The 268,642-nt window shown below is 58.2% G+C and overlaps 72 protein-coding genes and 2 pseudogenes across 72 annotated transcripts in view, besides 2 other annotated features; 45 read left to right on the top strand and 29 right to left on the bottom strand.

Moving 5' to 3' along the window:
- LMXM_31_1800 (conserved hypothetical protein) overlaps positions 1-579 on the top strand; it is a gene marked incomplete at both ends in the record, with an annotated part of 714 nt that extends 135 nt beyond the window's left edge. Inside the window, one exon of the mRNA XM_003877975.1 lies at positions 1-579. This exon is cut by the window's left edge and continues 135 nt beyond it. Coding sequence (XP_003878024.1) covers positions 1-579 — 579 coding nt within the window.
- A 1,175-nt stretch (positions 580-1,754) lies between these two features.
- LMXM_31_1790 (conserved hypothetical protein) lies at positions 1,755-3,620 on the top strand (the record flags this gene model as incomplete). Its single annotated transcript, XM_003877974.1, has 1 exon — positions 1,755-3,620. The coding sequence occupies one exon, from the start codon at positions 1,755-1,757 to the stop codon at positions 3,618-3,620; it is 1,866 nt and encodes a 621-aa protein (XP_003878023.1).
- A 787-nt stretch (positions 3,621-4,407) lies between these two features.
- On the top strand, positions 4,408-4,947 carry LMXM_31_1780 (conserved hypothetical protein; the record flags this gene model as incomplete). The annotated part of the gene is made up of 1 exon (XM_003877973.1): positions 4,408-4,947. One exon carries the CDS (start codon positions 4,408-4,410, stop codon positions 4,945-4,947), a length of 540 nt encoding a protein of 179 aa, XP_003878022.1.
- An 822-nt stretch (positions 4,948-5,769) lies between these two features.
- Positions 5,770-7,311, top strand: LMXM_31_1770 (conserved hypothetical protein; the record flags this gene model as incomplete). Its single annotated transcript, XM_003877972.1, has 1 exon — positions 5,770-7,311. The coding sequence occupies one exon, from the start codon at positions 5,770-5,772 to the stop codon at positions 7,309-7,311; it is 1,542 nt and encodes a 513-aa protein (XP_003878021.1).
- A 1,315-nt stretch (positions 7,312-8,626) lies between these two features.
- Positions 8,627-10,135, top strand: LMXM_31_1760 (conserved hypothetical protein; the record flags this gene model as incomplete). Its single annotated transcript, XM_003877971.1, has 1 exon — positions 8,627-10,135. The coding sequence occupies one exon, from the start codon at positions 8,627-8,629 to the stop codon at positions 10,133-10,135; it is 1,509 nt and encodes a 502-aa protein (XP_003878020.1).
- A 1,881-nt stretch (positions 10,136-12,016) lies between these two features.
- Positions 12,017-14,356, top strand: LMXM_31_1750 (conserved hypothetical protein; the record flags this gene model as incomplete). The annotated part of the gene is made up of 1 exon (XM_003877970.1): positions 12,017-14,356. One exon carries the CDS (start codon positions 12,017-12,019, stop codon positions 14,354-14,356), a length of 2,340 nt encoding a protein of 779 aa, XP_003878019.1.
- A 1,847-nt stretch (positions 14,357-16,203) lies between these two features.
- On the top strand, positions 16,204-16,593 carry LMXM_31_1740 (putative zinc finger protein 2; the record flags this gene model as incomplete). Its single annotated transcript, XM_003877969.1, has 1 exon — positions 16,204-16,593. The coding sequence occupies one exon, from the start codon at positions 16,204-16,206 to the stop codon at positions 16,591-16,593; it is 390 nt and encodes a 129-aa protein (XP_003878018.1).
- A 3,825-nt stretch (positions 16,594-20,418) lies between these two features.
- Positions 20,419-21,390, top strand: LMXM_31_1730 (putative coatomer epsilon subunit; the record flags this gene model as incomplete). The annotated part of the gene is made up of 1 exon (XM_003877968.1): positions 20,419-21,390. The coding sequence occupies one exon, from the start codon at positions 20,419-20,421 to the stop codon at positions 21,388-21,390; it is 972 nt and encodes a 323-aa protein (XP_003878017.1).
- A 1,386-nt stretch (positions 21,391-22,776) lies between these two features.
- On the top strand, positions 22,777-24,957 carry LMXM_31_1720 (conserved hypothetical protein; the record flags this gene model as incomplete). The annotated part of the gene is made up of 1 exon (XM_003877967.1): positions 22,777-24,957. The coding sequence occupies one exon, from the start codon at positions 22,777-22,779 to the stop codon at positions 24,955-24,957; it is 2,181 nt and encodes a 726-aa protein (XP_003878016.1).
- Positions 24,958-26,438: 1,481 nt separating this feature from the next.
- Positions 26,439-28,454, top strand: LMXM_31_1710 (conserved hypothetical protein; the record flags this gene model as incomplete). The annotated part of the gene is made up of 1 exon (XM_003877966.1): positions 26,439-28,454. The coding sequence occupies one exon, from the start codon at positions 26,439-26,441 to the stop codon at positions 28,452-28,454; it is 2,016 nt and encodes a 671-aa protein (XP_003878015.1).
- A 1,333-nt stretch (positions 28,455-29,787) lies between these two features.
- Positions 29,788-32,304, top strand: LMXM_31_1700 (conserved hypothetical protein; the record flags this gene model as incomplete). Its single annotated transcript, XM_003877965.1, has 1 exon — positions 29,788-32,304. One exon carries the CDS (start codon positions 29,788-29,790, stop codon positions 32,302-32,304), a length of 2,517 nt encoding a protein of 838 aa, XP_003878014.1.
- A 2,816-nt stretch (positions 32,305-35,120) lies between these two features.
- On the top strand, positions 35,121-36,812 carry LMXM_31_1690 (putative protein phosphatase 2C; the record flags this gene model as incomplete). The annotated part of the gene is made up of 1 exon (XM_003877964.1): positions 35,121-36,812. One exon carries the CDS (start codon positions 35,121-35,123, stop codon positions 36,810-36,812), a length of 1,692 nt encoding a protein of 563 aa, XP_003878013.1.
- Positions 36,813-39,686: 2,874 nt separating this feature from the next.
- LMXM_31_1680 (conserved hypothetical protein) lies at positions 39,687-40,097 on the top strand (the record flags this gene model as incomplete). The annotated part of the gene is made up of 1 exon (XM_003877963.1): positions 39,687-40,097. One exon carries the CDS (start codon positions 39,687-39,689, stop codon positions 40,095-40,097), a length of 411 nt encoding a protein of 136 aa, XP_003878012.1.
- A 1,593-nt stretch (positions 40,098-41,690) lies between these two features.
- Positions 41,691-42,572, top strand: LMXM_31_1670 (putative NAD+ synthase; the record flags this gene model as incomplete). Its single annotated transcript, XM_003877962.1, has 1 exon — positions 41,691-42,572. The coding sequence occupies one exon, from the start codon at positions 41,691-41,693 to the stop codon at positions 42,570-42,572; it is 882 nt and encodes a 293-aa protein (XP_003878011.1).
- A 1,039-nt stretch (positions 42,573-43,611) lies between these two features.
- Positions 43,612-47,097, top strand: LMXM_31_1660 (conserved hypothetical protein; the record flags this gene model as incomplete). The annotated part of the gene is made up of 1 exon (XM_003877961.1): positions 43,612-47,097. The coding sequence occupies one exon, from the start codon at positions 43,612-43,614 to the stop codon at positions 47,095-47,097; it is 3,486 nt and encodes a 1,161-aa protein (XP_003878010.1).
- A 1,907-nt stretch (positions 47,098-49,004) lies between these two features.
- On the top strand, positions 49,005-51,767 carry LMXM_31_1650 (conserved hypothetical protein; the record flags this gene model as incomplete). The annotated part of the gene is made up of 1 exon (XM_003877960.1): positions 49,005-51,767. One exon carries the CDS (start codon positions 49,005-49,007, stop codon positions 51,765-51,767), a length of 2,763 nt encoding a protein of 920 aa, XP_003878009.1.
- A 1,972-nt stretch (positions 51,768-53,739) lies between these two features.
- Positions 53,740-54,408, top strand: LMXM_31_1640 (conserved hypothetical protein; the record flags this gene model as incomplete). Its single annotated transcript, XM_003877959.1, has 1 exon — positions 53,740-54,408. One exon carries the CDS (start codon positions 53,740-53,742, stop codon positions 54,406-54,408), a length of 669 nt encoding a protein of 222 aa, XP_003878008.1.
- A 1,016-nt stretch (positions 54,409-55,424) lies between these two features.
- LMXM_31_1635 (conserved hypothetical protein) lies at positions 55,425-56,177 on the top strand (the record flags this gene model as incomplete). The annotated part of the gene is made up of 1 exon (XM_003877958.1): positions 55,425-56,177. One exon carries the CDS (start codon positions 55,425-55,427, stop codon positions 56,175-56,177), a length of 753 nt encoding a protein of 250 aa, XP_003878007.1.
- A 3,966-nt stretch (positions 56,178-60,143) lies between these two features.
- LMXM_31_1620 (conserved hypothetical protein) lies at positions 60,144-62,447 on the top strand (the record flags this gene model as incomplete). The annotated part of the gene is made up of 1 exon (XM_003877957.1): positions 60,144-62,447. One exon carries the CDS (start codon positions 60,144-60,146, stop codon positions 62,445-62,447), a length of 2,304 nt encoding a protein of 767 aa, XP_003878006.1.
- Positions 62,448-63,906: 1,459 nt separating this feature from the next.
- Positions 63,907-64,782, top strand: LMXM_31_1610 (conserved hypothetical protein; the record flags this gene model as incomplete). Its single annotated transcript, XM_003877956.1, has 1 exon — positions 63,907-64,782. One exon carries the CDS (start codon positions 63,907-63,909, stop codon positions 64,780-64,782), a length of 876 nt encoding a protein of 291 aa, XP_003878005.1.
- A 4,057-nt stretch (positions 64,783-68,839) lies between these two features.
- LMXM_31_1600 (conserved hypothetical protein) lies at positions 68,840-70,846 on the top strand (the record flags this gene model as incomplete). The annotated part of the gene is made up of 1 exon (XM_003877955.1): positions 68,840-70,846. The coding sequence occupies one exon, from the start codon at positions 68,840-68,842 to the stop codon at positions 70,844-70,846; it is 2,007 nt and encodes a 668-aa protein (XP_003878004.1).
- Positions 70,847-71,828: 982 nt separating this feature from the next.
- Positions 71,829-74,642, top strand: LMXM_31_1590 (helicase-like protein; the record flags this gene model as incomplete). The annotated part of the gene is made up of 1 exon (XM_003877954.1): positions 71,829-74,642. The coding sequence occupies one exon, from the start codon at positions 71,829-71,831 to the stop codon at positions 74,640-74,642; it is 2,814 nt and encodes a 937-aa protein (XP_003878003.1).
- A 1,166-nt stretch (positions 74,643-75,808) lies between these two features.
- On the top strand, positions 75,809-77,074 carry LMXM_31_1580 (putative phosphomannose isomerase; the record flags this gene model as incomplete). The annotated part of the gene is made up of 1 exon (XM_003877953.1): positions 75,809-77,074. One exon carries the CDS (start codon positions 75,809-75,811, stop codon positions 77,072-77,074), a length of 1,266 nt encoding a protein of 421 aa, XP_003878002.1.
- A 2,747-nt stretch (positions 77,075-79,821) lies between these two features.
- LMXM_31_1570 (conserved hypothetical protein) lies at positions 79,822-82,017 on the top strand (the record flags this gene model as incomplete). Its single annotated transcript, XM_003877952.1, has 1 exon — positions 79,822-82,017. The coding sequence occupies one exon, from the start codon at positions 79,822-79,824 to the stop codon at positions 82,015-82,017; it is 2,196 nt and encodes a 731-aa protein (XP_003878001.1).
- Positions 82,018-82,945: 928 nt separating this feature from the next.
- Positions 82,946-85,708, top strand: LMXM_31_1560 (conserved hypothetical protein; the record flags this gene model as incomplete). Its single annotated transcript, XM_003877951.1, has 1 exon — positions 82,946-85,708. The coding sequence occupies one exon, from the start codon at positions 82,946-82,948 to the stop codon at positions 85,706-85,708; it is 2,763 nt and encodes a 920-aa protein (XP_003878000.1).
- A 1,110-nt stretch (positions 85,709-86,818) lies between these two features.
- On the top strand, positions 86,819-88,015 carry LMXM_31_1550 (conserved hypothetical protein; the record flags this gene model as incomplete). Its single annotated transcript, XM_003877950.1, has 1 exon — positions 86,819-88,015. One exon carries the CDS (start codon positions 86,819-86,821, stop codon positions 88,013-88,015), a length of 1,197 nt encoding a protein of 398 aa, XP_003877999.1.
- Positions 88,016-92,024: 4,009 nt separating this feature from the next.
- Positions 92,025-92,759, top strand: LMXM_31_1540 (hypothetical protein, unknown function; the record flags this gene model as incomplete). The annotated part of the gene is made up of 1 exon (XM_003877949.1): positions 92,025-92,759. One exon carries the CDS (start codon positions 92,025-92,027, stop codon positions 92,757-92,759), a length of 735 nt encoding a protein of 244 aa, XP_003877998.1.
- A 1,450-nt stretch (positions 92,760-94,209) lies between these two features.
- LMXM_31_1530 lies at positions 94,210-94,860 on the top strand (annotated as a pseudogene).
- Positions 94,210-94,860: a sequence feature.
- A 916-nt stretch (positions 94,861-95,776) lies between these two features.
- On the top strand, positions 95,777-97,351 carry LMXM_31_1520 (conserved hypothetical protein; the record flags this gene model as incomplete). The annotated part of the gene is made up of 1 exon (XM_003877948.1): positions 95,777-97,351. The coding sequence occupies one exon, from the start codon at positions 95,777-95,779 to the stop codon at positions 97,349-97,351; it is 1,575 nt and encodes a 524-aa protein (XP_003877997.1).
- Positions 97,352-98,740: 1,389 nt separating this feature from the next.
- On the top strand, positions 98,741-101,395 carry LMXM_31_1510 (conserved hypothetical protein; the record flags this gene model as incomplete). The annotated part of the gene is made up of 1 exon (XM_003877947.1): positions 98,741-101,395. One exon carries the CDS (start codon positions 98,741-98,743, stop codon positions 101,393-101,395), a length of 2,655 nt encoding a protein of 884 aa, XP_003877996.1.
- A 793-nt stretch (positions 101,396-102,188) lies between these two features.
- LMXM_31_1505 lies at positions 102,189-103,322 on the top strand (annotated as a pseudogene).
- Positions 102,189-103,322: a sequence feature.
- A 2,116-nt stretch (positions 103,323-105,438) lies between these two features.
- Positions 105,439-107,598, top strand: LMXM_31_1500 (metallo-peptidase, Clan MA(E), Family M41; the record flags this gene model as incomplete). Its single annotated transcript, XM_003877946.1, has 1 exon — positions 105,439-107,598. The coding sequence occupies one exon, from the start codon at positions 105,439-105,441 to the stop codon at positions 107,596-107,598; it is 2,160 nt and encodes a 719-aa protein (XP_003877995.1).
- Positions 107,599-109,216: 1,618 nt separating this feature from the next.
- On the top strand, positions 109,217-110,356 carry LMXM_31_1495 (conserved hypothetical protein; the record flags this gene model as incomplete). The annotated part of the gene is made up of 1 exon (XM_003877945.1): positions 109,217-110,356. One exon carries the CDS (start codon positions 109,217-109,219, stop codon positions 110,354-110,356), a length of 1,140 nt encoding a protein of 379 aa, XP_003877994.1.
- Positions 110,357-111,187: 831 nt separating this feature from the next.
- LMXM_31_1490 (conserved hypothetical protein) lies at positions 111,188-111,760 on the top strand (the record flags this gene model as incomplete). The annotated part of the gene is made up of 1 exon (XM_003877944.1): positions 111,188-111,760. The coding sequence occupies one exon, from the start codon at positions 111,188-111,190 to the stop codon at positions 111,758-111,760; it is 573 nt and encodes a 190-aa protein (XP_003877993.1).
- A 3,803-nt stretch (positions 111,761-115,563) lies between these two features.
- Positions 115,564-117,537, top strand: LMXM_31_1480 (conserved hypothetical protein; the record flags this gene model as incomplete). Its single annotated transcript, XM_003877943.1, has 1 exon — positions 115,564-117,537. One exon carries the CDS (start codon positions 115,564-115,566, stop codon positions 117,535-117,537), a length of 1,974 nt encoding a protein of 657 aa, XP_003877992.1.
- A 1,180-nt stretch (positions 117,538-118,717) lies between these two features.
- LMXM_31_1470 (conserved hypothetical protein) lies at positions 118,718-119,557 on the top strand (the record flags this gene model as incomplete). The annotated part of the gene is made up of 1 exon (XM_003877942.1): positions 118,718-119,557. One exon carries the CDS (start codon positions 118,718-118,720, stop codon positions 119,555-119,557), a length of 840 nt encoding a protein of 279 aa, XP_003877991.1.
- Positions 119,558-120,946: 1,389 nt separating this feature from the next.
- On the top strand, positions 120,947-130,582 carry LMXM_31_1460 (putative phosphatidylinositol 3-related kinase; the record flags this gene model as incomplete). Its single annotated transcript, XM_003877941.1, has 1 exon — positions 120,947-130,582. The coding sequence occupies one exon, from the start codon at positions 120,947-120,949 to the stop codon at positions 130,580-130,582; it is 9,636 nt and encodes a 3,211-aa protein (XP_003877990.1).
- Positions 130,583-131,435: 853 nt separating this feature from the next.
- LMXM_31_1450 (conserved hypothetical protein) lies at positions 131,436-131,921 on the top strand (the record flags this gene model as incomplete). The annotated part of the gene is made up of 1 exon (XM_003877940.1): positions 131,436-131,921. The coding sequence occupies one exon, from the start codon at positions 131,436-131,438 to the stop codon at positions 131,919-131,921; it is 486 nt and encodes a 161-aa protein (XP_003877989.1).
- Positions 131,922-132,759: 838 nt separating this feature from the next.
- Positions 132,760-133,203, top strand: LMXM_31_1440 (conserved hypothetical protein; the record flags this gene model as incomplete). The annotated part of the gene is made up of 1 exon (XM_003877939.1): positions 132,760-133,203. One exon carries the CDS (start codon positions 132,760-132,762, stop codon positions 133,201-133,203), a length of 444 nt encoding a protein of 147 aa, XP_003877988.1.
- A 1,800-nt stretch (positions 133,204-135,003) lies between these two features.
- Positions 135,004-138,396, top strand: LMXM_31_1430 (conserved hypothetical protein; the record flags this gene model as incomplete). Its single annotated transcript, XM_003877938.1, has 1 exon — positions 135,004-138,396. One exon carries the CDS (start codon positions 135,004-135,006, stop codon positions 138,394-138,396), a length of 3,393 nt encoding a protein of 1,130 aa, XP_003877987.1.
- Positions 138,397-140,361: 1,965 nt separating this feature from the next.
- LMXM_31_1420 (conserved hypothetical protein) lies at positions 140,362-142,434 on the top strand (the record flags this gene model as incomplete). Its single annotated transcript, XM_003877937.1, has 1 exon — positions 140,362-142,434. The coding sequence occupies one exon, from the start codon at positions 140,362-140,364 to the stop codon at positions 142,432-142,434; it is 2,073 nt and encodes a 690-aa protein (XP_003877986.1).
- A 683-nt stretch (positions 142,435-143,117) lies between these two features.
- On the top strand, positions 143,118-144,350 carry LMXM_31_1410 (hypothetical protein, unknown function; the record flags this gene model as incomplete). The annotated part of the gene is made up of 1 exon (XM_003877936.1): positions 143,118-144,350. The coding sequence occupies one exon, from the start codon at positions 143,118-143,120 to the stop codon at positions 144,348-144,350; it is 1,233 nt and encodes a 410-aa protein (XP_003877985.1).
- Positions 144,351-145,122: 772 nt separating this feature from the next.
- Positions 145,123-150,201, top strand: LMXM_31_1400 (putative DEAD/DEAH box helicase-like protein; the record flags this gene model as incomplete). Its single annotated transcript, XM_003877935.1, has 1 exon — positions 145,123-150,201. The coding sequence occupies one exon, from the start codon at positions 145,123-145,125 to the stop codon at positions 150,199-150,201; it is 5,079 nt and encodes a 1,692-aa protein (XP_003877984.1).
- Positions 150,202-151,733: 1,532 nt separating this feature from the next.
- LMXM_31_1390 (conserved hypothetical protein) lies at positions 151,734-153,992 on the top strand (the record flags this gene model as incomplete). The annotated part of the gene is made up of 1 exon (XM_003877934.1): positions 151,734-153,992. The coding sequence occupies one exon, from the start codon at positions 151,734-151,736 to the stop codon at positions 153,990-153,992; it is 2,259 nt and encodes a 752-aa protein (XP_003877983.1).
- A 1,686-nt stretch (positions 153,993-155,678) lies between these two features.
- Positions 155,679-156,737, top strand: LMXM_31_1380 (conserved hypothetical protein; the record flags this gene model as incomplete). Its single annotated transcript, XM_003877933.1, has 1 exon — positions 155,679-156,737. One exon carries the CDS (start codon positions 155,679-155,681, stop codon positions 156,735-156,737), a length of 1,059 nt encoding a protein of 352 aa, XP_003877982.1.
- A 3,041-nt stretch (positions 156,738-159,778) lies between these two features.
- LMXM_31_1370 (conserved hypothetical protein) lies at positions 159,779-162,169 on the bottom strand (the record flags this gene model as incomplete). The annotated part of the gene is made up of 1 exon (XM_003877932.1): positions 159,779-162,169. The coding sequence occupies one exon, from the start codon at positions 162,167-162,169 to the stop codon at positions 159,779-159,781; it is 2,391 nt and encodes a 796-aa protein (XP_003877981.1).
- Positions 162,170-165,680: 3,511 nt separating this feature from the next.
- LMXM_31_1360 (putative RNA guanylyltransferase) lies at positions 165,681-167,735 on the bottom strand (the record flags this gene model as incomplete). The annotated part of the gene is made up of 1 exon (XM_003877931.1): positions 165,681-167,735. One exon carries the CDS (start codon positions 167,733-167,735, stop codon positions 165,681-165,683), a length of 2,055 nt encoding a protein of 684 aa, XP_003877980.1.
- Positions 167,736-171,764: 4,029 nt separating this feature from the next.
- On the bottom strand, positions 171,765-173,243 carry LMXM_31_1350 (conserved hypothetical protein; the record flags this gene model as incomplete). Its single annotated transcript, XM_003877930.1, has 1 exon — positions 171,765-173,243. The coding sequence occupies one exon, from the start codon at positions 173,241-173,243 to the stop codon at positions 171,765-171,767; it is 1,479 nt and encodes a 492-aa protein (XP_003877979.1).
- Positions 173,244-174,002: 759 nt separating this feature from the next.
- Positions 174,003-178,631, bottom strand: LMXM_31_1340 (cleavage and polyadenylation specificity factor-like protein; the record flags this gene model as incomplete). Its single annotated transcript, XM_003877929.1, has 1 exon — positions 174,003-178,631. One exon carries the CDS (start codon positions 178,629-178,631, stop codon positions 174,003-174,005), a length of 4,629 nt encoding a protein of 1,542 aa, XP_003877978.1.
- A 1,490-nt stretch (positions 178,632-180,121) lies between these two features.
- Positions 180,122-182,014, bottom strand: LMXM_31_1330 (conserved hypothetical protein; the record flags this gene model as incomplete). The annotated part of the gene is made up of 1 exon (XM_003877928.1): positions 180,122-182,014. One exon carries the CDS (start codon positions 182,012-182,014, stop codon positions 180,122-180,124), a length of 1,893 nt encoding a protein of 630 aa, XP_003877977.1.
- Positions 182,015-183,262: 1,248 nt separating this feature from the next.
- LMXM_31_1320 (conserved hypothetical protein) lies at positions 183,263-184,894 on the bottom strand (the record flags this gene model as incomplete). Its single annotated transcript, XM_003877927.1, has 1 exon — positions 183,263-184,894. The coding sequence occupies one exon, from the start codon at positions 184,892-184,894 to the stop codon at positions 183,263-183,265; it is 1,632 nt and encodes a 543-aa protein (XP_003877976.1).
- A 689-nt stretch (positions 184,895-185,583) lies between these two features.
- Positions 185,584-186,741, bottom strand: LMXM_31_1310 (conserved hypothetical protein; the record flags this gene model as incomplete). The annotated part of the gene is made up of 1 exon (XM_003877926.1): positions 185,584-186,741. One exon carries the CDS (start codon positions 186,739-186,741, stop codon positions 185,584-185,586), a length of 1,158 nt encoding a protein of 385 aa, XP_003877975.1.
- Positions 186,742-187,659: 918 nt separating this feature from the next.
- On the bottom strand, positions 187,660-188,475 carry LMXM_31_1300 (putative polypeptide deformylase-like protein; the record flags this gene model as incomplete). The annotated part of the gene is made up of 1 exon (XM_003877925.1): positions 187,660-188,475. One exon carries the CDS (start codon positions 188,473-188,475, stop codon positions 187,660-187,662), a length of 816 nt encoding a protein of 271 aa, XP_003877974.1.
- A 2,727-nt stretch (positions 188,476-191,202) lies between these two features.
- LMXM_31_1290 (conserved hypothetical protein) lies at positions 191,203-192,909 on the bottom strand (the record flags this gene model as incomplete). The annotated part of the gene is made up of 1 exon (XM_003877924.1): positions 191,203-192,909. The coding sequence occupies one exon, from the start codon at positions 192,907-192,909 to the stop codon at positions 191,203-191,205; it is 1,707 nt and encodes a 568-aa protein (XP_003877973.1).
- A 3,288-nt stretch (positions 192,910-196,197) lies between these two features.
- On the bottom strand, positions 196,198-196,797 carry LMXM_31_1280 (putative RNA polymerase-like protein; the record flags this gene model as incomplete). Its single annotated transcript, XM_003877923.1, has 1 exon — positions 196,198-196,797. One exon carries the CDS (start codon positions 196,795-196,797, stop codon positions 196,198-196,200), a length of 600 nt encoding a protein of 199 aa, XP_003877972.1.
- A 3,069-nt stretch (positions 196,798-199,866) lies between these two features.
- On the bottom strand, positions 199,867-202,170 carry LMXM_31_1270 (conserved hypothetical protein; the record flags this gene model as incomplete). Its single annotated transcript, XM_003877922.1, has 1 exon — positions 199,867-202,170. One exon carries the CDS (start codon positions 202,168-202,170, stop codon positions 199,867-199,869), a length of 2,304 nt encoding a protein of 767 aa, XP_003877971.1.
- Positions 202,171-207,029: 4,859 nt separating this feature from the next.
- LMXM_31_1260 (conserved hypothetical protein) lies at positions 207,030-208,466 on the bottom strand (the record flags this gene model as incomplete). Its single annotated transcript, XM_003877921.1, has 1 exon — positions 207,030-208,466. The coding sequence occupies one exon, from the start codon at positions 208,464-208,466 to the stop codon at positions 207,030-207,032; it is 1,437 nt and encodes a 478-aa protein (XP_003877970.1).
- Positions 208,467-209,538: 1,072 nt separating this feature from the next.
- Positions 209,539-210,768, bottom strand: LMXM_31_1250 (cysteine peptidase, Clan CA, family C19,putative; the record flags this gene model as incomplete). Its single annotated transcript, XM_003877920.1, has 1 exon — positions 209,539-210,768. One exon carries the CDS (start codon positions 210,766-210,768, stop codon positions 209,539-209,541), a length of 1,230 nt encoding a protein of 409 aa, XP_003877969.1.
- Positions 210,769-212,389: 1,621 nt separating this feature from the next.
- Positions 212,390-215,122, bottom strand: LMXM_31_1240 (conserved hypothetical protein; the record flags this gene model as incomplete). The annotated part of the gene is made up of 1 exon (XM_003877919.1): positions 212,390-215,122. One exon carries the CDS (start codon positions 215,120-215,122, stop codon positions 212,390-212,392), a length of 2,733 nt encoding a protein of 910 aa, XP_003877968.1.
- Positions 215,123-216,259: 1,137 nt separating this feature from the next.
- On the bottom strand, positions 216,260-217,474 carry LMXM_31_1230 (putative ADP-ribosylation factor GTPase activating protein 1; the record flags this gene model as incomplete). The annotated part of the gene is made up of 1 exon (XM_003877918.1): positions 216,260-217,474. The coding sequence occupies one exon, from the start codon at positions 217,472-217,474 to the stop codon at positions 216,260-216,262; it is 1,215 nt and encodes a 404-aa protein (XP_003877967.1).
- Positions 217,475-218,765: 1,291 nt separating this feature from the next.
- LMXM_31_1220 (conserved hypothetical protein) lies at positions 218,766-221,159 on the bottom strand (the record flags this gene model as incomplete). The annotated part of the gene is made up of 1 exon (XM_003877917.1): positions 218,766-221,159. One exon carries the CDS (start codon positions 221,157-221,159, stop codon positions 218,766-218,768), a length of 2,394 nt encoding a protein of 797 aa, XP_003877966.1.
- Positions 221,160-222,344: 1,185 nt separating this feature from the next.
- On the bottom strand, positions 222,345-224,750 carry LMXM_31_1210 (conserved hypothetical protein; the record flags this gene model as incomplete). The annotated part of the gene is made up of 1 exon (XM_003877916.1): positions 222,345-224,750. The coding sequence occupies one exon, from the start codon at positions 224,748-224,750 to the stop codon at positions 222,345-222,347; it is 2,406 nt and encodes an 801-aa protein (XP_003877965.1).
- A 1,058-nt stretch (positions 224,751-225,808) lies between these two features.
- LMXM_31_1200 (proteasome regulatory non-ATP-ase subunit,putative) lies at positions 225,809-226,633 on the bottom strand (the record flags this gene model as incomplete). Its single annotated transcript, XM_003877915.1, has 1 exon — positions 225,809-226,633. One exon carries the CDS (start codon positions 226,631-226,633, stop codon positions 225,809-225,811), a length of 825 nt encoding a protein of 274 aa, XP_003877964.1.
- A 785-nt stretch (positions 226,634-227,418) lies between these two features.
- Positions 227,419-229,110, bottom strand: LMXM_31_1190 (conserved hypothetical protein; the record flags this gene model as incomplete). Its single annotated transcript, XM_003877914.1, has 1 exon — positions 227,419-229,110. The coding sequence occupies one exon, from the start codon at positions 229,108-229,110 to the stop codon at positions 227,419-227,421; it is 1,692 nt and encodes a 563-aa protein (XP_003877963.1).
- Positions 229,111-230,266: 1,156 nt separating this feature from the next.
- Positions 230,267-232,249, bottom strand: LMXM_31_1180 (conserved hypothetical protein; the record flags this gene model as incomplete). Its single annotated transcript, XM_003877913.1, has 1 exon — positions 230,267-232,249. The coding sequence occupies one exon, from the start codon at positions 232,247-232,249 to the stop codon at positions 230,267-230,269; it is 1,983 nt and encodes a 660-aa protein (XP_003877962.1).
- A 743-nt stretch (positions 232,250-232,992) lies between these two features.
- On the bottom strand, positions 232,993-234,228 carry LMXM_31_1170 (conserved hypothetical protein; the record flags this gene model as incomplete). The annotated part of the gene is made up of 1 exon (XM_003877912.1): positions 232,993-234,228. One exon carries the CDS (start codon positions 234,226-234,228, stop codon positions 232,993-232,995), a length of 1,236 nt encoding a protein of 411 aa, XP_003877961.1.
- Positions 234,229-235,845: 1,617 nt separating this feature from the next.
- On the bottom strand, positions 235,846-236,991 carry LMXM_31_1160 (long chain polyunsaturated fatty acid elongation enzyme-like protein; the record flags this gene model as incomplete). Its single annotated transcript, XM_003877911.1, has 1 exon — positions 235,846-236,991. One exon carries the CDS (start codon positions 236,989-236,991, stop codon positions 235,846-235,848), a length of 1,146 nt encoding a protein of 381 aa, XP_003877960.1.
- A 4,782-nt stretch (positions 236,992-241,773) lies between these two features.
- LMXM_31_1150 (conserved hypothetical protein) lies at positions 241,774-242,688 on the bottom strand (the record flags this gene model as incomplete). The annotated part of the gene is made up of 1 exon (XM_003877910.1): positions 241,774-242,688. The coding sequence occupies one exon, from the start codon at positions 242,686-242,688 to the stop codon at positions 241,774-241,776; it is 915 nt and encodes a 304-aa protein (XP_003877959.1).
- Positions 242,689-244,225: 1,537 nt separating this feature from the next.
- Positions 244,226-246,292, bottom strand: LMXM_31_1140 (conserved hypothetical protein; the record flags this gene model as incomplete). Its single annotated transcript, XM_003877909.1, has 1 exon — positions 244,226-246,292. The coding sequence occupies one exon, from the start codon at positions 246,290-246,292 to the stop codon at positions 244,226-244,228; it is 2,067 nt and encodes a 688-aa protein (XP_003877958.1).
- Positions 246,293-247,763: 1,471 nt separating this feature from the next.
- On the bottom strand, positions 247,764-252,605 carry LMXM_31_1130 (conserved hypothetical protein; the record flags this gene model as incomplete). Its single annotated transcript, XM_003877908.1, has 1 exon — positions 247,764-252,605. The coding sequence occupies one exon, from the start codon at positions 252,603-252,605 to the stop codon at positions 247,764-247,766; it is 4,842 nt and encodes a 1,613-aa protein (XP_003877957.1).
- Positions 252,606-254,017: 1,412 nt separating this feature from the next.
- LMXM_31_1120 (mitochondrial carrier protein-like protein) lies at positions 254,018-255,031 on the bottom strand (the record flags this gene model as incomplete). Its single annotated transcript, XM_003877907.1, has 1 exon — positions 254,018-255,031. One exon carries the CDS (start codon positions 255,029-255,031, stop codon positions 254,018-254,020), a length of 1,014 nt encoding a protein of 337 aa, XP_003877956.1.
- A 1,046-nt stretch (positions 255,032-256,077) lies between these two features.
- LMXM_31_1110 (mitochondrial pyruvate carrier-like protein) lies at positions 256,078-257,025 on the bottom strand (the record flags this gene model as incomplete). The annotated part of the gene is made up of 1 exon (XM_003877906.1): positions 256,078-257,025. One exon carries the CDS (start codon positions 257,023-257,025, stop codon positions 256,078-256,080), a length of 948 nt encoding a protein of 315 aa, XP_003877955.1.
- Positions 257,026-258,430: 1,405 nt separating this feature from the next.
- LMXM_31_1100 (putative exportin 1) lies at positions 258,431-261,544 on the bottom strand (the record flags this gene model as incomplete). Its single annotated transcript, XM_003877905.1, has 1 exon — positions 258,431-261,544. The coding sequence occupies one exon, from the start codon at positions 261,542-261,544 to the stop codon at positions 258,431-258,433; it is 3,114 nt and encodes a 1,037-aa protein (XP_003877954.1).
- Positions 261,545-263,134: 1,590 nt separating this feature from the next.
- LMXM_31_1090 (conserved hypothetical protein) lies at positions 263,135-268,024 on the bottom strand (the record flags this gene model as incomplete). The annotated part of the gene is made up of 1 exon (XM_003877904.1): positions 263,135-268,024. One exon carries the CDS (start codon positions 268,022-268,024, stop codon positions 263,135-263,137), a length of 4,890 nt encoding a protein of 1,629 aa, XP_003877953.1.
- Between the last annotated feature and the right edge of the window lie 618 nt (positions 268,025-268,642).

The following is a 268,642-nucleotide window of genomic DNA, read 5'->3' as shown; positions in this document are numbered from 1 at the left end:
CGCAAGTTCGCTGGTCAAGAAGACAGTCACATGACAGCGCTGATGGAATCGTACATACTCCGCCGCAAGGCGGAGCGGGCGGCGGAGAAGGCGAAGGAGGCATCAAAGGATGGCACTGGGGGTCCCGGCGAAACCGGTCTGGCGGGAGAGGGTAGTGGCGCGGAGGAGAGCGAGATGGATGAGGACGAGGGTAGCGACTCCTCTTCGCTTGACAGCGGGGCGGACAGCGCGTTCGAAGTGCATGACGCTGACGACGACGGGGAGGAAGAGGATATCTCTAGCTCCCGGCGTCGTGCTGTGCAACGTAAGCAAGCAGGCTTTGCTCGTGGTGGTACTGCTCCACGCAGGGGTGGCGCATCTTTGGCAGCGAAAAAGGATACTACTGCACCCGGCGGCAGACACGGACGTGGTGGCGGTGCTGGTCGTGGCAGACAGGGTTTTCGCGGTGGCCACTTAGCTCAGCGCGGCGGTCGCGGCAGCGCCCGTGGCGGTCAGAGTGCGCACAATCGCCAGAATACGAGTAGAAACGCAAGCTGTCATCAGCGGTCTCCCAAGGTGCCCACTCGCTCCCTCTACTGAGCGCGGCGTCAGAGGCGGTGTGGGGCCAACGCAAGCGCAATCGTCTGTGTGAGGACGGTGTGGATCGATTTTTTTTTCTCGCGGCTCACTAGAAGCGTGTGCTGCTCTGAAGCATCGGCAAAGGCGAATCGGGGAGGGGGCTCTTGTCCTCAGTCGTGAAGCTCGTTTCTTCCAAACCCCGTGTGCCTCCCACCCCTCCCCTCCCCTCCCCCTACCAGCATGCGCACGTTTGTGTGCTCAGGTCCACGCAAGCCCGTGCTCTGTCGTCTCTCTTTCATTCTCTTTTGGTCTAAGGCACCGTGTAAGAAGGCTACCACGCCCCCTCTCTCCCCCCTCGTGTCTCCCACTGCAGTACACGACGGAAAAAAAGGAAAGAATACGAACTCGGAACATCAGCGCACTGTTTTGTGTTTTTTTTTCTGCACTGAATGCTGTTCTCCTTTCGCTTCCAAACGTCGTCATGCGTGCCTATGCCGGATGGCACGCATCGGAGTGAGGATGGTGGCAGCGTGGTAACAAGAAAAGGTGCACTGTTTCGTGCTTGCCTCTCGCGTGCCTTGAAGGTTCTTAGAGAGGGAGAGAAGGCAGGTTCACTACCATGGTCGTCCACCTTCACTGTTGCACCTGTGCTTGGCACAGCTCACCCTTCACTCTATAGACGTGGTTCCATGTGGTATTGATCACTGCAGGAGCAATGTGCGTACTTGTCCATCTCAGCACAATGTCTGTGTTGAGGTTCTTGCCTCCCCCCTCGATCCTCGTCCCTCCGTCGTCACCCCTCTTACACCCACACCCACGCACACCACACTGCCTCGCTGTATCTTTTGTGCCTACGCGTGAGACTGCATCAGAGATACTTCTCTCTACGGGTTTTGAACTCAACCTCCGCTCGAGGATTCACCCTGCGTGGTATTGGAGTAGCAGATCCATCGAGGACTCGACAAGCGGGGGCTAATCCGTCTGTCGCGCAGCAGCAGACCTGTTGTCTAGCTGGCTTCTGATTCGAGTCGCGACTCCAGAGCGTCTGTCTTGACGTGTGCACGTGGAAGGCTACTTGCTGCGGCTGGGCTCCTGCGAGGACCATCGAATGGCACCCTAACTAGATCACCGTCGAGAATCTGCTGCATTGCTCGGGCTTGCATTTACTCGCTGCGCGTGTGCCACCCTCATTTGAAATGGCGGAGCTGTCAACGCTGGCACCACCGACGGAGACCCACGGCGGCCCCCTCGTCTTCGCGCTTCGCGATGTGCTCAGCCAACTGCCGCTTCCAGCACCTTTCAACACTGCGGCGGTCTCCACCAAGTGGCGATGCGTCCTCGCGCCGACAGCGGAGGTTGGGGCTGGGGCGTCCCCAGAGGGGCTCCTCCTCTCCGAGGAAGAGCTTATGCCGTACCTCGAGGCCGGGGTGCCCGTTCGTGCGAGCAAGATGCGTGCGACGGCGGCCCACACCGCGTGTGGGCCAGATAGTCTACGCTGGCTGACGGACCCGCGCTGGACTGCGTTCCCCAAGCCGCAGATTGCTTTACGCCGCGGCTGGGGAGCACCTGGAGTGGACATACACGTGTCCTCCTTTCACAAGATGATCTCCTCCTTCGAAGAGGTGTTCCACCACACCCACGGCGTCGAGGTGCCGCTCACCCAGCAAGAGCTGGAAGCGGTCGGTGCTGCAACTGCCCCGGTGCTAAGTGATGTCTCGGAAGCGGAGGAGGTGCTGGACCTGCAGCTGTTTCACCGCAGCGATGGCTGTCCGCCCATCCCTATCCTTGGTGAGCACCTTTTATGGCCGTCCTTTGTCGCCGATGGGGCCGTTTGCGACCAGGCAACGTGGGTGTCACAACGGGGCATGGTGCGGCACTGGCACCTGAACGACTGTGGCGAGTTCGCGATGCAGGCCGCGCTGCCTTTACCAGTGGATAGCAGGGACGATAGGGATGCGAAGGTGAGTCTATCAGACCCGAAACTACGATCACCTCCGTCGGCGTCACCTTCGTCAGGGAGTAGCAGCACCAGTGCGATGCGCATTCGATCTCTCTTGTATCCCGAGAGCTCAGCTGCAGGGGCAGCAGCAGTGTCGTCAGCGGTTCGAGGTGCCCACGTGCCGGCAATGCTGACCATCTTCGCACCGAAAGGCGGATATGACTGGGTGCTGCATGATGACGAGGCGAACATGTGCGGCAAGGTGGTGTCGCTGGACCTCTTCCAAACTCCAGACGAGGCGCTTCCGTGCGATGCTGCCCTCCTGCCAGTTCTCACGGTTGCAGTTCTTGAAAGCGGTGGGGCGCCGCTTATCATTCCACCAAACCTCACGCAAACCTCGATCGCGTTGCGAGACTGCGTTGTCGTCGAGCAGCGGCGCATCTCAAATCTGTGGCTCGACGACGTCTCATACTTTCTTCACCGCTGCGCTCGATGGCAAGCGAGCCCCATCATCTACGCCTACCTTCAGCAGAATCTGCAGGACGACAGCTTTGTTGCAGGGCAGGTAGTACCCTACCTGATCCGAGTCTTCGAGGAGCACGGGGAGGCGACGCCGTACCATGCAGCGATACGCCGGCGCGCCGTGCTTTCGCTGCACGCGCTGGCCCGAAACCAGGAGCACTACGGTCTGTCTGACAGCTCCCGCGCCTCTCTGGAGCGTCTTCTCCACGGCGGTAACCCGGAGATGCACGCGGTGCTACAGAGCGCTCCGTACTGCGCTTCATCCGGCGCTGAAGCTCCAGCCACCATGGAGGAATGGCTGGCCGTGTACTGGGGAATGAGCTGGTGCTGGCCAAAGCCAGGGTGCGTCCTCCGCGTTCCCAACACCGTGCACCCGCTCAGCGCGCGGTTGACGCCACTCCAGCAGAAGGCCCAGTACATCCCAGTCGTGTACCCGCCAATGACCTGCAGCCCCGTGTACGGCACTGAGAAGGACTCGGTAGAGGCGACGGTGCAGCAGTACTTTGAGATGAAGGAGCTGGAGTCGAAGCCGAGGGAGCTGATGGCGTACCTGCGAACGCGCAAGATGGCCACGGATGACATCCTCGATTACTTCTTTTGAGCTGTGCATCCGCCCGGTGGCTTTCCATATTTCCGTTAAAGGAAAGGAATCAGAAGGTTCTCGTCTGTATAGGCATCCTGCAGGCGTGGGTACGGTCACTCATACTGGTCCATGGCAGGCGAGCCGGTAACAGGCGAGGAAGAGAGGCAGGTGGCTGATGTCTCGCTGCGTCTTCTCCTCTCCATCCCGTTCTCCGGCGATATACAGTGGGAACTCCGAGTAACGCCGAATCGCACAACGCGGTGAAACTAAAGCAGCAGCAGAAAGATACGCATCCATGATTCAAGAGCGCACCACCATGCCCGTGTAGGTGGTTGCTCTGTCAGGGGGGCCTGAAGATGGTGCGATGGGGTCTGTTGCTGAGCGCGTGCTCCCTCCCTCTCTCCGGCGCGCCTCCTCTTTTGAGCCCAGGATAGTGATGCGCACCCTTCCCAGATCTGATTACTCTGCCACTGGGCCGAAGGCCGGCAAATGCGTGGTTGCTTACTGGTCTGTGGGACTTCTTTTTGCGTGCGTTGGCACAGGCAGCGGCTCTCTCTCTTTTTTTGGCTGCTGTCGTTGTATTTGGGGCGCCTCACACGCTGCCCTTTTTGTCCTCTCTCGCGTCTCGTGCTTCATCTCACCTCGCTGCCTCCTCTCCCTCCCTCCCCTTCTCTCTTTGTGGTGATGCAGGCTGCAAAGGCGGCGTTCTGCTCTGCGCGGGTATTCGCACCGTTTTCGGAGCCGGTGTGCATCTCATTGCTTATCACCGTCACTTGGGCTTGCACAGTCCCATAGCGGCGCGGCGATGCACAACCTGGAGGAAGAAGCAGAGAAGGAGTATGAACAACTTGGCAGGGAGGGACGCGACCTAGCTTTGCTCAAGCTTCCCCCCAGCGACTTTGACTTCCTCACCTCGGAGGAGATCTCGGTGATTCCCATTCACGTGATTGAGGTTCAGCGAGAGGAGCAGCGCCGCCACGGCACGGTGAACCGCGACACCACGCTCTGCGATTTCATTAAGGCCATCGGCCTTGAGGAGGCGGACACCGAGGACCCGGTGAACGGGTACAGTGTCCTGCACATCAAAGAGTCAACGCGCGCCTACTTTGGCGGTCAGGAGGAAGAGGTGTATCGCGCCTTCCGCAATAACATGCTCCGCTACACCGAAGACGCCGACTGGCTAAAGCACATGACCTTCCTCGGCGACCAGACGGCCGATGCGTGCGAGCGGCTGGGCTACCTTGACCGCAACGCACAAGCGGCGTCGGAGGGGGAGGTGATGGTGCCCGTTACTTCCTACAGGCAGGCGTTCTTCGCGAAGAAGTCCAAGAAGGCGGATGAGTGACACAGAAAAGATGGGAAGAGCCCCCCCCCCTACACACACGCCCACACACACACACATCTGCTTGTTGGTGTGTGCTACATGGTGCTCGACCCTTCAAGCGATGTATGATAGTTCTGCTTTGCCGGCATGTTATCAGGGTCCCTGCTCCGTTGTTTTGCACTGAGACAGCAACCCTCAAGGCGTTGCCTCCAGCCACGCACCCTTTTCTTCTCTCTGTGGCCGCGGTCCAGTCACCTCCCTGCTTCCAAACCTACCAGCCCCCTTCCCTTGCTCAAATCTGAATCTCGGTGCACCAGCTGAATAGTTGGGGAACAGTTGGTATGAGTGTGTGTGTGTGTATGCGTGTGTGGCGACCGCCCATGTGTGTCCAAACGACGCGCCATCAGAGACACAGAAGGTGTGCTCACAAAGGAGGTGCCTTGGTTTCTTTTTTTTCATCTGTACAGTCTTTCTATCTTTTTGCCCGGTGAGCAGAACCAAAATGTGCTGGTCGATGAACCCACGAGCGCACTGGTGGCTGACGCACTTGAGGTGCCAAAGCTGCTACCCCCCTCCCGCGCGCTATCCATTGACGGTGTTGATTTCTTTTTTCCTTTCGCGGCTGCATTTTGCGTTGCGCTGAACGTTGCGACCGCCAGGCGTGACGGCGTCTTTTTTTGTGTTCATCGGATTTACGTATCCTCTTCAAGGCCGTTCCCCCTCTTCTCATCCCCTGTCTTCTGCCATGCTGTGTGGATTGCCAAGAAATATTTGTTTTCGCTCGCGGAGTCGTCTCACCTCGCCCCATCCGCCACTGCAGAAGGGCCTTCACCAGCACACGACATGAGACGCTTTTTTCCGAGCTCCGTGGCGGCGTCGTGTGCGGGGCGCGTTCTGCAATGCGCCGCTGAATGGTACCACATGCCGGGATGGAAAACGCAGTCTAGCACGAAGGATGCCCGGTCGCGTGAACAGCGCGAGAGGGACCGTAAGGCGCGTCAAATCGAGAAGCTGCCCCGACCCGAGGCACTGCACGACTTTCAATACCCGTACGAGAAAACCATTCTGTCGGACAGCATGTTCGAGTACCCGGTGTATGAGACAGAGCTCGACACACCGCATCTCTTCAACTTGACCCCGCCGCCGGATTTTTTCATTTACTGGAACGCTACCGATTTCGAGCGCACGGCCTACCCGCCGGTTCCTGAAGACGACCACCGCATGCTCGTGCCATCGTCGCAGTCGCCACGCTGGATCGAGCATCGCGCCCGCCTGCGGCAGTATCTACGCAAGCACGAGATCATGCCCCACTACGTCCCGCATATCCACGCCAACGTAAACCTCTCTGTTGTCTTTCCGGGACAGTACAACACACGTGCGCGGCTCACTGACGAGAACGGGGACAAGATTCCGCCGCCGCCGGCGCAGACGAAGATGACACCGCGCAATTTTTGGTTCACGGCGCACTGCGGCAACTACATGGAGCTGACAGACATTCAGCAACCGCCGAGCGTCTTCTTTTTCGAGGAGGCTCCTGCCGCAGCGAGCGCCGCTAGCAATGCCGGAGAGGCAGGTGATGTCGCTCACAAGCAGTTGTCACACGCGGCTATGAACTACTACACGTTTGTCATGCTTTCCCCGGACTACCCGTATCGCGTGCCACTCTCGCAGGATCGGCAGAGGGCTGATCGTGGCTTTTTCCTCAACTACATGGTAGCTAATTTGCGAGCACCGCAAGCGGTTTCCACGGTGGATGGCGCGGTCGTGGACACGGAGGGTCTGCAGAGCAAGGGGGACGTCATTGTCCCCTACGTTGCCCCACTGCCCACCGAGGACGCCGGAACGACGCGGCATCTGTGCCTTCTCTTCAAGCAAACCAGTCACGTGCCAAACGTGAAGCCGATGACAGCGGCCGAGGAGCAGCGAGATTTCCCCCTAGCTCAGCGCAGCAACTACCGCCTGCACAGTGTCCTCACGAAGCAGACGAGGCTGAAAGTGCTACCAAGCGTCTCCGCGGCCTGCTTGGCGAGCCTGCGTGCCGTCGAAGGGGCGATCCCAGCAGACCCTTGCGCTGTTACTTTCTTCACCACCAAGTGGGACATCCAGGTCCAGGAATACTATGAGAAAGTCGGGCTACCTGAACCGGCGGCGCCAGTCGACGAGGAAATCGAGGCTCTCCTAGAGTTCCACGCGATGCGACCAGAGAAGCTGCGCGTGCGCGCGCGCCACCGTCCGGATGGGTCGGTGAACATGGGCGATGACCCGCACTTCTGGGCTCAGGCGCTACCAACGCGCACCATGGACGGGAGCATGCAGCGTGGTTTGGGGTGGTCGCGGCGTACGACGATGGGGGCCAACGGTGTGCCTGTGGTGTATCCACACTGAGCGACTCAGCAGGTGAGCGGCGTATCTATCGGCAGCAGTCGCAGCCGATGAGCTCCGTTTTGAAGTGAGCGCATCCGTCCTCGTACTGCGTTTCGGAAAATGCCTAAACCGCGGGGTACCTCGGAGCGAAAACCCCTGCGCCATCGTAGCCAGCACGGCGACTGTAATGTTGCGCCTCTCGCCATCCGCACGTGTAGGTGTGCGTGTGTGTGTGTGTCTGCGTGCCGCAATCCAGGCTTGTGTCTTGCTGTTTCCTGCGCTGCCGGCTGTGTTTTCTTTTTCTCGCTGTGGGGGTGGGTGGATGGGACGGTGGAGATGTGTATCACAAGCCTAAGAGGTGCACTCTCTTTTGCTCACACACAAATCAAGGGCAACCGTTCATGGCAACACTGGAAAGGTGTTGTTGGGTGCGTGGTGGCGACTCAGAGTTCGAGAGTCTCGTGTGCGCTCGTGCCCCTCGGAGGAGACTTTCCGCGACGTATCTTAGCTAAAGGCAAGACAAACGTGCTCTGAGCACCAAACGTTCAGTTTACGCAGACCTTCGTGCGTCTGTCTCCTCCGCACTTCAGTCATAATGACGGAGATAGGTGGGGAGGAGGGAGGGGGAGAGGGTGGTGGCGATGTAGCCTTGGCATGGGACGCTGTGTGCGTTGAGAGATACGTGCAAACTACTCCTTGTCTCACTTGTGTGAGAGTGCAGCTCTTACGCTCTCTGTATCTCCCACTCCCACACAAGCGGGCAGGAGGAGGAGTCAACTCGTCGCATGGGTTTCCGCTCATCTCCAGAAGTCTCCGTCTCTCTGAGCTCCGTGCTCACACCTTCTCTCGCGGTTCAATGTTTTTTTTTTGTTTTCTTACGTGACTGTTCTCGCTCATCTCTCTCTCCACTTCCGCTTGCCTTTCTGGTGAGCGTACGCACACCAAAGCACAATGAATGCCGCAGTTCGTTGAAAGTCAAACTCCCGTTCTTACGAATTCACGCACGCACAGACGGACACGAGCACGCCTTTGCCTTTGCCCCTCTCTCTACTAGCGCAGTCCATCCGTTGTCGAGCGACCCGTCAAGTAGATTTGGGTTTCTGTGCGCTCCTCTTCTGCCCTTGGCCCAGCAGCACACATGCAGCCTTGCACCGCGGCTAGATGTCGCGACAGGCGAGAGTCGGCTGCTGCCAGCCGCAAATTCTCGAAGAAGCCCCACAGTCTGATGGACGAGCTGCCCCCTCGCCCACCTAGCCCGTACAAGTGGAAGCAGCACCGGCATCATGACGTCCAGCGCACCTCCGTCACCGCAGCCTTCATGCGCGGGCGGCGGAGCATGCGGGTGGGAGCTGGGGGCATGTCTGCTGTCGCGACATCTCCGCTCCCCTTGGACGCTGGGGCGAAACCAGGCAAGTCCAGCCTTTCCTTTCCAATGCACGCGCTGGTCGTTAGCGGCACACACGACAGCGATGCTGCGGAGGGCAATGATGATGACGAGGCCATCTTCCAACTTTTCTTTTGCGAGGCGCAGCTCCACCGTCACATCTCTGCAGAGGAGAACACGCGTAACCACATTCTCGCCGGCGAGGAAGTTGCTTTCACAAACCTGATCATTGATGCCTTGCAGGCTCGCGCCGAGCTGCTGGCTGGAGACGAGGCAGCAGAGCTGGTGATCAGGGACGCACAGAAGCGGGCAGAGGAGCGGCAAGCTATGATGATGGAGATCGAGAAAAACGTGGCTCTTCGGCTGCACGACGAGCGCATGGCACAGCTGCTGGCTATCGAGTTTGAGGCGCTGCTCCCGGCCCACGCTGCCGGCTACGAGCGCATCTTTCGTGAGGAGGCCGCCGACCTTGGCGAAGTGTTTCGCTGGCACAAAGAGAACCGCCCTCTGGGAGCCGGGTGCTTCATCAAAGCCCCGGAGGAGGATTCTCGCCTCACGTACTCCCGTCGCGGTACCGGTGCGGCAAAGTTTCTAGGGAGTAGATTAGCACTGGCAACAGGCGCTCATCGTGCCTCGTGCGCGCGCAGCTCTCGATTGTACTTGGCTCAGTTGCTACAGAAGAGTACGTCGAGTCGCTGTTCCACCACTGCGCTTGGCCCCCTGGCGATCACCGCGGGCGGGGCCGCAGCGGCACCGGCGCCGCTGTTGGATGGGACGCTGCCGGTGACGGATGAGGCTCTCTTTCAGGAGGAGGGGCGGGCGCGCCTCCAGGCAGCGAAGGATCAGCGCTATGCAGAGCTTCGAGGACGGCGCGCTGTGATCGATCTTCAGGAGGCGGCCGCTGCTGCGCGTGAGAACGTGCTGGAGGAGGAAGCGATGTGCTGGATGCAAATCACACGCCTCGAAGTGGATGGCATCTACGCTGCCCAGGAGGCGACTCGGGAACGGAAGAAGCGTGAGGCTAGCGCGGACGCCGCCACGGCGCACCGTGCAACGCAGAAGAAAGAAGTCAAGGAGCGCCTGCTACGTCAGCGCGGGCTCCCGGTACCCGAGCCAGGCGACAGCGAGGGTGATGATGCGGGTGTGCAGTCACACGTTTCGGGAAAGATCACCGAAGAGGATGCTCAGCCTCCAAAGGATCAGGCAGCAGTGGTGGGGGAAGGTGCGCTAGAGCAGCCGAGTCCGAGGAGTTCTTCCTCCACCGTACCGGACAACTTCTCTCCGCTGAGCAAGGTGCTGGCGGAGGATGCAAGCACAACGATAGACGCCAACGTCGACGCAGTGGATGACCTGGCGTATCTGCGCTTGGTCACCGGCGAGATTACCGACCCGGAGGCGTGCAAGCAACTCAGTGCGCTAGCGAAACGTGAGGTCGACGAGGAGATTGAGAACGCGGTGTAGGGAGGAGTTAGGTCGTCGTGGTTGTCGCTTAAGGCCAGGCCATCGAAAGGGACTTGTATACCTGTGGGCGTGTGTGTGTGTGTCTGTGTCTGACCTGCGCAAGCCCCGACGCAGATTTGAAGACATACGTGCCCACTGACGCGCACATTCTCTGAACCTCCTTTGGAACTTGCTGCTCACCGTCCTGGCGTGTCGTTTTTGTGTTTTTGTTTTCTTTTTTTAGAGGTTGTGTGGGTGGGTGTGAAGACTCAAGTCCTCTTTCGCCATTTTTTTCGCCCTCCCCCCTCCCCCCATCACCTACCTCACAGTTATCTCGGGTCTTGTTATTGGCGTCGTCCTGCACTTTGGGCGGCATGTTAGGAATTGCCGGGAACAACGGTCAGTCGGCCTTCGCCTCTCCTTCTCTCTTCCCATCACTTGCACATGTAGACTAGTACGCCAGCGCACCAAACCCGTGGCGCAGCTGCTGCTTCTTGTTTGTTTCTCTGTGCGCACCTTTTCTGCCGAGTCTTTTATTTATTTTTATGTTTCCCTTTTCTCCTTCCCCCCTCCCCTACCTCCGCTCCCCTCGCTTTGTACACTACCGCTGTGCGTCATCGCTGCAGTGTGCCGCGCTCTCCATCTGTTTTCTTTTTTCCTTTTTTTTGCTGTATGTTTGTTTTTGTATGCCCCCTGTCGATGTTAATGTCTCGTGTTTGCGGCATCCTCCTACCCACTACCACCTTCTGTGGTGTGCGTGTGTGTGAGGGGGGGGGGAGCTTTCTTCCCTTTCACGGACCTCACCTCTGGTGCCCCTTCTTCCTCCTCGGTAGGTTCTCGCTTATGGCCCCCCAACCCCCGTCACTTTTCTTTCTTGCTCAGAACACACCCCGCGTAAGTATATAAATATATAGATGTATACATGTACATATGCATTGATGTGTATGTGTGTCTCCTGTGTCAGACTGCCAGTTTTTCCTCCTCGCTTGCCCATGTACCCTTCACCATCCGATGACGGAAGAGAGAAAGAGGGGCATACGTACATGCCTGTATGCATAGGTGTACGCATGTGTATGCACACACTCCTTCGGGCTCTTGTGTGCACCTCTCTCCGTTTCTTTGATTTTTTTTTCTCTCCACCTTGGGACGTGCACATCTGCCTCGTAGCTGGTGTACCACGCAAGGCAGAAAACGAGACAAAAATGTCGCTGAGATGAATGGTAAAAAAATAACGCCCACCGACCCACCCGCCCGCCAACCCGCACACGCACACGCACACGCACGAGAACGGCGTCTGTGCAAGCGAAACGCCAATGGCCGCAGAAAAACTGATGCCCTTCACAACGCTTGGTCACGCACGCACATGACGCGTGCACTCGTGTGACAGGATCATGTTGCGGCTGCACGTGTGGTGTCTTTCCATCAAGAGTTGCCTGAATGGAAGGTTTTGCGGTTGTAGGCAAGCAACGTGTGAGTGGGACCCCTTCCCTCCACGCACGCACAAACACGCGCGCGCACGTATGTTTCCTCTCCAAAGCTGGCTTTGCATTGCTGGCGGCAACCCAGCAACGATGAGTAGCTTGATTTTCTTTGCGACAGGGGTGGAGGGGCAAGAGCTTAGCTCGTTGATCTATGTTTTCCCCGGAACTCTCTCCCTGCTACGACATCATCTTTCTCGTCTTTCCGACCTTGCTTGCATTCATTTGCTTCTCTCTGCGCTGCCGGGGGAAGCCACTGCACCTTCGGCATCCTCACAGAGGCCCCTCCCTCTCCCCTCCCCCTTTCCCGCAAAGAGAGACGCCTACCCACAGCACCGCGTCGCTGCTGCACGATTTCGCGTTCGGCTTTATTCTCTTCTTCCCCTCCACGCACAGCGACACACACACACACGCGCACTCAGCCATGCCTGGAATGAAGCTGGACTTCCTCAAAAACACCGCGCAGCGCGTGGCGATGGGGAAGTCGCTGCCACTGAAACAGGTGGAGGCCATTGTGCTCTACGGGAAGCCGGCGCAGCGGGCCAAGGTGGTGCAGAAGCTCCTCCCAGCCGTCTACGGACTCTCTCTCAACAAGACGACACACCACATTCTCCTGACGCTCTTGGACCACTGCGAGAACATGGATCGCGTAAACATGCTCTACCACGTGCGTAGGAAGTTGCTGGACCTGGCCCAGTCGCCGGTTGGAAACTCAGTGCTGCAGCGCATGCTGGAAAAGGTACCTGTGCGCCAGAAGAAGGAGATCGCCGAGGCGTTCGTGCTGAACGTGGACGAGGACGAGTTCCGGCGTCTGTGCGAGCACCCGTTTGGCAACCACGTGGCGCAGAAGTTGATGGAGGTGCCGGTGTGCGTCGACGTGGTGCTTCCACATTTTCTACCGTACCTGACGAGCCTCAGTCTCCATCCATATGGCATGCGCGTGGTGGCCAAGTATGTTGAGTGTGTCGCTGACGGGTGCAGCAAAACGATTGAGGCACTCTTTCCGTCGTACGCGGAGGCGGACCCAGAAGGCGATGAGGCTGCGGTGGCAGCCTCCAACGCGCTCGACAAGTCCGTTTTAGCCCTCTTCCGCTCCGCCGAGGAGTCGCTCGTGCTCACAGCGCTGGTGCGTCACATTCGCACGCCGGTCGAGGTGAAGGACGCGATTGCGGCACACGTGAGCGAGTTCGCGGCGGACTATCTGCTGCCCGCCACGGCGCCGCTGGAAGGTCTGACGAAGAAACGCGGTGGCGATGACGAGGAGTACGGGTTGCCCGACTTTGGCACTGGCTCGATCTCTGTAAAATCTGTAGCGGCCACCGACACCCCCGCCAATGTCCATGTCTACTGTGCGGTTCTCGAGCATGGCGACGATGTGCAACGCGCCGACGTGTGGTCTGCGCTCTCTGCAAACGCCGACATCCTGCACGCCATCACGCACACGAAGGGGGCTGTGCTCGTTGGCGTGGCAGCCGTGCGTTTTGTGGAGGCGGCGCGCAAGAGGCTGTTTGATGCCATGCTGTTGTCGACTCCTGCAGGTGCGCACTCCAACGGTAGCGACGCGGGGTCGAATACGGTTGGTGCTGTGGATACGGTTGCCACTTCGAGAGCCGACAAGAAGGGCCCCAAGAAAAAGAAGTCAGCGACGAGCGATGGGGCGGAGCCATCCAGCGACAAGGATGCTGCCAGGAGCTCCATTATAGACGTTGCCACGGACCCGGTGCGGTCAATTCTGCTGCGCGCCTTTGTTGAGGTCGCGCGCGACCTCATACCGGAGAAGGATACCCAGCTCCTTGTGCACCACGCTGTCACACTCGCGCAAAACTCGGTCAGCTCACCAGTGCTGCAGAAGCTGGTGGAGACCGACCTCACCGGCGGGTTTGCCAGCGCCATCCTGGCGCTGCTGCTCAACTCTACCGAATTCACGAGCCTCGTCACGCACCCCGCGGCGTCCTTCCTCTTGCAGTCGATCCTTCAGTTTTCCCCGGAGGAGGTACGGGCGCCGTTGGTGGAGGTACTTTCGAGCTACTACGCGGCACACCTGCACGACTCTCTCTCGTACGCGCAGGGCTCGCGTGTGATGCAGAAGCTGCTCGCCTATGCCCCGGATTCGACGGTGGTGCAGACGGTGAACCAGCTCCTCTCCGAGGCAACAAAGGAGGAGGAGATGACTGAGGCAAAGTGCACCGACGGCAGCTGCCCTGACGCGGTGGCTGAGGAGGGTGCGGCCGATACGGGGGAGAAGACAGAGGTGAAGAAGTTGAACCGCAAGGAGCAACGGGAGCTGAACCGGGCCAAGCACTACGAGGTTCTCTCTCATGCACTTGTCTCCTACGCCTTGCACACGCACGCGTGCTATGTCGTACAGACGCTGCTGCGCGAGGTGCGCACACGTCAGCTCGACCGCGAGCGCAAGCTGCTCATGAGCGAGCTGAAGCCGCATGTCTTCGAACTGGCGGTTTCACCGTGGGCTGGTCGCGTGGTGCTGGACACAATGATGTCCGTCGGCAGCGCACAGCTTGCAGACGCCATGAAGAATGTCGCCTTTATGCGGGCGGAGGAGTGGCTCTCGGACGTCTCCGAGGAGAAGAAGCGCCGCGGCAACGGCGTTGACCCGACACTGCGCAACATTCTGAAGCGCCAGCGCGAGGAGATCGACAAGGGTGTGGAGTTCAAGAAGGATGCGGAGGGGCCTAGCAGCGCCGAAGGGAAGGGCGCACCTGTGCACAAGAAGAAGAAACTCTTCCGCTCCATGAAGAAGTAGGGGCAGCTACAACAACTTACGGGAAGCTCTCTTGCTGTGCTTATCGAATGTGAGCCACTCTGCCTCACGGTGGCTTGTGCATACTTGGTGCCGGAACTTGCTTCCATGCGGAGTTCACAATCTGTTGGTGCAGTAATACAGCTGTTACAGCGCCAGTGAGGGTAAACAAAGGAGGACGAATGTCCATGGGAGCTGGTGTATGGATCGCGCTGTCCACCCCCCTCCCTCCTCAAATCTTTGGTGCGCATCCCTCTCTCTCTCCTTCCCTCCTCTCTTCCTTCGCTCGATGTTTTCCGCTGTGCGTTGAGACCCCCCCCTCCCGTTCCCGTGGGCGGACCAAGGGCCGTGCGAAGGTGCTTGCTTGCGTTTCTGTCCTTTTTCACCATACCAGTGTTGACGTAAGTTGGTCGCTTTCCTCTTTTCCATTTTTTCTTCGGGGTTTTTGAGGCGCCTAAGTTCGATTTAACGCAGCCACCGCTAAACGAAAAAAAAGAAAGGGTAGGGAAAGGTGCACAGATGTAATGTGCGACGTCTAAGCTGTCAAGTACCACAAGCCAAACTGCAAATGGTATGAGCGAAGAAGAGAAGGCGCCCTCGTGCAGCTAAAATGGTGTAGTCGTCGTCTTCCTCGCTCTCCCGCTCCATCATGGCTGAGTGTGTACCACATACTCTCAAAAAAAAAACCTGCCAATGTGAGGACAGGGACTGTCTGTGGCTCGGCCAGCGTGTGGCGAAGTCCTCCGCTGGCACTGTTGGGTGCTGTGCACGAGCCACGATCCACGTGTACTCCTCTCCTACCCATGCTACCACGAAAAAAAAAAGACACCCACGGATATGGAGAAGAGAGTGGAGGGCGGTGGGAAGGAGAGGGGCGGACAAGACCAACAGACTCTCCCGCGTGCCGCACTCTGGCATCCATGTTCGCTTCCTCACAGGCGTCTCTTATCGTTTTTTTTTTGTTCGGCGACTTTCGCATGTTTCGTAAGTTCGCACCACCCCTCGCTCACTCTCTCTCTCTGCGTCTTCGTCCCTTTTCTTGTGTTTGCTCGACGTCTCTCCCTTATGGGGCTTGCCACACGCCCACCCTCTCCATTGGCACTTCACTCCCAACACCTTCCTGGCGCACTCGGGCTTGTCCCCGCGCCACCACCGCGCTGCCCTCTCCCTTTCTCTCTCTGTTCTCTGGAACAACAACAACGTCAACGATGGGAAAACGGCCACCTAGAGATTTGCCGCTCCTCTTGCGTACCTCTCCTCCTCCCCTTTTCGTTGTTTTCCGTTCTCTTCATTTTTTTGTTGTTGTTTTTCTTGTCTTTTGACTTGGCGCTTTTCTCGTTCGTTTTTTTTCTCGTTCTGGATGTGTCTACCCACTCCTCTTGGTACGCCATCCCTCTCTCTCTGATCAGCAGGTTCTCCAACTAGCAGACCAACTCGCGCTCTACCCCACTGGATCTTCTCTGTTTCTCGTCCCTCTGTGTCGCCCTCCCTCGTTCTCACGCACATACAACGACGTGCAGGCGCGCAGACAGATTCGACAGACCGAGAAAGAGAGAGTGAACAACAGAGTTGCCCCTTTTCGCCGTGATTTCAGCTCGCCATCGCCGCAGCTATCCTTTCGCCCCCCCCTCCCCCCCATCTTTGCGTCTTTTTCTTTCCGTGTGTGTGTGTGTGTGTCCGCGCGGAGGCCCTCTGTCTTCTTTTTTTTTCGAAGCTCCACTTCCGTCCTTTTGTTTTCCTCGTTGCGACGATCCTAAAGTTGTTTCGTGTGTATTCCTGTAAGAAGCCTGGGTTGCTGTACGCCTGCCTTCCGTGCTCTCACACTACTGCTTCCCTCACCGTAAAAAAAAATGCAGATGAACTCCTACGCGGGTGGCTACAACACCCACAACCGAAGCTACGCGGCAATGGTCCCGCCGCCGATGCCGATGCCTCCTGGCTGGGAGATGGCGTACACTCCCAACGGCGAGATCTATTACATTGACCACAATACCCGTACTACGCACTGGCAACTGCCGGCGGAGTATACCATGCAGCAGCCCATCTGCAGCTATCGTGGCCCGCAGCGCCAGCGCCGCGGTATCGACCGTAGCAAGGCCAAGACGAAGATGTGCATGAACATTGAGAACGGCGGCACGTGCTCTTACGGGGCCAACTGCGCGTTTGCCCACTCCTCGGAGGAGCTGTCAACGCACCCTCACTTCAACCCCGCTCCGGACGTGGGCTACAGCGCGAAGTAGGAGGGAGTGTAGAGGACAGGCCTCCTATCACAGTGTCATGCTCTGCTTTGCCGACTCGTTTTTTTTCTTGTCGTTCTGCCGCTTTGTGTGTGAGTGTCTCGCATGCGTGCTCGCGGAGGACGACAGGGACAGAGAGAGACGCGCGGCACAGCACCAGCGACGACATGAGAGGAGGGTTTGTGAGCGTCCGAGTGCGCACGAGCACACCAAAAACGAGACAACAAAATGGAAAGAATGTGGCTGACAGCAACAACGAAGAGCGGGTGAAGCGGAACACATGAAAGGCAAGCCTTAAGACACGAGAGAACGGAAGACGGCGACAGGAGAAACGCGAGAAAGACTGAGAGAGAACGGTGACGGTAACACAAGAGGGGGAAAAAACAAAAAGGGCGTATTGTGCGCGTACCTTGTTTGAACCCCTTCTTCCTCCCTTGTACTTCCTCACTGGCGACCATCCGTCCATCACCGACTCACCCACTGCTGCTCCTTCTTCCCCTTCGTTCCCCCTTTTCTGCTGCCTCCCTCCCCCTCTCTGTCCTTCACCGACGCCGTCCGCGTTGCACTACTCGACTAGATACCTCCTTTCTCTTTTCGTTTGCTGTCCTCCTTGACTGCCACCTTTGTACGTCTTGTCTTGTGGTCCCTCACTCTCTTGTGTTTTCGTGCGATGCCCCGCGAGATCCTCTCTCGAACACACACAGACACAGACAGACAGACAGACAGACAGACGCCGATGCTGCACAAGTGTGAACACCACTTTGACGTTGTCGTGCTTACTCTTTCTGTGTTTTTTTTTTGTTTACGTTTGCTTCCTAATTTCTTCCTCTGTTCTTCACCATTAAGAGAGAATCTGTGCTGTCGACTTTTCCTGAGTAGACGAAGAGTGACCGGGAGAGAGAGAAAGGGATGTGGCGCTGAGTGCGATGCGGGGCTCATGCTTCTTCCCTTTCTCTCTTCCTCTCCTCTCAGTTTTTTTCTCCTTTTTGTTTTTTTGGCTCTGTGTTTTCATCATGTTTGTTGTACAGAAATCTGTTGGGCTGGATAGTGGCGAGGTGACGGAAAGAGTGCGGGCATTCGTGTTTGTGCATGGGTGCCTTGCTTGGTCACTCGTGCTGTCGGTGGTCATCTGCTTTGGTGCAGCGCTAGTTTCGATCTGTGTGTGGGTGTTCTGTCAGTCGCCGTAATCTAAGTTTGTATCGTGCTGTTGCCGTTTTTTTTTTGCTAGGTTTTCAAAGGTGAATGGGAGGTGTTGGCGGCTCTTTCTTTTTTTTATTGGTCTGGATGTGTGCGCTTCGTGGGGAGAAGCCTCTTGGGGCTCTGTGTTTGTGTCCTTTGTATCTGTGCATGGGTGTGAAGAGAGAAAAAGTGTTGCACCGTGTGCCTCTGTGCATGCTTACGGTATCCTGTGAAGTGTTCGTGACTGTAGTGAACCTCTTTATTCCCTTTGTTGCCCTTGTCCTTCTAGGATACCTTTTTTTGTTTTGCCTGCTGAAGTGCTAGTGCTGTGGTTGATCGTGTAACAGGTCGCGGGTGTTTGTGTGTTTGTGCGCGCGTGTGTGTGCCGTCGGTGCCTAGTCATAACGAGTAACGAGTAAGGCATTCGAAAACAAAAAAGGCAGCCTCTACCTAATGCGCATTGTTTTTTTTTTACCATCTGTGCGTGTGCGTGTTGGTACTCTTCCCCTTTTATCTATAGTTTTTCTTTTCTCTGAGGCTTTCTCTTTTTTTGTTGTTTTCTGTCGGTTGTTGTTTCATTGGCGTAGCCCCTCTTCCTGGATTTCTGTGCACCTGCTCATGTGTCCCTCTCTCTCTGGATCTCTCTGTGGTCCCCTTTGAGAGTGTGTGAGTGTGTGTCTGTGTGCATGCGTAACACCGTCTTCGTTGTTTGTTTTCTCTGTCCTTTGTTTTGTATATGCTGCACGCGAGGTGGTCTTCCTGTGTTTTGTGTGTCGCTCCGTCTCGACTTCGTCGGCGTCTGGTGGTATTCTCTTGTCGACGTCTTGTGTGTTATTTGTTGTCCTTTTTTTTGCGTGTGTGTGTCTTTCGCCAAAAATGAGTGAAAAGCGAAGAAGAGTGGTCCGCATACCAGAGGAGGGCTCTTCCCCTCCCCTCCCCCCAACCGCCGCCGCTGGCGTGCGTCCATGGCTCTTCTTCTCCCCACGTTATACCTTTGGCGCTCTCGCCCTCTCTGTCTCTCCATCCCTCTGTGCGTGCGCCCTTGTGTCCGTGAGTGTGCGTGTTTTGGAAGGACCTTTATATGGTGAAATCAGCCCTTTTCTGCCTTCTCTCTGTACTAGCTCATCTCCACCCGTGATTCCTCTGGAGCCATGTTTGGTATGTTTCGTGGTATTCCCTTTGTTTTGCCCCCCCCCCCTCCCCCACACACCACCACCATCCTTCTCGCCTCTGCCCCCGCCTCCGTCTCCGTACCCCGGCATGCACGTCTGCGTCTCGTGGCCATGTAATGCTCTCTCGTTTTGTTTTTTCCCTTTTCGTCTTTTCTTTTTTTTTCTCGCATGCTTGTACTCGTCGAGGGAACGTTGCAGAGCGGTGGCTCCCACGCGGCATACATGGGGCACTCTCAGAAAAGGAGTGACACACGTGGGTGTGCTTACCACACGCACGTTCTATCCTGAGAAAGCGTGACGGAGAAGGGGGCGAATACGAAGGAAAGGGCAGGGGCGAACAGGATGGCCTTGATGCATATATATGTGTGCGTGCTCTCCCTCTCTCTCTTGCTGTCTCGCAGATTCCCTTTCCCCTACGCACGCATACATCCAGGCATACATACAAACTCCTCATACGGTTGCACCTCGTTTCACTATTTGTGTTTCCTCTGTTCTTCTGTTTTTTTTAGCTATTTAATCTACTAAGTCTAGAACAGCAATGAAAACTCCCCGCCCCCTCACCACCACGACCACGACCAAAAAGAACTTGATCGACACACACGCGCACGCACGCACGCACGTGTTTTGTTCGTATTCGTCACTTCGCACTCGATGATGCCGTTCGCGAACGGCACGGTCTGCACAGCCTCTGCCATGCACGTGTGAGTGACAGTCGTACGAAAAACTCCGCAGCGCTTTACCTTTTTTTTACTCGAGCACAGCGGAAAGGGTCTCTGACGTTGGACTGGGTGACGAGAGACAGCTAGTCAGCCTTCCACGGTATCGCATCTCCACGCGGTCCCTCAGGGCTGCCGTTATCTCCCCCCTCCCACTGTGTCGAACAGCCGTCTCACGATTGGGCCATCCCCGTTCTGAACTGTCCATCTTTTGGCTTTCCCATCACTCTTGGAATGTTGGCACTTCTCTGGCAACGCTCACATACACCGTACACGTACGCGTTCTCCTCTGTGTGCCGTCTTGGTAATCCCATCAACTCGCACTGCCACGCGACTCTGCCACACACGCACATGCCGCGATACGCTGTTCGACGCGAACGACACGAAAAGAAAAAATCAAACAGACGGCCGCCCATATCAGCATTCTATAGCAGGAGAGATTCCAGTCCCCTCCCCCCTCTCCACAAAGAAAAGTAATATTTCCATACCGCCGGCGGGAGCCCTCCCCCTCCGCTGCTATCCAGTCATTGTGTACCTTTCCTACTCTTTCTCTTCGGTGCTTTGTTTTGGGGCCCTCGCACGCGTCGGCAGAACTCAAAGCTCGCTCATTCCCCACACGTGCCGACTTCCCCTCCTCCCCACCAAAAAAAAGGAAAACCGCGAACCGCAAACCATCTCTGGCAGGCTAGCGAGCTCGAGAGAGAACAGAGGGAGCTACGAAAGTCTCATCACGGGCTTCAGCAAGCACAAGGCTCAGCCAAATGACAGACGTCCTCTTTGACGTGCGCAACGCCCTCGTGGTGGGCAACTACCATCAGGCCATCGCTGATGGCAGCACTGCGCGCGCTCTGTCGAGCAGGCCGGTTGATGTGGCCGCCTTCAATGCGGAGAAGAACGCGGTGATCGCTCTGGGGCAGATTGGTCTCGGCCAAGTCGACGCCGTTATCAGTCAGCTTCGCTCGGAGAGAAACCCGCTGCTCGTGACGATTCACACGTGGGCAGAGCTGATTTGCGCTATGCGCGACTACGGTGCCCTCTCCGATCCGGTCACGAACGTCACGCAGCGTCTACAGAGCGATGCGGAGACGGTGGCGGCGGATGCTGTCTACAAGGCCGTATTCGCTGCCACAGCCCTGTTCTACCAGCAAGACGTCATCGGGGCCCTGACGCTGGCAAAGAAGTGGCTCGGCGAGTTGCCCACTCCGGAGGGGTCGCTGGTCAGGCGCTACACGGTGGAGCTGCACGGTGTGGCGATAGAGGCACTGCTGCGGCTGAATCGGCCAGATGAGGCGGCGAAAGAGGTGAAGCGCATGGAGCAGGTGGACAGCGAGGCGATCGTGACCATACTGTACAGCGGCATTGTTTCCCTCCATCAGGCTGCGTCTGACGTGCACGCGGCCAACTATGACGCGGCCGTATCCGCCTTCAAGGAGGTGCAGCTGCGGTGTGGCCAGAGCATCATGGTGTCGAACTTGATGGCCCTCGCGCACATGGGTCTCAAGGACTACGACGCGGCGGAGCGCTCGCTGCTCGACGCGCTAGCCGTCCGCTCCAACGATGAGGCCACACTGGTGAACCTCGCCGCCGTCAGTGCCCACAAGGCGAAGTCCCTCGACGACGCTGAGCGCTACATCCAGCAGGCGGTCTCGATGCATGGTACGTGGGGTGACGCCTACCATGCCAAGGAGCGGAACCTCGACCAAGATATTAGCGCTTTCATGGTGGAAGTGTAGCTGCCCACGTTCATCAGTTTTAAGGCAGCACCGTGGCCAAGGACGCTGGTAGTGTAAGGACTCTCCTTGCGCGCGCCTTAGTAGGCGACCGTGCACATGGGCGGCTCTCATTGGCAAGCAACTGCAAGGCGCGTCCTACCGACTCGGTCGATAGTGGCGGAGCGGGGTGAGGAAGAGAGGGGGGGGGTCTGTGCGTGCCCTGGGCAATTCTGCGTGCACACACCCTGCTCCTAGTGGGACGAGAGCGGAGCAGATGCAGTAGGCTCGTATTGGTGCCTGTTTATGGGTGACGAGAAATGAAAGCGAAAATTTCAAGGCAGCGGGGCCGCTTTTCTATTTCGTTTCACTCCGCCGTCTCTGTCATTCACCGCGAGCTTCTAGGTCGCCACCGTATCCTTCGTGTATCCTGGACAAGAGATTGGCCTCGGTGTTTGCCGTCACGTCGAAGCCATTCTTTGTTGGGCCCGTTTTTCTTCTCTCTGCGCTCGACCCTTGTGTGTGTATTCCTTTTGTGTTGTTCTGTTGTAGTGTACCTTTGCCGTGTGTGCGTCCGTGAATGCCTCGAAGTCTTGTGGAGAGAGGAAGGTGTTGGGATGGCGACAGAAAACAGCAGTGGTGTCTGTGCTCGGCAGACGTTTGGGCTGGTTTCTCTTGGCGACCCCGCACTCTTCTTCTACGCTTTACGGCATCCTACTGACGCCTCGCTTTCTTCCCTGCGCCCAAACCAACGGTGAAGCTTGTCACCTATGTCTTCTCAACTGTGTGCTGGGTTTCGGAACACAAGCGAGGTATACTGAAGAGAAGGGGGAACGGCGTCAGCTCACACCCGCAGCGGAGAACCGCGCACGACGTGAATTATTCAGCCTGCCGACACTGGGCATGGCAATGATGCCGAACGAGCGCATGATTCTGCCCTCCTCCTTTTATGCGTGCCACGGAGAAGGTTCAAGGGGCTTTAGCGTCAAGATGAGTTGGTTCGTGGGTTTTCATCACGTCAGGGATCGCCATCGGCGCTGCCGGCGCGCGGCTGCAAGCGCGTGAGGAGAAGCTTTCCTCCAGCCCTCTTTTTTTTCTCTCGTAAGCGTGTACACGACTTACCCTACGCCGCTCGCTTTGATCTGTCATTCCCACATTGGCAGGCCTTCTACCACTTTTCAGCTGCCCCCCACCCCCCGCTTTTTCCTCCATCACTCCTTTATTTATAGTCTGCGACCTGTATCCGCCACACCACTGAAGTGCCACACCTACTTCACGTACCGGCGGCTCAGCTGTGTGTGCCTTCTGCTTTTCTGCATCGGCCTCGGACGACGCACCCTTCCTCTCGTGTTCGCTTCGGGTATTTGCAGCCTCTTCTCCTCCTGCCAGAAACGCACTGCCTGGCCAACAATGCAAGTGGAGGGCAACTGGAAGGCTGCGGCCAACTTGAATCTTCTTCTTGGTCTCGAGCACCCACCAGCGCGACTGGAGAAGCCACTGCTCACGCCACAGCAGCGCAGCGCTGGCAGCTCTGCCCTTGTCACGGTGGAGGCGCGTAACACCGCCAACTTCAGGAGCTCCTCCTACTGCGGCCTCCAAGACAAGTCCGCGCCGACGATTCGAAGGCACGTGATTGACTTCTACAAGGAGATGCTATACCGCGTGCCTCTCTGGCGAGGACTCGTGAAGACACAGGAGGAGGGCACCTGCCGGGGTACAGTGGTGGAGACAGAGCTGGAAGATGATGATGACGCGGACGGAATGGTCCCCCTGGCAGGAGGTGCGCCAGTTGCCTCCGGTGGGCCCTTGTTCCGCGCTGTTGGCATCCTGACACAAGTGCAGGATCCGTCGGCGGTGAGTGCGGCAACCCAGCAGGCACCGTGGGAGTTCTACGTGGTGCGGGACATGGATGACGATGAGTGCTACATTCGTGCTCTGCAGGCAATGGCGCAAGCAGATCGCACGACAGGCGCGTTCTTTTCCCTCCTTCAGGATGCATCGCACGCTGGCTTCTGTGCGCGAACATCAGGTAGACTGGAGGGCAGCACCGCCCGGCCCTCTACAGGGATGGCAGCGACATCGGCGATAGGTGAGGCCGGGGAGGAAACGCCAGGGACGGCCGCCGAGGCTGACGAGGAGGCGGCGGCCGGTGATGGCACTCGCCTTTCGCTCTACACGCGGCAGGCGTCATGGTTCACAGGTCTTCATCCCGGTATGGCTGTCGGCATCATCGGCGACCCGTTTCAGCGCAGTGCCCGCGGCGTTCTCACGGGCGTTCTCGTGCGCGAGTTCGTTTTGCCATCGCGGCCGACGCTGCCATGGCGAGTGGACCGACCACTGCTGTCTGCGACCGTGACATCGACTTCGGGTGCCGGCGCCCTGGCCGATGTCAGCGGCGCTGGCGTGCGCATCCACTTCTGCAGTGGGCCGTTCCCACGGCGCGACGTGTCGGGGCTGCTGCGCACGGTCACCTCCCAAGCGCTGCACCGCGGTGCGGATGTGCTGATTATCGGTGGCCCTTTTATCCTCCCCTTTGCCAGCGAGTTTGAGCGCGAGCTGCTGCCGTCGCTAGGCGCCACCTTCAACGAGGTGATGGAGAGCTTTGTGGACACGCTGGAGGAGACGCTGAAGAATTACTACTCTACGCGGCCGCTTTTGACACATATGAAGGTGCTGCTCGTGTCGCATAGGGGTGACGTCACCCAAATCCCTGTGCTCCCTACCACCATGTACGCGATCGCGGACACAGACGACATCCTCATTCGCTCGAACCCGTGTCGGCTGTCGGTGAATGGGGTGCACGTCAGCGTATGCAACGAGGATGTCGTGGGCGGCATGCGTGAGCGCATGGTCGAGCGGTGGCCGACTGCCGAGGGTAGCCTACGACGCGTCGTAGAGGCCTTGGTGAACGGGCGCCTGTATGTCCCGCTCTACAGCTTACCTGTGACGACGGCGGATCTAAAGCATCTCCCTCACCTGCGAATGGACTACGTGCCGTCGCAAAACGAGCTGCTTGAGATCAAGCCCGCTGCTGCTGCGTTGACGAGCAATACTACTGCAAAAGGCGGTCGCCATGGCGATGCCGACCGCGGGGATGCCACCACGAGCACGTCGAGCGCCAGCTCCTCACGTGGTTGGGAAGCTGTGTTTAGTGTTGCGGAACAGCCGTCTACCGACGTGGCGGAGTGGCTGAAGCACAAGGTGAAGCGGGTGAAACTGGAGGACGCAGCCGGTGACGGTGAGGAGGGGGATGCGGCGACCACACCCCGTGACCCGGTGACTGCATCAACGCCGACGGCCTCATCGAAGACGGAGTGCCTGCCTCACATTATGTTCCTCCCCTCCACCCGCCCGCAGTTTGCTACCGTGACGCACCAGAGCGAGGAGGTCGACGGCGCCGACATCGACAGCGCGGACAGCGCTTCTGGCGTCCTGGTTGTGAACCAGGAGGTTTGGTCGACGCGCTCGTCCCCAAAGTTTGAGCTCCGTGTGGCGGAGGTGACGATTCCGAACACGGACGTCGTATTGCGGCGCGGCGCCACCTCCAGAAACGGTGTCGCGTGCGGTGTCCTGCACATCTACAGCGCATAGGTACTTGGGAAAGTGAAGGGAACGCGGGCAGATATGGGCAGGCCCTGCAGAGGCACGCGATCCTTGTCCGCTTCGTGCACCCCTCCTCACCTGTCAGGTCTCACTGGGGTCTGGCAGACCACGCCTGTTTTCGTGTCGTGTGCTCGCCGCTTTCTCGAGGAAGGGATTATAGAAGGATACCATAGAGAACACGTGCGCGTTGCGCGTTTCACTTATGAATCGGCGCTGTGGCGAACGTGGCTGTGTGCGGGACTGGGTCGGCGGGCGTGTATGAGGAGCTCGCGGTCAACGAAAGCCGTGTCTGACGTACGCGTCTCTCCCTCTCTGTAAGAGGCGTCGGCCTTTTATTTTCAGCCCAACAGAAGCATATGCACGGCACCAGTTGAACCAAAAAGAAAATGCTACCAACAGCAACAAAAAAGATGTGAGTGAAAGACCTCTGCGCCGCGTCGCTGCATCAAACCACGCTGTCCTCCCCCCTCTTCCTCCACGTTTTGGATACTGGCCGCAAGGCATACATGGCTTGTCGCAGCAGGTGCACATTGCATGACGCCAGAGTCGCGACTTTGAGGAGGGAGCAGCCTGTGGGCAAAAGACTCACGACGGCGTACGCACCAGCGCGGTCTTTTTTTTTCGTGCTCTCCCGCCGAGAACAGCACTCGTTGGTGACTCTCTCCCTTTCTTAACTCTGATGGCCTGTCAATCTCCGTCTCTTGGCTTGATGGGTATGCACCCATGGCAACTGACTCTTCCTGCACTTCAAAGGTGGCGACCTCACACCGAATCTGTCCATCTCACACGGTGTGTGCCTGCAGCAACGGTGGCCCTGGAACGATGACAAGGCGCGCCTGCTCTTGATCGCCTGCTGCACCATCTTGTTATTGCTGCTTGCGTGCCTTTGGTACTCGTGGCGTGAGCAGTCGACAGAGGAGTATGTGGGGTTTACGGCGAAAGAAAAAAAAATATTGCCTCAAGGACGACGAGCCAGGCCATGTGTAGAGAGTGAAGGATTCCGTGTGTGCGTCATGCTTGATCGTGGTTTGTTCGGGCAGCGGATAACGCGAGATGTGCATCTGCCACGTTTGCCTTCCGCTGATGCAGCGTTTGCTGTAGTCTGAAGAGCAAAGCGAAGATACGCGGGAGAAGTATGTGGCGCTGCCGGGCTGTCGCTGAAGTGAGCAGACACGGCGCTGAGAAACGGGGCAAGCTGGAAAAAAAACCCACCAAAGCTCGCCACGGCCAGCCGACTCACACAACGCAAGCGTCAACTCGGTCTGGTGACTTTGCGCAAGTGGACTGTGCTTCGAGTGACGGGTTCCTCTCTCTGTGCTCTCTCCTAAAAGTTCGTCCAGGTCGTCTTCCCACCGTCATCTTGATCCACTCTTCTCCTGCTGTTCGCTTCACTGCGCACTACCGCACACACTCTGCACTATGCGTTTCCACGACACATTAAAGCGCCACGGCACTCGCTGTCTGACAGGATGCGGCGATCCGTGCGGCTGCAGAAGCAAACCCTGCATCCGCCCAGGAACCCGATCCACCTCGCCACCAACCCGTTCACGAGGTGGTCGCGGCATCTGCCGAAATGGGCCGACCTCGGCGGCGCACTGACGCGCGTCCAAGTGGGTCTGGAAGGGTGCCACAGCGCCTTTAATGCCACGAATAGCATAAGAACATGTCTGTACTTTCAAACAGCGTCGCCGCCAACATTTTTGAGGGCAACCTCCTGGAAGGCGATTGAGCATGTGCAGGTGCGAGAGGCAACCCCCAGGGACTGTTTTGTCCATGAGGTGCATGAGGATGTCTTCTGCAACTCGAGCGCCGTCGGTCATGCCGAAGCGGAGCCGAATCCATCTGGCTGCGGCGGTTCAGGCACATCGTCTGCGTCTCCATTCGACGGCATCGCCCTGTTCGGTGAGGTGGACTACTTTTCAGAACTTTTTCACCCGCCTTGCGACAACGGCGAAACCACGGCTGCAGCGCGTAATGCCTGTCCGCTAGTGGCGCTGGAGAACTTTGCCGATCGTGCACAGAGCATCATGCGCACGCGCCTCTCCACTGCTGCGACTCAGAAGGGCGGGTGCATCCGTCTCGTCGTGGGACACGAAAACTGGGGCGTTCGACGGAGCCTCTTGCAGGCCAAGGAGGACACGACGCAGGCGCTTCTCTGCGCTCGCACCCGCGCCGCTGCACTCGCCAGTATCCCTCCGTCAACGCCCGCGCCTGTCGCGGATATGGTGGTCTACGTTCCTCAGTATGGCACCACCAGCTCCCTCAACGTGGCCACATCCTTGGGTATAGCGCTATTCTATTGCTACATGGACGCAGCCTGTCCGCAGGCGCGTGAGATCTACTCCGCACGCTCTTTGTCGTGCTCAACCATTGATGGCTCACCGCCTGATGGCCCCTCTTCTTACGACGAGCTCGATGAGCTGCGGCGCCGTCTACAGGAGTATCAGGCCTTTTTCTGCAAGGCCCTTCCAGCTCCCGTCACCTTCGGGAGTGAAAGCGCGTTAACGGCCACGGACGCAACGTCTTCTGGGCCAACGAAATCAGTCGGCGACGCCCATGTAAACACGACCCCTCGTGTGGACCAGCGTCCCCTCCATCCAGTCTTCTACCTGCGCGATTCTGAAGAAATACAGCACCAACTGCGCGCTTACCGAAAGGCGTTGCTGCGGTACAGCGGCAGGCCTCAAGCGGTGGACTCTTATCGACACCCAAACGGAGATGCGGGCGCGTCTTCGCCGTCGCAGGCCTCCCACTTTGGTCTTTCTGTCTTGTATGAGAACGAGTACGACCAGCGGAACTTTGGCGGGCTCATTCGAAGCGCCAACGCCTTCCTCGTCGACTACATCTTCTATGTCGGTCGACGCAAGATCAACGTCGTCGGCGCCGTCGGCTCCTACCACTACACCCCACCGGTGCACCTTGGTGCTCTACCCGATTCCCCATCAATCGCGTTAACGAGCGATGCAATGTCGGACAGCGCCCCACGTGACTGGGCGGCGGCGATGCACGCCAGGGTAGAGGAGGCATACGGACTCAGTGCACCCAGAAACTGGTGGTTGCTTGATTGCGGGCACGACTTCCTGTATGAAGCGACCGTTGATGGGCAGCGGGCGGGTCAGGGCTGTGAGGTTGACGCGGCTGCATCTTCGCCGGCGTCTTTGCAGGCTTTTCGACGTTTGAAGGCTAACGGACAGACCCGCTCCCTCTGCGATAGCGAGTCGAGTCTTCGAGAGGCGAGTGATGGCGGTTTGGTACTACTCGTTCCCCAGGAGGGCAGACTGCCGCATCCTGAGCTGATGGGGCTGTGCACAGGCGTCCTCACGGTTCTTCCGGAAGGAGCTCACTTCTGCGAGCACAGAGGAGATGCCGGCGATGGCCGCGGCCGTGGCGGGAACGGCCACCGCGGTCTACCGTCGCAGGTGGCAAGCGGCGTGGCACTGCAGCGACTGTCTGCTGTGATGCACCCGCGCTTAGCCGCTCTCTGAGCGAAGAGCAGAGAAGTGGCGGTGTTGTAAGGTGCCATGCCGCATGGCCTGCACTGCTTCCGTAATGCGCGCATGTATGTGCGTTCGCCTCACAGATTGCTCTAATCCACACGTCTCGGAAACCGACATCAGCGTACCCGTGGAAAGAGGCTGTAGAGCTGTCCCGCTTATCCTCTTGTGCAACCGAGGCGTGGCTCTGCTTCTTACCCGGTACACGTACGTGGCGTGATGCGGACTCACAACGCCACCGATGACCAAACGGACACCCTGACTTGTGAGCCCCCGCCCCGCCCCCTCCCCTCTCTACGGCACGTCTACGCCAATGATTGCAGACGTGGGTGCGCTTGCCTGGTGTCTCTCTCAACAAGATCCAATCCTCCGCATTGTGCATTCAAGCAAGCACACAAACGGTCCTTTCGAGCGCAACAACTATCTTCGCCGGTCACTCTCCTCACCTTCTTCTCGATCGTGTATGCGATGGCAACTCCCTCCCACCTAACCAAATCGCCCTCACTCTTGCTCTCTCTCTCTCCTTCCCTTCTTCTCTCACTTGGTGTGACCTCTCCGCCATCGTCAATGTGCAACTCTGGTAGAGGAGCCGAGGAACGTAAAGTCAGACGGCAGCCCCTGAGCGGGATCGAGCGGTAACACCCATTTGTGTGTCGTGTGAGCATCTACCAGGCTGCACACACAACAGCAACGGCATTTTAGTGATTTGTTGTTCTTCTCCTCCGAGGCCCTGTCCGCCTAGTTACGTGGCGATACAGGCGCGTAGAGGTTTTACCCTCCGTAACGCCCCCTCCTGCTCTCTCTCTGTCGCGACATCATTCATCAGCGTCACAAGCACTCTTCACGTATCCTGTCAGGAAGAAGGGTGCGCGTGGCACACCATTGCCGATTGGAAACCTTCTTCACGCATCTGATCCTTGTGGTTGATAGTATCCGGCTGGTGTTCCCATCGAAAGCAGGTGTTGCTCACAACGCCTCCAGAGTCGGGGAGTGGACCGCTTAGACGCCAAAGCTGCTCCTCTGCTTTGGCGCCTCCTCCCAGAGCCGCGCACGAGGAGACAAGGTGCGACTCGGTGTCAGGGGGAGCGGTGGACTAGAGGGTCATTCATACAGTGTGGCGGCCAAACCATAGAGCTACGCGGGTCTTCGATCGACCATCAATTGTGAGGGAGGACACCATAGATCAAACAGAGAGCGGTACGCTCTTTCTCTCGCTTTTCTCCTCGCTATAGATACATCGACGTCGCGGTTTCTGCACGTCCTCTGCGTCCGCGGGTCGCGAGTGCGCTGCCATTCTCCCCATCCTGTTTCCTCAGGCAAAACGATGCAGTCGCTGACCAAGTACAAGGAGACGGTTGTCTTCATCTCCTGCGTTACATTACTTCTCGGAACGGTGTTGGTGCTTCAAAAGGCGACCACGCCTTCGCGTCATCGGCGCCGCGCCGCCTCGTCGACGTCGCGTGCAGGCACCGTGGCCCGCTCAGCAAGCCACGGCGCGGCTGGCGCGCGCAGCCGCAGCTCCAGTCGACCTCGCGTGGCGCACATGAGCCACGCACACAACAGTGCCGCCCCCACGACGACCACAGCAATCGATCGCACCCACGCTGGAAAGAGCCGTGAGGTGTCGCAAGCGCACTCTCATCGACACCACTCTCACCCTCGAAACGGCGCCGTGGGGGTGGAGGCAGCCACATCTCGTATCGAGAGCTCGGACGCGACCCCAGCGCCGAAGCTCACGGTAGAGGTAGTTGCGCAACACAAAAAGACTCTGGGCACGGCCAGCGCGCTGCAGGACCCAGGGCACAACGACCTCGCTGGCATCCACGCTCCCCGCCGCGGCGTTTCGAGCTCTGGGTACCGCGTGAACGGTGGCAGCGGCAGCGGGGATGATGGCGCGTACTACCGAAGCGCCTCGAACGCGGCCACTGTGGGGAGCCAAGCTCCATGCCCGGCGCCGGCGACGGCCGTAGGCACGGAGAGGGTGCCTCCTGAGGCAACGAAGGCGGTTGAAGCTGTGACACCTCGGCTCGCCTCACCAGTGGTTGTCGAGTCTCCGCGTATATATTTTGAGGGCATGGACATGAGTCGCAAGGACGAAGTTGACCGCAACCCCTCACCGCAGCCAGCCGCGGGCACCTCGAGACCGGTGAGCATTACAGCTGCAGCAGCTGCACGGGCGCCAGCAAAGGTGCAGCCGAGCTCGCCCAGCATCCGCGCTTCCACGACTCAGACGAACCCGCGGTGGTTTTGCGAAGACCGCGGCACGCAGACGGAGACGAGCGCAACACAAGACGCTATCAAGGCAGAAGCAAGCCCGACGCCAGATCGGTGGCTCGCGGCGGCCATGATGAGTCCCATCATGTCTACCGGCGAGAATGTGAGCGACTCCATGCCGATCAATTGTGCCGACTTGGGGTGGACGCCGTTGCACGACGGCGCGGCATCAACCGGAGGGGTAGTGCACGCGGAGAAGCGCGGGTGCGAGCACACGCAACCCCCTGTGATGGACAAGGCAGAGTCTGTTGTGATCCCGCGGTACTTCCTGCAGCAGCTGGAGCGGCAGCTGCGACTCCTTGTGGACGATGTGGCACAGGAGGAGTGGAATGAGCGAGCATGGATGCGCTTGTACACGTACCTCTCTGAGCTGCCTTTGATGGTACGTACATCTCTGACGTCGCGTGACCACTGCGGCGCTGCCACTGTTGCGCAGCTGGTGGACGGGATGAGGGCGAACGCTCTCACCAAAGGCAACCTTGTGGAGGAGACAGTGGCGATGGCGAACAAGGCGGCAGAGCAGGATCCCATCCCCAGTCTTCCTCGGGAAGTGCTGCATCTTCTTCAGCATAGCACGCCGATCGACCGCGAGTTCCACTTTGAGTGGAAGGGCTCCACTGTGGCGTACGTCGAGGGTCCATTCAAGTCGACTTCGCGAAAAGCTCGCAAATCTGCGGTGGCGAGCAACGGAGAGGTGGACGATTTTGCGCATGTGCTGCTGCCCTCCTCGTCGCTTTCCTCGACATCACGTGCTCTCACAGACGATGAGGAGGAGAGGTCGTTCATGGACGACGGCGAGGCGGTGTGCGCCTCCCGCCTTCTGCCCTTCATTGCGGCACACGTCAAAAAGTACAGCGACCGTCGCCTGTGCGGCGTGGCTACACAATTTCCAGAACCGGGAACGGGGGAGCTGCGGACACCGCCAGGCGCCAGGGGAGTTGCCCAGGCAGGAGCCTATGCGCTTTCGACACCGCCGGCGAATGGGCGGAGCGGCGGAGAGTCGGCGCTGCAGCAGCAGCTCCGTGACCAGCAGGACCAGCTCGCGTCGCTCCTCGCGTCCTTTGTGCGGCTGCGTCACACACCGCTCTTTCAGGCACTTCGCCACACATCGGAGCACGCTCTGTTTGCCTGCGACTTTATCGAGCTAGCGTCCGCAGCGGAGCGCCTGCTGGAACGTGCTTCCCCGGCTTCCGCCGCTACACTGCTACTGGAAATTCCAATGACAGAGAAGCGCGTGATGACGGAGGCGACGGATGCCCACGACACCAGTGTCGGCACAAACACATCTGTAGGGTCGGGGTCGAGCCCCACGACTGGCCCCAGTGTCCGCCACAAAGCCAGAGTACGCACGCCGATGAAGCCGAGCATCCGGCATCCGATCCAGCGCATCCTATCGAACTTGCCGTCGCCGAGTGGATTATCATCGCGGCGCAGCATGCAAATGCCCGACATGTATAAGCAGCTGTACTCCCCACCAGCGCACGTCGGCGAGGAGGAACGTGGACGGACTGTGAGCGCTGCTGCCATGCGGGGTGGTCGACTTGCCGGGGAGACGTGGGCTGTCTGACAAACCTACCAGAAAGAGGAGGTGGCAGGGACGGCATAGATAATGTTTTCTTGTTCTCAGAACCGCCCTCACGTGTCTTCTAATTTTGCGTCTCTACGGTCATGTGCGCGATGAAGTCTTCTGTGTGCGGGCGAGCACTCCTGGCGTAGACTGCTGAGCTTCATAGAAAAAAATCCTGACAGAGGACCGTGTGCACCACAGCGTAGTGGCTTTTTCCTTTCTTACACGGGGAGGATGGCTTCAAGCACAGCCAGGGGGTGGATGAGTAGGGTCATGGGGTTGCTGCAGGCTCTCTCGCATACGACGGTACGGTCTTCTCGTGGGTGTAGCCCTTCCCCTCCCCGTTATACGTTGAAGGGAAGTGGGCGTCAGCTTTGGGACACACGATTACGTCGCTCTCCTCGAGCCCTGCGCACACGTTTCCGCTTCTTGTGTAAAGTCTCTTTGTCTCGGCAGCTTTTTGTCTGCTTCGGATGGTGCAGATCTTCCTCTGTGGCGCGGACTGCGCTTTCTTTGCCTTGTGCGTGTGCATTCTTCGGTCACCGTTCCTGTTTAAGGGCACCACCTCCCCTCCGTCCCCCCTCCCCTCCGCTGCTCGAATTTGCGTATGGTGTCGAAGGGAATAAAAGGGCGGAGGAGGGTGGGCATTGTGGCCATCGCACCAGTCGAGGTGGTTGCATGCAAGTCCTTTGTTTGGTTGCATTCCTTGTATGATTTACGTATGCGTGCTCGATGGAAGTATGCTCGACGTGGAAAGACAAGCAGGCTGACAAACAAAAGAAAAAACTGCCAGGTTTTGGGGTGGTTCTCCTTCATGAGAGCTGGCGTTGTCAACCGGAGACCCCGTGTGTCGACGCCGTCTCCACTTAGTGTCACGTCTTCATTGGTAAAAACACATGGATGCATCTCGTCATCGCTGACACGCTACTGTGTCGTCTTCCTGTCGATGTCAACGTCTTTGCCAGGTGCGGTGAATGGCACATGCAAACACCCGTGCATCCGTCCACTTGCCGTTTCGCTAGCCTTCCTCATCACCCCCTCCCCATCGACACTTCTCTGCTTATGTGTGTGTGTGTTCTGTGTGTGACCCACTATTCCGACCCCTTCTTACACCTCTCCCATCCGCACGCCGGCTTCCTCTAACCACTGACGTCTCCGCTTCTCCTTCCTTCCTCATGTGCATGGTTGCACGTAGGTTCTGTATGGGTGCGCGCTGCTGCTCTTTGGGCCCCTTCCACCACCATCTCCCGTGTTGCTCACTGGTGGCAACGCGCGTATACATGCGCTCATTTTGTTCGCGCCCCTTTTGCCCCCCCCCCAATTTTCGCGTGTGCGGAATTAGTGCAACAACTCCCCATTCTAGGTTGTGAATTGCGTGCGTATCTTGGCGTTCCAGTAGCCTCTTCGGCGGAAGGGGGAGAGGGAACAGCCAGCTGTCGCCGTATATAGTGCCTTTGCTGCTCAGACGCGTTGCCCGGAGACGTCGTGACGCCGTTCAGAAATAGAGAGGCGTAGTAAGGAGTAAAGAGAGAGAGAAAAAAAACGAAAAAACGGGTAAAGATAGGACGAGGCACACGCGGCCTCCTGTAGACAGACACACACACACACAGCAAAACCTAATCCAGCGACAAGAACGTTCTCGCTCCCTTTGTGGTCCGCACCTGCAGAGTCGTCTTGAGTGTGCCGATACTTTTCGCTTCCTCTGTTTAGACTTCTCCGAGCACCGTGCACTGCGTTGCTTTTCCAGAGTCAAGTACTCGGCTTCCACGCTGCCTCAGAGCGGCATCTCCGTGGGTGTCGGCGTCTCTTGTGCACACCCGTCGATCACGGTAAACTTGACCGTCCTTGTCGCCCCGGCCTTCCCGCCATCCTCGCTTCGTCTTACCGCTCTCTGGTGCGCGCTCCACATAAGGGAAAACGTAAAAAAAAGAGGGGCTGCTGCGCTGTTCTCCCCCTCCTTTCACAGCACAAAACACTAATAGCAGACGCCGGCCCACCATCACGGACGCACAACGTAACAAGCACGCCAAGGGTAACGAGGGTGAAACGCGAACCCTCTTGATTCCAGTGCGCCATTTCTCCGATCCCTCCTTTGTTGTGTATGTTTGTGTTACCCGCGGACAGTGGCCACCTCTCTCGTCGTATCTCTCCTCTGCGGTCTGTGTCTTGATGCACACATCGTGGGGCTATTCATACATAACGCGTGTGCTTCTCTGTCAATTTTTCGATCTCGCCCGTCTGCACTGTGCGCGCGCTTCCCTCTCGCCGGCTCCTCCTTTTCCCCCTTTTTCTGTTTTGTTGTGAACAGCTTCCTTGAACGCGCTTGTCTGTGTATCTGTACGTCGCAAAGAAACAACAGACCTCCCTTCCCTGTGCGTGGGTGCGCGTGTGTGAGGGGGCTCTCTGTGTTTGAGCCGGGAAAGGCGATAGTCGCCACAGGTATCCACAATCGAGGCTCGGCGTTCTCATCATTTGGGTCTTTGCTTCTCTGTTGCTGAGTCGGCTGTCGGTGTGCACCTAGCTCGCTCCCTTCTACGATTTGCCCCTTTTCTGTGAACAACAAAATACCGAGACGACCGCTGGTGAGCTGCTTCACTTCATCAAATCTCCTCTGTCTGCCTCTTCGAGGCGAACCGTTTATACACCCACGCCCTGTGGGCTAGCCTGAGGAGAGGGCCGCATCATCTGCAAGGTTTGTTGAAAGGCCGCCATTTGCGTTCCCTTCTTTTCTTGTTTTGTTTGCTTCCTGCTCTCTTCTCCTCCCCAGCCCGCACACCCCAGGTGTGGATCGGTGACTGCTTGGTTGGTGTCCCGTGATGCTTCCACTGAAGCGTGCCCCACCGCGACGACCTCCCGCCAAACAGCCGATGTCCTCCGAAAATCAGATGCAGTACTTGAGTCAGCAGCAGGTGCATATGACGCGTCTGCTGCAGCAGCAGATGCGTGATCGGCGCACCTACATTGCCCGCTCCATCCTGCTCTTCGTTACCATCACAGTAATGACAGGCTACGGCTACTATTCATATGGCGTTATTGTGGCCCTCACCGTTCTCATCGGTGGATGGCTGATGGGATGGCTGGAGCTGCTGCAGATTGTGCTCGCATGGGTGGTCCGCAACGCTGGGCAGCCGAACTTCGATGAGCTGCTGCGCCGCGCTGACATTATGAGCGAGCCGATGAAGGAAAAGGAGAGCGTCAGCGGGGAGAACGAGTTCCTGGAGTACGGCTCAAGTAGTATGCAAGGATGGCGTCGCTCCATGGAGGACGCGCATACGTTGCTGCTCCTCGAAAAGGGTGGGTTCTTTGGTGTTTACGATGGCCACAGCGGAGCCGCAACGGCCAAGTACTGCGGCGAGTACATGTTCCAGTTTGTCCATCAGACGAAGGCGTTCATGAAAGGCGAAATCTCGAAGGCCCTCTATGACGGCTTTATTGCGATTGACAAGTATCTGCACTCTCTCCCGAGTTTTGAGCGTGGCGGGTGTGCGGCGGTCGTGCTCTACTTAGACGGCGATGACGTGTACTGCGCGAACGCCGGCGATAGCCGCTGTGTCATGTGCCGCAACGGCAGCGTCGATGCGCTCAGCACAGATCACAAGCCTTTTCTACCGTCCGAGCAGATGCGCATCGAGCGCGCTGGCTGCTACGTTCTGAACCGCCGTGTAAACGGCATGCTGGCTCTGAGTCGCGCCATCGGTGACTTTATGTTCAAAAACAACATGCAGGTATCGTGGGAGATGCAGGCGGTGACCAGTGCGCCGGAAGTGCGGGTCACGAAGCTCAACCGTGACAAGGACGAGTTTGCCGTCTTGGCGTGCGACGGCATCTGGGATATCATGTCGAGCAAGCAGGTCGTGGACTTTGTGCGGCCGCGCATCCAGGAGCGTGTACCACTTGGGAAGATTTGTGAGGAGCTGATGGATGCCTGTCTCTCTCCGCAGCCGTTCCGGCTCGGCTGCGACAACATGTCTGTTGTCATCGTCAAGTTCAAGCGAGGGCCTCAAGGCGGCACTCAAACAGCCCAGGCAAGCACCACCAGCTCGCCACATATCGTGCCACTGCGTCTGTCAGTCGCATCCGTATCCGTGGCGGACGACGGCACCACCTTCTCCAGCACGGATGATAATCACTCGCATGCCGCCGCGTCCGAGGTGTCCAACAGCGTATCCTCAACCCCCGACACCGCGGGGAAGGCAAGCTCCGCAGCGGCTGACAACGAAGCAACATCCGGCCATAGAAGAGAGGAAGTCGGCTGTGCGGAACCGAAAAAGTCGCCTATGGTATTGCCAATGGTCTCCTCTGCGAAGGTAACCTCAGCACCATCCAGATCTCCGTTCACGAAAGCCTTGCGCAGCTCTAGTAGCCCTCAATCTCCCGAGGACGCACCCAGCAGTGGCGACTGTGACGACACCTCGAACAAGTCTTCTGCTGCGATGGGCTTGCACCCCAAGGTGCTCTCTCCCACCGCGTCGGTGCCCGATTTCAGCATGAGGGGCAAGTGTGTTTAGGCGAGGCGTCGCCGCGGACCTGATACCCAGTGCTATCGCGTACAGACTTTACAGGGCTAAATGTATGTTTCACAGCCCACGTCAGGTGTGTGCGATTTTATGAGATGATGATCGTGGTACGGAAGGCGCTCCGCAGGTGGGAAAACTGAATTCTTTGACCTGCGCAGCGGCGTATGCGTTTTTGTGTTGATAGAGCCGTGCGGGTGTTGTTGTGTGGTTTCGTGCGCTGGCGCCCGTTGTCGCTGGGAGGCATAGGAAAGGATAAGATGAGCGTGTAGATTCATGTGTGGGGGTCTGTTCTTTTGGTGTGTCGCTGGAGTTAGTGCATGTCCGCTTGCCGAGCGATGCCCCGATTCGATTTATCTTTTTGCTTTCTTCCCTATTCATCTACCTGTCTATGTCTGCTTGCCTATATTGTTTTTTTGTTTGCTTGTTTTTTGCTTTTTTTTCGTGTGATGTGAAACACCCGACCCGGCCGACCCCCTCCCCCACCCACTTCCCCCTTTACCATAATCTCTCTTTGTTAATCTTCTCTCTTCCTTTTTCTATGCTGCATCGCAACCAAAGGGCATTCCCCGCTTAGTGGATGAACTCTCCAGTGCGCGGAAGGTGCGTGCCGGATTTCCTGTGTGTGTGTGTCGCAGGTAAGGTCTGCACTGTTGGGTGCACTCTAGCGCCCACTCGCACAACCGCAATTGGGCGACGTGGGAGCCCTTCGGGGTCGCGCCTTTCCGGCAAGAGTGAAAAAAAAAGAATGGGACGTGACGAAGTCAGTGACTGCGAGGTGCTCGAGGCACTCCGTGGATGTGGATTGCCGTCCCCTTCCGCAGCTGTGCAACGGGAGAAGAACGCGGCAAATCACAGCTGAGACTTTAACAAGAAATTATTCTGTCTGTGTCTGTGTGTGTGTGCGGTTTCTTCACGTCTTTTTCGTATTTTTGGCGTTTTTGTTTTTCGAGAGCGACTCATACAGAGTGGCCGGTTCACTTACAGCACAGACACACACACATGCACACACACGTAAGAGTACCTCTACCCCCTCGCCTCTCCTCGCGACCTCCACGTGACATCTGGTGCCTCTGTCCGTTGTAGTTGAAGGAGTTAGGTATGCCACGTGCCCTTGTTAATGTCCTCTAGCGTTGTTTCTTTCGCTTGCCTGCTCGCTCGACGTTGAGAAGGCTGCTGCGCCTTTTTTTCCTCCTTTATCCTGCGTGCGTATGCCTATGCGTGTGTCTGTACTTGAACTGCAGTGCTCTGGCTGCGTCTCTTCTCTCGTGTGTTTTCGTCGGTGTTTTCGACCCCTTAATGAACACGGATGACAGGTGCGCGGGGGGGGGGCACTGCAGTACTCCCTAGGTCAGGGGCCAGCACACTCGTTCTGCGGGTGGAGAAGCCGGGTAGCCAAACCCCCCACCCCCCGTCGCACCACAGGGATGGAGCCTTGAAAGGCCTGGGGTGGAGGGAGGTTGGACTCATGCACGGCGGCAGAGAGTCGGCACAGTGGCAGAGGAAAAAAAGAAACAAGATTTGTGTGAAGGTTTGTTTGGTGGTGGTCGGTCGTCGACTTCTTCCCGAGTTTACGCCCTCCACTTTTTTTTCTTTTTGTCCGCGTGTTCATCGCGGTGTCTTTTGCCCATAGCATTCTGTTCTCTGCGCCTGTGTCGTGAGCACATGCCCGACTGTGTCTGTGTGGTGGTGCCGTCGTCTTGTGTTTGTGTCAGTCTTGTGGGCGCGACTTCTACCTGCCGTCGTAACCGTGAAGATGTGAGCCTTTCACACATGACGTTTGTGCGTGTTCTTTTTTTTTGTCTTCGCGGTTGGGGGAGGAGGGGGTTACTATCTCTGTCAGCCTGTACCCCTCTCTCCCCGTGCGGTGGTAGTGTTGGTAGAGAGACGGAGGAAGGGAGAGGGGGGTTGGGTTGGTGGGGAGGGTGCTGTGTCCTCGTGTGTTCTGCTCTCGTTGTCTGCATATACACGTCTGTCTGTCAATATATCGCGTGTATGCGTTGTATGCTTATTTTTTTCGTTTGTTTTACGTCGCCATGCACTGTTGTTACTCCATAACAACATGACGACGCCGACGACACACATCCACACCTATACCCACACACCCACTCACACACGCACACACACACACCTTTCTCTCTGTACATACATATATAAGTATTGGTTGCATGGATACATATAGGAACAAAGAGGGCGGAGCCGTGATGTACTTGCTCATATTCGTGACAGGGGGAGACAGGCAGGGGGCTGTCTCTTGGTGCTCGGCAACACACAAGTACAAACAAAACAAAAAAAAGAAAACAAAGGAGGGCGGTAGAGAGAGGCCTTCTGTGAGAGCAGGTGCGGGGGTGGGTGGGCGGGCGACGATGCAATCTCATGGGGCTGCACAGGCGACGTGGTGTCGTGTGCCATTCACTCCGCTTCACCCAACATTCCACTGAAGGCCGAGCCACACACACGCACACACACACACACACACACACACACACACTGGTGCTGCTCGATAACGGTCGCTCATAAGGGACTGCGCTTTGACCGTTTCCAATCGAGACGTCCCGCACCTGGCCCACGGCCCCGAACTTCAACGTTCGCTTCCATGTAATTTCCCGCGAGACACCTTCCTTGTCCCTGTCCACTACTCCCTTTCTGTTCCTTTTATTTGCTGCGCGTCTGTCATGCAGGACTCGCACACCCTCCACCCGGGCGTCCTTGATCCGTCCAGCTCGGTTATACCTTAAAGCACACCTCTGTAAAGTTGCCTTTCGACTCTACCAACATTCAGCACGTCTTTCGCCGCGTGGTCTCCGTCTGCTTCGCGCTTCTGCTCTGCATCTTTGCCGTGTTTCCACTTTGCCCCTTGTGCCTGTTATGGAGGCTCCAACAGACAACGACTCGATGCAGGTGGGGCCTGTGGCCAACGGCCACGGGAATGGTGTGCTCACAATGCCGGCGGAGGACTTCGCCAGCCTGCACTTGCAACCCATTCAAGACGACACGTGGATTCGTACCGCGGAGATTGTTCACATGGAGAACTTTGTGGAGACCGAAGATGGGAAGCGCATTAAGCGCGAGATTCTGAAGGACTACGTGGAGGAGAAGGAGCGCCAGGGTACCTTTCACCCCGATCCCATTCTGGAGGGTATGGTATACCAGGAGAAATTCATGGAAGCATACCGCACGAATGACCGCACTGTGGACGCCGACAAGGCGCACTCCTACCGCCTCAAGCTGATGGAGCAGCATCGCCGCGCCCGCGCCATCGAGAACGCTGATATGTAAAGAAAGAAGAGGGCTGGGAAATCGCAGCAAGGATTCGACCAGTACGGTGCTTGTCCTGTGGTGATGATCGCTTCCCATGTCCCCTTATTTTCGGGGCCGGCTCGCTCCGGCGTGGATGAACGTGTGTCTGTGCAACATTGGCTGAGCGAGCGCATCGCCACCGTTTCCACTCGTTGCGTCGTGCCAGCCGGTGGAGCAGCGCCGCGATATGTTTTCATAGCTGCCTTCACTCGTAAAGGAAAAAAAACGGAGAACAAAAAGTACGTTCTCGCTCACCCAGGGGGATCTTCTGCGTGGGCGATTTTCTTTTCCTGTCTCCTTGTGTTGTGATGCGTATGTGTTGCAGCGCCGCTGACGTCTGCACACGTGAAGGAGATGATGTACGGCAGTCGCAGCAGAGGAGAAAACGCAGGCACGGGCATGGCAAGCAGACATCTCACACCACCATCCCGTTCAAGGAGGGTGAGCACTCGCTGCGCTAGTTCGGTGTGCCCTCCCTTTCGCCCCCCCCCCACACACCGACGGACTATTTCCCCTCTTTTACGTGTGCCTTTCCAAGCCTTTGTACATTACGAGTGTCTTTATGGCACACTTCTTCTTTTTTTCATTTTCGCGGTCCGTCGAGCTCTTCGTTGATGATTCTCTCCTACTCTCCTTTTTTGTTCTTTCGCACATTTTGCGATGACTGCAAGGCGTGTGCGCATGCCTGCGTCCTGTACTTCTCCCCCTTCCTTGGTTTCTTTTTCCTGATGTAGTAATCTTTCTCGTTAAAAGCAACATGCACGTTGAACATTGCGGGCAGAAAATGGTGTGCCCGGGTGGCCGTATAAACAACGTTCCCTTGAAGCGCATGCGAGGTGAAACACATGCTGGTATACCTGTAGGTGGAACATGCATTCTGCACACAACAACAAAGAGAGAAAAGGCGAAACAGAAAAGGTGGTAGCGTACGTTCGCATCTTGTAGTGCGGCATGCTACCATGCTGAGAAGTATGGCAGACGAGAGGTGCCTGCTTTGCTGGCCTATGTCCTCTTTTTGAGATGCTGCAGTCAGGCGGGTAAGGCTGACAAGGGATTACCGCGCTCGAGAGGGAACTGCAGAGACTGCCATTTGGTGCCGCCCGATACATTTGACATGCGCTACTTCCTGAGAGTCGCGGTCTCCGTGCTGACGTGCTGCTCACCACGCGTTGAAGGCGCAACCTACTTGCAGCGTTGTCGGCGCTAGATGAACAGCTTGTGCTCCCTTTTGCTCGTCTTACTTCGTCTTGTGTACCCCATCCCCCCACACACTTGCTTTCCCGCGGTGCTGGTGGCCATTGCCTTTTCCAGCACCTCCCGCTCGCACCGGATTCTGAAGGAAAAGCCCACCGTACACCCTCTCACTGGAAACCGAACCACCACAAGGCTTGTTGGCTGCACACTGCAGGCGAGCAAAGCGAAGTTATCAACGCTCACAACCACCGTCATCGTGGACGTAGCCTTTCTAGATTCTGTGCTTTCGTTATCCGGAGACACTTGCTCTCCTGCCTGCAAGACTCGACAACGGTGTATATCGCATTCCTCTCCGTAGGCGCCTCAAAAACATCAACAATGCCGGTGGCGCCGCTTCATCCAGAGCTTCAGCGCGTGCTGAAAGAGAACCGCAGGGCCCGGACTTTCGACCCGGTGGCATGGATTGAGATGAAGTGCGCGAAGCTGAACGACTACATGCACCGGTCCGGTCTGAAGGCCTGCGTGACGAGTGTCTCTGGCGGGATTGACTCGGCTGTCGTGCTCGCCATGTGTGCGCGCGCAATGCGAGCGCACAACAGCCCCATTCAGAAAAACGTGGGACTGTGCCAGCCCATCCACAGTAGTGACTGGGCACTGAGGAGGGGAAAGGAGAACATCGCTGCCTGCGGCGCGACGGAGGTCGTTGTTGACCAAACCGCCCTCCACACCGAACTCGCCACGCTTGTAGAGAAGGCTGTCGGCATCGACGGCGGCGCCTTTGCGCGTGGGCAGCTGCGCAGCTACATGCGCACCCCACCGAGCTTTTACGTGGCGCAGCTGCTCACCCAAGAAGGTACGCCGGCGATCGTCATGGGCACCGGCAACAAGGACGAAGACTTTTACCTGGGCTACTTCTGCAAGGCTGGCGACGGTGTCGTGGATGTGCAGATCATCTCCGACCTACACAAGAGCGAGGTGTTTCTGGTCGCCGAGGTGCTTGGGGTGCCGGAGAACACGCGCAATGCCGCCCCTTCCGCCGACCTCTGGGAAGCACAGACGGACGAGGATGAGCTGGGCTTCCCGTACGACTTTGTGGAGCTTTTCACGGAGTGGTACTTGAAACAGCGCGAGACGACCAAGTTCGAATTCCTGAATAGCCTATCTGATGAGGCCCGAGACCAGTTTGAGCGGTACGTGGCCGCCTGCGAGCTCGTGCACCGCCGCAACGCGCACAAGCTGCAAGGCCAAGTGAACCTCTGAAGAAACGGCTCCCGTGGGCGTGTTGCCATTGGCCTCTTGTCGCATCGACGAAGCGGCATATGCTGATGTGCCGGATATTCTGTCGAGGTGATTTTTGTGGCAAACTGCAATCACCGTCTGTTTCGGGCGCACCTCCCCCTACCCCTTTCCACTCCTCCTCTGTCCTTCTCTGCTGCTCCGTCGTGGCTTTCTTGGCGAGCATTTCTGCTCCACGTGTGAGGATGGTACGCTGTTGGGGTCCTGGGGATTGTATCCGGGGAGGACGCTATCCACTCATCGCTGGGTCTCTCTTGGCCTCGCCCTGCCCCCTTTGCGCCTCCGCCTCAGAGCACCGCAACGACTACGTTGATGATGTTGCTATTTCGCTCTTTCGTGTGTGCTGTTGCCGGTGAGTCCGGTTATCGGTCGTGCACGCGGGTCTCCTTTTCATCGAGGCCACTAAGGAACGAGAAGGACACTCTTGGCCCAAGAGTAGAGTGCATCATAGTTGCTCTGACGGTGCTGCGGGTGGACGAGATGAAGTAGGTGGCTGTCTCGCCTCAACCTTCGCCTCCGACCGCTTTAGGCTCCGGCGCCGCGACTATGCCCTCGCTTCCTTTGTTCTCGTTTCCAGATGGTGCGTTGCAATGAGCTCCTCAGCGACCCCGCTTTGAATTTCTCTATTTTTCCTTATCTCTCGGTTTTACGCATCTGCTCGGGGTCGCATCGATTCGCTCTACCCTGCCTCACTCCTTTTCTCGGAATGCCGAGGAGCTTTGCCCTGTCAGTGGCCTGACGAACTGAGCCAACGTGCAGCGACGGTGCTACTGAGGACAGCCGTGTACGTTCGCATCGACGCAACACGCGAACGGTGCTGGCGAATACTTTGTGTGCCCAGGAAGTCAAGATCCTCAGCTGCTGAGAGCGTCTGGACAGGGAGAAACATCACATGAAGCACAAGCAGACACAAACATACACACAAGCGTAAACCATTTTTCCACTCTTTCCCCGAATCGCGGCTGCATAGATGGAGCACAGTGCACAGGACCGAGGGGGGAGCATGTGGAAAAGCGAGTCGAACCCGATGGTGGCCACATCACCACCTGGGTCGTGCTTGCCCACCTCCAGTTTCACCTCTGCAATGCCAAGGGCGTCAGGAGTGCTACCGCAAGAGGAGGGGAATTCGCAGCTGAATGCAACAAGTGAAAAGCTGAACGCGCAGCATCTGACACCACCTACAGACCCCCGCGCACGTCACCATCACAGTCGAGAAAGCAGTAGTGCTGAATCACGTGACTTTGTCGATGAACTGGCTAGCAGCGCCTTTCAAGACTGCCGCAGCGCTGCACAGGTGCTCACGGCGTACTCGGCGCAACAGCTAGCCTCCTTCACGGATGCCATTTCGTCTACGGTGAGGGACACAAGCGCCGGGTCGCCTGGCATGCCGCGAATCCGCACGTTTCATCGCGTCGATAGCGACGACGATGATGACAGCGAGGATCACTCTGGCGACCAAGCCGACACGGCAGATGACCGGGACGACGCGGCGAGTGAGCCGGTTGCCGAGCAAGACGCTACAATTGAAGCCATCGTACCCGTCGTTGACGATGACCCGGCATTGTTGCCGCGCGAGGCGCATGAGGGCGCTCAGGAGGTGGTGCGCTCTCACCAGGGCACTGATGTGGCCTCTGAGGACACCTCGTCGGACAGCCTGGAGGGTGCGTGGGCGGCCCGCCATGGGAAGGAACAGCGGTGGGAAGGGCGACCATCGATTGCGAGCAGCAACCTCAGCCTCGGAGATGCTAACTCAGCAGTATCGCCCTCTGCGGCTTCGTCTTCGGCAGTCTCGCGGCATGCTGACTCAGCGGAGTGGGCTGCAACACGCAAGACGGCGCTGGAACAACTGCGCGCGAACTTTGATCACCCATCCAGGACTGTCGCCTTTCTCGCCCCTCAGCGCCGATCATCGAGCCTATTTGCGCGACGTGAACCCGGAAAGGCGCACTTACCACACTCCCCGTCCAATGCGTTGGTCAGTGGTGAGCACGCCTTGCAGCCGTCTGACTCGTTCGAGGATCTTTCAAAGGCTCCCCTTTCCAGCGACAGAGCGATGCCGTCGGCGAAGCGAGACCCTCTCCGTGCCGAGGGTAAGACGGCGGCGAGCATCCTTGGCGAGCTTCTCGGTGATTCCTGGATCGGCGACACTGCCGTCGCAGGTCAGCTATCACAATCACAAAAGGAGCTGGCAGCGTATGGCAGCTTGAACGAGGGGGAGAGCCGTGCATTGCTCAGCGAAAAGGTTACCACACCGGTGAAACCAGCAGCAGCCTCAGCGGCAACGCCGGTGGTGACACAAAGTCTGAGCGGCAGTCGTTTCATCGTTCGCCCTGCGCTGAGCACTGATGTGAGTGGTATCAGCCCCATCAAGAAAGACGTGCCATCGATTCTGGCAGACCTGTACGGCACACCGGACACTAGGCCGCCGGCAGTGGCGATGCTGCAAACCCCTCTTGCTAGCTTGGCCACGACAACACCCCCTCCGCCCGCACACGGGAGGCGGAGTTTGCAAAGTGCGCTGGAGGCGATGCAGGAACCATCCGTCGATGTGGCCACGGTGGACTTTCACACCGCGCAAACGGCGCCGTCCGCTGCCTCTGCGTGCGCTGAGGAGACAAACGTTTCTGGTCGCGTGACCGACGCCACCGTCACCACCGAGGCCTCTGCATATGAGTCTCAGCACCCGCTTCAGAGCCTTCGCGTGAATCGAGTCGATGACGCACCGCTTGTCGGCCAGCGGCTCGTGTGCTCTGGCGTCGTTCTCCATCCCGAAGACGGCGATGGTGCTAGGCCAGGGCTGCAACGGGATCCAAAGGCACCCCTACCCACAGAGGGCGCGCCGAGATCCTGGGACACGTCGCGAGTGAACAGGTGGCGCTCCGAGCAGCGCCAGGCCCTGGTGCACGCGGAGCACTCGGTGGCGGAGGCGTCGGCGGCCACATCTGCGCACGAGAACACGGCACTGACGCGGTCTGCGGAGTGGCGGCAGCAGCGCGTCAAGGAGGAGATGCGGGCCAAGGAGATGGCAGAGTGCACCTTTCAACCGCTTCTCTCGCCTGGTACGCGAGCCATGGTGCGGCTTGCGCAGGAGCGGGAATTGGAGAGAACGCTTCAGGAAGAGGAGGATGGAGCAGGGACGCAGTCTGCCAGAACGCGCCCCAAGTCGGCGCGAACGGACTCCCAACAGCCATCTCTAGACCCTTCCACCCTGAAGGCAACCTTACAGTCTGTGTACAAGCGTCTTTATCCAGCGGAGCTGTCGGCGGCGGCGTCACGTCGGCAAATCCTTGATCAAGAGATGGAGTACCGCCGTCTCGCACGAGAGGAGCTGATTCTACTGCGACATCGCTGCGGCGTTGCTCGACGCGCGCCTCGCTGCAGCGGTGCGGCCCGCTCACGCGACACATTCAGTTCTTTCATGAGCACGATCTTGCAGATAGACTGGGAGGAAGCCATTGCAGCAACAGCTGTGCCACGGTTGGGTGCCGCGGCGTCATTGTCCACTCAGTCACGCCCGACAGGCAGCGCTGTGGCGCAGGTGGCCGTATTGCAGACATCGTACATGTCGCCCATGGCCGTGGCGCTCTTGGAGGAGAAGAAGGCCAAGCGGAAGTACAACTCCCGGCGCCTAGCAGAAATGCACGGACAACATGCTGAAGTGGGTGATGCAGGGGCGGGGGGCGGGGCTGATCGCCGTGGCACGGCGCAGTCGCCGGCAGACAGCGCGGAGGCTACGCGCGCCGAGGAGAGCTTCCGGGTTGCCCTCTTTGACGAATTCCTGCTACGGCAGAACGCATACTATTTTAACCGTTCTCGAACGGTGCGTGAGCTGGAGAAGCAGATGACCCCCGTCTTCACCCCGAGGACAACAAGTACAAGCGCGCGGCTCGTGCAGGACATGGTGTCGAGGTCGCTTGTGAACGAGTCCATGGGCCCAGAAACGTCCTCTATCGTGGCGCAACGGGAGCGGCAACGCGTTCCATTCACGTCGCTGTTTGTGAAGCCGCATGCCTCGCCGTACGTTGACCCGTGCACCTTCAAGCCAAATATATCACCGGCAGCGCGCGTCGCCAAGGAGGAGGACCGCCGTCGCCGGTGCGCCAACAAGCAAACCCCCGCAGTGCAGCAGCAGGGCTTCTTCGAGCGGCTTTATGCTGATGAACAGCGTAGGGCAAAGCATCGCGAGGCGGCCAAAAAGCACGCTGAGGCGAAGGAGGTGGAGGGGCTAACGTTTCGGCCAAAGCTCAATGTGAAGTGCAACGCCCGGATCCACTCTATGCTGAACCCTCGCAACTACCAGCCGTACCAGGTCTACCTGCTCGAGAAGCGTCAGCTGCTCGAGGCAAAACGCAAGGAGCAGGCGACGGAGGCCCAGCAGGCGGAGGAAGACGTGTGCACCTTCCGTCCGCAGACCACAAGGAAGCCAACGTACATTACTAAAATGGCAAAGTGCTTCGGCGTGCTGCGACAGCAGGATGCTGAGTTTTAACGCAGTGCTGACCCTCGCAAGGGGGACAGTGAAACCGGCGCACGCAGCAGAGGGCGAGGTAGGGTCGTCCGCAACGGACGGTACGAAGTGTTTTGCCTTCCTAACTGGTCCGTGTGCAGCGTCCGCCTGTGCCTCCGTGGATTCGCGCGTCGTCGTGTTCGCCATAGAAGATGGAGTGTCTGCGGGCGTGTCAACGTACCCTCATAGACGTTGCAGATGGCTGGGGAAGCATCAGAGACAGAGAGAGAAGGAAAACAGAGGCCCATTCCTCCGGCCGGGGGCCCACGCGGCGCACTACACGACGCCCCTCCGCCATTCTCTCCTTCCTTCTCCCTCTGCTTCTTTTTCTTCGTGTGTGTGTATCAGAGTTGACGGCATCGGCAGCCAGCGCGCGTTTCTGTTCATGCGCATCAACTTGTTCCTGCGCACTGTCGTTCATCAGGAGGAAAGGGAATGAGAAGGGGCCACTTTTGGTGACTCCCTCGCCTCTCTCTCGTTGCCTCTCTTCGCCTCTTCGCACACACCATGACCTTTCGCTCCACATCGTGGGGGCTTCGTTTGTGGCCCTCTGCACTGCGACAATGGTCACCACCAGGTGGAAACTTGGTCCTAGCAGGCGACAAAGTGCCAACTGAAAAGTGCTTCAGCACCATAGAAAACGTTTCACGTACAGCGTGTGGGTCATTTGGATATGTATCTGTCAACTGTCTCCCTTCCTCTGCTGGGAGTGGCGAGATCTGATCTACCTCCGGCTTGTGGCATGCCCCTACTTATATTTTTTTTGTCGATGGGGAAGGACGGATGCTTCCTTGTTGCCGCTCCTCTTCCGCGGACAGCACCATCTCCTCAGCTCTTTGGTGCAGAGTCGCTGCCCCCAGTGCTCTTCGCGATGCACGTCATCTCATCGACGTGTCCGACAAGAGGTAGTGCTGATGCGGATCTTCTTTCATCCAGCACAAGGAACCCCTGTTCAACGGCATTGAATGTGTTGTGCCTTCACAGACTCGCGCACTGGGTGTGGATGGGTGGAGAACACGCGCCGTAGACCGCCACGGAGATGCGCACAACCGCTGGGCTAGACCACCGCTCTTCTGTACTCCTTTTTCGTCTTCCTCTATTTGCTGCGTCTTGCGCTTCACCCTGCAATTTTTTTCACCGTTCGTCCGATTCCACCAACATGCGCTTTCATGCCCTCCTGGTGACGTCACCTTCTTTTTTGTGCTGTGTGCGGGTCCTGTATGGGGATCGCACCACCACCTCCGTGCACTACCGCCTCCAGTTCTGGAACACATAAACAGTTAAATCGACGGACTCACACGCCCCCCCCCCATCATCATCATCGGTCACTTTGTGGCACACGCACTCATCAACGCATGCTGTTAGAGACACTCCCACGCCTACCGACACACGTGAATCCCATAACCCTCCCCTCCCCAGCCCCACAGGCACAACATAGGCACACGGCACCCTTCATCATCTGTTGCCCTCCACGCCATCCCCCCGATCCTCTGCACCTTTCAGCTCTTCGTTCTCTCACTTGCTGTATGACCCATACGCATCCTCCCTTGCACAGACACAAACACAGACAATTTCTGCTCGTCTGCCTGTCCGTTTGTGTGGGGAACGTTCCAGCGGATAGTTGCGTGTGTGAGCGCAGTGGTGTTTCTTGGCTTTTTGTTTTTCATATCTTTCACGCGTTTCTCTTCACAAGCTCATCAGTGTTTGTATTGGAGGTTACCTGCACGTCACCTCCCTGACCCCTACCCCGTCCCCCGCCCACCGCACCCTCTCAGGCCTGTCGCGTTTGTTGGGGCCAGAAGTCATTTGCAGCCACGCACGCTGTGCCCCTTTCTCCGTCGGCGTGAAGTCGCCAACCCACCGCGCTCGCTTGTCTTGTCCTTACGAAAATGGAGCCACGGAAAGCGGTGGAGAAGATGCATCCGAAGCTCTCCCCATCGCCGGAGATGCCCACCGGGGAGCAGGCACAGCTCCGATCACTGCGTAGTTCTCGCGCCTCTAGCGAGGCGCGCTCGGAGCAGGGGCCAGCGGCCTCTTACAGCGGTTCTTTGCAGGACGCGCAAATGGCCGCCTGCCGAAGCTCTCGTGCTGGCAGCGAGGTTCCGCAGCGGGAGTCGATGACGGCCCGCACCAGTAGTGCTACGCGTCGCGACCCCTACGCCTCGTATCGTAGCTCACGCGCTGGCAGCGAAGTGCCGGACCGCGGGTCAGTTTACGAACCGAACGAGGACCGCTCAGCCCGCAGCTCGCGGGCGGAGAGCGAGGTGCCCGAGCGCGGCGGTTACAACGAACCGGCGATACCGTCGCCGAAGCGCACCCCTGGAAAGACGAAACAGAATCTCGTGATGATGGCCGCGTCGACTGGGAGTCGCTCCGCGCTTCGATTCATACGCGCTGGCGGCGCTGTTAGGGGGGCAGGGAAGTCGGGGCACCGTGCCGGCGTCCACGGCGGAGGTAGGGCCCCACAGAGCGTGCGCGAGCACATTCACAACGTCGAGCAGCGGTTATACGGCACGGTGCACCGTGCGACGACGACCTTTCAGTTTTATCAAAAGCTGCACTACCCGCTAGAGTATCCGAACGCAGGAGATGAGGCCGAAGTGGCTGAAGGCGCGACCGTGACAGAGAGCCAGGCATACAGCGAATCGATGGCGTTACCGGTGGATCCGAAGGAGCCGTCTCCACAGCCACGCTTTGGCAGCCATAACGCCGCCACAAGTACGGAGGTCATGGCAGGGACGTCCTTGGCTGCCGTTTGCGGGGAAGGAGACAACATCACTGCTGCCACCGCCGCCGGGATCTCCGCGTCGGATCCTCGCTCATCTACTAGTCACTCCTCCGCTGTTGCCAGTGCCGCGGCGGCCCCCCTGATGGGTAACGTATCGAGCGGCTACGGAGGTAGCAGCAACAGCCCGAGCCCTTGCTTCGACGAAGCAGCCTTCAACGCCTCCTTCGCCAATGCTGACTTTCTGGAAGAGTCGAGCGACATGCTGTCTGAATCCTTCCGTGCGCCGCTGCCCCCCGATGGGGATGACAGCGCGCTACAGTCTGTGAGTGTGGTGGCGATGGCGACACTGTTGGACCCTATGAGCGGAGCCCCAGTTCTGGGCCTGTGCTTAGGCGACTACAGCGGCCACATTGAATATTTTGAGGTGAGCACGGCGGACACCTACAACTCCTCCATTCGCCGCAGCAAGTCGCTCATTCAGCAACAGCAGCAACAAGAAGTCCGCTCCCTGCCGGCTGGACAAATGTACGGCTGTGGCAAGACGCGGGGCTCGCTGCGATACAGCAGTGACGACGGCACCGGTACCAGCGCAACGCCGAACAACTGCGGCAGCCTAGACTCGGCAGCGACGGAGAACATTACCCATGACATGCGTGGCCGCGAGGTGCTGCGGCGGCATTCGCACAAGGCGTTCGTGAAGTCGATCAACGCCCTCACCTCCGTCGCAGTGGAGCCGTACGTGAAGTGTCTAAGCTTTGTGCGGCAGCGGTGCTCGCCGAGCATGATCAGCTACCTCACCGCGAACGAGCGGGTGATCAAGCTGTTTCACGTGCGCCGTGAGGGGTTCAGTCCATTTAACGCCTTTTCGGGGATGGAGGAGGTAATCGGCAAGACCTTTGCGGGGTCGCGCTACTTTGCGCGCCTGCCACCGCAGCCGGCCATCCTGCCCATCAAGGAGTTTGGTCCGGTGACCAATAGCATACAAGGCCTGAGTGTTTCCGCGGACGAGGAGACGTTCATGAGCGTCGAGGACCTGCAGGTTTTCTGGTGGAGTTTCGAGGCGACGGACACAACGAAGGCAACGTGCATCGCGGACCTCCGGCCGCCGTCGGGGGCCCTGGACGAGGTGGAGGAACTCGTCACTGCGTCATCCTTTCACCCGACACACAGTTCGCTGTTCTTGCTGACCCGGAGCTCCGGCATTCTCAACATTGGCGACCTGCGCGACCCGCCATCGCGCGAGGGCCGCAAGTACGCCATCTCCTCGCAGCTTACGACGCAGCAAAACCCATTTAGCTGCCAGGCGTACGACGAGATCCTCTGCAGCATCTCAGGCGCCTCTTTTTTGGGCCCCGACCACGTTGTCACGCGCGACTACCTCAGCTTGAAGCTCTGGGACTTGCGGAAGCCGGATCAGCCGTGCGCCATGATGCCCGTGATGAACTACGTCTCCAAGTACCTTGATTCACTGTACGAGAACGACTCCATCTTTGATCGCTTCCCCGTCGCCGTGGATGACATCTCTGGCACGGTGGTGACAGGCCTCTACGACAGCGCTGTCGCCGTGTGGCAGCCGCTGCACTCGTCGCTGACTCTGGCGAACTCTCTTGTCCACTACCGCGCCGACCCGTCCATTGAGCCTGATGACGCCGTCGCCGGCGGGGTGGTGGAGGTGCAGGAGCTGGAGAAGTCGCTCGCCGACGCCTGGTCACAGACGCTTTCGGTGCCGCACCGTTCCCGGCCGTCGTCGCAAACAGTCGAGGACGACGACTGCGGGATGGGGATACCAGAGGAGGCGATACCGGAGCCGTTCACGAACAAGGTACTTACAGTGGCCATCGCCCCAGGGGGTGAGCGGTTCTGCTACACGTACAAGAACGGCCGCCTTGTGTACGTCTTTGAGCGCAAGAGCGACCCCCTGTGACGTTCTCACGGATCGTCGCTGAGCACGAGGGAGGACGAGGCGACGAGAACGTGGAGCGGCAGAGGAGGAGGCGTATAGCCACTCGGTGCAGCACGCGTGTCGGGTGCAACTTTGGGTATTCTCTTCGTGACACATCCATACCCCGGTCCGCTCTCTGACGCTGAAGGCGAATGCAGTGTTCACCGATGTATGCGTCCGACAAGCACCAGACGGTGCTACCGGTCCAGGAGCACTTCATGGCGCGTGCGCTCGTTTTCATGTACCACCTGTCCTTCGCCAACGCGTACCCTTCGCCCTACCCGTCTCCAAGCACCGACACTCCTACACGTGGGCGCTCAGACGCAGAGACACACACACACACACACATCCGCACTTACCTCTGGTTTGTTACGCTCCTTGCCAGCTTTGCCCGTGTAGAAGCTGCTTTCTTTCCCTTCGCTCGTCGACCAACACGCACCTGAACCCCAGCTGCCGTTTGTTTTTCTTGCCCGTTGTTGTTGCTGCTCTCTCTCTCTGTGTCTTCTGCACGCCTTGTCCCCATCTACCGTCTCCTAACTACGTGTGGTTGTGTATGTATGTATGTGTGCTTGTGTGTGTGTGTCTCTCAATCACGCAGCGCTCCTGTGCGTTCTGTCGTGCTGCCTCCACTTGGCTACCTCCGACTATCTTTTCCATTCTTGTTCTTTCATTTCCGAGAAGGACGGCATCGAGGTCATGTGGCTTAATTGCTGTCATGATGACGAGGGAGATCCGTGGATAACAGTTCCGGTAGAGTTCGTGGAAAAGACTTGTTGTGTATCCGACACTTGGGAGAGAGAAAGCATACTGAGAGTGGCGACTCTGTCAAGGGCTGTGCAGCATTTGATGCAATTACTGACACTGGTAGGTGCGATGCTCTTGCGCCTACAAACACTCACCAGCAGAGGCAGAGGGCGACGCTGAGACACACAACACATACGCGCATGTGCGTAGAAGCCGTGAATTGCGCGCATCAAGCAACCGAAGCTGCCGCTTACTTAGCTCTCCCTCTCTCCTTTTCTATGAGTTTGCTTCTTGCACACTGCTGATTTTATTCCGTTCGCCCCTCTCTGCCGCTTGGGGGGGGGGAGGGGGGGAAGGAGAAGAGTGAGGGGGGGGGCTGCCACTTCGCTTGACGGGGAGAAAAAGCGGAGTGACCCGTTTTGCTATTTTCTCCCGTGTATGTGTGTGTATATGAGTATGTCTGTCCATCGCTGATGATGCCTGAGGCCCACGTTGTGGTGTTTTAGCCTGGACTCTCTTTTTGAGGCCGGCCTTTGTATGTTTGGCGGTGTGTTTAGAAGAAGGCGAGCACCCGCAGCCGAGGATGCTTTTTCGATGCCCGTTTCATCATGCTGGTACTTCTCACTTGTTGAGAGGGACACAGAGGCTTCCATTGACAGCATCCGAAGGCACACACACACACACACACGCACACACATCTATAGTTCTATATAGATATATAGAGGTACGAAAGGATGTATGCGGCGCGTGCACACCATTTGATCCCCTGGTTCAGCAACATCTCTTGTGGACCAGACGCTTCTGCAGCTGCACAACAGCGCAGTGATTGCGTCTGCGTGTGCATGAGCAAGCGCTCGTGACTCCCTCCCTGTCTGTCCTCCAGGGTTCATATGTATCTCGATCCGATCGTTGACTGGCGCCAGGTGTCCCCGTTCAGATGTGGTGCTGCACGACACGGGAACCAGGTAGTACTCTTCTTTGTACTCACATCTCCTCCGTATCGCTTGTCTTTCCTTCCCGAGCACGTGTGCTCCTGCCGTCCATCTCAACGGGGAAGAGGACCCTCCCCCCTTCACGATAGCGTTGAGGTGACTTCGATCTTCGTTTGTTCTCACGCGCTTTCACCATTCTCTGTAGGTGCGAGCCAGCCGCGGGCAATCTTTGTCTCACTTATTTGTGTGACATCCGTCGGGGGGCGCAACACACAGTTATGTCAAGCTATCGAAGCGATGTCGATCCCTTCAAGGAGATTCGCGTCTTTCCGCGCGAGGCGGCCCAACTGCGCCACCATCTCAGCCGCATCAACCACGCATTACAAACCAAGTACTTCGTGGCGGCGGAGCTGTCGGAGCTGGCACTGCAGCCGGACAGGTCGGATGAGTTCCTGGCCCTCTACAAGGCAGAGATCCACCGCGTGGTGGCGAAGCTCAACACGAACGCGAAGAAGCAGTACACCGTGACGGTGGACCCGCTGCGGCTGACGACTGGATTCGAGTTCAAGCGCGGTGCGGACCGCAAGGGCAATCTCGGGACAGCTGTCGCTGCAGCGACTGTCGAGGGGTTGACGTCCCCCGGCATAGATGCAAAGTGGACTGCATCTCTCGTGGAGACAAGCAGGCTGCTCGCCCAACAGCACGCCATCGACTCCAACCGTCAGGCGCTCTCGACCGCATTACAGTCAACGCCATCGTCGCAGCAAGCGCAGGGCTTGAAAGGAGGTGGCGCCGCGGCAGCTGCGGGCAGTGATGGGATCGGCGATGCCTCCACCTGTGCCATTGACTCCGATGTGCGCAAAGCCAACAAAGAGAGCTTCTTGTTTAGCACCCCACCAGAGTTCACAGGATTTGCCCCGGCAGGTGCCTCACCTGGGGCGCCATAACAATCATCGTGACGCCATCCCTTTCTTGTTTTCTCCCTCGCTCTACTCGAGCGCTCGAATGGAGGGGTGGTGGGAGATAAGAGAGAGAGCGAGCGAGCGGTCCTATGAGGCTCTTCCGAATGGTGATGTGCTTGGTGCCTCTGCTACTAGACACACGCCTGGGCGTACGCGCACATTCCTGTACATTTACCGTGGCGGTTTAGACTTGATGGGACGACGCTGTCTCTCCTGACTTCTCTCTTTATGTGTGTGCTGCCCTCTCCGTTTTTCACTTAGATCTTCTTCACGCACTATGGCATGGCAAGAGAGACCTGGCCGACTCTCAACAGCGTTGATCGCATGGCGGCCTTTTTTCCCACTTAGATGTGTGTGTGTGTGTGTGTGTGTGTGTGTGGCACAAGATTGCGCGCAGGAAAGCGTTGTAAAGGCGCGTCACCCGCTCCCGCTCTTTTTTCCCCCTTTTTCGCTCTTTTTTCGTTTCGCATCGTCTCCTCCTGCCCTCAATCACTCTCGGATTGCCACCGGCCATCAGAAAGCACTCAGATAGACTCACAGACGGAGGACGGCGCTCCGCGGAGTTGCTGCCGACGAGCGACGCTGAAGTAGGCTATGCTGTCGCGTGAGATGGTCCTCTCCGGGAGACCTGCGCCATGCCTAAATAGAAAACGGTAGTCCTGCATCTGTGCCTGTGAGGCGTATAGGCGGGGTGTATGTGCCGAGGCTACCCGTTTTGTTCACATCAGCCTTCGCGTCTACACGACCGCTTCTTCCCGCCCTCTTTCTATCCGACCTCCTCCCCCCTCATCGCTGACTGTCCCCTACTCAATGCTCGATTTCCAGCGACGCTGCAGCTCACCGATTGTCTCTATTTTCTTCACTTTCACTGCTTGTGCCAACAGACTTGGGCAGATCTGCTCTTGTTAAGCTGCGACCTGCGTGCCACAGATTGCTTTGACCTTTTCGTCACTGCACACATCGCCAGCGGTCTTTTCTTTCCCTCCGACTTCCCACCGGTCATGGCGCTCTTGCTTGACGACGATGAGGTCTTTGTGGTGACCGCGAATGCCCCTCCACAGCCGGCGCAGCGGGGTGTGCATGTCATCATGGACAGCAAACTGGAGGTGCGCGAGTCCACGCCGCTTTGCACAGCTGCGTCATCGAGCAGAACTGCCGCGAGCACGCCGTCGACGGCAGCGGCGGCCCGACACCGTGAGCGCTCACCTGCTTCTGCCGGCGCGCCAGTGAACCTGCCCCTGAGGGGCGGCGATGGCATGGAAAAGATGGAGGCGCTGCTGTTTGGCAAGACGAAGGTCGCTCTCGTCCGCGACGGCAGCGCTGTCGGACTCAAGCGTTCATCAGATGACGCCTTTGGGACAGCCGTTTCGCGAACGCCTGTGGCGCAGAGGACATCGTTAGCCCCGCTCTGCGATGGCCGCACCGATGGCAGCAGCACGCAGCCGAAAATTGTCTCTGCAGCGGGCTCCCTCTCTTCCCTATCGCCGCAGAAAGAGCTGCCTTCGACTATGTCGTTGGAAACCGTGCTGATGACACCCCACGAGAGGTCCTCGCGGGCGGTCGTCTCGACTTCACCGGAGCATCGGTGTGGTTCACCGTTTGCCTCCCCGCCAGCGCGTCTTTCCCCGACGTTGTCTGCTTCGGCTCGCGAGGAGGCGACTGTCGAAACTCCACCCTCTTCTGTGGCGACGCAGCCTGCCAAAATGCAGATGAAGCTGTCTGACTTCTTCTCCAAGATGGCGTGCAAGCGGTAAGAGGAGCAGCTCACCATGACGAGAAGAGGCGAGAAACTTGTTCACTTCATAGATTCTACCGATGCATGAAGAGCGACGGTTGTCCTCAGAGAACATAGAGGAGGCGGCGATAAACTGATGTTGTTCGTTTGTGCGCGCAGCCCTTCTATCCTCGCACACAACGTCAACAAATGCTGTGTGCTTGTACCGGTGCACGTGCTTCTAGAAGTGAAGCCTTGGTGTTCCATCGGCACGCCTGCACGTGGTGCACGTCGCAGCCTTCGACTTCGCCCTCTTGCACAAGACATGAGCGCTAACCATCTAGGTGCGCACACTGTTATAGATACACTTTCGCGCGGCCTCCGGGGACATGGCTTCAATGGAGCCCCGCTATTTTTGTGCTGTCAACATCTCGTTTCGCGGTGTCTGCATCGTGCACACTGCGTGGCGATCAAAATAGGACTTTGAACGGGATGGGGAAGATATATATATATATATGTGTGTATTCGTTTCACCGTATCCAGTTCTCTGCCGCACAGCATTCGTTCAAGGGCACTCGACACAGCCTGTCAGAGGGTCCGCCAGGCGTCATGCCCAAGGAACCATGGACACGTGCTACAGTAATATGCCGACTCTGTCATCAGAAAACGGCCCCTGCCTCCAACCTTACCACCCGCGCCCATCATGCCCGTCTCCACCCCTCGTGCATCCCCCATCGGGGGTTACACCCAGCCTCCCCACCACACCAGTAGACCGTGTGAGGGCCAGGGGGAGGGAGGGGCAGGATACGTCTGAGCCACGTTGGCACGCCGCCTAAAATCACATGGATGGCGCCACCCTGCTGACACGGTCGCGGGTCGCTGCGACGCCACGCCGTCCAGGGTATGACCGCCGACGTCAGCAGCGATGCATCGCGCAGACCCCCCTCCTCCCCTTACGTCGTAGGTGCCTGGGCGCGTCACAACCAGATGTGGTCCGGCATTTGGCTGGATATAGCGAGGCCCGTCTGGTTTTCCGGCGGAGAGAGTGTAGGGGTCTACGGAACCCTGAGACATCACTTACTGACGTGTATCTCCTTATCAGCGTCGGTGAATCTATCGAGGAACGAAACGGCTGGGTCGAGGTCTACGAAGACCCCCGTTGTTTCTACGGGTAGAGATGGGGAGACGGCACACGTGCATGCCCCCTCACCACTCACATACACACACAGGGACAGACACATGGGTTTTGTCGAATGTACTCACGCTTACTCCTTCCTACTGTGCCTCTCCTCTCTCTTCCCGCTGTCCTCCGTCGTTGTGTATTGGTTCACGCTATGCTCGCCATCTATTTGAACGGGGGCCGCCGATCAGACTCGTCTCTACTATCGCCCCACTGCTCTCTTGCCTTGTATGTGTGTCTGTATATGTTTCTTCTGTCGGCGGACTTTTCTCACAGCACAGGTGCGCGGCGGCTCTCTCTCGTTGACTGTTTCGCTCCTCGTTATCACTGCCAGTTGAAGGAAGACTTACGTGCATCTTTGTGCGGAAACGGCAGAAGAGAAGGGGTGCGCTGTTGTATGGTTGTTATGTTGGTGCTACCCCTTCCGTGTGCTCCCGCGAGTGGGTAGGCCCCACCCCTGTCGACCGCGTCGCTTGCTCGGCACCGAGGATCTCCAGAAAAGCGTGTTTCGTCACATGCCCTCACGCGGGCGTTGACGAAAAAAAAAGAGGTGCAGAGATGGGAGAGGCAACTGATGGTAGGCGGGTGTCGTTTTCCGGCAAGTTGCTGTCGTCTGACCTTGCAATGTCCGTGTCCCCGATGGCGCGTGTGCGGCGTGCGTCGTTGTGTGCCTGCGCCTCATGTCTTTTCGTGGTGTGTTGCTTCTTTGTTGGACTCACCATTGTGTTTTGCGGTGTTCTCGCCAGCCACCCCTCCCTCCTTCGCCTTGGACTCCACCTCCGCAGTCTCTCCATCTTTCGTGGCCGAAGGTAAGACTGCACAGAAACTGGACATGCTGTGCGCGGCGGTCTCTTCTCATCCGGAGTCTGTCCCCCCCTCCCTTTTGTGCTTTTATAGGCGCTCGTCGTTTCTGTTCCCTGTCGTAGCGTCGCCCTGCGCCATCTTCGGCACTTCCTCCCCCGTTCTCCTGCCTTGCCATTTTCTCTCTCACACGCGCATCATGGACGCTGTGGGCTTGAGATCGCATCTACTATTTTTATATCGTACGGTGCGGGCTTACGTTTGTGTTGTGGTTTTGCTCACGAACCGTCTACAAGCAACAATTTGATGTCCGGCGCCAAAGCACAAAACAGTATGGCGTGAACCGAAAGAGGAGGAGGATGTGCTGCTGCCGACGGTGGAGGACGGAGGCGTAGAAAAAAACAAGTTTCGTTTGCTGGCACCCGCTCTGCCGCTTCTTTGTTTGTTTGGTTGCGCACCATCTCTGATGTAGGGTGTGGTGGTGGTGGTGGTGTAAGCAAGGATGTGTATGCATGTATACACGTCATCATCTGTACATGGGCGTCACCCACACACACGTGTTGGCGTTGTCACTTTTCTCTCGTCTCTGCGTTTTTTTTTATTTGGCGCTCGAACGACATTGTATTTTCGTCTGCGCCTCGGCCTATTCGTTTTTTTTTTTGCGTGCACTGCGTGGCATGTCTCTTCTTTTGTTTGGTGTGGTTGGCCGTGGTGCTTGTATGGTGGGTCGTCCGCGATAATGATTGTTGAGGAGTTGCTAATCGTGTGCGAAGGTGCGCCCTCTACTCCGCTCTCTGTGGCCTTCACCTGCTCTTCTTTTTCGGGGATATCGAGCGCGCACATATACACGCACGCATACAAAATACGCCACACATGGTGTTCCTGGTCATTTTTGTTTGGTGCATTTCATCGCTGCGATTGTGATGAGGCGCTGTCGCTGCTTGCGCACAGGCTCGCTGACTCTCTCCCCCTCTCCCTGTTTTCCCTGATCTTCTCTTGTTTTGTGATGCGTGTGTCTCCTATCGCAGCAGACGGAATGCACGGATGTGTCATGTCATCTCCTCAGCGGATGATATATATATATATTTCACAATGCCGCGGCTCTGTGCATCTTCGTGCTCATCTGCCTGCTGTATCGTCGAAGCCACTGAAGGGTCTGTGCGTTCACGTCTTGGTGCAGCTCGTGTCATGACTGCTCGTATGTTTCGTTTTCCTTTTTTTAATAATTTCTGTGCGCTCAGCCCTTCTCAGCTTGCGCGCCATTTTTTGTGCACCTTCCCCCCACACCATCACATGTGTCTGGCCGATGTTGTGCGGTTGAGTGAGGTGCTGTAGTGTCGCGGAGGGAAGGCTTGGTTCTACGACGTGTGTACGCCTGTATGTGTCTGAGGGCAGTATGTGCTTGTGCTGGTGACACTTCAGCACCACTGTCAGGCCGCTTCCTCTGCAGGCATCCGCGCGGGGATTTCGGAAGGCAAACAGAGCGATGATGCCACCATTTGTGCGCCACACAGCTACAAACGAAACGAAAGCGAGACTTCTATCAATCGGGCTTGGAGTCACCTCACTATTGGAATTTAAGGGTCGAGACAGGATGTGTCGTGGCGTTAGAGAACCCCTGGCCGTCTCGCGGACGAAGTCCAGATACGAGAAGGCGCATGTGCTGTGGAGCAGCACGTCATTACGTACTCGACGCGTGTGCTGTCCTCTGAGTCCGTCGGACCAACCACAGTGCTGCGACGGTAGCCTCATCTCCAAGACCGATCTCGACTTTTCCACTCTTCAGAGTCATCACTTGCCTCCTCCTTGGAATGTGTCGGCATCGCATGCCGTTACGCCCCCTTTCTCATCACCTCCATCTTTCGCTCGCTCGCTCTTTTCCCGTAAGAGAGGCAGCTGTGCTGCCCTGCGTCGCGAACACGAGCGCAGGAGGCACCACCCTCCTCGTTCCGCAGAAGGTGCACCGACGCAGCTTTTGGCGCAGACACACACACATACACACAAATACACGCCACGCGTCGAAAAATGGCTGCCTTGCAGCACGTGAACTCCGCTACGGAGATCACACCGCTGCTCGCGTGCGGTGGTGACTACGTCAAAAATGGCACGCAGACGCTGTCCATCGCGTCGGTGTACGCAACGCTGGATGCGCTGGAGAGCCTCTGGCAGGCACAGACGGAGAAGCAGCATCTTTCAGTCCGTGGGCACGCACAAGCTTTGCGGCACTACCACGCCGTGTACGAGGCGAGTGCGCGGTGCGTGCCTCTGTCGCTGACTCGCTGGGAGCAGTGGCTTGCTGGACTGAGCAAGCAGGGCGCACAATCCACGGTGGGTGCCTGCCCAGATGAGCTGTCCAGCTCGAGTTCTCCGCAAGTGGAAAGGGTGCAGAAGGAGCTTGTCGACTCCTATTGGCACCTCTATCGGCGGCTCTGTTGGGGCAGCTCTGGCGCTGCAAAGGCTGGACTTGCCGCTGTGCTGGAGCATACCGACAGCGCTGCGTCGGAGCTCCCATCTGTAATGGCCACTGACACAGCTTCCCTTCTAGCGGAGCAGGAGGCGGCACTGGCGAAGCCTCTGCAAGCCTTTGCGCGCCTCTCCGCTGAATCGGCACACTTGTTCGCCGATTACCCGCTGATCGGGAGGGTGGAGCGGCTGTGGCTCAGCGAAACAGTCTTGGCCGCCCTCGGCGAGCCTGCCGAGCCTCTTGTGGAGATGCTCGTGAGGAGGACGTTCAAGAGAGACCTGCAGGTGCCATCTGTTGCCCTCCCTGAGGTGCTCCGTGAGTATGAGGAAAGCGAGATTAATGAGCATAAAATCAAGGATATTGTCGCCGTTGGGCAGGCGACGCTGAGCTCATCCTGGATGCGTGCAGCATCTGCCCTGCACGCCCACACGATACATCTCACCGGCACGACTAGGCCCAATGACGTGGGTGGGAAGCCGGAAGCCTCATCCCCGTCTGGCGATGCGCGGCGGAAGGAATTAGAGGAGCAGCTGCTGAGCGTTCTGATAAAGGTTCCGAGAGGGCAGGGGTTCCTTCCTGCGCTGGGACTTCTTATGCAGCGGCTGATGGAGGAGAACGCTGAGGCGTCCGCATCTACCGGCCCGTGGTGCGGCCTGAATGGGTCACAGACACAGTTTTACCTTTATCTGCTGCACCAATGGTTTGCAACGTACATCGGCTCCCACCACCGGTGGTCCGTTACGGATATGTTTGCTGCCTCAGACGACGCGGACTTGTGGATGTTTTTGCTTGACCGCCATGCGGTGTGCCTCACATGGGCTCTGGTGACGGAGCAGCCTGCTTTGCAGGACCCGGCGGTGTGTATGCATGCCGATGCGCAGTTGGGCTACTTGAATGTCCTTGCCACCAGTGTAGATAAACTGCGCGCCGTGTTCTTCTCGGTGGTGCACTGTGCGCAACTCTACCACGCGTCTACCAGTGCCTTCACCAAGATGGAAAAGCGTGAGTCGCGACTGAAGGCGGCGACAGCGGCCACGCACTCGTGGATGAAGGAAATCGGCGTGGAGACGTTTTGTCGCGCGCTTCTGAATGATTTGCTTGACGCGACCGCGCAATGGGAGGAGGCGCAAGGTGACTACGATGCTTGCGTGCAGCAACGCGCGCTCCTGGTAGAGGCGGAGCTGAAGCTGATTCTGTATGACACCATGATGATGCTGCAGTGCCCGGAGCGATCAACGCAGCGGCTCGAGAGAATCGTGGAGGCTGCCCTGGCCATGTGCGATGCGTGGGGCACATCTGAGCGGGAATCCAGCGGCTGTACGCGTCACGAGCACCAAGACCTGGCGCTCCCTATTATTGGGATGGTCGGACGTTGCCTTCATCGTATCTCTGCTAGCTTGCGATGTGACGTTGCCACCGTCTCCGCCGTGTCTGAAGCGCAGGCTAGTCTCTATCTGAGGGCTGTACAGTGGGTGAAGAGATGCATTGTCGCTGCGGCTGCCATCGGTGGTGATCTTGGCTCCCTGTGGGATGAGTGGACGAGCTTGGTTTCTATTCCGGTTTTTGCGGCGGAGCAGCATTCCAGCGGAGAATCATCCCATCGGCTTTATCCCCCTGCGTTTCTGGGCTACGCTGTTCCGGCAACTGGGCGAGGACGGGCGTCTCGTCAAACTATTGTGAGTGGCGGCCTCGACGATGTGTGTTGGGAGCGGCGCACTGTCGCGAAAGCCGTTCGAAAAGAGCTGAGAACAGGCATAGACGGGGGCGGCAGCGGTGACGAGCGCGTGTCATCCTGCATCGACACAGCGGGATCCGGAGAGGAAGAGTCGGAGCACCCACCGCTTAAAAAGACACGTGCGGCTTGAGGACGCTTCCTATTCTGTGCGCAGCCGACAGATGCGCGCGTGTCTGTGGCTTCCGCTGAAGTGAGGTTGTGGTTGATTGTTGCCTCTACATGTATTCCCCGTGTGTGTGGGGGGGAGAGGAGGGGAGACTGTAACGGCGTCCTTTTCGCATAACGTCACTCGGAGGCTCCTTGGAGAGCCCCACCCTGGAAACGAGAAAAAAAAGGCAGCACGATCAGTGCGTAATTGGGGAACTCTTGTAAAGGCACGGTCGTGTGTTTCGCGTGTGTGTGTGTGTTGTTGTACAACCGTGTCCCCACGCGGCCCCACAGACTCCCTTCGAGGCGAGTATTGCCCTCCGCCTCCTCACTGGCTCACCTCGCTGCCGCACGTGCGATGCTGCCATTTTTTGTTTTGCCTATCGCGCGACTCCCACTTCAGGTCGCGGGGATTCAACTGACGGCCTCTCTTGTGAAGCACTCCGGTCTCTCTGTTTTGCACTACCCACCTGCGCTATGTTTTCTTTGTGAATCTCCTCTCTGTGCATCTGTGGTGGCAATGAATGACGGCACGCACACGCGGCCTTTTTCGCACGCGTCACTCCACGGGACTGATTCTGGTTGCATCGTCGGTGGCGTCCGCTTTCATCGGATTTCATTGCACATCTACTGACGCTCTGTTTCTGCGGCGTTATGATTTTTATTTCCCAATCACAAATTCTCGTGCCACATCCTTCCATCCAGATGGGCCTCTGACTAGGTGTAGTGCGCCTTTTCCCTCTCCCCCTCCCGCCACCACCGTCCACCATCCCGTTTAGCACACACACACACACACACACACACACACACACACACACACACGCCCGCCTCTCCGCCTGGCCCGGCTGTGCTATTCCTCCCGCCATCGACACCACGCGTCTTCGTCGTCCTCGCCACTATCATCTCTCTCCGTGACGAGGACCAGCGCAGTAACCTCTGTGACGAAGAGGAAACGGCGGGTCCCTTTTCGCTTGTTTTTGCTGGATAACGCTGCAGGGGGTGTCCCCTCCTCCTCCTCGTCCTCTCCCACTCACCCACCCGCTCTCTGCGTTGAAGCGGGAGGTGTTTGGTTGTTGGGGGAGTTGGGTGGTCTTGATTTCGGTTTCTGCATTCCCGCGCGCACATATACACCACCCATCGACGAGGGCGAGCTTCGCTCATCTACGTGTTTTCCTCACACATACACAGGCGCACGCGTTATTTTCCCCGACTTCGCGGGGTTAACGCTGATCCACACATCAGCCGGAACGAGTCATCGAGGAGAGGCGAAAACAGAATCTGGGTGACTCTCCATCTAATCAACGTTCACACGAGCAATACGCACCATCGCCCCTTTGTCTTTTTAAAGTATTATTTCGTTCTCCGTGCATGTGTTGTCTACGCTCCTGGACACTCGTGACGCTCCTTTGCTTGTTGTTCGCTTCCTTGAGCGTACAGCAGCCATGTTCAAGGAAATTTCCTTCGATGATGCGGACGTTTCCTGTGAATCACGTGAAGATACTCGCTTGGCCGCCGAGAACGTAGCCGGTGCGGGGAAGGGTGGAAAGGCTTTTGTGAGGTTCCATCGCCCAGGTGAGGAGGGCTTCAGCATTGTGGCCGGCGCGTGCGACGACAAGGACGCACACCATGACGCTCATTTCATGAGCGGCGACGCGTGGATGTCGAAGGACTGTCACTGCATCCAGTGTGAGACGCTTCGTGTGCTCTCGCGGTACTCGGAGATGCGTGCGCAGCCGAATATATTCCCTGTCATCGTCATCGTCGACCTTGATAACTTTGGTTTCAATCAGTTTAAGTCCATCCCGACGTACGCCGACGTTGAGCTGCTCGATCACGTTCTTCTGTGGAGCTTTTTCGGCTCGTGCTTTACACGCCATCATCGCGCGTGGCCAAGCGAGCAGACTGTCTGCGAGCGGCTGCCGAATCGTGCCGTGTCCGTGAATGCTGCCGGCACCACCAAGCGCTCCATCTGGGAGATCTTGGTGGAGAAACAGCAGGTGTTCTTTACGCCTTGCGGCGGGCAAACACAGGCAGCTGATAATGTCATGCTTCGCGTGCTGCAGGCTCTTCAGGGTATCGAGGCAGTACTCCTTACAGGCGACGTGGAGCTCATAAACGAAATCTACCGCAACCGTCGGTTGCTCGGGATGAAGTCGCGCCGGCACAACGAGGATGAGCTGTCAGATAAGTTGACGGTGATTAACGTGGACGACATGGACAAACGTTTTGTGCCGGTGTGGCGGTCACTGTGCAGTCGCCTTCGCGGTACATTGCGTGACGTCGGGGCGATCGGCAGCTGCAACGATGGCGATGCATGACGGCTGCCGCGCGGAAAAGGCCCGTCGCTTGACGCGCTCTCCGTTCTTCTTTTGTTGGCGTTTGTATTCTTTTTTTTGTTTTCTCGCATGTGTTCCGATGTGTGTCTGTGGTCATTCTCCAGCGTGTGTCCTCTTTTTTATTATTTTTCTGTGCACACGAGGCTGCTGGCTGCCGCTTTCATGACACACACACACACACAGACACACAGCGAGGCATTAGTGCGTCTGGCTACTTCCTGAGCACTCGCAGACTGCCCTGATGCACAAAATGACCCCAGATTTTGGTCTGTGTCGCTCTTCTTCTTCCCCTTTGTTCCGTCCTCTCGCTGGCGTGCGTGTGGCTCCGTACGTCTCGCCCCCAAATCTCTTGCTGCCTCCCCGTGTCTCGTCCCTTCCATCCCTTTGTTTTGGCCTCATCTGTCGACCTCACCTTTTGCCCCTGTGCTCCCTCTCCCCTTTTTTCTTGCTCTCACGTCGGACCTATAGCTCTCCGTTGCTCTCTCTTTTCTCGTTCTGTCTGCACGATTCGAGGTTCTGCCTCTTTCCGATTGCCTTTCCCTTTTTTTCTCCCGCCGGTCCGTTGGTGAGCTCGGCTCTTTCGGCCTATGTCACATCGCACATGGTACGTGGGGCATGATTGCCTCTGCGGGAGGTGCAAGTGTCTCTGTGGGGGGGAGGGGTAGCCTCGCCTCTCGTCACCCCCTATGCCCAAAAGCCAACTCAGATTTCTCTTGTGTGCTCGTTTTATCGTGCGTTGACTTCATCTGCTCACGTCCCCTCTCCCCACCCGTCACCTCACGTCTCTGCGCCTCTTTCTCCAGAATGCGCAGACGCATCGTCCCCACATCCATACCCCTCTCACGCCTTTCTGCCCTCGTCTTTCTTACTCTCAGCTCTCTCTCTAACCGGCGCCCGGCTCTGATGACCAAGAAATACAGTGGCAGCGAAATCGTTTCGTGGATAGCGAGTGCGGACGACGAGCCCTCGCGCTCTTTCGCTTCTCACCTGCCTCCTTCCCCCTCCCCTTTCCTTTCCTACGCCCGCCAAATGAGTGCACCGCTCCAGTCGGAGGAAACAAAGATGTGAGCGCGTCCTTGCTTTGTTTGCTCCGTTGCGCGGTCGTGGTGCGCTTTGATCGGGCCACAGCGGTGCGGCATGGCCGAGGGATGAGGACGAGCGATATTTCTTTGTTTTTTTTTCGCTGTTGTTGTTTTTCCTTTTCCGTGTTCAGTGAAGGCGATCGCCGCCACTGTTAGCTGCGCCGGTGGTCTCATGTTTGCTTGCGAAGGATTTGGAATGAACGGATGGGTCTTGTTCTCGAGTTGTTTTCACTGTCCGTGCCTTGAGTGTAAGCCTCCCCTCCTGCCCTCCAACAGCCCCCTGCATATCTCCACCCGTTGTGTCAAGGAAGCTGTGGGGGCAGGCGGCTCTGCACTCTCCTCTGTACACAGACACAGCGTAGACGCGTGTGTATGCTATTGAATAACGGACGTGCTCTATGCCTGCGGGTACGGCCCTCCGTGTTACACAGCCTCTTTCTTCTTTCTCTGGCCCCCTCCCTCCGTCCTCTGCTCTGCCGCTGCGTCTCCTTGGTTGACAAACGGAGATGGGGTATTCGTACTCGATGCAGAATAGGTGAGAGAGGCGCGGGCGACTGGGGATGGGGCGAGACATGAAAGGAGGGACACGCGCCTGCGCCAACGAAATGACGTGAGCACGTGAAAGCAAGCTGGAAGGAAAGAGAGGTAAGAAGGCAGCACTCCATGTCTTTCTTTTTTTTGCGTGTGTGTGTGTCTTCCTGTGAATCTGAAGAGATCGAATTCTGCAAGCGTAATGCGAAAGGTGGAAAAGGAGAACGGGGGTCGGCGCTGCCTTAGCGCCTTCTGCACCCTTCCATCCTCGCCTCCACAAGCGAACACCCTCCCACTCAGCCTAGTTTCTCTTGATCTCTCCCTACACATACAAGGGAGGCCGAGAGCGACATATACGCAGACGTATAATTGGACGAGGCGGTGGTTCCTGTTGGCGAAGAAAAGCGAAGGGCAGGAGCTCGTACGTGAAGAGGTCGAGAAACGTGTACCTAATACGTAAGTTGTGGATTTTGAGTATAATAACCCCCCCGCGCAAGAAAAAAAAAGGAATGTATAAAGCATTCCATGGAGGCTACTCAGCTCTACCGCGGTTGACTGAACCCTCTGGACCACCGCCTTCTGATATATTTGTCTTTATCCCCCCCCCTTCTGCCGTTCCTCCGTGCTGGCTGCGAATGAATCGGTGAAGCGGGACTGTGCGACTTCACTCTTCACATCTTTCCAATTTTGTCTCTTCGCGTTCCGCTTCGTTTGTGGTGCGCGCCTACAGCGAATCCGTCCAGCCTATACACCGCACCTGGCGAGGAGGCACAAGCGAGCGGTGGACTTGTTTTATTTGTTTTTTTTTATTTCATTTTCTTTGAGCTTTTCTTTCAGTGGTATGTGGCTTCGTGGAGTTGCACACGGGCGCAGAAAAACGCACACATCGGGCAGGCGCGCGCATACAGCGACGGCTACTGGGGTATGCATCGATGCATGTTTTCTTTTTTTGTTGTCGACTGTGTTCTGGCATCCCGTCGTTCCCCTCGTCCGGTGTAGGATGGCGCTCTGCGTTGTGGAAGTGTTTTTCTTGTTATGGGGGGTTTTCGCAGCTTACCTGTTCTTTCTGTGTCCCTCCGCATCCACAACCGTGTGCTCGTGCGTGTGCGTGTGTGTGTGTGCCTCGGTGATGTGCATGACTGCTTCACGCTCGGCCTCGATCGCGTCTGGGAGTGTTTTGTTTGTGTGGTGCGTCTCATCTCGCTACCAGATCGAAGACAACCAGGTCGTGAGAAGAGACACAACAGGTGCAGTTGTCTGTGTGACCTGTCTCTCTGCTAGAACTTCTATCCCGAGTGGGGGCACACATTCGTAATTTTGGAGGAATAGGTTCACTGTGCTCTCGAGTTTTTTTTTTGAGTGTGCCGTCGCGCATATTAGCTCACGGGTACCGTAACCCTGGCGTCTGCGTCTCTTGTTCTGTTCATGGAAGCAGTAAACAGAGAGGGAGAGAAGGCGGACGTGTGGACTTTCGTAGGACACATTCGAAGGTGAACGTCACATTGTTGTCGTTGTTTCGGGTGTGCGGTTCCTCCTTCAGCCTTTTTCTCTTTTTTTCTCTACCCTGCAAAGTGTTCTTGTATTCGTGATGCCGTGTCGGGGTCCCGGATGTACTGCTGCTGGAGCGACGCACAAACACGCACACGCACACGCTCACATGCGTTGGAGACACAGAGGCGAACGGGGCAGCCGATTAAACGTCGGTGAGAAGCGTGACTACGTTCCATGGGCCTTCTCATTGTGTGATGCTCTGCTGACGTGTCGAACACGCTACGTGCCGGTCTCTTCTGGGTGTGCGCTTCTGTGATCTGTCGCCTTCACATTGCTCGTTAGCTACGCCGCATATACCTCGTGTAGAGCGTTGGCTGATTCCTGTTCTTTTTCTTTTTTTCGAGGGGGGGGAAGCCATTCAGATTTTGAGCGCCAAAAATAAAATGCCGAATGGCGAAGTGACGCGTGTGTGTGTGTGCTGCTGCTGTAACTGCAGGAGAGATAGGGCGGAGGAGAGTGGAGTACCATTCTCCTCCGTTTTGCGGCGACGTGTGTGACGTCCGTGCTGGACCAAAGCGGCCTGTGAAGGTCAGTGCAGCAGAGGGTGGCGTAGGGGCCGAAGGCAGTCATGGCGCCACTCATCCAGTTTGTACCGTGGCTTCTCCTCCGTATCCATATGTGCACCTTTCTCTCTCTCCCGTTTTGTGTGGCTCCTTTTTTTCCCGAACAACTCCGTTATCCAACATCCATTCGCACCCGTCTGCGACCACTGCCCATGCTCCAGGCTACGCAGATGTGGAGGACGAAGACGGACTGCTGAGGGAGACGCATTTCTTTTTCATTTTTCTAGATCGCCCCGCTTGCCGGACTCATTCCTCTCGCGCCCCGCAGACTGGGGGCGTATGGGTGCGCCTCATTCCTTGGTGTACCTCACCATGAGTAACGCTTTCGAGCCCCGTATGAGCGCGATGCGAGCGCGCCTGTCGAGCCTGTGCCACACAGTCGATCAACAGGAAGAGGAACAGCAGCAGCAGCGTCGCGCTGTTGAGCATCGCTACTTTATGGAGGTGAGGGGAGCAGGCTCTGCGGCGGCACCTGCGGCAACACAGCTGATAGCTTCCACGTCGACACCTCCATCGTCGGCGCCTATCTCAAGGCCAATCACCACCAAGAGTCAAATTCTGCGCACCGATGGTATCAGCGAACGGGACGTGAACCAAGTGCACAGCGCACCAAGGAAGGATACCCCTTTTGGTCACCACTTCGGCGCGAGCAGCCCGTCCGCCTCCATCCCACGCACCCGTGCTGCGAAGCCTGCGTCTGGAGTGAATGCGATGCTGCAGCTTGCACGACACCACGCTTCCGGCTCCTCGTCTGGGGCTGCCGCAACAAAGGACATCGTAGACTTCACAGGTGGCCGAGCAAGCCCGGTGCCAAATGCCCCTGCCACCATATCCCCCGGAGCCTTCGCTGTAAACACACGAGAAGACACCGTAGATTCTTCGCCCGTTCCACTCATGCCGGGTGGCGTTGCCGGTTTGCACTCGTACGGGTTTCGAGAGCGGTTTCCAAGCCCTCGCCGACTCACCGCGTCACTCGCCGCAAACGCGATGGATCTGGTCCCCCGTGATGGAGACGGATGCACACCACACACCACTCCTCGCGGGGAGTCGCGCATCACAGCAGCCGACACGACGATCGTTGACCCTATGCTTCCCGATGAGGAGTCCTCTTTCGATGCCTTTCGCGTTGTACAGGAGCGGTTGCGCCAGAAGATGAAGCAACTCACGGCTCTCTCTCCAAACCCTGGCGTGTCACTACCAACGAGAGGTGCCCCCGTCGAGTCTTCCGTGAGTGAGGAAGCAACAGCGCACCGGGAAGGGCTTCCCAACAGAAGCCTCACCGGGTCTCGTGCGGTGAGTGATGGTGAAGATTCAAGCCCTTCACCCCGGCCACCGCCGGGTACGCGTGCTGAAACGGCCACCCCAACGCGCTCGCCCAGCGAGCATGGCTCCTCTTCGCACGACACTATCCCACTCCCACCGACATCGTCGTGCTACCAGCATGCTGAAGGCGACGTCTCGATAGATGTGGAAGTGCTGTCCGCGGCGGCGGAGCCCGACACCGAAAATGTGCGCGAGACTCTGCTCTTCACTCATGGGCCTCTGCATTCCTCTGTCGTAGGCGACCCCGACGAGACGGCGGCGGTGACGCGCGAATGGCAGTGGACCAGGTGCGGCGTGCCACCCACCAACGCAGGCGCGGCAAATGGGCCGTGTGGTGTCTTTCGCGACCCGACCGCTCGTCACCCCAGGGTCTCACGGATGCTGTCAAGCGATGCGCACTTCAACCCAACAGCTGCGGAGCAGCGGGTGGGCTCGCGTGAGTACCGATGGTCGCCTGAGGTGACGACGGCAGAACGCGCACAGAGTGGTCGCGGGAGGAGTGGGCGAATGGCTGCAGGGAATCAGCATGGTGTCCTCTCAGCGCCGCGACACTCGGGGTCTCGGCACGCGCCGTCGTCAACATCAGCGTCGCGCCGGTCTGCGACGCGCGAGGGGAGCGCGTCCACGGCTGCCAGGTCCTGCATGTCAGCGCCGAGGGCAGCTGCGCGACCAAAGCCGATTTCTCTCAACGTGGAGGCGACGATTCTCTGCCCCGTCACCGGTGCGGAGCTGTTTGCACTCCTGCGAATGCGCGGACTCATCGACTCCGAGGGTGACACGGAGGAGTACCGGCTCCCACCTGTGCGCTGTCACCGCTTGTACGTGACAGCCGAGGAGCACCGCCAGCTGAAACTGCTTCGGCAGTCCTTACACTCTCTGGTCGCGGAGGAGCAGCGCCAGGACATCCCATCCTATCAGCGCGTCACGGTCTCTGCGCGGTCGCGGAACGCCGAGTTTGCTCCCCCACCGCCGGTGCTGCGCTACATGGATGTGTGAGCGAGGGCGAAGCTTTTTCTTGCGCTTCTTCACCTCCTGGGGTTGCTAGCAAGTGCCTTTCATAGACGTCCCCCTTTTTGCGTTATGGCGTCAAGGGGACTTCATTGCCCTTGCCTCTTCTCACGCCGCTCGTGCCGCGCCGGCAGTGCTGGCGTGTGGCATGCGCCCTCGTCCCACCGCCTCTGGACGCTCGGGTTGTGCGTATTTTTTCTTATGCTGTGGTTTGTCATGAATAGATCCGCATCCATTTCGGGTGCCCTTTTTTTCCTCTTACGCGGGGAAGGGAAGGTCGCAACGACGATGGCGTCTGCCCCCTTCCAATCCCCCGCCTGTCCCCTAGAGACCAAAACGGACACGCCCAGGCACTCTTTGCATTAGGGCACTAGCGCGTGCGCGTGGCGAGAGACGGGGCTCTGAGCCTTGTAATATTGCGAGAGGATGCAATAGGAGGGAGCATTGACGTCCGCACAGCACATCCTTGAGAACAGTGTAGCCCAGCGACGGATGCAGCTGCACCATCTAAACACTCGACTCAAGCGAAACGATCGGCACTTCTCGATCGGTTGGTGTGTGTGTGTGTGTGCACATGTTTGTGCGAAGTTCTTTGCGGAGACTGACTGCTCTTGCTCTCCCAGCGCCTCTTACTTTGTGTATGTGTGTGGGCAATGTCTACGTGCGTACCCCCTCCCTGACGGCGGCAATGCTCTCCCCTCGTACTCGCTTTTTCGTATCCCTCTCCCCCACCGTCTCTCATCCATTTGAAACTCCTCGTATCATCGCTGCCACTCTGTACTTCTCTGCTGACTACGGTTCTGCACTAGGCACCCACACGCACAGACAAGGTCAACACGGTCACTGAGGGACGCTGGCACCGAACGACACTCCTCAGACAGAAAAGGTGACCTCCTTGGTTGAGCGCTGTCCTGTTTCTCTTTCCAGAGCCCTTACTCGCACAATTTTATTCGTTTTCTTTTTTTTTCCGATGCGCTGCCGCTCGATCCGGTGCGGAATAGTGCAGAAAGCGCTCACACCAAACGTCGAGACGCGCGTAAAGGGACGTGCAGCCGCCACCTCAACCACCGCGAGCGTTCACTGGGAGAATGCACCGCCGCTGCCGCCTCGGAGTGGGGCACCGCAATTCCCAACGGATGCTTCGACCTCGACAGTGTTCAGGCCTGCGACGGCACAGCGTACCGGATGTAGCGAGCATTGGACGAAGTGCCGTTCGCAGAACGGTGCAGCAGAGCCGACAGCGAAGAAAGGGGAGATGGAGCACCGCAGTGAATTCGACATCACCGGTGCTGCTGATCTGACAGAGGCCAGAACTGTCTCCGACGTCGTGTTTTTGCCAGGGCGAGACGAGGCCGGAACGGAATCTCCGCTGACACGTGAGCAAGTCACTGTCTGCGACCTGGCGTGCCAAGGTGCATCACTGTTCATTGGGGGCGAGGCAGGTACCGGCAAGTCGCACCTTTTGCGTGCCATCGCAGAGAAGCTGACGGCACAGGGGCACCGCATTGCCATCACGGCTTCCACTGGTATTGCCGCGTTGAACATCGGTGGGAACACTTTCCACAGCACCTTTGGCGTGCCTCTACCCACCCCAGACGATATGATGGACCTGCCTACGAAGCCTCCACCCACGGATGCCACCCTCGACGTCGACGACGGTCCCGAGAACAGGGGCGGCAATGGTGAAGACATCGAGGAGGATGTGGTTGTAGACGACTTCGGCACAGGGCCCTCGGTCGAAAAATTCGGACACCCGCGTCGACTGCGATTCAGAAACACCGGTGTTCTCGCGGAGGTGGACGTAGTGGTCATCGACGAAGTTTCCATGCTGCACGCGGGGGTACTTGAGTCTTTTGAGCGGGCAGCCCGTCGCAGGGCAGGGTGTGACGCCAGTCGGCCGTTCGGGGGTCTGCAGATGATTCTCTCCGGCGACTTTCTTCAACTCACGCCGTTCGCCTCTGTCAGTGCCCGTTTCGGCAGACGGCGGCGCTACCGTCACGTCGATGATGAAAGGCCCAACAAAGACGACGACCGCATCGTCTGCCAATGCGTCAGTCCTGAGAGCGACGATGCACAGGCGTCCGCAGACGAGGCCACGATTCCAGCGGAGGCGGCAGAGAAGTCATGTCGTACCGCCGACGTCGCTGCCGCGTCTGAGGTAGAGAGCACATTGCCTGCGAAACAAAGCAAGCGGAAGCGAGTCTCCGGTGCCTCCGATTCTAGCGCCGGGACGCGTCGCCGCGGCGACCTGTGGTACTATGACAAGCCCATGTTCGAGAGCTGGTGCTTTACCCACTATCTCCTTCATGTACAGCTTCGAGAACCACAGCGCCAGCATGATCAAAGGTTCGCCGCCGACTTGAATCACCTGCGGCAGGGCCGGCTTCCCTATCGACTGTCGCGCTCCGGTTTTCTGAACGCGGCGGTCGAGGATGCCGTGCGCCTTCTACCGACCAAGGGAGCCGTCAAGAACTACAACGACCGCAAGATGTTGGAGCTGGAAGGAGAGGAGCGACTTTTTCCAACGCAACTTACCGTGACTGATGCGATGCGCGCGCCTTCCGTTGGTACTGCAGCAGAGCAGAAGTGGGAAGATGCCGACGACGGCGGCGAATGCGGAGCCACACTGCTTGTGCACTACCGTTTCCGCTCCCCTACGAAAAGTGCCGGAGTCGTGCTCAAGCAGCGAGGGCGACTACGGGACATGGAGGCGACTGCCGTCGCTCGCACCCTGGAGGAGGTTTGCCTCTTTCCTCGTGGCTCTGTTCAGGTCTACGGCCTCCCCTCACCGCTCTCGTACTCCACGTCCTTGTCGGCTGTGTGTGTGCGCTGCAGTGGCGCAACTCACTACGTTGCAGAGGTCCGCCGATGCACTATGAAGAACGTCCTGGAGATGTGTTCTGGAGCCCCTGGCGCTCGAGACGGCGAGGCCGTGTCGAGGAACGTCAACGGCGCTCAGGGGTACGCGCGCGCAGTCGCTCGCCTGCAGCCCCTCGGTGTTTTGTTTCCGCGAGAAGTCGTGCGTGTAGAAGCGGTGGGGCCACGGCAGCTAATGCGTCGGCTGCAACCGTTTATGCAGGAGAACTTGCGCCAGGCTATCCGAAAGGATACCGTGCTGCAGGATAAGCGGCTGAAGGTCGGGTGTCGTGTGATGCTGCTACGCAACTTGACGCTTCAGTATGTGAATGGCTCTCTTGGCACGGTGGTTGGGTTTCGATCGTTCTCGGCCTGCAAGGATCTCTTGCCGGAGGAGATGAAGGCGCGTGCGACCCCGGCACACCTGCTGGAGCGTGTCGCTGTGCATTTCACAGGGAGCGGACAGGGCGGCGCGGCAAGCGCCGTGCAGGTGCCTGTAGTGCGGATGGACGCAGACGGCAAAGATGTCGCGATTCCTTGGATCACGCTGCCGGTTTCGGTCACGAAGCAGGACTGGTGCTTCACCTTGCATGCCGCCTGCATCCCGTTGACACCGGCGTACGCGTTCACAGTGCACAAAGTCCAAGGCGTTACGCTAAACCATGCCGTGCTCTTTGACGCCGGGGATATGTTTCCGTGTGATCACCTTGTGTACGTCGCGTCGAGTCGCGTGCGCAAGTTCGAGCACCTGCGCATCGTGAATCTCTCTCCGCGTATGATATCGGTGCACAAGCCCTCGCTCCTTTTCACCCAAAAGATTCCAAGCGTCGAGGCCGCAGCCGCGACGTTGGCGGCCTGGAAGTCGACGCCGCGCTCAGGACAGTTGCTCTACCTTCCCTCTCACCTTGACCGAGAATCACCTCGGTAGAGGTGGCGCGTGCCCCTGCAGACGGTGCGAGCAACGTACCATGCCCGTTTCCGCGACGGAGACTGCCTGAAGTTGTATACACGTATGCATATATATGTATGCGTGCTGCTTGTGCATCTTCTGTGCGTGTCTTTTCCTACTTGTTTTCCGTTTGTTTTGTTGTGCACGTGTTGTGTTGGACAAGGCTGACACACACATACAGACACAGGTCACCGACCTCCGCTACTCAGAGTTATCTGTTTGGTAGACGAAGGAGGAGAGCGTGTTCTCTTCTTATCCGCTTTCGCTGTCTCGAATACAGCTTTCGTCCTTGTGTGACCACTGCTCCACCTTCTCCCTGCTATAAAATCCCCTGCAAGGTAGAAAGCGAGCGCCGAACCTGCCTTCTCACGGCGGAGGTTATTCTTTGTGCGTGGTGAGGTGCGTTCATCTGTGCCTTCTGTGGCCCTTGTGCGGCAAAACACCACATCGCGTCTCGCTGCCATTGTTACGCACGCCGGCGCGATGTCTCAGAGGAAAGGGGATAGGCGCATGGCGCCTCTCGCGCGAATCTCTGGAGACTACAACCGCGCTGCTTTCCACCGCACCATGTCACGCTTCCACCGTTTCCCTCTTCGTCTCATCTTTCCATCGATAATGCGCAAATACATTAACGTACACGTCCGCCCACACACGTGTGCGAGAGAGAGCCTGCTACATGACCCCACGGACTCAACAGCATAACTATCCTCCCGGCTTCCCTTGATCGCTTCGCTTCCGTCGTTCTGCCCTTGTTGCTCTGTGCCAGTAACACGTTGCGCAGCCTCGTGGCATCCTTCTCATTGGGCTCCCGTCTCACCTCCGCTTCTCTACATTTTCCTCAGCCGCTTTCCACCCACGTTTACCGCAGCTCTTCTTTACGCGAAACGATATATATATATATATATAACAAATCACCGGCAAGCCAGAGACAGTCGAAACACTCCGACACGTACGGCGTGTCGCGTTGGTTTCAAGCGGCCAAGAGCAAAGCTATATGTTAGTTTTCTGGGTTGTGTAGTAGCGTCGCGTGCCTGTCCTTCTCGTCATACGTGGGGTTATCACAACCACTACCACCCCTCCCCTGCCTCCTCTTCTTTCCCCTGCCTCACCACCATCTTCCCCTCAAGCAACTCCGCTACGTCTGTATGTCTGAGCTCGTCAAGCTTGACGTGGGCCACCAGGACTATGCCTGGGGCAAGGATGCCGCGTCCAGCTTCGTGGCGAAGATGAAGGGGTTGACGAACGACAAGTCCGGTAAGATGTTTGCCGAGTTGTGGGTAGGCACGCACCTCAACTGCCCGTCGAAGATCGCCGACGGCAACGCGCAGCTGCTCGAGGACTTCCTGAAGCAGCCAGAGAATAAGAAGAAGTACTTTTCGGAAGCTCACCAGGCTACGACCTTCCGTGACACTGTGCCGTACCTGCTGAAGATTCTGTCGATTCGCACGGCTCTGTCGATTCAGGCGCACCCGTGCAAGAAGTTTGCCGAGGAGCTGCACGCTGCGAGGCCGGATAAGTACAAGGACCCGAACCACAAGCCTGAGCTCATTTGCGCCTTGACCCCCTTTGAGGCACTCTGCTGCTTCCGACCGCTCGGGGCCATCATCGCGTATCTGAAGCGCATTCCAGAGCTGGCTGAGCTTGTAGGCGCCGAAGCGGTGCTGGGTCAGTACATGATGGCGCCGGAGACCGCGCTGCCTGCAACCGACAGCGACGAGGAGAAGCAGTTACTGAAGACTATGATGACGACCGTGTATGCGGCCGCGGATGACGTCGTCACGAAGGCGCTGCGTCTGCACCTTCAGTGCATCGAGGAGAAGGGTGCGCAGTGCGCCGAAGACGAGCTCTTTGCTCGTATTTACAGGCAGTACCCGGATGATGTCGGGTGCTGGATGGTTTACTTCCTCAATTACGTACAGATGGTGCCCGGGGAGGCTCTCTTCCTATCGGACAGCGAGCCGCACGCATATATCAGCGGCGACGGTGTCGAGATCATGGCATGCAGCGACAACGTCGTGCGTGCTGGACTCACGCCGAAGTGGAAGGATGTGCCGACGCTCATAAGCATGTTGAAGTACGACACGACCGGGCTTGCGTCTGCCCGCCACGAGAAGAAGATCGGCGAGGACGCGGCGCAGTGGCAGGTGCAGTATTACCAACCACCGGCACAGTTCCCCGACTTTTCGCTGTACCGCCTGCAGTACGAGCATGCTTCAGGCAACGGGATGACCTCCGTGACCCTGCCGACGATAGGCCTGGGTTTCTGCTTGGAGGGGTCTGCCAAGGTGAACGATACGACGGTGAACGCCGGCGACTGCTTTGCGGTGCCGTACGGCAAGCTCACGTGCCAAGCCGAGGGAGCGAAGGCGCTTGTGTTTGTTGCGTCGACCAACGACTTGAGCGACAAGTAACCGAGTTTCCTTCAACATTGACGTTGGGTGGTGCGTGCTGAGCGACCACAGTGGCAGGCGAATTTGAAAGACGTTCGTCGCTGTCTTGCGTCAGGGCCGAAGAGGTAGAATACGCTGAGCTAAGTACTGTCTCCACCTTTTTTTTGCCCTTTTTTCGCCTCGTAGGCCACCGTGCTCTACGTGCTTGCGGGTGGGTGTGCGTGTGTGTGGACATGGGAGTGCAATGCCTCCTTGGCGTTCTACTTGACGGACGTGTCACTGCACATACACACACACACACACACACACACGCACATCTGCCCACGACAGCTGATAGGCTCACTCGTGATGAGAGCATGCACGCATTCTGTGCGCACACCTCTCTCCCTTTCCTCCTCTCTCCTTAACCATGCTGCATGAAAAAAAAGAAATATAGTACTTTTCTCATGCTTTCTTCGGTGCCTCTCGTGTCTTCCTCTCACGCACACACGCACACACGCACTCTCTCTCTCGCTGGGTCTCTCCCGCGTTGGTGGTCTTCGCGTTGGCTCCGTCCTGTTTTGCCCGCTGCTGTCTGCTGCGGTTGTTGTCCATGTCGTCTCGTGCGTGCTGCGGTGCTGACGATGCGCGCACTCTCCCGTCCCATTCTCTTGTCCATTGCTTTTTTTTTTTCGACAGCCGCCTTCTCTTTCTTTGTACCATATCTCCGCGGAAGGTGAGACTCATGCAGGTGTCGTGTCGAGGGCGGATGTCAGGGTCGACGTTTTTCGTTTCGTTGGGCTAGTTAACGCGAATAGTCCCGCCTGAGCGAAGCGAATTGGAGCAAGGCGGAGACGGATGAGGGTGGGGGTGGGGACTCGTTGCGGTTGGTGAGTGAGGACGTGTGTGGTCTGAGGACCACAAATACTCGTGCCGATAAACACGAGGATGCGAGTGATGCGCGGGCGGCCTTCCTTCTCGTTGCACTTGAAACGTGATTTCCGCTCAGCCGCCCATCTCCTTGATTGAAGTGTTTTATTTTTATTCTTGCCGATGTGCCTTCTCTGTTCTGCTCCCTCCTCCCCCTCTCTCAGGATCATCAATAACGCGCTCCACTTACATCAAGCTCCAACTTCTGCATGTCCACACATGCACTCCGAAAAAAAAAAGAGCACCGCGGCCCACGCCGATGCTCTTACTTTGCAGACAACAGCAAAAGAAAAAAAAACCTTCTTTCGTATATATCTCGTCGCTTGTTGGACCGTCCCTCTCTCCTCTCCCGATACGTTTATGCCGTGCACGCATGTACACTCCATCTCTTGCTCGCGCCCCCTTCCTGCATGTATGCCTCCGATGTTGTCGTCGATGTTTCCCCCCCCCCCCTCTCCCCCTTCTCTGTATCTCCTCGCGCACGCTTTCACGGACGCTTCCTCTCATTTTGTTTTACCTTTCTTTTACTGTTATTATTCGCCCCGCGGGCACGAGGCCTCTCTCTCTCCCTCTCGCTGGATACCAGGACTTATTATTTCATTGCTGCCTCGCCGCCCCCGTTGGTGGGGTGCCTTTGTCATTTGGTGTGTCGCAGATGGGCACACAGGACTTTTTCATGCGGGCTGGTGACGCGTGTGTGTGTATGTGTGACTCTGAGCTTATGTGCCGATGCGAACAGGGCGGGAGAAGAGAAGTACCAATGTGCCCTGTGCAACGTCAGCAAAATCATACTCTGCACGGTGCAGCGCAGCAGAAACGAGCGAGAAGAAACAAAAATGCAAGTCGAAAAAGAAAGTGTGTGTAGCGCGGCCTGCCTGTCCACCATTCACGTCCACTGCAGTTGCCTTCAGCATCTGCGCATCGGCACTGAAACAGCTCTTTGTGTTGGGACAGGGAGTGAAAAGGAGAGAGGGTGCACGCTGCTTCTGGTGGTCTGCTAGGCTCACACGGCGGAGTAGGTTTTCTCTTTTTTTTGCCTCCTTCAGCAGGCACGCTGTCGCTGCTCGCAGCTATCTCGTGGGATGCTGTATGGACACATGGGTCTTTTCTTTTTCGCTTTAGGTGCACTGCGCATGCTCTCCTCACTCGTGTGCCTTCTCTCGCTCTTTCTCTTTCCTCTCTCTTTTTTGTGGTTTAAACTCGGTCGCGAACGCCCGTCACCCCCCTCCCTCCCCCAAACACACACACACGCACATACATGCGTCATTCATGGCTCTGTGCATCCGCGCTGCGTTGGTGGCGCGTCTCTCCCCATCGATGATCGCTCTTCTCTCCCCCCAGCACACGCGTGCTGGAGGACCACACGCACAGGGACCGTACGTACTTACCACGATAGACGGAATAAGAACGAGGTCACCAGCACAAAGAGTCACACACACATACACACACACAGACTTGCCCCTTCCTCCACCTCCTACTCCCGCTTTCTAGCGATTCGTGGAATCGGCGAATCGCCGCGGGCACAAACAAGTCCGATACAGAGGGAGAGACCAACTGGGGAGGTGACACAGCGTGGTGTCGTCACACCCGCACCCGCCACCTCGTGCGTCCCTGGAGGTGTCTCTCTCTGCGTTGTTTCTGTCGTGGTTGTATGCTTTTCATCGTTTTGTATTATTTTTTTTTTGCGCCAGGGCATTGGCAGGGTCCTATGCGTGGCGGCGGTTTTTCAATGCCGATGAATCACAGTAACCGAACCCGCTCGCACTTCGCTTCTCTTCCTCCCTCCCTCTAGGGCCCCTCCCGCCGCCGCCCCACGTGTCGCCCCACAACCGCTGCCTTGTCGCAGGCGCTGCTTCTACATGGCGTCCGTACAGCGGCAGACCAAAGAAGTGCAGGAGCAACATCAGCGACAGCTACGAGAGCTGCTGAAGCAGCCCGATAATGATGAGTGCATGGACTGCCGCGCGCGTAACCCGACGTGGGCTAGTGTGAATCTCGGCATCTTCATCTGCATCCGCTGCAGCGGCCTGCATCGTCAGCTGGGCGTGCACATCAGCAAAGTAAAGAGTTGCACGATGGATCTCTGGGAGCCGGAGCAGATCGCCTTCATGTCAAAGATGGGCAACAAGCGCGCCAAGCGTACCTTCGAGGCCACCATTCCGGCCAGCTACGTGAAGCCTGGGGAACGGGATACCTCAGCGAAGGTAATGAAGTGGATTCACCTAAAATATGTGCAGAGACGGTACCATCGGCCATTTCTTCCGTCTGCGGCGGATTCCATCAGCGAAGCTGCCGATGATGGCCAAAGGGACGCGAAGGGCGCCAGAGTACATACAGCTGACGAAGATCGCCAACGCGTACCACCGGCCACAACACCAATGCCTGTCAGGGAGACGGTGCCGCTGATCTCGAACCCGGTCGAAAAGACTCGGGCAGCAGCTCAGGCTTCACATGCTGCGCTCGACAACAACCCCTCCCCTCGACCCGCGCTCGGCGCTTTGTATCTGCCAAAGCAGAAGGAAGCGGCCATCCTCGATTGGCTGCGCAGCGCCACACCTTGTGTAGTGATAGAAGAACCCCTTAACACGTCCGCACCGCCAGTGCAGCCGACATCGGTCGCTAAGGCCGCTGTGCCGAATAGTGTTTTGTCTCTGACCGGGGTGACGCGCGAGATGCCGTCGCCGCCCACCTCCGTAACGGTCATCGTCGCCACCGCAGCGGAAGAACAAGAGACAGCCGCCCCGGCACTGGAAACCATGCCGGGCGGAGCCGAGGAAAGCGGCGTGAAGGTCAGCCGTCGCCGCAGGTCGAAGCGGACAACCCGGACAAAGACGATGGCGCCTCCTGTACCGCTCGCTGAGATGCTTAAAGATGCTACTGCACCAGTGGATACGTCGGTGCTTGCCCCGGAGGATCGCGACCGAGCTGGAGCGGCGAGAACGCCGCTGCCGCGAGAGCCCGCTGACGATGCTAAACAGCCCACTCAAGTGGCACCGGTAACGGAAACAGGACCTTACGAAGAGTTAGAGGTGCCAGCACGACCACGTCAGCATCGGCGCAAGCGAACGCCTCTGACGGAGGTGCTTGAGAGCGATCCGGTCCCACCGAAGCTGTCTTTCCCAGTCTTCTCGGCCTCGCGAGGGTCTTCGCCGCCCGAGCTTCCTTTGGCGCCGTCACCGACGTTGAGGACGGTGCTCGTGGAGCCGCGCCGCTCGTCAACGTGTGCTGTAGACAGTGTAGCACGCATTTCTCATCGGCACCGCAAGCAGGGTGGACGAGACCCGGAGATGCTGCCAGAGTCGCCCGGTCAACCAGCGACGCAAAAGCTGCCCCCTCGTTCTGCCCACGGGCCCCCTTGCGCGCCGTCACGAGCAACTCTCTCAGAAGCGCCGTCGCTGCTATCGGAGAAGCCGATGCCGCTCACCACCTCTAGTGCCACGGCGCTTGCGGGACCGACATCGGTTGAGCAGCGTGCACATTTCGTACCCCGTGTCGTGGATATGACGCTCGGCCAACCTGTCGAGACAATGAACTCATCCTTCGCTTCGTGTTGGTCGTCGCTCGCTGGTGCGACTCCTCAGACTCCCATGCGGGCGCCTTTCATGCGGCCCACCGCAGCAGCAGCGGTGCCCTCCGGCTACGGCGCATGGCAGACACATCGGCCGAAACAGGTCTTGAGCAAGCCGTATTTTCTCTGCAGCTCGCGACGAGCACTCCTGTCGCCGCCGGTGCCGGATGAGGACCAGTATGTTCCGCAGCAGGGCATTCGGTCGTCTGAGCCTTCCTACTCTGAGAAGCTGCAACAGCACCCGCCAACGTCTATGAAGTGGACGGCAACACCGTCAAACTCATCCTTTACCCGCCTTCGAGGCTCACTCTTGTCGCCCATAGCTGAGGAGGGCAGCGCGACGCAGCGGACGCCATCAACGCCGTTCTATCCGTCATCCGCACACAAAACCGGGACATTGAAGAACGTGCTGCAGATGCAACGACGCCTGGAGGAGCAGCTGCGTGTCCTGAAGGAGCGGTTCCGGCGGAACTCCTATCCCAAATAGGCGGCATCGATCAATGGAGAATGAACCACAACTGCCCAGTGTTTCGATGGGAGAGAAGTCGCGGGGTAGAGGCGAGGCCGCAATGGGGTGCTGTGAGCGCCTACTTCTATTGTCGAGGGGCCATCCTCGTGCCGCACGTATGGGATGCCCTCGCCTGCTTCAGAGGGCGGCCGCCCTCGCGCTCGTTGCACGCATCTCCCTATTCTTCTCATCGTGGCGATGTTGACGGTGTCTGCCTGCCTGTGTTTGTGTGTATGGGTGCCACCGGTGTATCGAAAGGATGACTCTCTCTCTTGCTCGTCTTTGTGCGTCTTACGTCGGTGGAGGGGGGAGGGGATGTTCCTCCTCGCTCATCATCTTATCCGGTACATGTGTTTCGTTGGTTACGGCGTGCGACGGCTCTCTGCTGAACAATACATGGATATATATATATATATGTATGGGCGAGATATAGACAACAGCGAAAGCAATGTATTCTAAGAGACGCCCTCCGTGGGGTAGGCTGATGCATTTCGATGTGTCTGTGTGTGTGGGGGGGGGGTGGCGTTGCAGCTTCCTCGTCAAGTCCTTCTGTTGCTATGAGTTGCTCCCCGATGGAAACCACCCGTTTGGGATGTGGAAGCGGCACTGTAACACACGAGAAACGAAAAATAGGTGCAGCAGACAAGGAAGAACGCTGCAACACCCCGAAGCGTTCTGATGAAGGTTCTCTCTCGCCTCAGTGTCATGGAATCGTCCTTCACTGTTCTTCTCTTGTTGTTTTTCTTTTCTTGATTTTTCTATCGGCTGGTGTTTGACCTGCTTGGCGACTTGGATGCCTCTCTGCCCTCCCTTGTCTCCGGAGGTACTACTGCAGCACATGGTTGTGTGAAGGAAGATACCCGTGCCTGTTCACGTCCGTCTGGCACCCACCTCTCGAGGCCAAGCCATGGGGAGTGAGCGCAATGGAGAGAAAAGCGCCGCCAATGGCAGCAGTGCGTCGCCAGTGAAGCAGCCTCGTCCGCCTCGATGGACGGGCGGTGCCGCCCCGCTCTCATCTCCGGCACCCCGGCGGCGACCAATGCTTCAAGGTGCGAGAGCGTTTCCAGCCAAGACCTCGGCTTCTGTGACCGCATCGACATCACTGCATCCTTCTGCGCCGCCGAATGGCCGACCGCGCCGCAGCCGCTCCCCCGTCTTCTGGGGTGCCTTAAAAGAGGCGCTTCTCTACGCCGGTCCGCTGGGCGAGGCCGTTGGCGCAGTTCCTGTGGGTGCCGTCCTGCTCGAAGCGTCTCGATACCGCGACGTGTTTGGCGGCTGGTGGATCAGCACTCGGTGCGCCGATGGCACGCTAGGGTGGATCGCCTACTCAGACTCGAACGAGGCGACAACGGCTGAGGATGCCGGCGCTGCACCATGTTGGCTCCGCGTGTACGACACCCGTGCTACACCCGCGGCGGCCTCTGACAGCGTCGAGGCGCCGTCCCCGCGAGCTGCGCTACCGAGTACGCAGGTGTGCTGGCACAACGTCCTGCCGTCTGTTTCCTGCGCGGACATCTCTCGCACGGCATCACCTCATTTTCTCTTTCGCGATGCAGAGCTTTATGCCTACTACTGGGGCACGATTCATCCCAGGGGGAGGGCAGCGCGGGATTGGAACTTTGAGTATCAGCGGGCGGTGGAGCGGTGCTTTCTGGCGGCGGACTTTTTCCGCCCCACTGCGCCCGCCTCCTCTATTCTTTTGTCAGCGCCATCTGAGGCAGCACAGCAGGCCGAGTTGGATGCGCTCCTTGCCGCGTTTCGGTCTGAGGTTGAGCGCATCGTAGTGCAGATATGGAAGGAGGCGACGATGCCGCCGCCCACTCGCCAGGTGGCGGCACACCCGCAATTTCCAGATCAAGTGTACTTCGACAGCGGTATTCTGCTGCGGCGCTGCGTGGACACGGCGTATGGCGTCCTTGGTGGCGATGAGATGACGATGAAGTGCGGGCACGCCATCTATCGCAACCAGGAGGTGCTCGCTGTTGTGGCACCGCGGCACGCTCTTCATGTGCCGCTTCACGCCTACTGCACGTTTGGTGGCTTTTCGTTTTTATGCTCTACGATTCCTCCCTATGGGACGGCGAACCTTGTGGCAGGTGATAGGAATATGATTGCTGCCGCGGGTGGTGATGACACACTTTCTGCTTGCACACCAACGCCGGCGTTGCCGCGATCGCCGCTTGTCTCGGAGCTCCTGAAGAGTCTTGGTGATGCCCTTCGCTTCGAAGGGGGTGACGTGCCCCACGAGTGGCGTGTGTACACGGGACGCGACCGCCGGCTCTACTTGTCGCAGACCCACCGTCTTCTTCCACCCGTGCTGCCTCTGCACCGCACGGACGATTCTGTCGCCGTGTTATCGCCGCCATCAAAGACGTCGGACGAGCTGGTTGGCCTCCCACGCGCCTCGTCTTTGTACGCCAGCTTGCTGTGCTATCGCGTCCGACCGGAGGTGTTTGTCAGATGGCAGACGCGATGGCTCCCGAACGAGTGTGTGTGCACGTCACAGGAGTCGGCGGCGAGAGCCAGTACTGCACAGGCGTGCAAATCGGCGGCACTTGCGTCCCAGTCCTATGCGGCAGGCACGTGGGTCAAGTCAGAGGGCATCACACGTGTGGCCGGTGCACTCGGCTTCCGACTCCCCGTGGCCGTGCCTCTGGTCCCCGTCGAATGCTGCAACTTGTGCAGCGGTGAAATCGACGCCAACGAACTGCGCTTTGTGGTGTGTACAAATCCGTTGCAGTGCTGCCGTGTATGCATGCACTGCTACACGCGACTGGTACTCGGACGTTCGAGTGGAGAGGGTACTCCTGTCGAACTACTGGGGCAGGATTGCCCCAGTGCGGTGCGGTGCGCGGCAGGCTGCCGAAAAGCGGGCAGCTTTCTCATGGTTCCGACGCTGAGTGAGCTGATGCACGCGAACGGCCTTAACATGCGATACCTGGCGTACGTTCTGCATCGTTTACCGCAGACGACACGACCTGCAGTCGAGCACTGGTGCCATGTGGAGATGGTCGCGCGAACGGCGAAACACCTCCTGCACCACGATCTCCGCAGCGCCACCACCCCGTGGGAAGCACGGGCGGCTTTTGAAGCGGTGTTGGCCTCACTTTTGCAGCCAGCTGGTGCCGCCTCAGAGCGATTCTGGCGCATTCGCTTGGGGCCAGCGCTCCAGTCGCGTTTCCTCGGAATGTGCGAGCCCTTTCACCTCTCCGTGCACGCGCTACGACTTGTCGCCGAGCGAGTTGCTGCGTTGGCCGGGGTGACCTTGTCGGAGTCCTGCTTGTCTTCCTTGGCATCGCTTTCTGCGTCGACGAATCCAAAGACAGTACGTCGGCGAACGGATAGCGAGACGGGCACGAGCAGCGATGTGGCAGGCACTCCCAGTGCCGTGGTAGCAACGGACACCGGTGGTGCTTTTGTTGACATCAAACACATTGCACCGTTAACTCTTGTGTTCCCAGCACCGCACATGGAGCCACCCTCGCCATCTCCGCCCGCCTCAGAGGACGCAGATGCAGAGGACGGCCAGCATGGGTGTTCTTCAGGAAAGCGCCGCGCTGAGCGCCTTCTGCTGTTCTGGATTGGGCACACCCCGGAAGGGGCAGATGACGCGCAACAGCCGTTTTACCTGGACGAGTCTGTGCTGCACACGGTCCCTCCTCCCCAGTAAATAGTGGTGGTGAGTAAACAGGCAAAGAAAGAAACAGGGACTTAGATGAATGTGCATACAATACTGCAGCCATGTATGCCGTCGTGGTGTTCCTGTACGCACCAGAAGGCAGGGGCGGGTGCAGGCGTCTCGCTTCCCCGTCACACCACGCCTCTACGGCAGAACTGCAAGGAAAAAAAAGACGCGCTCAGAAGATTATCTTCCCGAATCCACCCTCCCCTCGTCCCCAATCTTGGAGTGCGCATATGACCGACTCCTTGCCTCGTCCCCGTGAGGGCGTCCTCTTCGGAATCGGGGAAAGGGAAGGGCGAGCATATTTGAAATGTTCAGTCGTGCCGCGCGTCTCTGTTGAGGCGCCAACGAGTCCTGCTGAGCTTTGTAAACGAGGAGAAGGCACTGGGCTCAGCAACCTTTTCGATGTTGGGGGCCGTAAACGGAAACGGTGACACCTCTCGCACGCGAGCGGTGTCACGGCGTCCTACCGTTGCGACCCCCCCACCCCGTTCGTCATTCCGATCTCCTCGTGTTTCTTTCCCGCTCGCCGTTACGTGTGCTTCTTGTGTACCTACGGTGAAGTTAAAAGGCATCACATGCTCGCTGGTCTCCCTGCGTCCATCCGACACCGAACAAAGAAACATCACCACCACAACGAGCCGCAAACAACAAGCTCAGGGGAAGAGCACCAACGAAAAAGACAACACGAAACACGCATCACCATCCCTTCGTGACGCCCGCACGCTTTCGGCCGGATGCTTGCCCGTACATGTTGTGAGACCCATCCCCATCACATTGCGGGCCCTTTCTTTGTCTTGTGGCCCTCTCGCCAACATACCTGCAGATTTCGCGCTCTTTCACTGCTCCTCCTTACCATCCCTCTTTGAGCCACAAGTTCTCAGCTGCCGTTGTGATCTGCTGACGCGGCATTGCGTAGACAGGACAGATCAGCTGTTCCTAGACCTACACCCGAGAGCTTTCGATATGCCCTCTACGGCTGCGGGTACCTCTGCAGATTCCCTGGGCATCTTCTGCACGCCTATCGGCCGGCCAGATCGATCCACCGAAACGGCATCGGTCGCACCCGTCGACAAGTTACCGGTCAAGAGAGGATTCATGGGTCCCCTGGAGATGCTCTCCGAAATGAGGGCAGTGAACAGCTATCTGCAGCTCCTCGGGGAGCAGCTGTACGTGTTTGCGGAGACGAGCCCCTCTGCAGCCACATGTGCGTCGCGATCCCCAACCGTTACCAGCGCATGGGGATCGGGTGCGCACGGCTATCCCGCAAAGCCTGGCGCAACGCACGCTGCGGTGTCTTGGGGTGGGGCTTCGGAGCGCGACGCTCTTTACCTCCTCCAAACAGTCATGGAGAACACGCGGCGCCTCGTTATCCAGTCTCAGAATGTGGTGTGGGTTCTCTTGGGTCGAGACACCGCCACGAGCGGCGCCACCTCCGGTCAAGCCTCGTGCGGGATAAGCTACTCAGAGTCTCCATCTGATGTAGCAAAGCGGGGCGTCGATGGTGGTGTATCCCCGCGCGACAACGAGGAGCCTCGCATGTCCCTCATGCGTGGTATGCAAGGCTCTCCCTCACGCGTCGCACTTGTGCCCTCTCTCGCGCGCTCCGAGGTGCAGGTCACGGGCAGAACTCCTGTGAGTGCTTTCACTACCCAACCCCGACTCTCCGATGGCGTCGCGGAGCAGGCGAGGCGGTGTCCGTGGCCAGCGACGCAGTTCTGCTACATGACACACGTCGAGTTCAAGCGCGGCCGGTTGCGTCGCTTTCTGAGTCCTGTCACCATGAAGGCGGGCACTTACGTCATAGTGCCTGGCGACCGCGGGTACGACTGCGGGCTCGTGGTGCAATGTGCTCTATGGAATCCTCACAAGCAGGCATACGACGTGGATACCATTCAGTCGCTCGACCCCGGCGTGTTGCCCCCGGGAAACGCTGGTTCCATCATGGAGGTCATCCGTGTTGCCACAGATGAGGAGGTGCACCGTTTGCATCGCGAGCACGTCAGCATGGAGCGTCTGGCGCTCACCACGTGTCGCGACATTGCCGATCGCCTGCGCCTTTCCATGGAGGTGCTCGACTGCGAGTATCAGTATGACGGCACAAAGATCAGTTTCTTCTTTGACTCGGCCGAGGTGATTGACTTCCGCGAACTCAACAAGGAGCTTTTTCGTGTCTTCAACGCGCGTATCTGGATGCAGAACACGAATACAGCGGTGCGCAATGAGGCGCCGCGAAAGGTGGAGCCGTCACGGCGAGGGCACCGCTTGCGCGTCGGCTTCCGAGGTACCTCGTAGGCGCACTAAACAGGTGCTGGAGAGTTTAGGCGTGTTTTTTTTGTCGCGTTGAGTGCCCGTCATCTTTCCCATGAAGGAGGAGAACTGTTCTCTGGGCACCTCCGACACCGCACGACCACCTCGCTACTTGTTGCGACTCTTCCGAGTGCTTTGCCCTTCGTCTGCGTTTGAAGGCGGCGCGAAACCGTCCCCATCTCCGGCTCTTCACACTATATATATATTTATATATTTTTTTTTCGCGGTCCCGTTGCCTCGTGCAAGAGTGTCACGCTGTCTTCCTCTGCTCTGCATTGCGGGGGGGGGGGGAGGGGCGGAGTGCCGCCCTCAAGACGAGGAAGAGGACCACCGAAGCCACCATCTGCTACGCATTCTTTCGAGCGGGCGAACAAGACGCATGCGAGGGTGCACAGCGCGCAGGGGCGGTGCTCGCATATGTCTTTATTTTGCTGCTATGTCATTCCTTTTCTGTTTCTTCGTGTCCCATTCTCAGCTGTCGCTCTTCTTCCGTTTGCTTTGGGGGGGGGCGGAGAGGGGAGAGGGGAGGGGGAGGGGGCTGTCGCTGTTTCAGATGGCAACAGACATTCGTATCGATGTTGGAGCGCTTCGATTGAGAAGCGGCCCCACCCCCCTCCCCCTCCCCTGGAAAAAAATATAAAGCAGAAAAAAATAGTGAACGTTGTTTTTTTTTTGGGGGGGGGCGGGGGGGGAGCTCGTACCGTCGTTCTCATTCGTCACCGAAGCGTATCCTGTTCGGCGGGGCCTTTCTCTGCTTGGCACTCCTCACCAGCCTGACGTTCCAACGACAACAGCATGCAGTGCTACGTTATACAGTGCTGGGATGTCTTTTTTTCGATGGGGAGCGAGGGACGGAGGTTCTTCCCTGCCTTTGATGCCTTCATGACTGCTACAGCTGCTCAGACGAAACACAAAAGACCGAAAACAAACTGCACTCAGCGACCTCGAGCAAGTAACCAAAAAAATAAAAGGACATGCGCACTTGCAAGTGTAGGCCGCATGCTCCGTAGATCACCGTAGGAGCAGGCCTGCGTGTTTGGCAAGGTCGCTCTACGTGACGTCAAGTATCGAGATGCTTCTCTTCGCTCAATCTTTCTCTGTACTCTCTGTGCGTCCTGTCTCGCACCCTTGGCCGTGGCGGCACCTTTATCCTCATCAATAGCGTCCACGTCCCACGCGGTCTTTGGCGCACTTCACGCTCGACTTTTTTTTCAGGGCAACGCACTCTTCCTGACGGCTCATGAAACCGGCTCTGTGCACTCGCGAGGCCAAGGTAAGGATGTAGGCGGAGTGACTCAGCGAGGACGCCGCAAACTGAGGAGCGACGGCGACACGTGAAGCCAGACATCCTACGTTGTAGGAGAAAACAGCAGCAGTGCGATCGAATCGAATGCGCAGGTTCTTGCTAGTGGGTACAGAGCACAGGGAATAGAGCCAGGCCTTTTTTCAACTGGCGGAGAAGCAGACGGTATTGCACATGGCTGCCTACCATGCCTTCCTGTGCCCACCAGTAGTCGCTCAGTGAGGCGATAAGCATCAGCGAATTAGATCCAACAATGCATCTTTGAGAATGGGGCGCGGCGATGCACACTCTCATACGAACAAGCACTCCATGGGCCCATCCTTTTTCTTTTTTCGGAAAAGATGGTTTTGCGCGTGAGCGCCATAATCCTCATGATAACGCCTCTGGACAAAAACGCCACCTAAGGTCTCGGAGATGATAACTGGGATATGCGCTCGAGGGTATGTCCTGCGGGTCAGTGAACCTTGCATCCCTTCATGGCTACCCCCTGCCGCAGCCACCTACCCCCAGCTGATCATAGCGTCTATTTGCTGCTACGCATAAAACAAAAAGAGTGCCTTGCGCACTCCAGGTGTCGGCAGAGGGCCATTTGTAGCTGCATTCGTGGGTTCAGGTGTTTGATGGTAGGCATGTAGATGGATCTACGGGGATTTCGCATTCGACATCCTGCGCACTTTGCGTGGCAACAGTGCGTCATATCTGCAGATTGCCGCCCACCTCACACACCTCACATAAAAGAATTTCACCAAATATTTGATCTCATCAAGCAGTGGGCAGGGCTGGAGCTCTTGTTTTTTTGCCGGGCCTCATAATGCCGCGGTGCCATCGTCGAGGAAGATACCAAATTGTAGTGGAGTTTCGGTGCCAGCTGCAGTGAGCTGTTCCTCTACCGTCGACACCACCAGCGGTGATTTTTCCTTGTAGTTGGCGAAGATGTTCTGGCAACTTTGCTTTGCGACGTGCGCAGTGTGGTCTTGTGGCGTGAGGTGGTGGCCGATGGTGCACTCTACTGCTGCAACGTCGCGTAGGACGTGTGGCCCATTTATTCGCACCAGTTGATCCACTGGCATTCCGATGTCTGCTCTGCACTTGTCGCTGCGCCCCCTTTCTTGCCGGCGGCCAACACGTACAGCCGGCTTTACTCGTTTAGTGCCTCGTGTGCTAATTGTTCATCTACCCGGTACGCGACTACCCTTTTCAGCGCTTTTCAGGCTCGCCACCATGCTCCAAAGAGTGCTCGCCGTTTTTATCCATTACCGGCGCTGTAGTGGATTCGTTGCGAGTCCATGAAGCCCCTCGGCCTTTTCCCTGTGCGCGTAGGGAGTGCTTCGGGAGTCTCACGATGCGCCGTCCTTTGCAATGCCTCGCCCTTGACCTTTATCTTGTTGAGCTCTTTCAGTTGTGCCGCACACTCCGACAGGAAGCTCAGGAGAATGTAGAGCTACCGGTGCCAAAGTCGGCGGGTATCACTTGCCTTTCCGCAGGTTGGCTTCGTCAAGGGTGAGGGTGAAAGGGGCGGGTGTATAGGGCGTTCCTCTCCCTCAGCGATTGGGCTCCTGTCTTTGCCGTGGACATCCACACCGGCACTGATTGTAGGCACGTGTCTTTCTTCTCTCGTTCAGAGGCAGATGGAACAGCGGCGCCGTATGGGCCGGGTTCAACTCGGCCGAAAAGGTGGCCACGTTTCAATGATGTGCTCTTGCCAGTGTTGTCGAGCCTGAGACGTACCTTCGCCAGCGGTCGCTGCTGGAGTGGTGGTGGGCATTGGACGCACGTTCAAGGTCCATCAGCGTTCGTGGCGTGGTATCTGTGTTGCTTGTAGTCCTCCTGTCGCCCAGGTAGACGATGGCGACCTCTTTCTTGCTTTTCTGTTCGTTTCCGCAGTGGCATCTTGGAAGCCCGCCAGTGCTCAAGCTCTAGGCTGTGCAATAACCCCAATGAGTTTGGAAAGTTGACCACCTCAGTTTTGGCCCCGCGTGGTGCGTGAGGCCGTACCTTACATGCAAGGTCGCACGGCCTGCCGTCAATAGCCGGTATTCCGTAGAGACAGGGACCGGTGCGTGCGAGCCGCCAAGACTGGCGCACAACGCTGTTTCTCACCTGTGTGTTTGAAATGCCCGCATGCGCTTGAAAACCACGTCGTTGGCAAAGCGAGATGATGGGTTTAGCGAACTGTTCCGATCATAGCAGCAGCCAGTTTATCTTTTCCACGTTGTCCTCTCTACTCAACTTGATATGCGGCCTCCTGTTCACCTTTGTTAGTTCTGCACGTCTCTCTCGCTGCCACTGCTAAAGTGTCCGTCGTGCACACATTATCCTCCAGCTACCACCGTATCGACTGCCGTTCACAGTCGAGTCAGGCGAAGCCGGGTGGGAGGGGTGGGTGACAGAACTAACACGGGGCCATACTTCTCCGTTCGTCTCCTAAAGTGTCGGCACGGGTGCGAGGCTGTCGCCGGGGGTCATTTACAGTTCCGCCCTTCTTGGTATCCGTGATGGATGCCCGTCACTGACAGTGTGTCCGCCTCCCTCCCCCCTGTCAAGTGCGTCTGTGTGTGTGTGTTTCACGCCTGCTACATTTTGTTTTTGTGCAACGTTCGCTTCTGTGGCCGTTTCGCACTGAACGGCGTTGTAGGCCGCTGCCCCAGGTCTACCTCATCACTACCTCGCATCGCCGGTGTCTGCGCTGATATGTTGGCACCGGCGCCTTTGCAGGGCAGCAAGGCGGGGTGGACTCGCGGCAATGCGGACGAGTCTACCGAGAAGAATGTCATCATTCGTGCGGCGGACTCCCTGGCATACCGCCGAAGCGTGCAGCTCTTCTTTGTGAACGAGGATGGTCAGTTTCTCATCGGCTGCCCCGTCAATGAGTCGAACAAGGACTACCGACAAACCGTGCAGGGCGGGAGTCTGGAGGGCGAGACGCCGATGCAGACGGCGGTCAACGAGGCGTGGGAGGAGATCGGACTTGACTTGGCAAAGGACGCGACCTTCCTGTTGGAGGTGCTTCCGCCTTTCACCTCTCTCACAGGCAGCCGTGACTCGGCAGGAATACTGGCCACGCCGCGGGATAACAACGGCGTGCTGAACAGCAGCGGGGAGATCGTCTCCGAGTACCGGGCACCATTTCGATACCGCACAAAGCAGTGGCGCAACAAGGGTATCCATGGTCAGGAAATGTACCCAATTCTGTTTTTTCTTCCGCGGGATTGTATCAACCAACTCGACGTGAGGGCGAGTATGCGTGGGGTGCGTCAAGAGTTCAGGCTGCTCTACTGGGGACCTCTCTGTGCCTTGGAGGACCAGGCGCCGCCCGTGAAGAAGCAGGCCATGTCAGTGATCTGCCCCGCCGTGGCGGCAGCGACTCTGCCGCTTCTGAGCTGCTGGAGATACCCGCTGGACGGCATCGCGGCATACGTGTCGTAGCGCTTGTTTGTGGATGCCGCTGCGAACAGCAACGACATGGCTAAGTTGACAAATCGGCACGATTCAAACCGCCCTTACCTTTTTTTTGGTGATGGTTGAGGTAAAGGGAGATGGTGGTGGTGGTGTGTGTGTGGGGGGGGGGGGGCTGTTAGCTCCTAGCGGGCACCGTGAACATGGAGGCGTGTTTCCTCTTTTACTACTCGGGTGCGTCCTTTCTACCCTCCGCAAGCATGCGCGGCAACGTCCTGCACGGTGGCGATAGGCATAGCAGCCACTCGGTGTTCGACCTATGGGACATGTTGCACTCCTCGAACTGTGAGATATGCACCTTACATACACGATGTTCCTCTTTGCCTCTTCGTCGAGTCTATCCCTGTAACTTGGAGTGTGCAAAATGAGCACCGACACACACAATCCATCAACTATGTACCAGATACGCTCCGCGACACTCACCGTCACAACGACGCAGCGCATCACCGCGCACGCACAGACACACACACACACATACCCACACGTGTGCTGAGGCTCTTCGGCTCTTGTATACGGCTGCATCGAGGGTGGTTTCTCACCCTTGTGTCTCTCTCTCCTTTTCCTTGCGTGTGCTGCGCATCTCAGCTCTCACGACAGCAAGGGTTACACGCGCGTAACTCCATTGCTTCACCTGTGCCAAGATTTGTTTTTACGGTTGCTACTCCAGAGGGGTGAGCAGGGTTGATCTCGCGAATAACTCTCTGTCGAATACGTCGTGCATCCTTCACTTGCGTCTAGCACCACTTGCCGCCTTATTCTTCATTTAGTGGGTCTTATTTTTTTTTTCTTGCATGTGCCTCTCCCTGGCTTTAGCGCTGCCGCCATGAGTTGGTGTTGAATGTATATATATATATATATATAGATATAGATGTTTTTTTTTCACTGGTGAGCTTTGTTGTCGAAGCACAACTCGCCACGTATCTCTGTGGCTTCTCTGCAGCTGTCGTTGCTCACGTTTGCTGGCCATTGTTTCTTTTTTTTTCCCTGTGTGCATTGGGCTCTGCGTTGCCCCTACAGTTCCTCGGGGAAGTATCCTCGCGCTCTTGTTGTTCCTTTACCCCTTCTGCTCAGTCCCCACCCCTCATTCAGGACTCCGGACAAGCTGAACATGGACGTACCCTCTTCGCAGGCGCCTTACGAGGATCCCGCGGCTGACGGGCCTTCACCTCCACTTTTCCAAGCGGCACCGTCTTCAGTGCACGGGAAGCGCTCCTTCGACCCACATCCACAGAACTGTCATAGGAGCAGGAAGGGGGAGACTGCGTCCCCGGTCCCTTCGACAGAGCACCGTAGAACTTCTGCGGTCGGTGATGGTAGCTCGCCATCTGGAGGGAGGAATGACGACGGCAGAGCGGCAAACAGTGTGGGCACGGGCAAGCTCGCAAATGACCACGCCCGGCTATCCAAGAGGGAGGCGAACATGGTGATTGTTCGCGACCAAGACAGTTGTGCGTATCGTTGCAGTGTTCGGTTATTTTTTCGCGAACAAGAGCGTGCAATTTCTCCTCTGCCAGCCTGCGGAGACGATCAACGTGAACTGCCGCTAAACGGTCCAAGGCGGCAGTGCGGGTGACAAGTCGCCGCAGTAAGCGGCGCAGCGTGAGACGTCGGAAGAGATCGGACTTGACCTTGAGAGGGACGCCACGCTTTTGTGCGAGGTACACCCTTCTGCCCCCGTGTCGGGAGAGCATGGCCAAGAGGGAGACTCCAGAAACGAAAAGAACGAAGTTGTGTCTGAGCGGCGCAAGAGCTTCCGCTACAATAGGAAGACGTGGAGGAAATTGTGCATCAGCAGCCAACAGCTGGTACCCCCTTCACTACCTGCTGAAAAGCGAGAAGTCACGGCACGTGGATACTCTTGGGTCGGAGCGCGGAATTCGGAGAGAGTTTTGGTCGACCGAGTGGGGGATCGTTGGCAGAGTTGGCAGAGAAGGCGTCTCCTAGGAAGAGGGCAGTGACGTGCTCTGTGTGCCATGCCCTGGCTGCTGCCGGCATCCCGCCTCTGGAGTCGTGTGGGTACCCCACCACTGAACCCACGAAACTGATCAGACATGCGCAAACAGCAGCTTAGCGGGCCCTCTTTTTTTTTAGGGGAGGAGGACGGGGTATCGGGGAGATGCCGCAGCAGTATGCCATGCTTTGCGTGTAGTTTCTGTGTTTCGACCCCCACAAGGGCACCCTTCGGCGCTCTCTCTCCGCAGTTTGGACAAAGCCCTGGAGTGAACAGCGGTGCCGTGTGCGTGTGTGTGTGTGCCCTCTCTCTCCCTCTCGTTGTTGTTTTGGCTCCCTGCGTTGTATCATGCGTACTCTTTCTGTTTGCGCTTTGTGATACGTGTACGCTCCCCCTCGTCCTTTCTTCTACCGCGATTCTCTCCCCTCTCCCTCCCCTTCCTGCTGTATGGGTAAGACTAAGCACATGCAGCGCGGGTCTGTTGTGCAGATGGTCTGCGTTCACAGGCATCTCCGCTTGACACCCCTTTCCCTCCTCTCGCGGCCCACCTGCCCCTGGGTGAGGTTTTGCTCTGTCGAGTCGTTTTTGTCCCCTTTTCGCACTGCAGTGACGCAGCTTTGAAGGGTGCAATCCAGGGCAGGGGCATGATCAATGCTTTTTAGAATATATGGTGCTTGCCTTTGCCTTACCGGAGGGACTTCCGACGTCCTGCGCCCGTCCTCCCTCACACATGCACTCATCGACCATCTCCTTCTCCGCCCCTCTAACTTTGCAGCTATGAAGTTCTGTTTATCTTGCGTGAACTTTATCTTCCTGTTCGGGTATGCACATGACACTGTGGGCCAAAGAAAAGGACGTACCGAATCAACGTCAGCGCTCCCCGGCTCGCGCCTTTGGGGAGGCAGAACCCAGCATCTTATGCACAGAACGCCGACACTGCGGACACACCACCAACAGACGACTGCACATTTCGACGCCGCATGATACCGATTCGCACGGGATATATTTGGACAAAACGGCCACGCTCGCCGGCAAGATGGACGTGCTGCACATGTTCCGCTCTCGGAGGCCACCAAAGAAGGAGATGTACGCGAAGCTTCTTGTCCTGATTGCGTTTGGCGTCTTTTGCGCCGTTGTCGGGTTCAACGTGGCACATCTTCCGCTCCCGAGCGCGAAGCGCGGCGTTTTGGATGCGAACATTCCGACTGCGGACCGCAATTCATTCACGGTCACGGCCCTTTCCTCGGAAGATCGCGTCAGGCATGCGGAGCTCAGCACCCGCATAGCTGTACCGTATCTGATGCCGTGGGGCAAGGACGAGCGCCCCGCAATGTTTTTCATGTGGCACCTTCTCTATCGCAGCCTCAAGCCGGATCTGGACAAGTTTGAGGCAGACTTGCTCAGCACCTCGACCATCGATGCGACAGCGTCCAAGATTGGCAGCACGGCCACGCGCAACCCGCGCAAGATCGTCATTGACGTTATCGAAAGCGACAAAGGATACATTACAACGTCGCTGGCACACTTTTTGCCCACCACATATGTGTTCAGTGTCGTCGCAAGCGCACTTGCAGAGCAGCAGTATGGATGGCACCCCCTACACCCACGCTACCGGCGTGGTGCCAAGGACACGTACGGCTTCGAGTCGGACGACCTCACAGCCAAACGCCAGGAATACGCAGAGCGAGTGGCAGCCAAGGTGGAGCGGGTGCTAGCGAGCCCCGCCGCTGAGGGGGTTGTTGAGGTCTCGCAGCAGCCAGGCATCGACGGGGTGCAGCCGGTCACGCAGACGGACGCTCGAGCAGCGACAGCAGAAAAGGATGACGCCGGTGGTAACATTCCTGAGAGAATTACCCCACAGGCGAAGGCCGAAGCAGCCGCACAGCTGTGGTCGCCTCCTCATCTGTATTTGTGCGTTCCGAGGCACAGCCTCAATGCCAGCTACTACACAAGCGTAGGAGCACAAGAGCTGCACGTCAACTACCAGATCCTCCTCTTCCCTCATGTTGCCCTCCGAGGTGTTCGCACGTCAGCGGAGTTCGATGTGGCATTGCGTACACTCCTGGCGCAGGCTAACGTCGCCTCCTTCATTGCGTTGCCGTGGCTCTCCGAGAGCGACAACGTCGGCACGGGCAACGCCGCCAACAGTGAGCCGGTGCGGCCTCGCATGCTGTTGCGTAAGCGGGAACTCATGGACTACGAAAGGTGGTATGAGGACTACAGGCTGACCCCGTTGCAGGTGCTGCAGCGCGCACTGAGCTCGCCGGATGTGGAGGCACAGTATCATGTCTTTATTCTCCCCCTTGGATCGAAGTGGTGGTTCGGGGCCCTGCGGCAGCTGTTCCGTGTGGAGCTACAGAAGAAGCACGACCGGCCTCCTGGCAACGTGGCGGTCCGTTCCACCACGAATGCCGTAGACACTGCAAGTACCACGGCGGACGGCGCACTCGCGTCCACCGATGGATCAGGCACTACCACGTCAGCAGCTTCGCCACTCACCTCTCTCGCCGCGAATATGTTTGGCTGCGCTGCGAGGCAGGCTCTTCTTGGCTGCGTGGCACGTGAACAACATAGCAGCTGTGAGCGCTTCTCAGAGGTTCACGTCCGGTAAACCATCCCACCTTAGAGGATCGTATACTTCCATTCTTGTTTTGCTTGACTTTTCCAGTGTCTTTGAATGGGGGAAGGGGAGAGAAAGAGCTGAGGAGTTTCGGCTGATGAGCTTTTCGTGTCGTGAATGCCACCCTCGGACGCTTGTGTTCCTCGGTCGCCGTGCTTGGGTGGCTTCGCCTTTCGTGAGCGGAGGGGGCGGTGGTTGTTCTGCACAACTCTCTCCCTCTCTCCCTCCCCCTCCCATTCGTTATTCGTGACGATGTTCTCTTCGACATGCTTGTTCCGTCATAATCTGCTGCTGTGTGTGTGTGTCTGGCTGGTGTTGAGGTCTTCTTGGTCGTGCTCGAGAGGGTGCGTGCGTGATCATCCGCTAGTGTGCCTGTTTTGCACGGCCTTGTCAGGTGTATACGTACCGGAGCGGTTTGTGCGGACCTCGGCGGGTGGTCATCACCAAAAAACAAAAAAAAGCGAAATTTGGGTGATACGGCGACGGGAATGCAACGTAGGACAGCGAGAGAAGGAAGGATGTCCTGCTCGCGCATGTTGTTCATCATCTCACTTTTTTTTCTCTTTCCGCTTGCCGACACCGCGGCGTTTGGTGTGCGCCATTTGAAGCGTGGACACGCAGTCCCCCCTGCTGTGTCGTCTCCGTCTCCATCACGAATGCCGATGAACACAGACATACACGCGCGCGCGCTCTCAGCCTTTCACTGTCTGTGTGTCCCTGTGCCGTTTCCCTTCTCGATTCCTTCATGAACTTCTTCCTTTTCTTGTTCTGCGCAATACCCATTGATTCTTGCTCGTGTGCTTCCAGCCGGCGGCTGTATAGGAGCGGCATCGGTGGCAGACGCGGTTCCTCGTCCCTCGTCCCTCCTCCCCCTTGCTACACCACGGTCTCGCCGATTAGGAGCGCCCGCGAAAGCGTGTCCATTACTCGCACATGTATCTGGGATAGATAATTTCCGCCACGCACACACACACACACACACACACACATATACAAACGAATGTATGTATGAATTTTGTTTTTCCTCTTTATTCCCTTCTCTGCAAAGCGCAGGTAGATACCTGAGTGGAACGCCAGTGCCATCCCTCACATCGCTGGCAGACCATTTCGAACGCTCCTCAAACAGGCGATAGTGAAGAGGCCCTCACCACCACCACTCGCTTGTGGGTGAGCTTCTTTTTCTTTTTCGTTCGGTGTTGCCGTTTTGCCTGCCTGCATCGTGTATTCACGGTTCTAGAGTGCTGTGAAGGAGCGGGCCGCACACGTACACGCACATGCATCTCCTCGATGAGTGCCGATAGACGCTACTTATTTCATTTTGTTTTTCTTTCGCCCTTATCGCTACTAGACAAATCCTACGGTGCAGCGCTGAGATGCATCATGGCACAGCATCCAGACAAACTCAAGTGGAAAGACGCCCATCCGCACGGACTCTCAGCATCCCAGTTCGGGATGGCGCTAGGGTTCTGCGGTCGCATCTCGGACTATGTGCACTACCTTCGCGACATCGTGGGCACTGAGCACGAGTTCAAGGGAAACGCCTTTACAGCGCACGGCATCCGCACAGAGCCCAAGGCCCGCACCTTGTATGAGCTTCTTACCGGCTGCCGCGTCCACGACGGCGGCTTCTTTGTAACGAGCGACCGCATCTTTGGCTGCTCACCTGACGGGCAAATCTACCACCACGTTGGTGAGCGGCCCATCGAGCAACAAGGTCGACTGTCTACATCGGACCTGGAAAGTCGCTACCAGAGCTGCAGCGCCGGCTTCGGTGTCAGCAACGATGCCAGCATGAGAGAGCTGCAGCGCCGAAGCAGCAGGTGCTCTGTGCACGTGCCCTTCAAGAGCAAGCGGCGACCTCGTTCCCCATTTTCTGCGGTGTCTGGCCGCAGCTTGCACAGCTCTGGTGCCCTTGCTTGCCACGACGAAGAACGGACCAGCTGCAAATCTGCCAGCACTCGCTGTTCCACGAATGAGAGATCTGCTACTGCTCTAACGGAGAGTCCTGCAACCATTGATGGGATGCACTCCAGATCGTTGAGGCCGTCTTCGCATCACAAGGTCCGGCTGCTGGAGATCAAATCCCCATTTAGAGCGCTGTACGACTCCACCAAGTCCGGCTCCCAGCCCTTCGGCATCCCAATGCACTACATGTGCCAAATACAAGGCCAGCTCGCCATCGCCGACTGTGAGGAGTGCGACTTCTTTGTCTACCTCGACTATCCTGTGTGTCAGGTGGAGGCGTGGCGCGTGCGCCGCTCGCGTGCCTTCTGGGCGTGGGCAGAGCCAAACCTGCGCTGCGTGTCGAACTGGGTGAAGGATGGGCCGCCGGACTGGCTGAATCGGTCGTTTGCCTTCACCGACTTCGACTTCCGCACCATTGAGGTGGTGCCGCTCGTTTTTCCATTTGACATAACGGCGAGTGCGGCACTCACAAACCCGTGCTCTTTCGCCTTTTTCACGCAGTTTGAAAACCCCTTTGAGGCCCTTGACCGACACCACGGGGCCCGTGGCAATGACAACGCGCAGGTGCAAGCGCAGGACTGGTGCTTCGCCTACGCAGGGTCGACCTGGGCGGACATAACCGAGTACGAGCGCATCGCTGTTACGGCACAGACGCCTGCGGTGCGGCGACTCTTTGCGCCCGCCGAAGCAGGCGCAGATGACAAAGAAGGCCTCGAAACGACGGTGGAGCTATGGAGTCGCCTGTCATCGTGGCGGCAAGCGCTGGAGGCGGAGGGCGTGTTTGAGGAGAGCGCGACGGCGGTGTTTTGGAAAGAGTGGACACGCACGGCCACGGCCGGGCGCGATCCGGTTGTAAAGGTTACGCTCAGCGTGCCGTATGACTGGGATACCGGACGAGTAGGAGCGCGGTGCAGCTTGCCGTCACTTCCTCGTACACAGGGCGATGCGCTGGACTCATGGTATGACACGGCCTACATCCACTTCCACCAGCGTCTCTTCTTTGCGTCCTTGCTAGGTGACGACGTGGCCGATCCGTGTGAGCAAGCAACGCTCGTGACGTCACCGGGAGCGGCGAAGCCGCCGCCGTGCGACACCCTGCTGAACCTGATTCCCGTCTTCTCCGAGTCGGTAGCTTCGTCGTCGAAGGGAGTAGTGTCGGAGTGCCCGGCAAGTGGCCCGGCAGCGATGTGCGCTCAGGTATCTACTCCTGCCTCTTCCTTCGCTAACACGGTGACACCGTCTCGCCGAGAGGCATCCTCCTACGGGACACCATCCTCGTCTGTGGTGTGCCTCTCGCCGAGAGAGTGCTCCCCATCGCAGCAGAGCGTCGTCGCGGCAGTTTCGGAGCATCTCTGCCACTGTCTGTCGCCGCCCCAGCGCCGACTTGACAGACACGCAGAGGAGCGCAACCCTGACGAGCTTTCTGCACTTGCTTCGGTTGCTGTCGCCGCAGCTCACCGCGCCGCAGCGCCGCAGCGCGCATCTCTCTCGGTGCCGGAGCTGGCCGCCGCCCCGGCCTTTCTGCCGTTGAAGCGGCCGTGTCTTCTGTGCGAGATATCGGTGCAGGAACTACTGGATGTTATTCGGTTCGCGCATGACTGCGAGGGCGTCGTTCTCGTCGCCAACTCCCAGGGGCCCCTCCGCTACTACGAAAAACTACGCGACTTGAGGCCTCCCTCGAAGAGTGGCGCTGCGGACGGGACATGGTCGCCGACTGGGTCTACGCTTCTGGTTGGAGAGAGCGCGGTGATGCAGCAGCTTCTCCATACCAGCGCGAAGGCATCGTTCGGGCGATCATCCGCAGTGAGTCCGCTTCAGCTTGTATGGGATCAAGTGAGCGCACGCACGCGTCCTGCTTCTCTCGTTCCTTGCTTTGTGGAGTCCACCGTGGGCTCGTCCTCTAATTTGCGCGATACAGTTGAGCACCTTCGAATCACCCCGTGCTTTCTCGTGCGTGCTGCCGCGGATGCCACCAGTGTGCTGAGACAGACCAAAGACCTTGTCCAAGAGTGGGGTAGGGTTGCCTGCCGTCGCCGGCGTGTCGACGATGGAAAGAGCAAGCCGTTGTAGCAGGAACCGGATGAGGTGGCGTAGCCACTGCCTGAGGCAGCCGCGATCTTTTCAGGGGTAACAGTGTTCCTGGCTGTGGGAATCAAGCAGCGGATGTCTACGTCGTGTTTACGGATCATCGTGAGTGCTTGTGCAGTAATCTCGAAAGAGCGGTCAATGACATGCTGCACCGTCGTGGTGCCACACGGACAAGGAGCCGCCTGCTTTGTGGTCAACCGTGACTCCAGCACGCGCCGCTTCCCTCTCCGCTTACTGGCAGCAGAGGGGTCGAGAGAGGCCACGACGTGCGCTTCCTACTTGCGGACTGCTTTGCCGCTCGGCTGCCGCCGCGCTCCACTCTTCTGGCCACTACGCTTTCCCGTGCCGTCACCCCCTCCCTCACTCTCTCTCCATTTCCTTTCACCACCTCCTCTCTCCATGACGGTGACGCAGGCATACGCTTTCGGTAGCCGTGAACAGAGGCGAACTGAGTTGCCCAGCGCGCCACCAACGCTGTGGTGTACCTCCGCACTCAACGGCTGCCTCTCGAGGCTGACCTACCTCATCTTCTTGTTCTGTGCGCCGCAGCACCGGCGGTGGCTTCGATTGATCGCCCAAGCGTACACCGAGGCATTTGCACGCTGTGTGCCATCGCTTTACAACCTTGTTCATTGCAAGAAAGCTCGGTCGCATAGCGGCTCACCTACGTCTGTCCTTTGTGGACACGGTGGCAACGACGACCGCAACGCTCCTCATCTTTCCTTTTTATATGATGCAGCACGTACCACTGTAGGCAAGCATCCCCAAACCAAGCATGAACACCAGTGCAGCTCCGTCGATGATCACGTGTTTTGGTGGCCTCCAGGATGTGCAGCAGAGGGGGATCTCTGCTCGAGGCGGAGCGCATCCCACATTTGATTCCCGTCCGGGAAAGCCTGCAGGGAGGACATGCCGCAGAAGCGGCTGCAAAGAGTGGCATCACGGGTGTTGCATACCAGTGGCGATAAGAGGGCAGCACCGATTCCGTCAAACTCCAGACAATCCGCTGGCGTGGCGAGACGGAGGATTCCATCCGGCTGCAGCTGCAGCCGGTGCTGGTGCACTACCAGTCCCACATCCTTTTTGCGCAGGAGCGGACACGACGGCGGGTTCTGGAGTGCGAGGAACTGAATGCACGGGTGCCGCTCGGCACAGGCTATTACGAATCTACGCTGCTGAAGTGACGGTTGAGGGGGCACATGAGTGCGTGGGAGAGCATGACGGGTACTGCACCCAGTGTCGTCACAACCGTGAAGGAAGCTCTTCGTGAACACCAGTTTTTCGAGGCCTTTCACCGATTTGTGAGCGTTCCGCAGAGTCGCAACAGCGGCAGCGGCGCGTCTTCTGCGGTGCGCGGAAATACAGGCAGTATTCCTGGCCTTTGCTCCTTGGCGGCGTAAATGAGGATACCGCTTTTCTCCACCACCGAGGGCGCTTTCAGGGTACTCTCAAGATGCATCGATGCGAGGAAAGTGCGGCAGATAACGCATAGGACTCCACTGTGGCGTACAATTGATCTAGCTTGTCACAAGTAGGCTGGGAGAGACTCGGCGTTTTCTCTGCCAAGCCGCCAGTAAAGAGAACAGCGTCTCCCGCAGCTGCAGCGGTTCGTGACCCTCGCCTTCGCTAAGGCCTAGACGATGTGGAAAAAGCTGTTTATGGTGCATGGAGAGCGGCTTCGTTTCCAGCATCTTTAATGGACGTGCCTCTGCTATACGCTGCTCTGCTCCTCCCTGTGGTCAATTCAGACGATGTGTACACCTCGACTAGAAGTCCCGGCAAACCGCCACGGCAACGGGGAAGAGTAGTGAAGCAGCGGCCACGGATTGCTTCTCTCTCAGCATACGCAAGTGCTCATGATAGCGCCTGGTTTTCCCCCACGCACCCCCATGAACGGCGGGTCTCATGAACGCACAAATCGCACGTTTTTTTTTCGTTTAACCTGACGAACCCCGATGGCGGGACACCCAGGTCATTGCATGGTGGCTCAGAACCCAGCCGCCCTCCCCTCTCTCCCCCTTCACCCTCCTGCTATCCTCCGCCAAATGCCGGACCACATCTGGTTGTGACGCGGCCAGGCACCTACGACGTAAGGAGGGGGGTCTGCGCGATGCATCGCTGCTGACGTCGGCGGTCATGCCCTGGACGGCGTGGCGTCGCAGCGACCCGCGACCGTGTCAGCAGGGTGGCGCCATCCATGTGATTTTAGGCGGCGTGCCAGCGCGGCTGGGACGTATCCTGCCCCTCCCTCCCCCCTGGCCCTCACACGGTCTACTGGTGTGGTGGGGAGGCTGAGTGTCGCCCCCGATGGGGGATGCACGAGGGGTGGCGACGGGCATGATGGGCGCGGCTGTGAGGGGCCCTGCGGAGCGGGCGTCTGGGTATACTTTGAGGGCGAGGCCGTGCCTCGGAGGGCTGGGTCGGTGCTTTGCTGTAAGGCTGTTGCAGCGCTGCCATCGCACGGACGCGATGGGGAGGGGGAGACGTGCGGCAGGTTAGGGCAAAGTAGAGGTAAAGCCATGCTGTATGACGGAGAAAGGGCCTCGTACAGAGCGAATGTGAGTACTGCGTTGATGGCGTGTCTCGGTCGGGCAATGCGGCCAAAGAGGTCGTGCTGGCTCTCTTTCTCTTATTATCATCACGATCTTTGTTTTCGTCGTCCAACCAGTGAGGTCCCCGGTCCCTGTGGTGGTGTCGATGGTGAGGAGGAGGGGGGTGGTAACGTGATTAGGTGCGCTCCTGTGGTTGCTTTGTTGGGTTGATCTGTAAACGCTGTTCTCCGGACGTGGCGGCGCGGTTCGACGGGGCGGGGGAGGAGCGATCGAGGTTTGGTTTCACATGTGATCATTGTTTTCTTTTTTTCTTTGGTGTCGTGTGACCGTGACAAACTGTATTCTAGCTCTCATCTGTACGGGGGTGGGGGAGGGGAGGGGCCGCCGTGACCTGATGCTACCCGTTCTCTTCAGCTATATTTCACTGCCCTCGTTTTCAGAGTAAGTCCTGCGCCATCCAAAGTCCACCTTTGACGCCGTCAACGCGGCGAGACAGGGTGATGGAGGGGCCGGTTGCTCATCAGTCGCGCCCGTATACAAACACAGCATAAACGCGTGTCTGTATCTTACTCTGCGACGCTCTATACGCTCGCCGGTGTGACCTCGGTGTAAGCGGCGCGATCGCACGCACCGCCTCGCAGTTGACTTGACTGGGGCAAGTGTGCTGGCTCGCTAAAGGGCCTCGGTATGATGTTCCTTGCCTCGTTTCATCCCCCCTCTTTCCCTCTCATCGTGGGAGGAGGTGAGGAAGCATGGATGATGCCTGGCTGTGCTTGTTCACCCTCCTTTACTAGCACTCACAGCTGCGCCTGCAGAGGTGGTCTTGACGGCACACGGTCAATCATACACACACAACGTACATGAATTCTATGGCGAGACTCCTCTAAGACGGAGATCGCCCCTCTCCCCCCTTTTCAGGTGCCCCACCGTTTGCGGGAATCTGTCGGTAGAACGTCGAGTGATCGCATCACTTGCAAGCAGGCATCAAGCTGCATCTTCTTAGAGCTGTTGTACTTCTGTCCTCCACTGCGCGAAGCGAGGCACCGATTCTGCTGTCTGTCCGTCACTCCTCCCCTCTCTCTCTCCCCGTGTCTCCACCGAACGCTGCGTGTGCCGTACTCCGTCTCTCTGCCCATCAAGGCCTCTGCGTCGACGGAATCCTGACCCCACGCACAGAGCTCATATATTTGTCTTCATTTCTTTGAACATTGCTAGCTTTTTGTTGTTGTTTTGCGGTGTGGTTGCGCCGTTTGCTTTCTCTGGCGTCGCTGGGAGCTCCAACGCATTTCGCCTTGCTCGATCTCTCTCTCTCGCTGTAAACCGACCCTCTGCATATCAGTTGCGTGTGCCTCTCTTGACCGCTTCCTCCTCCTCGCCCTGCAGCACCTGTGCGTATTTGTCTCCGACGCCCTTTCCTACGTGGTGGGACACCTCCTATTATTCGTGAAAGAGGGCACGCAACGAACGCCCACAATGAACCAGAACGACGCCTCGCCTGGCGGATCGCTGTTCCAGCAAATGTACAGCGTGCAGCAGCAACAGCAGCAGATGCCGCCGCAGCAGGCATACGGAGGCCAGCTTTCACTGCAACCACCCCCTATTCCTCAGCAGCAGAAGAGCGGCCAAGGCGGCGGCTATGCACAAAATCCGTACACAGTGCCCGGAGAAGGCATAGGTGCACCGCCGTCAACCTATGCCGGCTACAACTACCAGCCCCAGCCAATGATACCGCAGCAGTATAGCTACACGGCGCAGCCGCTGCATCAGCAGCCCGCGCGCATGCCGCCGGTGTATCAGCCGACGGTCCAGGATGACGACTACTACAAGGGTTTCCACGATGGCGTTGTTCGTCCCTCTGGGCCGGTTTGGGGCAGCGCCGTCAGCTGGATTGTACCCCTTGTCGTGAACGTGGCGTTCTTTGTTGGCCCTATCTGGTACTTCCGGCGCAAGTACATGCACGCCATGGCGAGTGCGACCGGCTCCACTGCCGCGTCAGGAGGCAAGGGTGGTGCGGGGGCATCGTCGAACATGATGAGTGGGCTCATGGACATGATGAACCCGATGAAGCCGAAGAACTTTCGCACCGAGGTGAAGGGGACGACGTTCAAGGATGTCATCGGCATCCCTGAAGCGAAGGAGGAGCTGAAGCAGTACGTGGACTTCTTGAAGGAGCCCACCAAGTTCACTCGCCTTGGCGCGCGGCTGCCGAAAGGGTGCCTGCTCACCGGGCAGCCTGGCACCGGCAAGACGCTGCTGGCCCGCGCTGTGGCCGGTGAGGCAAGCACGCCGTTCTTTAGCTGCTCGGGTGCCGATTTTATTGAGATCTTTGGCGGCAGCGGCCCAAAACGTGTGCGTGAGCTCTTCGAGGAGGCCAAGAAGGCGGCTCCATGCGTTGTGTTCATTGACGAGATTGACGCGATCGGCTCGCGCAACCAAGGTGGCCGCTCCATGGGCGGCGGCGGCAGCAGCGAGGAAAACCGCACCATCAACCAGCTTCTCGCCGAGCTTGATGGCTTGACGAGCAAGGAGGCGATTGTGGTGATTGCCGCCACGAACTATCCGGAGGCAATCGACAAGGCGCTTCTGCGCGAGGGTCGGTTTGACCGCAAGGTGACCATTCCCATGCCGGATCACAAGGCGCGCTGTGAGCTATTCGAGTTCTACCTCAACCGCATCATCACTGGTGACCCGAACTGCAAGCCCAAGGTTCAGGTGTTCAAGACGCGCAATGAGGCCGAGGCGGGTGGCAGCGGTGCCGCGCAGGCGTCTTCGTCGGCTGCCCTGACCAGCAGTGAGAAGGTCGCTACAGAGACGAAGGCGCTGGTCACAGAGGACGCCAAACCCGAGTCGATCAAGGTGATTCCCGGCGTTAGCAACAAGGAGTACGCTATCGTGCTCTCGGACCGCACCCCTGGCGTGTCGCCGGCGCAGATTTCTACGATCGTGAACGAAGGCGCCCTCAACGCGGCCATGAATGGCAAGGATGTAGTGCCACTGGAGGTGCTTCAGGACAGCATCGACGACGTGCTCATCGGCAAGAAACACCGTCAGCGCATGAGCAACGCGTCGCTGCACCGCACCGCGTACCACGAGGTAGGCCACTGCATTATGGCCTGGACAAACCCGCTGCAGAAGGACGTAATCAAGCTGTCCATCATTCCCCGTGGTCGGGCCGGCGGGTACACGCAGCAGGTGCAGGACGAGGCGATGGAGCCGCAGACGGACGAGTTTCTCTTTTCGCAGTTGTGCGTGCTTATGGGCGGCCGCGCCGCGGAGCGAATCTTCGAGAAGGACATCTCCATTGGCGCCATGGACGACCTACAGCGTGCCACGCGCTTGGCGATGGAGAAGCTTCTCAAGTACGGCATGTCCAAAACAATTGGCCAGCTCGCCTTCAAGCCAAACGACAAGAATGACGGCCGTGCGTGGATGACGTGGTCGGAGAATCTGCACGCCAAGGTGGAGGCCGAGGCCCGCGCGCTTGTCGAGTCGGCCTATGTGCACACAGAGAAGACCCTGCTAGCTCACAAGGACAAGCACCAGAAGCTGGCAGAGTTGCTTCTCGGGAAAAAAGAACTGGACAAGGCAGACATTACTAGCATCCTCGGCGCTCGTCCGGTGCTGAAGGCCTAAAATGTGCCGGGAGGTACCCACGGGTGTATCTTTGTGTCAGTATCCCTGGAGGGGGGCGGGTGAGTAGGCGCGCGCGTTTTTTTCTCACAGAAAGCCAATATCCACCGTTGAAGGGCGCCACGCAGCTAGTGCAAAGGCACATGTTGCCCCGTCTTGCTTTCGTTGCCCTGCATTATCTTTCAGTGCGTCTAAACATTTTCCTGGTCTTTTCGACCCCCCTTCCCCCCTTCATGAGTGGTTCGTTTCTTTTTTTTTTGTAGTGCTCCCGGCGTGGGACGCTGTCCTCCTTTGCCACCCTCCTCCCATCTTATTCGGGTGTGCGAGGGTGGCCTGGTCTGCAGGGTTTCCCACCCCTGCTCGTTTGCGTTCTCGAACCCTCTCGGGGATGCAACGCTGACGTAGTTAGTTGACTGGCATCGGCTGTGCGTATTGTTGCATGGTGGCTTCTTTGGCACTACTGTAGCTGTGCCACTCGCCACAAGAAGGAAACCATTTTATATACCTCTCTAGCGAGAGCGTGCAGCGCCCGATGGTGTTTCTCTACGCTGTCTGTCTGTGTGTATGTATGTATGCATGGGTGTTGTGTCGGTGCCTCTGATCACGTGTGTTCCTTGGACGTTGTGGTGTCGTCTTGCACATTATTAGCCTCTCTTGCTCTTCTTTTTGTCTTCCCTGTATTGATCTAAGCCCTTGTCTTTTGAATTGCGAACGGGGGAAGGGGAGGGGGGAGGAGGAGGCAGCGGTCCCCCTCTCTTTCAAGTCCGTACGTGCCCTGTTACATGTCACAGAAAGGAAAAAAAAAACATCCGCAAGCGCGGGCACATATGGTAGGACCTCTCCCACGACGTGCATGAGGGCCACGTCGATATGAAAAGGAAAAAAAAGCAGTACGTGTGGCATGTTAATTCAGATGGCAACGGGGGATACCTGTGCTGGGCTTTTGACAAGATAGCGCGAAATCCGCCGTGTGGATGCAACACACAACTATAGCGCTGTTCAGGCGCACACGAGTGTCTCTGGCGGAATGATTGCGATGGGATGCCAGTGAGCGCTTGTCTACGGGAGTCCCGATGTTTCGCGCGGCTCCCTCTCCGCTGCCGCGTTCTCTTGCATGCCTGTGTGGTGTGGCTGTGCGGTTCAGATGGGTGCTGCCACTTTCCGCTGTCCTTCACCTTCTTTGCACATCTGTCGCGCGCTGTACTCTCTTCGTGTGCTCCGCTGCAATGACGTAGCACTCACACGGGTGCTGCAGAGCAACACGCACGCACACACGTAAAAGATGTGCGACTCTCACTGTTGACGGCTATGTTTTATGACTAGTGTTATCCGACGACTACGCAGGCGTCACTCGCAGAGACGAGCGGGCCTTGTCAGCTTCTTTCCCGGGCGCTTGTACCGTACTCACCTCTCACCTGTCCTCAAGCGGACAGAAAAGGAAAACGAAAAGCCGCCACAGCGGCGAACTCTTCCTGGATCTTGCGCTTCGCTCCGCTGCGCTACAAGGATTATCCTGCGTTAGGAGGGAGAGGAGGTCAGGAAGGCGCAGGACGCTTGCGCTGATCCTTCTCGCTGCTTGAAATGCTGACAGGGGAACAGAGCATCATACACAGCTGTGAGGATGGATGCCTCCGCAACTCCTTTCTCCGATGGCCTGGTGACCCTACCGGCCGCCGAGCTACGTGAATCACTCGAGAACATACTCAATGCTATCGGTGCATCCGAGTACTCGTGCTCGGAGGAGAGCAGAGCCCTTGAGGTGCAACGTCAGCGGGTTCTTGCTCTTCTATCCAAGGTGGACGCAGGAAACGCTCCCTGCGACGCATCGGATAAGGCAGCGCCGCGACGAGGTACTCTTCTATCCCCAGCTACCTCGGAGGCACATGACAAATATATGGGACCTTTGCACGCCTCCTCCAGCAGCAGTGAGGTTGCCGATGCACGGGGTAACGCAGCAGGAGATGACGTGCCCGAGACGCTCGCAGAGGCGGGCGATGCGCGCACCACATCTGTGCCACACCCAGACCATCACTGCCTCCTGGCCAACCTCTTTTCTAAGCCAAGACCACGCGACGTGACGGCGCCTTTGCACTCCTCGTTGCCTTGCTCTCCATCCCCGCCCTCCAGGCTAACCTTGGGGAATGACGGGTTAGATAGTCACGATGAAAATGATTCTGCTGCATATGTCACAGCCGCCGTGCCACAGCAGATGGAACAGCTGAGCTGCTCGCCTGCAGTGCCGCTTTCTCTTTCCGAGGATGGGAGGGAGAGTGTCTGTGAAGGGCATGGGTTGCCATGGAGCGTTCCGCGGGGCTGTCGTGTAGAAGAGGATACCCCGCAATCACAAGAGTCGCTGTCCTGCGTTCTGTCAGCGCAGCTCAACGCTCAGGGCAGTCTGCACTGGTACAGCGGCCTGGCGGATCCGCGCAGCTTCTGGATCAACGTGTGGCCCTGCTATGGTGGCTCTGTGGCATCGCGCACTCGCCATCCGACGCGTGTCCTTGTTAGAGGGCGATACCGCTACTTCGAAGACGTGGTGGAGAAGGCGGCGAAGCTGACCGACTGCAAGCCAGCCTCACAGGGCTTCTACACACCTGACGGATGCCCGATTCGTCACCTTGAGGACTTGATCGCGGAGCACCATTACCTCCTCTTTCCCTTCGGTGGCTTCTACCGTAAGCACTGTGTGCCAAATGCACTTCTGTGGCTCTTGTACACCGATGCACGCCACATGGTGTGTTGCTCGGAGTGCGATGAATGACAGCGAGCAGCAGCGGCGGCTATGAGAGGGGGGAAGGAGCACACCTTCGAGAGCGCTTAGTGGTCAGCATTCATGGAGAGCGCAGGCCACGTGCACCTCCTCTGTGTGGTTGTGCTGGGAGAGGGGGGGGGGTTGGCGTGCAAAAGGCGGCTCTTTTTTTTCTTCACGACTTGTACACTTCCTCCTCTCTTAGTTTTTGTGTCGGCTACTCGCCATCCCGCCCTTCCCCTTGTTTTTACCCTGGCCGGCCATCTTGTTCTATGCGCTGCACCCCGCCCCCTCCTCCTCTTTTTTTTGCTGTGTTGTTGCTGTTGTGCGTACGCTAGAGAGCTCGATGGTGATAACCGTAGCGCGCGCAAACTCCGCAGCACACCAACAACTATGGTGATGGGAGCTTGGGGGTGGATAAAGGGGAGGGAGGTGGAAAGCGAAATCAAGCGTGTTTGCCTCACCACTCAGTAGCGCGTCCTTGTTTTCTTTCCCTGTGAGCGACCGCGTCATGTGGAGAGGACGGGTGGCAGGGAGCATCACGTAGCATGCTACACACATCTTTGCCACCGTTTCGTGGCGGCATCCTGTGCCAGCTTCTCTAGTCGAGTTTTTCCTTATTCTCACCTTCCTTTCGGCTCCCACCCATCTCCCCCTGCCCACTTTCGGGGCTTCCCTCATGCTCCCCACACAAGTCTCCAACCCTACCCCAGCAGACACCCATACACACATCCACGACACCCCCCCACACACAGCCGCGAATCCCCTTTGGCTTCTTCTGCAGAAGGGGGCAGCTACATCGCCGTGTAGATTCAACTTCCACCACCACTTCTGGAAAAGAACATGAGTGAGAGAGCGAAGCGCCGCAAGGTGTACGGCTTCAAGGCGGAGCGCCAAGCCTTCTTTTCGAAAAATGTCCGCCAGACGTTCCTCGAGGAGGGGCGGAAAAAAAAGGACGAGGAGCGCGCTCGCATGGAGGCCTACCGAAAACTATGCAAGGAGGAGGGGATTGTGTCGAAGCGACTGGAGGACTACGACCGCACGCGCGAGGCGGCCAAGGAAAATCTGAGCAGCACCCTTGAGCAAATCGACTATGACCAGAGCCTCACGAACAACGAAAAGAAGAAGCGCAAGTACAACCTGAAGCGCAAGTTTGCGGCGACCACGGTCAACGACCTCATTGACAAGCGGCAGAAGCACTACAGCGCCGTCTCTGGAATGGAGGAGGTGCAGCGCAGGCACCAACAGGAGCGGGAGGAGAAGCAGAAGACGCGCCAGGAGCGCGAGCGAGAGAAGCAGTCGCGCGTGCAAGCACGCAAGTCGCGCAACGCACTCTTTGCCAAGCGGACCAAGAAGGGGCAGCCGGTGATGTCGAGCCGTATGGAGTCTCTTCTCCAGAAGATCAGCCGGCAGTGACAGCCAACCGTTGATAATCGTGGTTGCCACGAGCGTTGTAAAAAGGCAATACACATGGGCGCTACACATACACACACATGCAGACATGCACGCAAGCTTTTCACAAACGTCACCGTGGAGGTTTCTGTTTCGAGGAGAACTGGCCTTTTTCACACCCTAGCCGTTCCCCTTTCCCTTGCCGGCGGTACCCACTCTCTGCTATGCTACTCCTCTGTTCAACCTTTAGGGCGTCTTTTATCTTTTTCGGGCTTTCGAGTCAGATGATCACGTCGTGGTTCTACTCGACATCCTGGTCGTATGTCTTATCCCCATTCTTGGTGTCCCTTCCCCCCACCCCGTTTCTTGCTCGTGCGGATGCGGAATTTGCATACGGCCTCACACACACACACTCTTCGGTGTCACATTTGTGCTCTGGCTGCTCCAAGAGCGATGTTGGGCCCTGCAGCTGAATCGTACAGGGGAGAACAGGCACAACGAGGAGATACTTCATGAGAGCGGCAACGCCGTCGCGCGTGAGACACAATGAAGTTTTTTTTTGTGTGTGTGCTCGCATCCCGACGTCTGTCTCCCGCATTCATGTATGCTGCTTGACGTCTGTGTCCTGGATGACCAGATGGGGCCGCTTCCGTGCGGCGTATTACACAGTCCACTACACTCGCTCTTTGTGTGAAAGCCAAGCCGCCTTCCCCTCTCCCCCCTCACCCCTCACCCTCCTGCTATCCTCCGCCAAATGCGGGACCACATCTGGTTGTGACGCGCCCAGGCACCTACGACGTAAGGAGGGGGGTCTGCGCGATGCATCGCTGCTGACGTCGGCGGTCATGCCCTGAACGGCGTGGCGTCGCAGCGACCCGCGACCGTGTCAGCAGGGTGGCGCCATCCATGTGATTTTAGGCGGCGTGCCAGCGCGGCTGGGACGTATCCTGCCCCTCCCTCCCCCCTGGCCCTCACACGGTCTACTGGTGTGGTGGGGAGGCTGAGTGTCGCCCCCGATGTGGGATGCACGAGGGGTGGCGACGGGCATGATGGGCGCGGCTGTGAGGGGCCCTGCGGAGCGGGCGTCTGGGTATACTTTGAGGGCGAGGCCGTGCCTCGGAGGGCTGGGTCGGTGCTTTGCTGTAAGGCTGTTGCAGCGCTGCCTCGCACGGACGCGATGGGGAGGGGGAGGGGGCCTGTGACAGGAGCTGAGGCATGTGTGTGTGTGTGTCTGGCGTTTAACTCGTGTGCGGCAGAGAATGGTCACGTTGCAATTAAAACGAAACGACAAGTTTAGGTGTACGGCGGCCTCTCGTTTGCATGCAGGATCTTGCCTTGTGAGGCGTAGAACTCCTCGAAAATGTCGAGAAGCGTGCGCTTATGAATCCGTACGCGACCATCGGCAACGAGTGTTACGTGGCCCGAAACGGGACAAGGAGCTTGTGTATAATTATCGGTGCCTTTTCGTGTATCTGACTATCGACGCCTGTATTGGTAACCTCCCCTTTTGTTGGCACTTCTTTCCCACATCTCTTCTTCACGCGCTCGTAGGGATCCCGACACACACCGGCACGCACGATTCGTCCCCTCCAACTGCCCCGTTCTGACTGCTGCTCGGCAAGCGCAGTGGTGCGTAGAAATGGGCTACTAGTTTCATTACAGTCTTCTATACGGTAAGCCGACACACTTGGGTGAACATAGTGAGCGCAAAGAGGTGCACAGCTGCTGGCCTGTTTGCGTGTGTCGTTTCTTGTGTGTTTTTGTTGCCACATCTTTTTTTAGCACGGGAAAAATGGAACATGAGTACTCTGGGCGCGGCAAGGGAACGCGCTCATTCAAGTCCTGCTATGAATACCTCAACATGCACGGATCGCAGATGGGGTATCTCTGGGGCTGCGTCCTTCTTCTCGTGGCCATTATTTTTCCCTTGGCTGTGATGGGGTGTCGCTCTCGCTCCGTGTTTCGCCGCCGCAGGTTGCGGCCACCTGCGCCGTTTAGTTGACGTTGGCCTTTGCATCTTTTTGGCGGTTATTATTTTGTGGAGGGGAGCACAAGGTGGGAGAGGGAAGACGATGTGATGGCACCATTCCTTTTTCTCTGTGTATGTGTGCGAGAAGACGGCACCTTGCTGTCATCGTCATCAGTGTCGGTGATGAGGAGCCCCGCTTTCCAACTGGGATATCTGCGCGGTGCCCTTTGCTCTACTTTGGCACTTGACCGCTTGTTTTGTGTGTTATGATGATGAGTATCGACGTGCTTATCACTTTCAAGTTGCGCGGTGAACAGAGGCTTAGTGACTCGACCGTCCGGCCTTCCCACGGACGTCCTTCTCTTGTGCGCAGCGTGGGTCTTTTCCGCAGCCTTTATGTAGCTGGTCTCTCTGTTGTGAGGCGCTTCTTGTGTTTCCAGTCTGTTTCTCGTCTCCGAACGTTTATGTTGGAGTGCTGGTGGGGGTGGCATGCAGGACACTTTGAAGGCTCGTGACGCATCGGCAGTGCTTTTCCTTCCTTTTCTTGGGTTACCGAATGGGTTGGCGCGACTGCTGGTCTGCATAGATGCGCTGTAAGACGGAAGCTGGGATTATCGACAGAGAAAGAGCCTCGAAAATAGTGAGCGTGTTCATCGAGAGGAATGGCCAATTCATTCGCATGCCCACGATGAGGGAACAGGAGCATGCGGGCACGTGCATGCTGTCAAATGTGGACACTGAGGAGAGTGAGGGCGAGATTTCCTTGCTACTGGGGATGAGCGTGTATGCCACCTTGTGCGTTGCGAGCGAAAACAAAAGGAAAAGAAAACGGATGTGAATGACTATGTGTGGGCCGATCACGCATAGGGAAGACTTTCAGCGCATTGTTCGGCTCCTCGTGCTTCCTTATCTGGCCACTGATGTTCGGTGCTCTTTGCCGTGCTATGCCCTGACGTCTTGCCGCGCAAGAAAACCAAAACAAAAGGAGAACAAAGACGGGTCAACGCTGTGTGCGGGGCTACGACCACCTCTTCCTTGATAGCAATGCCGAAGCGGCCCCGAAGTTGAGTCCGAGGCACGGACTCCAGTTCCACGGTATGATAGTGGCCTCAACCCTTCGCACTCAGATCACCTTCTGCTTCCTGTGGAATGATTATGTGTGGCTATTCACAGTATCGCGCTCCTGCGCATTGTTGTCCAAGGTATGCATGCCCATTCTCTCTTAGTGAATCTTGTGCACCTCCTTCTCACCGCCTGCCACTTCTCGTTTTCGCCCTTCCTCCTTTCCTCGCTGGTCTCCTCACTTCGACTCGGCGGTGGAACCCCTACCTGCTCTCTTTTTATTTGTTTTATCTGGTGGGTATGTGAGTGGTGCTCTGTTCTCCAATCAGCGAAGGGCGACCACCACCGAGGTGCCGTGCTGTAGAAGATCTCCCCCAACTCCGTTTCGCGTCAAGAGGAGTTGTTTTTTCCCTTTAATGTTGGAGGGAAAGCACTGTGCACCCCTTCGAGAACGCTGCACTGTCGTCTGCCGGAGAGCTTTCGTTTTACCCGTGACTACTACTACTTCCGTGCGTTGTCCTCCGTCGACTACATCTGTAGTATTCCTGACGCACCACCAAGCGAGGAACTACCGCTCCCGCTCCCTCTGTGTGCGTGTGAACCTGCTCCCCAAGCGCGGAAGAGTGCTTCTCGCAGACGAGCGTTTCTTATCCACCCTGTTCTCTTGCATCAGCCTCCATCGCGTGCACCATAAGCGTTCCTTTGGTCCTGGCTACTCTAACTCACGCGTGCTTAAATTGTTTTCGTTTTTGTTTTTTGTTGTTATTGTTCTTGGAGGGAGGTGGCTGCCTTCACCATGCGCGCTTCCGCCGCGGTGCTGTCGCTGTTTCGTGGGCAACGCCGCCTTTCCCGCAACACAACCATCACGCTCGCCACGCGCCCGTTTTCTCGAAGCACTGGTGACCGCCACAAAAGCGACTGGACGGGATTATCGTCCACACCACCCCGACCTGGGCCAGACACACCTGCGCCGCCGTTGTCATCAAAATCCTCGGCCGACCTCGACGCGCGTGACGGGGCTCTGCGTGGCGCCACCGAGGGGATGGTCAGCTCCAAACGCGGCTCCTCTTTTGCATCCTCAGCGTCACAGCGAGGGAGCGGTGAGAAGGCCAATGGGATAGATCGCACTGATGGGCTGTACACGCACACGATCGTTACCGAGGCTGACAAGATACCAACTGGCGTGGCAACGTCGGCTACCGCGTCCTCTGTTAGCACTGGAGCCGGCTTGACCACTGAGCGAAAAAGGTACGCGACCGTACCATTACGCAGTAGCGGTACCCGTGCCGAGCCAGGAAATGGGAGCCGCGACGCGTCATCGTCGTCGTCCCCGTCAAGTTCGAAGCACGAGGTGACAGCGGAAACAGAGGCAACGAAGAATATCAAAACAGCGGCGCGACCGCAGGACGGCCCGATGGTGCCAGACTACGGGCCCCTGCGTGCGACCGGTCTATGGTCCGTAGAGGAGGTGCTCGACGAGTCGAAGAAGACGGTTAACTTCCGCCGCATCGATGATGTCGAGAGCGAGATCATGGAAGACCTCAAGAATGTCGAGGAGGCACTCGTCCCATATGCGGAGGAGGAGGCGTGGAAGCACAAGCTCATGTTTGAGTGCAAGTTCACAAAGACACCAAAGCACCTCACGTGGAAAGAGATGGGTGAAGAGATCGAGTGCATGGACTGCGTGATCGAACTGGACGAGCACCGCCCCGAGGAGCTCTTCACGATTCTCTTCTATTTTACAGATAAGAAGACCAGCACGCGCGACCTGGTGTGGTCGGCACGGAATGACGTCTCGTACTCGGAGGGTTTTACCGATCTCCTCGCCGCCGTTGGGGCGTGCCTCGGTCGCTCAGACGTGCATCGCACCATCCGCTTCGATGACGGCGTCGGTTGCACGCGCGACCTCACCTTCCGTAAGCGGTCTCGCTATACATCCGACGTGTACGTGGCCTTTCGCCCCCCCGAGAAGTACGACAAGTTTCAACGGAAGGAAGAGAAGGACGAGTACGAGGCATCCATGGAGAAGGAGGGCATGAGCACGTGGGGGTACCACCCGTTCCTCATGGATCCGGAGTTCAGCGAGCTGGACTTCAAGGACCCAGAGGGGACGTACGAGGTTGCCATTTCGGCTCACGGCTTCTCTTTTGTTGTGCTGCGAGCGATTCGCCGCCTGCTGGCCCGGCCGATGAGGGACTTCTACCGACCTTCGCAGCTGATGCGGACGGCAAAGGTGAAGACAGAGGACGAAATCGGCTTCATGCATGCCTTGAAGGGTTGGCTGGGCGTCGATGAGCAACTCTACCCCCATTACACCCCCATCGAGGCGCTGCAGGACCACTGGCTGGGCAAGGACGCCCCGTTTAGTGTCTGCGCCATCGTCAATAAGCTGCGCGAGATGAACTACCTCAAGAAGGAGAACCCCGAGTTTCAGTCGTGGCTGTCGGTGCGGAACCACGACACGCACCTCGCGATTCGCAACATGGGTGTGAAGCTGCTCGGCGTCGGGGCCAGCACCCTCTTTGTCCCGGTGTCGCACAACGCCACCGTGAACCGCCTGCTCCCCAAACCACAGCAGCGCCGGCTGAAAAGTCGATTTTCGCTCAACGCCGTTCTCGGGCTTCCAGACGAGACGCGTAGGCTGAAGGAGTTCAAACAAATCACTGGTCACGACCACATCACCGACGCGCCGACATCTAGCACGCAGGGGACAGCCACGGTCGCGTCTCCAGCCCAAGACGAGGCAAGCGTGAAAAATTTGCCGACATAGATGAGCGAGGGTGGCACATAAGGCAGCTCGCGTTGCGAGCTTCAGTGCCGTCACACACAGGTCATTGGGCTGCGTGTGTTGCGGAGAGAGACGAGTGTGCGAGTTGGTCTTGTTCGCTTTTTTCTGCATGTAGCGCGTCGTCCCTGTGCTGTCGTTCCTGCGTGCGGCCTTGTTGAGGCTGCATTGGTGTGCATCTTCGACGAGGCGCAGGCACCTGTGTGTGTACATTTGGGGGGAGGAAAAGGGGAAGCGGTGAGTAGGATCGAGGCCCACGCTACCCTCATTTTTTTTCTCTCACTCTCTTTGCCACCTTCTCGTCTCGAACGACTCCACGTGTTTGGTCAGTGCGTGCTGTGCGTGGTATGTGCTGTGTACTTGCCTTCCTATTTCCACGTAAGACACTTCCGGACTTAAGCCTCTCACCGTTCACAGAAAGAAAGGAAAACGAAGAGGAAGGGAACCTTTTCTTCGCCACGTTGAGGCGGAAGAGAAGAGACTCGGCAGCACACTCTGCCGTGACATGGCGACCACATCGTGGATCGCTTCTGTCTAATGTACCAGCACCTGAGTCGGGCTCGCGAAACGGTGATGGTGGTATCGCTGGTAGGGTGGACAACACCTCACCGGCTCACGGGGACACCTACAGTGAAACTTCGTCACCACTCACCCCCTCCCGCCCCGAGTTGCCTTGACAGATGCGAAAGAGCCATTGAAATGAGGAAGGAAATGCCAAGAAGAGATGTGCGGCGAAGTGTTCCTTGTGGACTGGGGGGGGTGGGCGCATCGAGACCGACAACGATCGTCGGTGGTGGGGCTCAAGGCGCGACTGGAGATTTGACGTGTATCTGTGTTGATGAATGCTGCTCTTCTGCATTACATTTGCATTTCATTCCGTCCTGAGGCTCCCTCACCCACTGCCTCCCTCCCTCCCTTTTTTTCCCGCTGGTTGCAGTCACGTGTCGGACCAGTGTTCTTTGCACTACCGTACTCGTCTTTATTCGGTGCGAGCAGCATTCACACGCACCAACGCTTCGCAGTTCGTACTCGTGCGCTCTTGCTGGCGAAGTGCAGAACGCGGCTGAGAATTGGCACGCTGTGCTGTGCGCTTGACTTTCATTGCTCGGAGCCTGGGTTCCTTTTTTTGTATGCTTCTTCCTCTTCTGTGGTCTCCTCAGTGAACATGAATGGCGAGGTCGACTTCTGGTCCGCCACTATTGCGGCGTATCAGCCGCTGCAGCTTACTTCGCCGGAGCTCACCCCGAAACTGCTGAAGAGACCGCCGTTCCGTTTTATTCACGACATTGTCTGCGGTATTGACGCGCGGTTTGCGGCCTACGATCACATCATTCCAGCTGAGCTGCGCGACTCGGCTAAGGTGGACACAAAAGAGAAGAAGATCGAATATCTCACGACCCTCATCCAGTACATCAACAAGATCATGAAGGTGGAGATAGACGTCAATCCAAAAAAAATCGTGTCAGGCAGCGAGCCCGAGAAGACCAATATCTTTCTTCAATACCTGGCCGCTGGGGTCGGCTACGCGCAGCAGGAGAAGGCCGCACAAGCGGCCTCAGCACCGCAGCAGAAGAGTGCCACCTCGCTCGCCAGCTCCCCTTCCCAAGTCGCAGCGTCGTTCTCGACCAATCCTACTCAAGGCAACTTGTCCCTTCCTCCAGCCAGTAGCCTCTGTCGTAAACAGTCAAGCTCGATGGATCCCGCCCAACGGCGGAAATCCCACCTCGCTGTCCTTGATGAGGCCGCGAAGTTTAATGGAAAGCTGAGCGGCTACTCGCTGAATCTGAACCTCGACGAGCAGCGGGATGTGCGAACCGAAGGTCAGAGCATCGTCCGCATGTGGGAGGAGCTCGCTAACCCGCAGACCGAGACGAAACCGTCGCACTTGCCCCAGGAGGCTCTCGAGACGGCCATCAAGAGACAGATTGAGACGGTCAAGATGGTGCAAGAACTGCTGAGGGAGAATGACGGCGTCATCGACAAGTTAGAATCTCTTGTGATATGATCCGTTTAACAGCGCCATCCACGTGTGTGTGCGCGCGCGTACGCGTGCGTGGGACGACTACCTTGACAAACAGACGGCGCCTTGTTGCATCGCGACGAGAGGAAAAGGGACAGATGCGGGTGCGCGGGACTACTGCGGGGCCTGCAACGACTCGCCGATCCCGCCATGGCGGTGTCATGTAGATAGTCGCCGAGCATCTCTTCTCTTTCCGCTTCTCTTTAGTGTTCATTCAAGGTACTAGAAAGGTGGCACGTGTTGTTCTCAGTGACGGGCCCATGTAAAACACGGGAGATATACATCTTCACCCTTCGGCGTTTTTGGTTTCGGTGCTCGTCTTGCTCCCATGTTATTGTAAGTTTCCCTCACCACCACCACCGCCTCTTCCCAACCTTCTCCGTCTTCTCTCCAGTGCCGCAGGCGTATGCGGCGGAGGGTAAACGGATACACAAATTCATGCTTGTGCACGCGCAAACGTGATTGCTGATGGACGGGTCCTTTCCTTCAGCGGTAGTGCTATGTTTTCGCCAAAGAAGAAACGGAACAAGGAAGAGCGTTCTTGCGTGCTTTTACAACTCTATCTGCCGTCAGTCTCTTGTCCCCTTCCTCCCCCCGTCTCTTCTCTGTGCCTCGTTCGCTTCTGATCTCCTTAAATTCCGCGGTGCGGCGTTCTGCAGTTTTCCAGCATAGAAGTTCGCGACGAAGCGGAGGAGGGTTCCTCCCCTCCCTAATCCCACACACGGCAACGGCGCCCAACAGTCTTCCTTCCCTCTGCCCGGTGTGAGTCTGTACATGTGTCTATGGCACGTGTGTCCTGGGGCAGAACTGCGCTATCACCGGACTGTAAAGAGGCGTGTTCTCCTCCTCCTCCTCCTCCTCCCGCCTCTCTTGTTCGATATCGTCATCGTGTTCGTTTCCCTTGGTCCATCTAATACATAGATAGAGATATCTACCTATCTATCTATATATCTATCTGTGTATGTGTGTGTGGGTGTGTGTGTGTGATGCGCTGCGGCGTTGCTCTGAAGTGCTTGCTCTTGTGCTCAGGAAGGAGACCAGTTGACACCTGAGCCACCGCCCTCGCCGCACCACCGTCTTCCTCGTCACTTCTGTAGTGAGGGAGTGCCGACGGCATCATAAAGAGACGCACTTGGCCCGCGATTATTTGACCTCAGTGACACAGTTGAGCGTTCTTGACCAGCTTACTACCTCCCCTCCCGCTGCTGCTGCTGCTGCTGCTGCTGCTGCTGCTGCTCGCATTCGTGGCTCTCGGGTCCGTGCTGGGGATTCTCCATTGGCGTTTCTCGGTGAACGCATCACTGTCTCTGTCTTTTTTTTTCTCCGATCGCAGAAAGCGCTAGCCACCATCGCTCTGGAGAGCGATCAGTTTCTATGGAAGCTGTCACTGACGAAGAGCGCCTCGAGCCCGCGGCTGTGCGGCAGCGCACGGAGAGGAGTGTCATGTCAGCCAGCAATAACAGCAGACACGACAGCGCTGGCATCCGCGATGAGTTGGCTGACATTGGCGAACAGATCAAGGCACTTCAGTTCCAGCTTAGTAGCAACCTCTCTCCCGAAACGAAGGTGTCAGAGGTCGTCACGCAGACTCTGTGGAACTTGCTGGGGCGGCTACGCACCTTCCTCTTCCTCGCCTCCCCGTCTGTGGCGCATCAGTGGAAGATCGGCGGGGCGCTCTTCGACGTTTATCATCGCCGCCAATACGGCAGGGACGCAGCCCACGTTTCAATTGCGCTTCGGCTATACTTGGTTCTCTTGCGTTTCACGGTTGTCTGCCCAGCCGCCGCGCTTCACGGCTGCCTCACTCTGTTTGGCGTACTGGCAGTGCTGAACGACCCTCGGCTGCGGCCATGGAAGGACACGTCGGAGAGGCTTCTCGAGGGCTTCCTTTTTGTGTCACGGGCACTGCACCGCGGTGAGAGCGACATCTTTGCGCAACTCATTAACGTCGCCTTTGAGCTGCTCTCGGAGGTCACGGCGCACTTCAACGGCTCTGCGGCGGAGACGGAGAGCGCGCTATTCCTCCGGCTCTCTATTGAACCCTCAGCGGCGCTGTTGTCGCAGACGGAAAGCTCACTGCCGTCTTTCGCTTTGCCAAACTCGGCATCGGGCGTGGGAGGCAAAACGCGGCGGCTTCAGGAGATGTTCTCCACTTACACCTGCGTGGAGACCCTGTACGAGGCGCGCTGTATTCAGGCCTGCCTGTTGCATCTGGTAGTGCGTCTCAGCGAAGAACGCCTGCTTCTTTCGCTTTCCCCCGACCGCGTGGGTCTTCTCTGTGATGTCGCCTGCCACCTCGTCTCCAGCGCAGTCCCCGGCGCTGAGGGTGGCGTAGTGAACCGTGCGCAGCACGATGCTGCGTGGCACACTCTTTGCTACTTCGCGGTAGTGGATCGTCGCCTGCTTCCGCACTTACAGGGGCCTCTCATTTTGTCTGTCTTGGCTGCTCAGTGGAACCGTCGAGGGGCACAAACGTGTTCGTCCATCTTCAACATAACAGTGGCGGAAAAGGCGCTGTTCGATTGGTGCCGGCGCCTCAGCACGGCGGAGCTTGACTCGCTCGTGGTCGCGGCGTATCACCGTGGTGGAGCGGGGCCTGATGGCCAAGACGCGGTGACGGAGTGTCTCGCGCAGATGTGGGAAGTGGGGGTGCAGTGGTGCGGGGAGTTATACACCAGTCCTAGTAGGGCCGTGGGCGGTATCGTTACAAATACCACGTCCAGCACACAGAGCAGTGTTTCCGCCATGGTCACGCTGCAACAGTGGGTACGGCTATGTGAGAGGGTGTTTCGCAGCACGGTGGTGCAGACAAGCGCGTTCGCAGGGCTAACGCAAACGGGCGAACCAGAGCTGCTCGCGGCGTACAACCACCAGTTGCAGCTTCTGGTGAGTGAGCTGCCTCTCTCGTCGTTGGCGGCCTCGCTACTGTGCGCGCAGTTACCGCCGTTTGCGGTGGAAGCGGAGTTGGCCTTTCTGCCGAGCCGAATCCTATCCTTCTTTAACGTGCAAACACTGACTACCTGCGTCGCGGAGGTAGTGGACCGCGCGAAGAACTGTGTTGACGTCTCCGCCTACCGTTTGCTAGAGGCTAACGCACTCGCAGTTCAGGCACGTCTCAAGGTGTCCTCATCGATGGTCCAGTGCGACGCCGCAGCCTTTCAGAATGCTCTGGCCGAGACGCTGCAGGTGATGCAGCACCACGAGGCGCCGTCTTACAGCCTCCTCGTGCAAGCCATCATTATCCTGGTGCACGCCTTTCCAGTAGACTCGGAGAATGGAGAGGTTCGCAAGGCGGACACTGTGGCGCGCGTCATGCAGGAGCTGGATAACAGTATTTCCTCTCGACACAACGGGAGTTATGCGGCTCTGGAGGTCGCTCCACCGCTGTGGCACATGCTGGATCGAGAGACCGCTGCGTCCCTTTTTCGTTCAGGCTCAGGGCTTGGATGGACTCGGCGACTGCTGGCGCTCCCACCGCACACCGCGACATCGGCGAAAACAGCCGAGTTGTTTCTGTGTCGAGCCGCTGGACTCGCCGAAGCACTTGAGTGCGCGCTGGCGGAGAGGATGTTGGGAGGTGGTGCATCGACATCTCTGTCCACTTCGCATTCCTCCGCCCCTAAAGCTCTACCTGGTGCCGCGGCGGGCAGTGGGCAGATGCTGGCACGCCTGCGGCGTGCGTACGAGTCGATTGCGAGTCATTTTCCCGTTGTTGTGCAACTGCTTCAGACCCTGAGCACGCTTCTCACAACACTCCAGTGCGACGCGCTGTGGTGGCGCTGCATGAATAACGACGATGTCGGCACGTATACGGATGCTAGCGGGGCCATATTCGGTTTGGGCAGCCTCTTTCGCCATGTCACTAGCATCTTCGTGCTGTTGCTGGACGCCAAGTACCGGTTCGCTGCCATCGCTGGTTCTGAAACTGGCAAGGAGCGAAAAGGCGCCTTGGCTGGTGTAGCACCGATCTGTGAACGGAGTAGCACTACGAAGCGACCTCTGGCACAGGCGGCGACGGTCGTGGACGTGGACGGTGACGATAACGCGGCCGGCGTTTCAGAAGAGAACGAGGAAGCGAAGAAGCCGCATCGACACCGAATGACAGCAGCGAGCGGCGCCACCCTCAGCTCGAAGACAGGAAAGGCTTCGGCTAACTCAGCTCTGGGTGGTGCACCGCAGGCCTCTAACCTATCGCAGCCGTCGATCTCGAAAACGAAGCAGCTGGAAAAGATTGTGCAGCTGAACCGGTCGAAACTCTTGCCCGCTCTTCTCGCTTTCACCCGGCACCTTGTGTGTGAAGCAAAGCATCGAGGCGCGTCCCTTGACGCAGACGACGTGCAAAACGAGGATGGTCGTTCTATTCAGCGAGCGGCGGGTAGGATGCACAACCACGCAAGCGCCCTCGAGTGCGCGGTGCTTTCTCTGGTGTACACCTCCCTTGCGCTGTCCCCTCCTTTTTCGGGGATCGACGTGAAGGAGCTCTTCAGCCTCACAACAGTGGGCGCGTACAATGTAACGGACACTATCACATACTGCGCACTGCGCGAACTGGTGCTGTGGAGCCCGCAATTGGCGTGCCTGGAACGCGAAGCGGGCGATTCTGCGATGCCGACGCTGCTGCTAGTGCGGCTCTCTGGGACTGAGCGGCTCTTGTCATCGGTGCTGTCAGCGAGGCGAGAGGGCGACACTACATACATCGCCGAATGCGGCGCACAGGCCCTTCAGCTGCTGTGGTTTGGCCGACGTTTTTTCCAGCGCTCAAGTGATGCGCGAGCAACAGCAGTTGATAAGCCGGACAGGGAGCAGCGGCTGTCACTCACAGATGAGTCTGCAGCGGTGCAGGAGGACTGCATGGCCGCCTCTGAACGAGTAACGCAGGAGGGACATGCGTGGTTGTGCCTCTGCTTCGACCTCTACGCGGTGTATCACAGTGTACGCCCCGCGCACAACGACACCGCGTTGGCTGTCATGGGCCTGTGCCTTGAGACGGCACGGGGTGTGATGGCGCTGTTTTCGTGGTCGGCCACCGATCTCCTGCGCTTCCGCGAACGGCCATTTGTGTTTTCGTCCTTTTTTAAGGCTATCGTGGACAAGGAAGACCGCGATATGAAGGTAATCCTGACATCGTCGCTGGATGTCTTGGGGCGCTATGTCATCTCGGCAGGTGCGGACCAAGCTGGTGGTGGAACCGTAACAGCCACAGCCACGATTCCCACCGTTGTGCCCGGCGACGGCGCCACACGAGCGAAGCTGAAGCACCTCATGGACCAAGAAAAGATCGCTGACTGGAGAGCCGCCGCGGGGGCGCTGGCGTACGCCCTCTACGAGTGTGGCAGCAAGCCCGTCGCGAAACAAATGCTCTACCTTGCAGAGGCGGCGAGCTATGCCAAGAAGAGTGTCAAGGACGTGCCTGCGATGGTACGGTCGACGATCCACTTTGTTGCGTTTCACATTGTGTCCCTCGAGGCTGATGCTCAGATGCTGGCGCACGACCGCAGGTGTCGCAGTGGGCGAGATCGCCGACGGCGCCTGAGCGGGGCTGTATCCCTGCACGCCCCTCTTGCTGTTGTGGGAGGGTTAGCGGATTCACTCTTTGTCTGCGACAGGGCGGAAGGGGGTCATGGTGCAGAAGCAGCGGGCGTCGAAGACCCAAGCGGGTCACCACCACAGCACAGGACCACCGGCGAGTGGCACGCGGCGGAGGAGGACGCAGATGACGCGTCGGCCAGCAAGGAGGTACTCGATGGTATAGCGTTTTCGGTGTTCGAGCGGGCACTTGAGCAGCTGGTAACGCTGGGCGAGGCGGCCGAAACAGCTGCCGGGGTGGAGAACTCGCTGCGAAAACCGGTGGTGCGCGCAGTAGCCGCGGAGGAGCTACGCAAGAACATGTTTGCCGTGCTGGATGCCGTCTACAAGGCCATTCGCATCGAACCTGCGGTTGCCTACCTCAACGAGGGCGCCGGCGCGGCCGACGAGGAGGAAGCAAGCGTGGCCCCACCTGGGTCGCTCCGCACGCGGCGCCGATGGCTGCTTGGCTTGGCATCCTTTATTCGCTTTATGGGTCCGCAGACGACGCCGATCGCGCTGATGCTGCCAACGCTACTGGGCCACTGCGCCCGCTTTCCCAGCCTTCTCCCATCGGTGTGCATTGTGTGGAGAGAGTTGATCTGCGCCTGCACTGACGAGTACCTCGCGGAGTCGGCCGCCGTCATCGTGTTGAGCCTCGTGAGCCTCGAGCAGCACGCTGCCCTCGAGAGTGAGTCGAAGGGACTCTTGCTCTGTGCACTCCGCTACCTGTACACGCGCACGGAGGCGGCGGAGTTTTGGGACTCGTACAAGGTGGTTCTCGGAACCTTCAGCGAACTGGTGCGTGCCACTCTTCACTCTCGACACTCCGGCTGCGCCGAAGCTGTGCAACGATCGCAGGAGGGTCGCCGAGACAGCGCGCACGTTCTCCTCGTGGGGTTTGCATCTGTCATGCGATCCGGCTCGCTGCAGTCGAGCACCGTGTTTGTCCGCGCCCTCTACCAGTACCTCTGCGCTGCAGATGAAGCAACGCGGCGCCAGCTCTCTCACGCGGCCGCCGACCACCCAGAGGTCCTGCAGACACTGCTACGATGCACGGAGGCCGACTCTGACAGCGCCCTGTACGCCATGCGGTGCATTAGCATTCTCGGAGCCGTCACTGCGCCGAATGCGGCAGTGCCAACCGGCGCGCGGCCCGCCACTAAGATGGCCGATGACGAGCGGCGAAGCTCATTGGCCCTTTCCTCGGCGTCTGCTGTCGACGCGTGGAACCGGATGACGTGGACGCAGTCCTTCTACCTGGACGCGGAGACGGTTCTGAACTGGCGCAAGTTCTCGTTCACATTGCTGAGGGACTACTTCCCGCGGGTTTTCGCAAGCACAGCAGACCCCGTGCTGCACAACTGCATCGCCTTCGCGGTGCAGGAGCTGATTCGCGCCTCGACTCGGCAGGAGCGCCTTCAGCACAAGGGCGTCGAGCTGCGCCGCGAGGATGTTGTGCACGTCGACGAACTCGACCGGTATATCTGGTGGATGCGTCTGACGCCGCATGTGAAGCAGCTCCTGGGCGGGTTCACGACAACGCGGTACTCGCTTACAGTGAACTGGCAGACGCGCCTCCGCACGCCTGAGTACACGCCGTCGCTCGGGTATCGGCGCTGGCTTTTCGCCTTTTTTAACCATCTGGTCATGTCTTGTGAGGGCTGGTTCGCCGAGATGGTGCAACCGCTGCGGAACGTCGCCAAGAAGAATGCCTCTCTCGTGCTTTACTTACTGCCGTACCTGGTGGTGCATATTCTGGAAACCGGCAAGGTGGAGGACGTCCAATACATCGAGCACGAGGTGAAAGCGGTACTCGAGGCCGCCGCCGGGGGGCCGAACGTCGGCGCCTTGTCGCTCCGGTCGCAGAGCATCTACGAGGCGAATCCTGAGAGCGTGTCACAGGAGGAGCCGCGCGAGCACGCGCACACCGTGCTCAGTCTTCTGGAGGACGTAGAGCAGCTGCGGTGGACGCTGCTGCGTAATCGTGGACGCATCACGTGTGTCTTCGAGCCACAAGAGCAGACGGAGAGCCTGTGCATCCGCCTTGCCGAGATGTATGCCGACTTCCTGCGCGGCATCCCGTGGCCGCTACGCTGCCGTGCTGCCCTCCGCATTGGCAGCCACATACGGGCACTCCGCAGCGTCGAGAGTCAACGCCGCATTCCTGCGCTGGCGTCCGTCATAGCAGCGGTGCCGCTGCAGCGCATTTTTGCGGCGCTGAACGATCGCGAATCCTCCCGCTCCATCCACCGCGCCTCACCTGGGCTCTCGTTGGAAGACACGGCCTTCTCCTTCGAGAACAACGGGGACTGGCTGTCCGCACTGGGGAGCTCCGAGCTGGTCTTGCAGCATCGCCCGCACAGCGGGCAGCACCAGCTGACGGCGCTGCACTGCATGAATGAACTGGGGGAGCTCTACATGACCTCGCGCTACGCAGCCTCGCTGCTAGCTTCCGCACCGGTATCCGATGGGGACGTGCGAGGGTTCGAGGCGACGGACTACCTGTCATGTGCCGCCCTCAAGGGCAGGTCGACCTTTTCACAGATGGCGAGTGAGGCACCAGGAGGAGAAGCGGGGGTCAGCGACGTTGCCCAGCTGCGCTACCACGTGCAGGCGTACGCGAACGAGGCAGCGTGGCGACTTGGCCAGTGGGACACGCTCCTGCCGTCAAGCACAGCCACTAGCGCCGTCACTGCGCCGATGAGCTCGGGGACGCCTGCAACGGGGTCTGACGGGGGTCTGTCGGTGAGCCTCGCCATGCCCGCAGCGTATCTCCAGCGAGCCCTGTCAGGAAACGGCTCTCTTGCCTTTGTACGATGCATAACCGACAACGAGCGTGCCAAGGTGGTGCCTCTGGTTCGTACGCCGTGCCAGGAGGACCTGACGGCACAGGGCTATACCGTCACGCTTCTCTTGCATGCACTCGGCGATGTGGATGCCGTGTCGGAGCTGTGCGCCAAAGCCTTTATGACAAACGGCAGCGGACACCACTGCGCCGGGGACGGCTCCGACGCGTCCCAGTCGAGTGCACCAATGATGAAACTGGCTGCACCGCTTCTGCCATCATCGGTGAAGGAGGAAATCGCGAGCCTCTTGTCACGACGGGAGTCCTACATAGAGGACACCATCGCGGCCCGCGAGCCGCTTCTTGCGCTTCATCGCCTGGTCTACCGCGAGTTAGACATGCCGCAGAAGGTGGCGGAGACGTGGCTGAAGCAGTCCGAGCTTCTGCGCAACGGCGGTCTCGGAGAGGCTGCCCTGACAGCGGCCCGCCAAGCGGCTTTCGAGTGCCACGAGCACGTGACGGCGACGAGCTACTACGTCCTGGTGGCGAACCTGCTGCACGATACACAGTCGCCAACACCAGCGATGGAGTTCGCGCGCGAGTGCGTGGCTGATGCGCGTATCCCTGCCACCACCCGCGCGCAGCTGCAGATATTGCTCACGAACTGGCTGATTGAGACAGGCTCGGAGCGGCCGGAGCATATCTTTGCCGAGTACGAGAAGGCACGCGAGCTGGACCGCAAGTCGGAGCTGGTTCATCATCAAATGGCACTCTTCTACGACCATCTACATACCCTCGCCAGCAACGCAAGCGAAGGCGCTGCAGCCCAGCTAACGGCGGCGGCCACGTCACCGACATCGAGCGGTACCGCAAACGTGTCGGCGGCGGCCATGTATAACGCGGCACTGCAGCATCAGAAGGAGATGGTGGACTCTATCCAAAGGTGTGCGACACGCGCCATCGTCCACTTCGGCGAGGCTCTACTGCGCGGGGTCGAGAAGGCGTCGGTATCGCTGCCGCGCATGCTCACCTTGTGGCTCGACAGCGCCGTGTTTCTCGGCGGCCTGCTGAGCACGACGGTTAGCAAGTTGGACGGCACTACCTCGGCGATCCTGGGGGAGATGAACAATCAAATTCGCGAGTTTGTGCTGAGCACGGTGCGGCCGGTCATCCCTCCAGCTGTGGTGATGACGGCACTGCCGCAGCTTCTTTCCCGCCTCGGGCATCCGGTGACAGCGGTGCGCAACGTCTTGACGGACATCGTCTTACACCTTATGGATCATTTTCCGCAGCAGTGCCTCTGGCTGGTGCTCCCCATGGCGCTCAGCAAGGAGGGGCCCAAAGAGGTGGTGGAGACGCAGATCATCAAACCGTTCGCCGACAACCCTCGCAATGAACGGGTGCTGCGGCACGCAAAGATCCTCTGCGACACGCTGTTGACCATCTGCAACTGCTCTGCCAACCTTTTTCCAAAAGAGAAGGGGCTCACTCAGCTCAGCCCCGTACAGAAGATTACCCCAATGCTCGCCGCGGCGAAGTTTATTGTGCCCGTGCTATCGAACTTGACCCCGGACATTCGCGCGAGCTCCAGCGAAGACGTATTTCCCACGGCGCCGTGCTTTGATCACTTCGACGATCGTGTGGTTATCATGCGGTCGCTGCAGAAGCCGAAGCGCATTTGGGTGCACACGAACGACGGTTGTGAGATGTCGTTCCTGTGCAAGGCGAAGGATGAACCTCGCAAGGACATCCGTATGATGGAGGTGGCGGCGCTCATGAACTCTTTCTTCCTCTCCGACCCGGAGGCGAAGCGGAAGCGCTTCTCGCTACGGCGCTACTCCATCACGGCTCTCAGCGACGACTGCGCCGTGATTGAGTGGCTCAACGATACGACACCGCTGGCCAAGGTGGCGATGGAGTGCTACGCATTGGACCGCTCTGGCGTGCACATCTCCTCCGTCAAGAAGTGGATGGCCCTCGTGGATGAGAAGAAGATGAGCAAGATGGAGCTGTTCACCAAGTACATCCTGCCCGAGGCGCCGCCCGTAATGCACCAGTGGCTGGACCGGACTTTTGCGAGTAACCAGAGCTGGTACGAGGCACGCACGCTTTTCACACAGTCCACAGCACTCTGGAGCATCGCTGGCCACATTGTGGGACTCGGTGACCGACACGCAGAGAACTTGATGATTGACATGGAGCGTGGCGAGCTGATGCACGTCGACTTTGCGTGCATGTTCGATAAGGGTGAGAAGCTGGAGGTGCCGGAGCAGGTGCGCTTCCGACTCACGCAGAACCTGACGGACGTGATGGGTGTGCTTGGCGCATACGGTCCTTTCCAGGCCACGTGCGAGGTGGCTCTGAGGTGCGAGATGAAGAACAAAAGTGCCGTCATGTCCATCATCGAGACGCTGCTCCACGAGCCACTGATCGAGTGGCGGCGGCAGAGCAGTCGCTCTCACTCGTCGAACGGCCCGAAGCAGCTCATGGAGCGTGTAGCACGTCGGCTTGATGGGTTTCTCGACTTGTACTCGGTTCCTGCTCAGCGTGACACGCTGTCACTGAATGTGGAGAGCCAGGTGGCGAAGCTTATCCACCACTCCTCCGACCTGAACAACCTCTCGCAAATGTATATTTGGTGGATGGCGTGGATTTGAGGGCCGCACACAGATGTGCCCTGCTGATGGAGCGCCTTGTCGAGCGGGACTGGTGTCTCCAGCGGGTATGAGAAAACGGTGAAGAGCAGAACCCACACCTGTGCAGGGCCATCATTTGTATAGGCAGAGGAAAACAGGGAAACGAGGAGGAAAGTCTGAGATGCCCTCTGCGCGCCACCACGTTTAAGATCCGAAGACTCGCACAGAAAACATGAAGCACAAGGAGAGGTAGCCGTGCAGCGCAGCGGTGCGCGAAACAAAACGAAATAACAAGAAAAAAAAACATAATGACGAGGGAAAATGCCCACACCCCACCACGAAGGTGCCAACTTGTGGTAACGTTCGAGGCCGTCGTTGTGGAAGCTTTGCCTCCTTGCATCAGATACCGTTCCCTCTCCTGATTTTTTTCTTTTTTTTTCGCGCACACCGTGGATGAGGCGAGCGTCAGAGTGCTCAGCTGTTGGTGACTGACTCACTAGCTGGTGTGGTGTCTCACGCCCGCTACACGGAGTCTTTATTTCTTATACCTTCCGACGCTCTCTCTTTTTTTTCGTGGCCCTTGTGGCGAAGTCGCCGCCTCACGCGCGGCGCTCCAGACTGGGGAGCCTGTGTCATTCTCTGGAAGACCGCCAGTTGTGTGGCAAGCACCTCATCGGCAGGCTCGTGGGGTGATACTGCGAGCTGCATCCCACTACGGCGTCCATCGCGTGCCCTTCCCCTGGCAGCATCCTTTTAGTGTAGTCGAAGTTGTTGGCTCTCTTTGACTGCGGTTACTCTGCGTCACGCTCCTTTGATTTTGTGCTTTGGATTCTCGGCAGCCGCTGTCTGGCACATCTATTTTTTCATGGCAGCAATGAAGTGGCTCAGCCGCTTGATGCGGCGTAAAAAGCGCACGCCGCTCCCGCCAAAGCCGTATGTGGACACAGGCTCAACGGGGCGGCACATGGTGGACGCGCGGTTGTACGACAGCGATGACCTTGCCCAGATCGACCCCGAAAAGCCACACTGGCAGGACAAGCGCTTCGAGTCTCGTGAAAGGGTACCGTTTTTCGATGTCTTTGGGTACAACCGGGACTGGAGCTGGTCGCTCTTCAAGGTGTCGAGTCTCTTCTTTGTGATGATCCTCTACTGGGAGATGCGCTCTTTCGCCTACATGAAGAACGACCCACTGAAAATAACATCGACGACCACGGTGTCACCCGTACCAGACTACGCCAGGGATGAAAAGGCGACGGAGGAAGAGCTGCACGAGGCTGGCTTCGCATATGTTGGCTTGGAAAAGCTGGACAACCTAGGCATATCGGCGTCGTCGTCGTCCGAGGCCGGCCACAAGGCGTGACGACAGCGTTTTCGGTTGAGCTTCAGCTGCTGACGTGTCCTGGCGGACCCGTACTGAGGCGACGTTCTCCGTGAGGGTCTTGCTGTCGATTGGACTCTTTTGTTTTGTCGAGGGAGGCACGAAGCGATGTGTGCTTAGAGGCGCTCGTCAGCGTCTCTCGCTTGATCTCTCCCCTGGCGAACTCCAACCTCCCTCCCTCCCACGTGCATGGAATCGCTTGTGGGTGCTGCTGCGGATGTAGTCAGCGCCCCCTTCTCGCAGCGCATCTCGAGCACACAAAATGTAGGGGAACGACGTGGAGAGGCGACGGGGGGAGAGTGCGGAGAAATTCTGTAGTGAGCCGAGCAGCACTGCACACATAAGCACACAAGGAAAGACCCGCAGCGCTTGAGGGTGCTTTGTGGGGTTGTCTCGCGGGACCGCTGTGTGTGTCGGATGAGTACCCGATGCTCCACGACACGCGTTTCTTTTTCACCGGCCACAGACTCTCAAACTTTACTTGGCTCTTCCCACCGCCTCCTCCGCCGCCTTGTGCATCTCTTCACCTCCTTCGGCCCTCTCCTCATCAATTTCGTTTTGTTGTTGTTCTCTTGTTGGCTGCGACAACGCTACGGCCCACTCAGAGGTCAGTGATTTGACAGTCGCAGGCGACTCCTTGTCGTGGGGACGGCAAGAGCATCTCTCTGTGTCTTTCCCACGTCGTCTCTGTGACTGGGCTGTACGCTTCTCTGCCCTCACCCCTTTTTCTTCGATCGTCCGCTGCATACGTCATCTGTATCCCCACAAGGTCAGGCGACCCCGAATACACACACGCACACGCACACATACGATAGCAATAATGAACGATATCTACGCAAAGCGCTTGGCTCAGATGTCCATGTTTCACCAAGTAATGCGCAGCCACGGCACTCTCTGGGCGGCGACGCAGGTGACAAAGGAGAAGCTCAATTTGGCGTTTGTGAAGGAGGAGATGATGCGCGTTAATGGTCGCCGTGCGATGCCGCTTCTCGTCGGTGCGGCCGCAAATGAGAATCTGAACGATACCCACCTTGCTCACCTAACAGAGCATTGTGCATGGACGGAGTCCGCTCGCGCCTTCGCCGTGCAGCGGCAGACCCCGCTGACGCAGCACATCGCATCCATGGGGCGCATGGCAGAGACCATCACGCAGGCCAAGACCGCGTCGACGAGTCAACTTCTGTTCAATGAACACTTGGCCCGCATTGACGGGATTAGCGAGTTCGAGGAGGAGCCCATCATGGAGGACGAAGATGACGGTTGAGCGCACACGTACGGGCGGGTGTATATATATATATACGTGTGTTTGTGTGTTCATATTTTGGCGAATTTGTGTGGGTCGGGGCCGCCATTGCTCCGCGGACATGGCGGTCTCACTTCTCCATGACATGATAGTCCGCTGGCTCTTCCTTCGGGTATTTGGGGGGTTGGGGTGCAACGTCTTATTTGGGCGTTCCGCCACCGTCGTGTTGCCCATGTGGGTGCGTTTACTTGTGAGGGGAACGTGTTGGACGTTGGACTGCCACGTGAGATGTCGATTCGCAAAGAAACACGATAGGAAACACAGACACTACGCCACTTATATAGGTGGGGCAGTGGCGTAGTAGCCCAGGGGATGTTTGCTGCATCCCCCGCCCCCTCCTTCCTGCTCTTGTGTCTCGCCGCTCTGGCCGCACTCTTTCATTCTTATGATGGCGGGTCACAAGGCTGGGTACTACCGTACCGAATCATCGACATGCGAGAAAGGTCGACGATGCTCTAGCTCTCTACCACTGGCGCTGCCGTATTGCTCACAGACTTGATGACCCTTCCCCTTCCTCTTTGTACACCTCAATAAAAAAACAATGCCCCCCCCCCCTCCCCATCGACGCTCCTCTCGACTGCACCACAAAGGACAACGACGACACGTAGCCACCGGTGAACTGCGGCCCAAGAGAGCGCAGGAGGAGACGCATCATAATTCCCATCCCTGTTTGTTTGTGGTGCAAACGTGGGTTTTCCGAAAGACGCACCCCTCACCGCACAAAGCGAAGGAAAGCAAGTTGGCCGTGTCAGTCGTCAAGGCTTAGAGAGAGATTCATCTGCACAGACGTGTGCTCTCTCCATCTGTGTAGCTCTTCTTCCCATCCCCTAGCTGCATCGGGTGCACCCCACATGTGCCACAGAGCTGGCGGAGGCAACCGGAGATCGACACACCTTCCTTGTGGTACTCATCCTCCCGTCTCACCCATCGTACCTGTTTCTTTCGGACTAGTCTTGCTCTCTCTCTCTCGGTCTCTCTCCCTCGTGTTTGTTTTGGACGTCTCTGTGCTTGTTAGAGGTGACAACGACGTTGTGACCGGTGCGGTCCGTTTCCGCAAGGCTGCAGAGCAGCAGTTCAGCCCTAGAATTACTCTTTTCATTGTGTGCGGACGTGCGCCTTTCCCTTGCTATTATTCTAACTGTGTTGGGTCCCTCCTCGTCTCCGTGCTCGGGTTGCCATCTGCTACACGCTTGCTTGCTACGTGCCTTCCTTCTTCTTTTTTGTGCGTCTGTTTATCTGTCAGCGTTCATCACTGCATATCCCTCCCATCCCCTCACGCCACCCATCCGTCGTGCACCACAGCGGACGACATTGGTACGGCTTTCTTCTGCTAGGCGCCCACTGGCTTCGTTTGTGGTCTCATCCGCATCCGCTGCAGCCATGCTCAAGGGCATCAAGAAGGGCTTCAGTCACATGGATCCCTGGCAAATTCGCAAGCGAAACAAGGCAGCGAGCGCGGCAGTCAGCGAGGAATCCGGGGACGGTAATGCGACGCCGGAGATGTCTGTGACGCATGCAGGCATGTCAGTAGCGCTACCAGAGGGGATGGTCGTAGGGCCCAAGTCGGTGCCGGCGCCCGGAGGTCCAATGCCGCCAGGAATGCCCGTTAAGGGGGCCCTTCCTCCCGGCGCCAAGATCTTGAAGGGCCCACCGCCGAATGCCGTTTTAAAAGTTATGACGGGCACGGATGGATCGCCCAACTTTTCTCGACCCAGCTCCATTTCCCCAACTCCTGGCAGGAGTCAGTCACCAACCCCCGGGATGAAAATAATGGGGCAGCCACCGCCAGGCGCTAAGATCATTGTCGGACCGCCGCCACCAGGCGCGAAAACTATTGTCGGGGCGCCACCTCCTGGATTCAAGATCATGTACAGCTCCCCACCACCAGGCACGGTGCACATGGCGTCGCCGCCGCTGAGCAGCACGCCGCCGTCGCTGTCGCATGATAACACGCCTCCGCTCCCACCGGGAATGACTGCAAAGACCCCAATGAAGATGCTGCCGCCAGGAGCGAAGTTGATTAGTGGGCCACCGCCTCCAGGCTCGCGGCCAGTGTCGCCAGAGGAGGCAAGACACTCAGCGACGAGCCCTTCGCTGATCCCGTCGCGCTCGGTGTCACCCACCAACGCGTCCGTGTTTCGCATTCTGCCAAACGGTGTAAAGGTGCTTGTGAGTCCGCCCACCGTTGGAGGACCCGTTCATCCTGCGAGCAAGACGCTACCTGGCCACCTTAGCCCGTCTCTGCCGGCGAAGTCTCCGCCAAAGATGCTGATCAAGTCAATGGGAGGCTTGAGCCTGGGAGGGGCACCGGCAGCGCTGACGTCGCGCACCACGGCGCCACTGATCCCTCCGCAGAACACGAACGTTTCTGTCGGGCCCAAATCCTTTCCAGGGCCGCAACAGCAACTTCCACAGCCGACGCCGGTACGATCCGGTGGCACCATCGTGAAGGTAGACGAGGTCCCCTACCGCACGCCTCCCGGGCGCAACCAGCAGACATCGGCTGCCACGCTACCCCGAGGCGATGTGCCAGTGAAGATGCACAAGTCGGGCAGCGACGAGTTCACCTTCGAGGAGGAGGAGGACAACATAGATGACTCCGCCGACATCCAGTTTGAGGAGGCGCCATCGGCGATGCCACCGGAAACGACGCAGGCTGGCGCGGCGGGAGCGGAGCTGCGCCGCATTTCCCCGTCGGACTCCTCGTCCTCCTCGCTCTCCCTCCGCGAAGATCCCGACGAGGCCACGGCGCTCCCAACGGTGATGAAGCCGTACAGCAGCAGTGCGCCAACGGCGATGGCGTCGCCGTGCTCGCCATCGTCTGGCGTAGGTACAGTTGCACCTGTGGAGCAGGAAGGGAGCGTGCACAGGCACCGCTCAAAGGAAGAGGGTAGCAAAGGGGGAGGGAAAAAGAAGCGCAAAGGCCATAGCGCGTCGCCGGGGGACGACAAGTCGTCGCGCAAGCATAGACGCAAGCATCATCACCCCCACCGATCGAAGTCCAGCGATGTGGGCAACATGTCGAGGAGCTCGGCGTCGCTGCAGTCATATTCCGTTCCTGGTTCTCAAGCGAGTGCCTTGCCTGCGGCGGTGGACCACACGCAACTCCGCACGCCATCGCAGCGGGTGGCAGCGACCGGTAAAGATGACCTTGTAGACACCTCAGAAGAGCTAGGTGGCGCACAGCTGAGAGAACTTGCCTTTACACCGGAGGCGCTCACTTCTGCCTCACGCGACCGAATCGCAGAGGACTTCTTGTCGATTCTCTGCCCTCAGCAGTATTATGGTAAGGTGCAGAAGATTAGTCGTATCCGAGCATTCAAGGCGGACCGCTCCGCCGCTACCGGCCTGCGGAGCAGCAGCTCTATCTACGTCGCGACAAAAGGTGTGATGCCGAACCCTTACTTCTATCCTCAGCTGCGGCTGCGCAACAGCGATGGGGAAAAGCTCGCGAGCCTCACGAGCGCCGACGAAATGTCAGAGGGTGTCGTGAACACGCCAATCATCCTCTACGAAGCTGCTCCTGGCAACATGCTGTTCGCCGACACCGAGCTCGAGGCACGGCGCTTGCTCGAGAGTAACCGGAACTTTAACAGCTGCTTTATGCTCAGCAACTCAGCCATTCTCTTTAGAGACCCCGAACACTACGTGGTGCCCATCGCTTCTCTGATTGTGCAGTGGGTGCCATACGCCTCACCGCAGTCGGAGCCGCAGTGCCCTGTCCACAGGCGCGAGTTGCAACTCTTCGACCCGTGCTCGAAGGAGCTCCTCTGCGCCCTTTGCGCGTCGCGCAACAGGATTCACATGTCGAACTTCGTCGTCATCCCCGACGTGCTTGGCAACGCCGACTCGCGCCACACGATCGAAGAAAAGGTGTCCGTTCAGCTGGAAGAGGCGCAGCAATCGGCGAAGCGGTGGGTGGAGCAGCACCAGCGGGTACGCGAGCTGTGCGAAAGCAAAAAGGACGCCATCCGCAACCAATTCAATCTCCTCATCAACGCCCTCGAGGGGAAGAAGAAGGAGTACATTGAGGCGTGTGAGGCGGAGTTTGCTTACGCACAGACGGACGTCGCCCGCGAAATCCTCATCACGGATGAGAAGGTGCAGCTGCTGCGCGCCGCTACGGACCACCTCCGCACCGATCCGTCGAGGCCGCTCTTCTCCATGCAAATCGCAACCATCGCCGAGGGCTTGAGCGCCTCCACGGACCTGCCTTCGCGCTTTACGCGTGCCTCGCTGCGGCTACCCCCGATGAGCGCCGGTCTCGTCCCGAACTTAGAGGGTGTCATGTCGCAAGTGCTGGAGCTCAATCCGCAGCTGTCCCCCTCGGGAGCCAGAGGCGCGGAATATCGTACGGAGGACTTGTCTCTGTCAAACTCGCCGTGCAAACGACCGAACTGGAAGCTTCACAACGATGGTCGGCCTGTGGAGGAGGCCGTGAACATCGCAAACGGAGATCGCTGGCGTTCTAGCGGCACGAGTGCCACTGCTACTACCGCTTCCCTCGCCAAGTCGTCGCGGCCTGCAAGCCGAAACGCGAATGTGTCGCCGGTGCGTAACAATGGTCGTTCTCCCTGTTTTAGTGGCGCTGCCCGACCTGCTCTTTCTGGACCCGCGCTGACGCGAGAGTACATGAGAACCACGTCTAGCTCTTCCAACAAGCGATCTGCCGCGGGGTCAGCTTCATCGGCGCAGTATGCCGCGGACGCGGTGTCTGTGCCGAACAGCACCGGAACTTCGCTCTTCGATTTCGCCCTTCACCACCTGCTGGGCGCCATGGGTACATCGAATGTGAAACGGCGATCACCGCGGTACGTGCAGTGGGCCATCCGCATCGATGATCCGGGCGACTGGGTTGGTCTCGGCGTCGGTGTTGGCAACACAATTGAGGCGTGGGAGCAAGGCAGCACAAATGACTTCTCTCACTTGTGGATTGTACCGGCGTCCATGACGGGCCAGGTGTTGTACCTGCGCGTCGCAGTGAGCTCTAGCAGCGGACACGCAAAGCTGACGGTACACGATGTGCGTGGAAAGCAGGTAGACGCTGGTGAGGTGCCGCAGTGGAACGCAACCCGTCCGTCCTACCCGCAGGCCACGTTTGGTGGGCACATCGGATCCGTTCGGATGATAGAGATCCCTCATGTTGTGCACTGAGTCCAGCGGTCGCGGCACGTTTGAAAACGTGCGTATAGGTTCATGCTCGTGTGTCTACTTGTTTGCGCGCGCACTCCTTGGGCTTGTATCTGTCCATCTCTCCTGCTGAGTCGCATGCCCCGACTAGGGGAGAAGATGCCTGTCAGGGACGCCCACTTCACCTCTCACAGCCCGCCTCGTTCTCGATTGGGGGTCGCCTCTTTGATGGCTATGTGGTTGATTCTACTAACTCGCGTAGTGTGTACGGCTTTCTACCTTTATAGAGATCTGTGTGCACATACGTATGTACATGGGCCCTTCTTGTGAACTGTCGTTGTTCCTTGAAGGTTTAGAGTGTTTTTTTCTTTTCTGTAGCCTTGCTTTGGGTTTCCGTCTTTTGCACGTGCCTCGGTGCTGGTATCTTCACCGCTGTTGGCTTTGTGGCGTTCGCTTTGTCCTCTGTAGCGGTTGTCGTTGCTTCTTCACCTGCTGTTTGCGCTTCACTGTCGTCTCGCTGAGCAGTCCGTGTCTCTCGCTCTTGTGTCGCCCGTTCTGCACCTCCTCTTTCTCTCTCACACGCATACGCACGCACGCGCGCACACGTGAACCGCTTTTCTCTTCCTATTTGTTTTTCTTTCTCGTCACGTCTCAGCTGTGCTGTCAGCCCTGTGTACGTGTGTGTACCCGGGTGATTTCGTTGCATTTCGTGGGAAGGGTGTCGCCTTACATGGCTGTACGAATTCTCGTTTGTGACGCCACTTGTGTGTTTTCTTTTTGTTCGGTATCTCTGTGGCCTCTTCACTGTTCACTTGCTTCTCCACCAACACCACCCTCTCCCCAGGTTTTTCTTTGTTTCGTTTCCCCTATTGGTGTTGGTATGTGTATGTCTCTCTTTACCTAGGCGAGTGACATGGCTCTCTCAATCATTCTCCATACCCCGTTCTTGCACCTGGCCGCCGCCCCCCTCCCCTCCCCAACACACACACACACACTGGTATGTCAACCATGAATGTTTTCGGGTATCGCACGTCCTTTCCTCTCTCCGTATCGAAGCCGTTGCCGGGTGTGCAAGTGCCCGTGGCAGTGTTTTCGTTTTTTAAGACCTCTCGAGAAACAACCACGAAAGGATCATGAACGTGGCAGAGTGGAGTGATGGGCTACATGCACGTTGGCTGTGGCAGGTGCACAAGGTCGGCGGTTTCAAACAGAGATGTCTCGTGGGTCTTCTCCCCCCGCGTCAGCCCCTTGCAGTCTTTGTGAGGGACTATCGGCAAGGCAGAATGGGGTCGCATTCCCCTTGTGTCCCCCCTTGGCCCTCGCATGCATTATAGGCAGTGTGCGAGTGTAACCCCCCAGTAATCTAGCCCTGTGCAAACTGGCCTCACTCTGGCTGTTCGCTACGCGAGAGGTTATGGACGGCATCTCCTCCTCACTCGCACTCCTCTTCATGTGCATCTCCTCCCTTTCGCCTGCCCTGCGTGTGTCGCCTTTTCGCCGTTGTCGCTGCCCCTCTTTGCTTTGTAGGCGAGTCACGCCTCTTGCAAGTGACTCGTAGCTGTACCGCAGAAGCCTTTACTTTTCTGTGCTATAGTGAAAGGAGAAGGACGGAGGGGGGAGTGAACGCCGGTGTCACTCCTCTGCTGCTGTTTTGAGTGTGGGTGTGTGTGGGGGAAGGGGGAGGGGTGCTTTCCACCTCACCACACGCCTATTCTATTTTGGCGGCGCGGTAGAACGGCGTCCTGAGAATGCAGAAGAGTCGTCCCACGTCGTCTTGCTCTGTCGGCTTAGCTTTTCTTTTTTTTTGCGCACCCAGTGGACCGTGCAACATCCTCTGGCCTCGGAGACGTACTACCGGCGGCGTGGTGCACTGAGAAGAAAGCGGGGTGGCGGGGCGCGACCACGGGCTTCCCTCTGCCTTTGCAACGTTAGGCAACCATGATGAGGTCCCGCAGGAAGCAGGGAACACCCAAGTAATCCAAAAGCGTGATGCCCTTCTTTGGCGTCGATGACATCCTCTTTTTACTGGCCTCGACAACGGCGCTGCTATGGGCGAAGCGGGCCGATATCGTGGAGTCTGGCATCTATACGACAGTCAAAATCCTCACAGATGACCCTCAAGAAGCCGCACGCCGTGCCGCAGCGGCCGGAGCCGCGCAAGGGAGCACCCCGACACTGCTACTCAAGGGCTTCGACCTCCAGGCAGAGGAGGCCCACCTTCTCTGCTTTCAGAACTCTACCAGGCAAGTGAAAACGCAGCTTCTCCCTGAGATGTCAGCCCTGATACCTGCACGAGACGGTGATGACAGAAGCGGCGCGTCCTCCTCGGCGCCGCTGTTTGTGAAGGAAAGTGTGCATACGCAGTTCCGTGAAACCCCTGTGGTGCACCAAGTGCCTCAAGTGCCGCACCGCCACTACAACCTTCACAAGCGGCGCCCTCACGTTTCCTCCCTGGCCACCGCCTCCGAGGACGATGTCAAGGAGCGCATTGCGAGCTACTCGGTCGCCGAGGTGCAGGCACTCTTCTGCAAGATGGAGCAGGAGGCGTTGTGGGAGGCGGCCATCCACGTCAGCTATGGCATCGATAAGGCAAAGCAACAGCTGCGCTACCTCAACCAGCACAACGTCGAATGCGCGATTCGAACGTTGCTGAACACGTCTCATGCGGACGTGGCCCTCATCTACTACTTCCGCTTTGGCGAAGACATGCTTGTCTCGGACGACATATTAGTGGCGCTCTTTCACGCCTGTCGGAATGACGAGCAGCTCAGCCTGGAACTATGCCACGCACTGCAGCCTTTCAAGTCGCAGTGGACCCCGACGGTGTACGCCTGCTGTCTCACCACCGCAGCCCGCTTCGACTATGAGCAAGCCATAGGGCTTTACCACGCCTATATGGAAACGCAGCACAGCGAGCAGGTGGCCTCGAAAGGCATGCTGCGCCGCGTGTTAGCCGCCTCCGCGCTTCTGCGCGAGACCGGCGTTGTGGCCGCGCCGGCGCCGCTGCAGCTGCACTACCTGTATCACGTCATCATACCACTCGTCGTCGCGCACGATCCGGCGAGTGCGGACACCTACATGGCCGATATGCTGGTGAAGGACGCCGAGTCAGCCCCAGATGTGCTGCTCAAGTGCCTCGGTTTCAGAAAGGGTGAGGAGCTCGCCTGGAGGTATCTTGACGACATTACAAGCGGCGCCACCGATTCAACGGCGGCGAACGCAGTCAAGCAATGGGTACTGGCACAGAAGAGGGTACAGCGCACCGGCAGTGCCCCTCTCGACGTCGCTGGCATGGCCATTAACCTGTACCGACTGCGGCCATCGGCTATGAACATGAACACCATTCTGAAGCTGTGCACCGAGTGTGTGAATGTCAGGGAGGGCGAGGCAGTGAAGGCGGCCTCCACCGGCGTGACGCAACACGAATTGGGTACCACAGATTCTCCAAAGAGTGCTGCACCTTTGTGTGCCACACTTAAGCGCTTGGCAAGTGGCCGGGTAGCGGTGCTGACGCATCTTCTGCTTCGCATGCCTCTCCAGTCCGAGCTCGATGCCACCGTGTTGACGCGCACCATCACCGAGCAGCATGCGTCCTGGGGGCTCGCCACGCAGTTCCTCTCTGTGATGCTGCGGCGCAAGTGCTTCAACGTTGTACCGAGTATTGCAGCTCACGTCTCCCGTCAGGGACAGTGGGCGACGGCGGCCAAGTCAATGGCCATCTATCTCAGTAATCAGCGGGCGGCCATGACGGCAACGGAGGCGAAACTGTGTATTGATTCGTGCGTGCACGCAGGGCAGTGGGCCAGCGCACTGTTCTGGGTGGAGCGCGCGCATACGAAGGGTCTCGCCCTTGGCTCCTCCACCTACAACCTCGTCCTGGGAGTGAGTCGCCACTGCAACTTTGAGGCAACGAAGCGCGTTGTGACGACTATGCACGACGTCGGTGCGTTCTGCTCGGAGCAGGGCATCCTCGACTTTATCGAAACCGCCGCCCATCGAGGGAAGGTGGCCAATGCACTCTGTGTTCTGCGACATCACAGCAATGTTGACTGGACACCATGACGATATGTGCGCGCGTATCCGTGAGTACGTTGTATATCTGTGTCCCTATGTCTGACGTAGATCGCGCTAACTTATGCATGCTTGCCGTCGTGTGCGCGTCCTGCACGTCTTGCCTTCTTCGAGGATATCAATCTCGCGAGAACCTGCAGGTGTCAAGCCCGTCTGGCGCGCTCACTCGCTCGCTCGCGTTCTCTCTCCCGGTCGCAGACTCGCAACGGCTTTTTGCGCTTTCGGCAGTCTCAACTATCGGAGACACTCTCACTTGCCGCATAGACGCGGACACGCTGTTTCACGATCCGTACGCACTAAGGGGAGGTGTGTGTGTGTGTATTTCGGTGTGTCGAGGGTGCGTCAAGGATGTGCTGCTCGTATGGCCGTAGCTGTGTCCCCTTCCCTCAAACTGACCGCATTTCCTCCGCTGCTGTCCTCCACGTGGCGGCCCTCTCCCCACCTTTTTCTTCCGCACCTCGCTTTCCATGGTGTGCGCCTGGGTGTGAAGCAGGCGTTGCCCACCTGCGCGCACATTCTTAGCCGTCACTGACGTCTGCGTCTCCTGCCCAGTTGATGGCAGGCAAACTGAATACCACCCACATTGTGTCGCCTCTTCCTTCTCCGCACACCTTCTCGGCGTAACGTCGGTGGCACACAAACGTTAGCTTCGTGACTACCTCGCTGTGGCTCACATGACGGCGGAGTTTACAGAGTTGGATGAGGCGAATCGCAAGGTGCGAGAGTGGAAGCGGGAGGCAAAGCAATCCGCGCCTGTCAGCCTCGCTGGCGGTATTGATCTGACCATGTGTCTTGACGAGATGCACATCGTGGTTCCCCCGGTTTCGCCTTTTCAGGTGCTGCGCACCAGCGACATCCTCACCCAGTTGGTCCACATACCATCTATCACCACCACAGCAGCCACCAGTACCGCCTTTGGTGCACTTGTTACGCTGCTCCTCACTACGAAAAGCAGCTTTACCCCTGTCGCGCAACAGGGGCTCCTGAGACGGTGGACACACCGACTGTTGCGCCTCATGGTCACTGCCGTAGCGTCCGTTGTGTTTGTTCGATTTCTGCGTGAGCGTTACCCGACGGTGCAGCGTATCTCGCAGTACGAAAACTTGTCCAGCTCTCCAGATGATCCGTGCTTCGTCGCGAATCGCATCCTGACCATGACGAGCTCACAGGCCGGTACACACGCCGATGGGCCGCATCATTTCTGCCGCAGCCTGTCTCACCGCAACTACGATGACGCGCACTACAGCGGCGATGCCGTTGTGCTGGATATCGCTTCGGAGCTGCGTGAGCATCACCAATGGCTCGATCCTGATGCCCCTCTGGCGATCACGGTGGAAGTGCTGGAAAAAGCTCGACTGAAACTACCCGCGGCCTTTCGGGACGGTTCCCGCCCTGTGTGGCGTCTGCTGCTTGTTAGCCGGTACTCAACAGGCACAAGCGCCACCAGCACAAGCACCACAGAGGCCTTGACGAGACCTCTTCGCGTTTTCTTTCCGCTGGGCATCGCGTCACCGACACAGGTGGCCACGGCCGCTGTCAACGGCGCTACTGCTGCAACGCAGCGTGAGTCCCCGTCGAACGCGTACGCGTTTCTTTACCCGGAAGCGGTGGATTATCTGCATCGCGTATTCCCCCGTTTGGTACTGCTGGGCATCGACAGCCCTTCCGTCGATCCGCCGCAAGCGATGCCGCCGGGGAAGCACAGTCACGGTGCCCTGCTGCGGTGCGGCATAGCGATTCTGGAGAATCTCCGCTACACCCGCCTCTCCCCTCTGCTGGAGAGCCCCGCAAGGGACAACCAGCGCGGGTGGATCGCTGGGTCGATGCTGACGGTCTTCAATGCCACGCAAAATTACGATGACGCTCGCGGCTGCTCCGTCATCTTTTTTCCGGAGGAGGCGCTGTGAAAAAAAAAAAACTTTTTTTTTTTCGCGACGCCCTCCACCCTTCTGCTGCTATTTCGGCCCGGGAGCATGGAAGCAGAAGGTACGGCTCGGTATTTGCCAGTACATCCCTCACCTGCGATTACGTCGCCTCGTTTGTGGGGTGTGCTTTTTTGTTATGTGTGTATTTTGTCCACAGCGACTATCGAAGCGTGCAGTAACAAACCCGCGTGCGACACACCCACAAGGAGGACGTCAGTGGTGCTGATGGGGGAGGGGTAGGGGGGCGGAAATCTAAACAGGAAGCGATGTGAAAGAAAACCGGGCACCGTGTGTGCGTTGCGGGATGCTCGATGGTGGAGAGAGGGGGGAGGTGAGGGTAGCAAAACAAGCAATCTCTCTCTATCTCTCTTCCTTGACGTCTCCGCCGTGCATCAAAGGCGTGCTGGCAACGTCGCCGTTTGATAACACTCGACCTCCCACCCCCATCCGCCCCTCTTCTCTCTCATGTGCCCATTCTATTCCTCCTCTGCTGCTGTTTCTCACAGTGAGAATGATGCCCATCACGCACATTCGCGCCGCACGAGGTCAGTGTACGTCCACGCTCCTCTCACCTTCTTGTTATTCTCCACCTTCGCAACGCCTCCGCCGCCCCCTTGTCGATCTTGTAGACGGTGCGGTTTATCACTTCAACGCACACGGACACTCTGTCAGCGTGCACCTTTCCTTGCGCCTTCACCGGCGCCACGTGTAGGGGGTACGTGTTTGTGCGAGAGTCTATGCGTCGGCATTGGCCATGTCCACTCCCGCTGCAAAGTGCCTCGGCGAGCTTCTTCACTTCTTGCCGCACCGCTGCTTCACCAAGGTGCAGGAGTCCGTCATCCCAGTCTTGTTTACGAATGACCAAAACTGTCTTGTGGCCGCGCCAACTGGTAGTGGGAAGACGGTCCTGCTGGAGGTGGCGATGCTACGGCTCTTTCGCAATGTTCTCGCCCCCCGCGATGACGCCGGCGCGATGGCAACAGCGGAAGACGGCGAGACCCGCAGCTCTTCTGGGCCACTGCAGCAGCGAAAACGGAAGGCGGTGTACATCTGTCCCATTAAGGCGCTCGCGAACGAGAAGTACGAACACTGGCGTGCCCAATTTCCGACCTTGACGGTTGTGATCGAAACGGGCGATCAGCAGCAGCAACAAGCAGACCAGCAGGAGCGCTCGTGTGTCACAGCGTCCACGACCGGTGATGCCCGAGGACGCGACGGATTGGAGAACATGGTATGCGTCTCACAGGCTGACATTCTCGTCACGACACCGGAGCGGTGGGACAGCATCACGCGACGCTGGAAGGAGAAGGAGGTGATGGCAATCGTGAACTCCGTCGGCCTCCTGCTCTTAGACGAGGTGCACACGGTGCAAGAGGAGCGTGGCGCCGCCATGGAGGCCATCGTGAGTCGCGTCAAGGTCATTCAAGCGTCGTCGAGTGCTATGCATCAACACTCAGCGACGGAGACGGCGCCCACACGCATTATTGCGATTAGTGGTACGCTGCCCAACAGTCGCGACCTTGCCGAGTGGCTGGAGGTGTCGCCGGAAATGACATTCGCCTTCGCTCCGAGTGACCGCCCGGTGCCGCTGACGATACGTGTGATCGGCTACGCGCACGACTCACCAAACCCGTTTGCGTTTCATCGCTTCCTTTCCTTCAAGATATTCGGCTTCATGCAGCAGTACAGCCAAGGTAGGCCAACGCTCGTTTTTTGTGCCTCGCGGAAGGAGACGATGAGCTCGGCGCAGCGCATCGTTGAAGACATCCGCGATGCCGCGGCTCGCCAGGGGCAGTTGGCGCAGCTAGAACCCTCTGCAGAAGCGCAGCAGCGGATGCAGCAGGCTAGCGACAAGCAGCTACGCAGCTGCCTGATGATGGGTGTCGGCTTTCACCACGCCGCCATGACCAAGGAAGACCGTCAACTCGTGGAGCGGATGTTCCGCGAGCAGTACATTGTGGTCGTATGCGCCACAACAACCCTCGCCTTGGGTGTGAACTTTCCCGCGCATCTTGTTCTGATCAAAGGAACTACTTTTTTTTCGAGCGGGCGGTGCCAGGACATGCCCGTGTCAGAGGTGATGCAGATGTGCGGGCGCGCCGGTAGACCTGGCTTCGACACGCACGGCGTGGCGCTAGTGCTCACCATGCAGCGCAGCGTGCACCTGTACGAGACACTCACTAGCGGCGCAGTGACGCTAAACTGCGTTGAGAGCCACCTGCACCGGCACATGATCGAGCACGTCAACGCGGAGGTGGCGCTGCGCACCATCCACAGCTTCCCCTCCGCCATGGAGTGGGTGAAAACGACGTTCTTTTGGATCCGTCTGCGCAAGTGTCCGGCGCACTACGGACTGGAGTTCGCGAACCGAGCCGAAGAGCTGGAGTTCAACGCGGAGGCGTTCGTGGAGGCCCTCATGGAGCGCGCTCTGCGCGTGCTCATGGAGGAAGGTTGCGTGCGTCTGAGTCAGTTGGAGACGTTGGTGCTCTCGGCGGCGAGAAGGATGGCCGCGCCCGTCGCCACCGGCGACATGGACGACATTAAGCATCCCTCTGCTGTCTTTGAGGCAACGCGGCTGGGAAGGGCCATGTCCCGCATGTACATCCTGTTTGACACAGTGTGCACGCTCAACGCGAAACTGAAGGACCGCGGGGCAGCGAGCACGAACGGCCACGAGCCCGATGACGACTCTAGTGTGGACGCGTGTGCCAGTGCCATAGACGTTGGGGTAAAGACAACGATGCAGACAGGCCCTATGATCGTCGCAGAGGCGCCCGAGTACTCGTCCGCGAAGATGGACACCTCATCAGAAGATGTGCAACCGAACAGTACCGCAGCAGACGTGACCATGTGCTCGTCAAGGCGACGTATGATGCCCTTCAATTTTCGGGAGGCTCTCCAGCTTCTCTGCCACTGCCAGGAGCTTGTGGAGGTTCGCCTGCGTCAAGGTGACCGCGGCCCGCTGAACGAGCTGAACAAGACAGTGAAGTACCCGCTACATAGCGGACGCCGCGGCGGGCGAGAGGTCCGGGAGGACTGGCAGAAGGCCTATGTACTGATTCAGGTCCACATCGGGTTGCTTCCCCTCACGGAGGTCTCCCTCCGGAACGACTCTCTGCGCCTTTGGGCGGTTGTGCCCCGCGTGTCGCGCTTTCTGGAGGAGTACGCATGGGCCGCCACCACCTCCTACAGTTTAGCCGCGCATGCAAACCTGCTGGCCCGCTGCATCGAGCGCCGTGTCTGGCCAGACGGGCTCGTGCTGCGCCAGCTCAAACATGTGAATGACTCCGTGGCGAAAGCTCTGCTGCGGTGCGGGTACAGCACGTTTGAAAGCCTCGGCGGTGTCGACCCACGCCAGCTGGAGGTGCTGTGCAGCCGACTGCCGCCTTTTGGCTCACAAGTACTGAGCGAGGTGCGACGTCTGCCAAGGATATCGTTGGACATCAGCTTTTTGGCTTCGGCGGCGGAGTCTGACGGCGTAGACAACCAACATCGTGTCTTGAGTGGCGTTGTGCAGCTCACGTTGTCTCACGGTACAGAGGCGGTGACGGACGAAGGTGTCTTCACGGCGGTGCGGGGGCAGGGCTCCGAGACTGCCTCACCGAAGGCTGCAGGTGGGCAACCACATCTGCTCAGCGACGTGGTTGCACTTAATTCGACGCGTATTCTTCTTCTTGTTGGAATGCCTGGCGAAGATCGCGTGCTCTTGAAACGGTTTGTGCCGTTCTCTGCCTTTGGTTCACCGAGCGCCACCCGGAGTACCTCAGGGGTCGCTCTTGACGCGACAGCAGATGGTCGAGGTGCGTGGACGCTATGCTTCCCTTTTGTTTCTCCGCCATTATCGCGTGGCACCAGCAGTGGTGGTGGTGGCAGAGGTAGGCGAATCGAAGCTCGGTGTCTGGTGCTGCGAGTTGTGGGGATGGACACTGTGACGGCGCGCGATGAGGAATTCTCCTCCGCTCGCGGTGACGCTGCGAGCGAGAGCATCCACAAGCCAGCACAGAAGCCAGTGGCCAACGCTAGCGTGCCGTTTACCGCGCCAAAGGACATTGCGCTTCTTCCTCACACGAAGGCGCCGCAGACAGCGCTGTCCGTCCGAGTGGCGTCCGAGGCCCGCGCCACGTTTAACGAGCTACTGGAGGACCTCCAGTACGTCGCAAGTGCGGGAGACCCCACTAAGCCCCACCGCACCGCACCACGACAACCACCCGTCTCACGCAAGCGCGTTCGTATCGACCAAAACGCATGTCGTGCTGCGGAGGACGAGCAAGGGACGCAGAAAAAGGAGACGCGCCGCTCAAATGACAATACTGCCGCCATGTCGCCGCCCTCAGCAACGGCAAACGCCACCTCTCTCCTACCAGTCCCAGGTGCGCCAGATCTGCGTCACGCAGATGTGAGTGGCTCCGCCGGTGCAGCGACGGCTGAGGCGTCCCAAGAGCGCGCAGCTGCGGGCGGGTCGTCTCTAAACTCCGTGCGTTCCTCGCCTGAGCATCGTGCTGAGAAAGGGGCCAGCGTAGAGGAACCCTTGCGTGACCAAAACACTCCGCAGCGTCTCAGTGAGTTCCCGTCGAAGCCGGTGCGCGAATCGCCATCACCGCGGCAGATCCGACTCTGCCCCTCCCCGGAGATAGGAGCCGCGGATGCCCTTGCTGCATCAACGCCATCTGCGGCACACCAGCGAGTGGCACGAGTTCGTCTACAGCCGTGCACCTCGCCTCCAGCGTCCCGACCTCCTGACGTCGGCGGCGCTTCCCCACGCGCTTGTTTTTCGGCACCGCAACGAGAGATACTATACTCTACCCCGCAGGCAGCTTCGTTGAAGCCAGTGCACCCTCACGCCTACGGCGACACACCTCCGTATGCCACAACGTCAGTGGACCAGTGGCGTACATATCCCTTGAGACGCATGACTCCGTGGAGCGGGCAATGGCACTCTTCGATGGTGGCACCAGCGCCGCCCCCGTCCAGTCGCTTCGTGGTACGCGTGCCGCCACCTCACGCCTCATCTCTTCACTTTGGCAGAGACCGCATGCACGGCAGCGCACGCCAGCCGAGCGACGTAGTGGAACCGCAGGGGGCGTTCTACTACTCACTGGACCCAGAGCAGGCGCCGCCAGACATGCGCTACGCTGTCAGTGGCGTGCAAGGCGAGTGCTGGCCCCCTGGCTATATGCAGGACCCGAGCTGGATGAATGGTGCCGTTGCATCCTCGCACCCGTACCCCTATCGCACGCCTTCCATGGTGACTCGGCCAGCCAACTGCGGGCCGATGCTTGCACGGCCGAATAGTGTTGGGCATCTGCCAGCTCAGTGGGAACACGTTGCCGCCGCTCCTGCGTCGCGCTTTTCGGAGCAGCGCCCGTCGTCCTTCTTAGCGTCTCGGCCGCTATTTGAGTTCGCTGAGGAACACCAGCAGATATGGCAGACAGGCTCCCGACTGTTTAGCTACCCGCCTTCCCCGGTGCCCAGTGTATCGTTGCCGCATCAAGCTTCTTCGTCGACCCCATACACCGTGTTACAAACTCAGGCCTGGCCTCGTCCACTGCAACCACCGGTTTACGACCCTCGTGACTGGCATCCGTCCGCATCTATGCAGCGCGAGCGTGTGCCTCCGTCGCTGTGGATGCCGCTGACCCATGAGCATCAGAAGCAGCGCTTTGCTATGACGGAGGGTGATCTGCGTGCAAGAGAAGCCCCCTCAGACATGCCTGTGAGCCGCGCGGACGCGTCTGTTGCACGGCCCGCATCGATGCCCACCAGTGACCGTGGCAGCTTTCCCTCTCGCGTTCGTCGCCGCTCCTCAATGGTGGCCCAATCGTGGTGGCAGTGATGCCGAGTGCCTTTGTTTCTTGTTTGGTTTGTATGATGTCCTTCCCCCTTTTTTTCGGGAAAAGCTGGGTAGGAAGGGGAGGTTGTGCTGCTGCATGCGTGTGCCGTGCCGTTGCCTGTGCGCTCGTGCTGCTGCTGCTGCTGGAACCGCTGCTGCCATATCTGCTATTTCTCCCTCTCTTTCTCTGCTCATTCAAGCGGCCAAACAGGAGAAGAATACATGTCACACAAACAACAGTACTATACGGATATTCGGATATGTCATGGACACGCATATCTGCGCCGCAAGCTGGAGTGACTTCCCCCCGCATCGACTCGCTTGCATGACGGTGCGAGCCCGCTGTCGACAAGTCGATATCCGCGGTTTGCCCGCGTATCTCGAGGCAGACGTCGAGTAAAAAAAGTCCAAAGGCGCCTACACGTTTTCCGTTGTGGCGCAACAGTGTCCTCCGCCTCTCTTATCACCGTTGGTCACCTTTTGTACCTTCTCTGTCCTCTCATGCACTTCGTTGCCCGCTAGAGCTGGTTCGCTGCTGCCCGCCACTTTGTGTGCAGCAGTGGCGCTGATCCTGCGGTACACACCTATACGCAAACAATATATATATATATGCAGATGCATATATATATATATATGTTTACTGAACAACAACACTGAGTGTTGCTCTGTCCCGCGAGCACCCCACCCCACCCCACCACGCACAGAGAGAGAAACAGTGCTGCCTTACATTATTCCTATTCGATCTTCTACATCCCCTATTTCCGTTTTCTTTTTTCCTCCAACAACATTGGCGCCATCCATTCACACACACACACACACGCCGGCTCTGCCCTTCGTTTCTCTCCTCCTCTTCCTTCCGCCACCTTCTTGTCCCTCATCCGTTCCAACGAGGAAGTAAGCGAGCGAGCAGAGAACAGCAGAAGCGCAGTGCTCACACCGACGATCACCACCAGCTCTGCTAGAGGAGTGCGGAGCTAAGCGGTAAGGACGCACTCTTCTTTTACTATTTTACCTTCATTGTTGACCTGCGTGAGGCACTGACCACTCGCTAGGCTTTTCTGTTGTTCTTATCCTGCGCATCCCGCTCTGTTTCTCTCTTCTCTGGCCACCTTGCGGTTTGTTCTTGCGCCTTCTACGGGTACGCATCACTTATACGCGAGCTGACCCCCCCCCACACACACACATCCCGAACAGCGCACACGCACCTTTCTCTCTGTTGTTGTCTGTTTCGACATGTTTTTCTTCTCTCACTGTACCCCTCTCCCTCCCTCCCTCTCTCTCACACACACACAAATTGATCTCATAAAATCATTTCCCTCTGCTTGTTTGTTTGGGTCTCACGCGTGTGCGCATCCTCCTCCTCCTCTTTTTTGTGTACCTGTGTCTCCCTGTACGTCCCTGCCGTTTTCTTCGCGGACTTGCTGTGCGTGTCTGCTCATCGCGTCTCGTCGCCTCCCCTCCTCCTCCCGTCTCTCCTCCAGTACTGCCGTGTTTCCTTTGCTTCCACGATACCGTCCAAGCGGTGTCCTACTCCGATGATCATCGGTGCACCGGCAAAGGGATGGGCAACGGAGAGTGTTCCTGAGCTACTCGCATCCCCACAGACAGACCTTGCTGCGGTGTTGTTGTCAGACGCCGTTACGGACTACCTGCACAGCATTCAGTCTGTCGGGACCGCCCGTGCGAATCGACGCGGGTGCGACGGCTCCGACAGGAACGAGGACGGCAGCTCTGACAGCATCCCAAGCGCTGTGCGTGTTGTTCTTCAATACATTGTACGGCATGCTGATACGCTGTTTTCGCTGCTTCACGGAAAGGCACAGATAGAGAATGGCCCTGTGGGCTCGAAACACCACCCGGAAGGCTCCTTCCTGACGGTCTGCAGCCCGCCAGGAGAGGCCGAGGCATCGACGGGAGTCGTAGAGATACAACACCCATCCCAGGGGAATCACGCCAACGGTGCACCGACAGCAGCCGTCTCCGTCATCGGCGATGCTGACGAGGATCAGGAGCGGCGGTGCCTCGCGAACTTGACGGAGCTGCTCTCCTTCTGTATTACCCACTCCCAGGAGCAATCGGAAGTCGACGCGGTCGTGGCGGCCTGCATCGAAGCGCTGAGTGGGGAGAAGATGCTGCTGTCGCAGCGCACGTTTGCCGTGCAGCGTCTCCTGCTAGAAGCCTTCGATAGTGACTTCGAGGCGACCACACAGGCCATCGCCGACACCCTCACGCATTCGACCATCAAGGGTGTGGTGGAGAACCTTGCGAGCAACTCCATTGTCGCCGAAACCCTCATTGCGCTCTTTGGATCAGCGCTGTCCGCGGTGTGGATGGTGAAGCCAACAACCAAGACGGCGCTCTTCACGTCGCAATGGATTCGACTTGACTTCCCGACGACGCTCTGCGCCTACCTCCCTGTTGCCATCCAAGACCCCGGGATGTACCACTACTTTTACTTCTTCAAGGAACTACTCAAGCGCGGATACAGCCACAGCGCTGGGCCGATCGTGGATGTGCTCCTCAGCGAGCCGCTTGTCTCGGACTACGTTGAGCGCATCTTAAGCTGCTGCGAGCAGGACGTGGAGAGGTCGGCGCTCTTGACGCCAGAGGGGGCCGCAGCGCCGCCTGTGTCGCTGGCGGCGGATGGGGTGGAGGTGCTCGTCTCGATTATTGGCCTCGTGCGCAAGTCACTGGTGCTGCCCGAGACGAGGTACATGTACGAAACGGCCACAAGGTACATTACGCCGGTGGCGGTGCTTCAGGCACAGGCGCCACGCGTGACGGCGCTCCTTGCTCCCACTGCACAGGAAAAGGCTGAGCTGGACGCCTACGCGCCATCTGCGGATGTGTTGTCACGCGTCCTCTCTGCGGTCGCTCCGGCCGGGACGTATGGTCTGGGCCCGCTCCGGCTTGCGGTCTGTGAGTTGTTCGTGGAGCTCGCCCTCTTCCAGCTGGCCAGCACCGACAACACCCTCATCACAAGCGGCTTTTTCCCTGCACTCATCGGCTGCTGCGAGCGCTTTCCGCAGCACGACGCGCTGGCCAGAACTCTGCACCGCTGCATCCTGACCATCTTTCAGCGGGCAACGCTCGTTGGCGAAAGTCTAAGCGCTGCGGCCGAGCGAGATTGCCTGTGGAGGTACCTGGTGAAGGCAGACACTGTTGTCCTGCGGTGTGGCGCGGTCGAATCTGTCCTTGGCGCGCTGACGCGCCTCGCACAGATCCCGAATACGTCCCTGTCGAGCCTCTGCATCGATGCACTGACAAACCTGTCCTCGCTGCCACTTTTTCAGTCCGCCGCTGGCGGCCCATTTGAGAAACACCTGGAGGTCTTCAAGGCGTGCGACGCTATCCAAGAACGCGTGCGCCACATGGACACCCCGATCACGGGTGAGCACTTTAGGGAGCGCGGCTCAACCGGGCTACCGCATACGGTACACCGGGATACCATCAACCTCGCAGGCGATCGCTTCCACGGCCCGAAGGCGGGCGGCATCTCTCGCGGCTCACGCCTTTCCGGGTTTTCAAGCAAGTTCACAAAAGGTTCGTATGTAGTTGTGCGGCGCAGCGCCGATGACGACCGACCACCGCGCCCAGCGCAGGACGCAGTAGTAGACATCGAGGCCCTGAAAGAGGAGGTGCACACCCTGCAACAGGGCGGCTCCCCGGCCCTGCAGTCGTACCCCAGCTTTAGCAACGTGAACTTCAATTTCATTTCCTTCTCGGCGGAAGGTGACACAGACAGGGATCAGAACGACGCTGCGACGTCATCATCAGAAGCGCCTCGAGATTGATCCATATTCTCTTTTTTTTTCTCTACATCGCCAGCACGCGTTGGTGCTGTCGTCGTCGTCGTTGCTGGTCAAAATGGGCATCAGCGCACCAGTAGAGCTCTCTTCCCGTTTCTTTCCAGTTCTCCTGTTGCTCCTTTTCCTTTTCTGCCTTCTCTGTGTGTGTGTGTGGTCCCGTGGGACATGTTTTCGTTGTGACTTACAGTGGCGTTTCCGTTCCTCATGACGGGACACCCAGGTCATTGCATGGTGGCTCAGAACCCAACCGCCCTCCCCTCTCTCCCCCCTCACCCTCCTGCTATCCTCCGCCAAATGCCGGACCACATCTGGTTGTGACGCGCCCAGGCACCTACGACGTAAGGAGGGGGGTCTGCGCGATGCATCGCTGCTGACGTCGGCGGTCATGCCCTGGACGGCGTGGCGTCGCAGCGACCCGCGACCGTGTCAGCAGGGTGGCGCCATCCATGTGATTTTAGGCGGCGTGCCAGCGCGGCTGGGACGTATCCTGCCCCTCCCTCCCCCCTGGCCCTCACACGGTCTACTGGTGTGGTGGGGAGGCTGAGTGTCGCCCCCGATGGGGGATGCACGAGGGGTGGCGACGGGCATGATGGGCGCGGCTGTGAGGGGCCCTGCGGAGCGGGCGTCTGGGTATACTTTGAGGGCGAGGCCGTGCCTCGGAGGGCTGGGTCGGTGCTTTGCTGTAAGGCTGTTGCAGCGCTGCCTCGCACGGACGTGATGGGGAGGGGGAGGGGGCCTGTGACAGCTACGGCAGGCCTGTTGTAGAGGGGAGTTGACCGTACGCTCTGTAGCAGTGAACGGGCAAACTGAACAACAAACCTCTTTGTGTGAATATTTGGTAGTCGAGTGTGAGGTAAACTTCTCAGCGCAGGTGCACTCTCCTCTCCACTTTCCCAGTGCTTCCCTGTTGTGCGTGTTCCTGAGTGGGTGCTGGTGGCGGTGTTGTTGCTTTTTTTTATTATTCTGTCTTGTTCTCTCCTCTCTGATGTGGCGATGGCAAGGATTTTGTAATGGGCTGTGCCGATCAGAGTGCGTGGTGCACCTTTTTTTTCTAGCTTGTCCCTACCGTTGTGAAGAAGTCTTCGCATGTCCCCGTTGGACAGTGCCGCGTGTTGGGGGGGGGGAGTGAGTGGGGTAGTGTGTGTGGGGGGGGGGGAGGGGAGAAGTCAGACGTACACCCCCTCCCTTCCCCTGAAAACAATGTTAGAAAAGGCTTGAAAAGGTGGCGCTTGTCATCGTTCTACACTGTACTGGACTCATACGGGCGCATGGAGCTGCAGGAGGGTGTACGCGAGCATCGCGTCATGCACTTTACTGCTCACCACCGCACCCACCGTCTTCGGCCTGTCTTCGTCCCTGCTGCTTTTCGTTTCCTCTGCAACTGTGGCCACACCACAAAAGCCCTTGAGTAGATCTTGCACGAAAAAGGAGGACACGGCGGACATGTGTTTAATGTGCAGCAGAAACAGTGGACAACCTACCTTTTCCCTGCGCTACGTGTCCATCTGCTCTCCTTTACCCGTATTGGTTGGCTGCTGCACACGTCCCTGCCACTCAGGTCCCTACGTTCATACCCACAGCGGAAACCTACAGCTGGAAAGGGGAGGCGAGAACAGCCATCGAGCAAAAAGCCGCTCGCCCGACCGCCCCTGACCCTGTGTCATTTGATTCATGGATACGAGCGCACGCCGGTGTTTCTTGGAGGTGTACACAGACGGGTGCGATGAGCCCCGTCTGCTGCAGCTGGAGCCGACAGTCAAGTTCCACAACGTGCTAAGGCGCTTCGACGAGGATGGTGACCTGTACTGGGGTGACCACCGCATCGATCCACAGACGAGCCCCGTTGCTGTGGGCATGGACTGCGGAGTCGACAAGATGAATGCGCTGTGGTTCATTCCAGCCCTGCCACGCGCCAAGCTCTGCGGCATTTCCCGCGTTGACTCCATTGCGCCCTTGGATTCGCCGCCGCTGGTAGACGCCACCGAAGGCCCGACACTCCGTCCTGCTCGCGGAACGTCGCTTCCCGCCTACTTCGACGATTGCGCCGCTACTGGGCACAGCAGTGGCGGCCATGCAAAGCGCGGTTCGCTCATTGGACCACGGGTGCCGTCGGCGTCAGCAGCGACAACACCGTCGTGGTACTCTCGACCGCAGCTCTTGTCTCCGGCGCCGCTGTCGCTTCCTCGACCGGCTGTGAGATTACCACACACGCAGGCCCAGCCGCCGTCGAGGATGCCCACAGACCCCGTCGTGCATGCAGCCGGCGATAGCCGCCGTACCGGCGTACCGGTGGCTGCACTCGAGGCTAACGGTGGCGAGAAAATCGCGCCCATGCGCCGCCTGTACGCTGCGCCGGCGCCACGTGCGCCATCGCCGCCGCAGTCCGCCGTCACGGTTCGCCGCAACGCACCTGTATGCATAGACCCTCATGTACTCGTCGACGATACCTTTGACGCCATCGAGGCGCTCCAGAGAGAGCTGCGGCACTTAAGCACCGAGATACGAGCGATGCGACTCCGCGACCCTCGTGATTACAGCAGCGTGACGCCGATGCGTCAGGTTCTCGTGCGGCCCCCCGGCATGGACGCTGTGCCGGCGTTGGTGTCGCCGATTTGCTTCTCGATGAAGGAGTCGAGTGTGCAGGAGCTGGCGACGGAGCTGCATGACAAGCAGATGCACCGGCTTTACAAACAACGTCACTTGTACCTCACCCACGACCTCCACGTGTAGGCGCGTCGCCGACAAGGCCATAATACGCGCTGGCCTTGGTTCGCGTTTTCGTCTTTGTGTCGCCGTTTTTTTTGTCGAATATCCCTTCCCCGATGAAAAACGACGACCCCCCCCCTGGCGCCTACCTCCCCCTCCCCTCTGCGCTTGGCGTGCGCGGACCTGGGCCCGCCCCCTTCCCCGGCCATGCCGAAGGGGGCGCCCGAACCGCCAACCCCCTCCCCCTTTTTCCAGCGTGGCGCCAGCCCCGCGCCGCGCCTTCTGGGGGAATGGCGTTGGCCCTGCCCGCCCCCGCGAAACGCGGGGGGAACCGGCGAGAAATCCCACCCCCCACCCCGTTACGCACCCCCCATCCCCTACCGCGCACGCCAAAAAGCCGCACCCGCGCCCTGGAGGGACGCATGTGGGAGAAAGGGGCCCGTGCCGGGATCACCTGAAGGGGATATGCGTGCACAGGAAACAATTCTGCCAGAGAAAGTAGGTTCCCCCATGGATGGACGGCGACTCCACCCCATCGACGAGTTGCCGAAAAGCGACTCCGGTCATGGGGACACATCACGAATACAGTTGCACTCACCAGCGACCATAGCCCATATGAGAGAAAATCGCTGGCAACTTCCGGTGCCTAGTGCCCTGCCCACTCGCGGTCTCAGGCAGAAAAGACGTTCAGAGTTGTAATGCTCTCACCATAGTGGGTGCGCGGGGGCGGCACGCCACTTTAAACGCAAGACCGCCGACGTCAGCAGCGATGCATCGCGCAGACCCCCCTCCTCCCCTTACGTCGTAGGTGCCTGACCGCGTCACAACCAGATGTGGTCCGGCATTTGGCGGAGGATAGCAGGAGGGTGAGGGGGGAGAGAGGGGAGGGCGGCTGGGTTCTGAGCCACCATGCAATGACGTGGCTGTCTCATCATGGGGAACGACGATGTTGCTGGGAAAAAAGTAGCGTCAGCTGTGCTGAACGACATTTGCGGGTGTATTTGGACGGCTGTTGTACGGCCGAATGTTTTAGGCAGACACGCGTGTCCTTCTATCCACAGGGGGTGGGCTAGCGAAAAAAAAATGCGCCAGAATGCGAGACCCACATATGCACGGTGCAGAGAGAAGCGAGGAGAGCAGGGAAGGGGAGGCGAAGGATAGGAAAGGGTGAGTGGGAGACGTGCGTAGTCGGGGGTTCGCGTGCTGGTGCAGCAGCACCACCCCATTTGGGGTGAGAGGGCCAGTGGAGAGAGGGTGGGACTGCAAAAAAAAGCCATACTTCCTGCCCGCTCTTTTCCTCTTGCGACAAGAATCCATGTCGACTCTCTCCGCCGGTATGACACGCTGCAGCGAAACACCGCGAGCCTTGCCACACTGGTGGTTCGCATCGTGTAGCCTCCTCCCATCACACGCAATGCATATAAGACCTCTCTTACCGGTGAGTACAACCTCTTCGCGAGAGATCACACGCGGCACGGCCGCTTTTCATTTTGTGTTGCCGTATTTTTTCTGTGTGTATGTCTGTTGTTGTTCTTGGACGGAAAAAAGCACCGGTAGAGAGATGAAGCGATGAAAAGAGGAGAGACGCAGGTACACGGTACCACATCAGCGCGTCGTCTCACAGAAAAACACACACACAGACACATGTGGGTGCTTTGTCCGCTGCATCATCTTCATCGCTGTCGTTGCTACGTATGCTATCCTCTTCGTTGACCAAACAACAACCCTCCCTCCTGCTCACCACCAAAACAGAAAAAAACGAAAGCACACACACACACACACGCACGCGAAGGACCCCCGCCGTGGAAGCGCACGACTGCGCAAAGTGGAGTGCATGCGGGGAGGGGAAAAGGAAATACGAAAGCTATAGCACGAAGACCGACACGTACACGCACGGCTGCTCGGGAAGCTCACAGAGCGCCTACAAAGAATGAGGCAGTCATACGTACTCCCTCTATTCACCTCTCCTGCTCACAGACCCACAGACACAGGCGACCACAACAGCATCACCGACAAGACGACCACGCCAACTGGCGTAAGAGGAGAGAGAGGGCGGACGAGAACAGGAGAAAGAGAAACCCAAGATGGACTATAGTGGCACACAAAGATGTGCGCAATAAGCGGTCCACACACACACATACCTCCACCGCTGCCTCCCGCCTTCACGCTGACCGCCTTTAAAAAAAATTATGTGTGCTGCCAATTTGCAGCAACAAGAACAAAGTCTGGCATCACTGCACATGCACCAATACACCCACAACTGCCCAGAAACGGGCTGGGGAGGGGTGAGATGCACCAGACTCGCCCTTGTTTACACCGTTTCCGCCGAGTACTGGCAACCAGCAGCCGAGAGACCACCGCAAAAGCAAAAGCCCCGTTGTACTTCATCGCTCACTGGAGAAGGTTAGCTAAGAGACCACTGGTAAAGTTGAAGGGATGCAAGCCGCGGCCCTTCCTCTCCTTTCCTTTGTTGCTCTTCGTGTCAACGTCGCTCAGGGAGTTTTGTCAGGTATTCACAACAGTAAAAACGTCCCGCCGGCGTGCGCATCTCTCTGCCAGTCTGCTTTTCCGACTATCTGGACAACGCTCCCCCCACACACATTTTTTTTCTACTTGTGCCCCCTACACGTATAGAGGGTATTTGGGCACAACCCCTTCCCCACTATTGTCGAACCGCTTGCATGTGCTGTATGCGTGTACCTCTCCCACCGCCTTCTAATGCGTCAACTCCAAAAAAAAGTGCGACTACACGAACTTCACCCGCAACACCTGAGCGGGTTGGCTAGGAGAGAGGCGCCGCGGCCTTGGCTCGACGTGGCAGAGCGAGAGGTGCTGCTATCCTTTTTCCCTCATTAGTTTGAGCACGTCCTATTTTTACGTTTGGTGCGAGAGGAAAGGTGCGGTGTCGCACTCCTCTCGCACACGAACTTTCCTTACACGGAGGCGAGCACAATAGTTCACCTGAGTGTGTGTGTCTCTGTGTGTGATGGGAGGGGGGAGAGGAGGGGTTGGCGGCCAGGGGCATGTCGGGTTTGTGGCGGAAGGGGTGGGAGCTGTGTCTCACTCTACACGGTCGGCCGCACTGAGGCGATGGTGGAGCAGGCGTCCAGGAAGGACTCCGTCGACCACTGCGGCGGATCAGCGAACGCCCACATGTAAAATTGAGTAATGGGTGTCACTTCCCACTTACAGCGGCGGCAAAATGTCAGCACCGCACTCTTCTCGCGTGACTTGCCTTTGGTGGCCGTCTTCTCCATCACACACTCGACGATGTTGCCGTCGTTGATCATGTGCGTGTCGACGTTTGCATCACTAATCATGACCGGGAGGTTGCTCGCGCCGGTCGTGCGGCTTGTCGCTAACACCTCGTCCTCGTACTCGCGCACGTAGCCGTCGAAGCTCCACATGCCGTCCGTCATGCTACCGGCCCAAATGCGCAGCCGCACCGTCTTCTTGGTTTCCGACGGGTACACAAAGTTGCGCACGTCGTAGCGGCCGTACTCGATCCCGTCAGGGTTGACAAAAATCGCGCCGCGGCTGACGTCCTTGTACGCTTCTAGGCATGTCATGACGTCGCAGACGGGGTAGTGCTCCAGCAACCGCACAGAGCTGTTGCTTGGCAGCTTGCCGAACGAGTCGGACAACAGCTTCACACGATCGTGCAGCAGCATCTCCGAACCATACTGCTTGCCGATGATCATCATGTCAGAGATGTAGATGACATCGTTCAGCATGGACGCCTCGACACAGAACAGCACCTGCGACGTCGGATCCTCCGCCCCTGATGCCTCCGCCTCGCTCTTGAGCTTCTTGAGGAGCTCCTGCATCGCCGCTGGCACGTCGTTCAACTTGAACAGAAGGTTGTAGGATGTTAGGTGGACATAAACGCTCATGTCGTAGCCAATCAGCGACAGCTTATCTCCCCAGATCCACGGTGTGACGAGGTAGTGCTGCAGCTTCGGAGCTGACTGCACAAACTGCACGTAGTCGAGCACGTAGTTCGGCTCCGAGTACGTGAATGCGTACGGCAGCGGGCGCTTCACCGCACTACGCTCTGCTTCTAAAATCTGCTCCACCAGCTCCGCGTCGGTCACCATGGGGCAGTTGGGGATGAAGTACTCCTGCTCCAGCTTGATCGCGGCGTCGTTCTTTTTCAGCAGCGCCGACACCTCAGCTGCCGCCTTCTCCGTCAGCTCCTCCAACTTCAAGTCCTCATCCATAACAATAACCCTATCGGGGTCGAGACTTGAGGCGAACTCGAACGCTTCCGGGTGCATCGTCTTGGCGTGCGACTTCGCGAAGCTTACCCCACGCTCGACCAGCGACGTCAACTCTGGCACGAGGGTCACAACTGCGTCCAGCTGCAGACCCGCCTTGACGAGGTAGTGCACCACGTAGTGGGCTTGGAACTTGTTGGTCGAGAAGGCATCATCGATGACCAACCCCTTCATTGTCGATTTCTTCTCCAGCGCCGCACGCAGTGGCGCCAGTCGTTCCAGCAGGCTTACATCCTCTTCTTCGGCTTCCTCAGCCTCCTCGACTTTCTCACCGCCTGCTGCTTGGGCGGCGGATTGCTGCAGTGGCGACTTGAGACACACGTAGTCAAATCCTTCCCTTTTCGCAATCGCCTGCGCCACGCTGGTCTTGCCGGTTTTCTTGTAACCGACCACCATCACGGCGCGCGGCGTGTTCTTCGTGATATAAGACGGGGCTGCAGCTGCCGGAGGCACGGAAAGAGGCCGCGGCACTGGAGCTGGCGCTGCCATGGGTGGAGGCGGCTGAGCGCTGACGCTGCCGAGTCCCATGTTGGCCTGTGGATTCATGCTCGGATGCATGTTCGGGATCGGGTTACGTTGGTTACTGTTGTACGGCATGCGACCGCCCCCACCCATCATGTTGTTGTGGTTCATGCCCATCGCGTTGGGCGGTATGTTGTGCATCCGAGGTTGCATCGGCATCTGCTGCTGTGGTGGCTGCTGTGGTTGCTGGTCATAACCGCCGTTCATGTCCATCCCGGCTACTTGCTGATACGGCGCGGGCATTCCGCAGTAGTTGCCGAGCATGCCGCCACCGCCACCACCGCCACCACCGCCGCCGCTGCCGCCCACCATGCCATTGATGTTTTGGTACTGACTATGCGGCATATTCGGTTGTCGATGGTTGCGACCCATGCGAGGCCCCGACGAGTACCCTTGCTGTGGGCCATTGCCCATGTAGCTGCCGCCTTGCCCGTAGCCGCCGCTAGGATTGCCACCGCCAGGACCGTAGCCACCACTACCGCCCTGGTGGTAGCTACTGTTGTCGTACATCATCCCTCCGCCATAACGCTCGTTCTGCATTGTGCTGCCGCCGCCGCTGGGGCCACCGCCGTTGTTGTAGCCTTGCTTGTTGTGCGTCGTGTTCGGCTGGTAGTTTGATACCGGGAACGATGGCGCGTTGGGGTTCAGATTCGACATGGTCGCTGAAGGGGAGAACCGGATATGCGCTTATAAAAGGTGCGTGGAGTTCCTGCCTCGATGTATATCCGTTGTTGGACTGCTCGCCTATGCGTGTGAAAGACACCGGCGTCCCTGACCACTCTCCTGTGATGACCTATGGACAGGCGGGAGAAGGACAGGGACAGAAGAAGGCGGCGCTACGGAGAGACGATGGAGATGACACGGTGCGAGTGATCGTGGACTGAACGTGCGGTGCAGTGCAGAGGGGGGAGGCGGAGGGGAGCGCTGCTCAGGCTTGGGGAAAAAAGAGAAGAAATGAGACAGCCGGAAGCGTTCACAACGCGCACTCAGGAAAAGGGGAGACGACGGGAGAACAGAGCACCCAGTACGCAGGCGCCCGCACACACACTCACGCAAGGAAGAGCCACAAACAGCCGCAAAGATACGGTGGTCAGAGACGGAGAGACAGATCTTATACGGTGCAGTAGAGGAGGGAGGCGTATGGAGGCGGAAGGGGATAAGGAGAGTGCAGAGAAGAAGCGAAAAAGGAAAGCCAAGAAACACAAAATTTTTTTGTTCTTTTGTGGTTCGATCCTCCTGTAGCGAATGCGTGTGCGGTACACCCGTCAGTACAAGGGAGGAAAAAAAGGGCCCTTGGTCACAGGGGGTCACACACATGCACACAGGCCCCGGCTCATACAACCGTTACAGCCTATGGTCTATGATGAAATGACGGCAGAATCGCTCAGCGGGGGGGGGGAAGGGGGAAGGGGAAGGGTGACACACAGAGAGAGACCTCCAGCGAAGACCAGCGCTGTGTGACGATGTCGCCAAGGCGGCGAGCGTCTGCTCTTTTCCGCTGGAACCGTGAACAGGTTGGAATGATATAAAGGATGAGTGAGGGACAACGACAGCAGCAATCGCGGCAATGAAAATGTGGACAACACAGCGCAAAGAAGCACACCCGAAGAGCGAACAGAAAAAGAGGGAGCACTTCGGCTGTGCGCACACAAGCACACAAGCAGAGCGTAAACGAACAACCTCCCCTCAACAACAAAAAAAACACCCACGCCACGTGGTACACAACCCCCTACCGAAGAGCCCGCGGGATTCACCACAATGATGGGAATGAGGTCACCGTGAAAGAACTCCGATGGAGAACCAAGATGAGAGAAAACAAAATCAAACAGTTAAGGCCAAGTATACGCACTGCACGGCAATCGCTCCTTTTTCTAGTTTTTTTTTTCTTCTTTCTGAACACTTATGCGTGTTTGCCACCTCCGTGCGCCTGCGCGATCGACAACGGCAGTTCGCCGGGAAACACCCGAACAGAAGACGCGGAGGTCGGAAAGAGAGAACAGAAGACTGGCAAGGTGAGACACCGAACGTCCCCCCTTCCCCTCCACTCTTGACACGTACTCACACGTTCTCTGTCGACGTCAACAGCAACTGCTTGCAAGGATGTATTTGCAGCCCTTCTTTTTTTTTCCTTGGCGAGAGGAAGTACGGAGGGAAGAGGTGTTTGTGTGTGTGTGTCTGGGGGAAGAGCAGGGGGATGATGCACAACCGCGTTAGTGAGGATGTGCCTTCGCGCGAGACGATTTTCTCGTGTTCTCGCTTTTCGCTTCGTGGAAGGAGCGCTTTCGAAAAAAAAAAACGAAAAAGAGACCTGCCGTGGAGGGGCCCCGGTGCACAGGAGGAGACACGTGCGAGGCATATTATGGTATAGGTACCAAATGACCGAGATGCAAGACACAAGGTCGGGGAGGGAAGGAGGGGACAGGGGACAGGGGGCAGGGGAGAGAGAAGATAACGTATACCGCATAAATGACTCGCAAAAGGACATGAGTCCTTCATTGTTCTTGCGTGCTTTCACACACAGAGCGACCCCCCTGTGTTGCGGTTGGCAGGGAAACCTTTCCGCACAGTGTCCAGAGGCGCACCAGGCGTGAAAACACCGCATTGCTATGCTTGCCTTTGGTAGCTCTCTTTTTTTTCGTGTACTGGCGCACGCTGCGCCACCGTGCGACCCCCCTTGTCGCGGTGCAGCAACGAAAATGGCAGAAAGAAAGGGATGCACAGTTTCTCGAGCTCGCCGTTGAGTACCCTTCAAGCCCATCACATGCCTCTGTAAGCAGGTGCAATCGTGGCCGAGTCAACGTTTTTCGTTCTGGCTTGGTGCGACAGACGATGTTACATGAAACGAAAGTGAGGAAGCGAAGACAAGGAGAGAACGCGCGCGTTCACAAACTCATACGAGGGCGCGTAAGCGAAAGAGTCACACCACAAGTAGCGCGCACACTCTCCATATACACACATATATACATACATATATACATGTACGTCGCTACCTCTCTTTGTTCATGACCGACGCGTCAGAAGAGGCCACTGAGGAGATTTGAGATAGTGAAGACGGGAGGTGGGGTGAGCGAGAAACGACCTGCTGACAAGGTAACAGCTCCACATGGCGTGTCTTCGCCTTATTCTAGCTATTGAACCGCCCGCCTTTCCATCCACACGCATTCGACGTTTTCAACAGCCGAAGTACGGCGTGCTTTTCTCTGCACCACCTGGCTCTCTCTTTCCCTTCACAGATGGCTCTTCCTCCTCTTCCTCGCCTTCGCACCTGTCCCGTCCACACATTATCCCATACAGGTCCGCACGAGCAACGAGTGCACGGCTACACACCCCACACAGACACACCCCACTGCGTATTTACGCCGAGCACCAGCAACGCGCAGTGAAAAAAAAACACGAAAGAAACCGTTAGACACACACACACACGATACCCCTGACAAGGAGGCCTCAATGGACAAACGATTACGAGTCTGGATGAAATGCCAACCACCGCCACCACCACCGTAGCACACACACACACGCAGACAACGCAGCACGGCCACAGCCCATTCGGAATCGTGGTACAATAAAAAAAAGGCAGCATACCGACGAACCAACCAATGAAGGACAAGGCAGTATGCCACCACTGACGCATCACATCACCACCAGCAACCCCCTCCCCCAAAAGAGGAAGTCGTTGCCCACATCAAAAAAACAAACAAACAAAAGCAACGACCACATAGGGACAACAAAGGAGGAGAGACACCGTCGCGGCAACTGCACCAAACCCGTCGCTGAAAGGAATTCGGCTTTTCACGAGGCAGGAAAGAGAAACAAGTGATAGCCACCATTCACACACCCGCGGACGAAACCTGCGGACGAATTCACGAAGACAACGGCCACACGCCCTTCCGTAAGCCTCATCAACATGAAAAAAGGACGTTGCGTCACCGGAGAATAGACGCCTCAGACTCGCAAGTCCATCTCGTGGGAGACAACGGGCTTGGCGTGTTTCAGTACACTCAACCCTCGCTAAGGAAAAGAAAAACGCGAACCTATTCAAGCGAGAAATGCAGCAGCCGCAACATGCTCAGAGCAGTGTGGTACGTCAAGTTCGCCGACCTGCCCACCTCCCTCCCTCCCTCCCTCCCCTTTGTACTGCTCGCTCTCTACGTCTGTGCCAGGCCCGCTCCTAGGGCGACGAGGCATTGGGTCCACTGAAACGAAGTACCCTGCAGTGATCGAGCAGCTCCTGGTATGTGAGGTGCTTCAGCCTCACGATGCCTTCGACAACAGACATCTTGTTGGGGCGTGGCTTGTCGACACGCAGACGGTGGAACACCCACTGCGTCGCCGGCTGCCCGTTGGGACCCGCTCTTTCGACAACGTCTGCCAGTTCTAGTTCCACGATCGCGCTGCTGCGCAGGTGGTAAGCGCGCATCTGCATCTCTGTGAAGACCCCAACGGCCCCTGGAAAGGGGACCTCCTGTTCATTCTCAGTTGTGAAGAGGTCAAAAACCGTGACACCGTCCTCAGTCTTCTCTCCGTTCATGAGTCTAAAGTCAGCCGTGCACAGCTGCAGCGGCTTCCACTTCAAGAGGAACTTGTCTAGGCCAAACTTGTAAATCGTGTTGCCCTGAAAGACAATGCCATCCACCGCGAACGGCGCATCCTCGAAGCGAGGGAGCAGCTTCGGCAGCTCGTTGATGGGGACGTAGTGTTTCAGGATTACAGCCGCGTAGGCTCCGGCCTCGCCACTATTCTGTACCATCAACCGGAACCACTCCCGCAAGAGCTCGTAGCGCTCGAAGAACGGGGTGCGCTTGGCCTGCCTGCCACCAAAGTACACATAGTCGATAATGTGTAGCAGCGGCTGAGGCTGGTTCGACTCGCCGGCGGTGGTGCTCATCTCGGCATCGAGCATCCACTCAATCTCGTTCGTCTCCTCCTGCCTGTCGCCGACCATTTCGAACGCGTTCGAAAACATTAGCGAATCGAAGAGAACGTTGAAGTCGTAGCAGCCAGTGAAGGCAAACGGAAAGCCCAGTACGCCGAAGTGCGAGTGCTTCACAATCAGATAGCGCTCTCCATCCACCTTCAACGTCACGTACATGGAGGACATCCGCTTGCACTCCTGCCGGTTTGCAAACGAGCCGGCGTCGACGTATCCACCAATGCTAGAGAGCGGGGCGCTGTCCGTGCGGCCAGACGTGTTGCCGATCGCTGCGTGCACCTTTTTGGTAAGCTGCTGGAAATCGCTGTAATCATCCAAAAGGTGGAACTTGTCGTAGCCGGGGAGCGGCGTGGCAGGCGGGAGGCGAATGTGTCGGCTGCGCTTCGGGAAGAGGCCGTCAATGATGCTGCAAATACGGTCACCGACCCGACGCGCTTCCAGCGCGTTGCAGTCGATGATGTGCAAGACACCAATTTTCTTGTACACGCGATCCGCTATTTCCGCTTGTGCACGCTGCTCAACGTAGCGCCAGTGGTCCGCTCCGGCCTTTTGATCGCCGCGGCACTGGGCGCGCCTCAAGCCTTCCTTGGGGTCCACTTGCAGCCAGAAGACAAGAGGGACCGGCAGCTGACACACGTTGAGTGCCGCTTGCAGATAGTAGGCATCCATCTCCCCGGTTGCGACGAAGCGGTCCAGAACGACGCCGTTATAGGAGCGGTCTTTTGCATCAGGACCGAAGTTATCCTTCACGGCCTGTTCCACCTCCGCGAAGGGTTGCTTGCCTTCCTTGTACATGTCCCCAGAGGAGAGGTGCAGCAAATGGTAACGCTCGGCAATGCTCTCAGCCTGAGTCGTCTTCCCAGACCCACGGCAGCCAAAGATCATAACGATCAGCGGGTTGCTGTTCGTCGGGCCGGCCTTGCGGCCAAACTGCGGGGGGCGCCACCCGCTGAGCGCTGCAACGCTAGTGGCCGGAGAAGGGAGCGGCGCTGACGTCGTCGTCGTCAGCGTCGAAGGCGCCGGTCCGCTCAGGAGTTTTGCCGTAATCGCAGGCTGTAGCGCCGCCGGCGGTGCTGAGGTGCCGCTCGAGCTGCCTGCGCTTGGAACGGGGGTCACACCATGACTCGCTGCGGCAGTCGGCGGCGCGCGCGGCAGGTGCGATACTGCACCGACATGGTTCGGTGGCACCATTCCTCGGGTGGGTCCTGGATACGGTGTCGCCGTGGTGGCTGCGACTGCGGCTGAATATGGCGCGCTGCCGCCCGCCGCCCCGACGCGGACGGCGCGTGCCATCGGGGCCGAGGAGATTCGAGGTGGTACCGGTGCCGAAACGGGAGGGTTCCCTGTCGCTTGGCGGGGACCGAGACTGGTAGAGCCCGCCACAGATTGCTCTTGCTGCTGTTGCGGTTGATGCTGCTGAGACACCGTCTCGGAGCGCGGCTCAGGGAACGTGGGCGGCGATGGGCCACGCTGTTCTTGAGCAGCGATGCGGACTGGTGCAGCATTGCCCGCCTCACTGGGACTGAGACTGTTTGGGGATGCACCTCGACTCCCTTCGTTGGCCGCTGTCCCTGCCGCCGCTGCTGCCGCTGCCGCCGCGGCCGCGGCCGCCTGTCGCTCCTGGGCACTCCGCGGCAACACAGGTGCAACCTTTTGTGGAAACGACGGCTGCTGGTGCTGGTGTGAGTGCTGCTGCTGCTGTTGCGGAAGTGGGCGTTGCGAGGGAGGCGCTCCTTGGCCTGAGGAGTGTGTTTGCGAGGCGTTGCCGCCAGGAACGGGATGCGGGTAGACACCATACGATGAAAAAAAGGGAGCGCCGCTCAGCTGCTGCCCACTGCGGTCTTGTGAGCGTGGTATTGCCGGAGGAAGTGACTGAGACAGAGGCGGCGGCTGCGGCGCGGTGTATCGAGCGCCGGTGTTCTGAAGCTGCTGCTGCTGCTGCTGCTGCTGCAGCGACAGCGGGGACCCTGACGGGCTCGTTAATGGAGGGCGGCGCATGGAGGAGGAAGACCACCCGAGAATCGGCGGTTGATCTCCGTCAGCCCGATCCAACGACCCGTCGGCCCCCATTCCGCTGGAGAGGCTCGCAGCCGTGTTCACACGGCTCCCACCCTGCACGCCACCGACGGCCATCGAGGCAGCTGATGGCACGGCCGCGTTGGGGTTCATCATGGGTCGAGTGGGAAAGGCCTCTGCCGCTCCGTGCATTTGCGACGGAGACCGCCACATCATCGGCGGTCCCCCGCTGGCCCCTGTTGTCTGGCCAGGCAAGCCGGTGGGGGACTTTTTGGCGCCTGCCGCAGCGATAGTGTTTGGCGTCTCGTAGTTTTCGGCCGACGGTGCCGGCGCAGTGGCCACCGGCTTGCTAGTTCGCTTAAAGCCAGAGAGTAGCGGGACATCGTCGTTACTGGCAGGGCCGGCCCCGGCGAGGCTGCGCAGCTGCGGGTTAAACTGCGGCGTGGGGTGGTACACCGGTGGCACGAACTGTTCCGGGTCGCTGCACAGAAAAGACGGGATAAACGGCTTCGCCGTCGGGTCAAACGATGGGGCGTTGGGGTTGAGGCTCATCCTGACACCCTCACAGCAGAGAAGGCAAAGGGCAAGCACCACGCAAGCAAAAAGAAGGGTGAGTGAAACAGCGAGTGACGTACCGGACGGGCAAGAATCGAGCGAGTAACAACAACGACACACACACGCACACGCACACAAAAAGAAGCGAGACGGTCGTGGTCGTTATGAGTGAGGTTGTAATGGCGGAGGGGAGGTGGAGGGGGAGGGGAGAGCGAGAGAGCCACGGAAACGTAAACAAAAAGGAAAACGAGTGGAGTACAGAGAGACAAAGAAGGAGGGCTCACGAGAACGCTGTAGTCACCAAAGTAGGGGAGAGCCCAAAAATCGAAAAGGCAGCGGCCGTCTTCTGTCTGTGCGTCTGGATTCACGTAGGTTCACTTGCAACGTACGTCGAGCAACCAGGGACGCCACACGGCGTCTGTGTGCAGTTTATGTAGAGAGTGAGAGAGTTTGCGGGGGTGGGTGCTGAGCTGGTGGGCGAGTGTTGGTGTGGGTGCGCGCGGTGAGCTCAAATGAACAGGTTATGTTCCCGCCCAACGAACAAGCACATACACACACACACACGCACGCACACAGGCACAGCCACCCAGGCCGCAAAAGAAAAGTACCACACACGCACACACACACACAAAAAGGAGAGGGAAAAGAGTAATTCTCTTTCCGGCTCCACCCGACGAGGTGGGAGCGAGGCAGCGCTACGGTGTGGCGAGACGATACGAGAAGACCTTGATGGACAGCCCTTGGACACGAAACAAAACAAGAGGAAGAGCAAGAGGAGTCGCTGTACAACGAGTGCAGGAGAGGAGGGGGCAGGGGGAGAAGACTACGCCCAGCAAAGAAAAAAAACACCACGGTCCCGAGAAGGGAGAGGGGAGGCAGCGGCAGTAGTGTGAGTCGTGTTGCTGCAGCGTTTCCACAGGTGCTCCACGTTTGGCGGGTTTCGTGTGCGGGCAGTACGACAACGTCTGGCAACGGCGAGAGCTCCCTCGATGAGCACCTGCTGGCACTTTTATTCAACGCTCTGCACCGAATCTGTATCACGCACGGACGAGGTCGATTACCACGGAAGATACTTTTTTCTTTTTCACACCGACAGTGGCCCATCCACAGGAATCCTGCAAGTCTGACGTGTATGTCCAGCGCGCATGCACAAAGGAAGAGCTCCAGTAGCAGAGGCGAGTCGACAAAACTTTTTCTTGACGGTCACAACAACAAACGGAAGCGAGAGACGATTGAGAAACCGACGTGTCAGGTGTGACAGGGGAACCACCCAAGCAGCGGGTTAGGCGTAGACGCGGCGGAGGATCGTAGGGGCTCCGGCGAGAGGGGTGGGGGTGAGAGGCAGAAAGATAAACAACAGTAGAACGATGAACGCGCCGGTGCACCAGAGCTTCTTCGTGCTTCAGTTTGTGGTAACAGCAAACAGATAATAAAGACACACACGCGAAAAAAAAAACGCAAGGACGGACACGTGACGAGTGAAACCAAAGAAAAAAAAGCAAGAAAAGAGAACGCCTGATGCGATGCGAGACTGCACAGATCGCTGTGCCTTGCCACGCACGCACAAATGTTGGCCGCACCGTACCCTTCTTGCTCCTTTGGTCCGTGTGTTGTCTGTGGGAATATCTCCTGAAGCGTGTGTCCGTCTGCGTTTGGAGCAACGTGGCTCGCCTCCTCCACTACCACACAGCAACGAGGCCTCCTTTTGAAAAAAAGAAAAAAGTGTATGTCTATCTGTTAATGTTCAGCCCTATCTGCCTCTCTCCCCTTCTCGCATTAGCAGGCGACGTCCTCAGCTCCGGTGTCGATGGTGAGCGGACGCGTCACGCTCGCACACACGAACGCGCACGTGGACGCGCGTTTGTTCTAGCTACCCTGTACCACCGCCGCACAGCGTGTTCCGTGCTGTGTGCGACGTACGGAGAACAGCAATGGGCACCAGGTCGAGAAAAAAAAGGAGTGAGAGAGAAAGCCAACTGATGTGCGCTCACGAAGATTACACGGGCACTCGGACGCACTCTCACAACGACCTGTGACTAATATGCACCCACGCGGAGAGAAACCAATAAAACAACAACAATAAGATATTGAGGGCGGTACGCCGCTGTGGTAGTGGAGTGAGAAATACGTGGCAACGCATCGATAAGCAGGTTCATCACGGTAGAGCCCGTGTTTTGTGTGTGTGTAGCAGCGTTGTGGGTAAAACGCAACGGTGTGTCGTATACATGTACACGTACATATATATGCATACATGTGTCGGAGCAGGAAGAGGCGTCGCGGCACTCCAAAGGAAGCGAAATGGAGCGAAGAAGAGAAATGAGTGCGCTGAGGAATGCATGTGAGAACACCAAAAAAACGAAGCGGGAGAAGTTCCAGGCCTAACAGGTGGAGTGGACAGCAGGTGCGGGTGCGACAGCTCTCTGCGAGAGCTGAAGAGCAACCCTACACATACGCTTCCTTCACTGCGCGCATGCGTGCTGTCATTGTTGCTCTCTTTGCGGGATTACCTCTCCGCACTTTGGCACCATGGATGCGCCGTGGCAGGAGGTAGTGGGCGACAAGGGGAACGCAAGTCTGAGATCGGTACATGTCTTGCGAGAAAGGGCATTCCATGACGCAAACCACGGAAAACCGCCGGCGTCAACACACTCTCCAAAAGCCGCATCTACATGCACCCGACACAAGAGCCAAGCTTAGTCGAGAGAAGCAAGCACACAAGGTGTATCATACCACCCCGAGTGGCGGGCGACGTTACTCTTTCACGATATTCTTGAATTCGGTCGCAAGGCCCTCTGCGTACGAGTACTGCTTCGGTGTCCGCCAGTCCTCACCGTAGTTCTCGACAAGATAGCGCTCTGGGGGCACCAAAAACCCCCTGCCCACAGACGCCGTCTTGGCACAAAATGGAAGTTCCTCTAGCTCTGTGGCGAAGGGCTCGTGCCGATAGCGATACATGCGGTGCTTGCGCGCTCCAGCTGCCTCGTAAAAAGAGGCGGCCCACACAAAAGGGCCCTTCTCGCGCACTAGCGCATCGTCGCTGGCATCACAGTCTCCACCGCAGGCGGTGGGGCACAGTGGTGGGTAGTAGAGATTGATGTCGATACGAGCGCTGGTGGCCAGGTGCAGCGTGCGCAGCTCCAATCCTTTTTCAACGGCACCGCAAATGTCAAAGACGACGAACGCGCGCGTTGATGCCAGCGCGTGAAGCAGTCGGTACACACGCATCTGCACATAGCTCAAGCCGTCCGGGGCGGTGGAGGGGAAAGAGAGGTCCGGCGCTGGCCGATCATCGCCCTCCGTTACAGGGACCGCTATATCGGTGTAGAGGATGCCAAGATCAATATCCTCATCATGCGGGATGAAGCACCCGTCACGCCGCGCACCCAGGGCCGTCCCACAGGCGAGAAAGAAACGAATCTTTTGCGAAGTCAGAACCTCCTGCACCGCCAGCAATGCTTCTTGAAAGGCCAGTTGCTTGGTGATAAAGGCAGCATTGCCGGGAAAGCGTCGCCCCACGTACGTCTCGAAGTCGTTCACGGCGCGGACGCCGTCGGTCTCCTCGCCCATGAGCGCTGCCGTCGCTTTCCGCTCCTTCGACGTCATCGTCACCGCCCCACGAGGGACCGCCAAGCACTGTGGGACGCGAACACCACCCCGCTGCCTGTTGTCCGCCGCCGCCGGTGCAGAGGTAGCCGGCACAGCGGAAGTCGACGTCGCCGACGCACCAGATCGTGCGACAGGCTGAGCGCATTGGGCGTCCACCCAATCCACCAGACGAGTGAAGAGGGCTTCTTGTGCCGTGGCATCTTCGCATCGCAAGTACGCCCTGTATGCGGCATCGAGGTTGACGCTGGTGTCGAGCTCTTCGGGGTTTTTCTCCGAAAGAGAGGTCTTCACGCCGGGCACACCCACTTGTCGCTCTCGCTCCGAGAATCGGTGCAACCATTCTAGGAGTGCATCACGCCGCTGCTCAAACACTGAGGAAGGCGCGTTGCCAAGAAGGCAAGAGGCGTCTTGGCGGGTCGGTGTTTGCAGCCTTTGGGAACCTGAAGCCAACGACGTGACTCTGCGCCCCGGGACAATGGTGCAACTCGGGGTCACAGAGTCGACATACTTTGCGTCCTTTTGCGCCGGCGTTGCAGCAGCGCATATGCGGCAGTCTTCCTGGTGTACGTGTGGCCGGAATGCGGCTTCAGCGGTCTTTTTCCACGCGCGACTGCAGCGCTGCATCGACCGCCCAGGATGGCTCGTCCCCGGGTATGGTAGTAAGATCGTCGAATGTGCTTTGTCGTCGCATAGAGCTCGCGCACAAGCCCGAATGTCCTGCCATTCACGTGTCCTCAGTGATGTGGAGAGAACAGACGAGAAAGGGAGAGGGAGAGGGAGGAGGAGGGGGGGGGGCTCTTTTTGTTCGGAGGTGCGTCGAGGCGATGTCATACACGTGTAAGGACAAACGGACGGCGAGACGAAGGAGAAGCTGAGGGCAGGAGAGAGACGCACACCAACACACAGACAGACACAGAGCAGGCGAGCGGGCACCAAAAGAAGGATTCCTTCCTTCATGGCGGGTGGGGTGCACGGCGAAAGAAGATGATTGCAAAACTCGACTGCAGTCCTTTGTTGGGTTTCAGGCGAACACCCACCGTCGGATCCGCCGCGTTCTGGAGGCACTGAGCGCTTCGTCGAGAGAACACGACATCGGCTATTTTCGAGTAACATCCACCACGACGCGTGAGCACCACCGCGCGCACGTGTGCCGTTCGCCTTCTTCGGATCTGGCATGGATTGGTCCTCTTGCCAGAAGGGCGTCTCCTTTGCCATTCATATGGTCGTGGACCAAAACCACCCGCACACCTCCCTAACACCGATTTGTGGTGGCAATTAACAACAATAGAAGAACGAACGGGCCATTACACACACACACACACACGCGTACAACCATGTGCGCTAGCGCCACCCACGCTGCGCCCTTCTTGCTCGTTCGTTTCCTCAAATGTGCCCGAGCTCCGCCGAGACGGTGGCACCAACGTTCATGACGCGCTCTAGCTGCGTTTGGGCCGCTGAAGCAACCAGCTTGCGCGTGCGCAAGTCTTGGCGGTACAGTTGCTCCAACAGGGGGACATGCAGCATCCACTCTTCACCCTTGAGGGAGCGCAGTGGATCGTCCTGCGGAAAGCCGAGGAACATACGCGGCGGCAGGCCGCCAGCGTGGGCCACTTCGCTCTGCAAGCGGCGCACAACCCATTGCCCAGTTCGACTCGTCTGATCCCCGAGCGGCACCAGGTAGCCGATCTCACCCATGTTGGTGACGTAGATAGCGACGCTGCTAGAGTGCGCCGAGGCGGCACGCAGTCGCATCATCTTGAGTAGCACGCCGCCCGCCAGCCGGTACTCGCCAGTAACAGTCAGAAGCGACTCCAGTACCTTGGGCGGCTTGCCAGGCTCCTCCAGTACGCGCGGTTTGTAGCTCATGCACATGAGATTGCGCGCGTCGTCCGTGACGAGGAGGCCGAAGCGGGTGTCGTGATACAGCATGTCATTCGAAACAACCGAGATGGCATTCGTGTCCCGCCCAAGGATCGTTATGGTGTGGATTTCTTCGCTGTAGCGGGCGAAGAGGACGGAGTTGAATAAGTCCCCGATGACGAGGTAGTCGCGAAATGCTTGCAAGCACGTTACATAGGCCCCGGCGTACAAGATTGCCATGGTCTCCATTGTGCTCTTGTATGTGTCGTAGCGGTACACACGAACGGTGCCGCCCACGGCGGCCGCGACACAATCCTCGCCGACCCTCGTGATGGCGGTGACGGGGCCCTTCATTGGCTCCTCGTGTAAGGTGCGCAGGTGCTGCATCCCGTGGCCACCCTGCTGTGTCGTCGTCAGCAGCAAGATGCGTCCGCGGGTCGTGACATCTTCGCCCAGCGGGTACGCCGTTGCCAGAGCGCATACCGGCGCCGTGGTAGACCGGTTCGCCGCGTCCATAGTTGTGTCGCGAGTCACCTGCATCAGCGTCGCAGAGAGCACCTTCTCATTCGCGTCCAGCACAAGGCGACCCATGCACTGCCAGTCCAGCGTCGAGAAGAACTGCACTTCATACCGCTCATTCGTTGGCACGGGTGAGCCGGAAGCGGCGGACAGGGGCGGCAGCGAGACGGCCTCTATCACGTGCGGCACGCGATTGCCCTCCTCGTCCTCGACCATGCGCAGCTGCACGTCAAAGGGTGCCCTCTTCGGGGAAAACGGCTGCGGCCGCGACGCCACGACGAAGCACCCGTGCGCCGCAGGGGAGTAGATGATCTGGTGGGGCGTGCACCCAAGGCGCACCCGCTCAAGCCACCACCCGCTGCTGCCAAGCAGCTCACCGAAGGGCTGCATGGTCGCAAAGTGCACGAAGCCCTCGCCGCAGTAGACGAAACCGCCATGCACATGCCGCGAGTGGAACGGCGCGAAGCCGCGCACCGCATTCGTGGCGTGATGCCGGGTGCAGACAAGCTGATTCGTGGCAGCATGGTACACAAGAAACACCGGCGTCTGGCCGCAGACGTACATGCCCTTGTGCCGGTCCTGGAGGCCCCGGAATGGCACCAGCCGCTCGCTGCAGTGGCGCATCTGCTGTGTGACAGTCGCCAGGTGCGCCCGCTCTTCCTGCAGCCGTTTCTTGCGAGCCTCAATCGACTCCACCACATCCACCTCCGGCGCGACGTCAAGAATATGGTAAATCACCTTCACGCACCTCCGTGGACCGTGGGCATCAGCAGGAACAACCCGGTACGTCACTAGCTCCCCGGATGACAGAATCATCACAAGAGTTGCCTCAGTCGGCGCAGCTGACATGGCAGGGTCCTCGTGCTGATCAAAGACAGCGAGATGCGTGACAGTCGGCAGCGGCTCTGCATTCAGCCGCTCCCGCAGCTTCACCACGGGCGTCTCGACCCCCTCCATCGCAAAGGGCGGCATGAGAGCAAAGTTCGGGAAACTCGACGCCTGCTGCACCGCTTGCGGCGACTGCAGCGTGTACAAAATGAGGTCCATGTTTTGCACAACCACCAGCGTGGGCTGACGTTGCTGCCGGTGCCTTGCTGCCGACCCCCACCACCCGACGGCCGTCACCCTCTCTAGGAGCAGGGTCGCCGTTGACATCGCCTTGGCATCTGCCAGGCGAAACGAAAGCAGCTGTCCATCTGTGAAGCGGACAAGGACGCAGCGCATTTCCCCGACCAACAGGGCAGAGAGCGCCACGTTCGCCGCCGCGCCCTGGCTGCTGGCTCGCTGTATCGCCGGTAGAGTAAGGAACTCGGTGCTTGACACCCGGCGCTTGCCATCGCCGGACAGAAGCCGCAGCTCCGTCTCCGTTACCTGCAGCAGACCTGGCATCCAGTCCAGATGCACAGCGTATACGGTGCGAGCCGCCATACTGAGAGCAGCCCCGCGAACCTGCTGTACCGAATCACTGCGTACCGCAAAAAGAATGGAAAAGTTCGAGCCGCTGATGAGCAGGTGTGGGTGCGGTGCGGTGCCGGCGCCGACCGTCGACGCTGGGGGTGACTCTCCCCTGCCTCCCTCGTTGCCGAGGTCTCGTGGTCGCTTGCGGGCATCGGCGTTGGTGGGCTCCAAAAAGAAGACAGAGATGGCGTTCAGCTCCTCCTGTCGCACCACACGGCTCCGGATCGATCGACGCAAGATGGAGAGACTTCCCGCCGAACCGCTGCCGGAGCACAGAGCAATGTCCATCACCGTCTTTCGCTGCGCCGCTGTCATGGTCGGCAACGCTTCGAGCTTCACGCTGCGGAAGAGGTCTGCGTAGGGAGAGGCCTCAACGGACGGATCGAGTGTGTCCTCCTGCGTTTCCGCGGCAGCGGTGGTAGTGTCCACAATGTCGACGTCCCGCACGGGTCCGATGCCGAGAAACTTCTGGAGCACCTTGCACGGGTCGCGCGGGGTGCTGGCGATGAAACGAGAGTCACCGTTCAGGGCCCCGAGAAAGAACCGTGTGGCGTCGATGGAGGCGTACGAGGAACCGAAGCAGCCGGTCATGACGATTTCCGCGCTGATGCTACCCACCGTGTAGCCGTGGCTCTGCAAGTGCACGTCCACGACGGTCCCCTCTTCCTCTGTTACGACCAGCAGCCGTTGGGTGTGACCATCTGCAGTCGCAGCAGCACCAGCAGCCACCGCCGGCGCTCTCTGCGTCGTCGCCGGCTGCGAAAGGAGCACAGACGTGGCGTTCGAAAAGTTCAGGTTCACCTTCACAAGGTCGGTGGACAGTGCCTGCGACGCGCTACGCCACTGCACCGCTTCAAAACTCACCGCTGAAGACTTCAAACTGCGTGCCTGCTCCTCACCGGTGGCGTTCACGTACACACCGTAGCCGCTTTTTGTGCTCACGTGCACCATCATGTTGCGGCTCACGCAAAACACGGCGGACGGTACATCCTGGAAGGCTGTAAGCGGCGTCATGCTCGTCACGTCGTACGGCAGCCCGTCCACCTCGCTGAGAGAGAGCATGTGCGGTGCCGTGGAGTTCGCGAGGGTCACTTTCATCCACTCGATGGAACAGGTTAGCATGTGCGACTCCACCGTCTTGCTGCGCCACTCCAGCAGCTTCACTCGGCCCGCCCACGTCGGCTGCTTCTCAAACAGAAACGCCAGCAAGGGCTCGCCAGCCGACTCGACAAACTGGATGTCGCGGATGTTGCGCAGCGCAGTCTTCACATCTTGCAGGCGCCAGTGCGTTACTGTGCCGATACGCAGCAACAACGAGGTGCCACCGCCCTGCGTCACCTTCTGCGACGATGGCGTTCCAGGCACTGCAGAAGCTCCTCCGAACGCCACAGCGCTGTCGCCTCCCGTCATTGTTTTTCCGTGAACGGACTGCTCGCTCTTCGCCGCCTCCTCCTGCTTGCGCGCGTTCGGCGCTTCGCCGTCATTGTCGTCCTCGTCTTCGTCTCCCCAAGCATTCAGTGCCACTGTTGGCTTTGGGGCTACTGCCGTCGTCGTGCCAGAGGTCTTCGTCACAGCAGCCTCCTCGTTGCCCGCGAAGGCAGCAGACTGCATGTCCGAGTTCGAAGCGTTCGCGGCAGCATTTTCCGCCTGCACCTGTGCCATCGCCTGCTGATCTATCATCTCCATCACCGGGAAGAAGAAGAGGTCGCTCCGCTTGGCCAGCACGGCAACGTACGTCCCCGTCTCGTCCACCCGCAGCATCGCGCTGAGCGGGCACTGGTCCAGGCTCAACTGACGGTCATCCAACTGCATGAGAGCTACCGTGTCGAACTGAGCTGTGACCGGGTTGTATTGCAGGAAGGATACGTGGAAATCATCGAAAAGAAGTACTAAGATGTCCGAGGTGGTCCGGAGGGGGCGGCATGTTGCGGCCGCCAGCGGCGGCGCGTGCAGAGAAACTTCCGCTACCTGACCGAGCTGCTCTGCTGGCGGCGGCCCTGCAGCAGCGCAGGCGTGAGGCGTGCTCTTTACGCGATACAAGGTGAGGTGATTCTGTCGAATGGCTACCACCTCTTTCTCCTTCTGCGCCGCCAACGAGTCGGGGAGAAAATAACCAGAGACGGTGTGTGTCACCACCGAGGCTGGCAACAACGGCGCCACGGCCGTGTGGAGCATGATGACAATGCGTCGGGGTGAGCAGCGGCTCCGCTTTAAATCCAGCAGCGGTTGCTGTTTAGAAGAGTTGGGTGGCGTGCAAGCGGGCCACAACGGCGGAGAAACGGAAAGATGTGTTGGCGAGCTGCTATCGAGTAGCACAACGTGCAAGTGAGTTCCGCGACGCCACGGAGTAGTCCTACGGCCGTATCGGCAAAGCCGTCCCTCTCTTTTCGGTGTTTGAGTGCTGTCCCCGCACACCGACAATGCTCAACCTGCAACTACAATCTACGCGGACACGCCGAACAAGTAAGAGAGAGTGTGGAGGTGGAGAGGACACACCAAAGGAGAAATGGGAAAAGTCGGCAGCGAAGAGGAGACTTGGGAATCGCGAACCGCAGGCTTGCAGGCGCATGATGCGGTCCAGGAGGGTTTCCCCCTGTCGTATAGTTGGGCGGCTTGAGCGGGACAGGAGCAGTACACGCCGCAATCCGATCAGTTGCATGCTGATCCCTATTTAGAGGAGGACAAAGGGTCACCAAAGTGGTTCGCCCTTGCGCCCTTTCCGCTCGTCCCCTTTTTTATCGGGCGCCACCAGCGCGCGCACCACCGAGTCCCTTAACCCCACTTGTTTTACCGCCTTTCTCGCCCCGGCAAATATGCTCCCAACGCGGTACCATGCAACGAGAGCGAGCAGTGGTCTACACACGACTTGATGATGATTGCACCACTTCGTTCTGCGGTCCAGTGAGTCCGTTCACTGCTACAGAGCGTACGGTCAACTCCCCTCTACAACAGGCCTGCCGTAGCCCACCCACCCCCTCCCCCTCCCCATCACGTCCGTGCGAGGCAGCGCTGCAACAGCCTTACAGCAAAGCACCGACCCAGCCCTCCGAGGCACGGCCTCGCCCTCAAAGTATACCCAGACGCCCGCTCCGCAGGGCCCCTCACAGCCGCGCCCATCATGCCCGTCGCCACCCCTCGTGCATCCCCCATCGGGGGCGACACTCAGCCTCCCCACCACACCAGTAGACCGTGTGAGGGCCAGGGGGGAGGGAGGGGCAGGATACGTCCCAGCCGCGCTGGCACGCCGCCTAAAATCACATGGATGGCGCCACCCTGCTGACACGGTCGCGGGTCGCTGCGACGCCACGCCGTCCAGGGCATGACCGCCGACGTCAGCAGCGATGCATCGCGCAGACCCCCCTCCTTACGTCGTAGGTGCCTGGGCGCGTCACAACCAGATGTGGTCCCGCATTTGGCGGAGGATAGCAGGAGGGTGAGGGGGGAGAGAGGGGAGGGCGGTTGGGTTCTGAGCCACCATGCAATGACCTGGGTGTCCCATCATCGGGGGAGTAGAACTCCCGTCGCCACAGAATAAAGCAGAGAAAGAGGGGGTGGGGGGAGGCGGAGCGGAGTGGCCCGACCGCAGAGAGTTTTCGCTGAGTCAGCAAGCAACAAAAAGAAGCCCCAGCGGCGGTTCACGAAGCAGTCGGTGGAAGCTGTAGAGATTAGCCAAAAAGGTCTTCGAGGGTCTTGAGAAGGCACACAAGGGTCCGACTTTCGTTCGAGCCACACCGGTTAAGGAGCTCGTCGTACTGTGGCTTGAAGGGGTGTGACACAACGTACTCCAGCGCCGTTTTGTTGCTCGAGGCTAGTTTGTAGAGTGCCATCAAGATCATGTTGAAGGACGGCTCCGGCAGTTTCTCTGCGCTGCGGTTGCGTAGGTTGTACAGCAGAAGCGTCGCGAGCCGCAGCGCGTAGTGTTCGTCGGTCAGCTGCGTCATGTCACGTCTCAGGGGCAGATTTGTAGTGGTGACAATGGCTAGCGCTACGTTCAAGGCCAGGCAGGCGGCTGTGTACACAACCGTACTGCTGCTGTCCATGAGGCCTAGGCCAACGATCGACACCCACGCATCGCGGTATCGAGTTTCGCTGTAGACGATAGCACCGTGGGCGCTACAGGCAAAGTTACACGCCAGCCGAAGCAACTCCACGCGCCCGTCGGGCAACAAGCGGGGAAAGTCGCGCGCCGCGAGCACCAGAATCGACATCAGTTTCGTGTGAAACACACAGTTGATGAGGCACAACTTATGCAGCACTGCCACCCGGAGCCCGTTGAAGATAGGCCCCCACGTCACCAGCGGGCTGCGCAGGAGCGACTCCGTGACCATCTCCACATAGTTAAACAGCAGCTTTGGCGCAATGGAATCGGTGCCCTCCATCAGCGCACAAGCCATCTCCTCCAGCACCGCCAATGCAGCTGGCTTCATGTGGTTTCTCTTGATTAGCCCCTTCACGTACGGGCTGAGGTCAAGGACAAGTCGTTTTGCAAGGTAGGGGTCGTTCGGACGAAAGAGCACTGCTGCCGTCGGTGGCAGTGTCATGACACCGCAGGCTGTCGAGGCGCTGAGTTGCATATCAATGCTGCACTGCCGCTCCAGCGTGCGGGAGCGCATCTGCCGCGCGACGCTACTCTGCATGCCGTGGGTGGTGAGAGTCATGACCTCCGCAACGGAAGCACCAGCCTCCGTCTTCACAAGGTTGTCTACGGTGCTGAAGAGATAGTTTGGAATGGACGCGTTCTCGCCAAGCAAAAACCGCGCTGCCTCGTAGGAGAAGTGATGGCAGTTGTGCCGCACTGGGTGGTAGTCGTGGATCTGATTAACGTGAACGGCCCGCACACCGATCCACCGGAAGAACTCTGAGACGGGCTTCTTTGTCACGCCGAGGTAGTGCGTGTGGTACTTGGTACCGAAACGTGTGCGGCCCGCCGCGGCGATGCCGATACCACCCTCAAAGTACACCTCAACCCCGTAACATACAATGCCGGAGTGGTAGACGCCAGGAATTTCTAGGCCAACTAACTCTTTCCCATACCGCTTCAGATATCCATGTGAGAGGTCGTAGACGTGCAGCTCCACCACCATGTCTATGGCGGTAGGTTTGCATTTGTCAACCAAGAAGCTCTGGCCATCGCGCACGGCGGCGCCGGGAACCGACGCGTCGTTTGGTGGACGCAGCGCCGCTACTCGACTCAAGCAGAGCTTCCGGGGGGCGTTGGTCAGGAGTCGATTTGCACAGGTCGTCGCCTCTACAGGGACGCAGCGAACCGAGGGATGCCGCGATGACTGCGGCGCCTTAACGCCAGTGCGGGAAGGTACCTCTTTTGTTGTGATTCGCAGAGACAACGCGAGGTTTTTCTCCTCATCCTCTTTCTCCTGTGAGGCGCGCTTGTCGACGCAAAGATGCAGCCGGCTTCCGTCTGACTTGCGCAGTGCGGTTGGGGCCGTCTTGGAGGGCAGAAGCATACTCTCCGACGGCTGCAGGGGGTCTGCGTGCTGCATCTTCTCGTGGAGGGCTGGATGAAACGCGCGCCTCGTGATCTCCGCCGTGTGCGTCATGGTGCTTGTGAATCAGAGACTTTAAAGGGCCGTTAAATCGTTTCTCTTTGTTTATCTCTTGTTAGTCACCGGTGACGCGGCGCGGCGGCGTTTCGTATATATATATATATTTATCGGCACGGCCTCTCGAAAGGGATGTGGTGCCATGCGCCGCGATGAAAGAAGAAGCGCTCTCAGAGGACAGGGATGCGCAAGGCGAAGAGAGAAAGGTAGCGGAGACAAGTGACGCGACAGGTTAGCGAGCCACATGCAGGTGCCACAGGGGATGGATAGTGACGGTCCACAGCCACGCAAAGTATTTCCTTCGGGCATTGATGGAGGTCGCGCGCCAGCGCGGGGGTCTATCACAAGACACCCACACACCCAAATAGCACTGGAGCGGAGGAAAGAAAAAAATAATGCTGTATACAAGATTTGTTTTGGTGCCTCTGCGGAGTCGTCGCAGAAGAGAGAGCGTCGTCACACACGGGAGAAGGTCTGGTTGCGCATGAGGCTACGCTGGGAGACAATGGTTCACTCAGCACCACAACCATAAAGCATTGCTCTCTTTCCGAGTCCTTTTCCGAGGTGCCCACGTCTGTCGAGACGTTGGAAAAGGATGGAACGCGATGGCGCACATCTCTCAAGGACGCCGAAGCGAGCACGTACACAACACACACCTCCGTGCTTTACATGAAGGGCATCCAGACAAGCTAAGAATCAGCTCACCAGAAACGGGTAACAAACTGGGGTGGTGGTAATGGTGGTGAGGGGAGGAGGAAGGAAGCAGTGAACAACACCACCACAAGAAAAAGGCGAGAAGGAAAGACATGGACATGCATGTCCAAGACCAACACAGATGTACACGCGCGCGCCTGAAAAAGGAGAAGCACACAGAGAGAGAAAGGGCTGCGCAAATGTCCCATTTCCCATCTCCAACGCTTCGTTCCTCGCCGTACCTGAAACCACCGCCCCTACCACCCATAGCAATGCGGCGAGCGACGACGGAGAGAAGGTGAGGTCGAAGCGCATGGCATTCCCCACATTGATTCTGGTATTCCAGCCAGCAATACTGGCAATAGCATACATGAGCGGCACGCGCAAGGAGGAAAAAAAGGGGGAAAACACATAAGTAAAGAATTCTGCGCAAAATATTCCTCATACGGGGCAAGCTCGATTAGGCCAGTGCGCTTGCTTGCGCGCCGATCGAATCATGTGCACCCCCGCTGCTTCCACTTCTGCGTGCAAAGAAGGGCAAAGAGTTGCTTGTTACGCGACGACGTCGTCATCCTCACCAGCCACCTCGTCTGCCGAAAATTTCTTGCTGATCATCATGTCGCGAATCGTGTCGCGTAGCTGACGGCGGTGTACCTCCTGTTGGTCATGGTAGTAGCGCAACATGCCCGTGGCCGCGCGCTTCTTCTCAATGTACGTGTCCGCCTTTGCATGCCGTACGGCGCTTCGGTGGAGGACACTGTTCAAGTGCGTTTCGTGCTGCCGATGGGCCGCCACATGCTTCCACTCTGTGATTAGTCGCTGCGTGCGGTGCGCCTCAGCAGCGATGCCCTTCGTCCTCTCGCGCTCCCGCTCCAGCACCTCTTTCGCGTGTTGCGCCTTTTCGTCGATCGCGTAGGCCCGTTCCCACTCCGACGCCCGTAGCTGCTGTTGGAGCGCCGCGCGCGATTCCTCGCGCTCCATCTTGGCCTGAACGCGGTCCTCAAACTCGGGAGCTATGCCAATGGACTTTTGATACTTGAGCATGTGCTCCAGTGTACCAAGAGTCGGCACCCCCTCCATTTTCTCGTCGATGCTGCGTCCTTGCTCGTAGCGCTCGCTCAAACCGCGCAGCTGCACTTGCACCACTCGATGTACGACTGCCAGCTCTCGACGATTTCGCAGCTTCACAGACTGGAGTAGGTGGGTGGCGGTGGGGTTATGCGAAGGGGAGGAGGACAGAGGGGGGAGGGAGGTGCTGCGTCCTGGGGCAGAGGGTCCACTCGATCGCTCCTGTTGCCTCGCACGTAGTTGCCTCGCTGCCTTCTTGCTATAACGCGAAAGCTTCTTTTGCACGGCGGCAAGTTCTTTCTCTTCCATGTTCAGCGTCTCGAGCAAGCGCGGGAAGTACGCTTGCGGGATACTCGGCGGCTGGGGGCGGAGCTTGTGTGTCCGAGGCAGTTCTAGCGACTTGACAAGGTCGTATTGCTTCCAGTCGTTCTGCAGCTCCTGCGTCATACGTTTCGCGTCCACAGAGAGCGCGGCATTGTCGTTTGTAGCTGTGGTGCCCGAGCCCCTGCGTGTGTCGCCGCCCACGTCAGAGGAGGCTTGCGTGGGCGGCGGCGGCGGCAGTTCCGAGTCTGGCGCCGTGCCGAACGGCGTGTCCGTCACTATCGTGGGTGATTCGTCGTTCTCCGTGGCGGCGGCCTCTGCAGCTGCCTCGCCGCCCGGGTCGTCCGAAGCGAATGGTGACGCAGGCGGCCGCGGTGGTGGCGGCTTTCGCATGCCGCGCTCGTCGACCTGTCGTTCCTCATCACTTTCACTGTCTGTGTCAAGTGCAGTGGCGGCCTCTTCCAGTTGCTTTTTGGTAAAGCGCGGGCACGGCGCCGCGTCCGCCAAGGTGCGGCACCGTTCCTTCCACAGCGCCTCCACGTGACCCTCCGCGATCAGCTTCGATTTGGCGCCAAGCAAGGTGCGAAAGGTGCCTTGGCGACTACGTTCGCACATGGTGTACCGCACCAAAAGAACCTGCTCACTCTCATCCCCCGTCTGGAGAAACATATATTTGGACAAGTAGAGAAGGTTTTCCGGAAGAATGCCGTACATGTCGCACGCCAGCATTGCGGCCTTCCCTTCAAAGCCGAAGAAGTTGACGTAGATGCCATCCCTCACGCCGTCTCTGTTCATGCTGAGAGAGAGGTGAGTGCCGTCGTCCACAACGAACACGAAGTGTACGGTTGTCAGTAGTGCGTGGCCGCGGGCGGGGGAGGGGCGCGGGGACGACTACTCTCTTCAAGACTTCTTTTTTTCTTTTGGCGGTCGCTTGCGCTGCATGCGAGTGTGGTGGTGCATGTGTGCGAGAGCGGCAAGTGCAAAGCGTTTGCGGCGTGCGAGCAGAGATGCGTGTGTCATGAGGATGTGCAGGAGGAGATATCAGGCGCCAGAGTGAGATAGGAAGTAGCACAACAACCAAGTGAGAGAGGCGGCCACAAGGATTGGTGGCGTACATGTTACATGACGGACAGATCTCTAGCGAAACGTTATCGCGCATTTCCCTTGACGGTTATCCTGTTTCTGCATCGTTGCAATCAAGAGCTCTCCGCGGCAGATTCGAGCTGCCCACAGCACGCTGAGATGAGCTGCACCACTTGACATGTACCCTTCAAGGCGGTGACGAGTAATGGCGTCTTCTAAGAGTGCACAAAGAATGAAAAAGTGTCAACGCAGAACCGGCAGCACGTACGAGAACGATACGCACCGTGTCTCGACTGCGGTGGCGCACAGAAGTGCACGCAGAAGTACAAGCGAAAGAGAGAGATGGAGGAAAGGGGGTTACACCAACAAGGGCACAGCAAACGCGGGCTTTCCCTGGCCTGCTAGCTGTCGTCTTCGTCGCTCACGACAATATAGTGCTCTTCTGCGGTGCACTCGAGCTGCTGCTGTTTCGGCTGCTGCACGGGCATCGTGTTCGACGCGGTGGCCGAGGAGGCGACTATCGTGGGCGTTTCTAGAAGTGAGTGCTCGTTGTCGAATCGAGGCCGCTTTATCCATGTCGCCTCTCCTTCGTTCACCTCGTCCCCCTCATTGCAATCAGCGCAGAACGCGCAGCTACCGATCACGTTGTCATCGTTGCGAAAACCACAACGTGGGCAATTCCAGCCGCCGCCGTCCTCGTGACCCGAAAGGCTATGCGGGACGCAGTCCGGTACGCCGTCGTCGTCCACCTCGCATTGTTCCTCATCTTCTTGTGGGGAAGTGCCGCTGTCAACTGAGAGAGCTAGAGGCTCCGAGCCCAGCGGGACCGTTGCTGGTGACGGCGGCTTCCGCACAAGACGTCTCTCCACCGCGTCGGCAAGGATGCGGCGCAGCACGCCGCGTGTCGGGGTGAAGTCGACTGGGGCGTCGTACTGGCGGAGACCGCCAACGCCGAGGCGGCGCCCTTCCCCAGGAAAAGCCGCACTGCTCGTAGGCGAGGAGCTGCAGCTGGAGGCGGCGCGAGCGGTCTTGGTGATGGTTTGTGTGACATTTCGACTGCCCGTGCTCACCCTACCTCCTCGTCCCCTACTGCCTCCTCTAGTGCCGCCATTACCGAGACGACGGCCTCCGCCTCGAGCGCTACTGGCCGTTGCTGCAGTCCTGCCCTCATGACCAGAGTGGCTGTGCTGAGACCCAGTGCCGGAGCAGCTCCTGGGTGCGGAGTAGATTTCTGGGTAGAGCCGCATGCCCTGCTGGATCATGGTGATTTCCAGCGCCTCGCACTCCTTGACCAAATCGTAGTAGAGGTTCCAGAAGGAACGATCGTGCCGAGAGTGCACACAGTGCGTAAACTCGTGCAAGGCTGTACACAGCACTTCATGAAATGGCAGGAACTCGTTTTTCTTGCCTGGAACACGGAAGCGAATGCATACCTCGCTGCCGGCATTCACATTGAGTCCAAGCAGTGTCGCTCCGCGCGGGTAGAATTCCTTGATAAGGCCGACGCGCCAGCCGCGACGCGGGAGCAGCACACGGGCACGATGCAAAACATGTTCCATGTATGATCGTGCGACATCGTCGCGCTGCCACCCGAGAGTTGATGATGACCCGATAAACGGGAGTTGGGCCATAAACGCAGACGACATGTTCGTCATACAAGAAATGTGATGTGAGTGGGTGCCTCGGTGATGGTCACTGCGTCACACGTAAGCCCACAGTGCCTCTATTGCATCTCATGCAGTGCGCTGAATGCCGCCACTGAACAGGTCACCACGTGAGCAAGGGACACGCAGAAACATTCGTTAAAAGAGAGAGAGAATAGGACATTACGATCGACGCGGCGTGAGAAGCAGACGTGAGAGTGGTCGTGCGGCAACAAGCACCATACGGCGCTGGAAAGACACGCACGCAGAGATCAACTTGCCACACCCGGCCACCCACCCACCCACACACACACACACCCTGTCGGCGAACGCTGCAAACAAACAACAAAAAAAATCAGCGGCGCACGACCACAAATCCGCCGAGTCCGCCTACACGACGGCGCACCCACGCTGATGAGGGCTTTGTTTCACTCCGTTTGAACTGCCATTCAGATAGCACCTGTGAGAAGACATCAAACCAACAACAAATTGCGCGCATACACACACAGAGACACGAAAATGGCCAACAATAACCTCATCCGCACCAGAGCGGCGTCGTGCTCCGTGCCCCGTGCCCCCTCCCCACCCACCTTTTCCCACACACAAAGACACACACGGTGCACAAGCAAGCACATACGAAGTGTACTCCTGCGGGAGCGGAAGCACCACCACAACCCTTCTCCCTCCTCTAGATCGAAAACGCGCTAGGCGAGCTAGGCATGCGCCGCCATCACCGTCACCACCACGACGAAGTCTGCCAAAGCAAGCCCCAGTAAAGGGCAAGCGAGCAGCTGCGCAACACAGCGCCGTCACCACGACCACTGCATGACGACTTCACTGTCCAATTTGCTCGTTACCAAACTCTTCCCTGGCGTTCTGCGCGTACCACCACTCCATGCCCGGCGGAATCACTGTCGCGTTGTGCACGTAATCGAAAAACTGACCAGGAGTGGTGACGTACGCCTCCGCGGACGGGAAGTTGGCCGGCCACAGATGTCGCTGCGCCATCGCCACCGAGCTCACAACAAATTCTGGCCCGACTGCTTGATGAAAGATGGTCTTGCCCATCAAGTGGTCCAGCTCGTGCATCAGGCAGCGTGCTCGCATGCCGTCTAGCACCTGCACCTTGTGGTTACCGTGCTCATCGTACCCGCTGCACGTGATGCGCTGCGGGCGTACCACCCACGCCGTCGCCGTGCCGCACGAGATGCAGTTCTCCCACATGCCGTACATGGGTGCCACCGCGTCTCGATCGTCGTAGCCGGGCACCAACGGGTTCACCCACACTTCGTACTCCTTCTCGTCTGGGTTGCCCTTGATGAGAATCACCGCCGCATCCCAGTGCGCTTTGGGGGCACTGAACGACAGGCAGTGCAGGTCTGTCGCCAGCTGGTTCAGGTCCATGAGACTCGACATGAAAACCGGGGAGAGGATCTGTGACATCGGTACGGGCATGACTGGTCTGGTCATGGAGCGATGAGGATAGCATGCGACCCGCCGGAGCGCCTCCGCCTCCTTCTCTAGCTTCCCCTCAACGGCCTCTTTGAAGCTAGGCGAGCCGGACGACGGCACACCTCCCGTGTCGACGCCCTCGCGTAGGAGCCCGGTGCCCCCGCACACGAGGCGACGCCAGGGCACACAGCGACGCATGTGACTAGCGCAGCTGACCTGTAGCTGAGCCACAGGCAACAAGCAATGCACCAAAAGAAAAACGTTCTTCCCGTAGAGAGGAATAGCAATGTTCTGAGTCGATCACCGCGTTCTCCGTGGGCCAGTCTTCGATAACGGCTGCCCCCAGCGAGGAAAGGACAGCAAGATCGCACGCGCTCGAAAAGTCATATACTCGCCGTGATGATGCACTCCCACATCACAGCAGTGAGTAATGCCACCTGTGCGTCCACCACAGAACGGGACAATGAAGGTAATTGAGAGGTGAGCGACCACATGCAAGTTGGGCCACTCTGAAGCGCGACAGGGATGTGGTCAGAGGTGTAGTGGAGAGCGAAGATGAGCGGATGGGAGGGGGAGGGGAGGTGAGCAGGAGGATAGTTAAGAGTGCTATTTCGACTAGACACACACCCGTGGCACACCGCAAACCGCGGACTCCACAAACGAGCCCCTACAAAAGCAAGGAGGCATATTTTCGGTGCAGTGCTCCGTTTGTGCAGCCGGGAGTGCGTCAGCGCGACACAGGTGGCGAAGCGGACGTGGTTTTGAACTCGCTCGAAACCACGCGGTGCACCACTTATCTCGTCTCACTGCACCCCTCTAGATTCACTGTGCTGGTTCGTCGTCTCACACTAGCTCCCTGCACCATTACTGTCACAGAGGAGTCGGTGTACAAGATGAACGGCATTTAAAAAGATTCGTGAGTGCAACCGTCAGCAGTCACTGTCGAGCCCATAGACAAAGCCCCGTACGCGCCCCCCTCCCGTAAAAAAAAAGAGAGAGCGGGGAAAGCCCGGGGTCAATAGAGAGCGTGCAGGGGCGCACCAAACGTGAACACCTTTTGCATCAAGAAACGAGACCCACTAAAAGCGAGCAGACACACCGACAATATACATATATATATATATATGCTGCCGCTCCGTCCTGCTTTCTTCACGTGCCGTACACGCCTGCTCATATCATGACAAGAATGCCGCCTCCACTCAAACACCAACGCCATTGCAACACCGCCTCTTGCTCACGTTTGTGTGCACTTCACTACATTGGCACTGGCAGCTTATGCGGTATGCGCCCCCCACCCCACCCCCACAAAGACGCTGGATCGTCGACGAGACGAAGTGAAGCGGCGCGCGCACGTCATTGTGTACACTTCACAACAAATAGGTGAGCAAAACAACGACAAGCCGATCACCCTCCCACACACACACACACACACACCAGCAAGCACCCATGGCCCAGGGTGCGTGCACGACCACCGTTTGTCGCTTGCTGCGATGTCTTGACGCCGTACCACCACATTGACGGCACTGCAACCGTGAGGCAAACAACACAACACAGTGTCTTGCTTTACGCACGCAGCCCACTACTGCAGGTCTAACAAGACGTGCATGACAAGAAGAGGAGCATCACCAGCTATTCGTCCGCAAGGGTATGCTTGGCCATAGCATAGAGACACATGGAGAACCCCTCAAAGACAAGGGCAAGAACCAAAGCGAGAGAAAAAGGCAAGAGAAATCGAGCGTTCGATTTATACCGTAAACTCGCCGGCGCTAACGGCCGCCTGTTGGAGGGCGGCAACAGAGAGCGTTTAGGACATGAAATGACAGACACACGCACATGCGCACCTCAGCGCAGAAGCCCGCACACACCCCACTGTCGACCAATGCCACCCTCACACACACTCGCATCAGCTTCTAGACGCTTTCAAAACAAGAGAAAAAAGGGGGAAGTGTGTGTGTGTGGGGAGGGTAGGGGAGGGGGCAACAACACAACTCTGACGCTAACACAAGAGAAGAGAGAAGGGGGAGAGGGAGGAGCAAATGCCTTGAAGGCGAAAACAAGACGAAGCAGAAAAAAAAAACAGCGTAAATTACCATAGCACCGACCAGATCGACGCGACTGTGGTGTGGTCTACACATTCCCTAGCATGATACAAGGAACAAGGACAACCACGCAAGGGGCAAATAGAAAGCGCAAAGAACAACAATGGAACAGGAAAAAGGAGGAAGAGGAGCACCAGCAACACAAGGGAGGGGGAGGGGGAGGAGGGGAGATGGTCAGCTGCTTTTTGTTGTTGTTGTTCCGCTTGTGCGCTCGTGTACCGTCAAGACGCATGCCTTCTATGCACAACTCCAATCCCACCGCTTTCCCACTCCTTCACTGGCAACTTCCAAGACAGCGCCGCGTGAGACGCATCGCGCCATTGACGTACACCGCACAGGGGCATAAAATGACGTATGAAGGCCGTGAAAAAGATGCGAAGAGGGAGCCGTCGGGGAGCTGAGGAGCGGCAGATGGTGCAGCCGGTGAGAGATGACAGCAAACGGAAACAAAAATTCGAAGGCGCAAGTGAGACAGCTTCAAAGATGAACAGCGAACCAGCCATAAATACGAAGGCGTCGAGGAGTGAGGAGAGGAGGGAGGGGAAAGGGGGAGAGACACAGAAAGTGGGAGGGCGGGAGTGAGCCGAAGAATCCACACGGGCACACCGCTCTTCACCTCACTCACCTACTCAGATACATACGCAGAAACAGTCACAAAACACTTCCTTGATAGACTTGCTGCAGGCCTGGCGAAGAAAACAGGAAAAACGGCATGGATTCGCTTACAATTTACGCGTGCGGGCGTCTCTACGTGCTTGTCTGTGTGCACGAAACGGTTCTTCGTCTGTATTTCGCATTGCGGTTCGTGTTCTGGTCACCTTCAGAGTTACACCCGGCGCGTGCTGCTGATCCACTCCTTCACGGTACACGTGGCGAGGCTAAAGTCGCGACGGTAAGGGAGGAACATCGCCTCCTCGAGCAGGGACACGGCGCGCAGCGGCTCGGCACCTTCGCGGTTGACCAAACATTTGCCACACAGTTGTAGGAGGTGGCAGGCCTCCTCCAGTCGCTTCCCGGTGGAATCCTGCCGCAGCAGCAGGAGCTCTACGTGTGCCTTGATGTTCGCCTCCCAGTCCAGCACCCGCGTGCTGCGGTCCCAGCGAAAGAGCAGCGGGCCATCACTGAAATCGTTCACGATATCTGAGGTGAACAGCGGGTCAACACCTGTGAGCAGACTCACCACCATCAGCCCAAACGCCCACGTGTCGGCCGTTTCGCTGAAAAGACCGTGCGGCGACTGCCGCGAGGACGGCGGTAAGCGGCGGACATCCATGATGCGCGACGGTGTGGGCGTGGATGCGACAAGCTCAAAGTCGCAGAGGGCCACATCGCCGTCGTAGGAGAGCAGAATGTTGTCGAGGTGGAGGTCGTTATGGGTGTACCCAGTGGAGCCCTCGCCGTGAGGGAGGCGATGATTGAGAAAGGCCACCGCCTCCAGCATTTGAAAGACGATTGCGGAGATGACTGGAATCGACTCGATTGGTCGATAGGTTGCAGTGAAGCGAAACGTGCTGCTGTGGGGATTGCAGAGACCAGTGCTGCTATCGGCGTCCTCGGTGTGCAGGTTCGCGTTGTGCGAAACGGTCAGCGAAACCGGCGTGGTTGAGGCGGCGGACGGTGAAGATGTGGGATTTGTCAGGCTCTGCAAATATTCCTTGAGGCTGCAGTTGTACAGCGGCATCAGCAGCCCAACCTTTTCGCCATGTGCCAACACGACCGCGTCGGGTAAGACCAGGTGTAAGGCGGCGTAGCGGGCCTCCTCAGGCGTCAGGAAGGGCCTGCTGCTACTGCTGCTGCTCTGCGAACACTCGCAGCGGCGGGCGCATCGGTACGCCGTTGACACAAATGAGAGTTCGTCCTTGGAGATGTGAGTCGGGTACTTCTTGTAGGCCTTTTTCATTTCGGAGGAATGCGGGCCTTCCGTGAATGCCGGTTCCTTGGCGAAGCTTGGCGCCTGTGTCCACATCCGCGACAGCGGCGGGAGCGGCACGCAACACACAAAGGAGCCGCGGTCGCCTCCGTATCCAATGACATCACCCAAATCGCCAAGTATCTCCTCGTCGACGCATGGAAAACTACCTTCGCTGTCATCAGTGGCTGCACTGGATGACGGAGGCGAGCTTTTCAGGCTGCTGTTGCTTGCCGCGCCGTCCGTTTCCAGGGCTGAGTAGTCCATCAGACCGCTTGCGCTCCCCATAAGAAAATGCTCCAGCGCTGTGTTGGCGACCCTGTCGTCGCTGTCGTCACTGCAGCGGTCGTCGTCCTCGACGTCGTCCTCCACTAGCGGCTTATGGCATGGCGGGAGAATAGCTCCAGGGTGCGTGTAACACTGCTGCGCAGCACCGTCACCGCCGACGGTCCCCCTAACTTCCACAGCACCGCTGTCATTGCAGTCGGTGCCGAAGCTCCTGCTTCGCTCCTTGTGGTTGATGCATTCATGACTTACCGGTGGGTAAACGTAGTACCTGTTCATCTTTAGATGGTCCTCACGGTCGGCGTAGCGGAGGTCCAGCATGAAGTCGCCAGAGCTCATGGTCAATAAACCCCGGAGCAGCGAATTCTTGCGGAAGCGGACAATGATCCACGATGTCCAGCGTCACCACCAGAGAAGGAGCGGATAGCAGGAGCACGGAAGCCGGTGCTGATGCTGAATGCGCACACCACGAGACCGAAAAAAAAAGATGTGTTTCTTCCCTTCTCGTGAGCTCATGAAACGAGCTCGCGGTGAAGCAGAGGGGAGACAATAGGAAGAGAAAAGATAATACACGGAAGACAACAACTAAGCACCGAGATAACGGGGTCCAACACAATCTCTAGGAGGGAGTAGGGAGGCGGGCCTGGTGGCTGTGTGGCACTGCAGTCTCCGCTCACTAAAACCTTCGCGCTTTCCTCCTAGAGTCAGTTCAGATGCCCAACGAAATACGAAATTCGAGTGGTGCAGAGAAGGAAAGAGTCAGGCGGATAACCTTCCACGCATACCTCAACAACAAGTTCGATCGGCAAGGCGACACACACAGTGGTTCTCCCGTACAGATGCCGCGCGCGCACACGCACAAGCAAAAAACCTCAACAGCGCCCTCAACAATGGCAAAGAAGGCGGTGTGCTACAGAGCTCCAGAAACCATACACACACTTTTCGCAGACCAGGTGAGGCACTGTCACGCGCAAGCACACAGACAGGCACACATATACGCAGGATATATATATATAAATCTATATATGGGAACCGACAAGGGAGAGAGAAAATCGCGACGAGCGAGTGCGAAGAAAACGAAAGAGAGAAGGACGTGAGATACTAGTGAACGAGCCTGTACAACAACAACATATGGAGGAAGAGAAGGGATGCGAAGAGAGGTAATGCACACAAGTCGTACAAGGTACAGAAATGCTGCAACGTCGGTGATACGCTTGGAGGCAGACGCCACAAAAAAAAAACAAATTGGGGGACGCCTTTCCCCCTTATTTTTGCTTTGTAATCCCGCACCACAGGTGGGCCCACCTTCTCCTTTCAACTCAACGAATAATTAAAAAAAAAGAACACGTAAAGGCGGAGGAAACGACAAGGTGTGGCACCTACGGACTCCGATGCGCGGAAAATGTTTCTGCTGTCTGGCGTCGCAAAGTCCACAGGCTTCTCACTTCAAGCGATGGTGTATCCCACAATACCACATCCAAAAAGAAGACGGTTGCACACCCACACCAACACGGAGAGAAAACAACAACCAAGCGCACACGCGAGAGAAATGCTCTGACTCGTACGTCACAAATGCGGCGAAAAAAAAAAACAAAGAAATAATGGACAGCTCAAGGAGGGTTGGAGGTGGTCAGAAAGGAGAGAGGCTCAGCTAAGGAGGAGAGGAGGGAGAGGAGGCTTTGCGAAGACAGCGACAGGCTACGGCAGATACTGTATACACGCACGGACAAATTCATCCAGGGAGAGAATGTTCTGCGGCGATCGCGGGGGGAAGGGGGAGGGAGAGAGAGGGAAAAAAACCGAAAGAAGCTAGAAACGAAGAGTGAAGGGGAACACAATCAGGTTGCACCAATCAATGCGAAAGTACACCGGCACAGAATCCCATACCTACACACCTGCATTCCACACAATCACGCCTACAGCAGCAGCAGCAGCAGCAGCAGCAAAAGAAAACAAAAAATAACAAAAGAAAGTGAAACGCGCACCAGAGTTGGTATGTGAACTGAAAGTCGGTGGTGGGCGTTGGACCTGTCAAATTCCTTTATTGATTTTTTTTTCGCTGTACGATGCTCGAGAAAAAAAAAGCTGCACAGGGTTGGAGGGCATGTGGGAGATCGAAAAACGAGGAAGGGACGACGGATGTGGCGACATGCCGATGGTGGCGGGTGAATGTGTGCGCGTGGGGTCACAGAGATGAAGAGAGAGATACACATATACATATATATATATATATACACAAACATATACGAGGAGCAGTAGAAGGAATGTTTAGAGAAGCAGAAAACGTATCAACATTGCTTGCCAGTATGTCATCCTCCGTATGCCCGGATGAGCGTGGAGACGGTGGCTAAATCCGCTTCTGTTGCCGCAGCAGATACAACAACCATGCAAGCTCGAGGCTGTGCTTGGCACGAGTTAGGATGCCGGCACGGACGTCCTAAACGTGTACGCCGCATGACTTTCTTTGGTCTTTTCGCGCGCGGTGTTTTTTTTTATGTTCTCCTGCAACAACCAATGTGAACGTCTCCTTTCAACCAGGAGCGACTTCGACGGCAACGATGTACGCCATGAGGAGGACGCGAAGGGCAAACACACGGGGAAAAAACGGGAGAGGGGACAAAGGGGAGAAGGCACACAAACTGGCGGGTTGCTCGCTCGCATGCGTGTGAATCATGCATGAAGAAGCACACCAGCAACTTACGCCTCTTTGCCGCCATGAGGAACCACAGTTTAGCCGTACAGCTCGCCGAGATCGCTCCTCTGCGGGGCGGACGAGCGCACATCGATGGTAGAGAATCGCCGTGCCGGAACGTCGCTTAGGGCTGCGCGGATGCTCTGTGACTTGTGCACGGCGCGGCGGATTTTCATTTCGTTCTGGTTGCTCACGTACACAGCCCTCCAGGCGACGCCTACGAGGAGCACCACGGAGACACCAATGACCGCCTTCTTCCAAAATGCGGTCCGCGGTGACGGCGACGGTGACGCTGCCGCGTCGTGCGACATGTCTGATGTCATCACGTGTATGCCAGAAGCGAAACAGTCCCTTGAGTTGCGTCCAGTGACAGAAACATGTGTAGAGCGAGAGGGGAGGGGGGAGGAGTGCGGAGAGGTGGGGACAGTGAGAATGAAAACGTGACCATCGCGAGAGCGTGCGGGGGTTCGCATGAGTGGCAGCATCGCCCTCGAGCACCCAGGAGGGAACTCGACGAATATCCCTCAACTCTACACCAGGCATGCGACCGCTTGTAGTGGTACACGGATGGGCTGAGGTACGCGCTTCCTAGGCATGGATACTAGATTAGGTTTTCAGCCATTGGTGTGGCATCTGTTTGAGTTCGTGCTCGGTGGGTCTCGCTCCCTCTCCCTAACAGGGCTTACCCTCTCACACCAACACCCACGCACCCTCGACAGCAACCGGCAACGCAAGCACACATGCAACGCCTCTGCAGATCGCGCAACAGCCATCGACGCTTTGACGGCAACGGTGAAGCACGAACAGATGGAAGTTGGCGGCACAGAGGCTACACTCCCATTCCATTGCGCCTTCGTGCGCGTCTGGTGCTGTGTGGGACCACCTTGCAAGGAACGTGTGCACTAAAGGAGGCTGCTGCTGCCTGGAAACTCTGTCTAATAGCTGCCGACGCGTGGTCCCAGAAACGGGGCACCAATGGTGCCGACCGCCATGCCGCGTTCGGATTGCGGGGTTTCCGCAAGCACGCGCAGGCGCACCATTGTATCCTTCTTGATGGAGCGGCGATCGTCGTTGCTGACCCACGCGGCTGTCTCCGCCTCAAAAGACCACTCCGACCTTCCCGTCTTCATGTCCTCACCCATTTGGTTGCGGTTCACAAAAAGCTTATTGACGCCATAGACGCTCGCCCAGAAGCCTGTCTCGTCCACATCGCTGACCAGCAGGTCCAGCACCTCACCTCGGTGCAGCTTCAGCACCATCGCCTCATAGGTGAGCCGGAAGGACACACTTCCGTCATCGAGAACCTTCCCTTGCAGTGTCTCCGCATTGAGGATATCTAGCACGGCAATCACCACCGCCGAGGACTTGCTTGCCGTGACGTAGTCGAGTGCGATACTAGCAACGCTGTCTGGCGACGGCAGCGGCTTTCCCTCGACCGCCTCTCGCAGGAAGGTGAGAAGACTGCGATTCAGCGTGTTGCACAGGTCCGCCGGCTTTACGTTCACCGTACGCTGAAGGACGATCTTGTAGAACATTCTCTTATCCTCGTTGTTATGGTTGTGTGCGCAACAGTAGGTGCGTCTCGGTGTCCGCTGCGCAGCCTATATGAAGGAATCTCTCACTTAGCCGTCGCGGCTGAACAGCTCCTCCTCTCAGCGCACGATGACAACAGTAACGACGCCAGAGACGAATCAAGGCGAAGCGTCGTGACACCACACCACCGGTCCTTTAGTGCACACATGGGAGAGGTGTCGATGGACAGAAGGAAGCCGTAAAATGCCGCAAGAGGTAAGGAGGAGGAAAGAGCGGGAAGAGGAAGTTGGCTGTTGTCGTTGCAGGGGATCCACATGAGGGCAAGAAAACGATATCCACACATTCAGGAAGGGGGCACGTGAGGAGAAGGGGTCATAGATAATGTGAAGATGCTGCGTCACTGCAGGTCGTATCATGGCGCGCCAGTATCTCAGCCCTGCACACAAGCTCCACAAGGAGGGTGAGCTTCTCTTCTTGCCTCGAAGGCGGTTGCGTAACTCGACCACAACCGACGGTTGGCATTCGCATTCGGCCAGGGAGTGATCACATCCGCTGTGTAGATCGAAATCAAAATCGCTTTACGCATATGTGCCCATAAGAGAGCAAGAGCGTTTCCGAGCCGGAAGGCGCCACGAGAGGAGCTAGCAGACATGTAGATGAGCATACAAACCTTTTTCTGCCCACAGCCGCCACAAGATTGTTGACAACACTGTGGGAAACGAAACAAACAAAGAACAAAAGAGCATGAGCGCAGGGCAGAGGCGTCACGGCGTACACCGAGGCCCCTGTCGATGACAAATAGGGAATGCATACTAACAGGACACCAGCAGCATGTCAAATGTTTTTTTTTTCCTTTTTTTCTTGTGAATAACCGAACATACAATAAAAACGATACAGATGTACCTCTCATGATATAATCACGGAGCGCGCCGACAATGGGGACTACGTGCGGACGCACAACATTGTACATAAATTTGTGTGGAAAAGGAGGCAGGACACACGGCGGGTCACACAGCGGAGCACACAAGCGGTTGGTATGAGTGTGTGTGTGTGTGTCTACGAGAGAGAGACAGACGGACAGAAGGCATCCGAGAGTATTTCTGCTCAGGACCAGCTGTGCAGAGGAAGAAGCACGCAAACCCCGAAACTAAAACCTGAAAACATGGAAATCTACACTTCATCGTAAAGGCGTGTCTTGGTGAATGCGGACCGGCGAACGCTCCCGTCCCTTGACCCCTCTCTCTCATCCTCTCTTGCTCTTCACAGTGTCTTCGGCTCCCCTTTCGCAGCCAGCAAGCAAGTGTGCGCCAGCCCCTGCAGAAGAAAAAAAAGGGACACGGACCTGAGGCCATCGTTGGCACACCTTGCGTCTCATAGCAGCGCCATACCAATTTCTTCATACCCGATAGAGCTTATATATCAGATAGGAATATACTGTGTATACAGCTGTTACCTTCACGGTTGTGAGACTGGAGTGGTAGAGGAGGGTTTCCTCAACTTGCGATGGGCTGATTGCGGAAAAGCACCTGTGCATCAGCATACTCATGCATGGCCAAGCCCCGCAGGGCCAAACGTTTGCGGGGCTTCAGACGGATTACGCCCGCTACCGGTGGCACCTCATGAGCACCGGAGACCGGGGAAGAGGTGGACATCCTGCGCACGTGGGAATTCTGACTGGCGGATGGCTCGATCTCCATGCTACTGAGGGAGGGGAGGCTGGTGGCTCGCCGCGGAGGGATCCAGGGCTGACGGCGAGCTGGACGGCTGGCCGTGGCGGGGCGTGGTGTGCGGCCCTGGTGGAGTGGCGCACCAGAGGGCGTCGCTTTCGCTGGCAACCATGCCTGAGGGCGGGGGTCCCCATGGGTGTTGACTCCACTGTCCTGGGGGTGTCCCAGGCTGAGCTGGAGAGACGGTACCAGTGTGCCGCAGCGAGCACACCACAGCACACCACGCCGCCGATGACGACCGGGTGCGGTGTGCGGCCTCTGCGCCGACGCAACATTGCACAAATGGGGAGCCGCGTGCGTGAAGCGGGGGACAGAGCACCGAGCGGCGCGCTGGGCATGAGAGGCGCCTTTTCACTCTTTTCGTGTCTCCTGAAGCTGAGGTAGATCTTCACATGGGTAGCGCTTCTGCCGCCGCTGCTTTCCGCAACCGCTACTCCAGCAGCCATGCATCCAACGCGTAACCTTAATGACTGCGCGACCCCTCTACCATGCGTGATCCACGGTCCGCTGCATAAAGCCGAGCAAAAAAAAAACCACCGCGCACAGGTCAAGCCGTGATTCCGCCTACGGAGCGCGAAGGAGCGCCACTGGTGCCACGGGGAGGTGCGACAGAGAGCTGGAATGACGGGTGGCTCCGCACTCTCGTCTGCACACAAGCACAGACATATACACGTCTCGGTGCCCCAAGTGGAAAAGGACGCGCGCTCTTCTGGCGGACGTGGCTCCTCTTGGTCCGCGACCTGTTCGCACACATCACCCCTCACAAAATCCGATCGGAGAAGAATATGCTGCCTCGCTCATGGCCTCGGTGTAACTGTTTTTCCCTCACACACACACAGTGGCGAAGGTATAGAAGCATTCACACGCATCGGATTCCCAACGGTTGCACCAGCATCCACCCGCACGCACACTGGAAAACCCACGCGCATGCCAGCTGTTGAAGAACGTTCCAAAGACACACACACACACACGAAGAAATATATATATATATACATACAGATAACGCTGGCAAGGGACCGACGTGCTTTCATCTGCGTGGAGGTAGCCGTAGTCGCTTGAGCGCGACAAAAGAAACAGGGTTTTGAGAAAGGACCAGCTGCGGTGCGCAGGCAGCGCTACCCACTCCCTCAAAGGCATTCCTTCCCTTTCCAGGTTCTCCCCGCCCTCTGCACATGCTCCCACTAGCAAAACAAAGACCGATCAAGACGTTGTTTACGACGAGATGCACGTCTCCACACGGAGAGCAAAATCGGCTCCGCCGGACAATTGTCTCAGAAAGTCCTTATCCTCGCCTCTTGAGAGAGGCTTGCGTGCCGTGCTGCCACGTCTTTGTGCGCCGTCGCCTCACATGGAGCCGACGGAACGCTCTTCGCGGTAGACCTTCAAACTCAGCCGACATCGAGTAAAGAAGTGGTGCTTGTTGCTCCACTCAAAGATGACTGTCCCGATTGAGGGGCAAATGTAGTGGCCCGCCTCACTCCGAACTCGTCGACGCGGCACCAGCGACAGCATCGTGCCCTCGTTGCAGGCGGAGACGAAGACAGCCGAGAAGAATACGTCGCGCTCGTGCTTCACCGCGAATTCCCAAATAATTTCGCTCCCCGCATCCATTGCAAACGACAGCTTGCGCGACTCTCGCGCCTTGAGCACAAGCCTCTCGGCAGTGCACTGGAGAGGGTGAAAGAAGAGCCCTTCCCCATCCGACAGCTGCGTTACCTGATCGGTGCAGGTGTCGCCGCATTGCGTCGTAATGCTCGACGGCGCCTCACCACAGCTGTGGCTGAGTGTCGCAGAGTCAGCGTCGCTGGGCGTTGCATCCATGGACGAAATGCAGCCGCCGGGACACTGGCACTTGCCTCCCAGCTCCTGCGGTACCATATCACCGCTGATGCACTTGCACAACGTGGCAGCCGTGTTGCTCTTACTACAAAGCGTCACCTTTTCCCGCGTCTCTCTCGAAAGTATGCCGCGCAGCATCAGGTACGATAAGTTCACAACGCTTGTGCAGTTGGTAACATACACATGATGCATCAGCTCCGGGAAGTCGCGCATGCTCATCCGAACAATCGAACGCACCATAAACAGCAGCGGTTTATACAGATATCGTCGAATCTTTAGCCCAGCACAGTCGATGACAACAGTACACGAGCCAACACGTGGCCTTCTGCGAGGCACGACACCAGTGCTGTTGGTTGCGCATGACTCACCCTGCTGGCGCTCTCTGCTCCCGCCCTTCGGCTGCGGCAGCAGGTCATCGCCAATCTCATCGCCGTCGCGGTTTCGGCGGTTGCAGTAGCGGATCAGCTGCTCCAGTACTAGTAGAGCATACGTGTTAAACAGCAGCGCCAGTGCACGCGGCTCGGCATCGATCGGGGTGAGCGCGAATAGCTCCTGCATCAGCTTCTTTGAGTGCATTCTGCCAAGTCGGCAGTACATGACAGGATGCCCCTCAAGGTCCCAGTAGTGGAATGCGAATGGCGCGTGCTTTGTAATGACTGCAACGATCGGCTGCAATAGTCCATGGAAGTTGAGGCAGTCGGCGTAAAGGGCGCTGGGTGTTGCCGTCAGTGGCACTGCCACACCCGCCGCGTTCAGCAGTTTCTCCTCTTCCATCTCCGGCGTCTCACAGCTGTGCTCGCACGGGCAGCTGTTCTCGCGATCGCTGCCGCTGCACGTGGACAGGAGCGAGTGGAAGCCGGTGTGCCTCCTTGTTTCGGATGCGACGGTAGACACATTCCGCGGGTGCGAGGCTGACGCGTTTGACGGGCAGCTGGTACCTTGATGACGGAGAAACGGAATGAGAGAGACGAAGGAGCGCCACCTGCCTGCGCCGATTTTGTTCTCAGCGCTCTTGCGCCGATACTCCTTTGGCGAGGGGGAGTTCCTCGGTGACTCGGCGTCTCGCCTGGGCTCTGCACTGCCATCCCTCTCGAGGGCCGGCTTCCCGTTTGCAGGACTGACGAGGGGCATGGGGGAGGGGGAAGAGGCTACTTGCGGCGCCTTCCTGGCGGGTCGTGAAGACAGGCAGTCGCTGCTGTAGGGGCTCTGTGGCCTTGAGTCGACCGTCACTCCAGTCGTCGTGAGATTGGTGTAGGGGTCCTCGTAATGCCTGTTGCAGTAGTCCAACTGCTGATGCTCCAGTCGAAGTCGACCCTCGGCGTCCAGGTAGTGCTTGCCCGAGGAGATGCTGCTAATATATGGGAGCCGTAGCTCATAGCACACCATCCGCTGATTAAAGCCGCTCATGGGAATAATACACGGGAACAGCGCCATATTGTTGAAGTTCTGCTTCTTGCGCCGCTCGGCGGACCGCATCAGTTGCTCGAGAGCCCGTGGTAGGTTCATGCAATTGGCCTTGAGGAACCGGTACACAATGTAACGCGCCTCGCCAGGCGTCAGTCCATAGGAAAAGTCGGAGAGGTATTCCATGGCAGCTGCGCTGTCCGTAGCCGCGTCCATGGGGGTCGTCAACGTAGTGTCATTCACCGTAGACCTCTTCAAAAGTTGCTGGAGAGCCTTGATCGCCTCCGTTACGTTATGCTCATCCTTCTGATTGGCGTCTATGCTGTCTGTGGCAGACGAGAGCAGGTCGCTATCCTTGTAGGAGGTGTCGAATCGCTCGACCGCCGGCGACTGTGTGCCGTTCATCTGTGAGCGCAGTAGAGCAACACACAAATACTAATACCCCCCCCTCTCTCCGATGCGAATAGAAAGGCGGTGCTTATTTTTGAGAGGCTGGCATACCCTCCCACTCGTCCCCTCACACACACACACACACCAACACCACCACTATGTTATGCGGCAGTTGGCGGCTGCAGCAATGAAGTTCCGGTGGCGTGGAAGAAGAATACTAAGAAATGGAAAGAAAACTAGCGCGCACGCGCGCGCCTGTGCGCACAAGCGAAGCGAGACAACGTAAGGACGCAGAACGACAAGCAGAGTCGCAGCGGTTGTAGTAGTGACGGAGAGGGAGTGCGCAACGCCAATATGGGTAGCTCGCGCAAAGGTTCAGCAAGTTGATGAGAAAGACGAAAGTGAGAGAAAGGGAGAGGGTGGTGGTGGTGGTGGTGGTGGAGTATACGTGCCGGTCGAAAGCACGTTGTGACACCGTCCCGGACGTACGAGAAATAGGAAAAGAGTCAGGGGCGAAAGAAAAAACACACAAGCGAAGAGGTAGGAGCAGACACACCGCCCAAAGAGCCAATAGATGCAATAAAAGTGCACAAGTGGGAGCACGACACGTCCTTGCAGATTGCCCCTGCCGTTAGTGACTCGCGACTAGAGGATCAGGAAGCACACCGACTTGCCGGGCTATCGATCTCGCACATGTGCAAGCGTTCGTAAAACAAGGAGAAGAGGGTTGGACACCAGAGGAGGGGTATAAGGCACCCAAAACATCATGAAGGAGAACAAAGATAGAAGCGAGGAGGCTGCTGAAGGAGAGACGCATGCAGACTGTGACAGAGTACCACAGAGAACGTTGTCCAGCTCGTCAAAGAGGACACTCTGATCGATGCGGGAAGCGAAGGTGTTTCGTTCTGCCGCGACCTCTGCCGTAACAGCAGACAGGGCATGGTTGTAAGGCAGTCATCAAGTGAGCCAGCGATGCGCCCTCCAATGATGCTTTGCGCGTGCGCCATTAGCGGGCAGGTGGAAAACAGAGACGAAGAGCACATGTCGCCCCGTTCGAATCCGCCCTCCCATAGGGCTTCTTTACGAGTCGGTCACCCAAGTCATCGTGAGTATAGGGCGAGGCAAAGATAGGGCGCAGAGGAAGCCAAACCACGCGAGCCTGCGCACAAACCATCGAACCCCGCAAGGCAGCAAGCAACGAAACATACACAAGAAATATTCGCACCGCGGCGTTGAGGAAGAGAGGGAGACGGAGAAGGAGTCCATGGAGAGGCGCGTAGGTGGCGGCACCCCCCTCCACGTAATCCAGTTGGGGAGGCACACATGCCACAAGACTCGATTGTTTGCAATGAGTACCATAGAGAGACACACACCACCACACCAAAATGCAGGCGCTGCAAGGAGACCTTTCACAGGGGTGGAAAGCAACAGCCGAGTCCTGATGCGAAGAGGAAACACCATGTCCGAAGCTGCACACAGAACAGAGAGGACACTACTCAGCGCTAAGCATGTAATTCTCCTGTTGCCCCCCCCCCTCTCTCCTCCATCGTACCTCCCTTGCACACACGCACCTGCATGCGCTTCAGTATGAACCGCGCCTTGCGGTTATCCCACGTGAGTGCCAGCATGCCGGGCTTCACAGCAACGGACGAGCCCGCGCTCTCTGTCGGCGTGTTCGTCGAGTAGAGGTGTTCCGCAGTGTGCCTCCCGTGCACCGATGTCGCAGGCGGTGGTCCGCCACCGTTGTCCAGCATCTTCTCCCTCTGGTGCTATACAGACCGCTTCTTCTTCCCCAGCGTCTTCTGCACATTCCAGTCACCGGCCAGAATGAGAGGTAAGTAGAGCACACGTTTCTTGTTGTGCGTCGTCGGCGCGTCTGGCGAGGTCGGGGGTTCCGGACCTCCATCCGCAGCACTTGCTGTGGTGAAGCACCAAATGTCTTGTTCATAAGATCCGCGAGCTCAGGGATTTTTCTTCTCCCGCTCTGGCATGAGACGCGAGTAGCGGTGCACCTTCTTTCCAGGCGTCCCCGTCGCGGCGTGGGCGCACCTCTCGGAAAGCTACGCTCAGCTTTGTGCGTTGATTGATCGCTGAGAAGGAGAGTGACACGTTGTGTGATGTGCGACGATGTTCGCCCCTGCCGCCGTGTGCTGCGCCATTGGCATGAGTAAGGGTGGGGGTGGCAAGCGAAACCACTAGCGCCGAAGTGCGTGGCGGTGTGTCTGCACAACGTAGGGAGAAGTCAGAGAGCACATGAAGGAGAGAGCGAGAGAGACAGCCGACTGAGGAGCGAAGAAGGCGCCAGACAGCGAGGACTTCTTACAATTTTAAGCGCTGCATCATTGTTGAGCCCCCGCAGGGCACAAGCGCCGTCATATTACCCGTACGTAAAGAGGTCGGGTGGCTATTCACAATATGGTAGACGGTGGCGTGTCTCGACGATCATCTGCATGGAGGAGAACGTGAGGTTAGGCTTGCCCTAATGACGCATGCCACGACAGTTTTCAGAGTCATCGCTCGCTGTGTCGTCTCTGCGTGATTGCAGATACAGAGAGAGCGACCCTGCGCGAACTCGGCGGTAGACAGCGAAAACACAGAGAGCCTGCTCGCCTCTCATGCGGCTGTTCTCGTTTCAGTTGGGTTTGTCGCAGCGCCTCGTTTCGTCGCGGGAGCGAAGCCTTGATAACCCAGAGCGGCGCCGCCTTTTTTCTGTTCATGAGCCATAATCCCTTCTTTTGTTTTTGCCCACCTCTCCGTGAAGGAAAACAGAGAGCCCGTCGATTACCTTGTGATTTGGAGGAGGGGGGGAGGACTTTAGGGGAATTGCGCACACACACACACACACAAAAGGAAATCAAGTCGATACGCACATCGTTGAACACGCCCCATTCCCCCCCCCTTCCACCTCTCTCTCCCCCTCCTCCTCTTCCTCTTTCTTATTGGGGAGAGGGAGAGAGAGAGAGGCGGAGTGGTAATCATACAACAAAAAAAACGTAAAAGGACGTGGAAAGGAAAGGAGGCCAACGACACATGAAGAAGGCAGGGTCGAACAAGGAAACGCAATCGAAGCCGCGAAGAGGAAAGGGGTGGTGGTGGTGGGGGGAGGTGACGACATATACACACAGCGAGAGAGAAGAGGAAGTGGCAAAGACTCAACGGTTGTGACGTCGTGCCTGCGTGCGTAGTATGGACACTGTGAAGTGCCGCAAAGGACGTACAGGTATCAAGAGAACGAGATGCCCCTCGTTTGCGACACCACCGCATCTCCAAGCACTCTTGTCATTCATGCCACGGATGTTCGGCGCGGGTGGACGCAAGTATACACGCCGACACAGAGCAGGAGAGCACGCCAGAAAAAAAAATAGAAAGAGTGATAAACATGAATGGGTATGCACATCATGAAGGCACGGAGAGACGTGGATGGGGAGGGAAGGAGGTCGTAAAGGAAAAATCAAAGAGAGTCACAATGAAGAATACAAGGCACTCGCCAACGCGCACACACACACGCACAAGCGCGGATCACCTATGATGTGCATGGCCACGCACACACAAAACGAAATAAAGAAAAGGGTTGCGTAAACACATGGGCAGTACACGACACAGTAAAATAAAAGAAGACAGTATACACACAGAACGGCACACGGACACATGTACGTACATTTTGTTTCTTCCACGTGTCATTCCTCCAAGAAGAGTTCCAACAGCCCTGCCCTCAAATCGGGGTCATGCGTCGAACAAGCTGCTCGCGTCCCTTCTTCGCACACGTGATGTGCCTCGGGCGTCAGACGGGCACGTGGGTGCACCGCACGCCTTCATCCAAGCCAGTCGCGTCCAGGGTCCTGCTCGAGGGCGGAAAGTGTCCGGCGTCTGCCGTGTGGGTAATAGGAGCTGGCAGAAGCGCGTGCCGGATGAACGCGAGGAGGCACTTCGCCAGCTGCGCGTCTGGCCTCTCGGGGACCCCCGCACAACCTGCTAGGATGCCGTGCATCCCCCCACCCGAGTTCCTTCAAGCCCCTGCGTTCCGTAATGCAACTGGGAAACTAACAAGTAAAAAAAAGACACTGCACGTTGCACGGAACACGGCACACAAAACCGCCAAACCTCCCTCCACAAAAGAAAACACCGCGACACCTCATATCATACATGCCCAACATGGTCCACAGAGCGAGAAGGACGTTTGAAGATCAGACCACACACCCTCACACATACACTAAACAACAACACAAAGGAGGTGACTCACGCGCGCGGGCCGCCAGCAAAAGCACCGCACACACACACATGTACACCCAAGGCATGCGACGCCGCGTCCCTCACCGGTTCATGACAAAAGGGCCTTTTCATTGTATGCGTGTGTTCTCACGCGCTAGCCGCGAAGGAAAAAAAACGCGAAGTACGCCGCTACAGAAAGAGACACTCGTGAAGACGTAAGGCGAACGGGGGAGGAGGGGGGACGCGTGCAAGACGGCGGTTGGCGTGTACGGAAGTGAGACACAGCGAAAACGGCCGAACTTGCCAAGCTGAAGGAGGAGACACATCTACACGAATGGAGGGGGGGGAGAGGTAGGACGCAGCATCGCACCCCATGGTCAACCAGTGGAAAAATGCCGCCCTGGCATCGGCGCAGCTTGTTTGTTTCGGTGTGCGCCTCCGTTTCCGACCCTTGACTGAAAGCCTGTCGCATGAAAGGGTGTTGTGTGTGTGGGGGGGGGGGGGGTAGCTGCCCGCATCCAGGACGGCGCTGAGAGTGCCAAATGAACTACACACCCACACACATATCTCACACGCAGACACGTGCACACGGGAGGGACTCGAGAAAGACCACAACAGCGACAGAGAAGGTGAAATGCACGCCATGCATCGCGTACTCAACTGCTTTAGTCATCGGGCGACTCCATCATTGCTTCCGACTTGTAGATGCGCATCTGAATGCCCTTGTCGCTCACGATCGACTTCGAGTTGTCCCAGACGAGCTGCAGAATGCCGTCCTCAGGGGCCATGTAGCTGTCTGCGCCATCCTTCAGCTTCTCCTGCTTCACCACCGGGTTCTCGGTCGTTGTGCGCTTCGCTGACTTGTCGATGCGTACCCTCACCTTTCCACCCTTCGACTGCGCCGTCACGCCCTGCTGCTTCGGGTAAAACATGACGGAGAAGCGTACATCGGTGCCCTTCGTCGTCGAGAACTCCCAAATCACCTCCTCGCCCTGCTGCAGCTCGAACACTCTCTCATGCTTCTTGCCAGGGCCAACGATGATGTCCTCCGTCGTGGCGTCACCCTCGTCGTCAACCTCCGCGGTCGTGAAGGTGGCGTTCGGGTTGTAGGAGGCGATGCAGCCGCCCTCACAATGGCAGTGGCCGCCAAGAAAGGCCGGCACACGCTCCAGACCGACGACGCTGTCGAGCGCCGCCGCCGTGTTCTCGGGCGACACAAATGTGATCTTCTGCTGCACACCCTCGCCGATGGCAGATTTCAGGAGTCTGTAAGCAAACTTCACCATCGGCGGGCAGTTCACGACAATGATACGGTGGATGCAGTCGGCAAACACGCAGTGCATCTGCTGCAGCGTCGCCTTTGTCTTTTCCAGCAGCTGCCTGTCGATAATCCTATAGTTTAGCCCTTTGCAGTCCACGACGATGGTGCAGAAGTTGCGGCGCGGCGCGCCCATGTCGATCCCGGGTTGCGGGTGGGCTGTGAGAACGGCGTCCTGGTACCTGCAGAGTGCCCAGCCCGTCTCGATGATGCCGCCTCCAAAAAGCTGGAAGAACTCTTCGATCGTGGTGCCAACCGGGACCTGCGGCTTCAGTTTCCGGAGGAGCGAGTGCGTATCCATGCGTCCTACAAGCCAGTAGGCCACCGGCAGGCCACGGCGGTCCCAGTAGTGAAACCCACCATGCACCAGTGGCGTCATCGCCTGCATGCACCGGTAGAGCGGCGTGTTCGTTGTTCCGAAGGGCTGCTGTGTCCATGCCGCCACGCTGGTCTGATCGTAGCCGCGAATCGAGAAGGCAGACGGCAAGAACCATTCATTGCCGGTGAAGAATTTCTCGACGAAGAGACACGCACCGTTAGCCATCTTCACTGCTTTCTCCACGCTCCAGTGTCGCGCGACGAGGAAGGCGTATGCCAGAAGACGAAGGTCATTCTGCGGGGTGGGCAAGTCCGATGTGCCGCGATTCCAGGCGCGCTGGAAGAGCAGCGGAAGGCCTGACTTGTGCTGCGCCCTCAGCGTCTCCAAAAATTGCGTGATGCGCTCCTCTGACGTGGCCGTGATGGGCTGGAAAAGCGGCAAAGGTTCAAGGGCAAACGTGGACATGATGCCTTCACGGGATTGCAAAGCGGGAAGTAAGCAAAGTCGGTGGGAGCGGAGGAGATGAAACCCGCGGCTGCGCTTCCACCTCGCCGATGTCTGTGGTCTTTTCCGTGTGTTGTTTTCCAAGTAAGAATTACAGTGGCAGTGATGTATGCGTCATTCGACAGCTGCTGTGACGACAACACCAGGCAAACTCGAGCACACACACACACAACCAAAAGGCTCCTCGAACTTCGGTTAGAGCACACACGCGCAAAGAAAAACAGAGACGGAACGGGACAACGAGGAAGAGACGGTGTTCTAGAGTCGAGGCGACCTGATGGCCCAACGATTGAGCGCGGAGAGGCGAGAAAATGTGCGGCACTGTTTGCCGGTTTGCGTCGAAAAGGCGTGTGCGTGGGGTGGAATATCCACATGAAGTAGTGTGGGCCGGTAGGGGGAGGAGAAGTGGAGACACTATAGACGAGATTGATGAGCAGCGGCAACATGCAGAAACACTTGTGCAGATACACACACACACACACACAGACCATTCTGTGTGCATAGCGCCCCTTGACCGTAACACTCGCCGCGGCAGAGCGAGCGAGCAAAACATCACGCCTTCTCCTTTTTGTGATTTCATGTGAGGAGAGAAGCAGCAAACGAGCTGCGCAGCAAGCAGAAGGGAAACGTGCGGAAAGCGGTCGCGTCATCTCTCCCTCAGCAAGAGCGCGATGCTTTGTCGAACGTGCAGGTCCAACCAGAGGGGGAGGGGAAGGGGTGGGGAAGAAACGTGAATACAGGTACACGATGTATGTGGCAGTTAAAACAGCCGTGAAGGCACAACGAAGAAAGGAGAGAAAAAAAATACTTTTTTTTTGTTATGAGGCGAGAACGAGCACACAGGAAGTTCAAACCACTGCCCGACAGCAACGAGCACACACACACACACACACACACACACACACACACACACACACACACACACAGACACACACACAGACGCGACGCACAACAACAACAACAAAACGCACGCAAGACACAAACCAACCGTCGTCGTTCAAGGTTGGAGGGGGGCCGGACGGCGAGGGGGACATCAGCTTGTCTTTTGGTAGACGAGAAAGTACATGGTCTCCTTTTCCATGTTCTTTGCTGGACACACAGAAATGTTGGCGTCATTACAGAGAATCACTGTCGCCGTGTCAGGCGGCGAGCGCAGGATCGCAGTGTCCTTGTTGCCCGGATCACTCGACTGCACCTTCAGGACCGCTGGGGTCGCGGCGTGGTGCACCAAGTAGGTGACATAGTGCCCCCGACTAACGGCGTCACCGCGGTGGCACACCACTGACAAGAGACGGTACGTTCGCTCTGTGTTGCCCAGGGTCTCATCACCGCAGATGGTGCGGGGAATCAGCAAGGTGCGCTTGATACGCACAACGTTGTCGAGCTTCACGAGCTCGCCCTCGCGCGTCACGGCCCAGCGGCGCAGCTGCAGAAAGAGAATAGAGGGCAGATGACCGAGGCGGAGCGTCTTCTTGAGGTGCTGCTCATGCTCGCTGTCATAGATGCGCTCTGTCATGAAGGTCCGCTCGAGAGCTTGCTCAACCGTACACTCGGGCGCAAAGCCAACGTCGACGGGGAGACAGTAGTACTTCTCGATGAGCACCGACACACGGTTGCGCTGGCGCTGCTTCCCCTGCAAGTGGCTCTCCAGCGTGCCACCAAAGATACTGGCCATTAGTTTTGACTGCCCTTGCGCATCCTCGTACTCCCGCACCGCCAGCTTCTCCTTTCCCTTCACAAACGTCCAGCCCTTCTTCTGGAAGGTCGAGGTGGTGGCGTCGTCTCGAGCATCGGTGCGGTCATCACCACTGGCGCTGCTCGCCGCGACAGCAGGGGCATTCGACCCCATATCGCTCTCCGTAGCTGCCTCAGACGCGTCGGCCTGCTGAAAAGCTTCCTCGAGACTCACCAGCTCTTCATACACACGCTCCAGCAACTTCTGGAGAAATTCCTGCGCGTCCTCCTGCACAGAGCCGTCAAGGATCCGCTGCGACGTGGGGATCACGGCCGACCGAGGAGCGCCGCTATTACTGCTCTTGGCGCCCGCAGGCATGCGTGGCATCAACATTGGGGCTATCATCGGTAGCCGCGTGAAACCGGGCTTCCAGTACTGAAGTGTCCACTTTCCAAGAGTCGCCAGTGTGGGGCACAGCTGGCGTACCTGCGCATCACAGCTGACGGAGACGGACAGTTGCGCAAAGGGGGGAATAAACATGAGTGCCTGCAGCATCGAATTCATGAAGCAGAAGTTGCTGTTATTCATTATCCCACGCGGGTACGGCAATTCGTTGAATGATTGCTGAAGCGTGATGGGACGCCCCTTTCCCTCCCGCTTTCGCTGTCGACCACCACCGCCCCTGACACCGCTGTCGTGGGCGCCACATTCGCTCAGTCGAACTTGGTCGTACAGCTCTCGCAGCGGCGCACAGTCGGTGTACACGTTAGGCTGGCGTGGTGGCTGAAACGGTGACGACGACGCAGCAGCCTGCATAGCTGCGACGCGGCAGCCATTGGAAGAGACGATCGCCGTTGTTCCATTGGCACTGGCACCATTTTCGCTGACACCTTCCTGTTGTTTGTGCCGTGGTCGGTTTGGTTTCTTCTGCGACACCTGTGACCCCGGTGGCCCACCCATCGGTGCTGGGCTACACCAGAAGGGTAGGCTCAGGGTACCGGCAGAGGAAGAGAGAGATACACAAGAGGGCGCCGGTTGACCGCCAAGCGCCCAGTGCCCCTCCCCCCTGTCCGCCCTGCTAAACTATAAAAGACTGTTTACGGCGCACTTGTGTGGCAGCGCGCCTCTTGAGTTCTTGTTTCTTTTTCTTCTGTCTCTGCGAGCATGTATGTACGAGTGCTACCGTTCACCGCACATAATGAGTGTAGTAGGCGTACATCGGCGTTGGCACCAGTGTTTCGTGCACCCAGACACACACCCACACCCACAGACCCGCACGTGCACAAGCACACCGTCCACCACCGACCAGAGAGGCAAGCAATCACGCCGCGCAAGAAAGGGGAAGGAAGATGCCTTGGAAATGCATGGCCGCTAGAATTGAAACCGTAGCGTAACATCCGTGACAGGAAGGAGATGCACGTCCACCTGGTAGCAAATGCGTGAGTAGGGGGTAGGGGGCGGCGACTCAAAGCCGTCGTTTTAGGAAAGCTATGGAGCTACGTTCAGCAAAGGAGGCCGCACATGACCGCAGAGCGAATTCCACGTACCGCCTTGTGAGTCCTTTGCCGCTCTTCCATGTCGGCACATTTGCATTTTTTTCTTCGGCAAGGCGGAGAGGGTGTCCGACGTCAAACCACACCTGTTAAGGGCTACTCCCGCGAAGCAGCAGTGGCAGGTAGCACGAATGCAGAGCCCGGCAGTGACCTCTCTGTCTCCGAGCCGTCACCTATTTCCTCGCCACTCCGAATGTGACGTTCACTTTCTCGTCTTGATCGAAAGCGTGAGTGAGATAAAGCCGTGCACGCACGTCCCAGATCCAACTCAGGCACGCCCGACGAGAGATACATGACGTCATCGATGAGAGGGCGTGAAACGCCGGTGAGGCGGCGCAGAGAAAGCATAAAAGATCATGCCGAGCAAGAGCCGAACACAGACATATATATATATATATACAAATGCTGGCATCCGCAACGACTAATGCAGACGCCGCATCAGACGCAAGGACCCATCGCAGTTTTTCATTCATCTATTGCCAAAACCCAAAAGCGTGCGTCCTGTGGTAGATGCTGGCGAGGAGGCTTGGGGAGGAGAGAGGGAATGGGGTGGGTGGGGCTGGATAAAGGGCCCTCGATTCCACAAAGCTTGCTGTCCGGAATGGCACCGCGAGGACTGTCGTCTTGGGGCCGTTGCATTCATAGTCAGAGTACGTTCAAGCCCCTCCGCCTTGTGTTGCGGAACCGAGCTTCTGGCCAGACTGCACAATGCTTATTAGCGTTCCAATGTGCTTCTTTAAGTTCGCGGTACTGGAGGAGAGCTCGAGAGTGTTACTAGCCACCTTCTTTGTCTTCAAGTTCAGCACCTTTGCCAGAACCGCCTCTGTCACCTCCTCCCAGCCTCCGTCGTCGTCATCGGAGACGGAGCAGCGGAACAGCGCCGAGAGGGTTTCCGCGTCTTGCGGGGAAAGCGATGGGGATTTGATCTCCAGGCAGAACCAGAAAAGCTGCGCGCAGCAGTTCAGCATGGCCGAGGCCTGTCGCAGCCGCGTTTTCGCCCGCGTCACCGCATCTGCCCTCTCCCTGAGCAGCCTGTAGCCTTCTTGAAAAAGAACGCCCAACGCCGTCGCGTCAGCTGGGCTGCGGTCGCGGAAGCGTGCCAACAGTCGCTTCTCCACGGCGCGGAAAAGCGCGGCAGCGTCGTCAAGCGCCGCCGAGGCGGCCACCATTTCGCGCCGAATCGCCCAGTGCGTGTCCACAACCCCGAGGAAGTCAGGCACTGGTAGATCATCCGGGATCTCGAACTTCAATGGAACAGTGCCATTGCAGCAGCGTCGTACGCGTCGCGTGAGCTCCGCGGCAAGCAGCCACAATCCCTCCATCGTGGATCCCTGCAGCTTGAATCGCGCCGCATTCTTGGAAACGAGCACCGTTGCATCCGCACCGTTCAGGTAGTGCAGCGAGAGGACGTTCACCGTCACATGTCCAAGAGGGACCATGTCAGCAAACACGTCAATGAGCGACGGTGGCTGGCGCTGGTCGGTGTTGAGCTGCATGGAAAACGCCGTGTTCTTGACGGGGGCGACGGGGCGAGCCACCAGTGGGAGCGGTGCCAGTGCCACGTGCTGCATCGTCTCGTACTCGCGACGTTGACCGCGGTACACAGCCACAACCACGACATCCAGCGATGAGGGAATGATCAGGTCCCTGTCCTGAACGGCGCGGACCGTGAAGGTGCGCTGAATGCTGCGCCCTGGGGTAATCTGCTCGATGACGCACTGAGACGGCGTCGCCGATAATGGCGATACGGCCTGCAGCACCAGAGAGACCGCCTCGACCTGGTTCTGGCGCGTCTGCAGTGTGACGGTGAATTCGGCGCTGTTGTCAGTTGTGTTGATGCGCGAAAACTCGCTTGTGATGGACAGGGACGTCGCGACACCGGCATTGCTTGGACTTGGCGCACCTGCCGTCTGGATGACTGACGACGCTGCCTCCTCCTCCGCTTTGCTGGCACCCCGTTTCTTCTTGCTTTTTTCACCCGTGGACGAGAGCGACATGCCGGGGATGGCGAGCGGGTCATCCTCGTCGCCGTCCTCGGCAGCACTCGCAGCATCGCTGGTGCACTGATGAATGAGCTGCTCATACTGCTTCAGGTCATTCAAAATCTCTGTGTAGGGGATGGACTTCGTCTCCAGCGACTCCGGTAGCTGATCGACGGGGTCGGTGCCAAGGTAGTTGATGCTAAGGGAGCTGTCGGAGGCCAGATTTAGAATCATGCCTTCAACGCCGCACAGCGTGGCGACCGTCAGCTGCAGCGGAGCGGCACCACTGGCGACAGCAGCGCTCCACTGCAGCTCCGTGTCCGAGTAGACTTGCACGAGACCGTTGAAGGTTCCGACGAGTAGGTTGTCGTACTGGATGCCTGGGAGCGGGTATACGCACAGGGTTGACGCCTCCACGTCAAGTCGACGGATCATGCGCGGCGCGCCGCTCTCGCTCAGGACGTACAGGACAGAGGTGCAAAGCACCACAACATCGGCCTCCTCACGCGTCAACCCACGCGTAAGACGGCATACCGCGATGTCGACCGCGTCCTCACCCAGATTGAACGTCCACAGTGGGCAAAGGCTGGAGAAGCGACTCGCGGTCACGGCGCCACCGGTCGTTGCCGCCACATCTTCCGCGGTGCTGTTCAAGACCAGAGAGCTGAAGCTGTAGCTCAGCAGAAACATGGACGTGTTGCATGTCAGCAAGGCATCCCGGTGCATGCTGTACTGCAGCGGGCCAGGAATAAGAAATTGATTCTGCGGCAAAAAGGTGCGGTATAACACGCCACAGTAGTCCAGAATCGTCAGCAGGCCATCCATCGACTGAACACAGACCATCTTGTAGTCACTGTTGCCGAAGCAGCCACATGCGAAGTTGTAGGCAGTGGACTGGAGGTGAGCCTCGCTCTGAACCGTTAGGGTGTAGAAAGCACCCAGTTCCTTGAGCGAGGAGAAGGCGTCCGGCAAATTGGAGCCGCTGCCGTGCGGATAGCGATGACGCAGCTGCGCGTCCGCGGTGGACGACGACGACACCTCCGCAGACAGGTCGTTGCCAGCGGTGTCGCTGCCGTGCGCGGTAACCTCGAGGAACATGAGCGTGCGCGGAAAGAGCACCGCCAGAATGTTCGGCGGAACGCCAGACTTGAAGGGGCGGAAAGGGCCGCATTCCAGCTGCAGGATAGGCTTATCGTACTTCTTTTCAAGCAGCACATCGCTGGGCAGCATTGGGCCCTCGATCGCACTCGGGTTCAGAATGCGCAGCATGCCTTGGTAGGATCCCAGTACAATCTTGTCAAAGAGATTACTGACATCTGGGTCGGCGAGGACCACGGCGGAAGGGCTGAACTCCTCCCCTGGAAAGGAGGTGTACCAGAAGTCGCGCAACTGAAACAGGGAGCCCATTTTCTCGACCAAACGCCCGGTGACTCACTGGAACTGGCGAGCAGAGGCGTGAAATAGCGGAGGTAACAGCAGCCAGAAAAGAATGCAGGTTTTCGAGGCGCTGCTGCGTGTGCTGCTTCTCGTACCCGTGTCGGCGCTTCAGGGAAGGTCATAGACTATCACACGCGTAGAGAGAGAGAGACTGACTGAGAGCCACCACAGCGTCAGCGTGGCTTCCTCGTACCATACCCTTGTTGTTGTGTGTGTGTGTATGCACACCGATGAATGATGGCTGCCGGCTTTGACGAGTGCAGCGCATGCGCTGCTCACAGAGCGACGAGAAGAAGCGTGAGACGATACAGGAGCATAGAAGTATGTACATATATATATATATCCCCATATCGAAATGAGATGACGGTGTCCCCAAGGCGCCATCACGTGGGGTGGGTGAGTGGCTTTCGATGTTGCGGTACACCGCTCCCTCTCTTCCTTTATCGTCTTCCGCTTCCCGGAAGAGACAGACTGTTCATCTGCAACACCGGAGGCGGGGTAGCCCGTCTGCATCGCCATGAATCACAGCTACGGCATTTTTTTTCTCTCGTGGCACTGGAAGAGGGAGGGGCACGCCCTGTCACGTCTGCGGTGCCATTCCTGTTGTCCTTATTCAATACACTGTTCGGCTGCTTGTCAAACCAACGAGGGCAACAGCGGTTTTTGCGACACGATTGGGGGGAGTGCTGGCGTGGTTCGCAGAGGGAAAGAGGAGGAGTAGATGCCCTGAGTGACACACAGGTACACAGAGAGAGAAATGCAAAGTGGAGATGAAGCGTATCGAGCAGGCCATTCACACATACACGTACACCGACACAGAGGTAGGAAGATGCACACACAGCGCCGGGCGCGCGCACAGCCCAGCTCTCACTTGCAACATGATGTGTGCCAGCACCGCGTCGCTGTAGAGCCCGCGTCCTGCTGCAAACGAAGAGAGTCACAGTCGGAGAGACGACTGCGGTGCGACGCAGAGAGGGGAAGGCGAGTTACACACACACACGAGAAGACCAAGTGTGTATGCACCTATACATACGTGTGTGTGCGTTCCACCACACAAGCAACACGCGGCGAAGCTTCTCGTCCCTTTTCATGACTCGCAGGGGTGCATTAGATGTTCTCGTCATCCCAAGCCCACTCGTCCTTCTTCGTCAACTGCGATGCAGGAGGGGAGGAGCTACCACCACCACCACCTCCTCCTCCACCGAGCGGGTTCACGGGGCGGCTCGTTGTCGGTTGGATTTGAGGAAGTGCGGTACTGGGACTGGCTCGAGTGGGTGAGCCCCAACCAGACGACACAGAGGCAGTGGCGCTCTCCGTTGGCGAGCTTGCAGACGCGCTCTGCCACAGCACTCGCCCTTGGTATACTGTCGAGGACTCAAGTGAGGCAGCACCGACCGGCTTCGCTTGCACGGCGACGCCCAAGCCAGGGCCGTCGCCGCTGCTGCCTTGAATGTGGCCGTATCGCCTCTGGACAGCAGCACTGCTGTCTACGCCGCTCTCCCTCTGCGCCTGGCGCGCGTTTTGGATCATGCGGTCAAGGCCGTCGTCATTGTCGCGGGCGCTGCCTTGCGCTATTCGCTGTTGCAGGTCCGCGGCGTAGGTGGACACTGTGGCTGAAACGCCCGCCCACTTCTGCGCCAAGGTGCTGCGCATCCCCTCCACGTCGGCGCTCTGAACTGCTTTCGTGGCGTGCTGCGCTAATTCGGCTGTTTTCTGCGACACGGCGCTCCATCCGCTGTAGAGCGCGGAGTACCACTCACTGTCGCCGCCCCCGCTGCCCGGCATCACGTGCGGATGCCCATTCGAGCCAACACCGGCGAAGCGGCTTGGGTCCGTTTGCGGGTACGATGACGTTGGGGACGGCCCTGAGAGGCTCGCCGCGGCTTTGAGTCGCGTGTACCAGGCTGGCGGCTGCCAGGACGCCTCGTTGAAAGGCCTGCCAAGCGCCTCGGACTCGAGCATGTCTGCGTAGCGGAGAGCTGGGAGCGACTCGTAGCGGGCTTTCAAGGGGGTCTTTGGTACTTTGTGCGCCTCAAAGTACAGTCGCGCGCGGCGGTTGCCGCCCAGCTCCATCTGACGCAGCTTCTCTGGCTTCCACTTCATCCAGCCGTCCATAGTGGAGCTGCGGACAAACGACAGATGCACACCGAGACCGCGGTGCTGCCCGCTGCAGTTTAGGCAAATGAAGGTGCCGTGCATGACATCGCACCACTGCGGGGAGGGGGCTCCGCACTCGAAACACTCGCTGCACTCAGGGTCCTTGGCAAAAATGGAAACAAATGCCCGCTCATCCTCGGGGCTGACGTAGTGGCGACCAGCCATGGGTGCAAGAGGAACAGAAGGGAGATGCGTATGCTCTGCGTTCCACGGTGGGTGCACGCCAACGGTGGAGGAGAAGCAGCCTGGAAGGGTGAATGCGTAGAGGGATTCAACGTGCCCGCATGCGACGTTATGTGACTTTGTGAGCGCCGAGAGAGCAAAAGCTGTCACCCGCCACACGACGGAGACACTAACTAGGTCGAAGATGATGCACAGAGAGCCCCTGACGCCGCGAAAAAAAATGGATGGCGTGTGTGTGGGCGTGGGGGAGGGGGAAGACCCCAAAAAAAAACGCAATGGAGTCAGTATGATAAAGACAACAAACCACAGAGAGTGACTTCCTAATCAACGGCAGCGGAGGATGACTGGCGAGCTAACGAATGAGTTACAGGGCGAGGGCAGCCATTCGCTTTCTTCTTTTGTTTTTCTTTAAAGGCCTACACAAGACGTTTTTCGAATGATAAACACGGGATGCGGCGAAGAGCGGGAGGAAGGGGGATAGGGTGTGAAGTAAGCTCCACATGCTGCAGGAAGCGAAGGAGAAAGGCAACGGAGGGAGAGAGAGTGAGGGGTGCAGCGTTGTGGAAGCATCGCGCAGAAGAATGCGCACTGTGCGAGCGCGCTGCCCGACGGTCATGATAGACAAAGGAGACATCTTACTGCAGTAGTTGACTCGCAGCCGGCGATGGATGCGAGGACATCTCTGTCATGTGTGCGGAGGGGGGGGGTAGGAAGTCTACTTGGAAGGGCATTGGAGCATGAAGGTGACCGCTGAGTCTCCTCGCATTCGTGCTCGGCAGCTAAACCACATCACACCCTGCTTTCACTCACCGCGAGGGAGGAAGTGCGTCGAAGTCACGCGTTCGTGGTTTCACTCGTTTTTTTTTGATTGGCAATACTTTCTGCTGCACTCATGCCCCGCAAATTCAGTGCGAGGCGCTGGCAGTCATCAGGAGGTGTGCGCGCCCGCAAGTGCCAAAGGAAGGGGGCATTCATCATGACACAGTACACAGCCCCAAACACTGATGGGTGCGCCATGAATTCGGCACACGTGCGCCACTAATATACATCGGCTTGGTCGTGAGATGCAACGCAGAGTCCGGCCTGTCAACGAGACGGAAAATCGCGGGTCGCTGTTCGGGGCGAAGCGAACGGCTGATGTGCACAATTTAGCATTTCGGCTGCTCTCCGCTGCTCTCCCTGTGTGTGGAGGAGGCTGCTGTGATCCGAATAAAAACTGCAGAAGCGAACCTTGACCCGTTGCGTAGATGGACAACGCACGTGCACTACCTCATCAGAGCTTCTCGTCCTTCTGCATGAGCTGCAGCTGCTCCGCCGTGGCTTCACGCAGTTTTCGATTCGGTTGCAGTTTGCGCTTCGACTGCCTCCATTCCTTTCGCAGCTTCGTCAGCCTCTCTTTGTGACCTGGGCCACTAGACACCCGAGGCTCTTCTTCGCCCTTCCCGACTCCCGGAGAGAATCGACCGCTGCCGCGGTCTCCCGTTGCGCGCTGGAAGGGCGAGCCCCCTACCAAGCCCAGTCGTTTGCTCACCGTCGTCTCTCGCACCTCCAAATCACCGATGCGCGCCTCGTACACCTGGCGCAGAAAGCCGATCTTCGAGGTAAAGTCCTCCTGCATCTTGGCGATCTGCTTCTGCTGGCGCTGGAGCTGAACCGCCTGGCGAGCCATTACACCCTCGGAGGAGGCGTTCTCGGCACGAGCGCCGCCCCGCGCCTCTGATGTCGTAGTCGGGCTGCCATGTTTCGAGAACAAGGACGAGAACGAGTTGGCCTCCTGAGCCGTGAAGCTCTCGTTACCGGAGCCGACAGACACAGAGCTCGGTGCGCCGCGGGTGCCACCGGGACGGCCACCAGTGGGCTGCAAGGCCATCTCCATGTTGTACTCTTGCCGCTCCAGCAGTGCCGCACGTCCAGTAAGGCTGTCTCTGCTCTCCATGGCGTCCGCGCGCGGTGTTGTCGACGCTGACAGCGTCAGCATTTTGAGGAACGCTCCCATCTCGTCGTCGAGCACCAGCGCGCTCTGCAGTTCATCCATGTCGTCATCGATATCGTGCATCAGGTCGATAAAAGTCGTGACGGAGTCGAACGGCAGCACATCGGGGTCATCGCTCCGTGCGCTCGCGGTAGCGCTGGCGGGCACTGGCATGCCGGTCATGCTGCTTGACCCTCGCGCGCTCGCCAACTTGGAGTCGCCTCCACTCGGCGGAGCTGAGGTGCGAAGCGGTGGAGGTGTGACGCCAGAGTGGGACGCTCGCATACTACGGAGGCCAGGCGACAGCGCCAGACCCACCGGCGTGGCATTGTGCACGCCTCCGTCAAGTACCGCCATCTCGCTCTCCGCTGCCATAATCTGCGACTCCGTGAGACCAGGTAGCATGCGTGAGACTCCCGCAGTCACGGAAGGTCCGCGAGTATGGCTGCGGGCAAATTCAGACACTTCGCCCTCGCCCTGTTGCTGTTGCTCCGTCAACTTGTACCCTCGCAGCGTCGCCAGCGTGTATCCACCATGCCACCGCTGCGTGTTGATATTGCCGAAGCGATCGACAGAGGTGATGTTGCCGCTAGGGAAGGTGACGCGTATCCGGCGCACCACCTCCGACGTGTTGTGCTGCAGTTGCGCGAGAATGGCACGGGCGTTGCGCAATTTTGCGTTTTGCAGGTCGTACAGGCGAATGTGCTGGAAGGAGAGGCAGAGAATTTTCTTGCGCTCCTGCAGCGCGTTCATCAGCTCCTGTGCCGTTTCTACCACCGTGTCCTTCACCGCCGTGAACCGGCCCATAAGCTGCTGGAAGTTTGCCTCCAGCATCTTGAACTTGAATCGTACGGTTGGCTCGACTGCCGCGTACGCCTCGCCGGTCCGTCGTCCCTGGCTGCAGCTCAGGAGGACTTCCCGAATGTCCGTGATAAGCCCTCGTGAGCCGCAGAGCTGCTCGCTGAGGCTATCCATGGTTTGTCGGAACGTGATGCGTGCAGGGTTGAGACTCTCCTGCACCATCATCTCTCCGGTCACCTGCTGGTACGCGCCCTTGCAGTGCCCCTCGAGTCCCGTATTCAGCTGATGAAACAGCAGCGCCATCTGGTCCTCCAAGGCAGTGCTTTGCTTCTTGAGCACCTTGTTGTGCGTCTCTAGCAGCTCCACTGCCCTTCCGTGGTCGTATGCCACCTGGCCAACATTGTCAAGCATCTCCTTCAGCCGTCCCCGCTCCTCCTCCGACGCGCTCAGCCGCCTCTTCAGCTCACGGATCTCGCGCTGAAGTAGACGCACCTCAGCAAAGTGGAAGTGCTCGTCGTTGTGGTCGTCCGCAAACACAACGCCAAAGAAGCAGCTCAGCAGCCGACCAAGCTCAGCGGTGCGCCGGAACAGTCGAGAGGAGAGAAGCAGCAGGTCGGTGACAGGCAGCGACGAAGGCATCTCACTCTCCAGATGATACAGAATATCCTTGAAGCTGACCACATCGTAGACGTCGCCGGCCACGAGGGTCAGGCAAGAATGGATCATTTTCCGCAGCTCCACAAGACTCGTGTACTGCTCACTCGCCAGCGGATCATAGGCGTACTCAAGACTGTTGCAACCTGGCACAAAGGACGCCTCTGTCTGCACCTCATGTTGCGAGCGCTGACGCCCCATGAAGGTGCGCCGGCCTCTCACGGCGACCGTCTCAGCCATGGCGCGAAGGTGATGATGGGGAAAAGAGGTATCAGCGAAGAAGTAAAGCTTCTGTGTGTGTGTGTGTGTGTGTTGTGTCTTGTCGGCCTACGCAGGTCCCGTCCACTCCCCCTCCGACGCCTCCAGCCTCTCTCTTCTTCCTCCTCTTTGTCCAAACTGTACAACCCGCCGTGCGCACTCTGACGAGAAACGGGTGCTCAGTAGTCCCGCTTGAAAGCAAGAGGACAGTCAAACATACGTGCTCGGACGCTCTCGCTGTAGACGACAGCGCAGCGCCTCGACGGAAACACCGACACACACACACGCGCGAAGGAGAAAAAAAACAGGAGACGGGGCGAGGGACAAGTAGCCTTGCGGGATGCACATGTAGTGCGAACAGCCAACGAGTGAGATAGCAAGAGGAGAAGGAAGAGGAGACACGCGAGGGAAGTCAAGGGAAAGCTTGAAGTGCCTGAGATGTGCATGTGCCCTTGTGCGAAGGACGGCATCGGGATTTTGCCACTCTCGTGTGGGCTCGCGTGAAGCCTGGCAAATTAAGCGATAGGATGGCGGAACAACAGAAGGTCGACGCATGGGTGGTCCCGTGGACTGCGCCGCCTTCCGACATCTGCCACCCACCCCCTCGGTCCTTTCCGTTCTTGCTCCCAGCTGCATCGACCGCCGGAGAGGGGCGCTCACCAACTCGTGGTGACACACGCACACCTGACACGCCTATTCACCAGAGAACCACCACGAAAAAAAAGACTGAGATGAGGAGCCAGGGCGAAGGGTGCCAGCAACCGTGCTGATTGGACGAGCGATCAGCATCACACTTTCGAAGGTGGGAAGGTCCCCAACGAGCAGTGGCAGACCCATCATCACGCCGTCTTTGTGTATCTGCGTTATTCGCAAAGGTGAAACGACAGCAAAAAAAAAAACGCAGTTCCAGCTGTTTTGTTGACTCTTGTGCGCGCACAAGTAGTGTACATCAACTAACATAGTTCCACAGAGGGATGCCCCCCTCCTCCCTCCCTCCCCCTTAAACACACACCTAACCTCACAAGATGCCCTTTCCCACGGCGAGACAAGCTCCGCGACGCGCGCAGAGTGAGAGCAGGAGGGGCCTACACCCTGTCCCCCCCCCTCACAGCCTTGCGTTCGGCTGTTCACAAAATAGTGATGCGCACTGTGGCTTCTTCATCTCCTTCATCCATCATCACGCACCTTCATCTTCTGCAGCGTGATCGGCGGCGGTGGTGTGTAAAACAGGGCGCGAGAAACGACCTCCGTCAAGACCTGGCGTCCGTGCGCGTCAGCGAGGAAGACGGCAATCGTGCTCTCTGCTGGCGGCACTCGGTGCTTCTTCATATCACTGAGCACATCGTACACAAACGGCTCCTTGTGCTCAACAAGGGTCTTCAAGATGCTATTGTAGCAAAGCACGTCTAGCGGAATGCAGTTCACATAGGCCTGGTGAAACACCTGCCTCAACGCAGCGACGTCGCCTTGCCGACCGGCGACTTCAAAGAGCACATAGTAGGACTCGGTGCTCGCCTCTAGCTCCGAACTGCATTGGATCTTTTGGAACAGCTGCTCCACCATATCGTACTGCGCATGAGCGAGGTAGTACTGCATCAGAGTCGTGTAGCATTGCACGTCCGCGACTGGAGCATGGACATTGGAGGAGCCACCGTGCTCCGTGCTCAGTCGATCAAACCAGGCTTGAATGCGCGCATCGTCGCGGACGAGGAAGAAGCGCAGGACACAGTGATAGAAGGCAACGGTGAGGGGGCTACCATTGTGCGTCACATCCTCCATGAAGGCGATTACACTGTCCACTGACACATCCATCTTGCCTGTCAAAGCGGCGAGGCGAATGCAGAACGTCTCCTCGTTGGCGGCTGCGATGGAATAGGGCTGCACCATCATGGTGTAGAGACTTTCGGCAAATGCGGTCTTACTCGATTTCGTGTGGGCGTAGCGCAGGACGATGTTGCACGTATCCGTGTCGGCCCACGCGCCCGTCGGGTGAATACCCATGCGCATCTGCTCGTACTCGGCAAAGATATCCGCCCCGGCGTCCACCGCGCAGAGGACGCGGAGAAAGGCGTTCATGAGCGGTGTATCGAGGAGGACATCCCGCTTCTTCAGCTCCGCGAGCACATCCTCGGCCCACTTAAGGTCCTTGGCTGCGGAGCACACCTCCAGGAGAAGCAGCCCCAGCGAGGCATTGAGCGTCAGGCCGCTCTTCCGCATGTCTGCGCTCACCTCCTCCGCGAGTTTGTAGTACTGGTAGAGCAGGCACGCCTTTATCATCTGCCGCCAGGTCTCCAAGTTAGGTCGAACGGCGTTGCTGCGTATGTTACCCACTTCCTCCTCGTCTTCCGCTTGGAGTGCCTCTTCCAAGAGCATGCCGGCATCGGCCTGATGCATGTCGTTGTCACTGCTTTTCGCTATCCCCCATTTACGCGAAGACGAAGAGGGTCCGCGGCCAGCGCCTCTGGATTTGTCCACGATTTCGCTCGTGTGCAGCACCATGTCGTTGTACACAGCGAACATCCGCTCGTCCTCACACCTCACAAGGATGCTGAGCGCTTTGTTGTAGGTGTAGGTGTCCGGCCACACCTGGATTGTACGCATCTCGCGCAGGAGTGTCACGACGAGCTCGGCAATGGCCTGCAAGCCGTGCAGAATCTGCTCCCGTGTGCGGCGCTCTGCAGAGTAGGCGCCAGTGCCGCGGACGTAGTCGAGCCGCTGCTCACACACGGTGAACAGGTAGTTGTACGTCTCCACATCCGGGATGAGCCCCTTCTTCTTCATCTCCTCCACGAACTGGAACGTGCGGTCGTAATCGCCATGGCGGCACGCCACCTTCAGAATGGTGTTGTAGCTCCGAATCGTCGGCTTCAAGTTGAGATAGAGCAGCTCCTGAAACACCTTCAGCGTCTCCTCGTACGGCGCTGATTCCATCATAACACTCATCAGGCAGTTGTACGTGTTCACGTCTCGCGAAACGTTGAGCTGCTTCATCTCCTCGACCAGGAAGGTTGCCTGTGCCACGTCACGGACGGCCGCGCAGTACCCCAGCAGGGTGTTGTACACGGCCGTCTCGGGCACCAGTTGAAACTGCTCTCGCAGCTGCTGGTAGAGGACGAAGGCCCGGTTGTACAGCGAGCTGCGCTCGCACGCGCGGAACAGCAGTATATAGCTCTCCATGTTGGGCCGCACGCTACTGTTCTCCTTGAGCCCCTCACTCTTGAGCTCGTCGTAGAGGGTGAAGATGGCGCCATCGGTGAAACGGGTGACGCGTTTCATCAGCAAGTTGTACGTCTGCGTGTTCAAAGGGATTCCCTCAGAGTGCATGCGATGATGTACGAGAGCGACCATCTGCCGTGAGTCTTCGTGCACCGAGTCCTTGGCGAGAAGGGCGTTGAAGCTTGCGGTGTACGGCGCGCACTCCATAACGATCTGATACGTCTCGTCGTGATCGTCGTTCGTCGCGGTGCACGACGCTGGCTCCGCAACCGCTGCAGCCGGCTGGACGAAGCGGTCTTCCGTCCCGTCGCGGTGGCGAATGATCAGCTCCGCCGGTGGCCGCTTTGTGAGATACATTGTGATGTCCAGCGTCCAGAATGCGGTTGAATCTTTTGTGTTGTTGTGTGCGCTCTACGCAAGGGAGTGGGGGCGTACGTGCTTCCTCTGAAGCACCGAGTAAGGGTAGGACACCTACCGACAGCGTGAGATGCCTTTACTCCACCCTATGGGGAGACGGTGGCAGCGTTGTTCTCGTTTCGACACGGATGATTGAGGAGAAGGGAGGAAGTCGTCGTGAGATGCGATGCAGGAGAGGTGCGTAAATCCCTAGCGGTGCACATTGTGTCAGAGAAAGACAAGGACGAAGGAGGAGGGAGGGGCTTGAGGGACACCACGATGACATCCCTTCTTTTCTTGCTGTGTGTTTTCGCTTCACTGGACAGGCTTTCTTCTCTCTCAGGCGCCTTGTCGTGCCCTCATCGATATCAACGTGCCACGTGTTGCCTGTGTGTGTGTATGTGTGCCATGCAGCCGCGCAATGCTGCCGGCCAAGAGTGTGCACGCTTGCACGCACCCGTTCAAGCACTACACAAGGAATCTCCAATCACCACTGTGACACCATTCATACATCCAAACCCCGGCGCAGCTCCAGATCGGCTACCTTCAGTTACTTGTACACAGGCCTGTCAGACAACGACAACAATGAAACATCTGCAGATAAAAGGACGTGGGTGCCGTGGACCAAGAGGCAGTGGAAGGAGAGTGTTGCGCGCGTGCCAATACTCCCTTGGGAAAACCCCGCACACGCACATGCACACACAGACACGCAGACACAAATCACAGCCCGGTTCGACGGGGCTTCATGGATATAAGTTGGCCTGAGTGGCGGATGTGAGAAGTGGGAAGAGGGCCTCGGGCGCACGTTATTTCGCACTCCTCAAAAGCCGTCAAAGGCGTGGAGGACAGGGGTGACACAGGTAGGTGAAGGGCATGCGCAAAATGAGAAGAGACGAAGAGCCACACTGATGACGTCCATTGCTTCCGTGCGCAAAGCTCGTCGTCTTCCTACCACCCCCTCCTGTCACGCCCTCGCACATCTTCGAGATGCGCAGCGCGCACACAATGCAGACAGATGCTCACACAATGTTCTGCAGGTCGGCGACAAAGTTGATGTGCTGCTCTATCATCTCCTTGAAAGGGATTTCCTTTTGCAGTGTGTCGTCCTCGCGCGTGAACACAAAGTGCGTGCCGTCTGCGGACAGCGCCCACTCCCGCTCCGCGCCGATCTCGCGCACCTTCGCCTCTGTGTCCACCATGAGAATCCGCTGCGCGGCTGGGATCGGCAGCTGAATGTATGACTGAGGAATGCAGTTGGCGACCTCGTCGCGCACCGTCTGCTCCAGCATCTCCACAACAGGCAGGTACTCATTCGACGGCACCTTCTTGCGTGAGGTGAGGAGCTTGTTGTAGCTACCCTCCATCAAATACCGCTCAAGCCCGACGGCGAAGCGGATGTACAGGTTCGAGCCATGCATGGCAAACGGGATTTTTTCCATCTCGGAATGAAACTCAGCAATGCGGCTGCACACAAGGAGTCGGATGAGGTTCAGGCCGAGGAGCATCAGGTACTGTGGGGACTCTGGCAGCTCATCAGAGCCGATGTCGCTGTAGTACAGCTGCAGCTGGTTGAAGTACACCTCAAAGGAGGCAAGATCTTTTTGATGCGCCGAGGCCAGGACGCCAAGCTCAAGATAGTCGCGTGCGAGCGACAGCTCCTCACTCCGGGTGTTGCTGCCGGCACCAGGATTCAGGAAGGTGGGAAACACGATGATGCGACGCTTGATGTCCGCCAGAAGCGTGTTGCACTGGTCATCGTTTTTGGCTTCGTAGGCGGCCTTCAAGGCCTTCACATCCTCTGCGACCTTTCGCACGGTGATCGACAAGTCACCGAGGGCGGACATGGTGTACCGGGGAAGAGCACGCCAGGAAACGCGCGGAGGACGAAGGAGTGACACACGGCGCGCGGAACGGAGAGGCGAAATGTAGAATAAGTGCGCAAACGCAAAGTTCGCGAGCTCAGCGACAGCGACGACCGAGACACGAGCAAGAAAAAAAAAACAGAAAAAATGAATGAAGAAATGTGAGCTGCGCTCACGTGGGGATGATATGATGTGCTTTCGTTTGTTTGTTTTTGTGTGTGGGGGGGGGCAAGGAAACGAAAGGAGAACAAACGTGAGGTGGAAAGAGGAGGGTGAGAGAGGCGCAAGCAAGGCCCCTTGCCACTTGCACAGGGGGCGCCGGCGGCGAGGCAAATGATCGCCCTGGCTTGTTTTGGTGCCTGTGGGCCCCCAATCGGGGAAACGCGATGCGAGTCCAGAAAGGCAGCGAACGCGAGAGAGGGAGAGAGCACGGGCACCGTATCCTTTCCCTACCGACGCCCCTCCGCCTCACCGATCGCATAGTGCCACAGTTTCAGCCGAGTGAAATGCCTTCTCCCGGGGGGATCACTACACCGCACCCTGTCTTCTTGTCGTTCCCTTCCTGATCACCGCCGATGCCGGTGTCGGCTTGATCTCTCCTCTTTTTGTGTGGTTGGCCCGTTTGGCATAGCAGTTTCAAACACATAGCCACTGTAGCAGACTCCTTCACGCACGAGACACCACCGTGGTGGTGGCAGTACTCTCCGCACAACCACCACGACCACCGCAACCCTCCACCGCCCCCCCCAAAAAGCCGATAGAAAATCTCAATCAAAATAGAGCGTTGGCCCGCAAGCTAGGATAATGCCAGCACCAAAACCCTCCTGCTCGCAGCATAACTCCCCCGGCATCACGATCGGCACACCGGCTACGGCCGGTGAAGAAGCGGAGGAATGCGCGGGCCGCCACCCTGGACGTCGTCGCTTGCATTGTGTCCCCGAGGTGCCTCTGTCAGATCGCTCGACAGACTCACGAAAGCGTACACACTTTTTCGTCGGCTTGTGGACGACCATGGCGCTCTCCTCGCGTGACATCCGCGACCTCGGTGGCCGTGGTGCAGACGATTTGGGGGACTGGTTCGTGATGTTCGTTAAGAGCTGAGCCTCAGGGAAATCTTGGGTGGACGGGCCAGCTCTCCGCTCGGGGCGGCGCAGAAAAATTGGCGAGTTCTCTGAGAAGCACTCAGAAGCCTCCCACATGACGGGGGTTACAGCCACACCACTTGTGACGGGCACAGCCAGACCAAGGGCACCGGACATCGTGGTGGAGTTGATGCCGACGGCGGCCGCACCGACAGAATCGCCGAGGTCCCGAGTTCGCTCCAGCGCTCTCTGCTTGGCAGGCGGCGCGGCACCCTCTCTCTCGGCCTGCCTGTCCATTACCAACGGCTGCTCCGTCGTTGTCAAATCGTGAGCCGCCCGCGCTCGCAGGCGAGTGTCATCGTTGCAGTCGGCGCGGCTGCGACGGGTGTCTGATGGAGCCTCTAGCAACGAGTGGCGCAGCTCCTGGATCTGGGTTAGGTAGGAAGAGACACTAGTTCGTGGTGACAAAAGGGTTGAATACCGCGAGGACGCAAACGGACTCATCGCGAGAGGGGACACCCGCTGTGCAGCGGTGTCGAGAGGCGCAAAAGGAGCTTTCTCGATCAAGTCCAGTGCCGGATCAGGTGTCAGTTTTTCAGCATCACCCGCTCGCGTCCCTGGCGCTGCAGCGGCCGCAACCGCCACCGCCTCGAATCCCTCCTGGAGCGGAACGCAACATCGCTCCACTGAGAAGGTGGCGACCTGCGGGCTTTGGCTCGAGAATCGCACGTGGCGAGCACCTTCAACGTCACCACGGCCAACGCAGCTCACCCCTCCATGGTCACCAAAGAGAGCTGAAAGGCGGCTCAAATACGAGGCGGCGGAAACATCAGCCTGACCGGCGGGGCACTCCGCCGCAATCGGCGAAATAGCCGGGGAGTCACCTAACGGTCCTTCCTTAGCTGCCGCTGCCACCGCCTCCGGCACAGTTGCCGCCCCAGGCGCGGAGGCTTTGTGCAGGCGAGACAAGCGAATCGCAAACTCCTTCGACGGAGACAGTCGATTCTGAGTGTGTTTCGATCGTGCCCCCACGACGACAGTGCAGCTGTCAGGGTTCTTGGGCACGATTCGAGGACGCAGACGCCGCCGTTCAGATGTAATGGTGAAGGTGACGCTCTCCCATGGCCCCATGTCACCCGGCGGCGTCGTCTGGAATGCTGCACCGTGTGGTGGCCGCCTTTGCGCAGGTGGCCCTCGAATGCGCAGTTCGGGGCGAACTCTCATCGCTGAGACGCCCTCGAAGTCGCGCTGGCGCAACATCGCGGCACTTACATGGCACTGCCACTCGCACAGCTGCTTCTCTTCGATTGGCCGCTGTAACTCCTCCTGGCGGGGTGCGACGTTCATAGAGCCAGCGCGCCCCGTGCTCCAGTGCATCGCCTCACATGCCGTGAGGCAACATCAACGGCAACCTTTGATAGTCGATTACCTTCGTCGTTACGTGTGCAGGCTTTTGTGCGTGGAGAAATGAGAGAGAGAGAGAGGGAGGGAGGAGAGGAGAGCCAACAAGCGCAGAGAGTGGTTTACGGCACCACCACTGTTGCGTTCCTCTGATGCAGCCGCCGAGTTCCAACCAGAAGAAAAAAGAAGCACGGACGCAAGAATTCGTAAGTATAAGTCGGTGCAGGATGAGGCTTTCTCCTTCCCATTGCCCTCTCGTTCTCTTGCCTTTTGTTTCGGCGGGCACCGCTGTGTGTCTGTATGTACGTGTTGGAAGAAGGGGAGTGGGTGGAGGGGTGGAGGGGAGACGTGTGCCGCTGTTCTCTGATCGCCATTTACCGTTTAGCGGGAGAACAGGCCGTCGCAAGAAAGAGAACACGCATTTGCCTGAACCGGAAGAGGTAGTGCAGTGCTGTGCTTGGCGCCACCAGCAGAGATATCGAAGCAGAGGAGCCCCCACATGTCGATGCTGACGGGACAGCCGTGAGGTGGGCGTTGCCCACCTTCGTCCCTCTCTTGGTGCCGCTGCCTGAATGGCAAAATCAACGCACCCTTTCCTTTTTTCTTCGTTTTGGTCTTCACAGACCCCCATCCTTGCTTGGCGAGTTCTGCAGCCGTATTTGTGTGTGTGTGGGGGGGGGGGATGGAAGACGGAGAAGAGGATGGGGCAGACTGGGAACAGGGCAAACGCAAATAAATATATGTACGAGACGACCGCATATATACATATAACATCATCACGGCATTTATACATACAGATAGACAAAGGCGGAGAGATGAGATCTATGCGTGGCGGCCTCCGCATCGCGCGCAGCGACACGCGAAAGGGACTCGTATAGAGAACGGAGGGGTGTAATCTGTACATCAACTGCAACATCGCAGAGAGGCTAGGGAACAGAGAGGAAGACAACAACAGGCATTGGGCTTTGCGGGGTAGAACAGAAAACAAGAAATATCCTTCACATAACACAGCAAAACGTTTTTATAGCTGGTAAGGTTCGTAGGGGCAAAATACACGAATCGACATCAGCGCAAGTGCCTTGGGCTTTTTGTTGCTGCGTGTGTGTGTGCCAGTTCCTCTGCCCGCCGCTTATTAGTCACCGGAAGCGCCGGCAAGGAGCCGGCCCTGGCGTTTCTGCAGTCGCTGCAACGCCGATTCGCGCAGGAACTTATTGTACCTGACTTTTTGCGTCTCCGACAAGCGGTAGCGCTCATCCTTTTCCAGGATGCCGCTGGCCCTTTCGCGCAGAGACCTGACCGGAAGCTGTGTATGGACCGTCCAGGAGGCGCCAGATATGACGCTGTTCACGTCGCACGAGGAGTGCTGGTGCAGATGAACACAAGCGTCACCTCGATTAGGCTGCGAACGCTCATCCGCAGGCGCGTGGTTCGCTACTGCACTCGCGGTCGCGTCCTGCGCCGCCTCCGCGCCCGTCTGACTGGGCGTCAGCTCCGGTGACACGGCTGGTGCCGTGGCTGGCCACACCTCCTGCACAGGGCTGATCTCTTGCACGTGGGCCTGGGCAAACTGCCACGAGTCACCATCTTTGGCATCCAACCACGGGAGCGGGTGTGGCGACGCGAGTCTGTCCGCCATCGTCGCGAGGTTCGGGGACCTCGACACGGGCTGTGTCTGGTCATCCCCCACTGAGTCAAACGCATCCGGCGACCTTAATGCACTCGCCGCCATCGGGATGGACTGCTTGGTGGAGATATTCAACGACAATGCGCTCTCTGGACTGGACAAGTCCCTGCGGGGAAGCATCCGCAGTTGCTCCTCGAGCTGCTCTCGTTCCATGGTGTCGAGGGGGCTTCCAGAGCCACCTTCGCCGTTCAGGATCGACGGGGTCGCAGCAGCCTTCACGCCTACCGAGTTTGTTAGCTCGTAGGTGCGGCTATAGCGGTCCGTGTAGGCGATCACCACTGGGTCACGGGCCACGGAGTTGAAGGGACACCAAACTTCACTGACATTGGCGCCTTCCATGTCGGCAGGCTCGTTGTACTGGACAAAGAGTTGGCGACCGTCCTTCACGTCGAACTTTTCGCCAAGCACCGCAATGACGAGCCCGACCAAGTCGGCGTAGGAATCATCACCTTCAGGGCTACACACCGCACCCGCAGTGCCCCACCAGGACGACGAGGCAGGCATCTTCAAGTCGACATCCACCTGGTCCCCTTCGTCACAGGTAAACGAAGACCAGAGTGGAGCACACAGCTCCATGAAAATACCTAGACGTGCTTCCACCTGCTCCTTTTCTAGCTGGATGCGTCCCGCCTCCTCACGAGAGACACAGAGCGCAACAGCAGCTTCCCTTTCCTCCGTTGCGCTGCGGAGGGACGCCGGGGAGGCGGTGGTAGCGGACGGCGCAGCCTCCACTGCTGCAGCGTGCAACGACGCCCGTCGCGCCGGCCGCTTCTGCGTGAGCAGCTGGCCGCCACTACCATGCGGAGTCCACCGCCTAGCTGGAGCGCGTGGGATCGGTACGGCACGCATACCTACTGCTGCGTATGGGTGCTGCATATTGTTTCCTCGACCTTGGCTCAGTTGCTGTAATTCTTCCGGCGCACAGAGCAGTGGGGTTATGGCCCTGATTGACGCAGGCGAAGGGAGGCTTGATGAGCCAGCAAACCGGAACAGCAAGGGACTATTGTAATTATTCTGCTGAAGAAATCCATTCAGCTCAAACATCCATGTCCACACTGCTTTCAAGCCCCTCGACACCAGTAGAGACTCCACCCCGGCCGCATTCCGGGAGCTGAGGGTGGCGGTTAGCGATGCACCATGCTGCATCAAGAGCGGACCCATCACACCCATGTTCGGCGCAAAGGCCGCGGCCAAGTGCAGCGGTGTCGCCCCGTACACGTTGCGGGCATCCACCTCGACGCCATGCTGCAGTAGCGCATACGCTGCAGCGACGTTGCCGACAGTAGCGGCCCAGTGAAGCATTGTGTTGCGACTCGCGTCGCGCATGTGCACATCTTCGCAGATATCCAGATACCGACGAAAAGGCTCTTCTAGCAGCGAGAGCAGCAGTTCAAGCACGTAGCTGAACCCTGACGACCCGTCAGAGTTCATGGCGGTAGAGTTGCCGGTTGGGCAAACGAAATGGAAGACAGCGTACGTGCAGGAAGTACCCTCGGCAAAAACAAACAACGCAGATGTCTATGTTGAGATACCGCATGTGCGGTCTAACCGCGCAGGAGGGTATTTGGGAGGAAAGAGAGAGCAAAGCACGCACGGCAATCCAAAATCGCAGTGAACACATAATGAGAGAGAGCGGAAGGAAGGAAAGCGTAGCACAGACATGCCTTTACACAAGCCACCTCAGTGTCCATAATTGCCACGGAGAGGGAGCCATACGTACTCGCCGTGCTACCGAATCACCTGCGGGGTGGGGTGGGGGGGGCGTGAATAGGAGTTGCTTGCCCGCCGTTCAGCATGTGTGTTGCGGAAAAAAAAGAAAGAGGGGAAAGGACCGCGCCACACCGCTTTCTTCGTGTAGAGAGATGAGCGAGCCTGGCTGTGGTTCCGTGCGCTGTTTTTTTTTCTTCGTGGCTCTCTCGCGTGTTGTTGGGATCACCCCCACTCCTCTTCCTCCTCCTGCCGAATAACGGATGCAGCACACGTATGCCATGCGGTGAGGGGTGGTGGGGATAGGGATGGGGTCACACCTTCTGGAACGCATAAGCGCGGGGAAACAAAAGGACCAGAGGCAGCGAAGGAACGGAGGAGGGCGGTGCCCGAGGTTCCCGATTGCGGTGACCCTCATTCGAGGAAAAGTCTGTGGCGGACCCAGACAGTCTACTCTTCCTCCCCTGCTACATTGTGACCAGCACAGTCATGACAATCAAAATGGCGACAGGAAAGAGGAAGATCATGAAGAGTGGCAGTCCCCCAACATAGGCGTAGAGTGTCGCGTAGACGGCGGTCGCAAGGGATGGCCAGCACTGCCACACAAGATGCGAGGTAGGCGAAGCAGGAGCGTCCGCAGACACGCCCATTGGATGAGCAGACCCCCGCTGGAGGCCCAGGTGCTCGTCTTGCTGTCGCCACCGTGCCTCCTCGGCGATAGCCTCGGGGCTGTCCACCCAAGAATCATCACCTGGGGCCTCCGTGGCCCCAATTGCCGTGGTGAGGTCGTGTGTGCACATTGCCTGCCCGTCCCGCGCGAGCGCTAGCTCATCAGTGACAAGTTTGCTGGACCTCGTCGCGCCCGACGACGCGGCGCTGCCGAAGAGACGACGCAGGAGTGCGTATTGCCCGTGCAGAGCCACCACCGCCACCCAAGTGATCGCAAGCGAGGCAAGACACACCTTATGGTAGAGCCTCACCTCAGATGGGGTAGCTGGGCTACTCACGTTTAACGCCGCGTACTCTGGGTACTGGTCATAGGCCAGTGTGCCAGCCAGAGGAAGCTTCCAGTCTGCGCATGATGTGAGTGATGGCGCCGCAGATGTGGTCGCGGAGGGTACACAGAAGACGTAGAAGCGCACCGAGTTCACCCACTCCGTCCACAGTCCATCCCACACAAAGTCGTTACCCAGCGGCAGCAATCGACGCCGCGCGAGCATGTGGGCCGATAGCACACAGTAGCTGGAGGTTCGGTGCACCACGTCGTAAAGCGCGCACGTCCACACGGCCACCAGCAGAGGCCACAGCCGGCGAGTGTGCACAGATCTGTCCACATCATCCGCAATCACGCACGCATTGGGCTCTGCCGATGCTCGCACGCGGCGAATTGCTGCCGGGCGCACCTCTAGGAAGAGTACTGCTGCGATAAAGGACAAAAAAACCCACGAGGACGTCGCAGTCATTGTGGGAGGGACCCCAGCATCCTCAATGTGGAGATTCCAGCTATCCTTGGCGTGTCCCACGGTGACAGTCGATGATAAGCGCATCTGCGCCCTACCGCGAAACGCGATATTGAGATCGGCCCACAGAATGGCGAGACGTGGTTGTTCTGCAGAGATGTAGAAGGAAGGGAGCAAAAGATGGTCATCATGGTGAGCGAGAGAAGGTGGGGAGAGTTGCTGTGAGGGAGCATGTTTGCACATCGGCACATGCACACGAAGAGAAGTGCATCCTACATAGCAGCCACAAAAGAACGGCGCACTGGCGCTGTGCCGGGGGAGGGAGAATGGGGGCCTAGCGAGCATGCAAGCGCAGTTCTCTGTCACACGCCGCCAGGATCAAATTGTCTGGGTGCCCCTACCGTTGCTGTTCATGTGGCACATGCACTGCAGAGAGGGGGGGGGGTGGCGTTCTGCATTGCTGGTCACCCGTCTGCGTCAGCGAGCTACATGACGTAAAAGAGAGGAAGGTGATTCGTTTAGTAGACTGGCATACATGGCCGAGAACAAGACACGTGCACATGAAGAGGAGCAGACGGGTCTGCGCATCGGCTAGAGTAGCTGGAAAACTTGGGAGAAAACAAACACAAGAAGTTGACGAAGAACGAGAGAAGAACAGACACGGTTTAGTGGCTCTGCCCGATGCACATATACACGAGCGACAAGCACACATGAGTTCCTGATAAAAGGCATCACCACAACACCACAAAGGCGGTGAGTTCGTCCTCACTAGCGCACGCCACAGAAAGACACGAACAGAAGACGAAGAGCTTCGCGCTTTCTCAACCTTCGTGTACAAAGAGCACGCTTTCTGAAGTAAGGAAGAGGGACCGCGAACCCACGCGGCCAACGACGACACACGGTAATCGTGGCATCTGCCAAAATCCATCACAGTGCACAACCCCGTCATCCACCAACATCTTCCATTTGAGCACATAGTGTCAGTAGAGAGAGAGAGCACCGAGACAAAGACGAACGAAAAAGAAAGCTCAGGTACTCCAGTGAGTGGGCAGAGGGGCAGAACGCAGATGTGCAGTGAGGAAGCCGGGCGTAAACACACACAGAAAAGGGAGATGTGAGATAAACACGAGGGAGACACCCCCGAACCTCACCCGACCCCCCTCCTCACTGCACGACATCCATGTACCACTCGCAATCCCTGTGGAGAGGGAGAACAAAACACAAAACACATGCATATAGGACACAGGAGAGGGCAGGCATCTCTAGCGCCTCATGACACATCTTCCCCCCCTCCCTTCCCCCCCCCTGCAAAGAGCGAGCACGATTCGAAACACAGGCGAAAAACAAAACAAGAAACAAGAAAAGCACACAAACAAGAAGATGCACGAAGATCCGTCAATCAAAGAAGTTACAGCAAAACACACAAAGCACCAAAGCAACTTCCATCACCGCATCATCGGCGCAAGGCGCCATCCGCACTGCCACTCACCGCTCGGCTACGTACGGCCTCCTCCATGTGTGCGTGTCGAGAAAGGGAAAACGCAAAGCGTACCTACACACACACACACACGGACGCATCGCTTCGTTCAGTGTAACCCAAGTGCGAGAGACGCATAGACGCCTTCGCCGATATATAGTGCTGCAACAACAAATAAAAAACGGTACTCGCTCTGCCTGGGACACACAAACACACAACACAAGGCCATAATGAGGCACTCTGTTTGGCGCGCACGGGGCAGTGCGGCGGCGAAGCAGCCGGCAGTGGAAATCTAGTGCAGACGAAATCATCCCGCACACACCGCGGGGTTCTTTCTATCAGGGAAGACTGTCTTCAAGGACTGCGGGGGTTCGAGTCGGCGATCATCGGCTGCCTGCCCTGGCCTCGAGCGAGGCTTTTTGCCCGCTGCCGTTGCCCTTCTTGCGCATCAGCCGCTTCAGCTCCGCGGCCTGATCATTCTTCAGCTTCTCCAGTTGCATGTTGGTCATCCCAACCTTTACACGGGTTCCGTCGGTGCCGTCGCCGTAGGACTTCGCCGCCGTGTTCTCCTTCGCGGCCGAAGCAGTTGCGGCATCAATGCGGCGGCGGTGCGAAGATTTCTTGTTCTTCACCAAGAAGTTGCCAAAGAGCGTCAGAAGGGAGATCATGTACCAGAAGAGGATCTGCAGCAGCACCGTACTGTACTTGAGCTCTTCCCGCGGCACCCACACAAGGTCGTACCCGGACTGCAGGCAGTTGAAGACGAACTGCCACATCTGGCCCTTCGTAATGACAAACTTGAACTTGCTCAAGACGTCGCGCACGATGCCGGATGGGAAGAGCAGCGTGAGAAAGTAGTACCCGTACATGCAAACGTGAACGCCAGAGTTCACCATGGCGCTGTAGTACGACTCGCCGCCAGGAGCGACCAGCGACGCCATCCACCACAGCACAAAAACCGTCGTGTGGTGATACACGTGCAGGAAGGTGACCTGGTGGTAGTTCTGCTTTAACAACATTATTACCGTGTCCATCCATTCCAGCACCTTCGAGACATAGAAGAGCCAGATGAGCTTCGCAATGCGCCACTCGGCCGGGGAGGTGCCGGCTGCGTTGTTCCAGAGCGAGTACCCTGCGGCGCGCGCGCTGATCATGAGACCAAGGCTCATGTACAACGAGAGAAGATGGAGACCGAGGTTGTGCACCAACCCGAGAGTGCGGCACGAGAACTTACCGAGTACGCAATACAACAGACGCAAGATTACAATCAAGGAGAGGTAGGCCAGGATCGAGGCGATCCCGTGCCACGGATTCAGGTACGGCAGGCGCTCCGCAAAAGGGTGGGAGTGTGCACGCATCCACATCTCCACGAACGCATGCTGCGCCGGGAAGTTGATCTTGATACTGTTTTCAAAAGCATCGGCAGCGGGGCCGAAGCAGCTGTACACGAGCGACGCAGACTTTGTCAAGACCCAGTCCGGTACCTCGATCGCGGCCGCGATCTGTTCTGCCTGCTCGACAGAGACCATGATTGTTTTACCGCGTCGTCAGACACACTGTAGAGTTAAAATACAGAGTGAGAACGAGAGAGACGGAGAAGAGCGTGGGCAGGTGTAATGCGCAGCAACCGTTAAAAAAAAAGAATAAAACGGCGATCGGTGCGCTGAAGGCGAGCGCATGCACATATGAGACAGACCTGTCGTACACCCTTGCAGTCGCCAAGGCGATGAGAAGAGATGAGATGAGAGAGAGAGAGAGCACGGGAGAAACGGTTGAGAGGCGAAAGAGGAGGCGGGAGGGGGCGAGCAGACGACAAAGGAAAAAAAAGGTAACTTGACAGGCCTTCTCTCGACCGATACGCTCGACCAATAAGACGTTATTGCAGAGATTCCAGAAGGCGTTGGATAAAAAAAAACGACACGAGACACGTATGTATGCAAAAGAAAAAAAAGAAAGACACCACCACAATGAACACCGACAACCAAAAATAAAAAATAAACGGGCGACCTTCACTACGGCAGAAAGAACGCGAATTAGCGATACTCGAAAAAAAAAACCGACGACGACGACAACAACAAAATTACAACTGTTCGTTAGATGGGCCAGACGTTAGGTAGGCACGCATGCACATGTGATACGGGCCTATGCCCTTAGACAGAAACGCTGAGCGAAGGAAAGCCAGAGAAGGCGCGAGGCACACCTGATCTTTTTCTCTTAATAGTCTTCGTTTTTCTTTCACTTTTGAAGCCCGCGGCCACGCTCCGTGCGCGTGTACTTCACTGTCCGATATTACCAGGGAAGCCGCGAGGAAAAGGACTGCCCCCTTGCTCGGCGTCTGTGTAGGAGTGTCAGTCCGGTGGAAAAAGAGGTAAGTAAGACTTAAAGGACGGTGCTCGTTAACGACTAATGGTACGTACAGCAACGGTGATGCGCGTACAGTCGGGAAGGGAAAAAAAGGTTGACCGAAGCGATATCCAAACACACGCACGCACGCAAAAGACACCGCAGATGACAAGCCACGGTACACGTCAGAGGCGGGGGCCAAAGGGGACGAGGAAAGCGTAGTAAAGAAAGCGAGGAACCGAGTTTCACTTGAGGACAGCTTCACCTACGACGAACCTGACCAGAGCACTTACAGAGAGAGGCACGGGCACAGTGCGAGGGAAAGGGGTACCGTGACCGGGGGTAGGGGTAGAGGAACAGACAGACACAGATAGAAGCACAAGAGAGATTGCTCGCAAGCCAAAACGTACTCTTCGTGGTTGACAGACTCGCACGTATGTGTGTCTGTATGTGTGTGTGTGTGTGTGTGTGTGTGCCAACAGAAGAGCGACACGGGAAGCGACAACTATGCACCAACGAAGCCGCCGTGGAAAGGGGTATGGATACACTCACGTGCAGACGGTTTTTTGGGGGCGAGTAAGTAGAGGAGAAACCTCTGCGGCAGCGGGAAGACAAAAGGCGGCAACTGGAAATGTAAAGACTCTTTCGATTGAGGTACGAACGACGCAGGCAAGCAGAGAGAAAGAGGAGGAAAAAGGCAGAGAGGGAATAAGGCACATCACCCACGACGTAGTGGTCTGTTTGTGTGGAAGCATGCGTCTACAGATAGGGAGAACAGCGTACAGTTGACTAGGGCAGCCGCAGCGTGCGTGTCGGTCGAGGGCAGTGCGCAGACCACTCAGCTCGCACCGTCCATCAATGTCGAACGCGGCAATGACACAATGACCGACAAAGGCTTGTTGGATGTACGTACGTGAGCTACGGCGCCTGCCCCCATGTCGTGCAAGCATTGTCCTGTGTTACTACAGGCTTGCTTTGGGGGATTAGGGCAGCGCGCACTCGACTCGTCTCTTTCCTCATGTCGCAGTTCCAGCACACATTCTCTCGCGGCAACCCGGCCACCCACCACAGACTTGATGATGACCATGTGCATCGGGAGCGAGCAAAGGAGCTGGAGAGGGGAGCAGGACAACGGCGGAAGGGGGAGGGGGCAAACCACCAGCCGCGGCACACCCCTTCCGTTGACATTGACTCCCCTACGGGTGTCTGTGTCATGGACACAAAACACTGGGCGGCACGCACCCCATGTAAGCACAAGCACACCAACGTCTACACACCACAAGGTCACGGTTATCATCGTCGTCAATGCACTCACTGACATACCCCCAAAAAGCCCCCTCCCCCCAAAACATCCTCCTGCCTTCGCACCTTCTCCCTCGCTTCCTTTTTTTTTGCTTCGCCTATTTTGTGATCAAGTCCGGGAGAGGAGAGGACCAGCGATCGGCAGCTCCGTTAAACGCAACAAAGATCTCTCACCAAGCATGCCCGCACCGCCGACACCTGCTTCTTCGCACGCAAGACAACAGCCGAGCAAAAAAACGAAGAGAAAACTTGCTGTCGCGTCACATCGTGATGGGAGGGTTAAAACAAGTGCATAACCGTGTGCCAGGAATGGTGAAAAAGGGACAGGTAAAAGAATCTGACGCTCTGCCGACCGGTGCGAGTGGGGAAGGAGAGTGGGGAAGGGGCTGAGCTAAAGAGACTGTGCCTGTGCTTCTCCTTATACGACTCTTGCATTCTCTTCTCGTTTCTCACCGTATCTGCCCTCCTGATGAGCGACAAACCACCGTCGAATCTCACAGCTCAGTAGCCCCACTCTTTCTGGAAAAGCCAGGCAGCCCCCCCCCGTTCCCCCTACTTCTCTCCGCCGGCTACCACTTGCCTGTGCCGAACCCACCTCTGATTAGGAGAGGGTGAAGCCAGGGCGATTTACTGCTAACGGGTGTCGGCGACCAGGTCCTGGGGGGCGCTGCGTCGGGGCGGCCCGGGACGGTGCGAGCACGCTTGTGCCACCCATATGGTGGGCGAAGTGCCAACCTGACTCGAGCGTATCCCGCCCCGCGGTCCTCACACGGCCTACTGGTGTGAGGCAGCCTGCGGTGCGGAGGTGGCTGGTGAGTAGGGAGGTTGGCGCAGAGGCCTTGCTCAGGTCGCGCTGAGTCGGCGCGTTGCCGTAGCGCGTGTCTACGGTTGCGTCGGCACATACGCGATGGCACCTGTGACGGACCGGTGGGTCGCGTGGCCTGCGACTCACGCTTTATGACGAAGAAGTCGGCCCGTCAAAAAAAAAGGAGCAGTGAACTATTGCAGAGAAATAAGGCTACGGACGATATGTTTTGGGACGGCTACTCTGACACTCATTCAAAGACGGTGGCAGCACACCCTCACTGACCGCACCGTCAACTATGCGCACTTCATTCTGTCGACGCACACATACCGCGTTTCCGGCGTTAGGGAAGGGAGAGGGAGTGAGGGTTGTTTAACGAGCTTGTCCTTCCTCCACAAACGGATCAGCATCAACCACGCACACAAGCACACATACAGTCACAAAAGCCGAGCTCAACTACCCCTGCTGCTCCACGGCTCAGTTCTGCTCCACCAGGACCAGCAGCCCTGTCGTCAAATCGGGGTCATGCGTCGAACAAGCTGCTCGCGTCCCTTCTTCGCACACGTGATGTGCCTCGGGCGTCAGACGGGCACGTGGGTGCACCGCACGCCTTCATCCAAGCCAGTCGCGTCCAGGGTCCTGCTCGAGGGCGGAAAGTGTCCGGCGTCTGCCGTGTGGGTAATAGGAGCTGGCAGAAGCGCGTGCCGGATGAACGCGAGGAGGCACTTCGCCAGCTGCGCGTCTGGCCTCTCGGGGACCCCCGCACAACCTGCTAGGATGCCATGCATCCCCCCACCCCAATGGAGTCACTCCACGCTGTTGCATTCCATAACACCGTGCGGGGACTCTCTAGAGTGAGCAATGGGGCCTACATCTGCTCATATTTCCGCTTGTGTGGGGACGGACATGCCATGATCGTGTCTAGTTTCACTTGCTGTGCTGAGCTGCCGATAATGCGGGAGACCAAACGCCTTGGCAGGTCTGTGGTGGTGGTAGAATGCGTCTCGTGGGGACTACAGCCTTGCAGCGACGATTCGTCAGGGAACTGGGTCGACCAAAATCGTTTGACGTCCTTCAGAGCACTGAAGAGGAAGCACATGGAGTGCAGCCCTGGTAAAGGACTACGCTCAAGATCACTGCAGTGCAGCAAAGAAAGAAAACCGTTACCTGAATGCGTATCATTGTTGAATCGGAGGCAAGAGTCCTCGTCAGCTGATGCAAAAGTGATCATCATCACCGCACGTCTATGCGGCACAGCGGCAGCACAGGCCTGCCCGCCGACACCAAGAGCCTACAGCCGCAACCGAGGGCGTTGTTGCAGGATGCTTGACTTCTCCACAGACGCTGTCCGGAACCCTGACGCCACGGCGAGGTGGTCCACAGGATCCGAAACGTGAGGAAGAACAGTGACAGACAAAATAGAACAACAAAGAGAAATGCCGAGGATACAAAAACACGCACCAAATTACACACGTCCGCACCCAAGGGAATAGGAGGAGGCGAGGCGGCAAACGAAACAACAAGAAGAGAGGGAGCGCGCCGCCCTCTGCGAGAGAAAATAGCAGCAAAGACGGACAAGTAACGGAACACAACCACAGCAAAAAAAAGGTGGCGCAGGTGTGGTGTGCGGTAAGACCCGGATGCACTCCACCGCACATACACGCACACACAAGCTTGCCCTCTCCGCGGCTCGCCTATCCGCTTCACACGCGACATTATTTAGAAACCAACACGCAGAGAAAACTGGAAACAGGAAAGCCCGCGCACGTGCACACATACGCACACGCATGCACAAAACGGATTGCAGGCAATAAAAAAAAAACGAGCAAAGCGACTGTACCAGTGGACCACCCTCTGTAAATTATGCCGCCGAGTTCACGGTATTTTCGTCTGCTACCCCCGCCACCTCCTCCACGGTGAACAGAGGAGCGAGCGAGGTCTCAAAAAACTGTGCCAGCTTCGCCTCCTCGCAGTGGGCCGTGTCCATGTCCCCATTCGTAATGCGCAGCGGCGGAAAGGAAGGGAGCTGCTTCTTGAGCCATACGAGTTCCTTTGACGACAGGGCAGCGATCGAGAAGGTGCCCACGCACTTCCACGCATGCTCATGCACTGTGCGAGCCACGCTGTGCGCCCCAATGTCCAGCTCGCCCTCTGTATTCGTCGACCCGTCATCTGTGCACATTTCCGTTTCCGCCCCACAACTACCCGCAGAAGCGGCGACCTTTGCGTTCTCGCCGTGCATGACATGCAGCTGATTGATCGACGCACTATCGCAGTGCTGGCCAAAGTGCACGCGGGCGAGCACAAACGTCTCGAGTTTCCTGTCTGCCGTCAGCCTGGGGTCGAGCAAGGGGCACTTTAGGCGGAACGCGTTCAGAAACGGCTCCGACGAGTGACACTCTGGCGGCTGGGCGAGCTTCACCTTGCATTGCACCGTCGCCAACTGGGAGGCAAGGTCGACGGCAATCCACTCACACACAAGACGGTGAACATCATCGGCGTCCGTTGAGGAATGCGGTGCCTGGTGAACAAAGAAGGAAACATAGCCGAACTTCTTCTCCAGTGGTTCCTTGTACACGTGCAGCTGGTGCGGGACAACGCGGCAATCAGCGCTTGTGAGCCGCTGCACTATATCGGAGTCCTTGCTGGGCACCACCTGCGCAGCGATTTCCTGCACAGTGAGGTCAAACAAAATGTCGTACAACACACAGTGGTAGTAGTGCTGACAGGTGGACCGTTCCAGCACCAAAGAGTGATGGTGCGACGGTGCAGTCATGATGAACAGGTAGACGTGTGTGTACGTGCGTGTGCGTGTTTGAGCGCCGACAACCACCTCTTCGACACGGATTCCGCACCGGAGAAAACTACGGGGAGAGGAACAGCAGGGAATAGGAGTGGGTGAAAGCGATAAAGCAGAGACGCCGGTGGAAGGAAGCAGCGGTGAGAGGGGCTCGTCGAGAAGGCGGATGGCGTTCACGGCAGCTGCGACAAGAAGCAAAGTGAGTGGCGAGAAAAATCAAACATAGGCAAAAGAGCGACAGCGGAGCAAGCAGGAGGTGACGCCGGCAGAGGGAGAGATAGAGGGGTGGGGGTGGGGGATAATACAGTCTGTGAGGAAAAAGAAAAGAGGCACTGGTCAGAAAATCGCTGCGGCGGTAATAGTTTGGCTAACAGGGCGGGGGGGTCGATAGAAGTTGCTAATGTGAGAAGCAGGTTCGGAGTGGGGCAGAACACAGGGAGAGCCTGTCAAAGTCGTCTATGACGGTGCCGTATGATGAAAGATTGTCAAAGGGAGAGCGTTCACGCCAGTCTTCGTGTTATGCCGCATACAAAAATTCGTTTGTACACGCGCGTGGGCACGAGGAACGATAAATATTGCGGTTCACATGGCAAGCAGTACGAGTACGAGGAGGCGCAGGAGGCGAGGGATTAGTACAGGAAGCAGAGATGCGGGGTGAATGTGGGGACGGCGCGCACAGGGATACAACTTCCGCATTTTCTTTTCCAGCTCCCAAAAAACGACGCCTCGCGCACCGGTGAGAGACAACACTGTCTCTCCCGTGAGCACTATTCCCGCGTACGTCGCTGGGGCTGTGCACACCTCTCTTGTACATAAACACGAAGCCTTCACTGACACACACGCAGCATCCCTGGTATCGGCTGCAGCTCCCTTTTTTTACTTGTCTCCTTGTTGCCGTTTAACGTCGAGCACAACGCAGCCAGCCCAACACAGTACTCCAATCTCCTCCTGCGCTCTTACAGCGGTCCATCACTCCACCATAAAGCGTGAGTCGCAGGCCACGCGACCCACCGGTCCGTCACAGGTGCCATCGCGTATGTGCCGACGCAACCGTAGACACGCGCTACGGCAACGCGCCGACTCAGCGCGACCTGAGCAAGGCCTCTGCGCCAACCTCCCTACTCACCAGCCACCTCCGCACCGCAGGCTGCCTCACACCAGTAGGCCGTGTGAGGACCGCGGGGCGGGATACGCTCGAGTCAGGTTGGCACTTCGCCCACCATATGGGTGGCACAAGCGTGCTCGCACCGTCCCGGGCCGCCCCGACGCAGCGCCCCCCAGGACCTGGTCGCCGACACCCGTTAGCAGTAAATCGCCCTGGCTTCACCCTCTCCTAATCAGAGGTGGGTTCGGCACAGGCAAGTGGTAGCCGGCGGAGAGAAGTAGGGGGAACGGGGGGGGGGCTGCCTGGCTTTTCCAGAAAGAGTGGGGCTACTGAGCTGTGAGATTCGACGGTGGTTTGTCGCTCATCAGGAGGGCATGTGCTCGAGTCAGTCCGACTTCCAGGCGCATCTCACGATCCCCACCGATTCGACCTGGATCTTGTCCTGGTCCACGCATTAACGACGTTGAGCGTTCCCTTGAATGAGCGAACATCGCCACCGTCGCGGCGCAGTTCCTCGTAGAGACGGAGGAGAAAACGCGAGGAGGCATCGGAATTGCCGGAGCGGTCGGCAGCGAGCACCGCCTGCGGCGGGTGACTGCGACCCTCCAAGAGAAGCACCTCGTACACGCGGGTGGTGCCGCGAACACCAGTGGCAATCATTTCCTCGTAAAGTGCCCACATCACTTCCCATTGGTGCACGTAGCGGGCGCGTTGGATGAGTAGCTCATACGTCTTCCCATTTGGCCAAGTAGACCATCGCGGAGCAAGAATGGTCGCTGAGGCGGGCGAGGCCCCGCCGGCGGCAGACACGGACGGTGGCACATCTATCCCTGTTTCACTAAGCGTCTCTGGCCACTCCGTTTCGGTGACCACAGCGTTGCCGCGAAGCTGCACCAGCACCGTATCAAACTGGCACCAGTGTGACTTGGCGCGAAGCAGGTAGAGTAGCTCATTGAACACATCGGCCGTGCGGTGTGCCGCAGGACACGCCGCAAACCATGCCATGCCAGCCTCAATGCGCTCCTGTTTGTAAGCTTCGTAGGAAGTCTTGGTCCCTGAAAGATCAACCGAGTTGCTTGTGGGACCAGAGGCCTGGTCTTCCTTCCCTGTGCCTCCGCCTTCCTCCATGCTCGTGTACTGCTGCGAGCTAGCCCCGCCAGGCAGGTGCGCTGCCAGCTCTTCGGCTGTGTGTCCCGGCAGCACATACTGCGGGTGGTGCAGTGCGGCGATGAGGCTCGCGTATGTGACCGCTTCTTTTTCAATGCTCAGCTTCTCCATCATGCGCAGAATGCGGTCGGTCGACTCCGAACTGCGTGCACGGCGAAGCAGTCCATTGAAGTCGCCAACCACGACCGGAGCATCCTCAAAGCCGGCGGGGAACGCCGCGTCCGCTCCGTCGTCGTGTGCGGCACCGGGGTCCGCGGAGGTGTCTCTGCCGTCGTAGCCCTGGTCGGCGTGCTTGAGCGCCTCAGCGATTCGAATGCCCTCTGCGGTGCGACGGTTCGCGCCAGCCAGCTGAAATTTCCGCGCGCCAGCGGCGTGCTCCAGCCTCTTGACGAGCTCGCGCAGAATCCCTTTCTGATGCGACGTCGTCTCTGAGAGAGGGCGGCCAGGGGACACCACCGCCGCTATCATGCGCTCGGTCGAGCGCGACGTGCGGCTCAGCAGCGCTATCATCGCATTCACCGTGCGTTCTTCCATCTGATACTCCACGAACCCGGTGTGCTGCATCACGGACCAGACCCTCTCCAGCTCCTCCACGTGCCCAGTCTCCAGGAGACATTTCCACAGAAGGTAGTAGTGCTGGCCGGTCCACCGCATGATACCGCGCATGTTCTTGACATTCGTCGCGCGCGAGAAATGCGTCGCCCGATCTCGCGGCTCTCTCGGAGGAAGGGCTGCCACCATCTTGCGTATCGCCGCGAAGCACTCCGATTCGGGGGTGGAGTTCGCGGCTACACTACGTGGGTCTGATGCGATAGCTGCTGCTGGTGCTCCGCTGGTGGCGGACACACCTTGTGTGGTGCCGCCGGGGATCAGCACCTGTCGACAAGCCTGGTCCACCGCGCTAGTGAACAGTTGAAGCGCTCGCGCCCACTGTCCGTCGGCCACGCAGTCCTTGAGCATGTCGCGCAGAGAGTAGCGGGCAGCTGTCCCATTGCGCCGGAAAGAGGGCGGTGAAGACTGCGTCTGCTGCTGCCCTTGCTGATATGGCGCTGGCGAGGGATCGTCGCGAGAGCCCTGCGGTGATGGTGCAGAGTGGGACGCAGCTGCAAGCGTGTGGCAGACCCGCTCCGAAGATAACCCCAGAGTCGGCCCCGACACTGGCGTCGACTGCTGCGGAGCTGCGCTCGCGCCGGCCTGCTTCTCCACCTTCACCTCCAGCTCCTGCGCTCGTTGCGGAGACAAATGTCCAGCACCGCGCTCACGCGCCATAGCGGCGTGTGTCGCCTTTGCCACTGCCTCGAAGTCCATCGTGGCAAAGTTCAAGCCAAGGTCGAGAGAAGCGGGCGTATGGGGTGCGCCAGATCCGCTGCTGGTGATTGGCGACGGTTGCCTCTGTGCCGGCTGCAGCTGCTCTGATGTGGATGACTGCGAGAGGCTGCTGCACCATCGGTAAATGTTGGCATAGGCAGAAGATCTGAAAGGAAGGCTCTGCAATGATCTGTTGAACGACTTTACAAGAGGCATCGTTTTGGTTCCCATCTGCACCGCATAGTAATGTGAAAAACTCAGCAAACAAAACGTGTTGGCGATGGGCGGTCGGCGCTCACACTGTCGCCCATACAGACACAGAGAGTGAGGGGAAGGAGGGCGGCTCATCGTCGGCGGCAGTGAACCGGCCACAATAAGGAGCGGATACAGGCTGCTGTAGGGACGTGAGAGAGAGAGGGGGTGGGGGCGAAAGATATGAGGAGCAGTGGGGTCATGTAGCGACATATGCATGCCGATGGGCGAGCGCCATGAGAGAGAAGCGCCAGACCGCACCCCACGGCACCGCACCATACTCTTGCCCGTCTCTGCGCCTCTGTCTACAAGCGGAGAAGAGGGAATAGGTAAGGGTCAGAGTATGTGAGGTGGTGCAAAACGACTTCGACACACCCTACTGAAGGCGCGAGGACTAGTGGAGGGTGGGTGGGGTCCTCAGCCAGCATCAAGAGCGCTCACCACTGCGCAGGAGACGAACGGCGCTTCCACTCTTGCCTACTGAGGAGGGGAGCCGAATCCTAATAAGCACCCAAGATAGCGTTGTGCCACTAATTGCCTTGCTGGTGTACGTGGAAGCCCCGCCTGTGATTTTACTCTAAGAGGAGTGGGCGGGAGCGAGGAAAAGGGAGAAGCGAACAAGACACGCGCCCACAACAACAACAGGCATGTCGGCGCTCCAGCGCAGGTGTCGTAATCGGTCCTCCTCTGTGTGTACGCATGCACACATGCGCGGGGGTGGGGTGGGGGAGGCGGAAAACATCTAAGGGGGGGGGATAGTGGAGACAAAGCACAGAGAGGGAGAACACGAGTTCGTCCCAGCAGGGACACGAGCACAGAATCTTCGGCAGGACATCTTCGATACGCCACGGCATTGGCGGAGAGCACAACAAGAAAGAGGTCGAGAGAAAGCAACACCTCATGCGAAAGCGGGGAACAGAGACACAGCACGACACCCCCTCCCTTGCATGTCACTCACAACCAACAGCAATAACGAATCACACACAACACGGACATGACAATCTGGTGCGATGCGGATGCACTTTAGCGGCCGCCGTCGCAGCAGCAACAGCGTGCACTTCTGCAACGAGAACAGATCGCAACTAGAGGGGAGAGGGTGGCGACGCCACGTCGGCGTCATCTTCTGAGATGCGCGCGAGAAAGAGTCTCCCTCCATCCTCACGTTCAAGCCCCGACGTGGGAGCCGCTATACTTGGCTGTAGTGCGCATTCGCAGATCTCTACGCTTTGCCGTGCTTTGCACCTCGACGCGGCTGCCGCATCGACTTGGCTGTCATAAACTTCTTCACCGACTTCTTGCCGCGGGTGGACGGCGGAGGCGTCTTTGCCGTTTTCGCTTTGGTGGTAGATGAGGCGGAGGGCCCGCTCTTTGGGGAGGCGGTCGGCGACTTCTTCGCCGTTTTGGTCGTCTTGGTCGAGAGCTTCGGAGAGGCACCGCGAGGGCTTCGCTGCTGCTTTGCCTTCGCCGGAGACGGTTGCTGAAACAACGCCTTCTGGAGCTCTGAAGACAGCCTCGTCGAAACCTTCAGCTCCCCGCGGCCGCCGACACGGGTGGGGGACGGCGTCTGCGGTGACACAACCACCTCCTCCGACGCGTGCATCGGCGACCTCTTCGCGCGCGCAGCAGCGCGTCCACCGCCACGCGAGGACGTCGAGTGGCTGCGGCCGCCACGCAGCGCTGGAGACTCTGCGGGAGACACCCTCGCAGATGCAGGCGACTCGCCCCCGCCGGCGCGCTGCACGGTAGTCTTCGCCGTGGCGCTGGCGATGTCCTTCACGACAGCTCGATGTACGCGGCGACCCGCAGCTTTGCGCGCCTTCCTTGCAATGGAGGTGGCGATGCCCTCGAGGTACTGAATATAGTAGTCGCTCTTGTGATAGACACGCTGCGGCCGTTGCGAGACACGCTGAGAAATGGTCGACATTATCCCGGCTGTCGAGTCCCCGTCGGAGACGCCACTGAATCGCCCGTCGGATGAGCCAAGAGACGGCCGCAGACCATGCGAATCTGCTGACGCCGCCGCTGATGCAGTGACAGCTGCCACAGCTTCCTCTGCTGATTCTATACGGGCCACTTCCGCCACTACCTCGGCAGGTAGCATCTCCAGCAGCGTCTCCGCTTGGCTTTTGCGCCCACGCGTCGAGCTGCCAGGGGTCTGCGACACATGCGAGTAGGGCGTTGCAGCCACATGCAACGACCTGCTGCCTGACAAGACGCCGTCATCCATGGTAAGGGCGATGCTTGCCGGCGTCGTCGCAGCCATCTGCCGGCTTGCAGCGAGTGGGGTCTGCGCGCTACGGCTACGCTTGCGAGAGGACGATGGAGATCCAGGACCCGCCGTCCTCTCACGGTTTCTAGATAGATCTATCGAGGAGTGCTCCGTGTACACAACACTGCCGCCTTGCGGGGAGACTGTTATCGTAAGTGGCCGCAGCGGCTCGACAAGGTCCATCCAATCGTTCTTGGGATCAAACAAACCCGCTTGCTGATCCGTGTCCTCATCGCGCTGCCCGGCTCCGGCGCAGTGTGCTGGTAGCTGCACGCCCGTCTGAGGCAGCGGTGCGCGCATGCCGTCGTTTTCTACAGGAAAGGCGCACGATGAGCCCCACGCCGGTGCCGGACTGCGCGAGTGCGGGTGGCTGTGCGACATCTGCAACGACTTCGCCAGCGACACCTGCGACCGCAGCGAGACAGGACGTGGCAGCGGCGACTCGCAGTGCTCACCGCGGAAGCCGCTTACCGGTCCTCCCTCGCCCGTCAGAAACAGATCCCGCTGCAAGGGGTGCCGCGGCTGCGGCGTCGGCGCGCGTGGCACCTGCACCGGGCTAATGCTGGGGGGAGCAACAGCGGGCATCGGCTTGTGCGGATGCTGAAGAAGTGCCTGAGGGGTTCTTGTCGGATGCACCAAGATGAGACTGCTGCGACGCGCCATCGCCTCCTCTTCGGCGTCTTTGTCCGCTGAAGCGCCGCAGCTGCCTATCGCGTTGTGCGGGTGATCCAGTGGTGCGCTGACAGCGACCTCTGCCTGCTCCATCGACGCCTCAGCGCGCGGGGTGTCCTCCTCCGCCAGCGGAGTCGCGGATACCGGTAATGAGGATCGTAGCTCACGCACTTGCACCGGCGGCGGCGTGCGAGTGCGACAGCGCCCCTCCGAGATGGCAGCCACCTCACGCTGCAGATCGTAGAACTGTGGTGGCACGTGCGCGGACTCGCGCCTGCGGATGGTCGATTCAGGACCTCCGATATCCTTCTTCGCTGCTTCTACATTCTCCAAAGCCGGTGTCGGAGGGGCACTCACACAATCAAAGAACATCGCCGACGCCACTGCGAACTCCGAAGGCACCGGCGATACCACAGAGGTCAGGGCAGCCACTTCAGGAGAGGGCGCCGGGATGTCGCTCATATCCTCCAGGGCAGCGGTCTCTGCCACCTTCATAGGAGAGACGACGCTGTCGCATAGAAGTGTGGCGTGCCGCTCCTCGGGCGAGATGTCAGCCATCTGCGGCGCGCGCGAGGATCGGGAATGGTATCGCTGGTCGCGTTCGAGGGTCTCCAGCGTGACGTCCACATTCTCCGCTGTCACCACCGGTGACGCCGACGCGTTCCACAGGTCCGCGCCGCTCGCGGCGTTTGCGATTCCCTTCGGCGTCTCTACCCACGGCCGGAGCGGAGCCGGGGCGTCGGAGCGGGCCGCCTGCTGCTGTTCCCTCATGAGCTTCTGCATGCTGTCCTTCACATTTTGCGGCGTCAGCGTTGGTGACTGGTAGGAGCTGCGGCCGGGGTTTGTCGCTGCCGCGGGCGAGGAGCCTGTGGGCCCACTGGCGGTATCAACGGCGCCAGAGCGCGTCCGTTTTTCGGCGGAGGCCTGCAGGCTAGCGATGACGTGCTCCGGCGTGGGTGTGGGTGAGGGAGTGCGAAGACTTGCGAGGCGTCCCGCGGCTTCTCCAGACGTTTCATCGCCGGTGCCACTCCCCTCCGCCTCCGATGGCCGCTCCACTGGCTTACAGCGCTGACTGTCTTTGTCGATTGACACCTCTAGGCTGTGGAGGAGGTGGCTGGCACACAGCTGTGGAGACGCGCTTGTGGTGTAAGCCGCATGTCCGCGAGAGTCCTCAGCTGTGGCGACGGAGACGTGGCGCTCCGGCGGGGTGGGTCGTCCGCAACGCCGCTTCTCGATGGACGCAAGTATGCTCTGACCGTACTGCCGGTCCGACGGGACGGGCGACGGCGTGTGCGCGGCAGCGTGGGCCTCGAGTGTGGCGCCGAAGGCGTCCCCTCGGATGCACTGCTCATTCTCGGTGTCGGCATTCATGCCAAACATCTCCGGCACAGCCACGGCATGCGAGTTCGTGGGCGACACATTCGCTTCCTCGTACGAGGACCGCTCTGAGGCACCGCCGTCGTCTTCACGTGGCAGTGTGTGTGCAGCTGCTGCTGCGCAGTCCTCTCTGCCGCGTCGCTGCCCCTCGCCGCACCCTGCCATAATGCTGTTGATGATGTTTTCCGTGGTGGGCCACGGGGAAGCAGAGGAGGCGCCAGAGATGATGTTGCATACGTCCCCGCCCGCAGGCTGCGAGGAGAGCGACGCAGGCGTCGGGCGGTCACAGCACTTCTGCGTGGGTGCGCCAAAGTCTGTCATGGGTTCGTGCGAAGGGGGCACCGGCGTCGGCGGCGGCGAGCCCGTGCGCGACGGCGTGGCGGTAGCACGGCGTGGGGGCCAGTTCTCTGGCAATGGCATAGCTCGCTCGCAGCCGCATGGGCGCTTCTCCGCTGAGACCTGCACGCTGTGAATGAGGTCCTGCGCGGTTGGTACCGGACTCGCTTTGTTACGGCGCGGCGGTGACGAGGTCTGACGATGCGGCGATGCGTCCCCAGCAGTGAGAGAGAAACGAGTTGCCTCCCGCGGTGCGGCTATCTCGGCTTCGCCATGCTGTGTGCTCGTGTGCGCTTCATCGTCACGGGGAGTGGAGTGTGCGCCTTCCTGCGCGCCACCAGAGGCGTCTGCACCTGGACGTACGTGTGGAAGCGGTGCCGGGATTGGGGAGAGTGTACGCCTCGCTTCTGCCTCGTCATTCAGCGCCACAGGTGCTTGCTGGGTGACGCCCTCTCCCTGCGCGGATGCAGGGCAGCCAAGGGCGGGAGTGGCGGCATTAGAGAGCGGCGCCAAAGGACGCGGTGTGCGGAACTCCCCGACGGCGAGACGCGTGGGTGTGCTCTGCTCCCCCTCGCACGTTTGCTGAGCTCTCTTTGTAGCTGAAGCAACGACAGGTGAAATGGGGGTGAAGCGGGGTACAGGGAACGTGTTGGAGAAGGCTGCAATACCGGTTGCCTCATCCTGCTCATCTGCGAGAGCCTCCCGAGAGAGGGCTTCCGGCGTACTGGCGTACCGCTCCACCGCTGCGCGTGCCGGCGTTGCGCCGTCCGCCGGCGTTAGAGAAGCCTTTATTTGGGTTGTGTCAGCCGCAGTGGCCTGCGCGGCTCTTGAAGGGTTGGGCACCAATAGGTGCGCAGCAGCGTTCTTGCTGCACGCACAGTCGTGTTCCACCCGACTCCGCTGCGACACTGGCGAGTGCGGCGACATTGTACGCGGTGAGGAGGGCTCCTTGTAAAGCTTGGTAATCGTTGCATCCACATGATCTGATGTGTTCACCTCGCGCGGACGTGGTGACAGTGGCGTGTGGAAACTGGTGGCAGAGCGCGGGCGTCCCAGCGCCGCCGGGGTCGGTGGCGGACGAAACAGCATAGAAAAGCGCATCGGCGCGCGCTCCGCCGTTTTTTCGTCCTCGGAACGGCTCCAGTTCAGCTCGCGGTGAACGCCACTACTTGGCGGCGGCGGCGGCACCGAATGCGAAGCATGGCGCTCACACGCTGACGACGGCGGCGCAGGCGACCGCCCATGACGTCCTGCGGTGCGTGGCGGCGTGTTCGTGCCAAAGCGCATGGCCGGCGGCTTTGTGCTCTCACGCTCCAGCATCTCTCGGCGCTTGCGCAGCGCCTCCTGCTGATGCAGCAGCTGCGAAGTGGTCTGCTGCAGAAAGCGCGGCTTCTTGTCCTCTGACATTGTAGTTTAGTCTTTGCTTACTCTACCGTGTGTATGTGTGTGTCTGCTTGTGTGCTTGCCACCTCGTATTCGGTGGTGATGGTGAGCGGAAATCAAGTTGCTCGAGTGAAGCCTAGTCTAGTGTCCACCGACAAGGCTGCCTCCGTCGCTGCGCGGGTTATGACGTGAATGACGAAAACCGCGGACAGGTTTCTCTGTTGTTGCGGACACGTCGGTTTCTCTCGCCAACACCACTACACTCTGGGGGAGGAAGCGAGGAGGGGGGCGTAAAACGAGGAATGGATTGGAACCGGACGGCTGAGGTGAGAGTGAGGCGTGGAAAGACGCACAGTAACACAAAGAACACCGCCACGTAACAAAAAAAAATACGTCTCTAACCAACACTCACGTCACGAAGGCCCTGCAGCGATGTTGACGATGCGGGGGTATGTCAACGACAACGCGTGGTGAGTGAGAGTGGTGCGCACACGCACGCGAAGGCGCCCGTACTGCCACCGCCTACGCGACGAGTAGAGAGGCAGCAAAGGTGAGGGAGGGCAGGAGGAAAAATGTTTCTGCCCAAATTGTAGGAATAGGCGAAGGGGAGGGTGGTTAGAGAGGGCGCCTGCTGCCACGTTCGTTCTGTGCAAACAGAGAAGCCAACGGCACACGCTAGACATCCCATCCACCCAGACAAGCACACACGCACACCAGCATAATGCGGCATTATCCCACGTAATGCGCCAGGCAGAAAAAGGGGAAAGCAGAGAAGGGGGTACGATTCGTCATCAGAGAGCGAGTGCGAAATCATCGGCGCAACAAAAGGTCAAGCCGAGAGAGTAAACTCTTGGGCCTGCTTGCCAGTGTGCGCCAGAAGCCGGCATGACGGAGGTGCCACTCAACACGGGTTGCACGCGCCCTGTTATATGTAGCAGGGAAAAGCCTCTGCGAACGGGCTCAGCCCGTCATTCTCTGCTTCTCCACACTACCCGAGCAATCGACCGTAATTGCGTGAGCACGCGCAACTGACATCGTTGCGTCTTTTTTTTTGTACGATTGTGTTTCATGCATGTGTGACTCCCCACTCGACGTGTTGCTGGCATCCGCTCGCCTCCTCGTCGACAGCACATGTGGGAGGTGACAGATCGATTCCGACAGGACCGCACAAGGAGCAGGCGATAGAAGGAGAGACGCAGGCGTCCACCTGCCGCCGCCACCCCCCCATGTCATCGTTGTTTCTTGCACGTTAGCCTCCACGGGACGTCCGACCCTCGGAAACAGAAGCAAACAGAGATAGAGACCCACTGTCAGCGCCGGGGAGGGTAGGGTGGCGGAGAAGCACGCACATCGCAACCGGAAAAACGACGAGGCATTCGACGCCTTCGCTATAATGGGCAGAGACACAGCGGAGGCGCGAAAAGTGTAAAGGGTTGTCACGGCGAGATGTGCTGTGCCGCCTTCAGAAACTGCTCGTAGAAAGCAAACATGAGCGCAGAGCGAGGGACTGTCTGGCACATTGACGGCACGGTCCCGCGGTAGAAGGCGGCCAGTCCGCCCCGCTGCCACATCGTCTTGATCGACTGCAGAAAGGACCGGTATTGAATCTCCCCTCTGCGCGCGCGGTGGTCCTGCAAGCGGGTCTTGACGACGACCACCGGTTGACAAATGAGTGCCAGGACGGTCTTTGTCACGGTGGAGCAGACGCACACGTCGAGAACCGACAGCTCGCCCTTCCTGAGATCTATGATGGCTGCCTTAATGGTGTCGTACAAGGGAAGGTTAAAGGCGTTCGGAACGGCAAGCACCATTTGAGCCGACACGCCGCGCCACAGCGAGCGAACCCCGGTGGTCTGCACTGTGTGCAGCAGCCCGCCGCGGAACGTGCGAAAGTTGCGGGGGGCGTCTGCTGTTCGTGCGGAAGCCTCCTCCAGCTGCATGCGTGTTTTGAGGAGCCAAATGGGATTGCACACCACCGCTGAGGCGCAGCTGGCGATTATGGAAAAACCAAACCGCTGAAGGAGGTTCTGCCACAGCGCCGCCGGGCATGCGGCGAGCGACTCCTCCTCTGAGCACCTCGACACACCGCTTCCGCTGCAGTGAGCCTCACGGCGCCTCGCTCGCCACGCTTCGTACCAGGTACACTGACAGCAATAAAGGTACATGTAGACGCCCCATGCGCAAACCGTGCCACACACGGACACGTGGCAGCCCCGAAAAAGGGCACGCAGGCCGCCCTCCTCGCGGTAGATGAGCTGGAACGCCTTTGCGATACTGCGATACGTTTGTCCGTTGTGTTCACGCGTGTGTGTACCATCTTGCGAAGTGAAACGAATCCGTATCACATCTACCGGATATAGCAGAATCGTACTCGTGGCGCCGCCCAGCTGCGATGCCACCGTGTGCTGCAGGGAGGTGGCCTTGGGCGCCGCTGACGGTTTCTCCGTCATGGCAAGGCCCAGGAACGCACGGAGGTTGGCAGAGAGCCGATGGCCTCTGGAGAGACGCTGGCGCCTGGATCGTGCCGTGCTGTACCTCTGCGACGGTGGAGCACCGGGAGGCGGCAGACAGAGGAGAAGGAGAGGAGATGGACGGCGTGGAGGGCGAGTAGAGACAAGGGAATGTCCGACATGGAAAAAAAAACGTGAAAGAGGGGGCGTTCTCGCCACATAAACAGTTGAGGCGTGGTCGCCGCCTCCATGTCGTGCCAGCATGGCCGCACTGTGACACTGGTCCAACGTGTGGTGACACACAGCGCCACGCAGACTACAGAGCAGTAGGCACGGTGCTTGACGGCACGGATTAAACTTGCGTCTCACGTGCACTGCTCGCGGTTATGTGCCAGATCTAAACAGTGAAACACAGCCCGATTCGGCCTTGCTCATCGGCATTGACCGTTGCTTTGCCTAGCTGTGATGATTCCTTTCCATTCCCCTGCTCCCTACCTAGCTCCCCCCCCCACACACACACAGACACGCACGCACAGGTTCAACCAAAGCTGCGCTTCGTGTGAAAACAGCGGTAGACAACGGGAGAGGGGTGGAGTGAAGGCGACAGGGAGAGGGTTGCCAGAGACGAACAAAAAACTGAAAGGCCGGAGTCAGGGATCGGGCGGGGACCGGAGGGGCGGGGTGCAGCCCCTCATCATGTTACGCGTTTTGCGTCTGCGAGTGTCAGTGAGAGAGCCCCCACGTAGACCTCCAGCAGGAAGCAGTCTTCACGACAGTAAGAGACCACCTGAGGTGGTCGGTCCCGCAGACGGCCCTCGGTCTTGTCGCCTTGACAGGTGGTGCTGTGAATAGAGAAAAAACCGAGAAGGAGTCCGAAGGAATTGGCAGGAGTGAAGAGGAGGAGGACGCGGGTGGTGGTGATGGCTACACGTCAGGCCGTCTCGCCACAGGACATTCACACGTGCCCAACTGCCCTCCACCTCTCTGATCTCGATCGCCTTTTCCCCAAAACTATCCTGAGCCCGGTGGCGCTACGACGACGGATATCACCGACACAGAAACGACAGTGTCTTTTCGTAGATGCAGTAGTGAAGAAGGGAGCGGGGGAGGGAGTGGACGAGGGCCGTGCGGAAGCCGCGATACATGCCTTTCAATCCTTGCGTCTTTAGGACGTTCGAGATGCTCTGCGCAACAGAGCGGTACTGGTATTTGCCGAGCGTGGCCCGTTCATCTTGCATGCGCACCTTCATCATGACGAGCGGGTGCGACAGAATGAGAATCCACAACTTCGTCAGGGTGGAGCAGACGGCAATCTCGAAGAGGTTCAGCTCTTTCATCTCAGCGTGATGCCAGCGGTACCGCAGAACAAACAGCTTCAGTGTGTCGTAGGTGGGAATGCTCAGCGCGTTGGGAAAGATCAAAAAGAGCTGCGGCGACAACCCACGCCAGAGGGAGCGCGCACCGGTCGTCTGCACCGTGTGCTGCACACCTCTCCAAAAGGAGCGATAGTGCGAGCTTCGATTCGCCTCCTCGAGCTGCATGCGGGATTTGACGAGGAAGATGGGGCAGGTAACGCAGGAGGAGATAGCGCTGGACAGGACCGAGATACCCGAGCGTCCAACGTACGACGTGTACTCTGTCAGGTTGCATAGATGACGGTACAGGCACATGTACACGCCCCACGCGACAACGGAGCCGGCAACGGCGACCGGGCACCCGCGGAACAACGTGCGCAGGCCCTCCTCTCCGTAGATGAGTGCCAGTGAACCTTGAATGGACGAGTACACGCGACCGTTGTGCTGGCGCACCGCCGTGCCGTCCTGTGCCATGAACCGGGTCTTCAGCGTGTCAAACGGGTAGAAGACACAGGTGCTCGTGGCAGACGCCAGCTGCGAGCTAACCGTGTGGATTGTAACCGGCGCATGCCGACCGATCGCATTCAACGACGTCGGAACCCAGCCTGTGTCCTCGACGTCATCGCTGAACTTATTCATGGAGATCGTCGACTGAATCGGCACTGACGAACGGAGCTTGGTGTTGCCGGTGAAGTCAGGGACGGCGATCAGCGTATCGTGTCGCACAGTCACCGCTTCTAAGCGCTCCGGTGCTGTGACAATGGAGGTATCCATTACGCGAAGTAACACAAGCTACGCGGCCCGAAAAGGTGAACGGAAACAGTAGAAGAGATTAAGGAGATTCTTCTACGGGATGGGGAAAGAGGTCGGGGACGGCCGAAATTGGAAGCGCCTTGGCTAGGGTAGTGACCGCTGTGGGGCCACGAGTGTGCATGTGTATGGAAGACACAATGACAGCGACACGGCTCAGCGACGAGACGTGCAGGGAAGGGGAAAGGGGGGTGGGCACAAGTGAAAGAGTGCGTACCCGCGGTTGCCCGTGCGCTAGTCTCCGTCAAAAATGTACGCGGCACTGCACACAGAAGCAGGGCGCAATGTAAGTGAGCCAGGGAGCAAGCGAGTGCCGCCGAGAGAGGTAAGACGGTGGACTCGGAAGGACTTTCCCCTCCTCAAGGTGCTCGAAGGAGAAGAAACCGGTGAGGCAAAGATGAGGAGTGGGCAACGGGGGTAGCGATTCATGCTCCCTGTACTTGGGTGTGTGTACGTCAGCTTGCAGCAGACAGGTGCACTGACAAGGAGGCAAACGCGTTTGTTTCCCGAAGAGCACATCAACGCAGAGAAAAAGAGGTTTGGGGAGGGGGAGGAGGGGAAGGAGAAGGTGATGGACACTGAGAAAGTGGGTGCACTAGGGACAAGCTGGAGCACAAGCACGATGGACAGCTCGAAAGCACTGCATCGGGAGGTTGCACATGCCTCCCTGTTCGTCTGGTTTGGCGCGTTTTCTGCTGCTGCGCTTTTTCGGCGACTTTCACACACACACACACACACACAGAAAAAGCTGAGCGCCGTATCGGCATACACGCAGGCCAGCTCAGCGCCACCCGTGAAGAGGTCTCTCACCAGTCCACAGTGGGTGGGGTGCAGATGAGCGTGAGAGGGCAACACCACGTGCGTGTTTTGTGTTCGACTTTCCTCCTTGCTTCATTTTTTCATCGTGTATCAACTGCGTTAATCACCAGCAGCGCGTAACGGACGGCATACATTCTGTGCCACCACCCCTCTCCCCCTTCCTCCACTCGCGGCGCTACCTAAAGCCTCGACTCCGCCGTGGCTCTGTATTGTATCATCCACGAACGCAATCAACAAAATAAAAAAGGGCACACGCCCCTCACAGCGGGTGCGGCAGAAGGAGCCATGAGAGGGAAGAGGGAAAAAGGAGAGGGAGGTGTCCGGGTGTGAGTGGAGGGGTACCGGTGACGACGACCGTGATGCCGACGAACGGAGGCTGGTCCCCTGTCCTGCCCATCTGCAGCATCTGCCTGCGTCAGAGAAAGGTGAATAAGTTTGCCGGCGGATCTTCCATGGACAGGCTTGAAAAGCCCGGAATAGTCTCCTCGCGCTGTCGACGCTCGTCCTCCTCCTGCATCTTGTTCTCCTGTTCCGCACCCCAGACCTTCACCTCGATCAGGAAGTCGGCGAACTGGGTGCGAAAGCGCTCGTCATCCGTGAAGGACTCGTAGCACATATCCACAAAGCTGAGAATGGACGTCGTCGTCAGCGTCGGGATAACTGTGAGGCTGTCCAGCAAGTAGGCGCGAATGAGGTCTTTGCCAATCGTTGGCGTGTCCGGCGGTACCATGGAGGACACGGTGAAAAGCTTCTGAAGAATCCGGACATGGTGATGGAAGCCAGAGGCGTGCAGGGAGTCCATCGACGCGACCATCACGTCCACCAGGATGCGCTGCATGTAAGCCTTGAAGAACACCTCCGCGTACTCGGACTTCGACACGTTCTCGAGAAACAAGTCCAGTGTTTCCAGTCCGGTGGACATGGTCGGGTAGTCCGTGTGCTTGATGGCCCACAGCATCCCCAGCACCACATCCTCGTGTGTGGATGTGTAGCAGATAAACGCCTCGAAGCAGTGCGCGTTCAGCGCCTGCAGAAGCTTAAAAAGGTTAACGCGAAAATCAGGATGACTCTCCATGTCCTGGGCAATGATGGCGACGGTGGTGTTGAACGTGTGGTCGAGGATCGCCTCGCAGTTGTTCTCGACACACCGACCTAGGGTACGCACGCACGCGGTCGCCAGCGCCAGCGCCCCGGGCTCCTTTGCCGCCGCAATCGCGTTCTCGTAGTCGAGCAGCACGACAGAGAACATGTCCGGTAGGCAGGCTTCGGCGATGAACTTGAGCTGCGTCGCGTGGCTTACGAAGCGCTCAAAAATGCGCAGAACCTCACGCTTCGCAAGGCGCACGTATTTCATGTCATGGCGATGCAGCGCCGCCTCGCCGCCGTCGGCGATGGCCCTCACCTGCGCCTCGGAGAACATGCGGTAAAAGCCGTAGAGGTCTTGCGTGATCATCATCATCTCGTACACAAACACGTCGCCGCACGAGTCCGCCACGTTGCTGAACACGCGCAGGTAGTGCAGCAGCTCCACCATCGCTTCCTCGCTTTGACAAAAGGCGGTCCCAGCAGCGGCGGCGGACGCCGTGCACGCCTTGAACTGGGCGTTTGTGTCCGTCAGGAATGTCTCGAGCAGTAGCGCGCGCTGCTGCTCCGTCGAGCCGGCAGCAATCATGTAGCCGGCGGCGTTGAAGCATGTCTGCACCTGCTGCAGGGAGAGCATCTCTGTGATAGAGCTCCAGGTCTTCGCCACCTCTGATGCCAGGCTGGTGCTACCGTTCACCTCCGCGTACTTGGCGTCGAGCTGCTTGCTAAGCTTCACGAAGGTGTCCACGGCCATGTCTTGCACGCCAGGAAACTTTTCCCGCATGAACTGGAACACCTTCCGTGTCACGGTGGAGAGGAAGGTGGCGTGATTGCGCAGGTAGCGGGGGTACTGGCCAACAATGAACATGACGTCGCTCGCGATCACAGCCCGGTTGTCCTTCCCGCTCATGGTCTTGAAGAGCGTGAGGAGGTCGGTGATGATCTTCACAAAGAGGTCGCTCTCGTCCTGTTCGGAGAGGGCCATGGAGATGGAGCCGACGGCCCAGCAAAGGGTGTTGCAGTTGTGCCACGACCACTCGCTTCGGTCCACCTGCCGCTTCATCAGGTCGGTCATGATATTGCGCGTGTCCTTCGGGTCCAGGTGGGTGAGGAACACCAGCGTCTGCCGCATCAGATTGTAGAGCTGCAGCTCCTCGACGTCGGTGACGTGCTGACGGCGAATCTCTCCCTCCTCTTCTACAATGATCACCTCCTCCGGCTTCGCCATGCGGCGGATAAGCACAAAGCGAACGTCGGAGAGAACCCGCGGCAGCTTCAACATGAGATTTCGCTTCACAACGCTGGCGGGCGCCCGCAGTAGGTGATCGCCCAGCCACCACCAGTACTCCACGCACGCCTTAAAGAGCTCCTTTTCGTTGATGTTGCTCATGCCGACGAGCATCTCATGACAGGTGACGAGCAGCATGTCGTCGTAGGATATGCTTGCGTAGTAGTGTCTAAGAAAAGCAATGAGGAGCAGGTTCAAATTCGCCACGTACTCCTTGTCCACCAGCGACCCTTGCTCGTACAATGCGACGACGCGCTCCATGACGGAGGAGTGGGTCGTCGGGAACGCGCTCATGATGTTCCCGAGCGCCGTTTTGAATGTTTCGAGAATGCAGCGCACCTGCTGATCGCCGGCGGCACCGCTACTCGTCGCAGCAGAGCACATCTCTGTCAAGCACCGCACCGCCTCGCTTCGGACGTTGCCGTCACTGACGACAAGACGCGAGATGCATTGCAGCACCTGCTCATTGAATATGAGCTCCGGTGTCATCCACGGCACGTATACCTCCAGCGTGGAGAGGGCTGTGCGGAGCAGCACCGTGTCCTCTGCGTTGACGATTACCATGACGCACAGCTCCATGATGAAGCGGAAGTCCTGCGCCAGAGCCTGTTTCTTGCGCTCCACCCACCGCGACGTCAGCGTCTTTTCGCCGAACTCAAACACTTCCTCTCCTACAAGGCGAAGTAGATTGAGGTTGTTCTCCACCATTGGCTCGGATGGCGACGCGCTTGTCGAAATTTCCTGCACAAAGTTCGGCCACCGCACTGGCCACTCGCGCTTTGCGATCGACACGAGTGTCATGTTCATCTTTGTCAGCAGAGTGCGGTTCTGGCGGATGTGGGCAAAGCTCGTGCACTCGCGGACGATCAGGCTCACAACGAAGTTTCGAATCGCCTGCTGGTTGTCGGTGGAGAGGGTGTTCCAGCGATGCAGAATTGTATCATCCAATACCTGCAGCGCAAAGAAGCGCGTGTTTGTGCTGCGCGACTCGGTGAGCAGCTTGTCGACGCGGAAGAACGCCTCCGGGTTCGCCTTGAAACGCGTCAGAACCTCCTGCGCCTCCATAATTTCCGCCGGACCACCGGAGGACATGGTAGTCACAACCTGCTCAAACTGCTGCACATCGAGCGGCTTACTGAAATCTAAAATGGCGTCCATGTCAATTAGCGCGGCGCGACGCGATAACTCCCAAGACGGCCGCACAAGAACGACACAGAAAGACAACAACAACAACGAGAGACGGGAACGGAAGATGGAGTATTGATGGAAACACACAAGAAAGGGAAGACGGACGTCGGGTGTCGTGCTCGGCGCACACCGTACACCAACACAACACAGCACACACACACACACAGAAACACAAACGAAATTAAACACACAAAACAAAAACACGAGAAAAGCCACTCACGATGATACAACGTCCACTTGACGGGAAAATGGAGCGCACGAGGAGGAGCACGACCACCACAGATAGGCAGAGGGGGAGGGCGGGGAAGGGAGCGGGATGGATTAGCACATACACACGCGCATAGAAACAACCACCAAGAAGAGGAATGCCTTCAGTGTGAGATGGCGCGGCACAGAGGGAGAGAGGGAAGTACAGACAACGCCGTCCCCTTGCCCGGTGCCGGTATGGTGTGCGAAATTGACACACGGAAACTCGAGAGGGGCCTCTCAATCAGCACTCCCCCTTTCAGAGAAGCCACACGTATTCGATTGTGTGTGGGGGGAGGGGGAGGTGGGAGTATGTGTGCCTGGTAGATGGAGAGGGGGAGGATACGAATGCAGGACACACACGATGCCGCTCAAAGTGCGCGCTCTTTGCCTACGGTTCGTCCCTTCCCGACACCTCTTCGTTGAACGACGTCCTCTTTCGGCAACGAAGTCAAATCACTTCCAAACTCGTGGAAAGGGGGTAGAGTTCAGAGAGACATGAAATGGTGAGAAAGCGAGGGGGGGGAGGAAACGTGGAGCGTGAGCCGAGCACACAAGACAGAGCCAGAGAGGGAGGGACGAGAGAGAAGGACGGTGGAGCGTACAGGCGTACAGAGTAGAAGAGACAGGGGAGAGAGGGTGTCCACAAGTATGCCAAGCGGCATGGACCCCTAACAGAGCACAGACGCAGGTGCACAACTTCGTGCCAAGACGGGAGTTTGGTCTGGTCAACGGTGAGTAGAGGACCGCGGACAGAGTCTGATGTGTCCCTCTACGGGAGTTTCGCCATCCACCACCTGGGTCAACACGGCAACCAGGAGAAGGGGATGGACTCGCTGAGCCAAGCGGTGGAGGCGCCCCGCCTGCCCTTCTCCCGCCACCCTCTCCCGCCCCGCTAGAACCACGCACAGAAGTCCACATGAATGGGAATAGATGTGTGCGTCCGTGTGTCTGTTCATTGTAGCCGGAGATGCACCGTGAGAGAGTGCGATAAAATACGTTGATTGTCGCCGGTAAACTAACCAGGAGGGAGAAAGAACTGGTAGCGGGCACCACCGCACAGCCTCCCAGTCAAAACGTTTCCTCCCCCGCCTCGACCAGCAACACGAGAAGACGGCCACCAAAGAGGTCTGCCGAAGAGGCTTCCACGGCAGCAGCGTCAGACGAGACAATATACAGAACCAATACCGCACGAAGAGTATCCACAACAACGAAATCAGCGAAGAGCAAGTCGAGAAACCAGCACACTCCGCAACAAACGTCTATACGGTCACATATAGCTGCTTTGACAGCCTGTGGCCACCGCAGAGGTACCTAGGAGAGCAAGAACACGCCGCCGCCTTCGGTTATGGCGAAGCGAAGCTTCTTCTCCATCTCCTCTTTCGTGTTGTACTGCGGTAGCTTCAAGTAATTCTGACACGTCATGGCGGATGGTAGCATGTCCTCTTCCTTGATGCTGGCATCCTCGGACGTTTTCCGCACAATCGTAAAGGACGGCCGCAGTCGACCCAAGCCGCCTACAGGGAGGTGCGCAGACCCGGTGAGGAAGAAAAAAAACTGCCTCTGCTCCTCCACCGTGAAGGCGGCCAGGATGTCAAAGAGCCACTGTACATGCTTGCAGCTGAGGGTGTACCCGTAGTTCGCCTTGCTGTACTTTTCAAAGTCGTCGCGCGTGATTGCCGTCTCGTGGCCAGCGATGAGCCGGTACAACTCGTCCACGCTGAGCATCTGCAGCGCCACCAGCGGTATGTACCAGTGGAAGCCCTCGCGGAGGGCATGCACCGCCGCTGCAACCCCGCGATCGAGCAAAAAGCTCGTCACGGCGTCACAGTAGGCCATCATGTTGTTCGCCGTCACCGCCGTCTTCGCCCCATTCACACACAGCTCCACACTGTCGTCGCCCGGGAGCGTGAAGTCGAGACCGAGGTCCTGCACCTCCACCGCTTTCGTCTGCCCTGGCAGCTGCACGCGCGCGTGCCCACTCGCGGCGGCTCCCGCCATAGCAACCAGCAGACGCCCGACTTCCTCACTGAGGTCCTGCACATCGTGGACCCCGCACACGTCACCGCGCAAGAGGCGGAGGAAGACCGGTGAGAGCGGGAGGCCGGGCACGTGCTCGTCGACGAGGGCACGTCCAATAAAGCGCCCAATAAGACGGAAGAAAGGCACCAAGTGATCCTCCTCCTGAGTCGACCCGGGGAGCACCGGTTTCGGGAACAAGCCATAGGCGGCGGTACTGTACTCAGTGTCACCTGCGGCCTCGTTGCCGTCACGCCAGAGCCCCAGCTTGCGCTGCCGCAGCTCTTGGCTGACGAGGGTGTAGAACTCGCGCGTCGGGCCATCGCCCCAGCCGTTTTCGTTGTAGAAGTGAAAGCTCCAGACACGGTTCCGCGCCCGCGCGTCCTGCGCGCTGAGCACCTTCTTCGCGCACTCCAGGACGTCCTCGCGCCACACGCGCTTTGTCTCCTTCTTCAGCTGACCGTAGATGCCTCTCATTTGCTCACTCGACATCCGCAGTTCATTCAAGCCAAAGAGTTCCCTGTACTTGCGCATTTGAATCAAGCAGCGATCCGTCGACGTGAAGCCGACGTCGAAGAGGAACTTGCGCGTCGAGTAGCTGAAAAGGTAGGTGCAATCCAGGGCGAGTTTCACCGCCCACGTGCCACGTTGCTGGCCAGCCAGCAGCATCTGAGAGCACTGCTGAATCGCTTTGTTGTTGAGCTTCGCGTGCTGAAACTCAGCGATTGAGATGGCGGGGGCGAAGGTGCTCAAAATGCATGCGGCGTCGATGCCACGCAGATGCTTCGACTCCGCAGCGGCTTGCGCTCGCACATAGTTGAGAAGCACCGCCCAGTTCGCTACCGCGGCGTACAGCGTGCCGAGCAGCCCTAGTACATCTCGCTGGCTGTCGGAGAGCACGTGCTTGCTGTAGGGGAAGGCGCCAGCAAGCTGCTCTTGAACGTCCCACACCGCCCTCGGCTTGCGGTCCTCCGACGGCAGGCGCACCTGCAGCGGTGCCTGTGGATTGCCGCTGGCAGGGAATGCATTGGGGACCTTGAACAAGGAGTAGTACTGCGGGTTATATGGGGCAGTGCTGTAGTAGAGGACGACAGGTCGCTGCAGGGAGTACCCGGCGGCGGTCGATGTGGCCAGCGGAGCGGGACGGCTGTGGGCGCCGTGCCGGGCTCCCTCCTCCTCGTGTGCGCCCTCCTCTGACGCGGTGGTGTCGTCGCGCTTTCCGCGTTGCTGGAGAGGCGGCTTCGCCCTTCTTTCGGCATTGTCGTGGTGGCTGCCTCGCGCCTCCTGTTCGGAGGCCGCCGCTGCAGGAAGGACGAGGTGCTCCATGATCTGCAGCATCGTCATCGACAGCGGCAGCACATGTGTGCCATAGCGAATCCATATGCTGCTGTTCTCTGGTGCTGAAGCCGGGGACGAGGGACCGGCTGGCACAGGTGCTTCTGCGTCGCGGGACGTAGGGGAGTGCCGCGGGTGCAAGTCGGGCAGGACGTTTGTCACGGCTTCGCCTTCTTCGCCGTCGGCGTTGTCTCCTTCCTCGCTCTCCTGCTGCAGCACCTCCTGCTGCAGAACCTGCGCCATGGCGCTCACGCTAGAGATGGGTCGAATGCGAGCCTTGATGCACTGCCGCGGCGAAACAGCGCTGTCGCCGTCGCCGCGTACACTGGGAGGGGAGGTGCCCGCCGTTGTGTCGCCAGCGACGGCGACAGACGCGCGATGAGGTTCGAAGGAGACGACAAAGTAGTTGTGAACGCCGCCGATGAAGTCGTACGTGGGCACGGCAAAGTCGTCGAGGAGGGTCAGTATTGTGTGTAAGTGGTGCACAAAGTGGGAGAGCAGGCTACCACTGCCGTGACCCACCCGCCCAGCGGTGGTGGCAGCTAGTGTCGGCGCCACGCCAGCACTCTTTTTCGCTTTCGCACCTCTCGTCGTGGCGGGAGACGTGGAGAGCGTAGCGACCAGGTGCATCACTGCGTAGATGTTCTGCTGGCGGCTTAAGCAGCTCCGCAGCTCCCGCACAACGCCGCTCGAGAAAAACTCAAAAGCCGTAACGTCACCAGCGAGCACGTCACGCAGCAGCCCAACCGCGGTGCTGAAGTGATCTTGACGGAGCTCCTCGACGACGCGACGCAGGGACTCGGTTGCCTGCTCATCCTCAACATCAAGAAAGCGCTGGAGCAGTATTGACGCCTCGGTGCCGATGATGGTGCCCCAGCCGGCCGTGCAGGTTATCAAGGCTGCGCGCGCCTCACGCGTGAGTGTCGTCCTTCCCTTCACCTTGCAGCGCTGCTTCAGCACTTGCAGACTCAGCTTCACGCCCTCGCGCACAAACTGAACTTGATAGATGTCACTTAGCTTTTGCAACAGCCGTCCCGCCAGAGCGACCGCGAGAGCGTTGCAGAGCAGATCGGCGCCGCGAAGATTGTTGTTGAGAGACTCACCGAGCGAGACCTTCGTGATTTCACTCGCGAGAAGCTGCTCCGTGGAGGCCATGTCCACCGCGCTAACCAGAAAGTCGAGGCATGACGTCCGCACCGCAACAAGCTCAGAGGAGATGCACACACCGACAACCGTGGGAATGGCTTCCAAGACACGCTGGAGCAGCTGAGGCGATTTGCGGTACAGCTCCAGCTTGTCCCGATTGCGCGCCGCGGCCCCCACTACCTGCTCCATATCTGTGTAGCTGTGCTGACCATCGTGATCGTCCTTGTAGTGCTCCAAAACGCAGGCAGTGCAGTAGTCCTTGTCCGGGCACTCGTTGCACCGGTACCAGTCACCGGGAGTGCAGTTCTTTCCGCATCCATCGCACATGAAACCGGAGGCACGGCACCGGGCGTACGCCGGCTTCGTCTCAATCTTGAGGCCCTGCTCTTGCGCCACCCTCTGACGCAGGTGCGTCAGAGTCGTGTCGGCGTCGCTGTCATCGTCAAAGTCATGCATCTCCTCCCCGTCCTCGTCCTCCTCCGTCGTGTAGTCCTCGTCGTAGCCATCACCGTCGTCCATCCCCGACCGGTTGCCATGGGCCGGGGCGCCAGTGAGGAGTGGCCGCTGTGTCAGCATCTCCAGCCGCTCGAGCTCCTCAGCAGCGCCGGCCCTGTACGGAATCAGCAGAGAGGCCAAAAGTCGGCACACGATGGTGCGCTGGTGCGAGGTGAGCATCGTCGTCCGCGCAGCTGCTGGCTCAGTACCAGCGTCACCACCAGAGTCCCTTCCAGAGTCACCTCCCACTACCATCTCCGCCACCGCGCCGCGGTGCCCAGCCCTTCCAGCCGCCGATGGGGCGGTGTACTGCTCCGCCACTACCGCTGGAAGCGGCGCTGGTTGCAGTAAGGAGAGCAGCGTGTTGAACAAATCGCTTTGGATCACTGAGGCGGCGATGCCGGCGCTCCACTGCACACCTGCGTACAAGAGGGACAGCGCTGACGACATTGTGTCGTCGTTGACGTCACGCTCGTGGAGGAGGACTGCGATGCGGTCTGCCGCGTCGCCGAACACGGTCTCTACGGTGGCCCGGTCCGTCTTGACACCTTCGATGGCCTGCGCCAGTGTGGCGATCGCCTTTTGACGTATCTCGGAGTCGTTGTTCGTCATGCCGATCCGCAGTGTGGGAAGGCAAGCAGTAATGTGCCGCACACTGCTCTCGTCCATCTCGCCGACGAGCCGTTGCACAATGGTCCAAATTTGACGTTGCTTGTGGAGGGTGAAGAAGTCGGCGAAGCCAAGCACCGCCTCAACGCCGTCGTTGCGCAGCAGCTCGCGGCTTCCCATCTGACTCCGCGTGATCATCTCCAAGCAGGTGATGCACTGCTCCGACAGCTCCACATCCTGGATGGAGCGGAGGTGCTGCAGCAGCACTTCCATCAAGGTGTCACGGGTTGGGAACGTCTCGAAGGTGCGAGGAAAGGCGTCAATGATGTAGGTGAGCGCGCGGGCGGCCGTGATAAACACCTCGCGCACCTGCGACGACGCGATGCACCGAAGCAGCGACGGTAAAACGAGCGGGATAGTGGCCATCGTGGACGGCGAAATGAAGGAGCTCATCGTGAGTTGATCGCACAACATCTGCAAGCCGCTGTGCTGGACCATTGGGTCGGGGCTGTTGATGGCGCCTATAAGCTCAGCGTTCACACGCCGCATGCTCCCTTCCGGAAGGCCGACCCCCTCCATGTAAAAGCGAAAGCCGTCCATGCTTTGTGACTAAGGTGAGGACGTCACACGGAATGTACCGTGGCTGAGGTGTGCTCCAAGTGGCGCACAGAAATCTGCACCAGCAGCCGTCAAGCTAGAGTACACGAGGAAAGGCAGAGAGAGAAGGGTGGGCTCAACAGCACGAAAAAAAAAGAACGAAATGGCCTTGTCCCTCGACAACCACACCGCAGGAGATGGCAACGCGAGCAAGAAGACGCGAGGCAGTAAGATGCACGTGCACGGCAGCAACGTCAGACGGAAGCAGTTGAGAGAACCAAGAGTGAACCGAATATAATATCAGTAGCGTGATTCGCAGACAACGACGTCACTGATGAATTAGCAAAAGTCTGCAGGCGATCTGAACCTCAGCAGCAGAGGGGCAACAGCTGGCCAGATGAAATCGAAGAAGCGGGGACCAAGGAAGACGGCAAGACAAAGAGAGAGGAGGAGAGGGGTGGTGGTGAGGGGTTGAGGGGAGTGGGGGCGTGCCGAGCAGCTCTGGTCTTCTGCGAATTAAGGCTCCTGGAGCAGAAGGAGAGACACACACAAGCGAGGCGGCGGCAAAGAAAAATCAAAAACAATGAGCGCGCGTGTTGACAAGGGGGAGTGTCGAGGAGG

This window comes from Leishmania mexicana, chromosome 31 (genome assembly GCF_000234665.1).
Source record: "Leishmania mexicana MHOM/GT/2001/U1103 complete genome, chromosome 31".
In the NCBI taxonomy this organism is placed as follows: domain Eukaryota; phylum Euglenozoa; class Kinetoplastea; order Trypanosomatida; family Trypanosomatidae; genus Leishmania; species Leishmania mexicana.
This window is presented reverse-complemented; position numbering and strand designations above follow the sequence as displayed.